The sequence below is a fragment of the Antechinus flavipes genome, chromosome 5 (assembly GCF_016432865.1).
Source record: "Antechinus flavipes isolate AdamAnt ecotype Samford, QLD, Australia chromosome 5, AdamAnt_v2, whole genome shotgun sequence".
Taxonomy (NCBI): domain Eukaryota; kingdom Metazoa; phylum Chordata; class Mammalia; order Dasyuromorphia; family Dasyuridae; genus Antechinus; species Antechinus flavipes.
In genome coordinates this window covers 38367714-38656071 of record NC_067402.1, presented here as the reverse complement: position 1 = coordinate 38656071, position 288358 = coordinate 38367714, and the positions used below count along the sequence as shown (strand labels likewise).

The 288358-nt window shown below is 36.2% G+C and overlaps 5 protein-coding genes across 5 annotated transcripts; 2 read left to right on the top strand and 3 right to left on the bottom strand.

Moving 5' to 3' along the window:
- The first annotated feature begins 5329 nt into the window (after positions 1 to 5329).
- NPHP3 (nephrocystin 3) lies at positions 5330 to 48882 on the top strand. Its single transcript, XM_051961581.1, has 27 exons — positions 5330 to 5728; positions 10693 to 10818; positions 11913 to 12063; positions 13947 to 14099; positions 16090 to 16223; positions 17782 to 17942; positions 20608 to 20764; positions 22376 to 22450; positions 23758 to 23937; positions 26518 to 26621; positions 27641 to 27755; positions 28008 to 28151; positions 29065 to 29162; positions 30374 to 30476; positions 30959 to 31041; positions 32408 to 32549; positions 34279 to 34443; positions 36077 to 36171; positions 37201 to 37323; positions 39019 to 39208; positions 39467 to 39708; positions 40780 to 40855; positions 41858 to 41985; positions 42715 to 42955; positions 45071 to 45196; positions 46834 to 46949; positions 47673 to 48882. The coding sequence occupies exons 1-27, from the start codon at positions 5330 to 5332 to the stop codon at positions 47848 to 47850; spliced, it is 4005 nt and encodes a 1334-aa protein (XP_051817541.1). The 3' UTR covers positions 47851 to 48882.
- A 4860-nt stretch (positions 48883 to 53742) lies between these two features.
- Positions 53743 to 67126, bottom strand: UBA5 (ubiquitin like modifier activating enzyme 5). Its single transcript, XM_051961583.1, has 12 exons — positions 66835 to 67126; positions 64868 to 64913; positions 64679 to 64768; positions 61820 to 61929; positions 61183 to 61269; positions 60765 to 60849; positions 59689 to 59793; positions 59381 to 59508; positions 57343 to 57478; positions 56608 to 56686; positions 56350 to 56456; positions 53743 to 55623 (listed from the first exon to the last, which is right to left on the bottom strand). The coding sequence occupies exons 1-12, from the start codon at positions 67023 to 67025 to the stop codon at positions 55537 to 55539; spliced, it is 1251 nt and encodes a 416-aa protein (XP_051817543.1). The 5' UTR covers positions 67026 to 67126; the 3' UTR covers positions 53743 to 55536.
- A 120-nt stretch (positions 67127 to 67246) lies between these two features.
- On the top strand, positions 67247 to 152954 carry ACAD11 (acyl-CoA dehydrogenase family member 11). The gene is made up of 20 exons (XM_051961582.1): positions 67247 to 67997; positions 80119 to 80218; positions 84476 to 84601; positions 86197 to 86358; positions 88623 to 88787; positions 90549 to 90690; positions 91149 to 91270; positions 94840 to 94946; positions 95146 to 95272; positions 99974 to 100051; positions 102073 to 102211; positions 104968 to 105075; positions 106863 to 106961; positions 139358 to 139424; positions 140147 to 140232; positions 141963 to 142034; positions 143190 to 143344; positions 149111 to 149227; positions 150146 to 150255; positions 151001 to 152954. The coding sequence occupies exons 1-20, from the start codon at positions 67663 to 67665 to the stop codon at positions 151113 to 151115; spliced, it is 2532 nt and encodes an 843-aa protein (XP_051817542.1). The 5' UTR covers positions 67247 to 67662; the 3' UTR covers positions 151116 to 152954.
- On the bottom strand, positions 117909 to 124012 carry ACKR4 (atypical chemokine receptor 4). Its single transcript, XM_051961584.1, has 2 exons — positions 122303 to 124012; positions 117909 to 120699 (listed from the first exon to the last, which is right to left on the bottom strand). Exon 2 carries the CDS (start codon positions 120688 to 120690, stop codon positions 119650 to 119652), a length of 1041 nt encoding a protein of 346 aa, XP_051817544.1. The 5' UTR covers positions 120691 to 120699; positions 122303 to 124012; the 3' UTR covers positions 117909 to 119649.
- Positions 152955 to 172469: 19515 nt separating the features above from the next.
- DNAJC13 (DnaJ heat shock protein family (Hsp40) member C13) lies at positions 172470 to 281098 on the bottom strand. The gene is made up of 57 exons (XM_051962344.1): positions 280554 to 281098; positions 268892 to 268972; positions 259942 to 260017; positions 258366 to 258515; positions 257941 to 257982; positions 256181 to 256381; positions 254378 to 254584; positions 254187 to 254282; positions 253715 to 253806; positions 250340 to 250506; positions 250105 to 250184; positions 249854 to 250023; positions 249335 to 249434; positions 248610 to 248717; positions 247433 to 247588; positions 246461 to 246517; positions 242249 to 242370; positions 240790 to 240865; positions 240529 to 240624; positions 238988 to 239131; positions 237091 to 237105; positions 236429 to 236511; positions 234927 to 235080; positions 233711 to 233814; positions 233440 to 233599; positions 231842 to 231904; positions 231461 to 231562; positions 229734 to 229838; positions 226248 to 226450; positions 225270 to 225354; positions 223484 to 223638; positions 223201 to 223246; positions 219196 to 219350; positions 218084 to 218285; positions 216862 to 216977; positions 212956 to 213034; positions 210897 to 211032; positions 207918 to 208102; positions 207055 to 207129; positions 206296 to 206415; positions 204702 to 204881; positions 202659 to 202826; positions 200888 to 201001; positions 198048 to 198164; positions 197122 to 197299; positions 195119 to 195210; positions 192782 to 192881; positions 192464 to 192538; positions 192175 to 192287; positions 190838 to 191007; positions 190612 to 190654; positions 189793 to 189966; positions 186212 to 186391; positions 185827 to 185967; positions 181593 to 181736; positions 180562 to 180661; positions 172470 to 173345 (listed from the first exon to the last, which is right to left on the bottom strand). The coding sequence occupies exons 2-57, from the start codon at positions 268957 to 268959 to the stop codon at positions 173248 to 173250; spliced, it is 6738 nt and encodes a 2245-aa protein (XP_051818304.1). The 5' UTR covers positions 268960 to 268972; positions 280554 to 281098; the 3' UTR covers positions 172470 to 173247.
- Positions 281099 to 288358: the final 7260 nt, after the last annotated feature.

The window sequence follows — 288358 nt, the reverse complement described above, 5'->3', positions numbered from 1 at the left end:
TGTCAAAGACCATCCTCTCCACTGCAGAAGCTTCCCTTTCACCAGCCAGCTATCATCATTGAATCCAGGACCTTTCAAACTCATAAAGTCACCTCCTAGATTGGTCACTTCCACCTCAATGCTAATATCCAATCACCTTCTCAGAAAAACAACAGAAAAAGCGGTGAGAGTTCCAAACCCATCTCTTTACTACTGTTATAGCTCAAGGGAAGATCACAGAATCCCCCACAATTCTTTGCATCAAACCAAAGCAAAAATTCCTTTTAGGGCTGTGCTACTGTATCACTAGAAATATCCAGAAAATTCATCTTATCCCCAAAAGTTACAATGATGAGTCATCATCTCTCATCTATTCCCACTTCTCTCCTCTGACATTACACCATTCTGGCATAGGACTTCAGCACCTCCTATATTGCAATAGTCTGCCAGTTGGTTTCTAAGTCTCTCATTGATCCATATTCCACTCAGCTATCAAATAAATCTGAGTAAAGTTTGGGGACAGCTCGGTGGTGCTGTGGATACAGCACTGGGCCTGGAGTCATGAAGACCATGAGTTAACTTCAGATCCTTACTATCTGTGTAAGCTTGGGCAAGTCACTTACTGCTGTTTGTCTCAATTTCCCCATCTGTAAAATGAGCTGGAGAAGGAAATGGCAACCCACTCCAGTATTTTTGCCAAGAAAACCCAAAGAGTCAGACATAAGTGAAATGAAAAAATAACAATATAAAATATTTTAAAGCTTCCAGTACATCATATGTATGTTATCCATTTTGATCTCCATGATAGTTCTATGATGTTTGAAGGCTATTGTTGTTTAGTCATGTCCAACTCTTCATAACCGCATTTGGGGTTTTCTTGGCAAAGATACTAGAGTAGTTTGCTTTTCTTCTCCAGCTCATTTTACAGATGAGGAAACTGAGGCAAATAGGATTAAGTGACTTGTCTAGAGTCACACAGATGCTAGTACCTGAGATCAAATTTGAACTCAGGTCCTCTTGATTCCAGGACCAGTGATCTATCCACTGCCCCACCTAGCTGACTCCTTCATTACTATAGTTAATCATAATGTTCCTGCCTCAACCCTACAATCTTTTCTCCATACCTACCAAGACTCTTTTCTTTGTGATGTGTCAGTAAAGAAGGTCCCATTCTTCTCTTAGAGTTATTGGCTTTGCCAAGGTCTCCAGTGTGATCTGCTTTATTATACATATACATATATAAACATATATGTGTATACACATATGTAACAGACATGTTTATATATACACATGTGTATATTTATATGCATTTAAATAAAGTTATTACATGTATCCTATATTATAAGGTACATAATACATACACCTAAATATCTGTATGTATATGTCTAGGGGAGGGAAAGTGCTTTGGAAAATTAAAGTTCTGAATAAATATTATCTGTTATCATCTGGTATCATTTGATCATGATGACCTTCCTTGGGAACCCAATTCAGCTTCCCTGGCAGTGGCTCACAACTACTGAAACCTTATCCCGAATACCTCATCTTTGAATGACAATATAATATATTCCACCAAGATATTTAATTGAAAGAACTTTTTAGGTTATGTTTTGAATAAGAAGAACAAGGGAGAGAAAGGCTCAGTGCTCAAAGTAAATGATATAAGAGAATCAGATAGCAGAGAGAAAGAATCACGCAGTGCCTATTTTTCTTCTGTCTAAGAGAATCATCCTGCCAAAAAAAAAAAAAGATAGCACAAAAATTATTATAAGGAGTTGAAATCCAAGATAAGGGAAGCCATTGTAAGAAAACACCTCGCTAGTCTAGAATGAGTTTGAGCTATTTGGTCTGGACAAAGGATATCCCAGAGTATAAAAAAAGCTTTAAAGATGTGATTGCTCATATGCTAACGATCTTTGAGAAAGCATTGAGAGGTGCTACAGAATTAAGCGAGTAAATGTTGCCTTATTTTCAAAAAGGGAAGGAAGGTGAGATCTCCTAACTACAGACCAGTGGGCTTCCTTTCCTCTCCTGAGACGGAGGTCGAATGAAGGCTGGTTGACCAGTTGACAGGATGTCACAGGGCAGGTTCAGATACCGGATGACCTCTAAGATTCCTTCCAACTATTAGCATCTGTGCTTTTATTATATCACAGCTTGGCAAATGTATTTTACATTTTCATTTGGATTGCCTCCAAGTTCTGGCACATTGTCAGAAGGTTAGAAAATAAAAACTGCTCTCTGAATCCCTTACAATAACTGAAGGATCCGACTTGATAACCAATATCTTCTTTTTGTCTCCCCTAAGTAAATGAAAGATGAAAATTAGTCTCAAGGGCTGAAAGAATACATATACATTTCTAGAATCTATGAAATATAAATAGTTAAAGGGGTAGGGAAAACAATCATATTTTATGTGTCTTGGGGGGAACATGTAAGCAATAAATTACACATGAAATAAGACAAGTTTGATGCGACGGACATTCGTTAAATTTGGAAGTAAGCACATCACAAGTGGTTACATTTCAAGGAAAAGAAATAACATCATGGTGCAAGTCAGGAAATGTTTCTTGGAAGAAGAGATTTCTGAGCTGAGCCTTGAAGAAAATTAGGATTTGGATTGATGGTTAGAAGGGAGATTACATTTCAAGAAAGATAAAATAACATTAGTCATCACAGAAGTGAGAACAAATATATTGTGGGAAAGAAATAATGAGATCAGATTGCCTAGAACAAATGAAAACTGTTAGGGAGTAAGAAACGATGCTGGAATAGTAAAAGATTAGAAGAGGTCCGCACTTAACAAAGAGCTGAATTGAGTTTGGATTTGTTCCAATAAGCAACGGGAAGCCACTACTTTTGAGTGGGGGAAGGACTTAATTAAATCCTCCACTAGTTATGAAATTCTCAAATATATCTACAGAAGAGGTTTTTATTGCTTTTTTACCTACATAAATAATCATAAATAATAACTGATTTCTAAGTATTCCTGACTTTTCTCATTTGGAAATTCTTATCTTTGTCTTTTGCTCGAGCTTCTCCTTATCCTGGGGCTGTTAGCTGGCGCCATGATGCAAAGGGTATTGGATCTGAAGTCAATTCAAATGTAGCCTCAGACCCTTACCAGCTGTGTGACCCTGGGCAAGTCACTTAATCCTGTTGGCCTCAGTTTTCTCATCTGTAAAAATGGGCTGGAGAAGCCCATTGGAAGCCCATGGAATGGATTTACCAAGAGAACCTCAAATGGGGTCATGAGGAGTCAGAATTGAAGGAAAACTATTAAACAATCTCTCCTACATTATCTCTAACTTGTCAGTTCTTCATCATTTTACCAATCCATCTGTCCTTCACACCACTGCCAAAGTAATTTTCCTAATGCAAAGCTCTGACCACATTATTGTCCAACTGAAAAATTTTAAATGAATACTCCCAGGCCAATTGAATAAAACAGTAACTACTTACTGGAAATTGAATTAATGTGCATCAGTTGGGGAATGGCTGACTAAGTTTTGGTACATGAATGTAATGGAATATTATTGTCCTAGAAGAAATGATGAGCAGGTTGACTTCAGAAAAGCCTGGAAAGATTTACATGAAATGATGCTAGGTGAAATGAGCAGAACCAAGAAAACATTGTACATAGCAGCAATAAGATTATTGGATGATTAATTGTGATGATCATAGCTCTTTTCAACAATGAAGTGATTTTAGGGCAAGTCCAAGAGACTTGGAATGGAAAGAGCTATCTGCATCCAAGGAGAGAACTATGGAGACTGAATATAGCTCAAAGCATAGTGTGTTTATTTTTGTTGTTGTTAGCTTGTTTTTTTTCTCTTTTTTTTTTCTTTTTGATCTGGAGATATATTTAGAAGAATTGCACCTTTAATCTTTATTGGATTGCTTGTTGTCTAGGGGAGGGGAGAAGAGAAAGGGAGGGAGAAAAATTTGGAACACAAGGTTTTGCAAAGGTGAATGTTGAAAATTATTTTTGCATAAATTTGGGAAAAATAAAAAGCTACTTTAAAAAATAAAATCTAAACATTTAAAAAAATGCTAACTCCCTTTTAGGTAGGCAGTTCAAACAATGCCAGATCTGGAATCAGGAAGACATCTTCCAGAATTCAAATCTGATCTTAGAGACTTCCTAGCTGTGTATTCTCTGCAAGTCACTCAACCTCATCAATGTCCTTATCTGTAAAATGAGCTGGAGAAAAAAAAAATGGCAGATTACTTCAGTATCAATGCCAAGAACACCCCATGTGGGGTCGCAGAATCAGACACAACTGAACGGCAATATATATGTATTCATTAAATGTTTGTATACATGTAAGCTTTAATGCTTAAAATCCACTAAGACATTTGAAACAAGGTATATATACATATATTCGGATATAGACATATATATCACTTAATATACTGAGAGGAGGGCAAAAATTCACCCAAAAACATGTCCTGCAGGTTTTGAACACTTCTATTTGTTCCCAGTTTAGTGAGACTGGGCAAAGGGGGCTCATAGCCCTGCTCTGGGCAGGAGCCAAAAGGAGGAAGAGTTTTCTCTCTTGAGTTTAGGATACAGCGGGTCTGCCAGCCCTGTGCTGAGGTGACTCCTGAATGGCCAGAGGAGGTGAGATAAAGGTGGAAAGCAGGAGAAAGAGAAGGGAGAAGGAGATGGTAAAGAGATATATGGTAGATGAGATGGTAAGGAGATATATAGGAGGATAGAGGGAGCAAGATGTGGAGGAAGAATACAGAAGGGAGGAACAGGGAAAGAGAGGAGGTGGAAGAAGATGAAGAGAAAGGAGAGGCGAGGAGAACGGGAGATATGGAGGAAGAGGTAAGGATGAGAAGAGATATAGAGGAGAAATGGAAAGGAGGAGAGATGGAAGGGGAGGAGGGAAGAAAGGAGGAGACGTGGAGGAAGAAGCAATGGAAGGGAGAGGAAGAAGACAGATGGAGGAGGGAGATAAGGAGGAGAGCCCAGGCCACTGACGGGACACCCAGGAGAGGAGCACCGGCCGAGCGGAGCGGGGCAGTGGGGCTGTGCGCCAGTCCCCGAGCCTCCAGGCCACGCCCACGAACACTGCCCTGGGATGGGGTTGGAAACGTAGGAGGAGGGGAGTTTGAGGGAAGGGGTGGGGAACCCACGGAGTGGGGAGCACAAGGGGGCGGGGCGCCGAGGGGGTGGAGAGTTAGAGGGAATGGGATGCTCGGGGGGAGGGGCGCCGAGGGGGTGGGGAACATGAGGGGTGGAGAGTTAGAGGGAATGGGATGCTCGGGGGGAGGGGCGCCGAGGGGGTGGGAAGCCGAGGAGGTGGGGCGCTCCTAGGGGTGGTGCCGGGGTCTGGGGCTCGCCATGGGGACCGCCTCGTCCCTGGTCAGCCCCGCTGGCGGGGAGGTGATCGAGGACACGTACGGGGGCGGCGGGGGCGAAGCGTGCGAGATCCCGGTGGAAGTGAAGCCCAAGGCCCGCCTGCTGCGCGGCTCGTTCCGCCGAGCCGGGGCCGCGGGGGCCGGGGCCGGCGCGGCGGCCGGGGCCGGGACCGGGGCGCGCGGCGCGGGCGGGCTGCTCGGGGCCAGCTTCAAGTCCACGGGCTCGTCGGTGCCCGAGCTGGAGTACGCGGCGGCCGAGTGCGAGCGGCTGAAGAAGGAGTACGAGATCTTCCGGGTCAGCAAGAACCAGGAGCTGCTGGCCATGGGCCGCCGGGAGGCCAAGCTGGACACGGAGAACAAGCGGCTGCGGGCCGAGCTTCAGGTGACCGGGCGCGCCGGGCCCGAGACCGACGGCCAGAGAGGACCGCGGGGGCCAAGGGGGCAAACGGAGGCGTGCAGGGGCCTCTGAGGCCAGAGGGGGAAACTGAGGCCCAGAGAACCGTAACGCTAGAACTTGAAAGGACTTAGGAGGCCATCCAGCCCCTCCCTCGTTTTACTGAGGAGGAAACAGTCTCAGAGAGGAACATAGGATCCCACATCTAAAGCTGGAATCGATCTAGTCATTTTCCAGACAAGGAAACTGAGGCTCAGGCAGCTGAAATTGTCCCAGGTCACAGGGCCAAGTGGCAAAAGCAACATTTTTAGTCCCGGTCCTATGAATGAGACCCTCGGTGCTTTTTTCCACTGTACTCCCTTCCCTCTAAGGTAGCTTTTTTTTCGCTACCGCCTCAACTAACCCTCCAAGTCCCTTTTGGTAGCTGTCATCATTCATTCAGGCCCCTTCTGTGGAGCTAAAAGGATTTTCACTCTCCTGTCTGTGATGGCTGTCGGCCATCCTCTCCGTACCGTATTCTAGCAGGGCTCCCAATCTGAGGTATCCTGTGTGGAAAACCCCCCCAAAAGTATATTACCTTATCGCAATTGTTTACTTGTGCTTGTGATCCCTGTTAGGGTTTTTGTTTGTTTTTTGCAGAGACTGGAGTATTTCCTTCTCCAGCTCATTTTACAGATGAGGAAACTGAGGCAAACAGGGTTAAGTGATCTGCCCAGAGTCACACCACTAGCAACTGTTAGAGACTAGATTTGAACTGGGGAAGATGAGTCTTTCTGACCCCAGGCCCAGCATTCTAATCACTGCACCTCCTAATTGCCACTTTAAATAATTTTATTTTTTGTGCATTTTCATAGTAAACTGCATAATTGATTTCATTTCTTATAGAATGAGGTAGAGAGGGCTTTTTTGATATCTAAGGAGTACAAACTGGAAAGGTTTGAAAATCCCTCTATTAGAAGATCTTTCCTGAAAATTCATCCCTCTGTGGCTGGCTAGCTTGGTGGCAAATGAAACTGGTCCTAAGGCCATTAGCTCTACCTGAAAACATTATCACTTGATAAGAATGACCAAAAGTTATAATCTGCCGGGATGGCCTTTGGGGTCGCCTCCTCCATGTCTACTCTTCTATCCTTCAGTTCATCTCAGGCCCAGATGGACCATCAGAGTAAGACATTGGTGAAAGCTGTAATGGCCTTACGTGTCCCATTAAGGCATAAACAACAAGAGACCTGAAATAATGATCGTTAGTTCTCAACATCTCCAGATAGTATCAGAAGGTCTTCAGCATCCATCTAGAGCAATAGATACCTGAGGTCGGATCTTTGCCAGAACTTGAGTCCTTCTGACTCCAGAGCCAATGTTCCAAATACTGAGCCACCTAGTTGCACCTCCTCCCCCCAATTCCTCTTCTACATGAATGTAGCTATCTTGTCGCTCCTAAATCCTCTCATCTCTAGCCTAAACATGCCCAATTCTTTCTTCATTTTTCAGCTTCTTGGAAAACCTAATTTTCTTCACTATAATAAATTCAGAGCTAAAAAAGTTCTTGGAGATAATAAGTCAATTCTTATTTTACAGATGAGAAAACCAAGTCACAGATAATAGTGACATCTCCAAGGGCACACAGAGCCAGGATCAAAATTCCAAATAGTCTGAATCCAAATCTAATATTTTTCTGCCTGAGCGTTCCACCTGGCTTTTTCATCATAAGAAAGTTCAAAAGACTTACCTTAATTTAAAGAGAATATCAGTCTCTGTTGCAGATGTGCCCACTCATATTTGTGTCCCTGTGTTTGGTCTCACAAAGATTTTTTATCAAGATCCTCTATCAGTCAATAAGCATTTAATGCCCCCCCCCACATCCCTCAGGTTCTAGGAATTGTGCTAAATGCTGGAGATACAAAGACAAAATGGAAACAGTTCCTACTCCAAGGGAGCTTTCCTGCTTGCAGGGGAAACATATTACATCTAAATTACAAAATACAGGGTATCCCAAAAGTTAGACTGCAGTTTTAATCTTTAGTAGCTTAAAATTGCTCTAAAATTTTTAGAACATCCTTTGTGTGTATATATATGATATATATATATATATATATACATATATATTATATAATTACATAATATATGACATACACATATATTGTAAAGATCTCATCTAGGCTACCCCCACCCCCATTTTATAGATGAAAAAAAGATTGTTTTTGTTCTTCATTCTCAAAAAGGACCATGACATCAGGGAAGTGGTGCCATGATAGGCATGTAAATTGGATTTCAGTGAGGGAGGCTGTGCAAGGTCAGCTGCCTCACTTTCCCCTCCAGAACCATCTGGATCCAGTGACAAGATATGGATCAGGGGGACTGAAAATAGCCCTGGATGCAATGAGAGCGCTTGGCCTTTTTAAGTTAAGGTCTCAACAGGTCTCAGTTTGTCTGGGATCACATCCATTCACTGATTAAGTCTAGATGGCAATTGATGCAAAGAATCTCCTCTTTCACCTACTCCAAAAAAATCTAAATGAATGAACGAATATGGGAGGGAAAAATCCTCAGGGTTTCTGGCCAAAGCATTCAATCTGACCTAATTAGAACCAAATGGGGCTTGTCCTAAGTTCTATTGGTGGCCAATTAGAAGCAGATTGGTTTTGGCTTAAGGCTTGGTTCTTAAGAAAGAAATCTAGCTAATAAATTCTAAGATACAGAGACATGAAAATCTGAGGCCCAGTGAGGTAAAATGATGGATCTAAAGTTATACAGGTAGTAATGCAATAGTATAGGTGAAGGGACTTAACTCTGGAAGCAAAAGTCCTATGTTTAAATCCCATCTCTGACATTTAATATCTATATGTCCTTGACCGTGTTTCCTCAACTGTAAAATAATGAGGTTGGAATATTTCACCTCTGAGGTCCCTCCGTTCTACATCTGTGACCCAAGATAGTGGGATCTCTGTACTTAAAGCAGCACCATAAAACCTTGGCTATCTAAAACTCATAGGCAGTGAGTTCTGTATAACCCAGCTTTCTAGAGTTCTGAAATTTTACCCCTGTGAGTACTGAAACTCTTTGAAAAATTTGAGTCTTTTGCATCTACATAAAACCAATTCCACAGGATCTTGCTTTCATAAACAGAACATCTGGAACACAGGTGCTTCTTAGACTGTTGTATATCCTAAGGCGAAATACTTTCAATATGAGTCTGGAGATTCACAGTAAGTAAATCTCATACACCTGGATGTACTTGGAGATTGTGATATCAATTTTTACTATCTCAGAGACCTTTATTCTCTTTCTTCTTTTACTGTCCACTTGATTCCTGGCTGAACGTGGAATGGGTATGATTCCCTAAAATTCTGCAACAATGTGTGCCCAGCATACTTTAAAAAATTCATGCCCCTTCACTCAGCCTTCAAGGTCTTCCATGACCTGGCGCCACCCTGTCAGGAGCCATCTTCAGTTGTCTTGAGTTTTGTCCTCCAGAGGAGAGGCTGATGACTTTGCACAGCCCTGCCTTACTTAAATCCAGCTCACTTGAAAGTCAAGATATCACCTTTCTGATGTCATTGATCCTCTTCAAGGATGAAAAATGATTTAAGATACCTTTGATGGGAACACAGGCATTCCCAGACTGCCTTTATTATTATCTTCAAGGCAGTCTCAACGTCTCAATATACATCCTTGTTCCCACCTTTATTTCCCCTTCTCTCTTGAGAAATGCCCAAGATTATATTTTCCCTTTAAAAGATGTAGTTATGAAAAGTCCTTTGCTAAGTCCTTTTCTGGACTAAGCCCACTATGAAGTACTCCCTCCTCCTTATAGAATCTTCCCTTTAATGATGTCTTTCCCCTTATTACTGCTAACTCTGGTTAGTCTACTAAACTGCTATGTAGATTTAGCCTGCCAGTCAATGATGTACTAACACATCATGGCATATTCCTTTAATGGCTTCTTCCAACTTCTTTCTTTGTAACTTTAGTGCTCTCCCAAATTTGTTTCATATTTATCACTCCTGGTGACTCTTTTACTTCTTCATTTTGTCTGAAATCTCTTCTCCTAATTAAATGTACCTTTGGGCTAAGGAGGAAAAAGGATGAACATTTGAAATAAATGTTATCTCACAGAGCACTCATCCATGTGTGTTATATTCCCTCATAATTCTGCAGCAACTTGCCATCCCCAACACACATCCTCCATCGTTATACACCTTAATGCTTTTGCTCATGTTTTACTCAATATTCAGGAGGAATAGCTCAGTAAATATTATAGCTTATTCCACAGACTTAAAAATAGCCTTCAGATAGTTCTGTGTGTGTGTTACACATACAGGTTTTCATCAGGATTTATCAATTATTTTTTAGCAGTAAGTTACAAGGACATGCTAATTACCACTAGTTTGCCGTACTTTCTAGTGGTCACATGTCTGATTTTCAAATTTTGGCTTACAACCCCTGTCCAAAATAAAGAAGTAAGCCAAAAGGGTGGTTAAAGGCGCAAAACAGTAACCTGGGAACTGGATAAAACATACCTCTAACTGGTCAGAGAGCAGCTGAGTTTATATGGCCTCGTTCCCTCTGCTGCTAAAACCCTCATTGTTGCCTAATGTAGCTTATTTCCTTTCTCTTCTATCTCTAAGCATCTTAGGAAAATCCCGTGATAGCATTTTTCATGTTCAGCCAATGAAATGGGTATTTTTATTCTCATGTACAGTTGGGGCAAATGAGGCATGGGAAAACAAAAAAATTGACCCAGTGTTCTAAAAGAAAAAGTAACGGTTTGCTTCAAGGTCACAATTTCTCCTTGGGGCAATTCAGATAAGACATATTCAGTTTGGAGTTTCCTTGTTATATGTATAGTTAAAACAACTGTGTATTCTTGTTTTGTTATATAATAAAGCAACACAGAATTGCTCAGTGATACTGCCTGTCAGAGAGATTTACAAGATCATTGGTTTTTTTAGGCACTTCAGAAAACTTATCAGAAGATACTTCGAGAAAAGGAAAGTGCTTTAGAAGCTAAATATCAAGCTATGGAGAGAGCAGCAACATTTGAACAAGATAGAGATAAAGTTAAAAGACAATTCAAGGTAAATAAGTTCCTTTGATCCTTTATGTAGCTACAGGAGATAAATTCATAGGACTTTTGTGAAAGCCGGCTTAATGGCATCTTTTCTGGTCTGAAATGGAAGGAGCTTTAGAGATAACCTAGTTCACTTCTACTTTTGCAGATGAGGACACTCAATTCTTCCCATTTTTATGGAAACCAAAATCCTTAGTCTTTTTCTGAATTCAAAGAATGTCAGAATTGAAAAAGATCTTTGAGATCATTTACACTATCTAGAAATTTACTCGAGTAACATGGAGAAATCCAAGGAGATAACTGATGAATTTTAAACATTTTTAAAGGACCTGACAGGTGCCAAGCTAAGTTCTGGGGACACAAAGAAAGGCAAAAGATACTCCTATCTTTAAAGTACTTATAATCCCCCGGGGAAGACAACTTAACAAACAACTATGTACATAGGAGTTATACAGAGAACAAATTGGAAATAAGTAACAGAAGGAGGGTGTTGGCATTAAAGGGATCAGGAAAACCTCAGAGAAGATGAGATTTTAGTTGAGACTTGAAGGAAGCCAGGGAAGTAAGGGAGTAGAAATTAGCAGGAAGAAGGAGTATCTTTTGTGAGTAATAGCAGGGATCCAGAATCACTGAATCACAGAGAATGGGAGAAGAGGAAGATAGAAGAAAACAGGAAAGGGTTAAGAGGGCCAAAGTATGAGGGACATTGAAGGATGAGCAGGATTTTCTGCTCATCCTACAGATGATAGCAAGCATTTTTTTTTTTTTTTTTGGCTGAGGCAATTGGGGTTAAGTGACTTGCCCAGGGTCACACAACTAGGAAGTGTTAAATGTCTGAGAGCCGATTTGACCAGTTCTCCTGACTTCAGGGCTGGTGCTCTATCCACTGTGCTACCTAGCTACACTCAATAGCGAGCCTTTTAAATAAAGTCATTCAGGAAAATCTCAAATACCTGAGGTTATTCAGTTTATAAAAGAGAAGATTTTGAGGATCAACTTAATATTAGTTTCACATATCAAATGTTTTTATGAAATAGTCTTAGATTGTCATTCAACATTCTAGTTATGAAAAATATATTTGAATTTTTTTTCTTTTAAAAGATTTTTAGAGAAACTAAGGAAAATGAAATCCAGGACTTATTAAGAGCCAAGCGAGAACTGGAGGCCAAACTTCAGAGACTCCAGGCTCAAGGCATTCAGGTCTTTGATCCCGAGGAGTCTGATTCTGATGACAATTGCACAGATGTCACTGGTAAGATGTTTGAACACTATGTCTAATATTAATGAAGAGATGGTATTTAAAAATCATCTTCTAGTTAGCAATTCTTGATATTATGAAATAGGACAAGATTAATGCAATGGAAAAGTTCCTTTTAACTGCAACGTCAATTATCCAGAATAGAAATGTCAGACTCTTTCTGTTTGATCCTACAGATGATAGCAAGCCTTTCAAATAAGGTCACTCAGGAAAATTTCGTACACTTGGGGTTATTCAATTTTCAAAAAGGAAGATTTTGAGGATCAACTTAATATTGGTTTCACATATCAAATGTTTTTATGAAATAGTCTTAGATTGTCAGTCAACATTCTAGTTATGAAAAATGTATTTGAATTATTTTTTTCTTTGAAAAGATTTTTGGGGAAACTAAGGAAAATGAAACTTTCTGGAACTGCATCCAAATTACGGTGTAATTGGGAAATGTTTAACAAAGTAAATATAAATACAACATAGATAATGTTAATTTGTGGCAGTATGTGGCCACAGGAATCCCTTTCTATTTGAGTTTGACATTCCTAGTCTAGAAGACAATAAAAACTTTCAATAAGTTCTTTGTTTTCTTTAAAGGAGAGGATGCCTCTGAGCAGCAAAAATGCATAATAATGTCCAGGACCTAAAGCTCATGTAGTTTACTCCCAAAAGAGTCCCATGAGGCCCTTATTCAGAGTTTTCTAACTCTTAATTTAAATATAGTTCTTACAAGTCTATTGAATCATAAAACCAGGAGCATGAGTGCCAAAAACAGTTATACTAACAGTAGCAAAGGAAATATATAGATATAGATATAGATATATAAACAAATCAGATGCAAGATTGTAAAATGCATTATAATGAGTATACATTTAGTTTACATTTACATTAAATTAGTGCATTACATTACATAGTACATTATATTACAGAACCATATGCAGAAGACATCTCTATGGCAGTTGATGTTGATGATAATGAACCTGAATTGTTAATAAAAACTAGTTATATACAGATTTCTCTGTTTAAGAAGGCACAAGTCAGGGCAGCTACATGTCCCAGTGGAAAGAATACTGCTCCTAGAGTCAGGAGGACTTGAGTTCAAGTCTGGCCTTAGACACTTAACACTTACTAGCTGTGGGATCTTGGTCAAATCATTTAACTCCAACTGCCTTGTAAAATAATAAATAAGAAGACAAAAGTATATTGAAATATTTCTTTCCAAAATGAATAAAAGTTTTAGCATTTAAGGGGTTGACTTCATTTATTTAGAAAAATCACATGTCATACATCTCATTCTGATGATACCATTTAAATGAAGTGATACAATACATATTCAAGACTTAAGTTTTAAACCATTTTTTAAATAACAAAGATACATTGGCATTTTTGAAATTAAGACAGTATCTGAATCACTGGAGTACCTCCTATATCTCTGCAAAAGCTCCTGGTTTATATAAAGGATTTGAGCACATTCAGAAACTTTGGATATAGATTTTCTAGTTATGAATGCAAAAGAGGAAAATGTAGTAATTTTCAGAATTATGAAATGGAGCAAAAAAATCAATTTGACCTCTTTCCCCTAGTTTACATGTATATTGAGAATCCAGTAATTACAGTCTGCTTATTTATTTAATATGTACAAATGGTTATACAATTAGGTGCTTTTCTCCCTATTAAGATATGTTACTAATACTATTTGGCTCTTGTTTAGGTGGGTCTAGTTTCCAAGCTTTGGTATTATATCTCTCTTATAACTCTGTACAAGAAATAGGAATTCCTTAAATGAACATGATAAGTAATTAGGAAGCTAGTAAAGAAAAGATAACAGTAAGATTTTTTTTAAAAGCGGGCTTATTAAGTAACATTCTGTAACTTGTTCTTTTAAGCCACTGGAACTCAATGTGACTACTGGCGTGGCGGTGCCTTGGGGAGGGAGCCCTCCATAGGCAGTATGATACAGCTTCAACAGTCTCACAGGGGACCTGAGTTTGCTCATAGTTCCATAGATGTAGAAGGACCATTTGCAAATGTTAACCGAGGTAAGATACGCTTTGTTTTGCACTAACTTGATTGGCCCATGAGTGACCATTCCTATAATGCCCATTAATGTCAGTTTACTTTTTTTTCCCCTAAAGTAATCATGGATTTTCATTTCCCTGACCACATAATCACCACGTGTAACAGCATGTCTTTGCAGCATGGCCAACCAGTATTAGAGATGCAGGGTGTGGCCCCGAAACACAGTGCTCCTACCTGGTTTACCCAGGTGAAGGTTAGATTAGATTAGATTAGATTAGATTCACACAGAATTTAATCACTTATAAATCCATGGGGCAATACAGTTCAGTTGATATCTTCACTAAGGTGTATAAGAACTGTTTCTACTCCTGAATTTGTTAACAATGCAATAGAACATCAAGAATATGGCCAATGAGGGGTTGGCCCCCACTTGTTTTTAGTCTCTGATCCTGCAGAATGGGAGGTAGAAGTATGAGGTGGGTGGCCACTCAGGGTGACCTGGTACCTGAGACCTGAGTCTGGGTGACTCGCTGGACCTTTGAAATGAGCTTTTTAAGTTGAGCACAATACACTGGTAAGAAAAACTCTTTATCAGACACACTATATAAATATGTAAATATGAGTTTTGTTGTTACTATTCCTCCAAAAGTCCAGATGGCTTTTATCTAAATATCAACAGAATTTTACCACCCAAAAAATGTCTTTGGAAACAAGCACAACATCTTTACCAAAATCAAGGAATATACCCATCATCTTTTGAAAAAAGAGAGAAGGGGAATTATGAGATAGTCTCTGTGTCTCTTGGTTTTGCTTAACTATTTGTTATAAGGAAATTGAGGAATTTAGTGGCAGGCACATCCAAAAATGAGTTGGATATTTTAAAAAGGCATTAATAAAAACTTAATGATATTTTTTCTTTTAATTTTTATTTTGATAGCTTTATTAGAAATTGAATTGAAAATCAATGCAAATAATTGGATTTTTCAAAATCAATTTCTTGTGCTCCAATTTTTTTCTCCCTCCCTTACCTTCATACTCTCTCCTAAACAGCAAGTAATCCAATATATGTTAAATTTGTGCAATTCTTCCATGCATATTTCCACATTTATCATGCTGCACAAAACTTAATGATCTTTTAGCCAAATATCAAATAATTGCATATCCTTTTTTTCCCCCAACTCCTATCTTGGAAACAGAATAGTTTGTAGTTCAGTTGTTTTCATTCATGTCTGACTCTTCATGATCCCTTGTAAGATTTTCTTGGCAGGGATAGTAGAGTAGCTTACCATTTCCTTCTCCAGTTGATTTACAGATGAGGAAACTGAGGCAGACAGGGTTGAGTGATTTATTCAGGTTCACACAACTGGTTAAGTGTCTGAGGCTAGTTCAGTCATAAGCAATTAGATAAGCCCACAGGGCAGAGGAGGAGTCTGGCTTGACCAAGGTGATACTGAAAAAAATGTTCTCCTTACCTTTCAACTAACAATTGGTTGAAGTTCCCTTAGAATAGAAATCTCAGTAAGAGTTGACATCTTTGGATGGATCCACCAGTGGCTCTCATTATTCTGGGGAGGGTGGGGAATAGTCCTAGGTTGCAAATTGAAGAAGTTATTGATAACTTATAGTTACAACATATTCATCTAAAAGATCATTTCTACATTAATAAGTGGCCAAATAAACTGATGAATTTTTTTTCAAGTTTGAAGGAAGTTAGGGAAAGCTGGTTTTGAATTCTGCCACAAATGATTGCCAGTTGAGAGACTCTGTTTGAATAACTCAATTTCTCTGAGTATCATTTCCTTCCACTACACTGAGGATCATCATATACACAGTTCCACCCTCAGAGTGTTATTTTGATGCTCAAATGAGGTACTCTATGAAAAAGTGCTTTGCAAACTTGAAAGTACAGTAAAAAGTATCCATTAACTGTTATGATCCTCTTGTTGACTATCATTCAAAAGCTCGCTAGTGTTCCTTTTTTGAAAAAAATCACATTTCATTTATTTACAGACGACTGGGATGCTGCTGTGGCGAGTTTACTACAAGTTACTCCATTGTTCTCACATTCTTTGTGGAGTAATACAGTGAGATGTTACCTCATCCACACGAATGAAACACAGCCTGAAATGGACATTTTCTTGAGGGTGAGTATCTTATAAAACACAGACTCACTGAAATAATATCTGTACACTTCCTTTTAGAGAGCCTACCCTACTTCTAATCCAGATTATCACTTATCTTCTGTAATAGGAGATCTTATGCTATAGTGACTTGGGCCAACTTCTGGGGAGGCAAGATTGGCCACAACTGCAATTTAAGACCTTGACTTGCCATTGAAAGTTGCTATATGGATTGTCTCCCTCAGTAGAATTTGAGGTCCTTAAGAACAGGGATCATCTTTGTTTTTCTGTTTGGGTGCTCATACATAATAGGTTTTCAATAAATGCTTTTTCAGTCAGCAATTTCTTCCAGAGCCTTTGCACATAGTCCCACCAGTCCCCTGTTTCTTTCCCTTCTTTCCCTTGCTCTTGTTCTGTCCATATCTAGTAGGACTGAATCGGCTTCTGCCAGTTTGCAAGGTTGGAGAAAGACAGGATATTATTCTGAAAAGATTCTCTGAACCCTTGAAGCTCCCTAACCTAGAATCTTCCTCAGGCAGAGGAAAACCCAATTCCTATTTCATCACTCCCGGTTATTTGCATAGAGAGTTCCCTACGCTAAACATTTTCTACCCTCTGCCACTATAGTCTTAAACCAGGGGCATGTGGATAGATTTCAGGTGGTCTTGGATGGGAAAAAATACATCTTGATTTCATTGTTGTCCTTTGTATTTTCTTATATGCATTTAAGAATATTTTTCTGGGAATGCTTCTATAGGCTTCACAAAACTACCAGAGTTCCACAACACAGAACAAGGTTAAGAATTATCTTAGACACTTGCCAACATTATTATTAGAGATCTGTTCCCCATGTTTTTTGTTTTATTTTGTTTTCTTTTTTCTTTTTTTATTCTTTCAAGAATGGGTGCTAGGTTAGTGGAGACTCCTTTGAAACTCCAAAGGCAGGATTTTATTTTCTATCCAGAAGCACACATCTTTCTCCTGATTCCCCAATAATTGAATGTTACAGAAGTTGCAAATCCTGACTCTCCACCCCTCATTACATAGCTAGTCCCTGCCCCAAAGATGCCTACATTCTGGAAGGGGGGAAGATTAACAGTAATTCTCCATGTTTTTTCATAAGAAAATCCAAGATTCAAAGCAGATCAATATGTTGTTTTATCCTTGATTCTGCCACGATATTGAATGTTATTAAATATGGTGAACCTGAGATTACTTAGTATTTTTTGCCTCTGGGATTGCCATAATTTTTGAGAAAATGTTCATCTAGCAAATTTTGTCATTTTATTTTCTTTGTAATGAATGGATATCTACAAAGACTCAAAATGACTCATACACATAGTACTCATTCTGTGGAATGATAGGATTTAGAGCTGGAAGATCATCCAAATGCCCTATTTTACAGATTAGAACACAGAGGTCTAGAGAGGGCATGGCATGGGCATCTGGTGGCCAAACTGGATTGGAGGTCAGAATTTGCCCTGTGTCCCACTCCACATTGCTTTTACATAGTATGGAGCTACTAAGGCTTAACTAAATTTTTACTATACCATTCTTTCCTTTTTCTCATTTTTGCTATTAGGACTATTCACCCAAACTCCAAAGGATGTGTGAGACAATAGGATACTTCTTCCATGCAATTTATTTTCCAATAGAGAATGGAAATCATTATTTCAATGTAAGAAAATGGGAAATTGAGAAGAGTTCATTAGTTATTTTGTTTATTCATTTAACTTTGCCAAGGTAAGTATAATGAATCTACAGTTTATTATTAGTCTGAATTTTTGTACAGTAAACAGATTGCTAAAAATGAATTTAAAATATGCATTCTAATTTAATTTTTTATGTTCTTAATTTATGCTACTTAAAAAGTGTTCTAATGGCTCTTTATTTAATTGAAACACAAAATGTGCTTACTCATTCATCTTACCGAATGTATCTTAAATTCATTATCTCTATTGGCTAAGGACCATTTAAAGTCCAATATTCATTTCTTTGGTAAGAATAAAAATATAAATCACTTTCTCTGATTCATTCCTAAATTGCTACATGTAACTCAAAGGACATTTCAAATATACCAGGGGAGCTCATTATTTAAAAGACACCTCAGACTTCTAAAATGAAATTTTATTTTTGACCCCTCTTTTGCTTGCTTTTTAAATTGATTTTTGTATACTAAGTTTTTTTGTTTTAAAGACCATGTGTAATTAGGAATGAGAATCACAGACTATCAGAATTGAAAGGGCTTCTGATGATTATCTTCTCCAACTCATTCTCCAGAAAGAATCCCTAAGATAACATAACCCACTGTGGTTGTCCAGCCTCTGTTTGAAGACTCCCTTTGAGGTGAAACCTTATTTTTGGAAGAAAAGACAGTCAAGAAGAAATTGGAAAATATAGATGTTTCTTTACAGATTCTTTAAAATCTAGATTTAATTTCTTTATAGGCAAGGGTTCCTAATCTGCACCCTGAGATCTTGATAGCCATATTTCAATGCATTTGTTTTTCTTGATTATCCTGTGTTTTTAAAAAGCATTTTGAGAAGAGGCCTATAGGTTAAACAACCAAAGGGATTCATGATGTCAAAATAAAATGGTAAAGAACATTTCATATGAGCAATCTTGGGCAATTACATGTTTACCCTCACAGGGGATATTCAGGAAGAATTTAGGTGACCACTTATTGCTTATGTTTTTGGGGAGATTTTAGTTCCTGTATAGTCTGGACTATAGAACCTTGAGGGTTCCTTCTAACCCTGAAATTCTGGAAGTTCCCTTTTTTTAATAATTTCATTAAATCCTGTGGCTTCAATACCTATAACTAGCATCTTATCTATGATGTTAGCGGGAGATAGTGTGATAGTGAATAATTTATTTCTTCTTTTATTTTGGTTCTATCAGAGTTTTGTCTGGTTCTCTTTCTTAACTATAAAAAGTCATTTTTTTAAAAAATTAAAATCCATGGGGCAGCTAGGTAGTACAGTGGATAGAGCACTAGCCCTGAAGTCAGGATGACCTGAGTCCAAATCTGATCTCAGATACTTAACACTGTCCTGGCTATGTGACCCTGGGCAAGCGACTTAACCCCAGTTGCCTCAGCAAAAATAAATAAATAAATAAAACTTAAAAATTAAAATACAGCTATCAATTCAATTTCTTGTCTTCTATTCAATGTGTTCAATTCTACTAGTTCTCTAGTCAAAGCAAATATGATTAGACAAGTGAAAAGGGTCAGAGAAGAAGAAATTTGAGAAATGACTCATCCATGAAGATAGCAATAATCAGATTTTCACTTGAACAGATTTTGTTAAATACTTACTACAGACAGGGCACTGTGTGAAAAACTGAGCATACAAAGACAAAAATATGGCTACAGCAGGGACACAGATGAGGGAGGAGAAGGCCTGGGGGAAGCCTCAGAGCAGAGAGTACCTGAGCTGATCTTTGAAGGACGATCAGTATTCTGGAAGGATGAGCCGATGAGGGACTATGTCTCAGAAAGGAGGTGTTGCTGTGTGAGTGCATGTCAGTCGGTCTTTAAGTGTTTAAGAAGTATTCAAGAAGTGCTTCCTATGTGCTAGTCACTTTTCTAAGTGTGGAAGATACAAAGAAAAGCAAAGACAGTCCCTGCCCTCGATGAGCCCATATTCTAATGAAAGGAGCCTTGCCAAGGCACAAGTGATTGCATTTGAGCAACAGCAAGTCTAATTTGGCTAGAACATAAAGCATAGAAAAGAAACTAATAGGAAATAAAAGCAGAAACTCGCTGAGTTGGAACTAGATGGTAGAAAACTAAGGGACTCGTTAAAGAGTAAATCGGAACATATGAGATAAATACAGAGAAGAGGGAAGGTAAGCTCAGTGGGGATAGTGGATGTGTTGTTCTTAAAAGGAAGCTGGGAATTCTGAGAATCAGAGGTTGGGAAGGAGAGCATTCCAAATTTGGATAATATAACTGTGATCTATACTCCAGGAACATAGCAGTAAAGAAGCGAGAGAATGATGCTTGAGGGAATGGTTGAAAGTATCATGACAAACTTGTCACTTGAAAATAAATGGCATGGCTAAATTTTACATTTATAGCATGAGTTTGCTGTATTATGTTAAAAAGCTAAGTTACTGTTTGGCTCCAAATATTCTCTAAGTTTTATAGATATAAAGGAAAAAAAGGGAGTTCAGTTGTGATATTACAGTTTAAAGTGGCCCCCAGCATGTAAGTTATCATGATTTAAGAAAATTTTGCTTCTTGATCAGCACAAAATAATTAGAAAAATGTTTTTTTTTTGGTATCAGGGACTTTTATGAATAGTCTTTATAATCAAATCCATTAACGAAATTTAAGTTGATTGATTAAACTGTTTGCTGCAACAGTGTAATGTAGCACAAGAAATGCTGATTTCCAATCTAGCTGTTTGTTGGAGGACTGTGAAGAGGCATTTTTGAAAAACTCTGAAGGAAAGCCTCGATTGATCTATCATCGCTTGGAGGATGGCCAAGTCAGCTCTGACTCTGTCCAGCGGCTGATTGAACAAGTTTCTTACTTGAACAAAGCTAACAAGGCCAAGGTAAATTTTAAAGAAAATGACTCACGCATGAAGCCCCACTGCAGTAATGTGGAGAGGCTTGGTTGCACAACCACACAAATGATCTGGACCTTTGGTCCTGTACACTTGTTATAAGTCAGCCTCCTGAGTTGGGTTCTAGAGCAAGAGCAGCATCCTATGACTGGAAGTGGTAGCAGTGGCTAAGTGTGTTAGCCAAATTAGCAACTTATATTCCCCAGAGAGCCTTGTCATCCAGGGAAAGTCTAGGATCTACTTTTACCTCCATAGACCTAGAAGTAAGGGGGAAAGGAACATTTTGTTCATTTTTGCAGATTGCTTTTCCAAAAACATAGGAAAATTTAAAACAACTGATAATGATAATATTACTTTTCTCTGGCTCTATCCCATTGTTTCAGTGAGAACTGGATGAAGATGATGATGATGATGATATGATGCATACACCTTATACATTAATTTTCATTTGATCCTCAGAGATAGGTATTGATATTAACTCCATTTTAAGCTGAGAAAATTGAGGTTGAAAGAGATTAAATAAGATTAAATAAATAAATACTGTCTAGGGTCATGCAGCTAGTAAGTGAGCAAAGCAGAATTCATACTTGAACCTTCCTAATTTCAGATCCAGCACTAACCACTGAATTACCTTGCTCATTCTTGCATCATGAATGGCTGTATGTCAAGTCGAGTATCTATTTTAATTTGGAGTGTTAGCTTGATTGAACATATACCGAGAGAGAAAGATTTTTTTAACTTTATTTAGTTGATATTTAAAGTAAAATTGAAGACTTTTGTAGAAAATTGATGAGCTAGAAAAAAATAAACATAGCCAGATGCCAGAATTTTTCGTTCTTTAATTACAGGTTTTAGAAACTATGATTTACATATCAAATAAAGAAGAGCCTTAACAAAATAAAAAATTATATTCTTTATAGTATTTTTACTGTGAAATTATCACAATTTTTCCATTGACCTTTCTAGTATCCATATATTAGAATTAGTCATAACACGATTAATTAACTATATCCCCAGAAAGAAGATTATGCATTTATGGATATTTGTTTAAAGTTTAATATATGGTTTCAGAAAGTGTTATTCTCTAGATATTACTACTCTATAATTACAGATTTCTTTTAGAACATATCATGTTATCATGTATAGAAAACTGGTCTTAGAGCCAGGAAATCCTGAGTTCAAATCCCACCTCTGACACATCCTGGCCACATGTCCCTGGTCACATTACTAAATCCCTTTTGCTCTAGGCAGTCTTCTATAATCTATTATAATTTACAGATTCCTACAAAGTAGAAAAAAACTTTATGCTCTTTCATGAGGGCATTGCACTGGTGGTGGTGGTTGTTCCTACTCAAAGAGAATCAAAATGGCATCACTTTGTTGGGATCAAGGTACAGAGCGTTCGACTATGGCCAATGTGACCTCAGGAGGCTTTTCCACAGGTTGTGCACAAATAGTCCACATAAACATCTGGAGTGATTATGTCTCTAAATTTGGTCATCTTCTGTTTCTTTTGAGCTCCATCCAGTTAAGATTTTATGATTGTAAGTTCATTAAGTAATTCTGCACTTAAAACATTCTATCTCATTTTTTTTTCAGATAATTGACCACCAAGGAGAGCCTGCAGAAGGAGTATATAAAACTTATAATTATGTGGAAAAAATTATTAAACAGGTATATGGGTTTACAGGCATTATACTTAAGACTTGATATTAAGTATTCTTAGGTGATAATTTTCCATAAATTTGGTTGTTCAGGACAAAATCAGGTAAGAGAACTATTGGTTTTGTGGATTTTTAAAAACTTTATAAGACAGAACAATTCATTTTTCTTATCAGAGAAGGTATAATACATTTTCATGGCTTTTATCCATGATTTTTACTAAATGACTGGGAAAGTATTTTTCTTTATTCCTTGCCTAGCTCATAGAATTGTTTACTCTTGCTACAACTGTGAAGCATTTTGATATCTCCTTTTGAAAAGTGTTAGATAAATGGTAGTTTAAAAATCATACCTTGAGGTTATTTTACTCACAGATAGTTCTAAAATGCAGATAAAGTAGTTATTTCTGTATTATCTTATATGGTGTTAAAAATCTGACTTTGACAAACAAAATTAGAGAGTTAGAATTCTTGATGCAGGAAGTAAAAAAGGCAATATATAATAGTCTTGCTTTTTTTTTTTTTTTAAATAAATTCTGGATCTTCCTACCAGTATTTCACCCAGCTTAGAAATGCAGAGTCTATTCATAGATTCAATAAGAACATAAGAACTTTGACCTGCTCCATCTCTGACCTGGGCCACTTCACTCCTCCTTGGACTGCATAGTGGCCCTTCACTTAAGGAAGCCAGCCACATTAATGGGAAACTTAGTTCAGATACTTGATCATTGTAGCCCATTGCAGCTCAGAAAATTCACACAACAGAGAATCAATAGCCTTAGCTTCCCTGGTAGCCAGGGTTATAGACATATACCAGAATCTGTCTTCTAATGTGAGTTAGAAAGCTTGTAAGGCATTAGAGTTGGGATTCAGTGGTGTCCAGAGATTTTATCTGCTAACTCAAAGACTGAATTTCAGGTAGGCGCAACAAATAATATTCATTAATTTCACGGAGAATACGTAATAGCTCAATTCAGGATCAGGATCACAAAGTGAGGACCAACACAACCTTCTAGTTTCTAGACAAAATTAAGAAAACTTAGAAAGTATGTGTGTGTGTGTGTGTGTGTGTGTGTGTGTGTGTGTGTGTGTATGTTTGTGTGTGTGTGAGAGAGAGAAATCAAGCTCATGTGTATGTGTGATAAATTATCAAGCTCTAGCTTGATAGCTGAACACATTCACTCACTAGCAAAAATGATAAATTTTATAGCTTTTTATCTTATCTTTTTTTAGATCATGAATTATATCAGCCTTGAGTTTTAAAGAGACAAATGTGTCTTTATCCTTTCTGTTTTTATGTGGATGCTCTCTCTTGTTTAGGATATATTAGGCTTTGAGAACACAGAACAAGAAATGAAAGATTTGGACAATGAAGAGGATTCCACCATTCCAGAAGAAGAGGATTATGGTGACGTTTTGTGGGACATCCATGATGAACAAGAGCAAATGGAGGCTTTTCAACAAGCTTCTAATTCAGCATATGATCTAGGATTTGAGAAAGTAAGTACTTATATTACAGAGGCAAAAATAGTGACTTCATTAGAAAAAAAACCTCAAAATAACTTAAGTCTGATTCTTTGGATTGATTATAGGTAGCAGGAAATGAACAGAGCTTAAGTTAAGTCCCTAGAGTGACATGAAAGGCTTGTGAACATGAAATGAATTTTTATTTATTAATACCACACAACAAAGCAGAAAATCTTAAAAATCACTTGTTAAAAATATCCTTTATAATTTGTGAGCAAAATCTAGGAATCAGGACATTTCTTATCTCATTCTCTGCAATAACCCAATTCAGGATCAGGGTAACAAAGTAATTCAAAGGATAGTGAGGGCCAAACACTTCTAGTTTCTAGACAAAATTAAGAAAACCTGGGAAGCGTGTGTATATGTGTGTGTGATAAATTATATAATATAATAAATATATGTCAATAATAGCTTACATATAACATTTACTATGTGTCAGACACCATGCTAAACACTTTTACAATTATTATTTCATTTCATCTTCACGACAATTCTGGGAGATAGCTGTTTGCTCATTTGAGCTAAAAATTTTGAGATACTTGATAGAACTTGGATCAAGATCTGAAAACATCTAGATTAAATCCAAAGGACATTAAAAAGCATTAAGTACTACAACAACAAGGCAACAAAAATAACAGCATTTGAATTACAAAAGACTGACATAGAAATAGATGTGAAGAGAGCCTGGTCTAGACTTATTCCACTGGGGGGTGATGGATACAAGGAGATTCCTCTTCTTTTTTGTGGAAGCAGCACTTTCTCCTTTGCATGTGTAGAAAATTCACAAATTGGTGTTATTTAGGAATGATTTCCTTCCCCATCTCTCCTGGAGGTCCTGCAGCAGAAATGTTCAGAGCATTGTTTCAATGAGAGCTCAAATCTGAGTTTCATCAGACCACTAACTTAAAAACAACAGCAAATTTAAAACACAGTTCTGAAGTTGAAAACTTTCCTATACCAGAATCTTCCTACTTAATATAAGATCAAACCAAGTTTTACATAGAGAATTTTTTATAACGTATATGTTGAAAAGCCATAAAGACCACTTAATCTATTTCATTGACCCATGAAACTGGAAGAACATCTAGACAGAGCAAGAATTGGTCATTCATTCATCTGCCATCACTGAGAGCCACCAAAGAGGGTCCTTTCTGGAAGCTGGACAGCAGGAAACCAAAAAGGGGAAGCCTATTGAGAGAATAGCAGGAACTTCTCTAAAAACTATGTTTGTTTGAGAAATGATAACCTCAGGACTCAATCCTTAAAAGAGGCAACTTCTGGTTTCCAAAAAAGGGAGGATACCCATATTCATGATTTATATGACTTCCCAGAGTTTGCATTAGGAACTCCAGATAGCTCAGCAGTTTTCAAACATCTTAATTTTCTAAGCATTTTGACAGTAGAATTGTAGAAAAAATCATATTTATTTTTTTCTGAATGTCATGTTTTTAAATATTTAATGCATCCCTTCATCCCATATTTCATATCTCAAGCCTATACTATAAATGATATGAAGACCTGTAGACCATAAGTCTATGCTTGAATCCATTACATTCTAGCTTAAGGAAGCAAAACATGTACCCTGAAAACTTAGCACCAAAAGGTAGATTCTTGATGTTACAGGTGTGATACAGCCAAATGCCTCATCCAGAATCCAATCTAGAATGGCAGAGAAAGACTAAGGAGGCACTTGGACCCAATGGGGGATGGAATAATTAGTAGGATTTACATAGGAGTAATGAGGAATATTGACATTATAAGTGAATGCAATAGCTTAAGCAAAAAGATAGCAATGAAAAAGATTAAGGTTCAGAGGATAGTTTGAGTTCACATTTGAAAAATCACAAAGGTAAATGGGAGCCCAGTTTTGGAATGACAAGCTAAATCCTTAAAGGTTTTTGAACAATGCAATGGCATGATTTTCTTTCTGAGAACACCTTCATTTTATCATTGTAAATGGAATTCTGACTGAGTCTGTTCTTGGTCATGTCATTAACAGTTAGTGGGAACTTTGGTGAGCCATTTAAAGCAAATCAGTTTTCTTTGCTGTAATTAAGAGTAGATCTTGTCACAAGTAATTAGGTCTGTTACTGGGTTTTATGAGATAAAGAATGTAAGGACTTTTGTATTTTTAGAACCATCATCATTATCAAAATTATTTAAGAGGCCAATCAAGTGCATCACTCTGTGTGAGATTCCAGGAATAGAACTTCAGGCGTTGATTTAAAGTCCCATGCCAGCTAATCACTTTAGTAGGGTTGCAGGAAATTTCTAGTCACACGTTGTTGGCCCTGAGACTGCTGCAGCTTTTTTTTTTTTTTAATCTTCCATCAATCAGATTTGGATTCTTTCCTTTGTATCTAAGTGTACTTTATCAGCCAATGTGGATAGAAGTCCTGGCAAGGTCTAAAATTGGGGGTTTAGGTTACTTCTTGAATTCATTTATTCAGGTTCTTTTTGTTCTAAACAGATAAACTCATAGTTCTTTTTTTTGTGCATTAACAATGCATCAACCTTTACCAATTGCATTTTTGTTTGTTTGTTTATTCATAGTATTATCAGCGCCTAAATGACCTTGTGGCGGCAGCAGCCCCCATCCCACCCCTTCTTGTGTCCGGAGGACCCGGTTCTGGGAAATCACTTCTTTTATCTAAATGGTCTGAGTTTTTGTTGCTATTTTGTGGTTTTCAATTTACTTTTCATTTTTGAGTTTCAATTATTTAACTAGAATTAGACAGAACAATCTAGTCTATGCACAATTTTGTCACTGAAGTGCTTGTAATATCATTGGGAAGTCAAAATCTACATGAAGGAAACAATTCAGTGACATATAAAGATGTGATCATTAAGTGCAAACAGTAATTATGTTCTGTTATGGGCACCAGAGAACACGGGAATGATCAGTTCATGGGGAGTGCTTATAGAAGAACCTTAGAGCTGGGGAAGTTATTTTAGGCTCTAGTTTTAATTTGCATTTCATTGAAAACTGAGACAAAATTAACAATGGCAAAATTAAGAAATGGATGATTAAAATATTGAGCCATTAAAATGATATTTGGTGCCTTCAGTCTTTTCCCTGGAGTTTTAACGTTAACCAACAATTTTTCGGCATGTTTAATTGATTGCAGCATAAAAGTTGAACAAGGTATCGTAAGAAAGGAGTGTGTCATAGTTATTATTTGCACTGAACTACATAGAAAGCTAATTTTTTTTTCCTGAACCTTTTCATTTAATTTGTGTTTACACTCGGGAAATACTTAGGTTATCTCTTACCACAGAAATGGCCTTAGTTCATTAGAAGAATGTGTTATTTAAAAGGCAACCATTCATTTTAATTGTACTTTAAATTCTAATTTAAACAACCCTGGCTGGAGACATTCAGATAGTTGCTTCAATTTATAGTCGAAATGAATCTGTAATGAAATGATTAGTGACCCAAAGAATCCCAATATTCCATAATCCCTTAGTAGGCAGATTTCATCACAGTGAAAAAGATTATGAATCTGTAACTGCTGACAGATTGATAGTATTTGATAAAGCTCCTTATAGTGAATTAAAATGCTTAGAAGACTAATTTCAAAGATGTTTGAAGGTTTTGTTTTTTTTTTTTTTTTTTTTGGAGAATTATATAGTTTTCCAAACTGTTTTCTCAAAAAGTACTTTGTCTTTTCCACAGGATTCAGTTGCAGCAAAAACATTCTCCAAACACCCTAATTTTGTATCACTTTGTGGGGAGACCCATGTCCACCAGCTCAGAGTCAGCCTCAATAATTAAAAGACTGACTTTAAAGGTAAACTGGACACTTTTTTCCCTGTGAGCAAAATTCTTACTTCAGATATTATAACTGTAATGAGTTTCTGAGTGCCTGACAATAATTTAGGTATTTTCAGAATTACACATTTATTTTGAATTGAGTAAGTGAATAACTCTCCTGGCTGGAGAAGCTCGTGCTTTTCCACATCTCCATTTTGGTTTCTACAGATAGAAATAGCTTCTGCTTGCTATCCCAGCCTGAACAAATTATGCGTCTCTCTTCTTGCAGCTGATGCAGCACTCCTGGTCAGTATCTGGGCTAACACTGGATCCCGGTAAACTCCTCGAGGAGTTTCCACGGTGGTTAGAAAAGCTCTCTGCTCGTCATCAAGGCAGTATTATCATCATTATTGATTCTATAGATCAAGTTCAGGTACTCTTCCAACCTTCTGTTCATAATTTCCTTGGCAAACTTGGAAAAATAAGAAGTCCTACTTTCATAACACTAGCCTCAAAGGGCCCAGGTTCAAATCCCAGCTCTGCCATTCTTGTCAGTGTGAGCTTGAACAAGCCATCCCTCTGGTCTCACTTTCCTCATCAGCAAATTGAAGGGCTTCGGCTCCGAGATCCCTTCCTCTGTAATTCCTTTTGATCCACAGTTTAAAAAGCTCTTGACTCACAAGAGCCCTGAAGGCAGGTAGTACAACTGTCACCACCATTTTACAAAGATGGCTTCACTTGTCACCCAGCTCGTAAATTATGGAGCCTGGACTCCAACGCATGACTTCTGACACTCAATCTAGGGCTCTGCTCACTATCCTGCACTGCCTTTTCTGGAAAAGAACCAAAAACATTGTCAGTGACAAGAGAAGCCATTTGCATTTCTATTCCACTGATTTTATAATTTTTTTTCCTGGGAGGAAGCCAGACTGGTTAAAGATTATTGCTGTGCTGATTATTAATCAAGGAAATGTTGGTCATTTTAGCGAAGTCATTGATGTTTTTGAATAGGTAAATCCCTAATTTGCTTATATTTTAGAAGTTATGGACTTATTTAAAAACTTAGAATTAATTTGCTATATTTTACATTAAAAATATTTTGTATTTCCTAACCATTTGAGCACTCTAGTGAATCTAGTAGTTTTACCATACAGTACTCTTAATTTGGAAAGTATTATATCATTAACAAGAAGTATTTAGTAATAGAATTTGGGGCTTGATTATTCAAAAATAGATCCAAAACATTAAATGGTAACATCCCTTTTTCTGCTTTAGTTAGTATTGGGAATGTGATTCGCTCAGTGAGTTTGAACTAATAGACTGGATGTTGTTTTTGTATTTTCAAGCAAGTTGAAAAGCACATGAAATGGCTGATAGATCCCCTGCCTGTGAATGTGAGAGTAATTGTGTCTGTGAATGTAGAAACATGCCCTCCGGCATGGAGGTATGATAATAAGTTCTTCTTTCAGATTGTCTAGCTATATAAATATGTAAATTCAGTATGTGATATGTGGCAATGTTATATATCCATTTTTTTTTAGCTTGTCCTGCCATAAAAAGTTCACTAAGCTGCCAGGAAAAATTATGAGTCTTCTCCTTCCCATTTTCATCCCTTATATCAGTCTTTTCTTCTCTTCCATCTTTATTCCCCCTGCCCATTATAGTGTCTTTTTTGGCCTAGTGCTTTTGCTCCTTTCTAAACGCTCCCACAAAGGCTTAACATTTTCCTCTTTCTTTTTCCTACTCTCAAGTAACACCAAGATGCAGTGAATGTTACCACCAGCATCGACATTAGCAGGACAATATTGCCTGTAATATATACTCTGCTGTCAACTTCATTTTTCTCTTGCCAGGGCTAATTTTTTCACCCATCAGGGTGAGTGTCAATTCGAATGTGTGGGTTATTGAATGGTGGGCATTTAGTTAATGTTTTCTGCTTTTGATATTGAAGATTTAAAATTGATGAACATTAAATCTGATACATTTGGGACTTTTTAAATACAAAATTTATTATACATCTTTTCAGTGATTAATGATAGTCTTATTGGGAATCAATATTTTTATTGGTAATCCTGTTACACAGATCATCCAAAGCAAAGCAAAAATGATGGGTTTTCTGTCATGTAGAATGAGAGGACCCAGGAGGGATTAAATTGGCAAACTTGAGATCATCCATAATATAAGACTCACAATGAACTCTCTTAAAGATATACATTCCATGTCCTACACTAGGAGATCTCAAGATTGGTTGATAATAGAGTGTCTTTATCTCTCTCTATTTCCCTAAGAACAGTGCCTTAATCACAGCAGGCGCCCAATAAATGTTTAATTAACATAGAGCTTCAAGCTACTATATAGAATAATATCTTCTAAATATTTTAGCAATATTGGATTTATGCTGTTTTATTTCATAGCACTGTGTGTGATTGTGAAAATTTTTTCAGAATGGCAATATAATTGTTAAGAGGAAACAAATCAAGTTAACATTAATATATAGGATATCAAGCTTCATGAAATATATTTCATATGTTTTCAAAGTAGGGTAGAAGGCTGATCTCATAAAAGATTTTTAGTATTTTGCTAGTAGACTATGATAGCACATATTATGTTACTAGATTAGAATATCATTTTTTCTTCTCTTGTCTTAAATATAAGGTTGTGGCCAACACTTCATCTGGATCCTTTAAATTCAAAAGATGCAAAAGCTCTTATTACTGCAGAATGCAGCTGTGTAGATATCAACTTGACCAAAGACCAGGTATGAGCTTTAATTTTAGTAGACATATCTCATTATATATCAGTTTTCTTAAAGAAAGTATTGTTTAAACTGAAGATATGGACTGCTCCCTATCACAAGTAGAAATGAGTTTTAGCCACGATATGGTTAAATGCATTTTGTCCTAAACGAGTAGTGAAAGAATTGGTATCTTGTGCTTTTGTATAGTTGGAAATACGAGGGCTTTAAATATGTTTGAGTTCATGGTATACCCTCCACATACATACCCAAAATTCATATCTACCTCCTTTATTGGGTAAAATCAGGAATGTTACCAAATCTGAATGTATTCCAACATATAAAAATTGTCACTGTAATCAAGATTCCACAGCCAGCTCATTCTTTGGTAATGTGAAAACCTCAGCAATTTAGACAGCTTCATTACAGGTTGGACTTTGTGTTTTCTTTTTTTGTTGTTGTTGTTGTTTTTTGTTTGTTTGTTTGTTGGTAAACCATCATTTTAGGAAAAGAAACTCGAGCGACACTGTCGATCTGCTACTACTTGCAATGCCTTATATGTCACCCTTTTGTGTAAAATGATCACACGGTAAGTTGTGGTTCCTTAGAATACTGTCCTGCACGTTGTGTGTTTGCTGAAAACCATTTCACCAGCATGGGAATTTGGGAAGATGTGACCATCACTGTGCATGGAAGAGGGATGGCAACTCTTTCCCAGATGCTGGCAGGCCCTTGCTCTACTGTAGCAGTAACTGCAGAGTCCTAGAGAATTACTAACAGCCTGCGAGGATGCCTGAACTCTGAGATAATTAATGAATTGTCAGATGTTGTTAAATATATTTACCTAACTTTTTAGTACTAATCCTGGGCAGGTAGAGGATTGCTCCAGAAAACTTGTTTAACTATGAGCCAAACAGGTAAACATCATACATATAGGGAAAAGGCTTAGCTGAAGAATGGGAGGTTGTGCTCCTTTGTTGCAAAAGCAGGTCTCTTTGGATCTATACAATTGCTGTCTTTAATTATCTTTTTTTTTTCATAATCTTCATGTTCTTTAACTTTAAAATATTAACATTGGAATCTCAAATTCCTTCACCAGTGAATTCCTTTGTTTTTTGATAAAGCAGCAGATTTCATGTTTATTGGCACCTTATCTGCTTAACTGCATGTCATTGAATATGTCACATTACCTTTTCCATTTTCTCTTTTGTAAAATGAGAATTGTTTAGATTAGTTGCTGTTATCTAAAGTCCCACTCTCTAGCTCTAAGATCATCATTCATTGGTGCACTCTGAGGAAGGTTTAAAAATTGCATCCTCCAGATATTATCCACTAAGGACTTTGACTCTGCACTGTGACATAGGGCTTGACCTATCATAAAATCAAGATCTAGGCATCATGGAGAATCATATTTTTCTCATTGAAAATGTGGATTTGCAAAGAATAATCCCCTGTTGTAACCTCTTGCATGAAGAATCTGATCATGAGCAACAGTAAAAAGTACAAATATTGAATCATATTTTCAATTCATGTAATAATATTTGTTAAAAATTGTTCATTGATTGGAACACAAGGTTTTGCAAGGGTGAGTGTTGAAAATATCTTTGCATGTATTTTGAAAATAAAAACCTATTATTAAAATATTGTTCATTGACTACAGGCTGATTTCTTTCAGGCTCTTTTCCCTTGCTGATTTGCCTGGCTCACTTAGCAGATCTGCTTGATTATTTTCCCAGTACCTCAATGTTGTCAATTTGCATCTAAGAATCAGCCGGAGCACTCTTTTTAAGTATCCTACATTCTTGTGATATCTGCTATTAGGGCTGATATGTTTTGGGTAGTGATGCTGTTTTGCTGTTACTGTAATTTATTACCAGATTTTATCATTTGAAGGAGTGAAATCTGCTTTCCCTCAAAGGCATAATACAAGTTTAAACCTCTCTCTTTTATTTCAGCGGGGCTGGAAAAGCCGGCAGCATAGATGAAATCTTGCAGCAGTGTTTCCAGTGTCAGGATACCGTGTCCTTGTATAGGCTGGTGCTGCGTTCGATTCAGGAATCCATGGAAAATGATAAAGAAAGGGACCTAATGAAGGAGGTTAGTACATAGTGACATAAAAGGTTGGGGTTTTTTTTTAAGTATACTTTGTTCTCTGTGACTTTAATAATTACTTAGATATTCTTTGTTTAATGCTATAATTTTAAGCTGTTATTAAAGATGTTTCACACAAATCCAAGAATCCCAGCAAGTCAAAACGTGCTTTCTTGTTGTAAAGGCTTATAACTGATTTGTTTGGTAAAATATCTACTGCCCAGGCTGCCCAGAAAAATACCTAGGTACCCAGCTGGACTTATATCTCAAGATAATTTGTTTGATTCTACTGATCAGAGGTGGAGGGCTCTAGATAGAATGAGTCAGGACAAGGGCTGCTTATCTCCAAGTCCTGCTACTGGGTAAATCCTTTGCCCTGACTTTATGTTTGTCTTAGATATTTCTCAGATACTTAGCAGGCTGTGGGAAGACTTACAACCCTTTAGACATTTGTGGGATCTGCCCAAATGTATACAATTCTCGATTTGCCTGATTGAAATGTGCATTTGCCATGATTTAGATGAATGTTTGACTGAATGGAAGACTGGTATCCAGCTAGCTTACCTCTTTTTAAAAAAAATTTTTAAATAGTATTTTATTTTTCCAATTACAAGTGAAGATAGCTTTTGATATTCATTTTTTTAAGATTTTGAGTTCCAAATTTTCTTTTCTCCCTCCCTCCTTTACCTTCCCCTTCTCCAAGACAATAAGCAATCTGATATGGGTTATACATGTACAGTCATTTTAAAAATATTTCTATATTATCACATTGTGAACAAAAGGGAAAAACCACAAGAAAGAAAAAAAGCAAACAAATTTTAAATGGTGAAAATAGTATGCTTTGATCTATATTTAGTCTCCATAGTTCTCTTTCTGAATGCTGATAGCATTTTCTATCCCAGATCTATTGGATTTGTCTTGGATCAATGTATTGCTAAAAAGAGCTAAGTCTGTCATAGCTGCTCATCACATAATCTTGTTGTTGCTATGTATGATAACCTCCTGGTTCTGCTCATTTCACTCAGCATCCATTAACATAAATCTTTCCAGACTTTTCTGAAATCAACCTTCTTATCATGTCTTATAGAATAATAATATTCCATTACATTCAAATGCCACAACTTATTCAGTTATTCCCAAACTGATGGACATCCACTCAGTTTCCAGTTTCTTGCCACTACAAAAAGAGCTGTTACAAACATTTTTGCACAATGATCTCTTTGTGATACAGACCAAGTAATGACACTGCTGGGTCAAAAGATAGGCAGTTTTATAGCTCTTTGGGTGTAGTTCCAAATTGGTCTAGCTCTTTGGGTATAGTTCCAAATTTTTCTCCAAATTGCTAGCTTGCTTCTTAAAAAATATGTTCTAGACTTAGAAGTCTATCAATAGCAAGCTTTTAAAATGCTCACATTTAGGAAAGTTAACAGTAAGATAAATTTAGTCCTTTTGAAGTACATTTATCTTAACTTTAGAAATTTTGCATTTTACGTATTAGAAGTTTTTACTGAGCTTCCTTTTTTGAAGTATAAGACATTTTCTATCATTTCAATTCTGTTTGCAAAACAGAATTCTCATAGCTTAGTGACATCTTTAGATGCTTTGTTGGTATATCAGGAGAAATCAGTGGACCTGACTTTTGTGAATAAACAGTTCTTAAGATTAAGGATTTATATGGCCATTTAGCCCTGTATTTGTAATACTTCTGAATCATGATGTCATTCTGTTTGTTTAGATCCTCTGTCTGGTCACTGTCAGTCACAATGGAGTGAGTGAATCAGAACTGATGGAACTCTACCCTGACTTGTCCTGGCCAGTGCTGACATCCCTCATTCATAGTTTGCACAAAATGTGTTTATTGACGTATGGCTGTGGCTTACTCAAGTTCCAGCATCTCCAGGTAAATGGTCTGTTTTGCATATTTGCCAAAGTGACTTTTGCCTCTCACCTTGATTACATCTAAAACCAGAAGTATCTGTTGAGAGCTTCCAATGTGCAAATTACCGAGCTCCCAGTAGGGAGCTAGGGAAGATCCAGAGATGAATGAGATGGACCTCTAGTGAGCCTAGTGAGGCTATCTTGTGTGGAACTGATAGCATCAGTAATCAAAGAGCAGTTAAGGAGATTCCAGAAGATGCTCAGAGCTAGGAGAGATTACTTCCTATTGGCAGAGCTATGTGGAGGGAAATCAGGGAAGGCTATAGAAGGGGTAGATCTGGGTCTCACTGTGTGGGGTAGATTTGGCTGTGAAGAACTGAGAGGACAGATCATTCCAGTCAGGGGAACAAAGGGAGTCAAGATATTCAGGTTGTTGGAGTTTGATAAGACTGGAAAAGGTAGATGTTGGGCCTTGAATGACAGGCTAAGGAGTAAAAAAAAATTATGCAGTAGGTAGCAGAAATGCCATCAAAAATTTTTGCAATGTGGGGGGACAAGGAGAGAGAGGCAACACAATCAAAGCTGTGATTTAGAAATATTAAATAAAAACATACCATTATTATTTGAAAGGAACTGTACAGAGCCTAATGCTGTCCAAAATACCTGTTTTGTTTTATCAGATTTTATTTGTGTAAAAAGGCAGATATATTCCTGACTTTAATATCATTTATATTTTTAGTGTCCTCATTTATTCTGCATATGATTAATCTTATGGTTGATTTCTATTACTAAGAGTGTGTTTTTGTTTTATATTCATAGATTTTGTGTGGTAATCTATTGAGTCATTTTCCAGCTTTGCTTCATCCTTTATTTTCAGTTTCATATTTTACTTAATATTGGTAATTCCTTCTCCAACATTGCACCTGTAATTTCATTGATGTAAGAACTCCTTCTGGTAATTCCTTCTGCTAATACAGTTAGTAACTCGTTCCTAATTCAAGAATTGCATGGGACATTGAGGCTATATCACTTTCCTGGTTTGTCATGGCTTAGATCATATCAAAGACAAAAACACAGGTTTTCTTGTCTTCATAGAAGGTCTTCTATTCATTATGTTGCATTTTCATACATGAATTAAAATTTGAGTTCATTTTTTCTTTTCCTAAAAATAAATGTTATGGGGCACCTAGTTGATGTAGTGAATAGGGCACAGCCCTGAAGTCAGGAGGACCTGAGTTCAAATATGACCTCAGACACCTAATACTTCTTAGCTGTGTGACCCTGGGGCAAATCCCAAATGCCTCAGCAAATAAATGCATGAATGAATAAAATGATGAAATGGAGGTATTTTATTAAATTTCAAGTGCCAAATATTTTACAGCATATAGTACTTGCTAAAAAACAAACAAAAATACAGCTTTATGACTATTTTCTATAGTACTAAGAGCGCGGGTAGGGCTACAGATGTCAGCCAATCAATGAACACCAAGTGTTTGCTATATATACCAGGCACTGGGCTAAGTTCTGGGGATGCAAAAAACAGGCAAAATACAATCCCTGCCCTCAAGGCACTTACAGTCTGATAAGGAAGAAAATACATATATAATGTGAATGTCACTTAATAAAATGATATAATTTATTTATTTTTTTCCTAGGCTTGGGAAACAGTGAGATTAGAATACATGGAAGAAAGTCAAGATATTTCTATCTATAGAGAAAAGTTAATTGAATATTTCACTTCCCAACTAAGGTATTTTACTTCTTCAATTTGGTCCTTCTCTAACTTCTGTTGTGAACAATAGACAACAATATCATTTTCTCTTTGTGTGTCTTTATAGATTAAGAATTTGGCAGTGACTAAATACATGCAAATCCCTTCTTTGCACTTTAAATGTCAAAAGTATCAAATTACTGATGCTTTAAAATGTAAGTTTTCTTTCAGAAGAGAAGGAAGCTCACCTTGACGCGTAGAGCCTGCTGTCACAGTCCTGAAGGCCTGTCTTCATGACTTCCCTCTGACACACACAGAGCTATGTGACATTAGGCATAACTTCACCTCTCTGTGCCCCAATTTTCAAAGCCCTTCCATTTCTTATGAGTCATTGATAGACTTTGGTAAAGATTTCCATGCTAGAAGTTTTATCACATGGATAAAAATAAGAGGTTCCCAGATCTAAAAATATTTCAGAGGGGATTTCAGTTCCCTCATTTAATAATCAAAGTAGTCATATTAAAAAAAAAAAAAAAAGGTCTAATATTTTGACCAAGGATTCAAACCAAATATGAGATGGGAAAATTTGGATTTGGCATAGAAAATATTTGGATGCTGAATTTTTCCTAGTTTAATAGTTAAAAGAAAAAATATAGGTTTGTATTTTATTTCATTGAATAATGAAATTTGGTTTTTCTTTTTTTTTCTGAGCTTGCCCTTTTAAAAAAGGTTTTATTGATGCCTTTTGTTTTGATATCATGATCATTATTTTTATTGTATCTTCCAAATATTTCCTAGATTGTCTCTCATTTGGGTTAGAGCTAATCATGTGGTTGCTTTGGCCTTTGATGTAGGAGCCATTAGGTCTAAGTCCCTGGTGTTATCTTAGTTATTGGCTAATAGAAAGAATCAGGGAGTGATGCTAAATAAAGTTCATTTCCTTCAAAATCCTACTTTTACTGTCTCTTCATGATTTCATCACTGTGCCACTGATTCAGTGAGAATTGGAGGGGTGCCCAGCACATCATGTGTTTATTGTGTTGAATTTCCTCCCCTTCCTTTCCTTAGTAAAGCCCGAGTGACCTGGAGGTGTGCGGATGAGCTCCCTTGGCTTTTCCAACAACAAGGCAACAAACAGAAGTTGCACGAATGTCTACTCAACCTCTTTGTGTCTCAGAATCTTTATAAAAGGTAAGAAGAGATCACATCTCAGTGAGTTAGTTTGGATTTTCAAAATCTAAAAATTTGGACTTTTGAAACAAGTATGTTTTAAAATCAGCATCATTCTGGCATTTTGAGATTCTAGTAAAACAAATCATGGTGGAGACAGATCTATAGAAAATGGTATTATTCATCATTTCAGTCATGTTTGACTATGACTCCATTTGGAGTTTTCTTGGCAGAAATGCTGGGGTGGTTTATCATTTGCTTCTCCAGCTCATTTTACAGATCAGAAAACTGAGACAAGCAAAGTATTGGACTAGAGTAGGACTTTTGAATATTTTTGAAGTCACTGTCCCTCAGAGTCTGATGGAGTCTCTGAAGTCCTTCTCAAAAGAATGTTTGTCTAAATGCATAAATTATATTGAATTGCAAAGAAAACTAGTTATCCAGATTTGAAAAAAAATTCCAGAGCCCAGGTTGAGAAGTACTAGACTACATAAAAGAGCAAAATTTCACAGCCCTTTCTACTTCTAATCCTATATAAAAGGATATCTGGTAGTGCAATAGCTAGAGCACTGGACCTAGAGTCAGGAAGATTTCATTTTAAAACCAGCCCTAGGTACTTACTAGCTGTGTGACTCTGGGCAAGTCATTTAATCTGCCTCCATTTCCCCAACTATAAAATGGGAATATTAATAGTATTGTCTCCCAGGGTTGTTGTAAGGATCAATTGAGTTGATATTTATAAACATTAAGTACAATGTCTGGCATAGAGTAGGTATTTAATAAATGTATATATCCTTTCCTTCCTTCCTTCCTTCCTATGTCTCAGATTTAAGTTTTTGAGACCAGGTGCCATCCTCTAAATCAAGCCTAATTAATGATGAAAGAGTCATTTACATTGTGATTTTTCTATGTTACATCTCTTTTATTTAGTGTCTTGCTTGTTTTTAATATAGATTGTGTTACTCACATTACCCCTTGTGATTCACTATGAATAGTAGAATTTTTTCCCATCATCTTTACAAATCTAAATGTTTGAGTGTTTTTTTCTCTCTTCCTAGTGATCTTTCTTCAGGTTACTTTTGATTTCTTTATGGCCAGCAATCTAAATGATTTTTCCCCACGCCTGTCTGTATTTTAATGCATCCTCCACTAGAGAATAGCAAGTCTCCCTTGAACCTGGAATCATCTGCAGAAGAAACATGTTTTCTTTTGTTTTGAAGCTTGGTGACAAAAATGCAGAATAACAGTCCAGTTAGAGCCCATCATTCTTCTCAGCTTCCTTAGTCTATGATGTTCCCCACATCCCATTAGTTATCTTAAGAGTGATCCTGGCTTTTGATGTTGGATGTCAGTTTAATGGGTTGGTATCACTACAGAATCCTTTTTCAAACATATCTGCACTTGACTTGTCAAGGAGCTATTTTTCTTCATGGAAATACTTTTAATTGACATTTACTTGTTTTGGCTTTCATTTTTAAACAAAACATGGAGTTGCTTGTTTTCATAGCAGCAGTTCTCCCATATTTATTATTTGATACAAAGCATCCCATGAATTATAGCAAAGTGGTTATATAGAGAGAATAAGCTTCTGTGTGTCATGTCATAACTGTAGAAAGCCAAATCTTGGACAAAATTGATATTAGCTTCATACGTATTTTGTTTTCAAGCCGTGTGTGTGTGTTTGTAGTTTCTCATTAAATTATTATATTAAAACAGAGGACACTTTGCTGAGTTGTTGAGCTATTGGCAGCTCGTTGGGAGAGATAAGGGATCCATGGCTGCCGAATATTTTGATTCCTTGAAGCAGTATGAGAAAAACTGTGAAGGAGAAGAAAGCATGATGTCTTTAGCTAATCTCTATGAAACCTTGGGTCGATTTCTCAAGGACCTTGGCCTTCTCAGTCAGGTAAGGGTCTCCAAGACTCCCTGGAAATGTGGATTTACACATTGTGACTAAATGTAGAGTCCTATCTCTTTACCTTTACTTACGCTTACTCTTACTCCACTTACTGATTCTCCTGTAGTGTGAAATAGTCATTAAAAAGCAGGTTTCTAAGAGTTCTTGTGTTTATTTGATTTCCTTTCGAGGGGAGGCCACATTCATTAGAAAATAGGTTTTTAAGAGTTCTTGATTTTAATTTGATTTTGGGGGTTGGGGGGACAGGCTATTGTTCCCTTGCAGAGGTCTTTAGAAATCCGAGAAACAGCCCTGGATCCAGATCATCCTCGAGTGGCCCAGTCTCTCCATCAGCTGGCAAGTGTTTACGTGCAGTGGAAAAAATTTGGCAATGCCGAGCAGCTCTATAAACAAGCCCTGGAAATCCTGGAGAATGCTTACGGTTCCGAGCACCCTCTTATTGCCCGGGAGCTAGATGCACTTGCAACCTTGTATCAGAAACAAAACAAGTAAGAATGAAGCTGGTAGTATTGCCATGTCAGAGGAGGAGGTTTGGGTTGTTAATAAATACATCGTGGCAGAGAGAGATGAGGAGTGATGAGGGCGTAAGTGGTCCCTGGGTGTTTCTTAATTTTTCTAACTTCTGTATACAGTGTATTTAAGTAGAATTTCTTAGGATGAATTTATATGGAGTAACAGTATTGAAAAAGCATCACATTGTGTTCAGCAGGCAACTAATTAGTACTGCAAACTAAAACTTTTATTTTACCTCAAGACATACTGGTAGAGCATATTTCTGAGCCAATTAAAAATGCTACAGTATCCACAGGATTACTGACCCAGGACTTGTGATTATAACTCACTTGGATCGTCCACTGTTGCTGTGAGGTAAAAAAGGCTATCATTTTGTGCTGGGCTGAAGAGATGGGAGACCTGGGTTTTTAGCCCCAGTCCTACCACTGAACAGTCGGGCAAATCACTGCCTCCTGCTCCTCTTCTCTGACATGAAAGAGTTGAATCAGATGAAATCTAAGATCCTGGGGCAGCTAGGTGGTGCAGTGGATATAGTACCAGTCCTGAAATCAAAATCTAAGTTCATATCTCATCTCATACACATAACACTTCCTAGCTGTGTGATCCTGGGCAAGTCACTTCACCCCCAACTGCCTCAGAAAAAAAAAGAAAAGAAATCTAAAATCCTTAGCAAGGCTAATTCAGGAAACATTTATTAAGCATCCCTCTGATCCAGGCACTGAGAATATGTAGACATCCCCTTTCCCCTATCTAGCAAACAAAAACAAAATCCTCAAGCCTTAGAGGCTACTCCTTTTATGTAAGTTAAATCTTTTTTTTTTTCTGAGACATTATTGTAGAGCTAGGTTTTGGTTTTATGAGATAAGATATTTTTGGTAGAATCTTTAAATTTCAGAAACATTTTCATCATATGAAAGCTGCATTATTTAGTAACCAAACATATTTCTTCATATATGCATTTAAAAATAGTTCATTCTTGCCAAAATGATGTGTGAACATTTGTTTCTTCCTTTTAGCTTATTTTTTTCCTAAAATGCTTTTTTTAGATATGAACAAGCTGAACATCTAAGGAAAAAATCCTTTAAAATCCGACAGAAAGTTGCAAGGAGAAAAGGCAATTTGGTAAAGAAATAAAGTTTTTCTTTCATTATGTATTTGAAATCCTAAGAATGATTCAAAACTGAATTTCATCTAGCAAGCACATGATGGGCTTTATTCTTTCACAAAGTTAGAGACTTGATAATTTGCATTCTTGAAGTGTTAGTTAAGGTTTTTCCAGTGGTCCTCATCCTCCGTGAGGCTTTAGGAATACAACTATTGGTGGGAAGAGAGAACTATGAAACTCCTGGATGTTGAACTACGATATGACTTTGAAGAATATTCAGAGAGAATAAAGAAGCAGGGCCTCCTTGAACAAAAATCTGAGCAAGATTTTTGTGTTTTAAGTTCTGAGGAAGTAAGAAAAAATTCCCTACAAACACAAGTGTATGATTTTTTTTTAGTTTTGTAAATTAGTTTTTAAAAATTAGGCCTCAATTTTCATATCCCTAATATGGAAATCATAACAATAAAACTATTTGCACTGTCTAAAAGATTGTAAGAAATGTGCTCTCTAAACCCCAAAGCCCTTGTTACTTGTAAGCCGATTATCATGGTTTAAAACACTCCATGTCTGATTTTAATTAGGAAGTGAGAATGTTCAATTATAACTTAGTGAGCTGATTTTTAATTCTGCTTGTTTTTAAGTTGTGTTGTTGTTTATGATATTAAGTTTAGACTTAAGAAAAGAAAGAAAAAAGTAAAAATTCTGAATGGGCAGTCAGGGAGACACCCTTATAATTCCAGTTCTTTAAAAAGAAATAAAGTGAAGCATAAAGTGCACTATCAAGTTATTTTCTGAATGACTTGTGCTTCCCACACCCATTGCTTCCCACAAACATTTTAATGAAATTTAGTATATGAATGATGGGAATACTTGGATGTGGGTGATTTTTAATGAATAATATTTTTAATTATATGACAAATAATTGCAATCGCTTTTAAAGAAGAAATAAAGCATGGTTAGTCATCGGGTATTGCTTCAAACTAAACTGGTGACAAATTGATTTTTTCTTTGCCCTTTAGTATGGATTCGCTCTCCTACGTCGACGGGCTCTACAGTTAGAAGAACTTACATTAAGCAAAGACACAGCGGATAATGCTCGAACCCTCAATGAGTTGGGTGTTCTCTATTATCTGCAAAATAATCTTGAGTAAGTAATTTATTGACCAGAAAATAAGTAAAGATAAAGAAACAAAAGGAGAAGGAAACAGCAGAGGATGAGATGTATAGATGGTGTCATGGAAGCAACAAACATAATCTCTGACAGACTTTAGGAGTTATGTGGTCCGTGGGGTCAGGAGGAATTGGACACAAGTGATTAACAAATGTTATTTTTTCCATTCAATATTTTGATTCCTAGGTCAAAATATTTAGCTTTGAAAAAAACTAATTGTTCAGTTATCTGAAAGTATAGTGCTTAACAAAATTATTGAAATCTTAGGATTTAAAAAATATTACAAATGTTTAGGCCATTGTATTAAGATCCAATTAGATATTTTGAGAATATTGAACTTGGGCTTTTTGAACTGCCTCCCAAAGAAAGGATTTGATTTTTAAAGAACTTTTGTTTTAAAATCATTTATTTTAAAATCTTATGTAAAACCTGTATGTCACCTAAGTGGAGAAGTTGGAACACTGAGATCATTAGTTAGGTGATTCATGCCCCCAGATTTGCTTTCAGGAAAGCAGTTATTTTGGGGTGGTTTTTGTAGGAAGGCAGGATATATTGGTCCAAGTTCTGTACCCTGTCTACTTACTATGTAAAAATACTTGCTCATTTTCCACTTCAATTCACCTAGTAGATGTGGCCTTTCAGGAGCTTAACTGTACAGACCTCGCTGATTCCCTTAAAGACCATTTGTGCTGTTACCATTCGCAGGGCCGCCGATCTCTTTCTGAAACGCTCCTTAGACATGAGGGAGCGAGTCTTGGGGCCGGACCATCCTGACTGCGCCCAGTCTCTAAACAACCTGGCTGCTCTCTACAACGAGAAGCAGCAGTATGCAGAGGCAGAGGAACTCTATGAGCGAGCCCTGGACATTAGGAGGCGAGCCCTGGCCCCCGACCACCCCTCGCTGGCGTATACAGGGAAGCATCTCGCGATCCTGTACAAGAAACTGGTCTGTGTTTGTTTGAACTGCATTTGCTTTCTCCGCATAGCTTTTTGGGTTCAAAATATTCCATTCAAATCACCAGTACTGACAAATAAACAATTTCACTTCTCTAAGATAAATAACTTTTCTTTGAGCTATTACATCTGTCAAGTAGATGGATAAATAAAAGTATATTTGGGATTTGAGCCTTCATAAAATTATAGTAGAGTATAGTAGAGGAAAGGGCAGCATTGGGACTTAAGGGGAAGCTTTATCATTGACCATTTGTGCAAATTTGGGTAAAAACCCTTCATCTTCCTGGGCTCTAATTTCCTCGTTTGTAAGATGAGGATTTAGTTGAGATATAGAAGGTTCCTTCTTTAATTAGAAGCTGATAAATGGATTCTCAATTTACAACAGAAGTTTTTCTAAAGCATATTTTATAAATATCAGTATTTTTACTAGAATGGTGATTTTAGATCATGACCCCAATTTTAAATGATACTTTTACAATTCTGAAGTGATTCTTCTTAGCTGTAATCCATATCCTTAAAGTACAGAAAGAAGTGGCTATGATTTTGCATCATCTGTCTGTGACTTTATGATTTTGCATCATCTATCTGCGACTTTATGATTTTGCGTCATCTATCTGTGACTTTATGATTTTGCACCATCTGTCTGTAACTTTATGATTTTGCATCATCTGTCTGTAACTTCATTGATGGTCTCAAAGTCAGTGGTCAAAAAATAGATCAGTGGGCAACCAGCGTATCAATGAGCCCGTCCTCTAACAATCCCTACCCATCCCTAGACTTGAGGCCTTTGTGACTTGGGGGCAGGACCGGCTGGTACTTCCCTTCTACTGACATAAAATGAGAAGGATTTGAGTGAAATGCAGTTGAGCAGGCCTTGGAGCAGGCCAGCCACACACGTTGTAAAACAGCCACTTCCTACAAGCCCCTCAAGCTCAGGTCTAAGTGGCCTCTTCTATTACTTGAGCACTTTTATCACATAGTGCTTTCCCTATTGAATCAGTCATGTCATGATCCTAGAAACCAGTAGCCCTGCAGCATAGCCCATAATTCCATGCAGAACAAGGTCAGCAGAGTTTTTTTTTAAGACAAGAATGTGGCATTTTCCTGACAAAGTAAAGGCTGAGATGGAGGAGAGGGAAGTGGGCATTTTAGCGGAAAATCCAGTTTCCATGAGCACTCTCAACTCTTATTTCATGAACATGATCTTCCCATGTCTCTTAACTGAATTAAAGTTAATTTTGTTCTTTTGTCATGATCCTAATTTGCCATTTAAATAGCAGTTGGCTGAAACTATCCTTCTTTTCTAGAACTTATATTTAAATATATCAAATGAATGTCAAAGGGCATTTCTTTGCCAGGTGGTGTATTCTTGACATCAAAATGCATAAACAAGGAGGAAACCAGAATGAATTCTACCATTAAATACAGTAAATAAATAGATGAGTTCTTTGATTAGACATTTCTATAGTAGTATCTATTCAAGGAAAGGAAACTTAAGAATCAGATGTTTGCCCATTTCAATCAAGTAGATGATACAGTAAATTCAGACCACTTTTCTACTCTCCTTTCGCCTTGAAACAAAACACTTATCCATGACTACATAATGAGGAATATTTACAGTGTTTCCACTTAAGTAGGACTTAACACTGTCCAGTTTCCCAACTTCCATTTGCACTGAGCACCAGCACATTCAGGAAGATACCAACAAATCCTTGGAAGTGTCAAATGAACTTGATTATGTGCCAAATGGGGTGCTGTACACCTGGAACTTGTAAAATATTTTTTGAGCTCTCATCCCCCTTGCCCAGTCTCTATCTCTGAAATATAAGTCAGTAGGATATGAGTTCTTTTTAGAATAGAAACCATTATGGGTTTTATCTTTGTGTCCCTAGCTTGTATCTATGCAGTACATGATCTTACACATGGTATGGTATTTAACAAATGTTTATTGAATTAAGAAATGGATGAAATGTTAAGGGTTGTTGAGGGAAATTTGTAAACTTATTAAGTATTCATAATTGATCTCAAATATAATATACTTCCTTTTGTAAGCAGCTGTTCAATTATATGATGTAATTTACTTTCTTCATACCGCTTTATTTTACAGGGGAAACTTGATAAGGCTGTGCCTTTGTATGAACTGGCTGTAGAAATACGTCAGAAATCTTTTGGTCCAAAACATCCTAGTGTGGCTACTGCCTTGGTAAACCTTGCTGTCCTTTATAGCCAAATGGTGAGTTCCTTGATTTTTTAACTTCCACAAATCCCCTATATTATAGTATATATTGAAAGATCCCTCAGTGTACATGCTCTCCTCTGATACAGTTCAGAGTAATAGCATCATGAGCTGCTGAAATTAAAAAAAGGCAAAATACATTGTCATCTGGTAGCCAAACTCCCATTGATGGCCTCTTCAAACTTAGCTCATATGGACGTTAAATATGGCGTTCTGAACTGTCACCAGGCTGGTACCTTCAGCCTCTCCAATCTAATAAAATATCTAGTAGAAATTTAACTTGGGCACTATAAATTTAAAGTGAAAATAATTTAAAGAGAACTAAAATTGTTTATTCTGACCTTTGGAATAGCATTAAGAAACCTTTTCATTTAGTGGCCTTTTAAAATAATTACAATAGAAGTAACCTACACGAACAGCAGTTTCTGGTTTAAAAAGCCATCTCACACATTTTATTTCATTTGATTCCCACAACAGAGCAGGAAACTGTACGAGTAATGGCATTCCCATTTTACACATCAGAAAACTGAGGCTCAGAATGAGTAAAGGCACACAAGGAGCCAAGATCGAGACAGACGCTGGAACAAACCCACAATTCCTGACTTCAAGTCCAGCCCTCCTGTCTCTTCACCCTAATAATACAATCAGGCTACCTTTCAGTTGTTCAGTCCTTTTAGCCATGTCTGACACTTCATGACCCCATTTAGGGTTTTCTTGTAAGAGATACTAGAGTGATTTTGCCATTTCCTTCTCCATATCATTTTACCGAGGAAACTGGGGCAAACAGAGCTTGCCCAGGATCACAGAGCTAGGAAAAGTTTGTGGCTTGATTTGAACTCAGGTTTTTTCCTGAATCCAGGCCTGGCACTGGGACACTTAGTTATTCCCCCTTTCATTTACACAGACTTAAATAATTATAATCAAGCTTTATGAGAAGATAGTCAACTGAGCCTCCTAGATTAGTTAAATTAAGTACCTGAAGGCTTAATGCCTTCAATATTTTCCTTTATCTTCATACATTAGGGAGAGAATATCACCCTGAAGGATTTATTGGCTGATGCCAGTTCCTAGAGGGTTTATAAAGAAACCCCAAGAGAGCACAAGGATTAGCCACTCTTGCCAAACTGAGAAGACTTAGAAAATAGAGCCAGGCTGGGATGAATAGCCATCATTGAAGGACCAGTCCAGGACAGAATTTGGAGAGGCTCATTCTCTCTGATTTGTGTGAATTGTCCAGCCCATAGCCATTTTTTAAGACTCTGTCCATTTAGAGAGCTTTTGCTCTCTGTATTTGAAGAGTACCCACATAAATGGAGCCAAAGATTGCTGAAGTAAATCAGTTGAAGAAATAGTAAGGAAAAGAGCGAGAATTATCATCCCTATTTTGCAGATAAGGCAAATGAAGCTAAAAATTTATCTGATTAAGGTCAGATCAGTAACTAAATTAGGATTGGAACCCAAGCTTCCTCATCCAGTAGCCTTTTCATACTCCTAATAAATTATTCTCTAATTTAAAATATTCTTTTTCTAAAAATTTATTTTGTCAAATAACATTATTTGATACATATTAATTTTAGCAATTAGGTATATTTATCATATGTTAACAAGCAATATGATTATTTCTTTACTTCAAGAAAAAGCCTATTGAAGCCTTACCATTGTATGAACGAGCGTTAAAGATTTATGAAGACAGCCTGGGTCGGATGCACCCACGAGTAGGTGAAACACTGAAAAATTTGGCTGTGCTGAGGTGAGATTGTTATCCTTTTCCCTTATATAGTCAGACTCTTGGGGGAGGAAGAGATGTTTTTCACTTTTTGCAAACTTGAATAGTATAGAAGATTTACCAATAAGTCTATTTAAGGGTGGCTACTTTCCTAGGTAACGTGATTTCACACACGTTAATGGAAAGGAAGTCAGCAGTATTGATTATTTTCCATCCTAAATTTGTAACTGGTATTAAGCTAGATAACATAGGTTCTTTGATGTTCACCAGGCTAATGTTTGTAGCTTGAGTGACATATCTGCTTGTTGACAAGAATGGAAGATTAAACATGATGTCCCAACAGATCCATCATTTTTTTTTTTTGTCACAAGAGATGGAGGGTTGAAGAACTTATCACAAAATGACATTAACACAAAAGGCACCAGCAAAACTTGTTTTGTAAAAACCTGGTGGCCTTGTCCTCTGTGTATTTCCCCCAGTTGTGCTTCTAGATTGCACTGACCCCGTCCCTGTACCCAGTTTAGTCAGGAATGATTCCCCTATAGCAGGAGAGAGGAGACTGCAGGATTGGAGGCGTCTTGTTTTCTCATGCTTCTGAGTAAATAGATCCACTTGAGCAAAGCTCTCCACCAGCTGATTTCTTATTCCCAGCTTTATTGTCGATATCACCACGTTGTCCTATAGACTTTGTAAATAGCCATGGTGCCAGAATTACAGCTTTTAAAACTTGTGCTCATTTTGTTTAAGCTATGAAGGAGGAGATTTTGAAAAGGCTGCTGAGCTCTACAAGAGAGCAATGGATATAAAAGAAGCAGAAACATCTCTCGTCGGAGGAAATGCGCTCTCGAGGCACTCATCCAGTGGAGATACATTTAGTTTAAAAACCCTTTCTCCCAATGTTTTCCTTCTCCATGGACAAAGGTAGCAGTATCCATTTTAAGAATATATGCTAATGAAAACTCTCCAAACTGAAGCAGACATTGATGCACTTTACAATGAATTATTTGAGGCTTGGGACAGTATTACTTCAAACCACAACAAAGTGGTTTTTGCTTTTTTTTTTTTTTAGTTATTTGTCTCTGGCTGCCTTGTGCTTATCTAGTGTTTTATATATTTATATGGAAGAGTGACTGGAAATAAAAGGAGTCAAGAGATGGAGTTACACCTGAATACCTTGTGCCAGCTTTAAAAATATTTTTATACTTTTCTTGGAGAATTTCCTTCTAGAGTGTGACAGTTTTAAGATATGTAGACCAGGGTGCCCTCCATCTCTTGGTACAAGGTCAGTCAGTTTCACACCAGGAACTCAAGAATTCTGGACAGCATCCTTTTTCAGTGTGTTTCTTTAAACAGCAGCCTTGCCTCTATATCTACCTCATAGAGAGTTTGAGGATTAAAAAGATAATAGATCTTAATCTATTTGAACATAAAATATTGGTATTAAACATTGGCTGCTACATTCTTATGATTTCTTCTATCGTTTTTTTTTTCTTAAGAAAACTATGCTAATATATAATCACCTTTTTTAAAAAAAATAATTTTATAAATGACTTCTATGTTTTTCTGTTGTTCATCAAAAAACTTAGGTATTTGAGGTAAGGCAGCATACATCTCATCGTCCCAAATCTTTTCTGAACAAATTTTTGACTTGTCAAAATGTAACTTTGATATTTTCTCACTTATAAGCATACTTACTATACAAATCAGTCCATCATTTACATTTAAAACACTTATCTGCCATTTCTTGTACTGAAAAATGAGATATTACAAAGGAGATTGCTACCTCCCAGCTTGGATATTATTTTGTATCAATTGTCATGTAGGTATAGAATTGTTTTGTATGGTTTTTTTTTTTTATGTCTGTAGTTTTTAATGTGTAACATGCCTTCATTGCAAAGGTGAAAATGACATAACTGTATTCCACTTTTAAAATAAAAATGGAAAACTGGCTTCCTCATCTTCTTGTTTTTCCTAGATTGCCAAATTATTTCTCTATATAACTGCTCACCAGGTTTAACTAAAGCCCAGTTCTATGTCAAATGAATGTTCAATAAACTCCAGTGGCTCCCTATTAACTCTAGCATTAAAAACAAAAATCCTGTTTAGCCTTGGTGGAGCTCTTCAGCGTCTGTCACCAGCCTTTCTTTCTGGCATTATTACAGAGGACCTTTCTTTACTCGTGATGGAGTCCAGCTAACCTGGCCTGGCTACATGTCACCTGTGACAAATCAGCCTCCACATGTTTGTACAAGCTGTGCCCCCAAGCCTGGGAAGCCTTCCCCACACTTCTTAGAATCCTTGTCTCTTTAATAGCTCTTCTTAGACTTCACCCTCTGCAACAAAGCCTTTCTTGTTCCTCCCAGCTGGCGGCTCCTCCGCATCCCGAGTGACTTTGTACCAGTTTTATATATGTGTACACATCTCCTTGGATGTAAGCAAACAGACTTGCATTTCAGTCTTTATATTTCCAGTACCTGGCCAATAGGGTTTTAGAGATGCTTGTTGGAATGTCCTTTTATACGGGTATTTTGCAAGGAGACACAGCACGTTATTTTGAAAAGGAAATTATTTTATTGAGATTATAGGAGTAAAATTTGTAAATGCTTGAGAATTAGTTCTACTTGAGGGGCTAAATGAGTTTTTAATCAAGATTCCATTTACATACTTAATATTTCACTTTACCCAAAAGGAACAAAGCAGGTACTTCAGATAAATATTCTAGAAGCCCGTTTTAATGATACGATCAGAAGGGCTGTTTACCCTGAATTATCTAGTTATTAATTTTGTAATTCATCTATCACAAGTTTGTCTATAAGTCCATATATTCTATATATTCATTAAAAAAAAATGGATAGAGTATTGGGGCCAGAGTCAGGAATACCTGAATTCAAGTTCAGCCTCAGACACTTCCTAGCTTTGTGACCTGAGCAAGTTGCTTAATTTTTGCCCGAGTCTCCTCTTCTCTAAATCCCTTGGAGAAGGAAATGGCCAACGGGGCCAGTATCTTTGCCAAGAAGACCCCCCCAAAGGGGTTGTGGAGAATATGACGCACCTGAAGTGACTCAATTGCAAAGGCCACAGAGGCCTGCTGGATGACAGCACACAAAAGCATCCCCTGGGCTGAAATAATGAAGAATAAAACTGAATAAGGACAGATGCATTCAGATGTTAAAAATCCAAATTCCCCAGTACAAAGGAGGAAAGCTTGATTTATCTGAATGTGATGGGGTTCAGTGGGCCCAATGGGCGTCATCTGCACAACGTGAAAAGCTGACACTATCAGTGATCAATAACACAGGGGACAAGTCGCATTATACTCGATTCACTCATCAGACTACACCCGGAGTCATTTCAGTCCTAGGTACCACATTTCAGGAAGGATACTGGAAGGAAAAGAGCATCCAGGAGGACAACCAGAATGAGAGGGACCTGAGGTTCAAAGGAGCATCCCAGGAGTGTCCAGCCTGGAGAAGAAAAGACACAGTGGGAGCATCAGAAGTCAGAACTAGGAGCAATAGGGAATGTTGTGTAAGGCAACATCAGGAAAAACTAGCAATTCAAGCTATCTCAAAGTGAAAGATCCTCCCGCAGGGACTGCCTGGTTCTACAGAGGATTCTAGTTCAGAGAGGTAGTACACCTAGCTCTGGAGACAGAGGACCTGGGTTCAAGTCACACCTCCTTCTATCCTTGTGTGACCAAGTTTAATTGAACTTCCCTGGGCCAGTTTCTTCATCTATTAAATTAGGGGGCTCCAGATCTATGATCCTAGGATTCAAAATCACTAAATATTAAAATATTAACTCTTGATGAATCACCTCCCACTCATCCAGTTATGGAAGATGGTAAAAAGATGGAAAACTTTGGGGCTGAAAGAGCTGTCAGAAGACAGGAGTGCTAGCCCCTCAGAGCTGTGAATTGGTGCAACCAATTCTGGGTAACAATTGATAACTGTGGGGAAAATAACAAAATAGTTTTATAACCCTCTGCTCTACTCAGGAATCCCATACTTATGTTTATAAAAGGAGCCATATGAATCAAAATACAGCAGCACTGCTTGGAGTAGGAAAATGCTAGAAATAAAAAGTACCCAGCAATCTTGAGGAAATTGCAAACAAGTGAAATTGCTCATTGTTTTCAAGAAATGGGACTGTGGTAGTGTGGTGTGTGTAGGAGGATGGAGAAGGATTTTGGGGGAAGTGATGTTGTCAAAGCAAAGCAAAATATTTTTTTAAAAAGGAACCTTTAAGTTCTCTAGCTTTTCTAGAACTATGAATTATGCTCTAAACTAATTAGTGAAAAGCAAATTAAAATAATTTTATTATCTCACAACTAACAGATTTGACTAAAATGAAAAAGAAAGTGATAAATGTTGCAAAGGATGGAAAAAATTGATAGATTAATACACTGTTGATGTTAATGTGAACTGATCCATTCATTTTGGAGAACAATCTAGGATTATGCCCCAAAACTTATAAAACTATATCTATCCCCTTTGACCTAGCAATACTACTATAAGTTCTATTTCCCAAGGTTATAAGGGAAAAAAGAAAAAGAATTTATATATCCTAAAATATTTAGAACAGAAAATATTTTGTGGTGGCAAGAAACTGGAAATTGAGGGGATGCCCATCAATTGGGGAATGACTAAACGAATTGTGGTATGAGATTATGATGGAATACTACTGTGTTATAAGAAATAACCTCAATGATTTTAGAAAAACATGAATAGACTTGCATAAAGCAAAATAAGCAGAACTAAGAGAATGTTATATACGATAACAATGACATTAAAGTCATTTTGAAAATTATAAATACCCAAATTAATTTTAAAGGATATACGAAAAGACTATTTGCACCAGATCATTGAATACGGCAACAGAAAGATTATACAATGATCAATTCTGATGGATGTGACTCTTTCCAACAATGAGATGATTCAGGCCAGTTCCAATAGTCTTGTGATGAAGAGAGCCATCTGCACCCAGAGAGAGGCCTGTGGAACTAAGTATGGATTACAACATGGCATTTTCACTACTTTTTTGTTTGCTTGAATTTTATTTTTTCCCATTTTTCTTCCTTTTTGATCAGTTTTTCTTGTGCAGCAAGATAATTGTATAAATATGCATGTCTACATTTGTTTTACATATATTTTACCATGTTTAACATATATTAGATTACTTGCCATCTAAGGGAAGGAGTATGGGGAGGAGGGGGAAATTGGAACATAAGGTTTTAGAAGGGTCAATGTTGAAAAATTATCCTTGCATATGTTTTGAAAATAAAAAGCTTTAAAAAAAAGGTACTATCTGCATCCAGAGAAAGTACCAATACATTTAAGTATTATAGTATGATTTTATATGTACACACACACATACACAAGTCTGTGTCTAATGCTTTTCTCTACTGCAGGATGGGAAGGGAGGAAAAATAATTAAAAGTACATAACAGAGGACAAAATAAATCTCAGAAGGAAGCACAGAAAAACAGGGTAATTTTGAAAATGATATGTAGCTGAATTGATGCTAAGCAAAATGAGAACCAGATTATACACGGCTATAGCAAGATTACAAGATCAATTATGATGGATGTGACTCTCATCAGCAATGAGGTGATTCAGATCAGTTCCAATGGTCTTGTGATGAAGAAAGCCATTTATACCCAGAGAAAGGACAATGGGAACCAAGCATGGAGCACAACATAGTATTTTCACTCTGTTGTTGTTTGCTTGCATTGTTTTCTTTCTAACTTTTTTCCCTTTTTGATGTGACTTCTCTTGTGCAGTATATTTGTGGAAATAGGTATAGAAGAATTGTACATGTTTAACATATATTGGATTACTTGCTGTCTAGGGAGGGGGTGAGGGAAAGGGATGTAAAAAATTAGAACACAGGGTTTTATAAGAGTAAGTGTTGAAAATTATCCATGTATATATTTTGAAAATAAAAAACTTTAATTTAAAAATGACATATAGTATTTATTACATGGTTTTTCCAAAAAAGTAAACTGTGAAATGGAGATTCATTCAAAATGAATGCTCTTTTTGTGCTGTGCTATTTCCGTGGAAATTTTTTTGTTTTTTTTTTTGTATTTAAGTTCAAAATGAATAAAAATTTTTTTAAAGAACTCATTTTGATTTTATCTCAAGTCTAATATTGATTGTTCTGTCACTCTTCTTGATATAAAGAAGTCCAGCCTGGGTAAAAGGAAGCCTGGCTCTATTCTCCTTTGTTTCAAAACTAAAGATCAAGGTATTTCCTTAGGACAGAATGAGTTAGAAAAGCTACACCAGAGTTGAAATGTAAAGCAATGGGCCTCCAGGTCAGGGATAACCCATTCATTATATCCAAGCATTTACTTTCCAACAGCCTGTACTATTGTGTGGATGTGTACTTCAAATAGTATTTACTATTAAATATACATGTATGTGTGCATTATATGTACCGTGTATGGACACACATGTGTGCAATCTATGTTTCACATGAAAAAAGCTGGCAAAGAACACAAATTATAGAACTGCTTAAATTTTATTTCCTGCAATTTGATGGACCAATAATTAAGATTGCTATTAAAAAGACACAAGATTTAGTAATTAATATTTAAATGGCTTTGATTTTATGATTATTTTAAATCTGTCCATATTTGTATTTGTTAATTGTGAACTTTTAATTTTAAATATATATATGTATACACACACACACACACACACACACACACACACACACTTACAATAAAATGGAAAATGAGGAAAGTCAGTTTTGATCCTTAAGATTTTTTTAAGAGATAACAAAGTCCCTCAGTTGATACTCCTAATCAAAATTTGTTTGAATGAAGTATAATATATTAACATTTATTTTATTTGTAGAAATTTTATGCAGTAAATGACTGAGACAGTCAAATCAAGAAGACAGACCTGCTTTAGGCACACAATAGCGGCATGAATATGAACAAATCTTAACCTCTCAATTCCCACGGACACCTAAGATTGAATTAAAGATCAGCTGCTCATACATTCCATGGTGAAAGGAAGCTTCCACTCTGAGAAATCTTTCCAGTAACGAAATCACAAGTGCACACAAAAAGCATTAAAAATCTATATTAAACCTTGTTAAGCAGTTATTTTTCCACTGTCAGAACATATTAGATCAAAGTTCTTATTTTAAAAACAAGTAAGTAAAACCTTACAATGCCAATGCAGCAATTTCCAAGGAAATAAACATTTTACAGAGATCACTTGATTCTCACAATATTCCTATGAGCTAAAGGAGACTACAATAAAATGAGGAACAGAAATAAGTGCCCCCAACAAATACAGCTACAATGGTAGGCCCTTTTTTCATTATATGATGATAATCAATAAAGCCTCAGAACATTAAAAGATAAACACTCAAAACATAATATATGAAGTTTATCTTTTAGGAAAAAAATTACTGCAGGTTAAAAAATTTTTGAACATTACACGTGACATGTCTTTAATTAGTAAACTATCAACATTTTCTTTCACTAGAAATAGTTCAGATATAGATATGGTCTTCAAAGCCAAAAAAAAAAAAATTAGATGAAAAATTATTGTCATTACAGTATCAGAAGAGAAACATTTTTAAAACAAGATTTAAACAGCAACAAAAACAATACAGAACCAGTATAATCATAAACAATATATTATTTGTTTTAAAAAGACTCATTTCTTATTTTGTAAAAACAGCAAGTTATTTCTAGTTAAATATCCCTCTTAGTACAATCACAATTAAAGGCTTTTTGTCTCTAAGCTGTGCAAGTCTGAAATGTCAACATTCAATTCTTCCAAGAGTAAATGGGATCCAAGATAACTAAATCACAGTGCCCAACTGAAAAAGCCAACTTAATGTAGGGGATATATACAGAGTTATACAGTACTTCTTTTCCCTAATATTTAGGTAACTAAGAAATAAAAGGCTGATAAATTAGATTTAATCAGAATAAGCAATCAATAAATTGAAAGAACTCAACCAGAATACAAGAAAGAGTTAGCCAGTATATAGTTTTACCATTTTAGTGACCAGATATTCATGTCCCATCAGATACAGCATTAAAGACTGATTTCTCTCCAACTCGCCTTGTGGCTTTCCCAAGAACTACCATCTTGGTTTATAATGATGATTGTCCTTTATTTCAACATCATATACTAATATTTTTAAATTTTACAAAATTTATTTTCAATTTCAGTACTTTAGATCATATGCGAACAGGATACAATAAAGACAACTCCCTAATCTTTGTAACTGGCCTCCAAATCCTAACGTAGTGACGGTTTCTACACACAGTTTCTATCCCAGAGCATGACATTTACTTTGACTTTCTTGTTTGGGACCCAAAACTTTGTCTCAGGAGCTGGATCTGAAAAAAATGCCAGCCTCTTACAGTTCCTTTTTCATAGTCTGAGCACTTTTCCAGTGAATAAAAGAAATCAAATCAAGGTTCTCAATTCAAAGAGGAAGACATGGTATCAATAAAGACTACCTATCACAGGATGCTACCTTACATTTTACTAGTGATGCAGACATTTTCAGCTCTTTTAAAGTTAATTTATTCCATTTTCCCAGAAGGCAGAAAGTAAAACAAACCAGCTCCAGGCTACATATTCTTCATCTTAGCCATAAGTTCTTCCAAACTTTCCCCAGAATCTTCCACTGATTCCCTGCCAGGCAGGGCATCTTCTACCTGTTATCAAATGAGGGGGGAAAAAAACCTAAATGAAAGCAGATCGTGCATTTATTTCTATTCAGGAATACATGACCATAATCTCTCACTTCAAATTATAAAAAGGCCACTGATGAAAAATATATCCACTTTTAAAAGAGAGACCATAAAAACCAAGTTCCACTAACTGTCCCATCAATCTTCTGAATTACAAAATTAGAAATCTTAAAATGGCTCACTAGTTAAAACATTACTACTAAACAAACAAAAAACAACAATAAACATTTTAATAAGAATTCATTAGGCAATACTTGGTATATTAAAAAGGAAATGTAACCAATTATAAGTCCTTAGTATCAATAAACTTGAAAATACACTACATATAGGACAGAGCCATTTAAATTAGTATTAATAACTTCTACCTCACAATGAATGTAACCCTCCTGTCTCCCCCCGCCCCGCCCCACCTCCCCCCAAAATAAATCACAAAACTTTAAGGCAGGATTGTATTGGGAATACTTTTTTTTAAATATGAAAGATTATTAGACAGCAAAAAAATTTCTTTTGACTGATAAGTTTCCCAGGTTTGTAGATGCTTTCAAGCTTGTTTTCTCCTTTTTATTTTCATTTTAAATTCTTTTCCTCCCTCCACCCTCTAACTTCACCCACTGAGAAGGCAAGAAATACTATACCCATGATAGATGGGTATTTTTTATTTCCTAAATCACACTTATTTTTTAGAAGTACCTTTTTTGGAACTGTGTATGCTACTGTAATTCCCTCAGGCAAATCAGGAACAGGACCAGAAGCATCTTTAAGCTCCTCTTCTGAAATCTCAGATACTAACTCGATACCTGGAGAATGACATTTAATGCCTATTGCTGAGCAGCTTGGAAAAGCAAGAATTTCTTTAGCAATGATAAAATCCTAAAAGGCTTATATAGAAGATTCCTCACAGGGTTGGGGCTTCTGCTGCTACTCCTCAATTTCTAACTGAATATTTACCCCAATCATTGTCCTCATGCAGTATTTCTTCTTCATGTCGTTCAACAACCTCTTGTTTGGGTAGAGCTGCAATTTTTTTCTGCAGAAATCAAATAACAGTATGTTTCTTAAATTAGTGGTCATTGTGAATTCTAGAACTAAAGAGTTTTCATGTCTGTTATAGAAACCCATCAGCTTCTTTAGAAAAGACTGATTTTTAAAAATTTACTATTTTTATTTTCCCCACAATTTTCTACACTTGTTATAAAAAATTTTTACACAAAACATTTCCATAAAAGTCATGTTGCAAAAAAAAACATAGATCTTTGCCCCTCCCCACAAAAAAACCTCAAGAAAAATAAAGTTAAAAAGAAAAAGTATGCTTTGATCTATATTCAGGCATAATCAATTCTTTCTCTGGGTATGGACAGCATTTTTCTTAAGTCCTTCAGAGTAATCATGGATCACTGGAATGCTAAGAATAGCAAAGTCATTCACAGCTGATTATCCCACAAGTTGTTTTTACTTTGTATATAGCTTATTTAACTTTGCTTTGGTTCATGGAGGACTAGAGAAAACTTACCAAGAATATGACATAAATGTAATTAACTTAATTTTTTAATTGCTTTCCTTCAATAGCAAACTATTCTTTTCTCCCAGGATTCCAAGATGATCTTGGTTTATCACGGGTTCTCATATTTATTCTTTTTCTACGAATAAATGCTCCATCAATAATCCGTAGGAACAAAAGTTTACCTGATATTCTTCTTGTTGCTTCCTACAGTTTCTGTCATCACACTGAGGATTTGGCTTCATGGACATGGTGGGAAAGAAATCCTGCATTGCATTATAACCCAGGTAAAAACTCACAGTACCAAAATTTAATAGAAATCTAGAAAAAGAACAAATACAATTGGATTGGAAAAAAAAAGTATAAGCACACACATATATCTACATGCAGGTTGAGAGTCCACAGGCCCATTAATCTAGAGGTAGGAGGGACTTCGTAACCTGCTCAATGCTAGCTTTGGCAATAAGAGTTGAGAAAGAGATTAAAGGAATAAGAATAGGCAATGAGGAAACCAAATTATCACTCTTTGCTGCTGATATGATGGTATACTTAGAGAACCCCAGAGATTCTACTAAAAAGTTATTAGAAACAATCCACACCTTTAGCAAAGTTGCAGGATACAAAATAAAGCCACATAAGTCATCAGCATTCTTATATATCACTAACAAAACCCAACAGTTAGAGTTACAAAGAGAAATTCCATTTAAAGTAACTATTGATTGTATAAAATATTTAGGAATCTATCTGCCAAGGGAAAATCAGAAACTTTATCAGCAAAACTAAAGTAACCTCCTCATTTTACAAATGAAGAAACCAAGTCCCAGTGAGAGTAAGACATCTCTTATAACAAAATTTATAGTAACTATTCATTTAAAACAAACTTTTCAAGCCTTCATTTAGATACAATAGATAGGCTAAGATAGGCTAAGTTACAAATTATTCTTCTATATTTATTAAAGCAGCTTATTAAAGTTTTCAAAATATAAGAAATAGAATATTCACTTTAGTGTATTAGCATAATGAAACAGCAATTTTTTTTTTTAAATTATACACAGTTTTTTTTTTTTTTAAACTTTCAAAAGATCGGTCACTCAAAAAGAATATAGCCCAGAATTGGGTATAGTTTGGGTCTGTCTTAGTAGAAATTGAAGGCTCCTTAAAATGAACTCAGACACAATTTTTTATACAGCAACATGATGGAATTTGAAAACTTCCACAATGAAACAATCCCCATGACAGCATTACTCTCCAGGTTGTCACAGCATGTTAAAACAAGCTAATAATTAAATGTTTTCTAAAGAAAGAAGTGGGGGGGCATTAAGCTCAGATCATGTAATACTAGGAAACAACAGAAGGCGGGGACATTTTAGCAGAGAAAGAGGAAGTCCCAAAAGATGTAATGAGACCTTAGAGGGCCTAAGTAGATAAAATCTTTTTAATACCAAACTAACAGCAGCTGCAGGATTCTTTAAATATTAAAGAGTCTACAGGAAAATAAATTAAGCTTTCCAGAGGATTCTGAATGGTTATTTAAGCACCTTTTGGGGTAGCCAGAGGCCACTAAAACTTTTTGATGCTTTTCTTGCTCGCTCGGGGTCTCCTGGTGAACACTGGCTGCTCCATATTCCCCCTGGGGCCAGTGCGTGCTCCTAGACTCCAAGCCTCCCGGTGTTGTTCTGTGCCGAGTCCCGGCCTGACAGCCACATTACTGCTTTTTCCAGCTAGCTTCCCTGTAGCCAGTTATTACTGGCAGCACACTGATTACTGCACATCTTCCATGCAATTTGTACTTCTAATTTATTGTGGGCTTGGGAGTCCTGAAAACCACTACCAACAGAATTACGTGGAAAACAGAGTCAAGGAGCTGTGAGAGGGACCTGAAGAATGAGCCCAAGGAAAGCACATCCGCTTCATGAGCTCTGTGAGCAATCTGCAGATTCTGCCCCAAAAGCTGCATGGCTTCCTGTTTGGTCCTTGGCATGTTCTGGGCTCAGAGAGTAAAGGTCTCACCATAATTAATAAGTTTTTTAAATAAATTTTTATTTATGTAAAATTGGGACACTTTGAGCCACTTAAAGAAGCAAATCAGTGTTCCAGAAAGTCCCCAAAGTGCATAAGCTTCCCCAAATGACCAGTCTCCAGATAACTTTCCTATCCAGTTCAGCTTTTCACAGGAACTACTTATACACACTGGACAATTCAGACATGTTTTTTAGCACTTACTTTAACACATTTTGTACAAGAATTCCAGCAACCACTCCCATAGTAGTGGGAAGACTAGCTGCACAAACTCCTTCTCTTTTTAGTGTCTTTTCATCAATATTTGCAGCAACTACCAGTGGAGGAGCACACTTCAAGAAAAAGGGGAAAAAAAGTTAAGATTATTTTAAAAGAATAAGAAAGAGTAAGAGGTGTCCTAATAGAAATGTATGAAATGAGGGTTGTATTTTCTATCTCATCTCTCTCTAGTTTTATTTTACATTTTTAAAATTCCAAATTTAAAAAAATGGACACCAAACAGCAAAACATACCGCAAAACAAGCAGATTCTCCAGGAATGATAAGTTGGATATGCCCTGATACTGCATTTTCACTGACCCCAGATTCCATCCATGTTTGCCCAAGTTCATTACAAGCCTAAGTAGAATGAAGTCACAGCTGTGAATAAAAGGCTATACTTTACCACCTAGTTTTTTCATGAAAAATGAGGATCTATATATACATGATAGATACACACACACACACACACACACACATACACTTTGAAATTAAATGAATTTGTATCTCAGTAGAAGCAAAAAATTATGGTTTGGGTTAATGATTATATTTAGTTTTTCCTCTCCGTTAAAAATGTTAGCATGGAGCACAAAATGGTTTATTAAATTTCAAGACTTTTGAAATTATCCATACATGTAAAATTCTTCTCCAAAAGAATCCTAGCAGCAATTAAGAAAATGATAATGCACTCTGATAAAGGGAAAAAATATTCTAATAATTCAATAGAAAATGGTTCATGATATTGAGAAACATCACTTTTGTAGCTAGCAATTTAGACATTTTAAGATGTCAAGAAAATTCAAATACTAACAAATAAGTATTACTGTAAAATAACTATCAAAATATTTGTCTTTAAGAAATAACACATCTGAAATATATTTGAAAGGAATAAGTTGTATATTATTAGATCTGCAGTTCCATCTTTTTTACTACATTATAAAAATGCCTATTTCATTCTAAAATTAAAAAACAATAATAATGCATCTGAGAAATATGTGTGCATGCAATCACATGTACATACATATACACACACACATAGATACACACAACATACACCCTCAAAAATAAGTGGTCAACTAGACTAGATATTTTTGCTTGAGTTAAGTCCTACAATTCAGAATGTGCTTTATATAGCAAAAAGATAGGAAAATATCCAAAGAAATGGGAATTTGAAAATATTTTTTAAATATTCTAAGAAATCAATTTAGAGATAAAAAATGTTTGAATACAGGACTCATTCGAAATCATTTATTGCTCAGATAAAAATTATCTGTAGATAACAGAAAACAGTAAACCAAATGAATGCATTATGGGTTAAATAAAATACTCACTGTATTAATTGCCATTCGAGCTTCAAAGTTGTCCACACAGCTCAGAACTAGGTCAACAGGTTTTCCACTTTCCAAGCCACCATTACTTAAAAAAACAAACAAAAAAAAAAAAAAAAAAAAAAACTAAACCAGATGCAGAAAGTACATTCTAATAGATAGCGAGTATAATTTTAGTTCATAAAATTTCCAATTTCTTCAGCTGAGACTGATTCATAGTTCATTAAGTTGAAGGTAATAAAACTTTAAATCTCCTATTGTTTTTATTTCCTTTTCTATATATTTTTTAAACTATAACATAAGACATTATATGCTATTACAAGGGTCTAACAAGTGTATTCCATTTTAATTACTGTATTTAAAAATTCACTAATCAAAAAGGAAAGCATCAATGGAAGATTTCTAAATAAACATATTTTACCTTATTCTATCCATGAAATGTTGAAAATTGTCCACTGTAGTGATATTATAATTATAAACTTCAAAATGAACATCAGGATTAATATTCCTTAAGGAAAGAAAAAAAGGGAAAAATTACAATAAAATTCATTGGTAAGGGCAGAGAACAAAATAAAAACTAAAAGAAAAAGGAGAAGAAAGTCAGAAAAATTCCAGAATATTCTATAATAATTCAGAATTGGAAGAATCTGTCTGGCAAATTCTTTTCTCTCCCACCTCAGCTAATGGTTAAAGTGCCAAATACAATGAAATGAATTGTGAAATTGTGAAAATGAGACCTTGTAAAAGTTTAAAAAACAAATAAACACTTCATCAAGAGTGGCATCAGCTCATATGATAGGAATGAGCTCTTCCTTTCAATTTACAGAAAAGCATCTGAGACAGTGCTGCTAGTTCAACAAAATTCAGTAAGGATTTACTGGGTATCTATTGAACTTGTTAAACAGCAGCAACAGGAAAGTTTTACCTGCTGAATATGAATCAAGCCTACTGTTTTAAGTAAAACACTAGAGGCTCCATTTAAATATCAAGTGTACTTTTTATACAAGACACAGTAAGATGTCACTTAATAATAAATATTTAATTTGTATTCTACTAACCGTAGAGTATGCTCTGCTGCTTGAACTTTGCTTAATCCTGCTTGATGGGGCTGGAAGAAAAGTCTGTTCATGTTGGCCAGTTCCACTTTGTCATAATCAAATAGTAATAGCTAAAAATAATATATAATATTTTGTGAATAAGCACCTCATTGATAATTCATGTGTGCCAAAGTCATTCATGGAGTTAAAAAAAAAACAAAGTTTTATAAGATGTAAACATTATAAATGATCATTCATTTTCTCACTCAAAAAGCATTTAAGTGACTTTTGTGTTAAGTTATTGTAGGTGCAAGAAAAACTAAATTAATTAAATTAATTCTTAATCTTATAATTCAATCTCCAAAAATAGTACTGAAAAGATAAATCGATGGCTAAAATGACAGGAAAAGATAACGATAAATGTTGGAGGGGATATGGGAAAACTGGAACACTAATATACGTTGTTAGTGGGGTTGTGAATTGATCCAACCATTCTGAAGAGCAATTTAGAATTATACTCAAAAGGTATAAAACTGTGCATACCTTTTAATCCAGCAGTGTCTCTACAGGACCTATATCCCAAAGAGATCATAAAAAAGGGAAAAGGACCCTGTGCAAAAATGTTTGTAGCAGCCCTTTTTATGGTAGCAAGAAAACAGAGTAGATGCCCATCAGTTGGAGAACGGCTGAATAAGTCATGGTATATTATTGCTCTATAAGAAATGATCAGCGGGATGATTTCAGAGAGGTCTGGAGACTTACATGAACTGATGCTAAGTGAAGTGAACTAGAACCAAGAGAACCTTGTACACAGCAACAAGATTAAATGATGATCAACTAATAGACTTGGATCTTTTCAACAATGAGGTGATTCAAGGCAATTCCAATAGACTTGTGATGGAAAGAGCCATTTGCACCAAGAGAGAATATTGTGGGGACTGAATGTGGATCACATCACAGCATTTTCACCATTTTTGTTGTTGTTTGCTTACTTTTTTTCTTCTCTTTTTTTTTTTTCTTTTTGATCTGATTTTTCTTGTATAGCATGATAAATGTGGAAATAAAGTTTAGAAGAATTGCACATGTTTAGCCTATATTGGATTACTTGCTGTCTAGGGGTGGAAAGAGGTAGAGAGAACAATTTGGAAAGATTTGTAAGGATGAATGTTGAAAACTATTTTTGCATGTATTTTGAAAATAAAAAGCTATCATTAAAAAATTAAAAGAAAGAAGAAAAAAGATAAATCAAGAAATGCAAAGAATATCCATTCAAAATTCATTGCCAGCCCATAAAAAATTTCAGCAGAACTTTGTCACAAGTGGAGTCAATTTTATACTGGAGGTATTTTCTATTTTGTGTACTACTCAGTCCTCTCAGAAAATAAGAGCATAATGACCAATTTATAGCAAAGAACTTTACTTTAGAGAACACATCATTCTGATTTAATTATGAATAAATAAAAGTCACCATAAATTATTATAACTAACTGCCTAATCTTTCATAACTAGGTCAATTTCTTTTTCTCTAATGTAGAATACTGTACAGAATTAATCAGCTTGGTGAAGTTTTTAGATTATAATAACATGCACTATAATTTAAACTAAAATAAAATACACTTGCAGTAGTGCGTACATGTGTATTGTCTATGTGGTGACTGAAAAGAAGAATTCTAAATTATAACACTGACTTTAATCAGTGTAAAATCATCGTTCCTGTCATGTGTGGTTGTGTGTGTGCATGCCCATGTGTGTGTACGAAGCATATTAAAAAAAAAACTTGAAAAAACAAAAGGTGCCAACAAACCAAATTTTAAAACCAACGTATAATTTTAAAACTAAATCAACCTAGGACCTAATTTGAGGAAAAGGAGTTCTTCTTTCCACCTTATTCAGAGAACCTTATGTTTAGAAATTAAAATATCAAATTAGAATTTAAAAAAAGGACCCCAGTCCAAACTAGAACTATCAATATTAGACTCAAGAACAAGGAACAGAAAAAACCTGAATCACAATTCAGAGAGCAGAAAAAAAACTTCTGATTTCTGAGAGTCTCTCCATCTGATGGTTCTCTCCATCACAAATCTATTGGAATTGCCTTGAAACACCTTATTGTTGAAAAGAGCCAAGTCTATTAGTTGATCATCATTTAATCTTGTTGTTGCCATGTACAATGTCTGTACTTTAAGTTTGTCTAAGGTTACACAGGTAGTAAAGAACAAAGTCTGAATTCGAATCCACATCTTCTGATTCTAACTTTCAGTTGAAAAGATGTGTCATTTAGTCATTGATTTACCTATTCTAAAAGTCTGCAAATAACTTTTCCATGGTTCTTATCCCAAAGAATTAGGAAATGCTTCAGAATGGTCCATATATTTCCCAAATAAAAACTTAGAGTCCCACTTTATCATTAAATAGAGGATACTCAGTTATAAATAGGTACCAATTCTTTAATATTTAAAGTGGCATCCCTGGATAAATAAAATTTACTTTACGACACTGAAGGAGTCTCAATTTCAATGCTATTATAACTCCCTCCATTAAGAGATCACAACTCTTCCACATTTCATTAGGCACAATGATCAAAAATATTAGTCCATGTTAGCCAATCCAGTGATGATAAATAGCCTATCACACTAAAACAGGGAAGCAGCTTCAAATGGACCAAATATGCACTCTACTGGCACAACACTTCACACCACAATTTAACATTAGACTAGGACTTTAATATATGTTTATTTCATTAGCTTTAACTTCAAGTATAGGGAGTACATGTATGCATGTGCATGTGTTTGTGTGTGTGTGAATAATGTAATACTTTCAGTACCTGTGTTTCTCCAGAAGTAAATGGTTTATCATGTAAGTTAGAAAAATGTCTTTTACCTTACCAATGCCACATCTCGTTAGCATTTCAGCAGTTACGCTACCAATTCCACCAACACCTACTACTGCTACAGCAAAGGTTCGGATTTTCTGTGAAAATTTCATTAAAAATAATCAATATGCTTCATAAAAGCTGTGAGAAATTACTTTAAGGTTGAAAATTTCAAAAATGTCAAATAAATACCATACCTCATAATCCTTCACAATTCCCATTCGTTTCAATGCCATCAGACGACTTGAAAGAAAAAGAAAAAATGATTTTAAAAAATCATCAAAATCATTTTGAGCTTAGATCTGCTGCACTGTACTGAGTGCCAGACATACAAAACTAACAAGTCTGCAAGCTAGTTTTAACAGTGAAAGTGACAATTACTGATGAACTGTCTGAGTGCTACTCAGGTGCCCAGAAAACAGTTATAAACAACACAAATACAAACCAGGGATATGGGTGCCAGGGAAAAAGTGTTAGATGTGGAAATAGAAGTTTCAATTCTGAACTTTACTACTGGTTGACCTCAGGTGAGTCAGTAAACTGCTTTTGAACCCCAATTTGCTCATTAGAGGCCTGGACAAAATGACTTTTTGAGGTGCTTCTATCTCTAAACCTAAGGATAATATTATGATCTCCCTGGAGTTTGAGAGATGGAATACAATATTTATATATCCATATTGTTTTTCTTGTCCTTGAGAGGGCAAAAGTACAAGTACTTAATATTTAGATACGAGACAAATGTGAATTTCATTACTTTTCTAAGTTTAATTTTTCTCAAAGTTAAAAGTTCGGTAAAATAACCAAAATTACACATCAGAGTGAGTAAGGACACAATGTATTCCTTCTCCTCAGTCAGCAACTCCAGCTCTCATCCATCTTCCCTTTTACAATTTATAAAGTCATTTCAGTACACAGGAGGCAGTTCAGTACTCAATGTAAAAAATCTAATCTCATATATTTTGCAAATTATCTCATTTCTCTTCTTTCCTAATATAGATTCTAAAGACTTTGAGACTTATATCCTTGAAGCACACTGTTGTAATTGTACCCTAATATTTACAAAGATCTCATTTCACAGAAAAATCCTAGAGAACAGCCTGAGGCATACAGAGCTTTATTAATCTGCCAGCATTACAGGAAGAACCAGAAGCAAGATTTGAACCAGACTTCTTTCTTTCCTTAAGGTATTAAGGAGTAAGTGTGTAAGGAGCTTGAATAACTAGGTCTTCTGGATTTGGAAGTAGAACAACAATTTTAAGAAGCAGATTTTTAGTGACAAAAGGATCGCTAAAATAAGATTATATTCTTTAATCTGAGAGGAATACAGATTACAGTAATGCAAAACAAAAAATTCAAAAGTTATCATTTATAGGAGTACAGGGCCGTTTCATTCCTGAAATTTAAGAAAAATGTAAAAAACTAAAGATTCATTTGAATGGTAATCATTATATCATTCATTAAAGAAGCATGAAATTGGCCTCTAATCTAAAAAAGCTACCTTGAATACTGAAAATCAGGGGCTCTGTCTCATGCTTTTATCTCAAAGCCACAAAGGATAGTATAAATAGTAGGTCATTAATAAGTGGACCAGGACTCCCCGGGGATTCCACCTGAGTAATAAAGCCTGGACTCCTTTCACTTACTTCCAAAGGCCCTAGGGAGAAGCAGACACAGCCGGTACTTGCCCCTGGGCCCCGGCAAGGAGCGGACTTGAGACAGAAGGCAGGGTGGGAACCGAGGGGGGAGGAGGAAGGAGGGAGGAATCAAGTTCCAACTCTTTTAAAAATAGGGGAATGTTTTCCTGGACTAGGGATACAAAGAGCTCGCGTTCTCAATGGCACAAAAGGGACAGAAGCGAGAAGAATCTGAAACTCAGAACGTTGAGTTGATAAAGGATTAAAAAAAAAAAAAAAAAAAAAAAACGGACAGGTGCGTCGAGATTAAAAATGCCCCGGGAATCTCCACCGGAAGCCGAGCTGTGGGAACACTCCCTTGGTCTTCAATTTTACCTGCGTGACGTCACTCCCCTCCCGGAGAAAAAAGGACAAACCACAACAATAATCCCACCACCGCTCACCCCGACGCCTGGCAGGCCCTTTCAACACTTCCCTAAACCCTGTCCGTAGGGTGGAGACCCGCCGCATGCCAGTCGGGTCGGACTCACCTGTACGGGTTGGAATCCACCACCTCGGAGCTCATCTTGTCGATGCGGGCCCGGCCTCCGCCGCTGCTGCCTAGATCTCCCCCGGCTTTGCCTCCCGAGGCTCGCCGGCTTAGCTCCAGTGCCAGCTCCTGCTCCAACTCCCGGACCCGCTGCCGCAGCTGCTCCATCGTCTCAGCTGAGGAGGAAGCCATGTCCTGGGTCTGGGCCTGAGCCGCCCCTCGCCCGGGCCGCCGCCTCCCCCGCCGCCGCCGCCCCACGCTGCTGCTCCGAGAGTCCCGAGAGCCGAGCTGGGGAGCACCCACTCCGCACCACACGGACACGTCGCCTCAGTTCCCGGAACCGCTTCCGGTGTGCTACAACCATTGCCTTCCCTCGGACACGCTTCCTTCCTGCTCCCCGCGCCTCCATCTCTCCGGGCGCACAGAACGGGCCGGAGAGGAACTGTCTGTCCTCGGAGCCCGGATCCCGGAGGGTCCTTTTGCGAGGGACCAATTGGCTTTCCGGTCTCCAGTGAATTAAGTTTGAAAGGAGGGATGTGTGTGGCTTTTTTCACCTCGGTCAAGCAGCCATCCTTCCTTTAAAAGAACTAGACTCGTCTTCTGGAATGAGAAGAAGGCTGTTCTTAGCTAACAGCCACAGACAGAGCGGCGGCAGCGTTGCTAGGCAACTACATGTGAGCCAATCGTGGGCGAGGGAGGAGGAGCTCCGCTCCCCGAGGGCTGTGTCCCGTTAAGAAGTGATGGAGGCCGGCCGAGAGTCCCGCTCAGCCCCGCCCCCCGGGGAAACTCCAGCCTGCTTGTCACTCATTGAAGATTCAGCCCCGCCCCCATGGTCAGCGTCCAGTCATCCGGGCCAGGCTCCGCCCTCGGCACCACACGCCCCCGGTTCCTCCCTCTCCCGCCCTCTGCCACGCCCCGAGCAGCATTCGAGCCATTTGGACAGTCTCCCTTACTCCTCCGCTCCTTGGCTTCCCGGCGGCGGAGGCGTCGGCAGGGGCGGCGGCGACAGCTGGACATGGAGTCCAAAGCGTTTAGAGAGCCTGACACGGGCGAAGTTCTGCCCCAGCACAGGCTCGACCTGGGATCCCTGGAGGCCTACCTGCGCCGGCACCTACCCGGCTTCGGAACCGAGCCCTCTGGGGCCCTGACGGTGGCCCAATACAGGTACGGGAGGAGGCGCCACGCCTCCTGGCGGCCGGGCGGAGCTCCTTCTGCCTCCGGGTCCTGGCCCCATTGGAGGCTCGGAGGAGGCTTGGTGCCGGCCGGACCATGCAAGACTGGCCCCGAGGAAGCCCATCCCCGCAGCCGCTGAGGTCCCTGCCCCCTTGCCGGGGCCTGGCAATAGACGTCCGGGCTGCGCTAGCCTCGGACGGGGGGAGGGACTTATTTATGTCCACTCAGGGCCTTCCTAGGAATCCTTATTCCTTTATTTCCAGAAGGAATCCGTAGGGCTCGAACCAGACTGCCAAGTGCTCTGTAACTGCGGCCCCAGCTCTAGGATTACGAGCAAGCCCCTCGCAGCTCCGCCGTGCCGAAGTCTGCGTACTCAGGATTGGCTCCAGAGCCCCAGGGATATTCAAGTGCTCAGGCCGTGTTCTTCTGCAGCAGAATGCCCCCGAGTTAGGCAGGTTGTGTGACATGGAGAAACCAATCTCATGCCTTCAGGTGGAAAAGAAAGCCAGGAAACTCCAGAATCACAAGCTGGACAGAAGCTTGTAGCTGGGTTGGGATCTACCTAGTCCCAGGCATGAGCATAGCTAAAGAATCTATTTAAATGTATGGGGGTTTACAGCTCTCCTTGGCTTCCTTTTCCACGTCTGTCAGCCTGCTTCTACTAAAAGACCTCAAGTGAGAAAAGACCTACCGCCTTAAATAGCTCTAATTGTTAAGTTTTTTTCATAACATAAAGTCTCCCAATTTTCACCCATAATTTTAGTCCTATTCTCTGGGAATGGACAGAACAAACCCAATCCCAGATTGGGTTTCCAGATGATGGCCTTTCAAATACTTAAAGGCAGCCATCAGATCATGTCTTTTATTCTTCAGGTTAAACATACCAATTCCTTCAACCAAACATCATTATTGCTTGGATATAAATTATAGTTATATAATTCCTCCAAATGCCCAGATCTTTTTTATTCAACAGTCTTTACTAGTCATCTTTGACTCCCCCATCTCACTCCTTCAGATCCAATCATTTGTCACATTCTTGTTCAACCGGTTCATTTTACTGTTAGAACTGAGGAACCAAAGAGATCCTAAAGTAATTCAATAAGAAAGTGGCAGAACTTAAGACCTGAATGAATGAAAAGTGTTAAGACTTCTATGTGCTTGCCACTGTGCTGAGCTGTAGACAATTAAGAGAAGGTAGCCTGAAGAGATTTTATTTGAATAGTGAGAGCACATATGGAGTGAGGAATATTTTGATTTGGAGAATTTTAAGGAAATTCTATGGAGACTAGCATGACAATATAGGAGATAACAGTCCAGTCCATCTCTTCCATGACTGCTACCAAAAAAGATCCGGAAGGTAGCAGATGAAGTAGTGATTGGGAAATCCAAAAAGAAACAACATTGGATCATTTTTCTAAACCAAGATCTTGAATTAAGCATTCACATAACCAGTGAAGAATTGTAGGAGAGGGGATAATGAACTCTCAACAAGTCAGTGATATTGGCAAGAGCTTCAGACTGGGGCTGGGGCTGTGACTCCGCCGCTCTGAGCCTGTCAGTGATATTGGCAAGAGCTTCAGACTGGGGCTGGGGCTGTGACTCCGCCGCTCTGAGCCTGCAGTATCATTCTGCTAACTGGCTGAAGCCATTCAGCTATCAGCTGAAGCTCCACCCAGGGACCATAGTTCAGTTGTGTTGCCTAGATCCTAACCAGTGTTCAAAATCTGCAAAGCATGGTTACAAGACCACAACAATCAGACCAAGTTGGGGACATAACTAGAAACTTTAGAGCTCTCTGGCATGAGCTAACATTGAGAAACCTCCTTTGCTTGAAGAAAACAGCATTCAATACCTTCTTAGATAATACAAACTGAAATCATTTTCTCTAGACATTCTCGAAGTATGAAGATTATGGCCCTAATAAAGTATTCCAAATCCAAAAGTAAGGCTTGAAGAATGGGCAGACAAAAGAAGTACTGATGATAAAGGATTATTTTAGAGAAAAATGATCAAGCCACAAACCAAGAAGGAAATAGTTCAAAAACATCTATAAGCAAATCCTCTTAAGAAAATAGCTTGGCCACATGATCAACTAGAATTGCTAGAAGAAATAAAAGGGCAATTATTTTTAAGAGTTAAAATTATAAACAAAGTGAGAGTAGTACAGGAAAGAACTGGTTTGGAAGGATAATTAAAAGCTTAGGATAAGTCTTGCAAAATCATATTCATATAATAGACTCATTGAAAATTAGAAGGGATCAAATGTAAGTTATTGGCTCTGTGAGATAAGAAATAATTTGTTGTATTTTTTTTTAAAAATATGAACCTCGCATCTCTTCAATACCTTCTACTTCTGGGGCACTTGTCCAGTGAGAAGGTGGAGAGAAGACATCATAGAAGTCCTCTTAGGGCATCCAGTTAAGAAGAGTGTCTAAAATAGCCTCTGTGTTATTTTTCCACCCATCTTCATTATGGTCCCCTCTATCTATCCCCAGTATCATTCTCCCCTTGTCTTCTTGCCCATCATTCCTTTCAGCTTCTTTTTATGTATTATATTCCTCATTAGATTGTGAATTTCATAAGAGCAAGGGCTGTCTTTGCTTTTCTTTGTATCCCCAGCACTTAGCATAGTGCTTGACACTTAATATGCACTTAACAAATGTTTGTTGAATATTGATTATTGATTAATCCCCAAAATGAAAAAAAATAGAAGAAAATGCAAGTATCTCAACCAAAATCAGCTGACCTAGCAAAGCCAAAAAGAGATAATTTAAGAATATTGGAGTATGGACCTAGCTACAGTATTTCAAGGTATCATAAAGGAAAACTGCTAAGATCTAATATAACTCAGGAACAAAGTGAATAAAGAAAGAATCCACCTGTCACTTTCTGAAACTCCAAATGAAAACTTCCAAGATTGTCATATCCCAAACCCAGAGATTTCAGGTGAAATTTTAAAAATATATGTAAACATCAAAAGAAAAAATTCAGTTATTGAGGAATCATAGTAAGGATCACTTAAGATTTAATTGCTATTAATTTAAAAGAACCAAGAGCATGGAATAAAATATTTCAAAATGCAAAAGATACAATTAACTACAGTTAATAATTTAGAGAGTAAAACTGAGAATAATCTTAAAAGGGAAAAATAATCTTTCAATGAATTAAAGGACTCCCAGACATTTCTAATTAAAAGAACGTGGCTAAATAGAAACTTTGAAATATAAATATAGTAGTTGAGAAACATAAAAAAGTAGTGATATTATTATGTTTTGATGATCTTAGAAGAAGAAAGGAAAAGAAAAGGAAAAGTAATGTGCTAACAAAGAGCAAGGAAGGGAAGATCAATTACTATCTAACATAATTGAGGCTTGCAAGTAGAAGATTATACAAGCAAGGAAGAAATGATCAGAGGAATGAGAATCACTTGAACCTCATTTTCATCTAAAGTAATCAAAGAAAGAAGCATACACATAAAGAGTTTAGTAGAAAAATATATTCAACTAAACAGAACAGATATGTTCTATGATATAAGATGGTATAAGGGTGGTATAAGAAAGAGTTATTAGTCATAAGAAAAAAAGAAAAGTCTAACCTCAGAAGATTAATTGTGAAAAGAGCTTTGAAAAGAAAGAGTAGCAACAGGATTTGTACTAGAGGAAGAGAAGTAGGGGCAAGGATGAAAGCAGGTTGCACCAATCATAGGACACTTGTATTGAACACATTTCCTTCTCACTATCTTTTTGTAAGGAAGGAGGATAAAAGAAAAAGTATAAAAGAACAGGATAAAAAAAAAAAAAACCTGAGAAATTACAACTGAATGTAAATAGGGTGATTAGAAAACAGATTCCAACAATATATTGTGTTCAGGAAGCATATTTGAAATCAGATTCATACAAAATTGAAATAAGAGGAGGGAGATGAATCCATTATATTTTAGATACACTAAAAACAGAGTTAACAATCATGATTTCAGACAAGAAAATAGTAGCAATAGAGTTGATTAAAAGATAAACAATTATGCTAACAAATACTATAGACAATAGCAAAACTTAATACATGTGAATGAAATGGGGCTTCTAAATATTCAAAGGAAAAGTTCAGTGAGTTACAAGGAGACATTGACAGTAAAAGGATAATAGTGGGGCATTTCAGACCTATACAAATTAACTACCACTACTACTATACCACCACCACCACAACAACAAATAACAAGAAATAAGCTAAGGACTGAAGAAATTTGTAGAAGTCTGATATGATGGATATCTGAAGATTACTAAATGGGAATACAAAATATATATACTTTTTTGCCAAGAATTAGTCATGTTAAGAAATCAGTCATGTATGCAGAAATATTAACCATTCATTACTATAATTGCCTCTACTAACAATCTAGTCCAATAAAGGGCCTTTGAAAATAGGTATTTAGCATTTATTAAGCACTTGTTATATGCTAGACACTGTGATAATCAGTGGGATATAAAAAAAGGATTAAAAATAAATGGAAAGCTAAATAACTTAATCTTAAAGAATTGGCTGACAGAAAACAAATTAGATGCAACAGGTCATTTCATTAAAGTTAATGACAGCAGTGACATAATGTACCAAAATTTGTGGGATACAACAAAAGGAGTCATTAGATGCAAAATCATCTCTACACATTTTCATCAGCAAGAGAAAGAACAATCAGTAAACTGGACAAATAACTTTAAAAAAAAAAGCTTGAAAATCTAACACATTTTTAAAAACTTCAAAATCAAAATGCAAATCCTGAAAAATCAAAGAAGAAATTAACAACCTTCAATTAATAAATAAAACCAGGAGTTAAGCTGTAAAAAATCAAATACAACAATACCATAAAGATTAGCTAATGTGATTTTTAAAAAGTAAAAAATCAGATTACCAATGTTAAAATTTAAAAAGGTGAACTCATAGCACAAAAAGAAATATAGGAAGTTATTAGAAACTTTCGTACAATCACATGCCAATAAAACAATAAATAAAATGTTTAAATACTTATAAAATGCTCAGATTAATGGAATAAGAAGTAGAGAACTTCACCCAGCAAGGTATAAATAAGCTCCAAAGGAAAAAAAAAAACTTAAAGATTAAATGGATTTCCAATTTTATATAAGATATTTAGGGAAAAAAATAGGAAAAGAAGTCCTATCAGATTCCTTCTTTGATATAAATATGTTCTTAATAACTAAATCAGTCAAAACAGGAAAAGAAATCTATAGACTAATGTCCATAATAAAAACTGATGCAAAAAAATTGAATTAATAAATATGAACAAGGACATCACAACAACGTATCACAAAGATTGTATGCTATTACCAGGAATTCAGGGTTGGTTTACTATTTGGAAAACTATAAATTGACCATATAATAAAGAACATCAAAAATTAGGATTGTTACAATTGCTGCAGAAAAACACTTTTGGAAAGATACAGCACTCATTCCTATTAAAAAGTCCAGATAACATAAAAATAAAAAGACCTTTTCTGAATTTGGTAATATATCTACCTAAAATCAAGAGTCAGTTTTATGCTTAATGGACATAAATCAGAGACTTTTCCAATAAGTTAAAAGATAAAGAAGGATCTCCTTTAACACCATTACTATTTGATATATTGTTAGAAAAGGAAAGGATATAGTGGGAATAAACATTGCCAAAGAGGGGAAAATATGGCATTTTACAGATTATATAATGGTTTCCCTTAGGAACTCTAAAATCAACTAAAAATTATCTGTAAACAATTACCAGAAAAGTTACTGAATATATAATAAACTGACAAATCATCAGCATTTTTGCATATTGCCAATAAAACCCAGCAAAAAGAGAGAAATTTAAAATAAAACATAAAAAGTAACTGTATGAATACAGCTATAAAACATTTGTACAAATACAAACAGACCTAAGTAATTGGAGAAATACATATTTTCCATGAACAGGCTGAGCCAATATAGTAAAACTAACAATACTACCTAAATTAATTTATTCAGTTCCATACCAATCAAAATACAAAGAGGATTTCTTTATGGAGCTAGAAAAAATGACAATTTGTCTGGAGAAACAAATTATCCTCCAAAGAAAATATGAGGGGAAAATGGTAAAGAAAAGGACTTAGCAGCACCAGTTCTCCATCATACAACATAATAGTAATCATTGAAAGTTTGGAAAGTAGTTTAGAACTTTACCCAAAACTACCCCTTTTTCAGATCCTTTAATCCAGTAATACTGGTGCTAGGTCTGTATCCCTGTACCCCTGAAGAGATCAAGGGAAAAGGAAAATGACTCATTTGTAGAAACTTTTTATGGTGCAAAAAAAAAAACTGGAAAATGAGGAGATGCTCATTAATTGTAAAATGATTGAACAACTTATGGTATGAGTGTGACAGGAGAAAATGTAGAGGATTGTTTCAGAAAAACCTTGGAAGATTTAGATGAACTGAAGCAAAATAAAATGAGGAAAACTAGATCAATTAAGACAGTAACAACAATATTATAAAGAGAGGCAAATTTGAAAGATTTAGGAACTCTGATCAACAGTAATCTTCCACAACTCAATGAAAAATGTCATCTACCTTCAGAGGGCAACTGATAGACTCAATGTTTATTGAAATAGAAGCATATTTATTTGTATAACTCCATTTTTGTGAGTTTTTGTATCTCTTGCCTTCTTATTGAATAGGGCTCTGGGGGAGAGGATCTGGAAGTGAAAATAAAATTGAATTTTAAAAAACATTTTGGTACTAGTTAAGAAATAGATCGGTTAGTTGAACTAGCCTGAATTTATTAAGCATCGGCTATGTGCCAGGCATTCTGCTAAGCACTGGAGATACAAATGCTGACAAAAGACAGCTCCCTCAAGCTTACAATATAATGGGGAAGACAGCATACAAACAATTATGTGCAAACAAAATAAATAAAGAATAGATAGAAAGTAATTAATAGAAGGAAGGCACTAATCGTAAGGGAGGGGGCATATCAGGAAAGGCTTTTTGCAGAAGATGAGAATAGCTGAGACTTGAAAGAAGCTGGGGAGTAGAGATGAAGATGGAAAGAAGGTATAGGGCCAGCCACAGAGTTGGGAGGAGTGTCATATGTAAGAAACTGCAAGAAGGCCAGTGTCAGTGGATCACACAGTACGTATGGGGGAGGTGCAAGTTGCAAAAAGATGAAAGGTAGAAAGAGACAAGTTATGAGGGACTTGAAAAGTCAAATAGTATTTTATCTTTTGATTCTAGAGGTAATAGAGAGCCACTGAAGTTGATTAAATAGGAAGTAATGTAGTCACGTTTATGCTTTAGGAAGATCAGTTTGATAGTTGAGTAGAGAATGGACCATAGGGGGAAAAAATGTGAGGAAGGGAAATTGATTCAAAGGCTATTGCAGTATCCTGCAATAAAGAGGAGGAATAGATGTATAGTATTGTGGCTGTATAGAGAGAAAGGGTCATCTCAAATGTTACAAAGGTAGAAATGATAGTACTTGTGCTTGAAAATGGGTGGGGGGTAAAGAGAGTGAAAAGTTGAAGATGAGTCTGATTTAGTTGGTGATACCATTGATCATCACAAAGAAGTCAGGAAGGGGAGAAGGTTTTTGGGAAAAGATAATGACTTTGCTTTGGCCATATTCAGTTTAAAATGTTTATGAGAGAACCAGTTCAGAATGTTCAACAGAATACTTAGTAGTTTAGCGACAAAGGGAAGGATAGACAAAGGGTGATAGTAGGGGTAGCTGGATCACTTAAAGATTTTTTTTTTCAAGGAAGGGGCTCATAGACCTATTTGTAAATAGTAGAGTAGGGTAGTAGTTAGGAGACAGGAAGAAATTTTTTAAAAATAGAGATTGGGAATTCTAAAGGAAACAGTAGGCAAAGAGGAAACTTGTAAAATTCTTGTAAGATGGGTAAAGAAGAAAGACATCTTAATGAGGTGAAATGAGGAGGATGGGAAAAGAGGAATTTCTCACTGAAAGGACTATTTTTTTCTTGTGAAATTTCTTGAGGAAATATTTTTAGCTAAAAAGACAGAGGGCAAGTACTGTGAGTATTTAGAAGATTATTTCTTTAATTTTAATTTTTTTAGTTTTATAATTCTTTTTATTAGTTTTACCGTACTTTTTTTTTTTCTGTTTTCTCTTTTTATTATAGCTTTTTATTTACAAAACATATTCATGGGTAATTTTTCGACATTGACCCTTGCAAAACGTTCTGTTCTAACTTTTTCCTCCTTCTCTAGACGCCAGGTAGTCCAATACATGTTAAATATGTTAAAGTATATGTTAAATCTTATATATATGTGTGTGTATATATATATAATGTAAATATATATATATTTATACAATTATTTTGCTGCACAAGAAAAAATGGATCTAGAAAGAAAGAAAAGAACCCGAGAAGGAAAACAAAAATGCAAGCAAATAGTAACAGAAGGAGTGGAAATGCTATGTAGTGGTACATACTCATTTCCCATAATTCTCTCTCTGGTTGTAGCTGATTTTCTTCTTTACTGAACAATTGGAACTAGTTTGAATGATTATTTTTATTATTATTTTGAAGCCATAAATGGCTTAAAGAAGTTGTGTGTGAGGTAGGATAGTAAGTCAGTTAGAGATAGTGTGAAGACAGTGGATGGTGAGAATAATCCAGGACCAAAACTTGGCAGGACAAGATTTCTGATAGGATAAGGAAAGAAAGGACTTGAGAAGAAGACAAGTTAGAATTAGTTTAACAAGGGATCAAGTTAGGGAAAGAAATAGGATTTGAATAACAAAGGAGTAATGGTCTGGAAAAGAACTATGGGGTGGAGAAATTAGAAGTATTTGTGAAGATGGAGAAAAGGTTTTGGAGTTGGCTAACAAAATAAAAAAGGAAAATGATAAATGCTGGTAGGGATGTGGAAAATAAGGACACCATAGTACTGTTGGTAGAATTGTAAACTGGTCCAGATAATCATTCTGAAGAACAATTTGTAAGAAGAACAAAGGCTTTAAAACTCTGCTTACCCTACCTGGCAGTACCATTATTGGGTGTCCCAAAGAGATAAAAAAAAAAAAAGAGGGACTTATGTGTATTTGAAAATATTTATAGCAGCTTTCCTCACCCCATATACCAAGATCAGCTCTAAATGGCTACATAACTTGGATAGCTAGGTGGCAAGATAGAATCAGCATTCTCATCTCCTTGGGTTCAAATCCAGCCTTGGACATGTGGTAGCTATGTGATGTTGAGCAAGTCACTTTACCCTGTTTGCCTCAGTTTCCTCATATGTAAAATGAATTGGAGAAGGAAATAATAAATCACTCCAGCGTCTTTGCCAAGAAAACCCCAAATGGGGTCAAAAAGAGTTAGACATAACAGAAAAACAACTGAAGAAAGAAAGGGTTGCTCTAGTCTCTACTTTAAATATTTTCTACTTGGAAGGAATTAATAAAATCTGAACTTGAAGGGATCTCATCAATCATTTGATCCAACCCAGACCCACAGTAAAGAGTGACATTATGAAGAAGTTAGAGAAGCAAAGAAGAAATTCATGCTTAAGTAAGGGATAGAGTAGATCATAGAGGATTAAGCGGACAGTGGTATGTGTTATGATTGGACTGAATCTAGAAGAATGGAGAGACATTCAAAAAATGGGAATGAGAGAAAATTCCACAGCAATGGACAATGGAAGCAAAGGCATAGAAGCAATATGTAAAGGGGAGATAAGTAGTCTAATTCCTCTAGAATGAAGAATGGAAGGTCATAGTATAAGGTAAGACTAGAAAGGTAGAGTAATCTATTAGGTTGTGGAGGGCCTTGAATGCCAGGTCAGTTATTTTGAACTTGATTCAATGAACAGTAGGGAGCTAATGAAGACAGGAAATATGACCAAGTAGCATTATAAAGAAAAAAGAAGAAGAAAATAAAGTATTTATTTGTTCAAATATAAAATAAGAATTATAATAACTTTTATGATACAGTTATTATGTAAATTAAATGAGGTTACATATACAAAATCCTTTACAATCCTTAAAAGTGATTTATAAATGTTACAGCAATTATTATTATTATTATTAGAAAGCTATTATAATTCAAGTAAAAATATTTTACTTTATTAGGGTGGTAGTAAAACAGTGATGAATATAGTTTGCTAACACTTCAATCTACCTTGCAGGCCAACTGCCTGAATAATATTCCCAAAGTACTGCTATAACCATAACTTTCCTTTATCAAGAATTTTTAATGACTCTTCATTGTCTCCCAAGTCTTTTATCAAAATAATTACCATTGTTATTACAATTACTATTATAATTACAGAATATATAAAATACTCGGGAGTCTGCTTGCCAAGATACAAGAACTATAATATTATAAAATATTCTTTTTAGAAATAAATCCAAACCTAAATACTTGGGGTGTTATAAATTCCATGTGAATGGACTGGGTTAATACTAATAAAAATGTCAATTAATTAATTAGCTTAATCAGTGCCATACCTATAACATTAATAGAGTATTAATTAATAGAGCTCTAAAAAAATTAGAACTCATCAGAAGGGCAAGAATCTTTTTTTTTTCAAAGCCAAGGATCTAAGGAAAGAAAAAAGTGGGGAGAGTGAAGACAAAAGGGCTATGTTCTCTAGGGCATGGATCTTCATTCAGAACCCAGATTTCTTGAATCTTTACTATCCTGAACTCATCATACCCCACCTATCGGATCAGTTACCAACTCTCTATCTTCCTAGCATACTTCACCTCTAAATCCTCTCTGCTTAATCATCTGAGTTAAAGCTGTCATCTCTTTTCTAAATTATTGCAACAGCCACATAATTAATCTTCCTCTATCAGATTTCTTGCCACTGCAGTTTGTTTTACACACTGTTGTCAAAATGATTTTCCTTAAGCACTAATCTGATATTATTCACCTATTCACTTTTACAAGATTCTTATTGCCTCAGGGATCAAATATAAACACTTCGGTTTAACTTTTAAAGCCATTCACACTACCAGACCTCAGTTAATCTCTACATTGGGTATTATTCCTCTGCACACACTCTGTTATCCAACAAACTGGCCTTTTATACATTCTTCACACATGCCCCTCTACTCCAATTCAAAAATCCATTAACATTTATAAGCTTCATCTTATATACCTTTGCCTATATACCTATATACCTTTGCCATGGCTGTCTCCTATGACTAGAATGTACTTCTTCCTCACTTTTGCATCATAGAATTCTTTTCTTTTTTCATGGCAATGCAAGCCTTTATCTCCCCTTCTATTAGTGCCCATCTTCCCAAACTACCTTGCTAAGGACTTTATATTTATTCCATTCATATTTATTTTCTATATTCACATAAATATGCTCATCCCTACTAGGGGAACCAGTGAACACAGATAATACAAATATGTAAACTAAATACAAAAGTATAAGCTAAATAAAGTAATTTCTGGATAAAGGCATAGTACACTAGCAACAGAAGGAATCAAGCTATTGAATAAATGGCATCTGAGATGATTCTTGAAAGTTAGAGATTCTGTGGACACCAAGAGGACTGGAAGGCATTCAGGAATGGGAATTCCCATTGAGATTTTTTCATTTATGGGGTCTAGCAAGTAGACCTGTTTGGCTTAAATGTAGAAGGTGAGGAGGAGTAATTAGCCTAGAAAGATAGGCTGGAACTCAGTTGTGAAAAGCTTAAAATGCTCAACAGAGGATGTATTTTATCCTAACAAGTTACTGGAGCATCTAAAGAAGGAAGGAAGGAAGAAAAAGCGAGAATGAGAGAGAGAGAGAGAGAAAGAGAGAGAGAAAAGAAGGAAGGAAGAAAGAAAGAAAAAAAGAAAAAGTGTGTACCCAAAGATGGGAGGATGAAGATACCTAGTATGTAGAGGGGTAGTTTTGAAATCCAGAAAATCAGGAACAGGATCAATAGGAGAATGAAGACTATCGAGATATGTGTCTGGTTTTTTAAGCCTTCCTGTTGTAGATTTGCTCTATACTATTTTTGGAAGCATATAACAAAATGAATAGTTGTATTAAATGGTAATCTAGGGCCTACTCTTAAAATTCTATAATTCTGTGTTTTTAGCTTTGTAACTGATCATTTCTCTTTGTCTAGATCAGGACAGTCAAATCCAACCTTTTACCTTCAGAAGGGATGTCGAGCTTATGTACTCAGAAAAAAACCACCTGGCTCTCTCCTTCCTAAAGCACACAAGGTATGACCCAGTACTAAATTTATTGGTGAAGAACAGAACATTTTAAACTCATAAAATAAATTTAAAAAATTTTTTTTCCTTTAAGCAAAGCCAATAAAATGTAATTTCATAGGTTTGTTAAGGTTATGCTTCTTTCTGTCTTCCACTGAAAAACAATTTAGAGTTAGAACCTCAAATAAAAAATTAGTTATCTTTAAACATCTAATTGTGAGCTATTGCCTAACCCCCTGGAATCCTGTATGGGAGAGCAATCATTCAACAGCTTTGTTTTTAGTTGTAGTCATTTTATGTAGATTTTACATTTAGTTGTTTGTTTAAATCACGTGTAAAATCAAAGGCCCCACAAAATGTTTAAAAAAAAACAGACCCTAGGAAAAGGCCTCCATCCCATGTGTGGATTCTCTGTGGAAGAGCTGGAATAGCATGTGCAAAAAATGCAGATGCAGGGAGAAGTCCCATTCTATACTGATAGAGGGTCCACATCCCTTAGACCATAGATCTATTGAATTGAAGTTTTAACATAGATGTATTGTTCTAAGACTTGTGTTATACTTATAATCATCTAATGGAAGAAAAAATTAAAAGAAGCTTGTGAATAGAATTTTCATCTTATTTAATAGCAACTAAATATAAGCTTTGACAAAGTAGCTATTCTTCAGGTGTTGGACATAACTAATTATAATTATGAAAATAATATGTCAGGTCTTCAGAAGAAGAGAAAATGTGAAAGCCTCTTGAAAAGCCTAGAGCTCTTTGCCTCTCTGCTCTGGCTTTGCTTTCAGCTGGGTAGGGCACCAATGAGCCAAACTGCCCCTTCCAGGCATCCCTCTGTGAAGACCACATTAGCACCCTGGATACTTTAGAATCAGCCGGAGTCAAGATCAGCAAAAGTCTTTGATCTTTATTCTTTTTGGATGTAAGCTGAATGGCAATATGAAGTAAGAGCAGTATGAAGTAAGAGAAATCACGACAGGAATCTGGCCAGGCAGTGACTCTGGCTTTCTCACTCCACCCTCTCAATCCTCCACCCAATCTCCTATACAACAGATTAAGCTTGCACAGAGTAGTGGGCAGGGCCATTTTTTCTCCAAGCGTATACTAATAGAGTATTGTCCAATTGGTAATTAGCCTTAAGTGCTTGGATCTTAATGCTCAACTGAGATTCAGCCCATTACACCCCTCCCATGTTTTATTCTGTCATTGTTCAGTCTAGATGTTCCAGGTTCCCAACAAAAATAAAATCTATTGTAGCACCTCCTCTTTTTTCTGAAGAAGTATGGTTGTACCAATGCTTTCTCACAGTAGTTTAGGAGATTCTTGAAAGGTATCAATGTGGCGGAAATTAGTTGGTAATATGTGTATGTTCTACAATCCTGATGTGGACAATTTAAACATTAGCTTATTTTTAAAAATACTATATAATATGCTTTTCTTTTGAACCTTGCCATTTGAAATGCATGTATTATTGTAATTGTCAGAGTGGAGAAGTGTGGAGAGGCAGGACAGAAGGGATGGCCGCTGTACCAGTCAGCCAGCAGCATGGATGAGATAATAGGAGTTTGCTCTGATGTCAGGCTTGATTCCTTATTCCAGAAATACTTGATAGAAATTGATTTTCCTATCTTTCTCCTAAAATAAGAAATTTCTATTTCAAATTGAAAATTGAATTGAAATAAAATTTGTTCCTAAAAAAAAGAAAAGCATAAAAAAAATTTGAATGTTTTTCAAATACAGGAATTTATTTAAAGATTTTACTAAATGACAACATCTATATGAAAGACGTTGCCTAGTAAATTGGCAAAGACGTGTGAAAGGAGCTGTTCATCCATTCACTTACTCAGAGCATATTTATCATGATCTTAAGTGATCTGCTAGGCATTGTTGGGAGCACTAAAATGGAGAGTTCTCTGCTCTCACCTAGCCTGTAGTCTGACAGGAAAAGCAAAACTTATATATAAATAACTACTGTATGGAAATGTAATTTTTAAAAGGTACAAAATATTGTGGAAGGTCAGAGGGGGGAAAAACCATTTCTTCTGTCCATGAGAATCAGGGAAGTCTCTGGATACATTTTTTAAGAGAGAGGAATTTGAGTGAGAGTCTCAAAGAAGGCTAGTTGAGGCAAATGTAGAGAGGACGGGCCCTCTGGCTGAAAGAAAATGGGAGTGGATACAAGAAGAGCAAGAGGACATGGAATGCTCGGGAGACGGCCTGTGATCCGGGTGAGGGAGGCAGTGAGGGCTGGAGAGAGATGGCAGCCAAAGCACTCTGCATGCTGGGTTTAGAGAGCAAGCTTTATTTTGTACGTCATAAGAAACACTTTAAGCTTTTGGGACAGTGGCTTGAGCTGCGCTCCCCCAAAATTACTCTGGTACTAGTAACAAGGCAGTTACCATGGAGGAGGCAAACACAGTAGTCTAGGCAACAGGTAGTGAGGGTCTAATGAATGAGGGTGCTGGTGTGATGACTGGGAAAGGAAGGAACAGATTTCACAAATATTTCAGAAGCAAAATGGCCAGTTGGTAACAGAGTCATAATGTAGGAGAGCAAAATAAAGAGAAGTCCATGGTGAAACCAATATTTCCACTCTGGGTGAAAGGGGAAATGGTGATGTCAACCTTAGAAATAAGGAGCACAGAAATTGGAAACAGATTGCCTCAGGACCACTCCAGCCATGTAACCTCAGGCACTGGGGAAAGAATACTGCTACTAGTGAGGACAAAACTTTGTAAACTATAAAATGGAGGGCAACATGAACCAATATCAGTTCAGATTAACATTGATAAGTGTTTGGTGATTAGTTACTTTGTATTAGAAATTAACGAGAACTAATATTAATAGGAATGTTGAAGTTAGGAGGAGAAAGCAAGTTCCATACTTCTTATCTCTGAAGTAGGGGGACTTATAAGTGAAGAAATCTAACAGGAATTGGGGAAATCGGATCTAGAATTTGCCAAGCACATTGAGACTGGAGGTAAAGAGGTGGCAATATTTGAATTGAGGTGACATTTAAAGCTGTCACACAAATTCAACAATGTAGACTCCGTATTTTTATTCCCATTTTATGGATGAGGGTCATAAGATTAAGTGGCTTGTCCTTGGTTAAATGGCAGTGTTGGGATATAAACTCAGAAACAGTCCTGAGAACTTAGAGAGGAAGAGAAGTGGAAAGGAGACATACAGGATAGCCACTGAGCTAAATGAGAACCAGGGGGATTATAGAAGCCAAGAGAACTTGCCCCTTTCTTCTTTTCCGTTTTGTTTTCATTCTAGAAGAAAAAACTATTTAATTTACAACTCAGAGACTTATCCTGCTGATTGTTATTCAATTATTTAAGTCATGGGAGAGCTATAGACAGCTCAACCAGCATTCTCACAGAGCCCCAAACAGTGTTAGCTTGGAAATGGAAATAATGTCCTTGATATAGGCTTAAAGGGACAGATGACTGAAGTGGAGATGGGGCTGACCAGGAATTAGAAACACCAGGGTACAAACCATAGCTAGCTATGGAACATTGGATCATGCTCATAATCTTGTAGTACTCAGGGCAATTCTCCAAGATGATACATTACCCAGTAATTATTGATCTCTCTTGGTAGAGGGAATATCTACATCAGGAGTTCCTTGCCCTGATGAGATCATAGTTTTGGACTTCTTCCCCTTGTTATCTTTGGCCACCTCACAACTGATTTAAATTGGCTGAGACATTATGGAGTTATTTATTAAGATGAGATTATATTTGTATGTAATTAAAGGCCAATTTCATAATTTTAAGAGTCTTAATAATTTAGAAACTAATATGATTTTCGGGAGGGAATTGAGTACTCTAATATTCTTGGACAGTTAGTTTTTTGTCATAAAGTAATCTCTGCTAACCTAACCCTATAAATATTTTCTGTTCTAACAGACAAATTAAAAACAAGAATACATTTTTAAAGTGATTAGGCTCATGGAGCTTAGACTGGAAAAGGCCTTTGTGGTCATCTAACTTGAGCTTTCATTTTGAATGGCTCCCAAAATGGAGAAGAGATTAGCTTCAAGTCACACACATAGTCAGAACTAGAACCCAAGTCCTCTGACTTCAGATTCAGAACTCAAATCCTCTCTTCCTCTCCACATTGCACCACATTGTCCCATAGTTCAAAGGCTAAGGTATATAAGTATTTTTATATACGCTTCTGTTATGAATAGAATGTTGAACCACACATCAGGAGCACTGAGATTTTGAATGTTAAATAATTTATTATTCTATTTAGGTTGACAGAGAATTCCATGTGCAGAAAGCTTTGTTTTCCAATGGATTTCCAGTCCCTAAGCCCTTACTCTACTGCAATGATGTCTCTGTGATTGGAACTGAATTTTATGTGATGGAGCATATACAGGTAAATTAATATACACTATTGTACTGTCACTATTTATTAGTATCAAAAGAATGGATTTATCACTTATTTATTATTTATTAGCTGCTACTAAGTGGAAAAATATTTCCTAAAATTAGGTAATTCAAGTGGTTATTTTTCTTTTCTTTTTGTTTAAATATTCTATTGTTTTTTACATCAATGTCACTTCCTAACAACTCCCAGTTGAATTCTCTCTTGGCACAAATGTACAGGTAAGTGTATCAGGTCTGACTGCATCTGCCTCTTTCCACATCTATGATCTACTGCCTCTCTACAGAGAGAAGGAAAACATACTTCATCTCTGAAGTTATGATTGGTCACGGCAGTGATCAGAATTCTGATATTTTTTCATGGTATCGTTCCTTTACAAAATAATGGTATCTTATGGAAAATGTGCAAATTCTCTTTGTTCTGCTTACTTTATTTTATAACAATTGATACATGTCTTCTCAGATTTTTCTGAAATTTGTTGTTTCTTGTGGTGAAATAGTATTCCATTATATGAATATACCATGAATTGTTCAGCTAATCCCCAATTCATGAGTATCCACTTTGTTCTCAGCCCTTTGCTGCCTAAAAAAAGTGCTGTCAGAAATAGTTTTATATATACCTTTTCTTCTATCTCAGCTATCCATAGGACATATACCTAGTGGAGGAAGCATCTTTCTGTCAAGGGGTATGTACAGTTTAGTGACTTTTCTAGTATAATTCCAAATATTTATCTAGAATGGTTAGACTATTTCACAACTCCATCAATAGTGCAGAATGTGACTGTCTTCCCACAGCCTCCACATGATTTATCAATTTCCTGTTTTTCCAGTCTGGTAGATATAAGATGAAACCTCAGAATTGTTTTAACTTGAATTTCTCTTAGTGATTGTGGATCATTTTTTATATGGTTATTTACAATTGACTTTTTTCCATTAAACATTTCATGATTATTTGTGTCCCTTAATTCATTACTTGTTGAATAAAGGTTGTTTTTCCCCATTGTTTTAAACTTTTATCTGTCATGCAATCAAAATTAATTTCTAATTTTTCCTTTAATCTTACCTAGCTCTAGTCAACTGTTAAGAGTAAACAGCCTAAATCTTCCCTTATCCTCTAGATGTCAGTATAGATCTATGAAACGACTAAAGGGGTGGGGAGGGAGAATTTACTTAGATGATAAGTTTCTTGGGGTTTCTTGTTGTTTGTTTGTTTTTTAAATTAACTCCCAAAAAGAACCAAAATTTTATGAAAGGTAAAAGAATTGAAATAGTTTTGAAGCATAGAATGTAAAGATTGTAGTTGTGGATTTTTATTAATTCTAACTTGTCTTTTCCCATACGATCTTTTTTTTTTTTTTTTTTTTTTCCTGAACAACAGCAGTAAAATCCTTCTTAGCCAACATTTGAAATTAATATTTCTAGAATAAATTCTGGAAAGAATGATTTTCCAGACTTTTATTACAAACCCATTATCCCAAATGTTTCTGGATATTGAAATAAAGAAGGATGGTGATCATTTGTGAAATGGCATAGTAACCAATGAGCTATGAAAAATTTTAAATCTCTCTAATATGTTGATTTTTGTAGGGTCGCATCTTTCGCGATTTCACACTTCCAGGAGTTAGCCCAGCAGAACGATCTGCCTTATATGTGGCTATGATCGAAACCTTGGCCCGGTTGCATTCACTGAATATACAGACCTTGGGTCTAGAAGTATATGGTAAAGGAGAAGGGTATTGCAAGAGACAGGTAATGTACATCTTTTCTTGTCCTTAGTCGCTACAGATCAGAATTTTGAATGCATTTGGAAATAATGTATATTGCAATTTTTAAAAGTATGAACCATGAAAAAAATTATGAGTTTTAACATTCAACCTTAAAAAGGCTTCTCCCCCCACCCTAGCATAAAGGAAACATTTTAAAATTTCAAGTCAAGCATCATTCCAAAAATTTCTGCTGCTTGTTCCATGTTGTTAAAAGCAGGTTGGAAGTTGTATTGTAAATGAGACTTGGCCATTTAGTTTACTTATTTGTGGACTGTGGACTTTGGAGACCAGGACAGGGAGGAGAGTTTGAACCTTGTAATCACTTAGTTCATCACTGGAGCTTCTCTCATCTGCTGATCCTCTTCCTGGACTCATTCCCTATTGATAAGCACTTATTTCGTGAACCTCCCCAAGGCTGAAGAACACAGCCTGCCCTTCTGAAACCACACTGTCCGTTCCTTCTTCCCGCCCAGCTCAGCCCTAACCCACCACTGGTCCCTTTCAGATCTGCCCGCGCTTGCATTGGGCTCTCTGGGCTTCTCTGGACTTAACATACTTCTTCATCAGTCCTCTTCCTCTCTTTCTCTTTCATTCTTCTGGCACTCACTGACTGAGCTGGCTTCTCTGGGTGGCCCTGCAGGAGTCCCCGCCAGAACTTGGCATGGACTCAGTGGTCCAGACAGCAAATCAGACTGCCCCCGGCCCCTCTTCTAGACTCTTCCTTCAGCCTCTCCTCATCTGGTGGTCATTCTGTCTAAACTCGCTGACCATTCCAGATCCTGGCGACTCCTGTACTGACCACCCCAAGGATGGTCTTCCCCTTTTCAGTGAGTTCAGGATCTGGCCCGCAGCCTCCTTCTTTCTCCATTCCCATCCCTGCCTTCATACTAGGAGTTGTCGATACTCATGCAGGTGACCCTCAGATGGCCCGGCTTTCTCGTTCTTGAGTCAGCTCACACTTGCCTTCCCTCTGTTGCGGCTCCCCACCGGGGTGATCAGACCTCCAGCCTTTTCCCAGGTGTTCCATTCCTGTGTTCAGAGCTCTTCCACCTCTCCCTATGCTTTTCTCTGTCTAAATCTCTCTTCTGCCCTCCCGGAGGACTCTGGGCCCACAAGGGAAACTCTTCTCTGTGTCAATTCTCTTCTCTGCAGGGCCTCGGCCTTAGGGCAGCTCCTTATCCATGCACCACTTGGCCACCTGCTGACAGAGTTCTTGAAACAGCCTCTTGGGTCCTTGCTGTGTGGGCCTCTCATGGCTCTGGTTTGGCCATCCTCCCAGCTCATGGATTCTGTGCCCCTCTCCTCGGGGGCTGCACCAGGCACCTTCTGCCCTCGCCCTTGGTCTTTCTCTTCTTCAGAGGTCTTTGCTTCATAGTTCAGAAAAAGTGGGGTCATTCATCTCAGGCTCCCTCTTTCTTAAGATCCTTCCTTATAACATCATCTTGCTCCATCTTGGAGTTAGGAACACCTGAGTTCAAATCTTTCCTTTGAAATTCAGTGGATGAGTGACCCAGGACAAGTGTTTTTACCTTGTACCTTCAGTTTCCTCTCTCATAAAATGAAAGTATTGAACTTCATGGCCCCTGAAAATCCCTTCCATTTCTAAATCTATGGTTTTATGATCTCCTTCACTACTCTAGCTTCTAACGAAGGGGCAATCCTTCTTGCTAAGCAAGGCCAATTCGTCCATGTATGCTCCATCCCTTGCCCTCTGGCTTCTTCAGGAAAATGTCCCAGCTGTTCTCCCTTGTTCTCTCCAGTATTGTCTTCTCTTCTACTCATTGCTTCCCATTGCCTACAAATATGACTGCGTCTTTCCCAACCTTCATTAAAAAAAACAAGATCCTACCAGCCCTGCTAGCTTTTGTTGTATCTCTCCTTTCCTTATCAACTAAACACCCCCAAAAATCATTTATTTGCCTCCCCTTACTTCCTTTTGGTCTTTTTAGTCCTGCTTCTCAGCTCATTTATCCAACTTAAACTGTTGTTTCCAAAAGGTGTGTGAACTATTCAGTTCTGCACACATATATTGTATCTAGGATATACTATAACATGTTTAACATGTATAGGACTGCTTGCCATCTGGGGGAGGTGGAGGGAGGGAGTTGTAAAAAATTACCCTTGGCATGGGTTCTGTCAATAAAAAGTTATTAAAAAAAAAGAAATTCTGCTGTTTAATGGTGAAATTAAAAATTAAAATCATTTGTAATTTACTTTTAATTTCTAAAACAAACTATCTGTCTGCAGGTGTCAACATGGACAAAGCAATATCAAGCTGCAGCTCATCAGACCATTCCGGCTATGAACCAGCTTTCTGTCTGGTTAATGGAAAACTTGCCGGATCAGGATAAGGAGCAAAGTTTGGTTCATGGGGATTTTAAAATAGATAATTTGATTTTCCACCCAAAAGAGGTATTCCAAATACTATGTAAATTAAACCAGAAGCTGGGGCTAGCACTGGGCAAAGTCTGAAATAAGTGTTTTTTTCCATCCAAGGCATCTGAGCTGCTTCCTTCATCTTGTTTATACTTCTAGGATCATTGCCACCAATCAGAATATTTATTATTGCATGGGAGCAAAAATTTCATGGCATCAGTGTATTCTGTGTAGTGTAAAAACTCTACAGAGAGGCAGTAATGACTGAGATATTATTAGAAATGTATCAAAGGAAGGCAGCTAGGTGGCAAAGTGGCCCTGGAAGCCAGGAGACCTGAGTTCAAATTTGGCCTCAGATACTTATTAGCTATGTGATCCTGAGCAAGATTCCTGAGCAAGTTGCCAAGGAAGGAAGGACAAAATGAAAGAACAAAAGGATTTTGTGCTTGCATTGACCAGGGTGTTGAGGGAACCAGGGAGGATGTTTTAAGAACTGAAGGAACCAGGGATGTTTAGCTTAGGCCTGAGAAAAGGTAGTGCATGAGAAAAGGCAATGGCCTACATTGAGGCTTTTGAGGGCTTGTATGTAGGAGAGCAATTAAGTAGACTTGTCCTGCTTGGCCCCACCTCATGGAACCAGGATGGTGGAGGAAACTGGCAGAGATAGAGTTCATTTTTATATTTAAAAAAAAAATCCGTAGGGTGGAGTTCTGCCATAGTGGGGCTGGCTGCCTTCGGGCCCCTGAGTTGATGGTAGTTGTGTACTTCCTGAGGGACCTGTGAGCTGCGGTCCAGTTCTAGAGCTCAATTATAAGAAGAAGAAGAAGGAGGAAGAGGAGGAGGAAGAGGAAGAGAAGGAGGAGGAGGGGGAAGAGGAGGAGGAGGAGGAAAGAGGAAGCAGAAGAAAGATTAATTAAAAAGGAAGACTCCTTAAAGACTCCTTGCATATTTGGTTTGCTTCTTGTTTTTTTTTTTTTTTTTCATCCCCTACTTCATGTCCTTTCATTTTTTATCTTCTTTAAGATGGAAAGACTCCCCACAGCATCCATAGCATTACAAAGAAGAGCAATCTCTTTGCAGTGATGCCCATGCTGGAATTTTCATAAAGTTAGTCACAGTAAATCAAGGTGGTCAGCCCACTGCAATTACAGGTTATGGGTCCTGGGAGCAGAGGAGGATGGTGGGAATGAAGAGATGGAAGCTTATTTATGATTTAGGAGATTTGTGATTTCCTCAGTCTGGTGAATTCCAGCTGTGAGAACTGTGCCCATCACAGCCTCACTTTAGCTTGGGAGACAAGACCTAGGGAATGGGTTAAGGCCCTGTGGTTAAATGACTTGCCCAGAGTCACACAGCTAGGAAATATCCAGGGGCACATTTGAATTTAGGTCTTCATGATTCCAGATTCAGCATTCTATCCAGTATGCTCTTACCTGCCCTATTATACATTTATAACTTTGATAATTAAAATGCACAATTTAAACTATGTTTATTTTTTTATTATTTTAATTTAATTTTAACTATATTTTTAGCCAGTAATGTCTGCTTCTTTCTTCACTAAATCTTTGTATGTCTGCAGAAATATTTAAATGGGTTTGGATAATCGACAAATAGGAGTCGGGTAGTCAGCACTATATTATTTGAGAGATGGCTATGTATAATTGCAAAGGTCACAATTTCTTTTTTGCAAAGCAGTGAGGGTGTGGACATATTTGATTCAATTTATTTGCCTTTTTAAAAGTCAATTTGAAGTTCTAACTTATTAATTATTGGGTTTTGTTTGTTTTTAAATTAAAGGCTCGTGTAATTGCTGTTTTAGACTGGGAGCTTTCAACCATTGGCCATCCTTTATCAGATTTAGCATATCTTTGTTCCTTCTTCTTTTGGCCCAAAGACCTTCCACTGTTAAATCAAAGCAATAATTTGCAACATAGTGCAGGTATGAACCTGAAGCTTTGTACAAATGGCTTACCTTAAGACTTATTTCATTTTCTGTAACTGAAACTGTAATGTCAGTAATCAACCAGATTTAGACATTTAAATGATCTTATTGTTGTAGAATTATGATTAACTTGCAAGGCTTTTATTCTTAGATTTTACTGAATTTATAATAAAAATCTAAATTGAAGTTTAAAATGGTAAATAGAGAATTAATCTTCAGATATTTTATTTCAGAAATTTCATTTTAATAATTAATTGCAAATTTTGGTCTAGTGTATTTAATTTGATTTAGAGAACCAAAGCTTACCATATAAGTCAAGATGAAAAAAATATCAAGAAGCCTATTGTTTTGTGATTTGATTTACTTAGTTTGAAACAGATATATGTATATGTGATAATATAAATTCTTAAATATATACCATAACTTTTTAGGTAAATAATGTCTTATTTTTATAGGGATACCATCAGCAGAAGAACTGGCATTAATTTATTGCCGCTGCAGAGGAATTAGCACTGCACTTCCTAACTGGAACTTCTTTCTTGCTCTTTCATATTTTAAATTAGCTGGAATAATGCAGGTAATTATTTAGTTTATAATACATAGAGATTAATATTGGACAGTTTTTAAAATTCAAATTTTAGATGGAACAGTGGATAGAGTGCTGGACCTAGAGTTAGGAAGACCTGAATTTAAATCTGGCCTCAGATATTTAATAATGGTATGGCCCTAAAGAAGTCACTTAACCTTTTTCTGCTTCCATTTTTCCATCTGTAAAATGCCAATAATAATAATAGCACCCATCTCCCAGAATTGTTATAAGGATAAAATGAGATAATATTTGATAAAAATTCTAAATAAATTTTAATTATTACTGTGATTTGTCTAGCTGGAGTAAAGAAAGCACTGTTATTAGTATTAAAGTCTATGTATTAAAATTTATATGGACTGAACAGCAAATTAAGAATAGATTCAAATATTTCATAGACTTTTTTCTCTTTAGATAAGTGATTCTGTTGTATTGGGATTTGGTTTTCTTTGATGAATGCTTTAGATAGAGTTGTTGATCAGCAGAAATTTTTAAATGATATGAAACACAGGAGCTAGGAATAGAGACTCTTTGAATCTTTTTGTTACTTGATGGAAAAATAAGAAAACTGACTACAGGGAATAGTTGGCTTAGGTAATCTCCAACATTCCTTTTAGTTCCAGCCCTCTGATTCTGCACACATGACCACTAACAAGTCCAAAGAGGAACAAGAAAGCAGGAAAAAGAGCTAGACTTTGGAATGGTGATAGATGGGAGAAGGCTTGAGTGTAAAAGAAAGACAAAAACAGAAAGCATCTTAATACACACTTGCATGTAGTAGCTGCTTAGTAAATGTTTGAGATTTTTCCCCAAAGACTGTGTCATCTTTCACCTCACTGGACCTGTTACATAGCAGATTCTTAATTAGAATTGAAATGAATTGGGTTTGTATCCTAAATGGAAAAGAATTAAAAATCTTGGTTGGCCCTCTTATTGGACTCTAGCTATAAGTGCTAGTGCATAGGCAAGAGTGACCCACATTATGACTCTAAAAGGAAAAATTCTCTATTATCATTGTCATTTTGCTGCTTTAAAATGTTTAACTTTTATTTAGCAATAAAATATACCATACTTTCAAATTTATATTTTTACATAGATGGTATGCTTACCCAATTTCCAGATTATATGAAGCTAGAAAGATTACTTAATATGTTGATTGACAGAATCAGAATTTAAGAAAATCTGAATGGCCTGATTAAGCTGAATCTAATCAGATGAAATCTAATTAAAGTAAATGTTAAGACTTACATTTGGATTTTTTTAAAAATCAACTCTCCAGATATAGAATGGGAAAGAGATGATTCACACCAAATAATATGAAAAAGAGCCCAAAGTTTTAATGCATTTTTTGAATGAATTTTTTAATGCATTAAAAATTCAGTCTGAATCAGCCATGTGATGTGGCAGCTAGAAATGGTAATAGAGACTTTGGGTAGAAAAATATCATGTCCAGAATAAGGGAAGAAGTAGGGGGTAGTCCCAGTAGTTCTCTTTCCTCTTCAGTTCACATCCAAAATGTTGTGATCATACTGTTGTCCAAATTTTAGGGAAGATAGGGTGAGTATATTGGGATTACACAGGAAAATAAGGAGAGTTAAAATTATGCCACATGGGAGAAATTTGAAATAATTGGGGATATTTAGCATAGATAAGCAAAGGCTTGCAAAACTGGGGGAGAAACCCTTGCTTTTTCCTTGTAAAGGTGATTCAGTCTATTCTGTTTTGCTCAGAGACCAGAACTAGGGCTGACAGAGGGAAGAAAAAGAGAGACAATTTTTGACTTGAGATAAAGAAAAATGTCTCAACAAGAAAAGCTGTCCAAAGATAAAATGAGCTAGCTGCTTCATTAGGCTGTCTCTTTCAGGTAATAAGTTCTCCATCATTGATGATCTTCAGAGAGAGGCTAAAAATGCTTGTAGAGGGTTAGGCTCAGAATCGGGATAATCTGGGCAAATGACTCACTTCTGTAAACCCTAGTGTCCTTCAAAGCTTGTCTAAAATATCATCTCCTCCAGGAAGCATTACTAATGCTACTCTGCAAAATTATCTGGGATTAAATTTGTATATGTATATTTTGAGTATGTGCATATATACACAAGTTATTTCCCATACTAGAAAGAAAGCTTAAAGACAGTGACTTTTTCACATTTGTCTTTATATCCCCATGGTGCTTGGTACAGAGTAGTCCTTGCAAATTGAATGAAATGGAAAAATGGCTTTATTGAGCCTCAGTATCGTCATCTGTAAAATGGGAACAATAATAGCACTTATGTCAGAAGATTGTGGGGAAGCACAAATGAAATAATGTATGTGAAGTGCTATGTAGACTTTAAAAACCGTAAGCAAATGCCAGTTATTGTTATGATTATTATCATTATTGGCTAAGTAATAGAGAAGAGGTCAGGATAGATTGTAATAAATGAGCTTTAAGATCATTTCTAATCTAGAAATCTATAACTCAAAAATAATTTCTAATGATGTCACTGAAATAATGATCCAAAAATTGAAAGAAAAAGGAACAAGAAACAGTTCAGGAGCCCAAAAGAATAAGTTAAAAAAAAAGTTGGAGAAAAGTAGGCACTTTTTTGCTTTTAAGAGTTCATAAAAAAAAAAGAGTTCATGCATTTTCCATCAAACAGCTTCTTGTGTCAATAATTTTCATTATATGCCATTTTATTTTATTATTTTATATAGATTAGATACCTTGGATAATGAGTTCCTCAAAATAGATCTTAGAAAATCTTTCTAAATCTATCTCTTTCTGCAACTGGATATCAAATAGGATTTTAATATTAGAACAATTTTTTATTTCATAAAGGAATTTCAGTGACTTTTAGCCCAGTTGGTCTTAAAAAAGTTAAGTCAAGATGAAAAAAATATCAAGAAGGATGATTGAAATTTTTATATTGATCATACATAGTTCTTTTAGAAATTAACTTCATCCAAATTACCTTAGAATTAGAAAAGATGGAAAATCTTTAACAATATCATAAATAACATACATGAAATAATTGACAGTTTTGTTTGTAAAATTGGAAGAACAGGGAAATCAAAGATAAACTGATAATGTCTATTTAACACCATTAGAAGAAGGGATTCCTTTGATCAGGTGGAATGGGAAGGCTCCATTTGTCATGCATAATTGTGAGAATAGAAAGGGTGATTTATGGAGGTTTCTGACATAGCCCAGGTCAAACTGCTTTAGAGTTTACATATATTACCTTTTCTTTGGTTTTATAGCTTTAATATTTCGTTTCATAACTAGGTTCCTCTAGTCCACGAAGCCGATATAATTGGCAAGTATGGTTGTCAATAGCAATATCATCCATTTAAAAAGTGCTTTTTGTGTGTGTTTGTCTTTGTCTTTGTGTTCTGTGTGGGGGATAGGACCACGGCCCCCAATTGGTTTGAAAAGTTAGTATCCCTGTGAGAGTGGTTCATCCAGGTTAGTGATGTGATAAAGCACATCAGCCTTGGGTGGGCAGCAGAAAGGTGAAACTGGTGTTTGGGGATGAGTACCTGTGGGCAAAGCTGCATGCTCATGTTCTCTTGCATTTAAGGGAGTCTATGCCAGATATCTTCTGGGAAATTCTGCATCTGAAACAAGTCATCTGTTTGCTGATGTTGTCAAACCCTTAGCAGAGACTGGACTACAACTCACAAAGAGGTGAGAAAAATGTAAAACTGCAGCTAAAGTAGATTTAATGAATTTGTAACACATATACCCCGATTTTTAAATGTTTGGCAGGCAGGAAATATTTCTTTACAGTAGCGATGCACACTGCCAGTCATAGTGGTCTTCAGTAATGCTACATGGGGATCATTTTGGAACTTATACTAATTGACCTGTTTTACTTTTGGTAAAGAACTTTGAGTGCTACAGTTTCACAGTCTGATCCAACGGGAAGATTGTTCCTCCAGAGTAAGACAGGCCAAGAAGTTCTGCTGAGAGTGAAGCATTTTATGCAACAATACATACTGCCAGCAGAAAAGGTAATTGTGTTCCAAATACTTGTATTATGAAATGGAATATTTATTTTGCCAAAAAAAAAAAAGATGAAGAACTATGTCTATGCTTCCAACTTTCATGGGTTTCTCTAGCCTTTCTTTGCTCAATGTCAGAGGGAATCTGCCTGAATACCTCAGCTGGGCCCCGCTTTCCTGCCACCTGTACACTGCATTTTGTGCAGTTCTGAGGTGGAAGAATTCACTTTTATTTCTTGTTGGATTTCTTGAGCACCATTTGCTCTGATATGAACTCCAAGATTTTGCTGCATTAGGTATCTGTAGGCTGGGCAGCCTTTTTCCTTATTCAGGAGCCTGTCCTCATTGAGGAATACAAAGAGTGAAGTATAATGGAAATAACACTGAGAAGAACCAGAAGATTTGGCTTCCAAGACCAATCTGGCTATTGATTTTTAGACAGCCTCTTTAATCTTCTCAGACCTCATTTTCTTCACCCACAAAATGAGTAGTTAGGTCATTTTTAACAGTCCTTTCAGACTCTTAAAAGTTATTTATTTTAGGGGTATAGATTCAAACTAATAATGTGAAAGTGGAGAATTGAAACAGTTACGTCTTTCATTTGAAATATACATATATATAACATATATATATTTGGTTTGTTTTGATTTAAATTTGCCCCTATTGAAACCATAGAATAATAGAAGGGGGTCCTCCTTTCTGCTGAAATTGCCTTGTATATGCTTACTTGTGTGTGTATTATTTCCTTTTGATTAAACTCTTCATAGTCAGAGACCCCACACCTAGTGTGCCTGGCACACATCATAGATGTTTAATAAATACTAGCCTAATTAAGATTGAATATGAATTAACCTTGATAACGTTACCATTTTTTTATTGCTCTATTTATCTTAGAGTATTTGATCCTTAGAATCACTCTTTGATAATTGTACTGACAGAAGAGTCCTTTGTTTATTTAGTAGAAAGTGCCTAATATATATTTCCTAATACTTCATTAGTCTCAATAATAAAATACTACAACTGTTACCATTCTTGTGAGATTTATGTTATTAACAGTATATTGTGTTTACCTCCAGAAGAGATTAGTCACTTTGGCTAAAAGGTGTTTAGAGAATCTTGTTAACTTGTTTTTTTCATGACCTATCTAAAAGAGATCACACTTGTCTAATGTTATAATTTTTAATTAGGCAGAGATTTAGGCCATTTCACAACTGTAATTTTTCAGAATTAGATAAATCAAACCACAAAATAAATAAGAAAGAAGTCAAAGAGATAAATAGAATACTAGAAAAATTAGATATGATAGATCTCTGGAGAAAATGTAATGGGGACAGAAAGGAGTACACCTTCTCTTCAGCAGTTCATGGAACTTATACAAAAATTGACCATATATTAGGACATAAAAACCTCAAACTCAAATGCAGTAAGGCAGAAATAGTGAATGCATCCTTTTCAGACCATGATGCATTGAAAATTACATTCAATAAAAAGCCACAGGAAAGTAGACCAAAAAATAATTGGAAACTAAATAATCTCATACTAAAGAATGATTGGGTGAAACACAACTGTAATTTGCTTTTATTTAAGGTTTCCTGTTTTAGGCAGTGTACTATTATTAGTTTTCAAAAATGAACATTGCTTTAAGCCCATTATGTCCATAAAGAAAGATATTTTGTAGTACATATATTTTTCTTACTATTTGTATTTTTGCAGGATTGAGATGTTGAGTAATGGTCACAGTTGTCTAAATTTTTCAGAATAAAAAACTGCTAGTATTATTTTCATCAGTAAATCCTCTATCTAAAGATGATTCTACTGAAATTACAAAGCAAAGTTTAGAGATTCCATTTTCTTTTGACATATTAATGATATAGTCAATGAATTATATAAACATCTCTGTTTATATAATAGACATATGTGTGTATATACACAAATCTGTCAGTGGCCAATTTGAACTGTAAAGCAAAAAATTGTGATAAAGAGCTTGGAAGCTAATTTGATTTGGGGTTAAAGGGAGATGATATGAAAGATGATTACCAAATTTTGAGCCTGAATAAATGGGAGGATAGTCATTTACTATTAAAAGAAATAAAGTCAAGATTAGTCACTAATTTGGATGGAAAAATGATAGATTAGTTTTATATATGTTGGATTTGTTTGAACAACAAGACAACTAGGTAAAAATATCTAGCATGCTGTCAGAAATATCCTCAAACTTAGGAGAAAGGACAGAGCAGATAGATAGATAGATAGATAGATAGATAGATAGATAGATAGATAGATAGATGGATAGATAAATATGCATATATATTTAAGATTAACCTACTTAGAAGTAACAAGTAAAGTCGTAAGAGAAGAGAAGGAAAAATAACAAGGAAAGAACTGCCTGGATGAACCAAAAATTAGCAAAGCAGTCAAAGAAGATGTTTTGATCAATATTTTTATAATTGTTAATTATAAGAGAAAAATGTTAAAAATCATTTGAACCAGTAGACAAACCTCATATCCCCAAATGATTTATTCTTGATTTTGGAAACATATCTTTATATTTCCATTTAAATATAGATTCTGTATTGAATTAGGAGGAAGGTGCCTTTTGTCACAGCAGCCTTAGACTCATATAGAACACAGATTCAGTCTGGAGGGAACCTGACCCTTTAAAGAGAGGAGAAATCAGGTTTCCTCCCCTGTCCACTCTCAAGTTCAGTGCTTCTCACAGTGTGGTCCAGAGAATTCTGAGGGTCTCTGAAACCATTTCAGAATATCTACAAATTCAAAATTAGTTTTTATATATGATAAATATCTGTAAATATAATCCACACAAATAAAAACTCTATGGAGAAATCCTCAATAATTTTAATAGTGTAAAGATTCTGAGAACAAAAGTTTGAGCACTGAGAAGTAGTTCAGTGCTTCTACTCCTGAATTCTGGCAAAAAAAAAAATCTCTTAAACAAAAGTGAAGATATAGCTCATTTCTAAAGTCTCCTCAAAAGAAATTAACAGGGACCCTTCCAGAAGTGTATTCACTCTACAAAGAGTGGTGCAGCTGGGGGCATGCTGGGTAGAGTGCCAGGCCTGGACTCAAGGAGAGACTGCTCTTTAATTCAAGTCGTCCTCAGATGCTTATTAGCTGTGTGAACCAGGGCAAGATAGTCAATCCTGTTTGTCTCAGTTTCCTCATCTGTAAAATGAGCTGGAGAAGAAAAATAGCCAACCCCTCTAGTGACTGTACTCCAAAAACTCAAATGGGGCCATGAACTTTGGGACATGAAGAGTAACTGTCTCATGTAAGATAGCTATTTATTTCCTCCATCACAAAAAAATCCTTTAAAAATACAAAAGACTCATAATTGCATATTAAAAAGATATTTAAAATTTGGTTCATTTTATAGGATTGCTAAATAGATGTTTTATTTTACCTTCTATCTGCATGGTTTGAGCAGCTTGCTGTGTATGTCCAGATCCTCTGGCCAGCTGGATTGTCTTCACCTTTAGCACTCTGGCTGCATAATCTTCTTGATAGAGAGGTTTTCTCCTCTGAAAAGTCATTTCTCACTTTACTCATCATCTCCTGGGCCTCAGCAACTAATTGGAAGAACAGCCAACCACTCAAACTCAAGCCACCTGTTAGTCAGGGTGATGGTTAAAATCAAAAGAATAAACCAGGGCCTTGAACCAGTCTCAGACTTGCCTAGGCAAGCACATGTTCATGTTGCTATCTGCCCCATGGACACTATTTTTTCCTTTTGTGTGTGTGTTAGGGGGTAAAGGGAACAGAAGAAAGGAGTAAAGAGAAGCCTTTTCTCCCAGACTTCAGTAAAAATTTAAGGGAAAGCTGATAGCCGTTTCTCCTTACGACCCATAGAGCAAGTGACATTTCTTGGTCCAGTTGCCAATTGTCTTGGACGTAACATCCCACCCATCCCTCTGACCAAGAAACCAATTAGAAGACACTGGTCACATGTGGCTTACCGAATGATGGTTCATATTATATCTTTAATTCAAATGATGAACCCCATTATGAATGCCAAACTCAAGAGAAGCCAAAAAGTTTCCTAAATTCCTCTTCCTCCTCTTCCTCCCTCCAATCTATTTCATGCTGGAAAATGCTGGCTTCCCTGACAACCAACACCCTAGATTGACTCAGGGTTCCCTGTCTCAGACCTTTTTTGAAACAGGAGAAGGATGTTAAGTGCTTTGGGATTTAAATAATTTCATCTTGTATAAATAAAAGAAATTGAGATAACAGAGCAAAATTAAGTAGAGTAGGTTCTGTCTTAAAACACAAATGTGAAATGTCTGTTGGTATTTCTCACAAGGATAATTACACAAAAAATGAGCACCTGATCTGATTTTTAGATAGTATAATTTTATAAAATAGTGTGTGTATATACATATATATCTTGGATATACTTATATACTTATTGTCTCTCTGTTAGAATGTAAGCTAAGTGAAAGTAGGGACTGTTTTATTTTCCTGTTTTATATCCACAGTACCTAGCACAGTACCTCTCACATAGTAGGCTGTTAATAAATACTGGTTGATTAAAAAAGATTTTATTTGATTAAGATAGAGCTATATTCTAAACATAAAACTATATCCTTTGGAAATTTGGTAGTAGTTTGTGAAATGTTTAAGTAATAACATATCACAAATGATATTGTACAATTTTTTTTTAATGAATTAACATTTTGTTTTTGTTTTAAGGAAGTAATAGAGTTCTATATTCAAAAGGAAAATTCTCTGGACAAATGGAAAAGGCCTGCAGTAATTGAAAAACTTGAGGTACTGAAAATAAAATGTTTAAGGGTTTTATAAATATTATAAAAACAATAGTGATGGTAGTCTTAATCAAATGTAACTTCAGATACATCTATATTGAGATAAGATTTATGATTATGTATGTATATATCTACATATATATGTGTGTGTGGGTACAGATGTGTAAAGAATATATACATAACAGAATTTAATACTTGAAGAATGAATGATTTCCTCACTGTGAATATTCTCTCCTGCCACAGATTGACAGTTTTTCTTCCTAAGTAGCATCCGATGCATGCCTGGGGCTTCCTCAAAGTCTCCTGACTTGGTTGCACCTCAAATATTTGTATTATGCTGACATAGTCCTTAGGGGGGCTCAACTTTTTGAGCATATCATGCTGAGACGTCAGATTCAGTCTTTCATAGAAGGTGTTCTTCTGTCTTAATAGAAGATACTGATTTCAGACATTGATTGATTTCAGTAACAAAAAAAAAAACCAGTGTAGAGAATCACTGGGCTCTATGGAGAAAGTGCCAGAGGATCCAGCTATAGTAAGAGAACAGAGCAAAGAAGATACAATTCGTAGCTAAACATGGCTGTGTTCTTCAAAGTTCCTTTGGGTTGTCTGCATATCAAAAAGTTAATAAACCAATTGCAATGTCTGCAAGCAATGAATAAAGCACATTATTGTTGTGATTGTTGTTTTAAGGTGATGTAATCTAGAAGGTCGGAGAGAATTTTTTTTAAATTTTTAATAAGAATAATCCATGGAACTTGTAGTTAAATATGAAATACCATACTTTTGGAGCAGGTGCTGGCACAAACATAAGCAATACAGTTGTAAACCTGAATGTGAAACAAATAATTTAGTGGTCACAGCTCTGCTAAGTAACTAAATGAAAAAAAAATACATTACCTGAAAATTAAGTAAATTTCAGTGAATCAGGAAGACCTTTGTGTTTCATATACTCCATAGTGGGGATGAAGAATAGAGGCATGTGTTTTATATGACGAATTATGTGTGTGTGTATATGTACATAGAATAGCTAAGTAGTGTAGATTGATTAGAACCTTGAGTCTGGAGTCAGGAGGACTCGAATTAAAAATCCAGCCTCAGATACTTTCTAGCTGTGTAATCCTGGGCAAGTCACTTAACTCTATTTGCCTTAGTTTCCTCATCTATAAAATGAGCTGGAGAAAGAAATGGCAAACCAGTTTAGTAATTTTGCCAAGAAAACCCTAACTTGGGGTCATAAAGATTTGGGTGTGATCAAAAAGAATCAATATGTACATACACATATGTACTTGTATCTCATATACATGTCTGTTTTTTGATTCACACACATATGTTGATCACATCTACAATTGACTTTTTGAAAGAAAAACTAAAAAATGGATTTTCTAATACACAGATCAAGGTATACAATGTCCAGTTTTCAGTGTGTGATAAATGCTCTTAGCAGTTATCAAAAGAAAACATAAAAATACAGTAATAACATCAACAACAACCCCTATTATTGTGGTGTACCTAAATTATGAATAAAACAGGGTAAGTGGAAGTGTGATCATTTGCAAGTCATTGCAAATTATTGTAATTTGAATTTCCTCTTTTGTATTTTCAACAAAAATAAGTGTAAGAAGTAGAACAGCATGATTCACAGTATTTTGCATAGTCATGCATGGAGATGTGAGATCTGGTTTTGTTTTGTTTTAACTGATTTAGTAGGACATGCTAAAATGAGCAAATTCAGTTTTTAAAAACCATATCCAGAGCAATTAGAGAAGAGCTTATAAGCCCAGTAAATAATAGAACAAGAGAGAAAATTCCTGTTGAATTTGAAAAACAGCTTCCACTTGCAAAAAATCAGAGCAATTGAATACTGTTGGATATAATGAATATATTCATTAGTACCAGGAAGATTTTTAAAGTTGCCTAAATAAAGCATCTTTTCAACATGACATATTTCCTGGGATAAAGAGATGAACTTAAGAATGAAGGGTTAAGGCAAATTATAAAGATGTCTCTTCACCACCTTGACAGGAAATGGCCAAAGCTGAGGGCCTCTGGAACCTCTTTCTGCCAGCTCTCAGCGGCCTCAGCCAGGTGGATTATGCATTGATTGCGGAAGAAACAGGAAAATGCTTTTTTGCCCCGGATGTTTTCAATTGCCAAGCACCAGGTTAGAAAATTATTTCATAAAAGTGTCTTTAGCTGATATTCTAGGCAATGTTTTCAAATAATGCCTTAAGTGAAAGAGATGATATTTCAGAGAAGTAGGAACATAAGGATTTTCTTTTTTTATGGTCATAAATCAATTCCCAAACCTGACTATAGTTGTAGTCATGTAGTTGCTAGTATCTGGTAATAACAAAGACAGTCAATTCCTATTTAATTATCTGGGGCTGAGACGTCGTGCCCATTCAGAAAGTGGGGGAGTTAAGGTGAATAACCACCAGACTTCTGAGAAGAACAGTGGGTTATGGTTGAAGAGTTGGGCAACTTTGTCTGTGGCAACGTGGGAAGTAATTACTGTTCTAATGCTCTTGTAATAGCAATAACCTTCCAACTTTCTGACCTTAAAAAAAGTCACTGAGAACCCCTTCAAATTTTCTATTAAAACTTTCCAAGATTAGAAATTAAAACATCTCAGGATTATTATGAAAATTGTTGTGACTTTGGGTCTCAGGGTCTCTCCACACACACACATTTCGTTGTTCATGCTTTGGCCTGAATGAAGGCTTCTTGGGATGTGTCAGCGAGGTGTCATGACGCAAAAACCTCAGTGGGGGCCCCTTTCTCCTGCTTTAGCTCTGCTACTGTGGCCACATGAATCTGTGGCATCCTGAAGAAGGTGCTCCCCATGTAGATGTCAGGGATCACGAGGGCCCCCATTACCCATAGTCGGTCACATGACCTCTGTGTGGCTTGCATGCTGGATCTATCTGAGAACCACTCATGTATTGGGGTCAGCAACAGCTCTGCTAGATGTACAGTACTGGTCAGAGTAAGCACAATCCAGGCTTAGCAAAGCAACTCCAGAATGAACTTGAACTTGTGGGGGCTTGAGCTGTGGAAATGTGCTACTCTCAGATATGGGGAAGGTATGGGTGATGTTCCTTCCAAACGCTGTCATTATTACCTGCACCCCACTGTGACCATCTAATGAAATGGTTGTAAATTTAAAGTGTTGATAATTGGTCATAACTGTTTTAAAAATAAGACCTATTCCTAGTGAGGTTAGCAAGGTAGTAGTCAAATAAAGTGGAAAGAACATGAAACCCTGCAAGAGGAGAACTAAATTACATTAAAATAGTCATCTACTTTTAAAAGTACATTAACAACACCAAGTATCCTAAGGAGGAAGTAAGAGATTTTCTTTAAGTTCCTTTGGTCTTCAGTTTTAGTGATGTGTGTTCTAGACCAAAGTGCTTGAAACATTTCCAAGTGAGGTATACAAGTCAATGTGCTCTATATTGAGTGTTTGGGGAGACTTAAATAATTTTTCAAAAGGCTAACTCCAATTTAAAATGCCTGAATCCTCAGTTTCAAAAGTCATAATAGAGATCATATAAAGTCTTTAACCAATAGATTACTCTTCATCTTTATATTCATACAGCAAGTACAAAGGACCTTAAGTGATGCCATTAGCTTTGAATTGATTAGTGGTATCATTAATTGAACTCATAACATTCATACATTAAAAGAATAGATGCTTATCTAAATTATTTTAAGTCATTAGGAAAGTCATGTTATTAAGTTACACACCAAAGCCTTATGCCCAAATCAGGATCAGAACCTAGAGAATGAAGAATTAGTTTTTGAAAAATATGACATCACTTGAAGACCATAATAAAACATTATAATATTTTATGATGTAACATGAATTAGCAAACCAGATTTTTTTAATGAAGATAAGACTTCATTAATTAAAAATATATATTTATTTATTTACTAATAGAATCATATCAAATTTAAGGATAGGTTATCTTTGTCAACTTTTTTGCTTTATGAAGGAATCCCTTCTATGGGGTCCCTGAAGGCAGTGTATAATAAATATTGTAAGAGAGTCAGAGTCCTGTTCTTATCATCTAAACACAGCAGAAAGGAATAAGCATATACAGAAGTCACTACAAAGGAAGACATAAAAGGGGTATCCTGTGCCTGGTATAGCTATAAGTGCCAAAGGAATTCACTTGAAAGAGAAATACGTTCTGCCTGGGGTGATCTGGGAAGGCCCCAAGAGAGGAGATGGCTCTTGAAATGGGCCCTGGATGATAGGTTTTAACAGATAGAGAGGGTATGTAGCTGTGATTTGGGGAATCAAGAGATAGAATTGGGAGTGGTGTCCTGGCAGGGCAGGTATTCCAGGTGTAGAAAAAACTATAAACAAGAATTCCAAGATAGGATTGCATAAGACATGTTTAAGCAGTGATATTGTTGAAACAGGATTTGTGTGTGCCTCATTACACTCAGGTCTTTTTTCAGTAATGGTACTAAGATTTTCTCTCTTTTCTAGTCCTCCTATTGATCAAAAGAGTGTGTTTGAAGTACAAGAATAATTCAGGTTTAAGGGGATAGTCTTTATTCATGAAACTCTTTTTTCCTCAGTGAAAATCTAATCACCTAGCCTGGAGTCGGATCCTGTGTCTTGGGCCTCATAAGTGTCATGTCTAAACTGGCCAAGACTGACTTAAATTAACTTGAATAAAAACACAACAAATTTTTATATAGATAATACGTGCGTGCATGTATATATGTATATATACAACTAGGATTTAAATAGGCTTAAACATCTTATAAGCTTAAACTATTGTTACCTTATGGTCTGAGATCATTATTTTCTTAATTGAAGTGTTTTAAAATAATCATATAAAGCTATTAACCTTAAACTTGGTAAAATTATGGTGCAAAAATATACTTTTTATCAATTCATAGACACGGGAAATATGGAGGTACTTCACCTGTATGGAAGTGAAGAGCAGAAGAAACAGTGGCTTGAACCTCTTCTCCAAGGAAGAATGAAATCTTGCTTTTGCATGACAGGTAACCTGGCCATTTGTAGCCTCTCTGCTGACCTCCATCTCCTACCTCCACCTGCCCACTGGACGTCTTGAACTAGATGTTCTATAGAATTCTTACCTTTACCATGTCCAAAACTCAACTCCTCGCCTTAGCCTCAAAACCTTCCCATCTCCCTAACTTCCCTGTTCTTCCTGTTGAGACTCCCGCCATCTTCCCCGGCCCCCAGTCTGGGGACCCTCCTGAACTCTTCACTCTCCCTCCTCCATTCCCTCTCACACGTGCCCCCTCTCTCCTCGTTCCCTGCCACAGAGTGCTTGTTTGTATGTTGTCTCCCCTATTAAACTGGTGTTTCCTAATAGTGGAGACTGGCTTTTGCCTTTCCTTGGGTCCTCAGCAATTACACATAGTGCCCGGCATAAACTTTTCCTGAATGTTTGCTGATTGACTAACCGTTCTGCAGCTTAAGAATTCCTCACAGTACAGTGGGTTTGAGGAAGTTGTTATTGGTGACTAGAAAGATAAAATGTGGCATAGAAGGCGAATGTGTGGATCCAAGGCTTCCTTTCCCAATTGGCCCATTCAATAATAAATAATTGATAGGCAGTCTTGTTCCTTTAAAGTGAAATTAATTCTCTAGTAAAATCACCCTTCCTAATTGATTCCTAGCCAGCCACACAAGGGATGATTGTAGTAAGAAAAACAAAGGACAACATTTGCTTTCTTTTGACTGTCTTTCTTTTTTTTTAATTTGTATCCACAATGTACAATATAGATATTTGTTTATTGAATTAAAAAATTGTGACTATGACTTCCATTACTCACATTGTTCTTTATGGACATTTCATGCTGTTTTCTTTTATGTAGATTAAACATCTTGATGTTAATTAACTTCATAATACAGTTCTCAAAATGCTTAGCTTTTTCATGAACTAGTAAAAATGGAACTTTGATCAAAGCTAAACATCCAGTCCAAATGATAATAGTATGTTTTAAAACATACCTAAAAATATTTGACCTCTTTTGTGCATAAGAGGAAATAATTTTTAAAAGCTTAGTTTTATTATTTCATAGTTCAACTTAAAATTGAAACTCAAATTTATTTTGAATTTTCACAGTTTTAGGTATACAAATTATTTTTATAATTTTTCTATAAGGTTCAGATTTTCATCTCATATGTAAATTACATAAGCTATTCCTTAGAAAAACCATTTTTCCTCTTCATCAGTAACATTTAGAAATACTCTATAAATATTTATTTCTAGTATTAGGCATTGTGGGAAATATAAGGAGCTTTCAGTCAGGTGAGGCAGATACATATAATTGAATAATCCATTTATAGAATATGTCAGCTATAAGTAACTATGAAACCAGAACTGAAATGATACTGAGTTAGGCAGACAATCTACAGCTGAGAGTCAGTGAGAGAAGACTTCCTAAAAATATTGAGTTTGGGCAAATTTTGTAGGATAGAAGGAATATGAAAAGATGAGGTTTTACAAATGAAGAGAATGAAATGTGCAAGTATCAGAAGAGGATTGGTCATTAAATTAACTGAAGGAAATTAATTATAGAATTGAGGGAAGTCTAGATCCAAATTTTTAACATTTTTTCAGTGAAACAAGATAATAATGTTTTTTGTCTTTTTTTGACAAGTTTAAAAGCTTCTTGCCAAATTAATTAGTGTAGACACGTGAAGTAAAACTTAGGATGATGAGACTACAAGGTACTGAAGTATTGAACTTTACGTTTTTTTCTCACTGGCTATAGTTTTATGTATTTATTTAAATTTAGCTTTTGGTTCCTTATAGAGCCTGATGTTGCCTCTAGTGATGCTACTAATATTGAATGTACTATTGAACGAGATGGTGATAGCTATGTCATCAATGGCAAGAAATGGTGGAGCAGCGGTGAGTATACCCAGTTATGGACATCAGAATTAGCTGACTTTTAGCAGTTCTGTTTTTCTCAATTTGGTGAGCTGGGAGCGTTGACAGGGAAATAAGACAAATCTTTGTTGGAAAAAGTGACATATAATTTAAAAAACTTAAATAAGAAACAGAAAAATTTCAGTTATTTTAACTCTATTTTTGAAGTATTTTCATAATTTCCAAAATAAATTATTTGTGAATAGTTCTTCGGGGTTTATTTTTCTCTTCTAATTTTTAAATATGAGTGGAGATTTGATAAGAAATATTTCAATAAATATGACATTTATTTTCCCTGTAGAAAAACCTATGTCATCAAATCACATCATTAAGGTTTGTAATTAGAGAATCAATATATACTCAACATAGTTTAATTTTATTCAGAAAGAAAAATGGCTACCATATCTTTGCATTTTTGAAATATTTATATTACATGAAAGTTGTCTTGCACATGATTTATGTGAATCACAGGGTGTGGTTTTTCAAAATAATGTGATTAAAATGACTTATTTTTGTACATGTTTTTATTCCTTTGTAAAGCTAATTTTGTTTGAGATAAGACACATTAGACAGTGATAAGAAATTGTACAGTTAGCAGTCAGTAGTGGTCTTGGCTAAACTAATGTGTCCTTTAGGAAATGATTAAAAACCAGAATTTAGTTAATTTTAAGCTAAGAACTTTGAACTAAAGAATCATCGAAAAACTGTACCAGTGGTAATTTGTGCTCTAAAATCTGACAAAAAAAAAGTTTTTTAGGCCTGAAAAACATATTTGCACTCTTTTTGGCTATTTTTACTGAGATTATATTTTTAAAAACTTATAAAGCAAGAGACATTTTGGTTCCAGGAGACATTTAAGATTATAATATAAGTATATGTTTATCTAATTTTGAAAAAATTGTATTTAGTTCCAGAAAATTAAAAGTATCTTATAAATGCATCCTGGTATTAGCCCTATTATGGCCAAATAATTAGTGTTGCCAATTCATTTTATTTCATTTTTTATGATATGAAATCTTTAATACCATTTTGTATTTTTAAAAAATAAAATATTGATACTTTTTTGAGAGGTATAGTAGAAAACATATGAAATATGGAATGGAATCACAGCACTGATATTCAAATACTGGCTCTCTCTACTCATGGCTTCCGTAACTGTCTCTGTTGGCTAATCTCTGACTCTCTGGACCTTAGCTCCCTTATCTTTCAAATGAGGGATGGGGCTGGCAGATTCCCAAGGTCCCTATCAGCTTCTTTTTTATTTTCCTGTGCTTCTATTAAAATCTCTCAACAATCCCCCAAACCAGTTAGTTTATTATTGACAAAAAGGAAGCTTATTATTGACAAAAAAATCCCCCCAAACCAGTTAGTTTATTATTGACAAAAAGGAAGGGTACATCCTTTAACTTTGACAGTATGGTACTAATATTAATATTGACCACTGTGCTGACCAGAATTTTGTCGTCTTTTCTTGTTGATTTTATTTACAATGTCATAGTCATCCTATATATTGCCATTTGATTCTTACCTTATTTTGTTATCAAAAACATTGTTACTGCAGATATTTTTATAAGTATGATAGGTCTTTTCTTGTGCTTACCAAAAATTTTTGGGAGGTAGTTTATTGAATACTAGATTTCTTTTTTTTTTTACTTAATATTTTATTTTTATCTCTTGACTGTAAAGTTAGTTTTCAATATTCATATTTGTAAGGTTTTGAGCTCCAAATTTTGCTCCTTCTCTCCTTTCCTCCCTAAGACAGCAAGCAATCTGATAGAGATTACAATAATTTTGTACAATAATTTGTACAATGTACAACAATTTTAAATATATTTCCACATTAGTCATGTTTTAAAAAAAAGACTCAGAACAAAGGGAAAAATCATAAGCAGTAAACAAGAAAAAGTGAAAATAATATGCCTCAATCTATATTAAGACTCTATATTTCTTTTATGGATGTGGATAGCATTATCTCTCATGAATCTTTTGGAATTGTCTTAGATTGTTGTATAGCTGAAAAGAGCTAAGTCATAATTGCTCATCACACATTATTACTGTTGTATATAGTGGTCTCCTGGTTCTGCTCTCTTCACTCAGCATCAGTTCGTACAAGTCTTTCCAGGATTTTTTGAAATCTGCCGGCTCATCATTTCTTAGAGCTCAATAATATTCCAAAACATTCATATACCAAATGAGTGTGCAGTCATTCCCCAATTACTGAGCATCTTCTCAATGCAAAACCTTTTTAATTTAATTTAATTAGTATTCTCCATTTTGCATTTCATAAAGTTCTCTATCTCTTGTTTGTTCATAAATTCTCCCTAGATCTGACAAGATCCTACTCTCCTACATCTCTTATGTCTAGATATCATGTACCCATTTTTGAGCTTATCTTGATATGGGGTGTGAGATGTTGGTCTATACCTAGTTACTGCCAAAGTATTTTTCAATTTTTGCAACAGTTTTTGTCAAATAGTGAATTCTTATCCCAAAAGCTGCAATCTTTGGGTTTATCAAACAATAGTTTATTATAAACAATAGTAATATATATATTTTGACATTGGTTTTTGGTAACCTGTTCCACTGCTCTACCACTCTTATTTCTTAGCCATTACCAAATAGTTTTGATGAATGTCACTTTATAATATAGTTTGAGATCTGGTATAGGTAGGTCAATTTCCTTTGCATTTTTTTCCATTAATACTCTTAAAATTAATACTCTTGTTTCTCCAAATTAATTTTTTACCCTTAAAATTCTTGACCTTTTGTTTCTCCAAATTAATTTTGTTAAAATTTTTCTAGCTCTATAACATAATTTTTGGTAGTTTGATTAACATAGTACTGAATAAATAAGTTAATTTAGGTGAAATTTTCATTTTTATTATATTAGCTCTGTTTACACATAAGAAATTGTTGTTTTTCTAGTTGTTAGATCTGATTTTATTTGTATGAAGACTGTTTTGTAATTGTGTTCCTGGGTTTGTCTTGGCAGGTAGACACCCAAATATTTTATATGGTGTAAAGTTATTTTGAATGAGATTTCTCTCTCTATCTCCTGCTGCTGGGCTTTATTGATAACATATAGAAATGCTGATGATATATATTGATTTATTTTTATCCAACAACCTTGCTAAAATTGTTCATTTAAAGTCTTTTTTTAGTAGATTCTCCAGGATTCTCTATCATCTGTAAAAAGTGATAATTTTGTTTCTCATTGCCTAGTCTAATTCTTTTGTTTCTTTTTTCTTCTTTTATAACTAAAGATATGATACTGAATAATAGTGGTGATAATGGGCATCCTTGTTTTACCCCAATCTTACTGAAAAGGCTTCTAGTTTATCCCAATTATAGATAATGCTTGCTAGATAGCGGTTATCATTTTAAGAAAAATCTATTTATTTATACGCTCTTAAGTGTTTTTTAATAGGAATAGGTACTGTATTTTGTCAAAAGCATTTTCTGCATTTGTTGAGATAATCATTTGATTTGTATTAGTTTTCTTATTGATATGGTCAATTATATTTATAGTTTTCCTAATAATGAATCAGCCCTACTTTCCTGGTATAAATCCCATATGGTCATTAGGGAAATTTGTCTATAATTGTTTTTCTTTGTTTCAGTTCTTCCTAGTTTAGTTATCAGCACCATATTTGTATTATAAGAGGAATTTGGTAAGACTCCTTTTTAATCTATTTTTCCAAATAGTTTATATAGTATTAGAATTAATTGTTTTTAAAGATTTGATAGAATTCACTTGTAAATTCTTCTGGCTGTAGAAACTTTTTCTTAGGGAGTTCATTGATGACTTGTTCAATTTCTTTTTCTAAAAAGGGTTATTTTGATATTGATAATTTTGTTTTCTTCTTTTTTAGAAATTAACCAAAGATTTTTTTTCTATTTTACTGATTTTTTAATGAAATCAACTCTTAGCTTTATTTATTAGTTCAATAGTTTTATTAATCTTTCCTTAGATTTTCAAATTTCTAATCTGGTATTGGGGATTTTTAATTTGTTCTTTTTTTTAGCCTTTTTAGTTGCATGCCCAATTCATTGATGATCTCTTTTTCTATTTGATTCATGTAAGCATTTAGAAAAATAAAATTTCCCCTAAAAACTTCTTTTATTGAATGCAATAATTTTTGGTATGTTGTCTCATTATTGTCGTTCTCTTTAATGAAATTATTGTTTCTATGATTTGTCGTTTGATCCACTCATTCTTTAGGATTAGAGTATTTCATTTCCATTTAATTTTTAATCTGTCTTTCCATGGCCTTTGATTATATATATATATATTTTTTATTATATTATGATCTGAAAAGGATTTATTTAATATTTCTGTCTTTCTGCATTTTTGACTGTGAGGTTTTTATGCTCAAATACGGGGTCAGTTTTTGTGTAGGTGCCATTTACCACTGAGAAAAAGGTATATTCCTTTCTATTCCCATTCAGTTTTCTCCAGAGCTATCTTGTCTAACCTTTCTAAAATTTTATTAATCTTAACATGTTCATTTTGTGGTCAAATTTATCCAGTTCTTAGAGGGGGAGATTGAGGTCTCCTAACAATATCGTTTTACTATTTCTTCTGTAACTCATTTAGCTTCTCTAGAATTTGGACACTATAGCACTTGGTGCATATATGTTTAGTATTACTGATACCTTTTAGCAAGATATAGTTTCCTTCCTTATTTATTTTAATTAGGTTTATTTTTGCTTTCACCATCTGACCTAAGGATTTCCTCTGCTTTTTTCATTTCAACTTAAGCATAATAGATTTTACTTCAGCCTTTTACTTTTACTTTGTGTGCATCTCTCTATTTCAGATGTGTTTCCTGTAAATAGAAACTGTAGGTTTCTAGTTTTTAATCCACTTTGCTATCCACTTCCATTTTATGAGAGAATTCATCCCATTCACATTCACACTTATGATTACTGTGTATTTTTTATCCATACTATTTTTCCCCTGTTTATACTTTTCTCTTTCCTTTGACTACCTTCTCACTAGTGTTTTACTTATGACTACCACTTCCCTCTATCTGCCCTTCCTTCTATCAGTCTTCCTCTTTTCCCTTTTCCCTCCACTTTCCTATAGCATAAGATAATTTGCTATATTCAACTGAGTGTATATATTATTCTCTTCTTAAGCCAAATCTGATGAGTGTAAGGTTCCAACAATGCTCACCCCTCCCTTCTTCTTCTCTTGTAATAAGTCTTTGCACCTTTTCATATGATATAATTTACCCTGTTCTGCCTTCCTCGTTCCTTTTCTCCCAATGCAATTCTTTTTTTATATCATCACATCAAAGTAATCTTATCACAATCTCTGTCTATATTTACTCCTTCTACTTGCCCTCAAAGACATACAGTTCTCAAGAGTTTTAAGTATTATCTTCCTATGTAGGAATGTAAGCAGTGTAATCTTATTAAAGAATATGCTTTTTTTCTTTTCTGCTTACCTTTTTATGCTTTTTTTGAGTCTTGTATTTGAAAATCCAGCTTTCTTCTCAGCTCTAGTCTTTGCATCAGAAAAGTTCAAAAGTCCTCTGTGTCATTGAATGTCCATCTTTTCCCCTGAAAGTTTATGCTCAGTTCTGCTGGATAGTTGATTCTTGGTTGTCATCCAAGATTCTTTGCTTTTTGGAATATTATATTCCAAGCCTTTGATCTTTTAAAGTAGAAGCTACTAAATCTTGTATAATCTATCTATGGTTTCTTGATATTTGAATTATTTTTGATTATCTACAGTATTTTCTTCTTGGCCTGATAATTCTAGAATTTGGCTACAAAATTACTTTTTCATTTTGGATCTCTTTCAGGAAGTGATTGGTGGTTTCTGTCAAAGACTATTTTACCCTCTTTTTATAGGATAGCAGGGCAGTTTTCCTTGATAATTTCCTGAAGGATACTGACTACACTCTTTTTTTTTTTATCATGTCCAGTATTTCTTTTCCCCCCCACTATTTCTTAAATTATCTCTTTTGGATCTGTTTTCCAGGCCAGTATTTTACATTTTCCTCTATTTTTTCATTCTTTAGATTATGTTTGATTGATTCCTGATATCTTATAAGAGTTATTAACTTTCACTCTCCCAGTTCTAATTTTTTTATTATTAAATCTTTTTATTTTCAAAACATATGCATAGATAATTTTCAACATTCACCCTTGTAAAACCTTCGGTTCCAAATTTATTTCTTTTCTTTCCCTCACCCTCTCTTGTAGATGGCAAGTAATCCAATATATGTTAAAGATGTGCAATTTTCTATACATATTTCCACAATTATCATGCTGCACAAACAAAATCAGATCAAAAAGAAAAAAATTATAAAGAAAACAAAATGCAAGAAAACAACAAAAAGAGTAAAAATGGTATGTTGTGACCTACCCTCAGTTTCCACAGTACTCTCTCTGGGTGTAGATGGCTCTTTTTATCACAAGACCATTGGAACTGGCCTCAGTCATCTCATTGTTGAAAAGAGCCATGTCTATCAGATTTAATCATCATATCATTTTTTTTTTTTTTTTTTTTTTGCTGAGGCAATTGGGGTTAAGTGACTTGCCCAGGGTCACACAGCTAGTAAGTGTTAAGTCAGATTTGAACTCAGGTCCTCCTGACTTCAGGGCTGGTGCTCTATCTACTGCACCACCTAGCTGCCCCTATTAATAAATTTTTTAACAAATTTCATAAATTTATAAAAAATTTATTAATGATGCTTGCCTATATTTTCTTTCTCTGCTTTACCTCTTCTTGGTAGATATTAGGACCACTTTTGCCACATAGAAAGAAATTGGTAAGATACCTTCTTTCTGTGCTCAAAAGCAGTTTGTGTAATGAAGAAATTATTGATTAAATGCTTTATGGGAATAATTTATAAGTCTTTCTGCAGTAGGATTCCTTCCCTTAGATTGTTACTTATGACTTAATTAATTTTACTCTCTGAGGTTGGAGTGTTTATATTACCTATTTCCTGTTTTGCTAACTTGCCAAAATTGAGTATAGTAGTTTCTGGTTTCTTTTCTGTTTCTTGTAAATCTTTATGTTTAGTAGTTTACCAAAGAGCTATTATGTCTAACATTTCATTCACATCCTTAACTTCTTGCTTATCTTTCTACTAGATAGCTAAATCAGAATGAGAAATATTTACTATCAACAACTCTTTTTCTTACTCTCTAGGTAATGTGATAATTTAGTTATTTTTACTTAAAGCATTTAGGTACTAATATCTTTTGGTGTATGCATATTTAAAATGTATGTTTTCATTATCTATAGTGTGTTTAAGCATCATGTGGTTTCCTTTTATGACGTTATTTAACTACTGCCCTGTCTGTGGTCATGATTTACACTACTGTTATTTGAGATTCAAATGAGAAGCAATATTTCAGCTCTTTATGTTATTTTTGTATGAATATTTGTGTTTTAAGAATATTTCTTATATGTGACAAATAGCTGAGGTTTGTTTTCTGATTCATTCTTCTACCCTTTTTGCTTTATGAATAAATTTATCCCTTTCACATTTATGGTTATGATGCTTAAGCTTGGTTTTTTTCTCTCCACCAATAGATCTTTTTTATAATGTTTCTTCCTTGAAAATTTGGTCCCTAAGAGGTTGGAACAATCAGATTTTAATCCATTCTCTTCCTCTTCCCTTCCTAGTCCAGACTCAAATCAAGTATGCCTCCACTCTGCTTGTAACTATAATTTACTTTTAGCTTGATACAGCTCTCTCTCTGTATCTACCCTTTTTTACAAACAAGTGTCTTCCTTTTCCCCATTACAGACCAGGCTTCTGCTCACTTTAAATTATTCTAGTACTACAGTTTCTTTTTGTAAAGTTTGAAAAATGTTTTCTTTCTTTTTTCTTTCTTTTTTTGTTTTTCAACCCCTTCCCCCATATTTAAAAAATACAAATAATAATCCTTGTAACAAAAAGAATATAGCCACGGTTGTCATTCCAAAAATGGATAGATCATTTTGCACTTCAGTTCATCACTCTTCTTTTAGGAAGTGAGTAGCATAAGGTTCTCAGGAATTATGTTTGGTTGCTATAATATTGATAGATATTGAAGCTTTCCAAATAGTTTTTTATTGCAATGTTATTATTGTGTGAATATTTATAGTTTTGTATATAGTTTTGATGTTCTCTTTCTGCTTACTTCACGCTACATCATTTCATATAAATCTTCACAGATTTCTCTAAAACATCCTTTTTACAAGTTCTACAATTTACAATTTTACAATTTCTTATGGCACATAATGTTTAATTATATTCCTATGCCATCATTTGTTTACCCATTCCCCATTTGAAGGGCATCCCCTTTGTTCCCAGTTCTTTGCTAAATCAAGAAATGCTGCTATATTTGTGAACATTAGTCTTAAACTCTTTTGGAATTATAAAGACCTAACAGTGATATTGCCGGGATAAAAGTATGTACAATTTAGTGATTTGGGGGGCATAATTCCAAAATACTTTCTAGAATGAATGGACTATTTCACTAGCCTATCAGCAGTGGAGAGTGTGCCTGTCTTCCACAATCCCCCCCCCCCCATTCACTTTTTCATTTTTGTCAGCTTTACCAATCTCACAGGTATAAGATGATGTGTGCATTTCTCTAGTAGTAATTTGAAACTTTTTAAAGCTTCTGTCTATTGATAGCTTGGGATTCTTCCTTTGAGAGAACTGTTTATGTCTATTGCCTATTATGTACTGAGGAATAGTTCACATTTTTATATCTTGAAATTAGTTCTCTATATTTCTAGGATATCAGTCCTTTATCCTAGAAACTGGTGGCATTTTTTTTTAACTCACTTAACTGTTTCTCTTCCATTTTAACTATAATAATTTTTTTGTGAACGTACTTTCCTTGTTTGGACATGAGCTCTTTATGAGCCATAGCTATGATTATGAAAAGTGTTTGTTCTCTATTACTCTTACTTACTTATTATGTGATCTTTTATGTATAGATTATATCTATCCAGAATTTATTTTAGTCAAAGAGTATTAGTTATTAACATTGTCTGTTATGTTAATAGTTTTCCTAATATTGAACCAATATTATACTTAATATAAAACTTACTTTATCATACTATAAATCTTTTGTGTAAATTTTATACTATTTGCTAGGTTTTTTAATCTATTTAAAATATTTGCAATACTTTGATACTGGTCTATAATTTCTTTTCTCTCATTTGACTTTCCTTGGTTACTGTTTTGTTTTTCTGAATTTGGTTATTTAAGTTTTGTCTTTCATATTCTTATAATCTTGGTGGTTTAAATTTTGTAGATGTTTATCCATTTCACTTAAATTGTCAAAAAAATTGGCATTTAATTGAAATTTCCTTTATTTCTCCATTTGTGGTGATTTTTCTTCTTTAATTTTTGACACAAACAATTTGATTTTCTTAATGCTAATTAAGAGCTTATTTGGCTTATTATTTTTTAAAATAGCTCTTACTTTATTTACCAATTGAATGATTTAAAAAAAATCTTATCTTTGATTTTCACAATATCTATTCGGAGTTTTTCTAGGTTTTATGTTTGTTTCATATCCAATTCATTCTGTTATTTTTCTTATTTTTTTGTTGAAAGTATATAGATTTTCTAGTGTTAAATTATTTTAAGCATTTAAATTTTCTGCTTAGAACTGTTTGTGGAAATTTCCTTACAATTTTGCTATGCTCTTTTATTACTTAATGAAATTTAATATTGTTTTTAATTCTTTGACCCATGAATTCTTTAGGATTAACTTGTTTAGTCTCCAGTTTTTTAAAATTCTTCCTTCAAGAGCATGTTTAATTTTTTACCTTGTAGTATATAAGGAATATTTTAATATTCTACTAATTTTTCTATTTTTTGAAGGTATTATGGCTCCAAAACTGATTAGTTTTCGTAAATGTATCCTGCAGAGCTGAGAAGTATCTATATTCCTTTTCTCATTCAGTAAACCAGAAATCTGAAGTTCTCTTCAGGTCCCTATCTTTTTTATGAGCTTTGTCTAAATCTGAAATAGGTACATTGAGGTCCCCAACTATTATAATCAACTGTCGCTTTTTCCCTGTAAGTCAGTTAACTTTTCTGTTATTCAGTGATAATTCATACTTCATATTGGAAATTTATCTATAATTTATAGTATCTTTAAGTAAAATGTAGTTTCCTTTTCATCCCTTATAACTGTCTCTTTTTAGCCTTGTCTAAACTCATGATTGCTGTCCTTTCCTTTTTGAGTTCAGTTGAACATAATAAATTACATTGTAGACCCTTATCTTAATACTGTGAAAATCTTTATATTTCAAGTATGTTTCTTGTAAATAGCATACTATTGAATTCTGCTTTCTAATTTATATTGCATTCCTTTTATGTTTTAAGGGAAATACATCCTACTCATGTTTTTGAAATGATTATTAATCATATATCTCTTTATTCTTTGCTCCTCTGTGTTTTCTTTTCCTTACCCTATCTCCTTTCCAAAGAAGTTGTGAGAAAAAAGTTTCCTCACTACTAGTAATATACTACTCCACCGTCTTCCCTTCTGTTCTCAAACCCCCTCATAGATTTTTGCCCCTTTTTTTTCTCTTTAATCCTCATTTCCAATCTATCTTTCAGAACTGTAGTACATTTTTCTTATGACTACTCTTACCTCCCTAATTCTATCCTCCCTCTTAAATCCCTTCTCTTTTCTAGCCTTTCTGATCCTGTTTACTTTGACATCTTTTTACACCAAACAGGGGTGTGTGTGTGTGTGTGTGTTTCCAACCATCCTTTGTCCATTTCAGATGGAAGTGAGTTTTTTGTGACATATGCTGTCCCCACCCCTTCCTTTATGCAAGGACAGTCTCTTCTCTCCCCCTTTTCTTCCTTAATGAACTCCATTCCCACCCTCTTTTTTTTCTTCAGTTGAAATCATTAGAACAGAACAAAATCATCTCTAGTCCCTCTGTCTTATTTAACTTTTTTTTTATTTTTTGAAGACATTAGGATTCTAAGTAAATATTTTTTCTCCTCCCTTTAAAATGCAAACATTTTTTCATATATTCCCTTCCAATTGCCCCAGTGTATTTATCTTCCTCAGTTTCTCTAGACTTCAGTGTTTTTAGAGATTGTTTTTGTCTTTTCATCAAGAATGCTTGGAAGCCTTCTAATTCATTAAAAATCCATTTTTATTTGTAGAATTATATTCAGTTTTGCCAGATAATTGTTCTTCTTTTAAGTCTTTATCTTTTGCCTTTTAGAATATCATATTTGAAGCTTTTCTGACCTTTATTTTTGTAATTGCCAAATCTTGGATGATCCTGATCATAGTTCCTCTGGACCTGATCCATAATGTTTTTGAGCATTTTCATTTGTGGGTTTCTTTCAGGAGGTGAGTGGTTCTCAGGGACTTGGGTGGTTTTCATTTGTGATTTCTTTTAATAAAATATCTCTTTATAAAAATATAAAATATTTTAATAAAATATCATTGTTTTTAATCTGATTGTTCTTAGATTAACTTTATGATCTGTTTCCTAGGTGAGTTGTTTTAATTAGAAGATACCTTATTTTTTCCTCTTTTTATTCCTTTCATCTTGTTTTAATATTTCTTATTGTCTCCTATAGATACTTATTTCTGTTTTGTATATTGTCATTTCCAAGAGGTCTATTACTTATATAAGAAATTTCATCTCTCCTATATTAAACTTATTCTTCTTTTTGTTCTTCTAGAGCTATAATTTAATTTATAAATATTTTGTTTATTTCTTGTCTTATCCTGTCTAGAAATTTTATTAGATCTTGTGGGCAATTATATTTCTATCTAAAATCCTGCCTGTAGACACTGTAAACCTAGTCTCTTCCTCTAGATTTGTATAGTGAAAGTCCTTTTTATTGTTATTGTCATACATGTTTTCTTCTGTTTATTCATATTTCAAGCTTTCCTCTCTAAATTAGGACTTTTTATCATGGCTAGAATCTGACTGTTCCTGTACAGTAGGATGGGATGGATGGTAGACCTCCTGCTTAGTCTTGATTTGTATTGTCCACTAGCTCTCCCTTACATTTATATCTAATGTACATAAAGTGCTATCCGGTTCCATGTTCACCTGCATCCTCTTTGTATAGAATACTGAGTTTTTCAAGGCTGTCTATTATTTTTCTAGATGTCTCCTACTACTCCTACTAGGTGTCTCCTCAAGGTTTTTCAGCCTTTTGTTTTGAGTCACCCATTCTTATTCTTGGGTTTTCTTTGAGAGTCTCAATCTTCCTCTTTATCTCTTGCTTTGATTCTTTTACTAAGTCTTCCAACAGTTTTTAGGATTGGTTAGTATATTTTCTTTGATTCAAGTTGTTACAGAATTATTCTCTGCAGTCAGAGATTATTTGTAACATTTTCTTACCCTTTACTATGTCTTTTATTGCCTTAGGAGTTTCTTTGCTTGCATTTCCTAAGTTTCTACTGTTTTTTCTGTTGGGATTCCTTCCTTTCCACTTCTTGTAGTTGTCATTATTGTTTTAATTCTAATGTACTAGATTTTTTTGAGGTCACATGGGGGAATGTCACTCATGTTGTTATGTGTTATCTAGATATATGGCTTAGTGTCCCACACTGAAATTTAAATCTCTGATAAATGCAGATATATTCTCCCATATTAGAATCCATTGAGCAGCATCATGCACCCCACTGAACAAAGAAATCAGTCTACCTGCTAGATACTAAAAGTACTTGTTGGTTCTGTGAGACCGTCAGAATCAAAAGGGATGTCTTCTGGATTTTGTCTCTGTCTCCTCCAGTAGCCATATTTCTTCACCATTTTGGTAATGTGCATTTTAAAAGAGGATCCCATAAAAGCATATAGGATTGGGTTGAGACAGCTGTGACAAAGGGCCAAGCTCTTTGTGATTTGGATGGCCACATCCATGCGCTTACTCATTTCACAGTCAGTAATCAGCGAAAAGATGATGTCGATGGCTTGCCAGAACTTTACTATGTTGTACGGCAGCTGAGTAACAATGAAAACAACCACAACTGCGAGTAGAACCTGGAGGGCCCGAGATTTCTTCATGTTGGGCATCTTGATGAGTATCCTGGCAATTATAGAATAGCAAACTCCCATTATGAGAAAGGGTAATACAAACCCTAGGCAAATTTCCAGGATCTGAATTGATGCTTTCATTGTTATTCCTAGGTGGTGTGGAAATATGGGCAGGCATCTCTTCTTGTCATTCACTGTGTTAAAAACCAGTTGAGGTATGCTCAGCAATATTGCAGTGATCCAGACAACGACACAAATAATCCAACATGGTCTTCCTGCTCTTTGATGCCCTGGGACTTTAGTGATTGCAGAGTATCTGTCTATGCTGATGCAGGCCAGAAACTGCATCCCAGAGACAAAATTTATGGTGAATAAGGCTGACGTCAGTTTGCACATTGGTACCCCTAGTACCCATCCGTGCACTGCATTAACTGCCCAAAATGGCAAGGTGATGAGCAGAAGCAAATCGGCCACTGCCAGATTCATGATATACATGTCGGTTTTGGTTTTCTGTTTCTTATAATAGGCGTAGATAGCCACCACTGTGGAATTTCCTGCAATCCCAACAATAAAAGCCACTGTGTAAAAGGTTGGCAAGAATACCTTGGCAAAGTTTCTGACCTCCTCTTTGACACAGAGTATTTCATACTGACTATAATCCTGAGTGCCATTTACTTCATTTTCATCATAATAGTAATCCATTGGCTGATCCATGGCCACAATCTACAAAGCAGATACAATAATGAATTTATTAGTCAACCAGAGTATTATACAAATAAACTTTTTTTTAATTTCACATAATTTTCATTCCTGTTGAGAAAATAAGCTTTTGCTCATTTCACAGTCTATAATCAGTGACTAGATGATGTCTGTGGCTGGCCAGAACTTGACTATGAAACATTCTTTGGAATGAAATTACTTTTTTTTTTAAGTAGGCTTATTGATTTTAGTCAAAACCATGTTGGATGCGTATCCACAGAAACAATGATTTAATATTTTTCTTCTTTTTTGATAACTATCAAAGAGACTGGAAATGTGTCTTAATTTGCATTAGGGAAATGGAATAAATATGTTGTTGGTTTTTCATACTGTACAGACACTAAGCAAAAGTATGAAAAAAAAAGTTTATTTAAGAAAAGTAAGAACTCTGAAAATTGAGCCAGGTCTGTCACAGAAACTGTTACAGAATCCTTCCTCTCTCTCTTCCCCCCCTCCCGCCTTAAGTTTGTAGTTTGGACAGTTGAGCTCAAAGCAATCATGTAAAATGAGGGGGAAGATTAGTTAAATTAATCTCTCAGCTGCCAGACTCTAAAAAGCCCAGGTTGTTTTTATAGAATTACAGCTCTTTCATGTTTTGGTATCTGTTCAGGAGATGTTAGCATCTGTTAAATACTATATTTGGCTGACTTCCCTCCCAACCATTAGGAACAATGCTATTCTTAAATAATAATAAAAAATATATAGTAACTTTCAAAGTTTTGATTTTTTTAAAAAGAATACTCATATTCTCCCATGGATTTTTTCTTTGTGGATTTTTGAATAATAACCCATCAAGAATGAAAGCACAGTTTAAAAAAAACAAAGAAACACAAATAACTGAATTTTTTTCTTGCAAGAGAAAAGTATTACATTTGCCCTTTTATTTTAAATACAGAAAGTGGGATACAGTAGAGCTTATAGGAGGAGATGCTATATAAACATAAACCACTTTCATTATGTAATATCTAGGCATTAATAAATTTAATTATTTTCCTCCTAAATTCACTGAAAAAAATTACTTATGGCTCTTCATCTTTTCCTAGTATACCATTTAGAAACACAACATAAAACAATTAATACTAATTCCTTCAGTTTAAAGAAATCTTGAGAGAAAGCACAGCTATATCAGAGGAAACATAATCTTCAAACGTTCAAGTGGAAGTCATTAATATTCCTCATTAGTATTCCTAAAAGCATGAAAGCAGAATTGAAAAGGAGAAAGAGAAGATTATTTGGTGGCAGATGATTATCTATAAAAATCACTATAGTTGTACAATAAAATAATTCAAAATAGTGGCATGTTTTTTGCCCTCATGATGAAATAAAAGAAAAGAGCATATTTTTGAAATTCTTTCTGTGTAATGCTATTTAAGTACAAAATAAGAGGAATGATATTATTCTGCCACTAAACTTTATTTAAAAGTTGAAAAAATAATTGTTTTTACAAATGACACCATATTTTGACTGTGTGCCTTTAAATCCCTTTACAAAGTCGTCCCCTTTAAATATGTAAATAAAAATATCTGTCCAATTTAAGGTACATTGGAATGAATAAGAAATAACTGACCTGTTCTGGAGAGCAGCCGAGTGTAGACTCATGCAGAGACTGTGAAGTCTAAAGTCAGTTTGGTCTAATTCATTTTACTTTTGTTCTCAGTCTGACTCCCCGCCTCTCGGTTTCTTAGCCAAGGGAGCCTTCGTTTACATCTGATTTTTTTTTCTTTCTGTCTTCCGGAAAACTAACTCCAGGAAGACTTGGAACACTTTTGTCTTATTGTTCCATGCTAATATACATCCTAAGGACCCAAGTTCTTTGGGAAATGGATTTGAAAGAGTAGCATCTCATTTGAAAAAAATTAAAACCTTGTAAATATGCTTATTGCTGCCAAAAATACAAGAGAGTAGCTGCAGATGTAACTGAAAGACCAAAATAGAAATTCACTCAAGAGCATCGGTGCAGATAAAATTACATAACCTTGTAACATTAAATGTTATTTTTCTCTTTTATAAGGAAATGTCAGGCTTTATCTTTGAAGTAGCTACCTGATGTCTGATAAAAGTAAATCATTGCAATTGAGAGTAAACTCTTCAAAGAGCTATTTGTGTATCTACTACTAAATCTTCTGACTCCCTACCTCCCTCAATCTGCTCTCCATTTTTTCAGCCCCCCTTTCCTTTCCCCTTCTACTTCTATCCTCCCTTCTGCTAACCTCCCCCTTTCTTTTCCCCATTCCTCTCCTACTTTCCTATGAGATGAGACAATTTCTATACCAAACTAAGTATGTATGATATTCCCTTCCTAAACCAAATCCAATGAGATTAAGATTCAAACAATGCTCACCACCCCCTTCTTTCTCGCAACTATAAAAGATCTTTTTTTTCCTTTTTCCTTTTCATGTGATCCTATTATTAAATCTTAAGCAATTATTAGGTAAAGTTTAAAATTTTGGTTTTGTATTGTATTTGTATTGTATCAGACCCTTAATCTTTCTAGCTATACCAGTCAGCAAGCATTTATAAAGCACCTATTGTTTCCTAGGTATTTTGCTAGGCACAGGGGATACAAATGTCAAAGAAATGAAACAGTACCTTGTCTAGGAGACTAATACAAATATAAGTATATTCAGAAGATATATATATAAAGAATAACATAGTTAAGTACAGAGTAGATAAATAAAAGTGGCTTAGAAGGGAGGAAACCAGCAATTTGGGTAGAAGAAAAAGCTTCATGTAGAACAGATCAGCAAAGTAAAGCCAAGGTCAAATCCTATGTTTGTAGCTTGGGAACAAAGATTTAAATAAAATAAAATTTTATTTTAAAATGTGTCATTGAGGGCCATGGTTTATCCATCCCTAAAGAAGGTGGTATTTGAGCTGTATTTTGAAGAAAAAAAGTGGTAGTGAGGAAGGAGTAAATTTCTAACCCTGGCAGGGCAAGATCCTGAGATGTATGTGTCAGAGGGAAAGCTAATTTGGCTAGATCCCAGAGTGTGGGAGAGGGAAGAATGTCTTAGGAACCTGAAAACAAATGGGAGATGGAGAGTTTTAAATCGAAGCAAAAGAGTTTGAATGCTAGAATCAGTACCAAGCCCCTGAGGCTTACTGAGTAATGCAATCAGGTCTGCACTTAGAGAAAATCACTGTGGCTTCCTATATAGGATGGACTAGCATGGAAAGGGACTTGATGCAGGAAGAATGTTCTACTTGACCCCAGAGTTAATCATTTTGGCATTAGCCAGCAGTAAACTTGTAGCTAAAGCCCCCCTCTTCTCTCTGGCTAAGCCATTAACAGTGGCCAGTTGATTGCACCTGGATTCTTGCATCAGTCTATTGATTGGTTTCCTTGCCTCAAATCTGTTCCCAGGGCAGTTGATTCTCCAGTCAGCTATCCGAATAGATCTTTGGAAATCTCAGGTCTGTTGAGTAAACTTCAATGGTTCCCTATTACTTCTGAAATTAAATATAAAATCCTCTGACATTTATTGCTCTTAATAGCCTGTCCCCCCACATCCCACCCCAACCTTCTCACTTTTACAGTATCATCACAACTTTTCCCCTCTCTGCTCTGCTTATTCTATCATCTCATAACACTGGGCTTCTTGCTATTCCTCACACAAAATAGTCCATCTCCTTACTCTGCATTTTCATTGTTTAACTCCTTTGTTAGAATTTGCTTTGCTTCTTCTTGCCTTCTCTAAGAAGCCTTTCCTGAGCCCTATTAACACTGATGTCTTCTTTCTGACATGCTCTCCAATTTGTCTTGTATAAAACTAGATTGAAATTGAGGAGAGTTTGAATAATGTGAAATTAGATTTAATGTGAATTATAAAATAATACCAAGCCATGTTTAATATAATCCAGAATTAATGCTATGCTTGTGAGTTGGTCAAAGTATTTGTCATGCTTTCTCAGTCTGCATTTGTCTTTGATTACATGTGGAGCTGACATGCTGTGTACTTTATTACCAACAGTCATGCAAAAAAGAAGAGACCTGTTTTTACATTGAGAACAAAAATTAGATGTAATTGAATAACATAAGGGTAGTCATAGGGACTCCAAAAAAAGGACAATATTTTGAAATAGTTGAATGTACAATATGGAGTAATATAAAGCACAGAAACGAAATAAAAGAGATAAAGTTACACAGGCTTTTGAGGTTTGCAAAATTCTTAAGGTTCAAAAGAGACCCCAAAGGTTGAGGTTGCAAAATGTTATTATGAGAAGAATTTGCAGGCTTGAGCCCATCCCCAAGTCAAGGGGCAAAGTTTATTATAAATGTAACACTAAGTGAAGCCAGCCTAAGTTCCAAAAGGATTTAGCAGAGAACCAGGAGTAAGAAAATAAAATTTATAGGACAAAGTTAGAGAGACCAGAGCTTCATGTTAATTATTTGCTAATCTTATGGCTTACAGGTAGATTTGAGGGGTGGTCTCTTCACTCTTATCTCAGGAACTTGGTTATCACTGATCAACAGATTATCTATCTGACATTCAGCAATGTTTGTAGGACTCTATTATAGTATTCTTAAGTCCAGGAGACTGTAGGATCATTGACAGACAGATGGTTAGAACAATATAAGGTCAGGGGACCACAGGATTACTGCTATATTGTCTCTAAAGTCTAAAGGAAGAAATATAAAACTTTATTATTATATTCCTAAGGCCAGGAGACTTTAGGATTTTTGATAGACAGATTGTTAGAACAATTATAACATTCTAAGGTCAGGGGGGCCTCAGGATTACAGCTATATTTCCCCTAGAAACTGTACCCTATCAACAAAGTACAAGGAATTCATAGTATTACAGTGATGGAAGTGTAAACAGTGATAGAAATGGGGCATCTTTCAATCATATGGACAGCAGATTGTGTCCTCTTAAGCCATTCAGGAAAACATTTCATAATGATTTAAGCCAGCAGGAAAAAATGGAAATGAAATGGACAATAAAGAATCTTACTGTAAACCTTAGTTGGTTTATTCACTTTGAAACTGATGTAAATGTTAAAATTGTATTATGTTAAAATTACTGGAGAAACAGCGCAAATGCAATCATAGCAGCAAAATGTCCTGTTTTGAAGGAAATAGTTGAAGAAGGTAGAGGTGGTTAATTAACATATTTTGAATTTGAATAAAATAGATTTTTTTTTGGGGGGGGAAATTGATATCTTTTGGAGTTTACATTTCTAAGAAAGAAAACATTCGCCTGGATTTCAAAAGTATAAAGATGGTCCAACTGATGAGGGGGAACCCTGAAACTCTCTCTCTCAAAAGCTCCTTCAAGGAGAAAGTCTCCTTGAATTCTGACCTGTGTAAAAGACCCCGCAGAGGGAAACAGGACAAACAGCTTCATTCTGTTATCAATGGTTGGGGCTAGTTGAATCCCGTTGGAGATTCTAACCCCATTAAATTAGAGATTAATTGAGAAACACGCATTCAATTCTAAGATTCTCTATTCAAATTTCAGCTCAAGCTGCACAGCTCCCATCAAGAGCAACTCTCAGCTTGTAGCCAAGGCCTCAATTATAAAATGAGCCAACTTGGGGCTCAGTCCTTGCAGAGGACCTAACATGCCAAGGAACTTCTCTCTCCCTAGCATAGCTGCAACCTCTGCCCACTGAAATGATAATCTCTTTAAGCATTACCCTCTATCTCTTCCTCACCTATTTCCCTAACAAGACTTTATACGTCTCTGTCGGGTTTTTCTCTGCTAGAAATTCTCTATCTCTCTGCCAGAACTCCTCCACTAGAAACTTTATATCTCTCTGCCAGGACTTTGCCACTAAGGAATTCAATCTTTCTACTCATGCATAGCAAAGACTGACTTCCCAATGCCAATAATAAATTTCTTTTACCAGTCTAACTTTTTGGGTTCATAAAATTCCTTTATGAAGGACTTCTGCACTTCCAGAAGGGGTTCCCACAACTCCCTGCCATATGCTGAATCCAAAGGGCATTTAGGGAAGCCAAACCTCTTCATTTGGTTCCCTGAACCCCAAACCTGCCACTGACCTCATCATTTAACTCCCTGACCACCAGGAACTCTAAACTCATCACAACTACAGAAGGGAATTCTTAAGAAAATCAGCTCTTAGTTAACAATTTCAAAATCTCAGTACTCTGAGAAGCTGTTACCATTGATTGTTTCTGTTTCTTTGTCAGACAAATAAGAAAACATGAGTGACTAAAGACTACTTTTCAAATTTTTTTCAACTGAAGAATATTGCAAGAAGAGTTCTATCACAAGAAAAATCACAAAACAGTTTTAAATAACGCTCCATTTCATGCAGCTATACTTGATTTATTGTAAGAGAATGGAAGAATTTATATTTGAGGAAAGATAGATGAAAGTCTATTTACCAGCTTATGTATGAAGGTTTAAAGATATTGAGTATTTCTAGCAATAATAATAATATTTCATTATAAGTTTAGGCTAATTTTTAGGTGTGATATTAAGTCATTGTAATTTTTTTAAAAATTTTCTTTCAATAACTACCCTATTGTTCATCCTAAACTTGAATCAGAAATATGTTTTTCTTATCCTTTCCTGTTATAGTAATAGATTAAAATTTTATTTTTACATTGGATCTGAAATTATATTTTACTTATAATTACAAATTCAAATAGCATGAATTTAAATAACATGACTACTTTGCAGAATTCATTATTCATACTAGGTGGGTCCTAGTTGTTTATCTTATTTGTACATACTTGTTTGCTGTTTCCCCATCAGAGCGTGAGTTCTGGGAGACACAGACTGTTTTTTGCCTTTCTAGTAACTGTTATGCAGTCATTTAGTCATAGCCAACTTTTCATGACCCCATAGACCATCCTGTCCAAACCATGGGGTTTTCTTGGTAAAGATACTGGAGTGGTTTGCCATTTCCTTCTCTGGTGAATTAAGGCAAACAGAGATCTAGTGGCTTGCGCAGGGTCACGCAACTATTAAGTGCCTGAGGCTGAATTTGAATGTAGGTCTTCCTGACTCCAGCCCTTTGCTCTATTCACTGAACTATCTATCTAGCTGTCCCTGGGACCTCCTAAGCACTTACTAAGTGCCAGCTGACTTTATTTCACTTTCTTATTCATTATTACATTGCCAGAAGTTCCCAATATTGGATACATATATAAAGCATTGTGCTGAAGCAGTAGAAAAATAGGGATACAAATACAAAAGTGAGACATCCCCAGACCTCAAGGAGCTCACATTTCAGGGGGGAAGACAATTCTTCCTGGAAATTTCAGGTGCAAGTCAGATGGAAAGGCACCATGGTCTTTGTCAATGGTCATACCTCTTCTTTCATGCCATTTCTGCTGATAAATTTATATCAGATTCTGACGCTGAGCCATTTGACACTATATGGAGCAGCATCCCTTTTTCCAAAGTTCTTGGCTTTCCAGTCCTGGGCTTTCCCATCTAAGACTGAGAGAAAATGGCAGCAGTGCTTGGCCACACACACTGCCTCCCATGAGAGCTCAGCATTAAGCAGTTGGGCTGGCAGCCCCTTCTCTGTACGTGATGGCTTTGAGAGCTGGGCCTGTGGAATGGTGGGATGGGGATGGGGGAGAGTTGTCCCTCAGGACCTCCCCACTCCAGCGGTGGGGTTCCGAGGCAGGAGGGCCCATCTCCACAGCAGAGTGGAGGAACATCTGTAGGAATACAATTTCCTCTTTCATCCTCTTGAACTCAGACCACATATACATGAATCTTTGAACAGGTTCCATGGCATAAGGGACAGAGCCCGAGTGGGGATTCTAGGAGACAAAGATCCATCTTCACTAAGCCTCGGGGGTCCAATTGTGTCACAAGGCAGCTGGACTGGACCACCACCACCTGCCTCAGACCTGCCATTTTCCCAGTATCAGCAGCATTCACAATGGATAATTGCAGAGAGCTGCCTACAACCCTGAGGACATGACTTTCCCAAAGGCACTTGGTTAGCATCCAAAGCCAGAATGAACACGAGACCTCCTGCCTCCAAAACCAGACTTCCACCTGGTAGAGCACTCTGCCTTTCTCTGCCATTAATGAGGTGGAGTGAATTAAACACCCCACCCTCAGCACTGAATTTTCCCCACTTATGATGGAAAGATAACTTTTTTTAAAATAACTTTTTATTGATAGAACTCATGCCAGGGTAATTTTTTACAACATTATCCCTTGCACTCATTTCTGTTCTGATTTTTCCCCTTCCTCCCTCCACCTCCTCTCCCAGATGGCAAGCAGTCCTGTACATGTTAAGTAGGTTGCAGTATATCCTAGATACAATATATGTTTGCAGAACCGAACAGTTCTCTTGCTGCACAGGAAGAATTGGATTCAGAAGATAAAAATAACCGGGAAGAAAAACAAAAATGCAAACAGTTTACATTCATTTCCCAGTGTTCTTTCTTTGGGTGTAGCTGCTTCTGTCCATCCTTGATCAATTGAAATTGAGTTAGATGATGGAAAGATAACTTTTCAGAATTTGTGTGGGGAGATGAGGAGAATTTCCCTCAAATTCCAATAGAAATCTTTGCTTACAATATGAGTGTAATTCTTGATGATTGTGTGAATGAGAATATGGTTTTCTATAGTTTGCAGCAATAAATCATAATAGGGAGAGCATTATATTTTAAGTTTACTGATAGGGAACTGCTTAGCAGAGCATATGCCCAAATGTTTGCTCTTCCCAACATTTTCCTCTTCCCCTTCATTCACTATCTGAAGATTATATAAACCTTTTCAATCCAGAATCTGCTCTAGGGCCCCCAGTCCTAATTCATGCTTATTTGAATGGCTCACTGCATTTCGGACTAGGCTTCAGGCCGGCTTCTCTTGGATTTCTTCACACACACACACACATATTCATTCTCTCTCTCTCTCTCTCTTCTCTCTCTCTCTCTCTCTCTCTCCTCTCTCTCTCTCTCATCTCTCCCCTCCCCATCCCTATAAATTTCCAAAATTCTTTGACCATTACTCTCCTATAAATAATGCCTTTTTTTATTAGAATGCAAATTCCTCAAGGGCAGGGAGCATCTTCCTTTTGGTGTCTGTGTGGCTAGAGCTTATTCTAGTGCTTGGCTAGTTGGTTATTGTCCTTTGCTCTCGAAAAGGACCAAAATGAAATCACTGTTAGAATTGGGTTGCAGTGTGTCTGATTGTGGCTGATCAGACCAATAGGAGCACAGAACGCCTGCCACAGGTCGCACACAAATAGGCCATGTGAACATCTGGGCTAACTTCTCTAATTTTGTGTATCTCACATTTCTTTTGGGCTAATCCAATTCTGCTTGGCTCATGGACAAGCCCTTCTCTGATGAGGGTTCGCCATGCTGGCGGCCCTGGGCCAGGGTCTCCCACATCATATAATCAATCCTAAAGTTCTTAAGAGAGACCTTTATTTAAAAGGAACCAAAATGTTTTCTTGAGAAAACATTTGAATATTATTACTTTTAAATTATATTATACATTATTATTTATTATATTAATCTATTATTGATATATTGGATGTTATATTAAATATATTGTTCATATATCATCATAATTATTTATAATGATGCATAATAATTATGCATTACATTATCATCTTTTATGATTATTTTTGCTCTGCTACTTCTTTTATCAGGTTAAAACTAAATAGTTTCATAACAGAATTTTTCTACACTAGAAATTCAGTGATGGAGGCACCTAGATAGCATAGTGGATAGAGCACCGACCCTAAAGTCAGGAGGCTCTGAGTTCAAATTTTATTGCAGACACTTAATATATCCTAGTTATGGGACCCTGAGCAAGTCACTTAACCCCAGCTATCTCAACCAAAAAAAAATCATTTGATGGTGTTATAGGCTGTCTAATGCAGTCCTTTCATTTAAGAAAGAAAAGAAAAGAAATCCAGTGACAGGAGTACACTCGACTCCCAGATTCTAGTTGTATCCCATCAAATGTTTTGTCCTCTTTTATTTTCTGTTTGAGGATGATTTTGTTTGATGATCACAGAATCTTAGATTCAGCATGAAGCTCAGAGGCTGTGCAGTCCACCCTACACCAGAACAAGAATCCCCATTACAAGAACACTAACAAGCTTGTCAGTCAGCATTTGCTTGAATGACCAGTGAGGGGGAACCCATGGTTTCCCAGTGTAGCATATTTCACTCTTTTTTTTATAATTAAAGTTTTTTATTTTCAAAACACACGCATGGATAATTTTTCAACACTGAAGCATGCAAAACCTTGTGTTCCGAATTTCCCTTCTTCCTCCCATCCCCTTTCCTAGATAGCAAATAATCCAATAGCACTATTCTTGAATAGTCCTAATTGTTAAGAAATTTTTTCCATTAGTTAATTCTAAATTCACCTCTTTGTAATGTCCACTGCCCCTAGTTCCTATCATTTAGGGTGGGGCACTACAAGTCTAAATCTTCCTGTTTTCAGGCAGAGATCCTGCCTCCTAAATCATCTTCCAGAACACTCCCAGTCCCTTAGCCATCCTGGCTGCCCTCCTGGTTGCCATCCTGGTTCCCACTCACCCACCCAATGGGCTCCAGCTTATCTGCGGGCTCCCCTCAGGGTGGTGATGGAGGAGATAAGGAATGCACATGCCATTCAGTCTGATTCAGCTCTATCACGTCAGCATCCTTGAAATTGTGCAGTGTTTGGATTAAAGACAACAACAATTATATTATCTACTTCATCTGTTTCAGCTAGAACGGGGAGAATATCTCCTGGCCTCCCACCCAGATTTTCCTGAATTTATTTAATCTGTGTTTGTATCCTGTGTTCTTGACTGAAGCGATGTACAGGACATAAAAAAGCTGAGACCGTATTGTAAATGGTTGTATCAATGGCTTTACCTGCCAAAATTTTGTCTGTAGCTAAATGGAGAGATGAAATATTTGTGAAGGGGTTTTCCATTTTTTCAGAAAGTGAGAAAAAAATCTAATCACTTGCTCATTTTTCCCATTCTCACCTTCTTTACTTTAACTGAATTAAAAAGGGAGAGAATAAAGTTGGAAAGTTTATATTTTAGCCTGTATAATGTTAGATTGTATAAAAGCAAGATTGAATTATTATATTGCTTATTTTTAAAATTTATTCAAAATGTATTCACTTTCTAAAATTCACTGAGGACACATGTTCAAAGTTTAATCAATGGGCTTAACAGTGATTTTCCTCCAAAAGAGAAAGCTAGCCACAAAACCCAAGAATCCATCTTGTATTGTCCCTTAAATGTTTGAAAAACATGGATTATCAGACCAGGAAAGGAAGGGAATTCTAGCGAAAATCCATGTCGTCAAGAGTATCTATCTTCTGTCTCCTTCTCTAACTAAGAGCAGAGGACTAGTCTGGAGAAGCATTCAGTGTTCTGGATTTCCAGATTGCTCCATAGAGAAAGAAGTGCTCTCCAAAGGAATGGCTTCCCAAACCTTATATCTCTGTAAGATATTCTCTTCAAAAGTAACTAAATGTAATGGAGAAAAGCACATTCTTCATGTCGCCAGTGTCTTTCTACTTACAGGCTTCTGTTTTTTACACTAACTAAAATTTTTACAACCAAGCCCCAGAGGGAATTTTCACTTGAGTTTTCTAGTGTAAAAGTTGGACTCCTTCAGAAAGCTGTCACAGTTTCCTGCTATTGACAGAGAATAAAACTTTCTGCTGTTGCCAACAAATAATCCTTCAGCTAAATTGGTCATGAGCTTTAGCAGATTTAGCTGGGCTGATCCTCAGGTAATAGACCTGCAATCCTTCAGTGATAAGACTTGCCACAGCTTGTAATCTGCTCACAGCTTCTGAGAAAACAGAATTTTATCCACACTGTGACGAAGAATTAGGAGTAGGGCTTTGGTGGAAGAAAAAAGCTACATGAGAAATCAAAGCTATCTAATGTTAATAGAGATAAGTGGTAAAAGACAGACTTCTCTGTAATTTCTAGTCATCAAGGAAGGTTCAATTATAGAATCAGGGCACTTCACTGTTGAAAACTGTCTTAGCAGATGAGCATATAGCTAATCCCATCCATGAACTCTAGCTATTTCCCCTTGCCCACTGCTTATCATCTGGTTATTCCTAGTATGAAACAGTGCTCCCATTTTGCACTAGAATCAGCTGATATGTCCTCCTTTGAGGTTCTAGAGCTAACCCAGAAAGGTTTTGACTTCTAATATTCTCATTTATCAACCTTACTGATTTTTTTTCAATTACATTTAAGCACCTGTCTCCCCAATTTCAGTTAACCTTTTAACATCAATGAACTTTTACACACGGATATTTACTGAGAAGATTTAGCAAGGACTAGAATAGACATTCCCCCAACAGGGAGCTAACTCTTCCCTTCACACACTACTTGGTTCCTGGGACAGTGGATCCAAAGTGGGTGCTACAAAACATTTCCTGACTCTTGTCCTGTCTCCAAAAGAAGGGAATGTTACTTCCGGCCATGGGAGTATGTCTTCCACAGAATTCCTCTCGGCTTCACTTCTGGGTTGGCTTAGCTTTTGGACACCATGCTCTCTTCCTCAGCTGAGCTGGCTCCTTGATAGGACAGATCAAGCAAGTCACTGTCGAGCGTCTCACCGAGTCCTGCTACTCTTGCCACAGATTCCAGAACTCTGGTTGTCTTTGGTGTCTCAGATAGTCCCCAGGGACTCCTGTTTCAGAATACTCAGGCACCTGAGGTTGGGAAAAGATGGTTGTTAGTGGATGTGACATTAGATAGACTAGTAAAGGTGACCAGAACTGCTCTTCCTCCACCCCCCAGCCTGAGGTTTAAAGCCATTCTTCCTTGTCACTCAAAAATGCCAGGGAAGAAAACAAGAGATTTTCTTTTTCTTTCTCTCTCTCTTTCTTTCTCTCTTTTCTTCCTTCTTTTTTTATCTTCCCTTTCTTTTCTTTCTTCCTTCCTTCCTTCCTTCTTTCCTTCCTCCCTCCCTCCCTCCCTCCCTCCCTTCCTTCCTTCCTTCCTTCCTTCTTCCTTTCTTTCTTTTTCTTTCTTTCTTCCTTCTTTCTTTCTTTCTTTCTTTCTTTCTTTCTTTCTTTCTTTCTTCTTTCTTTCTTTCTTTCTTTCTTTCTTTCTTTCTTTCTTTCTTTCTTTCTTTTTTCTTTCTTCTTTCTTTCTTTCTTTCTTTTTTATTTTCCTTCTTTCTTTCCTTTTTTCTTCCTTTCTTTCCTTTTTTTCTTTTTCTTCCTTTCTTCTTTCTTTCCTCTTTTCTTTCTTATTTTATGTGACTATTCAATTCAGTCTCAGCAGCCATTTAAAAATCTTTTTAAAAATCCCAGCATAGTAAACTACCAGGAAACAATCTGGTGGTCTTGCTTGTGTTCTGTGAGGCAGAAGTACTCTTTCATTACTTACCCAGAGGAGGCTCATCAAGCCACCGTGGCTTGGGAACATTATATGTGTTCTAAGGACTAAGTTCTCCTTGGTCAATCCCTTTATTACACTGGATTGAACCTCAATTCTTCTTGTTTGCTTTTATCTCTGAATGGGACAATATCAATTTTAGTAATGAACAACTAAGGTTACTGTTTTTCAGTTTAGTAGATAAAAGTCCAGAAGTTCCAAAGCAAATATCTTTTATTGATCAAAATGTATTGATTATACATTAAGCCAAAATTTTAGAACTTTATTATTATTTATATGTTTTACTTATTATTTATAGTATAAATGAGTAGCTATGCAGAATTTTCCGAAGTATTACCTTTATTATGTTTTTTTTTTATTACTTAAGTCAATGGATCTCTTTTAATTGAGAGCAGACGTCTTGCAAATAACTTCCTATCTGACTCATATTTTTTTAAAATGGAATTTAGTTGAGAGGTTTTTGCAGAAATCCAGAAGAGCAACAGAAGAAGCCATTTCCACAAAACTGGAAAACTTCACATCAGGGAAGGAAAAAAATGTACACACAGTTTTAAGTGCTCTACAGTTATACAGTTTGATTTATAATGCCCATTAGATATTTTATCTTTTTGGTTTCCTTGTATAGTCAGTGAAAAGACCTTGCCCTTCACCTCCTTCCATAAATCATCTAAGACACAAATTAAATCATTAGGAATTTGTGTTCTGGAAACCCTAATCATCACAATTTTACAGGCAAACTATGTGGCCACAACTGTTTTATGTCTCTTTGAGGGGTTTCCTTATTCCTGTCTACCCAAGATAAAGACAGTCACAGGACCTTCCATCTTCCACACCCCTGTGCTTCCCAATTCCCTCACTGTAATTTGTTTATAAGCACTTTGCCCAAGAGCCTCCATCAGAGCGCTTCTCCGTTCCTTCTCACAGCACAGAGGAGGCCAGGGTTCTCTAATGTTAACCCAGGAGAACATAAGCTCTGGAAGGTTCTTGCAATCCATTTTTGGCTTCCCATACCAACTTCGTGTCAAATTCTGTCCTCCCACTTCTAAGCCTGGCTGCCTTTTGCAGAGGCTGGCCAACAGTCACTTTTCTGGCCCGAGCAAATAACGAACTCTACCCACAAACACATGAAGAAATGATGAGCTCTGTGAATGGAGGGAGGCCCACACCCTTAAAATCACCAATTCCTCTGAAGGATTAAAATTCAAGTTGGAAGAAAATAGAGGTCCATAGAGTTATATGTAACCAGGTAGAAGAAGAGGAAATATGTTGCTCTGTTTGTGCAATAGCTGGGCTTCCCGTGTTCTGGGACTTGGAAGTCAGCCAAAAAGGCCTGATCCAGGCCCATCAGCAGGAGCCTCCTTGCAGCCTTCCCATGTCAGTCCCTGTCCCGTGAATCAGAATGGCTGTCCACTTGGTTCTTTTAAATTTGGCAGATTGCCCCCCGGAAGGTAGCGTATTCTGCACCTGTCATCTCACCTGATGCCCTGTGACCCCACAAAAGCGGAACTCTCGTTCCCTTCACTGATCAACAAACACAAGAAGTGCTTAATGGATCATATGAACAAATAAAATAGCATAGAATAGATAGCAATAGAATAAATAAATAGCATTCCCGATGAAGAGATGCCGAGGGTTCAGTGGAAGCCAGTCAGTCCCCTAACCTTTCTGCCCATCAGTCAGCTGGCCCGCTGAGATCACCTTTATAAAGCAGTAGAGGAGGGGCTTGGTAAAGGCTTGCTCCCCACCTGTGGCTCCCTTTGCTCCTCTGTCGCTGGCTCTGGCCAAATGTCCCCCTCCCTAGCACTGTCAGCCTTTGCTCCTCCCCTTCCCATTTCCTATACAACTTGGAGATGTAAGGCAGCTGCATACTTGTGGCCCACCTGTTGCTGCTGTTTCCTTTTTTCCTGGACAGGTTGTGTGGCCAGTTTCACAGATTGCCAGGCTTCTTCCATAGCTTTTCTCCAGATAATCCTTCCAAGAACCTTTCTTGAAATACAGCTTTTCTTGTTAAGAGCCAGTGGACTTGTCATCAGCCAAGTGAATCTTTCCTTTGAACAGTACCGCAGTCCCTTTGCCCCATCTGCCCACAATGTGCAGTGTCATCGAATTTCAGATACCTTGGGGATCATGCAGAACAAAGGTGACTGGCCCGTGCTCTCACAGCGATCTTGTGGCAGAATTGCATTCTAACCCACGGACTGCAACGCCAAAGCCGTCGTTCCTTCAGCAATGGTAGAGAGTGAGAGTTAAGACTTGGGTTCAAATACTGACTCTGGGCAAGCTAGTTAATGAGTCAGAGTTCTGGGCAACCCTAAAACGAGATGCCCAGAAGGTGCAGAGCCACAGGAGTCCAGAACACTGAGGGCACACGGGTCCCTTCTACCCTCTCCCCAAGCTGGCTCAAAAGCACAATTAGATGGTAACAGCAAGACTGATTCCAGAGTTTTCAGTCATGAGAGTGATGTTGAGTCGTTTCAATCATGTCTGACTCTTCATGACCCCATTTGGGGTTTTCTTGCCAAAGATACTAGTTTGCCATTTCCTTCTCCAATTCATTTACAGATGAGGAAACTGAGGAAAACAGGCCTAAGTGATTTGCCCAGTCCCACAGCTAGTAAGTGTCTGAGGCCTTGTGCCTGGGCACTCTTGCCACCTCGCTATCTTGGTATCTCTTGGCTATGAAACAAACTTATTTCTTTTTTTTTTAATTTTTTATTTAATAATTACTTTATATTGACACTCGTTTCTGTTCCGATTTTTTTTTCCCCTCCCTCCCTCCACCCCCTCCCCTAGATGGCAAGCAGTCCTTTATATGTTGGATATCAAACTTATTTCTTAATGAGGAGTTCTTATCTATCTTATATGATGCTACTGTTATTTTAGGGAGCAATTCCTGGCAAATCTTATCGAGCCTTCAGATTATTTTAATTATATATATATATATGTAAAAAAAATTGAATCGCTGTAGGATCTTGCTTAGACCTGTTTTTTAAACTTGGGCAGGCATCATTGTTGTTACAGATTTAATTGATAAAATCTCTTTGGCAGATTTAATATCTAGAGTATGCTTTTTCCCCTCAAGGAACTAGATGTTTATAGAGATGCTGGTGAAAATGGAGAGACAGAGGGTATGTGTTTATAAGAAGACTTTTAGTGGCTGTTGCAGTCATCTAACTGGGGAAAACAAAAATTTGAAGGCAATAAAATGTATTTTTTCTCAAAAAATTATTGTACTTACACAGATAAAGAAATCCCACTTAACTTGGGAATCTGTCTGCCAAGACACACACAGGAACTATATGAACACAACTACAAAATACACAGGCAGGTCTAAATAAATGGAGATGTATGTAAATTTTTATAGGTAGGCTAAGCCATTTTAATGCGTTAATACTATATAAAATAATTTACTTTCTCAGTGTCATATGAATCAAACTACCAAGGGATTATTTTATAGAGTTCTAAAAAAAATTTAAATCATCCAAAAGAACAAAAGTCCAAGAATTTCAAAGGGTATAATATAAAGAAATGGAGAAAAAGGGGGCCTATCAGTATCAAATCTCAAACTTCACTCTAAAGCAGTTATTTTAAAAAATTGGAAAATAGAGTAGTTGGTCAATGGAACAGATTAAGTACACAATGTACTTAATCAGCAAATGAACACATATTCACAAATTGCCAGGTTATAAGTATTTGATCAACCCCAAAATCTCACTATTAGGTTAGGTACTAACACCATTGGACAAAAACCTTTTAAGAAAACTGAGTATTCTGGCAGAAACTAGATCTAGACCATATATGAATAAAAAGTTATTGCCCAAAAGGACATGAACAGAAAGTTTTCAGAGGAATAAAAAATCAATAGCTATTTTTAAAAAATGTTCTTGATCTTAAGGAATTAGAGAAATGCAAATAAAACAACTGAGTGAGCTTTTACCTTATACCCATTGGATTGGCAAATGACAAATTTTAGAGGAACTGTGAGAAAATAGATATATTAATTTCTGGAAAGCAGTTTGGAACTCAGCCCAAAAAGCAATTAAACTGTGGATACTCTTTAGCTTAGTATTATGAACTATGAAGTCTATAATCTAGATTAAAGGAAGAAGGAAAAGATTCATATGTACAAAAATATTTATAGCAACTCTATGATGACAAAGAATTGGAAACTGAGGGAGTGCTTGTTAAGTAGGAAACTGCTAAACAAGCTGTGCTATGTGAGTGTGAGGAAATGCTGTGATACTGTAAGAAATGATGAAGAGAAACCTAGGAAGACTTATAGCAACTGATACAGACTTTGAATTCAACAAGAAGAGAACAAGTTGTACAACAGTAACAATATTGTAAAAGCAAACAAGAAAGACTTAGGAACTCTGTTCAACACAATGATCCTTTGTGATTCCAGATAGTTTTTAATGAAACATGCAACCCATTTTGAGAGGTGATAGATGAAGAATGTAGAGATTTATGAAACTACCTATGGACATGTTCAATGTCCAAATGCAGGAATTTGTTTTATTTAATTATATATACCTATAACAGAAGTTTTTTTATTCTTGCTTTATCAATGAAGGAGAAGAGCTGAAACAGTAGATTTTTATTTTGAAAAAAAATTTTTACAAGTCACTGTACAACAAACACATAGACAGGACCTTAGCATGTGCCCCAGACACCTTAGCAGTTTGAATGGCCCCCAGATTGGGCCCTCTTCAATTGCCTCGTGGTGCAGGAAAGCCAGTATGGAGCAAAGTGTCCTAGAGAATGAGGCCCAAGAAAGAGGCCTTAACCATAGCTTAGCCCTTAAGTTGGGGGAATAAAATCCTAGAAACATCTCTCCCTTTATCCTGGGCCCTTCTTGGTCCTCTTTTGGTAGTGGATAGCACATAGCTTGTAACAGTTTGATCACACAGTAGAACATTTAAATTCTAAACAGGTAAGACTTCTCAATTGGAATTTCACAGCCTTAGCATGTGTGTGTACATCTGGGGCTAATTTGGGTGGAGGCACTTAAAGGCAGCAGATGGATATCTGTTTCTTTCTCTTATGACATTTCCTACAGTTTCTCATGCTGATGGAATCCAGGCTTTTTTCTTCAGAGACTTATTTACACATTTTGAGAATGATAGAGTTATGCTTGTGTGCATTTTCTATCAATCAAAGATTTTTGTTTTGCCAGGAACAAATAAGTCAGTTACTTAGAAAAAAAAATTAGGAGTTATGAGTTTATCATTTAAAACTCAAAAGATCTTCTAGAAAGATATTTGCTATTTTTTTCCTCTTTTAGGAGCTGGGAATCCAAAATGTAAGATTGCCATTGTCTTGGGTAGAAGTAAGAGTTCTTCTGCATCCAGGTAATAAAAGAAGTTCTGATTTTACAGCCTATTTCAAAGCCAAAGATAGTTTCACAGAAATGAAACATAATTTCCAGAAAGCATGCTAGAATGTAAATTTTGTTGTGAAAGTAAATTTGATTTAATCATGATTTGCAATAATTTTGCCAGAATCTGTATTTGGAAAAGATTTCGAAAAGTGTGCTTTCTCTTTGTGCTTCATTGTGGAATTTCCTGCATTTATCAAGTTTCTCAGTTCTCAGAGGTGTGTTGAGAAAGATTATGGAGCATACTGTTTAACCTTCTATCATTTCACATGTGATTCTATTTCAGTCTAATGTAGTAGTCTTGAAATGTTTACTTCTTAGCAATGTCTTTCAAAATTATGCACTAAGTATGAAAAAGAAAAATCTTGAAAAAAATCAATTTAATTTTTTTCTAGAGTTAAGTGACTTGCCCAGATTACAGAGTTAGTAGTTAAGTGTCTGAGCTCAGATTTGAACTCAGGTCCTTCTGACTTCAAGGCCATTATTCTATTCACTGTGTCATCTAGCTGCTTCCAATCGAGTTGATTTTTATAAAGTTGTAACTCTGACTTATCTTTGAAGTCATCATGTGCTTTGCTTTTTGCATTATTCAGAATCAAAGCCTGTCTCTCAGTGCTACTGTGTTTCTTTTGCATTTTTACCATTTCAGACATTATTGCAAGTCATCCTGACATCTCTTATTTTTTATTGGAACAGACACAAACAGCACAGCATGATACTGGTTCCAATCAACACTCCAGGAGTGAAATTGGTAAGGCCATTGTCGGTCTTTGGATATTTGGGTAAGTAAGAAATATATACTCAAACATATTCATTTAATTTGAAAAATATTCATTAAATAACTATTACATAAAAAGTGCTACATATAATACCGAGCTGAAAAAATGCAGCCTCTGCTCTTCAAGATCTTAAAATCTAACTGAGGGAAATACATAATATGCAAAAATAAGGATTTGGCACAAAATTGAATGTGTTACAGGCAAAGAATTTAAGGGCAGAGAATTTTCTTCTGGGAGGAGCAGATAAACTTTGAGAGATAAGAAACTCTGAGTGCAGCATTCTGGAGGATACAGTCCTAATTAGGGGCCGGAAGAAGATGAACCAGTGGAGGAAAGTGAGGAGGAAATGATGAGACAAGGAGAAGGCGAACAAAAGTGAACAGGGTCATGGAAGCTTGAGGAGGGAACTCAGGAGAATGTGGTCAGCAGTGACCTGTACACAAAGGTCCAGGAGGAGCAAGGCTGAGAAAAGCCCCTGGTATCTGGCCACTGAAAGGTCACTGGTTTCTAGAAGAAAAGCGTTTCAACCGAGTGCTAAGGACAGCAGCCAGTTTGCAGGGTAGCAGGGAGGGAGCCTGAGTAGACCGTGGTCTGCCCATTAGCTGGCACGAAGTGGGCACCTAATTCATTCTTGAGGAACAAGTGACCTAATTTTTATAATCGCCTCCTTTGGCCAGACATTCCACGCTGACAGAATCGTGGGCATTCGCCATTGGCCCCATGCTGCTGGATTGCATCCAAGACTTTGTTACTTACCTTCCTGTTCATATAATGTTATAACTGACGGACTTACTCAGAAGGGAGGGACAGCTAAACAAGACCTTGCCTTGCAGTATTCCAGAGTCCTGGACATTGCCATCTTATATATAAACTTATGACTTAGAATCAGGGATGTGCCAGAAGTGGCTCAAACTGGCTCTTGCGAGCTGATTGTTAAATTTCAGAATGAGCATTTATACCTTGGAAATTGGCAGATGTTACAAATCAAGGCTTGATTTATAGTTTGGTTGATTATCTAGGCTTAAGAAAGTGAGAAAAATGTTAATATCACAGATTGAAATTAAAAGTACTCATTATAAGCAGCTACTTATTCCCCCTTTCCTCAGAGTTATTAAACTCTTAACCAGCACACCCCTGCTTAGAACTGTTTAAAAGTTTGATTTCTCCCAAAGACCGCGTGTTGGTAGCTGAGTTATGACTAACTCCCATTGCACATAAAGTGTACATTTGCACGTGATAGAATTTTGTGTGACTCAGGACTTGAGGGTTCTAGAGCTTGAAAGGTGGCCCATAGCTTATGGAATGGGGTACCCATAGCCACCAAGTATCTTTAGCAAAACCTCCCTTTATCAACACATTATAAAAATTCACCAGCATCACTACCTAAGCCAAAGGCCTGCTTTGGACATTAGATTAGCTATTGCTTCTCATGAAAAGAATGTTAAGGTGAATTATCCAGTGATTTTTTGGAAGCAATTCAAGACTTTTTTTCATTAATATGAAACTCACACTTATATTTTCCCACTTTTGGCAGAAAAGATAGAGACTAGTTGGAGGGATTCAAAGTTTAGGATTACCCAGGTACAATGGAGAATATTATAGTCACCAGATTTAAACTAATCTTATGAATTCTTTCCCTGTTCTTCAATTTAAATAACAAAAATACTAAGTGAGTAATTTCAAATGACCTTCTTATACTTTTTAAGAATTTAAGTGTACTTTCTATTTTGTAGATAATTTCCATGGAGGACATTTTGAGATACATTTTAATAAAGTACGAGTACCTGTTTCCAACATGATACTAGGTAAGATATGTTCAGAAAATATTTCTTAATGATAGTCAATATTTTATATCATAACTTCTCAGGAAATGATCATTAAAAATCTGACTCATTGCTAGAGAAATTATCAATTCAGAAAAATCAGTAGTAAAATGGAACACCAAAATTTTAGTTAAGTACTAGGTATCTGTTTGTATCCTACTTTAATATTTAAATTTCGGGTAATGCATACCTAAAAATGAAACAAAATCAAAAAGATACCTTATTTCTCCTAAAATAATGATCTTACCATAATTAAAACTGTACTTGTTCTTAAACAACTCCATTACATCCTTGATTTGATTCTTGCATATAAGGTAGAAATTTAAGCACCACTGAACTTTCTTTGCATTTGCATCTTCACCTCTGCAGTTAGTGGTATGATCAGTCAGTAGACACTTATTAAGCACCTACAGTGTGCCAGGTATGAGCTAAACCTTGTGGCTATAAATACAAATAAAAACCAAAGACAATCCCTGTCCTCAAGGAACTTCCAATCTAATGGGGAAAACCACCCAGCAAAGGAAGCCAAAAAGCTTGTGAGGAGGCAGAGAAAAGGAACCAAAAGCTAGAGTGTGTTAGAGGGTCCAGAGAAATACAGAAAAGGGTAACTGGAGGGGGATGGGGAGGGCTAGATAGAGGGCTGAACCTGGACTTAGGAAATCCTGAGTTCAAACCAGTCTCAGACTCTGGCTAGCTGTGTGAACCTGGGCAAGTTTCTTAATAATGCCCCTGCCTCCCAGGATCAAATGAGATGATGTTTGTAAAGCACTTTACAGACCTAAAGGCATTATATAAAGGTTAACCATAGTTGTTACTAGTAATTTGTCTTGTGATTTAAAAATATAAAAATAAAAAACAATTCCTATAGAAACAGTTGGGCCCACAGGTTTACCGCCTCCTGAGGTAGACCTCCCACATTCTACTCACAACACTGAGGGAGCGTGCCGGTGTGATGGGGAGACTTCATGGAGGATGCCTTCATGGACCCCAGGCACAAGACTCCTAGCATCCTCAGAGGCAGGAGCGGGTTGTGGTCATTGCTGATTGAGGGAGGGATACCTGCAAGGATTATGGATTCATTGAGGTTTGTGAATCATGGTCTGTCCTTTTCTCTGCTTCTCTCTTTATTTTACACAGGTGAAGGAAGGGGCTTTGAGATTGCCCAAGGCCGTCTTGGACCTGGCCGCATCCACCACTGTATGCGATCAATAGGTATGGCCGAAAAGGCTTTACAGATCATGTGTGAGCGAGCAGCCCAGAGAGTGACCTTTCAGAAGAAATTATATGCACACGTAAGCACGTTTTGAATAGAAGCTCTTTCTTTGGCTCTGTGCCCGCTGAGCATTCTTGGCAATAATTCCTCCGAAAAACGGGATTTTTTTTTTTTACTAAAGTAAAATAAATATGTGTGCACTTAGAGATGTCGGAACTGTGCTGAAGGTTAAGTGACTTAGGTGTGCGATGCTCTTAATTCTCCGCAAACACAGAGGGATCGGGCCTTGCTGACTAGTAATTGCAGGCGTATGTCTGGATGTCAAATGAAATCTGAGGTGACCATGTCAAAGCATGGCTGAAGTGGGGAAGAGAATTCTTACCTCAGACTTTCTGTGGCTCTGACAATGAATAAATTAACTGATATTTAAAATAGTGCTTTTTAAGATTTGTGGAGGGTTTTGCTCATATTATCTCATTTGAGCTTAATGAAAATTTGGGGCAGATCTTATCCCCACTTTACAGTTGAGAAATCAGGTTCAGAGAGCTAGGAAGCTTACAGAAGGATTGGGACTCAAGTGCACCGGGCTTCCAGCATGGCATCTTTGAGAAAATGCACTTGAAGCTCAAAGGATTTGGGATTCACTATTTTTTTAATCAGCTAGAAAACATTTTTTAAGCACCAACTAGGTACCAGACACTGGGCTGAATACTGAATATACAGAGACAAAAATACCACAGTTTCTGTCCTCAAGGAGCTTGCATTCTATTTTGTTTTAATTCTTTTTTATTTCTGGATTTAACAAAACCCCAAAGAACATTTTCATATACAAAGTAGAAAATATGCATCTCTATTGCTTATTTTTAAAGTTGTCCTATTTCTTTGCATTTCCTTCTAAAGGAAGATGTGAGTTTCTAAAACTGTCACTCTCTGGGCCTCGGTTGATATTTAAGTATATGTAAGCAAAAGTGTGTACACACGTGTGTACATCTGTCTACATCAGAACTTTACCCTTATGCTGATCTCAAGAGCCAGGAAGATTTTTTAGCTCTGCCTCTGACACTTCCTGGGTGTGTGACTCTGAGAATGTGACTTAACCTCCCCTTGCTGCAGACAGAGCCAATCACATTCTAAGGTGCAGAGAAGGTCCAGCTTGTAGGGGAGAGGCCATGCTCTGGGTCACTGAAGTCACAGGGCTGGCTCCTATCCTTGACGCGGTCTTTGGGCCCTTGATAACGTTCTCATTCGTTTCCTTCATGCTGTACTTTGCTCCACCTGCCATGGCAGTTTTGACAGGTGGAGGCTTTCCTGTTTCACTGGCTGCTACCCTGAAGTTTCTGGCCTGCTGAGCTTCCCCCATTCCTGGGCAAATCCTGTGCCTGATTTCTTGCCTCTTTGCTAGAACTTCCTGGCAGAATAACAGAATTGCTCTGATTTTCCCCGCTACAAATCATGGTACACGGGAAGGCCAGCAGGCCTGCTCTATCCTTCTTCACTGCCTGTCTTATTCCCACAGAGCTTTCTTCTCCTCTTCTTCTTCTCTCACCCATTCTACTTATAGCAGATGACCAGGACTCCTATTTCACTGAGTACTGAGGCCATTCCTTCTCCAGCATCATCACCCTGTCGGGGGCCCTTCCATTCACAAAGGAGATCCTGCTACTCATCATTTCCCTCCTGCCTTCCCTCACCTTGTTCCAGGACCCATGCCACCCATCAAATTCCTGTCTCCACTGGCTCCTTTCTTTCAGCTTACAAAAATGCTCATTTTCCCAAATCCTAAAAGATGGGCACTGTCCCTTCAGTTCCTTTCCCATCCATCTCTCTCCTAAATATCTTGAAAAAGTTTTCTGCCCCTGAAGCTCCCACTTCCCACATCTTTAAAGTAGGACCCCTGTCCTCACTTCACTAAAATTGCTCACCGAGGTCACCAGCGACCCCCTAGTTATCCAGTACATGGACCACTTCCAAGCCCTATGACCACAGTGCTGGACCTTCTTCTTCTCTTTCCCTCCCAACATCCTAAAGTTCCCCATCCCCCTTAGCTTCAGAGATTCCTCAAACTCCTCATTTACTGCTTCTCTGCCTGCTCTTGTCTCTCTGGCTGCCTCTTCTTCATGACCCTGAGCAGGGATTTGCCCAGAGGTCTAGAGGAGATCCCCTTCTCTCTATAGCTAAGACTTTGACAGTCTTCCTGCTTCCACATTTCGCTTTTGGTCCCTGTGGAGATGACTCTCAAGTCTCTTTCTCGGGTCCAGACCATTTTTTTCTGAGCTCCAGAACTAAGCCTCCAGCTTCCTACAGGATCCCCACACCCGGGGGTTCAGAATGCCCCGAATTAGGCTGACTCTTCTCCTTCAGCTCATTCTTCCGTACAACATCATCATTTGCTGTTCATTTCTCCTTCATGTTCACAATCTTGGAATCATCTCAGACTTCACCCGCCTATCCCATAGTTTGTCACATTCTGTTGGCTCTTATCTTGTCTCCCTTTTCCCCCTGCCAACACACCAGTATAAGCCCCCATTCGTACCTGCCTGGACTTTTGTTGTCACTTTTTGTTTGGATCTTTCTGTCCACCTCTCTCCTTATCCCCACCCTGCCTTGTCTTTTTTCCCTTCTTAAACTGTGACTTGTGACCCCATATGGGGACTCGTAACTGAATGTGGAGGTCACAGAATTCTGATTTATTATTACTAAATGTTTGATTTGTAGTCCTATTTTATGTAACTGTATACCCAGGGTCAGATAAAAATTTCTCTGACCAAAAGGAGTTGTGAGTAGAAAAAGTTTAAGAAGTGCCGCTCTCCATTATTAGTCTGCTAGTCAGACTATCATTTCGTCTCCTGGGTCCTTGCCCCTCTATCGTCCCTGTTGAGGGCACCACTTTCTTCTCAGTCTCCCAGGCTTCCAGCCGAGATGCCATCTTCAATTTTTCATTCTCTCACCTGTATCTTGGTTTCTTGGCCTGTTGATTTTCCCTTCATAACATCTCTCAGTTTCGCTGTCTTTTCTCCTCTGTCATCCTCCTGGTGCAGACCCATCCCTTCAGCTCGTTCTTCCTTTGCCATTCATTACTCTTCCATGTTCCCAATCTCAGAATCATTTCAGACAGAGATGCCTGAGGGGCATTGCCATAGCTCTTGGGGAAGGGCTCCTGCCTGCCTCCAGTCTCCTCCCTGTAATCTATTCCCCACTCAGGCACCAATGAGATCTTATTAAAGCACCAGTTTAATCATGTCACCCCCAGTAGCTCTAACAAACCCCAGTAGCTTCCTACCACCTTCAGGATCAAATATGAGACCTTCTGTTAGCATATGCAACTGTTCATCACCTCCTCATACCTTCCTAGATTTTTTTACACTCTTAACAATCTTTTTTTTTTTTTTTGAGGGGATGAAGTGAGCCTTGCCTCTCTTTTTTTCTACATTAGTATTTTATTTTCTAAATAAATGTAAAGATGTTTTTCAATATTCATTTTTATAAAGCTTTGCATTCCAAATTTTTCTCCCTTTCCCCAAGACAGCAAGCAATCTTTTTAAAACATTTTCATATTTGTCATATTGTGCAAGAAAAGTCAGATCAAAAGGGAAAATACCATAAGAAAGAAAAAAAGCAAGCAAACAACCAACAACCAAAGAAAAAGTGACAATACTATGCTTTTATCCACTCTCAGTCTCATAGTTCTCTCTCTGGATGCGGATGGCTCTTTCCATCACAAGTTTATTGGAACTGCCTTGAATCTCCGCATTTCATCTTCTCCTTAATCCAGTGATGGCGTCTTCCTTGCTTTTCCTTGAACAAGATCCTCCATTTTCCATATCTGTGCATTTTCACTGCCTGGCCTCCTTATTTGGAATGCTCTCTGCTTCCTCGCTTCCTTCAAGTTCCATTCAGATTCTAGTGCCCTCCTTCTGCTGACAATTAACAGATTATCTTGACTTTACGTAGTCATTCACATGTCATTTCTCTCATTTGACCATGAGATCAAGAACTCTCTTTTACCCTTTTGTATCCCCTAAACTTAGCACAGTGCCTGGCACATGGTAGGCACTTGATAAATGTTTATTGCCTGCCTGACTCCACGCCCTTCCTTACTTGGAAGTGTAAGTGTCCAGGAAGGTCCAGGATGGCAGAAGGGCACACCAAGGATGGAGGGACAGGTGAACGTCTTGACTGCATCAGCATAGCCTTTTGCTAGGAGGGTCCTTCAGGTCTACACTGACAGTTTTTCAGACAACGTCCCCACTTTTTTTATAAGTCAATATACTTTCCATAAATATGCCTCTCCTCATTGGAAATTCCACGTGGCACCAACCAAATAATCTTCCAGAACGCAAGCAAAGACATGTGAGTATGTTGAAAATAATAACATTCCTTTCTCCCACAAGTGCTGGAGAGCCTCCTTCCTGATGGCTAGTTATGGTTATGGTCCCAGCTTCCTCCAACAGGGGAATTAAAAATTACTTTAGATCAGAGGTCCATAGTAACCCCCAGAGAAGATATCTGGAATATTTGATTCTTTTTTCTGAAGCTAATGTACATTAAGTGGGAAGAAAGAGCACAAGTACTGGTTCCTGTGTGCATTTTTTTTTTCTCCACAGAAACAACTTTCCTTATTAGGAATCTGATTCCTTTTTCTAGGCATTAAATTCCTTCTGACTTTGGGGATGAAATGGTTATCATCCAGTTTCACAACAGAAAGATATGACTGCAGGTTTCCTTGGGAGTGTTCATTTCTCTGTCAAAGTTAAGCCTCAGGGAACATAGATGGCAAATATTTGGCAGTAGAATATTAAGAATAAGAAATACTTAAGAATAGTAATATAATAAGAAATATTAAGAACAAGAAATACTTAAGAATAGAATTTTAAGAATAAGAGCCAACATTGAATTTTGTTCCTGATGAATAAAACCAAGGCCATTTGATTATGAGCTTATCATCTTGTTAAAAAGTATTCTTTTAATCACAGTTGATCCCTGAGAGTGACATAGGAAACTCCATCAACTCTATAAGAAATAAGAATGAAATCAAACTTCTGATTCTTGCTGAAAATATCCATCAGCAATAGAACATTCTATTGCTGATGGATATTCCAAGAAAAAATAAGGCCCATTTTATTGGCCGTCAGATTGCTTAATGAGTCCAAGATAAACTATCTTATTGACACATTGGAATGGTTTCTACTTTGAAAAAAAAAATAGACGTCAGTAGTAAACTATGTGAAAGAATGCACAATTGGCTCACTCTGAAATCCTGTCTTAACTCTCAGTGCTTTAGAACACAGAATTCACATGACTAGGACCAGATATTAATTTTTTTAAAAACTGGATTTTTTTTCCAAATTAAAAAATCTGGAGTTTGCAGTCACTTTATCCATACAATGTTACAGTAAAGTTAATTAGCATCCACTGAGGATGCTGTTGCAGGGGATGTTGCCTCCCTAGACTCCAGAGCAAGGTGGGGATGAACTTTAAAAGGGAAGCCCAAGATTTGGACAGGGAGGCCAGGGACTTGTAGCCAGTCACAGTCTTTCTGAATGAGATGTCTTCTCAGGGCCCTACCCTTCGACACGAAATTTACAATCATAGGACATTTTGAGCAAGTTGATTTAAATTCAGATTGAAAATGCAGCATCCAGCATCATGCCGTATCCATGAGGCTCGGAGTCATGGCATTGTGTCTGCTGTTTTGTGGAAGATTTTGAACTTCTCAATAGCGATTTTCGGATTTAAAGCTTTTCGTGTCTTGTTGGCTTATTTTGAGGCAGGCTGCAAGGCTGCCAGCATTCGATTCATGTGTTAGAGAGAAATTCAGCTTCTGCTCCGTTTCCTTGTGCTGTAGGAGGTGGTGGCCCACTGGATCGCCGAAAGCCGCATCGCGATCGAGGAGGTGCGCCTGCTGACCCTGAAGGCGGCCCACAGCATTGACACGCTGGGCAGTGCCCAGGCAAGGAAGGAGGTAAAGCCTGTGCCCCCAGCTCGGGGACCCTGTGCTCCCAGACCGGGGAGAGCGCCCAGGCTGAGTGCCCAGGCTGGCCCCGGGAAGACCCGTGGTCAGGAGTGGCTTCAGGCACTCGTGAGCCGTGTGACTCTGAGCAAATCACTGAGCCGTCCTCAGCTTCCTCATCTGTCAAATGGGGGTGCTGAGAGCACCTGCCTCTCAGACTGTGTGAGGGTCAGATGAGGCCCTAATGGTAAAGCACTTGGTGCAGGGGGCCCGCTCAGTGCCAGCCCCACATCAACGTGGGCTCTTAGTGGTCTCAGAATTCCAGATTGCTGAGGATGGAATCAGAACGTCGGACGCACACTCGGGGGCTGGGTTTCAAAACTTGAAATGTCTTTAATTTTCAGATTTCCATCTACCAAAGTGATTGGGGGAATTGCTTGCAAAATCCCTATTTTCTGGGAGTCAGTCTTCAGCAGCCAGCTCGTGTTTGTCTGTGACGTGACCCCATTCCCTGATGGATGATGAGCAAACTCTTTCTTCTGTAGCCAGACAACATTTCAGAAACATGAGCATTGGTGGAGAGGTGGCTCAGGTCCACATACTGCCTCTGATACATATTCGTTGTGTGACCTTGTACAAGTCATATACTTCTTGGGGCAACTCTCCTGAGAGCATCAGTGACTGACCGGCTGCCATGTTGGTCAGAGAGGGCCTGACTGCACCAGGCTCCCCACAGCAAGGAAATAACAAGGGGGGGGATCTTCTTGGGCCACAGGAACATTGTTGTAGCCATCTGAACAAAAACTGTTTGCAGGGAGAATTGTGTCGGAAAAGTCTCCAGTGACCTTTCACTTGTCTGTAAAGACAGGCAGGTCGTCTCGGATTCTCCCTAGCGCTTTATCTTCCTGTTTTCATTCCATGTATTTACAGATTGCCATGATAAAGGTGGCCGCCCCACGGGCAGTCTGCAAAATCGTTGACCGGGCAATCCAAGTCTGCGGAGGAGCTGGAGTCTCTCAGGATTTTTCTTTAGCCGAAATGTGAGTAGTAATCATTTAAATACTATTTCTTAAAATGCTTGGGGGGGGGGGAGATAAGAAGCCCCTTGTCAAATTAAGAGTATACCGTCCATTCCCATCCTTGGCCTTGAAGAGGAACAGGTTCTTAAGGAGCTCTAAGCGGGATGTGGGAAGAGGTAGAGAAAGGAGGATTGGGCAGCAGCAATAGCCTTGGAGAGCCACCCCCCCCCCCAGTGGCTCTGCACCAAAAGTGTCTGGGTCAGTCTCATTCTGTTAACACCTAAGGGGTCAGCACAGCCTGCAGCAACACGAGCCAAGGAAATCTGCTTGGGAATGGGACTTCCTGGCAGTGAGAAGGGGCCTTCCAGCCCCTTCCCGCCCTCTGAACATACACGTGAAGGGCAGACGAGCATCCCCTCCTCTCCTTCTCCGGCCTTGGCTGGAGGCAGGGAGTGAGAGCTGGGCCCAGCTGCAGCACTTCTCCAAGTTACACACTCCCGTGTGACGGCCCCTCCTGGTATCAAGGTGAGGGGTCTCTGAAAGTCCTCCTCCTGAGCCGGAATAGACAAAACCCCCCTCAGCAAGTCTGTGGGTCATCCCTGTCCCATTTCCCAGCTCCCACCGAACCTGTTTTCCTTTTGAACGGGCAGCCCTGCTGAGCTCCTCCTGGCAGTGTTTCCCATCTCAGCACCCTGCTGCTCCTCCCTTTGGCTAAGGCTAAAGTGGGTTTGCCTTCCAGTAAACCTCCCCCACCTCTCTTCCCTAGGTATGCCATGATTCGAACCTTACGGATAGCAGACGGGCCCGATGAAGTTCATCTCTCAGCAATTGCAAAAATGGAGTTGCGGGACCAGGCCCGCAAGCTGAGTGCCAGGATGTAGGGCTGGGTGGTTCAGGTACCGCCAAATAGTCTAGGTGTCAGGCATAGCTGCACCTGCTTAAGTAGCATATGAATCATGATGGATAATTGGCCCTTCGTTTTTAATCTTGTGTTTTTGTGGGAATCAAAGCATAGGAAATATTAGATCAAATGTTCATTTTTTACACATTATTAGCCATCTTGCATATAATTAATTTACTTTAATTTTAGTATCTCTCTTATTAGGCAAAATTTCCTGTGGAAGATATATTCCAAACAGCTAATTCTTTAGCTCTCAATCTCCCAGGCTGACAGTAGGATTTTTGATTGGACTTTGACTTTTTAAACTTCTGATTTGAGTAAAGTGATGGCAAAGAAGCAAAGGCATAATAAGAGTGGCTTTTTAAAAAGAGCCAGCATATTAGTTTTGAATCCCGAGTTTTGTTTGTCCATTTGGATATTTTTTTAAAGGAAACATTTAAAGCACAGATTTTCAACCTGATCTTCATGGACTTATTTGTTGTTGTTGTTTACTATTTTGATCATTGTATTTCACTATGATTGATTACTTTTGCAATCTCCTGTTTTAGTTTATACATTTAAAAACAAGATTCTGAGGAGGAGTATAGTATAGATATTTTCCCCGCTGTGCTCATGACACCCAGAAAAGGTCAGGACTTCTTATTAAAGGAGGATTCGAGTGTGGCTTTGTAGTAATATAAGGGAAAGCCTTTACAACATCATTGTGAAGAAACTAGTGTGCTCCCTGCCTTTAAATTCAAGGTCAATAAGTCATCAAAGCCTGACCCATACAGAGCACTCTGTCGGGTGCTGAGGATTCAGGGACCAGGACAAAACTGATCTTGTCCTTGAGGAATTTTCATTCTAGTTTTATACGTGAACAGGTGTGTTGTTTGACGTGCAGGATTTGCTACAAACTGGGTTGAATTAATTATGGTTATAAATTGTAATGCACTTCTAGCACATCTAAATTCTAAATAGTATTTGAGATCTCCTGTGAATTAAACACCTGATGTGACAGGACAGCAATCAGGGAACAACTTTTCTCACACTGGCGGACAGACTATCAGGCCATTGTCTTGTCTTCAGGATGGCCCGTCATTTTGCTGAACCTGCACATCAGACCTAACTTACTCACTTCCTGCCAAAGTGAAAAGTTTTGTCAGATATAACCCTTTCAGAAATGCTTTGAGATCTTTAGAGCTTTTTTAAGATTGTTCAAATGGAGAACCTTAACCACACTTCTTCCATGTGCCAACATTGTTATTGAGAAATCAAGTATATTGCAAAATACAACGTACTGTGTACAAAGTAACACAAATATTATAAGATGATTTGTTCTTCTCAGCAATACAATGATCCAAGACATCTCTGAAGGACTTTGTATGAAAATTACTATTCATGCCCAGAGAAAAAACTAATGGTGTCTGAATGCAGATTGAAACATACTTTTTTACTTTTTTATTTTTCTTAAGGATTTATTGGGGGGTCTGTTTTCTTTCACATCATGACTACTATGGAAATTTTTGCATGGCTGCACATTTATAACTTACGTTGAATTGTTTGTCTTCTCAATGTGGGGAGTAGGGAATGGTGAACACAGAAGGGAGAGACTTTGGAACTCAAAAGTTTTAAAAACAAGTGTTAAAAATTAATTTTACATGTGACAGAGATGAAATAAAATACTAAATAAATTTAATTTCAAAAGAAAAACAAATGAGAAATCAAGTCTTTAAGGCACTGTTAAAAATCTTTGTTGCTGGAATAAACTACTATGAATTATACTAAAATGAAATAAAAGAAAGATTCTTTCATCAGTTTGATTGAAGCACATTCAAAAGATTTTGATTTCTAGAGATCATTTCAACTTGTATTTTAATTTCTTTACAAGGCAAGTGAAAGTAGTGAGATAATTCTTGAGACACTTACAGTGGACCCAATGCCGTAACTCAAACTCTTCAGCACAGTTGTGTTCTGGAGGAATGAGGGAAGCCAGTTTGCTTGTGAAGAATTGCACCCAGAGCTTACATCTATCTATCCAAAAAGCTTTACCCTTTTTTTTGCCTTTTCCTTTTTGACACAGGAAAATACCAGTAGGATCCAGAATTCCCCTCCTCCCCCAACCAAGGGACAAGCTATTTGTATCAAAGAAAGGCAGAGAGCATCACTGTAATTATATGAGGAGTTTAATAACCATAATGGGGTATTTACATATTTTCTATCTGGCTTCCAGACAATTCATTGGATCTCAGATCTCTGCCATGAAATCCAGGACAGCAGCCAGGCTATTCAGTGGATTTCCATAAAGATACCCCCTCCCCAAAAGTCCCATAGTAATTATAGAAATCAAAAAAAGGGAGAAGGCGCAGTAAAGCATCATTACATATGGCATTAGGAATTTACATGATGCTTAGGCAGCAGTTCTGATTTTTGGCCTGAGTCCCAGGGCTCAGGGTCGGGCCAGCACCCCTGGGTAAGTGCCAGGTTTATATGGTGGACACAGCGAAGTATGTTCTGGTCATTGTCCATATGTTGTTATAGCTTGAACCTGGGTAGTCTATCCTCATAATAGCTTTCAACCCAAAAGGGACCCCACAGGCCGGGTGCTGGGCAGTTTGAGTAAGGTCCCAGATGCACACGAGGCTTTTGCTAAGCACAGTGTTCTTGTAATAGCTTTCTCCCTCCCCACTTTGAACTGCTTTCCCAAATAGTATGGCTTTCACCAGTCAGGACCCCCCAATACCGACTAGGGTCCTCCTTGAATAAGGAAAAAAGGGGAGGAGAAAATCATACAATGTGGTCTCTTCCCTCCCTTCAACATCATTATCCCAGTGAAATCAGGCTCAAGTGAACATGGAAGGTGAGCTCACAGATTGAGAGAAATGATAGCAGGGCAGTGAGCGGGCAGAGTGGGATGGGAGGGGAAAGGGCATTGGCACTGGGGGAAGAGTCGCTGGGCCACCGTCTCTTTGCCAGGTGCCGCAGAGCCATAACCCAACCCAGTGGCAGCAGTCTCCTGAGTATCTCAGACAAGGAACCAGAATGAGAGAGGAGCAGCGCTGTTGGGCTCCTCAAACCCTTCAGGTATCCTAAGAGGGGCCTTCAAAAGAGCTCACTGGGCAGCATCTCTGAGGGGTTCTAGGCAGAAAATACAAGTATGTTTTGCCATGTCTTCTAAATAGGCTTTCAGTAATAAACATTATAAATAAAGGAATATTAGAAATAAATTAATAAAATTTCTATCCACATTCAAATTAAATTAAAAAATCAAATCTGTTAGTCAAGGGACAGCTTATCCAATCACATAACAATTTGTAAATAAATGGTTTTTTCCATTTATTCTCATTTTATTAGCCTGCTTATGGAAAGCAAAATAAGAATATTCAAGATAAGAGTTGTTCCCCACTAAAGTTTAAAGGCTGCCTATTTCAGCTATTAATCTATCTATACCGACAATTGAGGAGGGCTAGTGTTTAAACAGGGAGAGGGATCTCTTCAAATAGAATAAGGAGTAATTAATTCTAGGTTGTAAGTAAGCAGAATGAGAATCATCCAGCACTGTTTCCAAACAAGTTAGTTAGGGGGTAAGATATTGATGACTGAGACATGAACCAATCTTCCCTCAAAAACACTGTCTCTGACAAATGTTTTTGTTCCAGGTAGAGATAACATCCTCAACTTGCTTTAATTTGACAAGAATTAAAGTATTTCATAATTCCATCAAACAGTATTTTTTTTTTTTACTTTACATGTGGCAAACAGAGACTGGAAGACTGTCACTAATCGAGCTAAGATTAGTCTTACATGGGGAGCCAAGGTCGTGGAGAGAAGCCCAGGAAGTCACCTGAGCTCTCCTCACTTTACCTCAGAAACAACATTAAATCAAGTTTCTAAAAGAATTCTGGAGTGACAGAATCCACAAAAAGATGGAGTGAAACCGTTTTCCAGCCTATCATTTAGAAAGACTTCAGGAAAGATCTGTCTCACTTGGCTAAAAGGGAAACGCAGCACAGGTGATGTCTGGGGAGCCAGCAGGAAGCCCTTAGGGACAGACAGTATCTGAGGCCCTGCAGTTCTGGCTCGGAAGACCGGGGGTCCAGCGGGCCAGCTCTGAGGCCTCCACTCACAGCCCCAGCCCCGGAGCCCAGGGCACAGCAGGCACAACTAGGCTGGGCCATCTTAATAGTGGGCAAGCTGCCAACCTCAGAGACTGTACAGAGCACTAGCGATCAGTCCCCTTGGCTCCTGTGCCAGAAGCTTGGGACAGTGCTCCCTGTATCCCAGGAATAAAACTTAACTTCAAAAAAATGAGTAAAAAACTAAAAAGAACCTTGATCATAGAAAACTACCATGATGACAGGGAAGATCAAAATGCAGACTCAGAAGAGGACAATGTCCAAATGTCCACATGTGAAATCTCAGAGGGGAAGAGGGTTTGTTTTCAAACCCAAAAGGTTTTCTTGGAAGACTTTTGTGTGGCCAAATGGAAAAGAAGTACAAAAGCCAATGAAGAAAATAATTTCTTATTATTGTTCTGTAAGGAATGACCAGCAGGATGAATACAGAGAGGCTTGGAGAGATTTACATGAACTAATGCTGAGTGAAATGAGCAGAACCAGGAGATCATTATATACCTCAACAACGATACTGTATAAAGATGTATTCTGATGGAAGTGGATCTCTTTGACAAAGAAAAGATCTATCTCAGTTTCAATTAATCAAGGATGGACAGAAGCAGCTATATCCAAAGAAAGAACACTGGGAAATGAATGTAAAGTGTTTGCATTTTTGTTTTTCTTCCTGTGTCATTTTTACCTTCTGAATCCAATTCTCTGTGTGCAACAAGAGAACTGTTTGGTTCTGCACACACATATTATATCTAGGATACACTGTGACATATTTACAGAACTGTAAGTAAAGGACTGCTTGCCATTTGGGGGAGGGGGTGGAGGAAGGGAGGGGAAAAATCGGAACAGAAATGAGTGTAAGGGATAATGTTGTAAAAAATTACCCTGGCATGGGTTCTGTCAATAAAAAGCTATTTAAAAAAAAGAAAAAACTATAATTAGATATAAAGAGATAGAATTAGAAAATCAAAGTGCTGCACAAAAAGAGACAGATGTAAAATGTGTGTCTCCAAATGAATTGATACTTTTCAATGAAAAAAAAAATAAAAAAGAAAATTCCTTAAAAACTGGAATTGGGCAAGCAGAAGTTAATGATTTTAGGAGACATTAAGAATGAGTCAGACAAAATTAAAAGAATGAAAAAAAAAGATGCAAATGTAAACTGCCTCATTGGAAAAACAATTGACCTGGAAAATAGAACCAGGAGAAATAATTTTAAAAGTATTGGACTATCTGAAGCCCATGATTAAAAAAAAAAAAAAAGAGCCTTACAGTATCTTTCAAGAAATAATGAGGGAAATCTAATATCTAGGATCTAATATTCTAGAGTAAAATAATTATTGAAAGAATCTCTGAAAAGGATCTCAAAATGAAAATTCCCAGGAATATTAATAGCCAAAAACTCGGGTCGAGGAGAAATATACAGCTAGAAGAAAACAATCCACATATCACGAAGCTACATTCTACATTAAAGGACTGGAAATCTTAGAATATAATATTTCAGAAGGCAAAGAAGTTTGGATTAAAACTAAGAATCAACTACCCAGAAAAACTGAGCATAATTTTCCAGGGGAAAAGATGGACATTGTGAAATAGGGGACTTTTGAACTTTTCTGAAGAGAAGACTAGAGCTGAGCAGAAAATTGGATCTTCAAATAAAAGATCATTGTATTGCTGAGGAGAGCGAAGTCTATCATAGTTGATCATTGTACAATGTTCTTCTGGTTCTGCTCACTTCACTTAGCGTCAATTCATATAAGTCTTTCCAGATTTTTCTGAAATCTGCTCATGATTTCTTAGAGTACAATAGTATTCCATTACATTCACACATCACAATTTGTTCAACCTTCCTCCAATTGATGGGCATCCACTCAATGTCCAATTCTTTACCCATATAAAAAAGCTGCTATAAATATTTTAATACATATATTAAAAGGACATGGGAAAAGGACCCAGGAGAACATCGTATATAGTAACTGCAATATTATGCTATGATAGACTTAGCTTTTCTCAGCAATGTGGTGATCCAAAACAATTCTAAAAGAATTATGATGGAATATACTGACCATATTTGTAGAAATAACTATGCAATCTGAATGCAAATTGAAGAATACTATTTTCATTTTTGTGACTTTTCCATTTTGTTATTTCATCTTTTATAACATGACTGATGTAGAAATTTGTGTGTGTGTGTGTGTGTGTAAAAATAAACATCTGTATTTGATTGCTATCTTAGGGAAAGGAGATGGGAAAGAAGGAAGGATAAAAAAATTGAAACTCAAAATCTTAGAAATAATAAATGTTAAAAACTATCTTTATATGTAATTGGAAAACAAAAATACTAGTTTTTTAACAAGAAGTCTGTATTGCCCAGAGGTCTGAAAGAGTGTCTTGGTTCAGGGGGAAATCAGGATACCTGAACAGGAACAAGACCACTTCTGGTAATTGTTAGAATTTTCCAAAGGGATAAGTTTCTTGGAAATAGAGCCCCACTTAATACAGGATAGAAAAAAAAGATTATTATTCTTTTATAGCTTTCATTTCAGCCTTTTTCCAGCCTTTAGTTCCTGTTGTGTACACATGCTGGTTATCTCTCTTTTTCTAAGATAAAATAGTACAGAGCTTGACTGTTGGTGTGAGAAATTTTTTTCTTTTTTCTTTTTCTGATTATAACTTCACTGTCATCCGTCTTCTAGAAGATCTTTCACTTATATGTAATCTAAATCCCTCAGTATGTGATGAAGACAAAGCTGGGAGAATACAAATTCTGACCAGTCCTTTTAAATTGGAAAGGTTTTGAACCTAAGTCGCCAACATCTGTTACCTTTAGCCAACATTGCTAAGTTCAAAGACACTTATCATCAAAGGCTCATCACTAGATAAAGGCCTGTAGGGCTTATAATTCATGAAGTCTGTCACCTAAATCGATGGATTTGTAACCTCCATTGATGATGTAAACTCCATGATGAAGTTATAGCTCCCTGAAGTTTTGAGGTGCATTCTTGCTATAAAGGGATCTAAGATTAAAGATTAAAAGGAAGAGTAGCTGGTAAACTGGCAGAAATGATTTTAAAGACAAGAAAAGTCTATATTGGAAGAATTGTGAAAAGATTGACACAATAATGCATTGGTGGTAGAATTATAAATAGAATTGTTTTGGAAAGCAAATTGGAATTAGGTAAATAAAGTGACTAAAATGCTATACCTTTCAATCTAGAGATTTCATTGTTAAGTATATATCCTAAAAAGATCATTAATAAGAAGGGCCTCATATATACCAAGATGTTTAGAGCAATACCTTTCATGGTATCGAGGAACTAGAACTAAGGAAATGCCCATTGATTGAGAAATGAAAACTGAATTGTGGCATATGAATTAAATAGAATATTGCAATGTCATAAGAAACCATTAATGGGATAAATACAGAGAAGCATGAAAAGAGTTGGAAATGGATTGATGCAAAGTGAAGCAAGTGGAGCCTAAAAAAACAACATATATGTCAACAACTGTAAATGGAAAGAACCATTTCCATATGTACACACAAAATTTAATTTTGCAAAGTTGCAAAGAACAAACTTGTCTTTAAGAGACATGAGAAGGGACGTCCACTCTTAAGAATATGGGGGAGATCCAAGGTATGAAACTTTGGATATGTGTATTGTTAGATTTTTTAACATATTGATCAGTTTTCCTGATTTTTTTCCTCTTCCTCTTTTTTTGGTGAGAAAAAATGATTTCTTATATAGAATGATATATTCTCTGAGAAGATGACAAGGAAAGATTACTAGGCGATGTGAAAATAAAGAACAAAAAATATATTTACTTTTTTTAAAAATCAGTAAATATGATAAGATCATAAATTCTTTATACTCAACAGTCAATTATAAACCCAAGCCTATATATTCTATTACATTTTATAGAGCTGAGAAAGGAGTGTTACTCATTTTTTATTAAAAAAAAATGTGGCTACTTATCCTTGAACATTTAGAAAGGACTTCAAGAAGTCCTTTAATATAATGCTTTCCTCAGGCAGGCTTTATACATCCCCTCTACCCAGAGACAATAGTATTCTTCATCTTCCATCACCCACAATTATGCCATATCCCTGTTCATGAACTCTGAAATGCCTTTATCTGAGCTTAATATATCAATCCTTCTCTCTCTACCTTCTGCATTCCTGCTGTGACCTCCATTGCTTTCACCCCTTGGTTTTGTCCCTGGTCATCACCACAATCGTTCCAAACTTGTTGATCCTTCTGATGGCATTCCTCCCAGCAATCCTATCGGCCAAAGAGCGCCTTACTTTGCTGAAAAAATGGAGGCCATTCTTCCCAGAGCTCCTCCTGTCACTGAGATGCCTTCCTTTACTCTCTTTCACCCCCATGTCACAAGAAAGTTGCCCTTCTCCTTTCCAGAGAAAAACCCCTCTTTGAACTCCTGATCCATTCCATCCTATGGACTTCAGATTGCTCACCCATGTCCCATCCTTGTCCTCTCCAACCTCCAATCTCTCCGTCTTTCACAACCAGTTGAAGTGATCTATATTGGTGTGAATTTTTTTTAAAAGGCTCTAAGAATCAGTAAGCTCTCCGTTGGGTTTGCTATCCACTGGACTACCTAGCTGCCTCTTGTATAACCATTATCCTTCCCATAAGATATTAAGCTTCTTAAAGGCAGCGATCATTCTTATTCCCAGTGGGCCCTGCGACATAGGACCTTTTTGGAAGGTATGTTCCATATTTAGGTAGGAACGAGGGAAATCCCTGCTGGGGCTTGCACCCCCTGTTCCAACTTTGAGACCTGGAGGAACAGAACTCTTTAGCCCCCGGCCCAGCGGGGCTCAGCCAAGTAGTTTCTGAGACAAGGGCTCACCTAGCAGTGATGCTACATTGGGACATGAACATGGTGGAACCAATGTTATTTCAGCATCGATTCTGAGCCCCCTGTGCTCAAGGATGAAGGCAGTGTGAGGGATGATGTGCTTCTGTGCTGTTAGCTCGTGGCACATTTTTAAAGTGAATATCCATTTGTAAAAGCATCAGGGGGTTGAATGGAACCGACTTAGTAATCATCGATGGCTAACAGCAGCAGAAACTCCTGGCATGGAGGCACAGGCTGTTCGTATCAGCGAACGAGCTACCCCAACTCTCTAGAACTGTGAAAAGGAGATGTAGCCAGCCCCGTTCTGAGAGACCCCAAAATACTGTCCCCAAGGCAAAAAACGAACAGCTTGAATCGTTCCCAGGTAGTATGGTAGTAAGGAAGAACTGACGATTATCTGAGAACAAGATCCCTCCCTGAAGGGTCTGGAGGGCTCCTGTGCGGGGCTGCAAAGTGAGATAATGCTCGCCTGGACCAGAAAATTCTGCCTTCTCTCCTTAAAGCATCTTGAAACATCGGTTTTTCTCCTTCCTTAGATTATCTTGGACTTGGAGGCCAAGATTTGTTTGAAAAGTCTCTTTGGGAAGCATTCTAGTTTTTCACAGATTGTACCCTCAGCAGAATGCTAAGAGACCACGTAGGTTTTGTGGACAGCTCTGACACTCACACCCCTAAAGTGGTTCATTTCACCTTCTCTGCCAGGATAAGGAAAGCTAAAGATATGAACTTTCAGATGGATAATGAGTAGCTAATGTTCTTTCCAACCATGGTGAATGATTCATCTGGGAAGCCACAATAAAGTATGACCTGTTTATGTAATTTATATTTAGATTTTTTTTTCTTTGACATTTTTCTGAACTGGAGAAATGGCTCTTTTCAAGGGTAACAGTAGAAACCAAGCAATTCAAGAGAAAGGAAGGCTGGAAACAGGGGTGACTGCTCGCAGCAATTTCACTGTCTCCTCAGAGAAAGGGGGAAAGGGGCTTTAGCACAGGGGACAAAGGAGACTTCCTCTACGTTCAGTTAAGCTTTCTAATCAAGGGGATGCTTTCACATGTATTTTTTTATATGCTTATACTTTCGCAACAAGTTGAAGTGATCCATATTGGTGTGAATATTTTTTAAAAGACACTGAAAATCAGTGATCTAAAGAGGATTCCATCCCTAATTTTTGTGGGTGATCCTGAGTGTCATTCACATGAGGGTGTTAGAAGGGATGATCTATTTCTAAGGCCTTCAAAAATGAGCTATTTTACTTAGGGAAACTAGGCAACACTACAGTGCATAGAGTACTGGGCCCGGAATCGGGTAGGTTTGATCCCACACCTTCTTGATTCCTCAGCTGACACCCTACACACTAGATGGAAAAGATTCTTTTCTAGTACCCCAGAACCTTCAGGGGGAGGTGAATGGTCTTGGGAAAGTGGGTGCATCAAGGGGTTAGATTTGTTCCACTTGTCCCCAGAGCTCAGAAGTCCGAGCAACAGAGGTAAATTCAGAAACAGACTTAGGCTGAGAAAGGAAAATAAAACATCCCAAACATCCAAAGAAAGAAAAGGAAAGCATTCCAAAGCTGAATGGGTTGCTTGAGGTCGGGGAAGAATTGGAAAGGAAGAATAATCATTTGTAAAGTTCTTTGCAAACAGTATTTAATCACAACAATCTTGAGAGGCAGATGCTATTATTCCAACTTTATAGTTGAAGAAAATGAAGCAGAAAGAGATCGAGTGATTTGCCCAGGGTCATACAGATCCAGTTCTCCACCGTGCCTCCTAGCTGTTTCTAGATCCCCCTGAGAGGAGGAAGAACCTTCCAGGATTGTGTCAGTTAATAGAGATATCACTTTGTGTTCATCTTAGATCAACTGGAAAGGAGAAACCTGGAAGGGAGTATCAGAGGGAGATTCTGATGAATGGTTTCAGGAAAATACAATTTGTGAGCCCAAAAATGTGACTTGTTCTGATGGAAAAGACAAACTGTTACATCTTTTGTACATGCTTGCTCAATCTGTGAAATATTGCTCATTCAGGAAGGCCAGAGACTCTGCTTTCACAAGAACTTAGGAGAAAAACAGCTGAGGGCTTGAGGGGACTCTTGTCAGTGTAGACATTTCTCCCTCAAAGTAGAATTAGATTTGGAATAACCGTAACTTTAAAAAAAAAATGTTCCTGACACATTTGCGTCCAAAAACAGTATTTTTTCACCCTCCCAAAAAACACAATCCAGGCAGTTTTCCTGAATCTCTCATCAGACAAACATTGGCAGGGGTCTTTACTGGCAGATGACCCAGCGAGAGTACTGAATGACTCATTTCAGCCGGGCCTGAATCTTCCCTTCAGATCCATCGCCAGGAGAGGCCCAAACCTCATCATGCTTGCCACCCGCCCCCACTTTTTCCTGTTGACATCGCTCTTTAGGATGCAGAAAATGAGGATAACGTGTCTCTGTATTTTATAAATACTGCAGCTGAGTAACAGACTAAAATAACTTCAAAAAAACAAAGGATATTTTAACGCTAGAAGAATGCTAACATTTGCACTTGTACGGTATATATGTTTACTCATATTTTCCAGTAAATTATTCCTGCAATTTTCCTTTCTATCCACAAAAAATAATTCTTTTCTTGTTGATGGCAAAACCAAACATTCCGATTCCGGTCAACCTTCATCCCGCTTCCCTCTGGCCCTGTTGGACACTGAGGGACCCCAGGTGGATACTGTGGCTAAGTGAGTCCCTTTCTCTATCACATATTATTTGTAAAGTGTTTTGCAAACCTTAAAGCCCCCTTTCAGTACTACTAAATATTATTGCTATTTTGGCATTGGACCATGGGCGAATGGCTAACCTGTTATAGTTGTTAAATGGCATTGTTAAATCATAATGTAACTGGCAAAAATCATAAATAGGCAAGCATCCTCTATCTAACTGAATTCTGAAGTCTTCTCTAAAATGGTAAGGGGGAAATGCCTTTCAGATTCATTATAAATCTAGTTATACAAAAAAAGCAAAAGCACAGAATAAGATAAAAATCTATACTGAGGTGGAGAGACTTTACACATCACTCCGGCCTACAGAGGTCAAGTGTTAGCAGAGATTAGCAAAAATAGAAGAACAAAGATCCCAAGACTCTTAATTTCCCTGCCCAGGAATCTTTCCATTGTACTATACAGGGGGATCTACAGGCAGGAGAGGGTAATATTGGCTTTTTCTTAGTCACAGATGTTTTTCTCTATATGATTTTTTTAAAATTATAAAGATTTATAATTTTCATCTTAATGTATAGCTCTTATCAGTAGCTTTGGTTTAATCAGCTACATAATAGACTTTGTATTCTGTAGGTGTCTCAAACACAACATAACCCCAAAGAAATTATTTTAATTTTAAAAATTAAATTGCATTTTTCCATTGAACAAATATTTATTTTCTCCCTCTCCTCTTCCCCTTACCAATGAAAAAAAGAAGAAAAAATTTCAATACATATGTATGGTTTTATTAAAGTTCCATATTGCCCATGTCCAAAAAAAGATCTTTTGTTCCTGAATCTTTAGTGTATCACCTCTGTCAGGAGGTAGGTTTTGTTCTTCATTATCAATCCTTTGGGATCATGGTGGATCGTTGTGCTGATCAGAGTTCAAGTCTTTCAATAATGTCTTTACAATGTAATTACTTATAAATTGTTTTCCTGGTTCTACTCACTTCACTCTGCATCAATTCCTACAAGTCTTTCCAGGCTTTACTGAAACCAGTTCCTTCATAATTTCTTATTTAATAGAATTCCATCCTATTAATGTTCTATAACTCATTCGGCCATTCCCTGATTGCCTCCCTCTTAAGTTTCTAGTTTTTTTTTTTTTACCACCACAAAAAGAGATGCCATAAATATTTTTGTTTGTATTTTCCTTTATGCATTCCTGATGTCTAGGTCCAGGAATGGTATTGCTGAGTGTACAAATTTAATAAGTTTTGGGCTATAATTCCAAATGACTTTCCCAAAAGACTTGATCAGTTGGCAGCTCCAATAACAGTGCATTAACTAATATGTCCATTTCCCACAGCTTTTCAACATTCATTATTTTTCTAATCTGTTAACTTTGCCACTCTAGTGTGCGTGACATGAAACCAGAGAGTTGCTTTAATTTTCATGTCTCTAGTAAGCAGTGATCTGGAACAATTTTTCATATGGTTGTTATTAATAGTTTGGATTTCTTCCTTAGAAAACTGCCTGTTCATATTCTTTGATCCTTCAACTGAGGAATAGTTCTTAAGTTCCTTATATTATCTTGGAAATGAGACACTTATCAAAAATACTTGCTGCAAAGAATTCCTTTTCTCCTAGGCTACCAGCTTCTCACCAAAACTTGACTTCATTGAATTTGTGAAAAAAAAAAACACAACCTTATATTATAAAAATTGTATAAAATTTCTTTCGGCAAGGCAATTGGAATTATGTGACTTGCTCAGTGTTACACGGCTAGTAAGCGTTAAGTGTCTGAGACCGAATTTGAACTCGGGTTCTTCCAACTTCAGGGCTGGTATCTATTCACTGTGCAGCCCCAAATTATGCATTTTTTTTCTTCTGAAATCCTCTATCTTTTGTTTGTTCATGAATGCCCATCTCCCTTATCCACAGATATAAAACGCGATTCTTTCTTGCTCCTCTAATTTGTGATGTGACCTTTTATTTCATATCTAGCTCATATATTCAGTTGAAGTTTATCTTGCTATATGATGTAAAATGTTGGTCTAAGCCTAATTTCTATTGGATTGATGTCTAATTTTCCTTGCAGTTTTTGTCAGAGTGAGTCCTTACCTTATTATCTGGGGTCTTTGGATTTATCAACACTAGGCTATGTTTTGCATTGATGTATTATATATCTAAATTGTTCCACTGATTGACTCATTTTTCCAAACAAGTATGAAATACTTTTGATAATCATTGCTTTATAATAGAGGTTCTCTTACCACTTGCTTTTTTTTTAATTCTTGTCTTTATGGTTCTTTAAATCAATTTTATTCTTTTTTTCTAGTTCTATAATTTTGAGTAGTTCGGTATACCAAACTATGGTGGTATATGGTGGTATACCACCATGTAATTAAGTAGTCTCTTTCATATTAACTCAGTTTACAAATGATCAATTAATATTTCTCCAATTATTTTGTCTCCTCATTAGTCCCACAGGAAATGTTCTCCCACTTTATAGTTTTTTTTCCCCCACTCTGGTGCATCTACTGCAATCACCTCTTGACTCAAGCTCTGGTGACTCTAATATTAAAAAAACAAACAAACAAACAAAAACTTTTGACATTTAAAGCTCTTACAACTTGGCCTTTTTCTACTTTTACAATCTTCTTACTCATAACTTCCATCCCATGGACTCTACGGTTCACTAACTCTAAAGTGTTTGTGGGAAGCAGCACAAACACTTCCCACAAACACAGTAGAGTTTGTGGACCGGAGTCCACCGAGGGAAGTTCCATCCTCTGGCTCCTGCCTGGACCATATTGGCTGTCCTCCGTTACCCAAGATACTTTTCCCGTTTCCCTCTAAGAATTCATGGTTTTCTACAAGGTTCAGTGCAAGCACCCATATCTATGATGAGCTCTCATAGGACCTTGTTGGGCCAGTCTGCTCTTTCCCTACCACATCAGGTCACCTTGTGTCTTTGTATATTGAATATATTTATTCAGGGACATGTTACATCTATTAGAATTTAAGATCCCTGAGAATTTTAAAGAGTTTTGGTCCTCGAATCCCTTGGTATCCCCAGTGATTAGCACAGTGTAATACGGATATTTTTAAAAGTGTTGACTGGTTCATTCTAACAGTTATTCTACCATACCAAGATTTTTTCCTCTAATAAGTCTTTGTTACTCTTGGTTCTCCAGCTGACATCTTCCCAATCTTTTCCCTTTCTCCTCCCCCTGTTGGCAATAGATATATCTGGGGAAGATATGATGAAATTTCTTGCATTTAAGCATCCTTCCTTTCTCTTCCCTCTTCCCCCTTAACCTCCCCACCAAACCCCCCCCCAAAAAAAAAAAAAAAAAACCACACCACTATGGTCATAAAGCATGTCCTTTTCCCAGTAGCAGGTAACCTATAAGAGAGTTGTTAAGGGTCTCAGCTGCCATCTAGCCTATTCACACATGACAGGAATCCCTGTTATGTCACATCTGTCAAATGGGTCTTTGCATGAGACCTCCAGGCTCACACGTGAGGAATTTTTAAAATTTGTGTTAAGCTTCGATTGGTCATTGGCGAATTCCCCCACTTGAATTTTGGTTTCTACCCTTTGAGGAAGAACTCTTCCTCCGCACATTGGTTCTTATCTGGACATGACATCATCATTTCTCTGGGCTGACCACGCCCAGGACCTTCAACTGATCCCCATATGACTCCAGGCCTTCCCATGTCCTCTATCTGCCTCTGGATACTTTCCATCCCGTCCGTGTCCTTCGTTAAAGTGTCCCGCCCACAACTGGATTTTGTGCCTTGTTTATAAAAGTGCAGAGATGTTCGGTCCTAAATCACGGGGCATCTTTGCTTCGTACTCACAGGTGCGTGCTGTCTCGCTGACGCTAGGCAATCCTGCTCTAGCTCCTTACCAACCCATTCTCCCAGGAGCACTGACAAGGACAGGCTACATCAATTCTAGTTTCACACGGGGGAAAAGGGAAAAGAAATTTCATTCACCTCCCTGAAAGATGGATTGGAGTGGCCAAGAGACTTAAGGGCCTCCGACCCCGTTCAGCCCTAAGTGACAAGCGCCTGCTCGTGGGTGGGGCAGAGTGGAGAGATGCTGCGGAGGGGAACCTGGGGAGGGATGCTGTGGAAGTGAAACAGTTGGCCCTGGGCTGGGTACCAAAGGTTGAGGGAGCCAGAGCAGAATGACCCCCCAAGTTGTGAGTCTCATTACTTGTGACGCGGGGAGGCTACCTTGGGTTGATTTTTGGCTTTACTGTTTTATTGTTTTATGTTTTATTGCCTGCAGGCATGTTGGATTTTTTGAACTTTCTTTTGTCTGGTATAAACTTCAGGATTTTGCTTGTGGGCAGCCTGGCTTTTTGCCTCCTATTCAAGCACTTATTTTCTAAGGAAAAGCCCAAATTTAATAAGAAAATTTTAAATAAAATTTTTGAGACTTGCCTCCTTGAATTTGTTATGTGGTTCAGGCAAAAAAGAATTCAAGGTAATTCAGAAAAAATAAATGCTTGGTGAGATGGAGAAGTTGATCTTGTTGCCAAAATATTACAAATCTAATGACATACATAAAATTTACACTGATGTTCAGTCGTAAACTTATCTAGTATCTTTGCTTTGGATTCACAAGAGGACCAAAAACGTCTTGGATACTGCCTCATTGCTGCTGGGCAGACCTATCAATTCCCAATCTCCCCCTCCAAGGTGGCTTTCTCAAACCTTTTTCATCCCTCCTCCAAGCTCCCATGGCTATCCTCCCCTGACTATCAGCTGATAATCTTGCTTCTATTTTATAGGAAAAAAAAATGAGGTCATTGGCTGTGAATGTCCTCTTCCTTATCGTCATTACTCAAGTGCCTCCTGCTACTCTTTCCTCCTCCTCACATGATGTAATGATCTTACTCTTTATCTTTAAAAAAAAAATTTTTTTTTTTTTTGCTTTACTCTTTATTAAGGCCAACCTTCCACTTGTTCAAATATGATCCAACAGATTGCCTCCTCTGGCATTCCCATTCTTTTCATTTTTCTTTTTCTTTAATTATTAAAACTTTTATTTTCAAAACATATGCATAATTTTCAACATTCATCCTTGCTAAACCTTGTGTTCCGAATTTTTTCCCTCCTCTCCATCCCCTTTGCTTAGATGGCAAGTAATCGAATTTATGTTAAATGTGTGTAATTCTTCTATACATATTTCCACAATCACGCTGCACAAGAAAAATCAGATCAAAAAAGAAAAAAAAATGAGAAAAAGCAAGCAAATAACAAAAATGGTGAAAATACTAGCTTTGATCCACACTCAATCCCCTGAGTCCTCTCTTTGGGCACAGAGGGTCTTCTGCATTACAAGTCCACTGGAACTGATCTGAATCATCTCATTGTCAAAGAGTCAAGTCCACCAGAATTGATCGTTGTATAATCTTATTTTTGCTGTGTACAATGATCTCTTGGTTCTACTCACCTCACAGCATCAGTTCACACAGGTCTCCCCAGGCCTCTCTGAAATCATCCTGCTGATTGTTTCTTATAGAATAATACTCCATAACATATACTATAATTTAATGAGCCATTCCCCAACCGATGAGCATCCACTCAGTGTCCAGTTTCTTGCCACTACATTTTTGCACCTTTTCACTTATTTTCAATCTCTGTATACTGACTCAGTTTCTTCTGCCTACAAATATGCCCATGACTTCCTCATCCAAAAAAAATCCCACTTGATTCTTCCATCCTGCTTTCACCATCCTGTGTCTCTTGTGTCCTAGAAAATGCTGTTTAGAATGGCTGCTTCCCCTTTTCTTTCTTGAAAGTTTGGCATCTGATTTTAGCATTCCAGGGAAACTGCTTTCTCCAGTTACTCATGATCTTAGCTGCCCACTCCAGGGACCTTTTCTCAATCCTGATTCTCCATGACCTCTGCAGATTTTGACAGTACCACTTTCTCCTTCTTGATATTCTTTGCTAAGTTTTGAGGGCATCCTCTTCTTGCCCAGCTCTCCTCCTGACTGCTCCTTCTGACTAACTACAAACATCCCCGAGGTTCTGCCATTCTCTTTTCCCTCTATATTACTTTAATTGGCAAACTCATGTTTGCACGGACTTAAGTACCATCTCTGTATTACTTGCCATATCATGTCTGTAACCACCTTTCTCAACCCAGATGTTGTAAATTCACCGTGTCCAAAACAAAAATCCACTTTTTCCCCCGATCCCTCTTCCCCTTTCTCATTATTCTAGAGCTAACACCACCCTGCTCTCCCTCAGGCTCCCAACCTAGTGTCTTCTTCACTGTTTCTCCCAGCCCTCCTTCCTCAGCCAGACTGACCTCACATCTGCTGCAGCTCTGGAATACATCCCTTTCTGTCCTCTGCAGTTGCTACCCTCACCATCTCACACTTAAGACTGCTGCCAATAACTGCTGGTGTTTCTGTGTGCGTCAAATTGTAAGTGTGGACGGAATCCTGTCATTCCTTCCTCCTATGTTCGCATTCAAAGCCCTTCATGGACTGGTCCCCTCCCACCTTACTCCCCAACATGTCCTCTTCCATCCAGCGACACTGGCCCTCTGACACTCTGCCTCTTGGCTTTGGGCATTCTCTCTGGCTCACCCACACCGCCTCCACTCCAATTACTGACCTCTCTGGTTTCCTTCAAGTCCCAATTCAAGTCTTACCCTCCCCATGTCTTAATTCCAGTGCTTTCCCTCTTATTTCCTATTTACCCAACATATAACTTGCTTTTTCCCCCATTTGCTGTTTCCCCATATTGAGGAAAGAACGTTACCTTTTTCCTTTTTTTAATCTTAGTACAGAGCATGGATGTAATAAGTGCTTAATGTTTATTGATTGATTCGTTGATAACATTGATGAGATGACTAATTTAAAAATGTAAATGAGAAAAACTAAGTCTTTAATTTCATTTTCTTCCCATGATCTGTAGCCCAGAAACAAAGCTAGGGGTTTACTTTCAGCAGGCTCAATCTTAGGGTTTTTCAACACTACTACTTTTTGGCTCATACACCCAATTCCAGGTTTTCTGATATCAGAATTTGTATAGCCAGATTCTTTGCCAGCTCCAAACTATCAAGACCTTTTACACACAAGCAGCATACTGAGGCGAGTTGATCCGAGCCTGGTGATCAGCACCATGCCCAGAGTTATTCTGCATCTCGATAACCAGGAATGAGTTTTTCCACTTGGCACCCATTCCCATCACACCTTTTCATATTGCCACGAGATCCATGTTTGGGGATGTATCCACAGCCCAGGCCAATGTACCGCATGCAGTCCCACCACAGAACATCACTGAGGGAGCATCGAGGCTTTCAGACTGGCTTTCCAAGTCCTTACTCCTTGGCTGAATGAGGGTGGCTCCATTCCATTCACTCCTTCCTTTCCTCCCGGGATATCGTTGTCTCCACCCCTAATGAGCATCTTGGAATCCTTGAGTAGAAACACCCGTTTCCATCTGTCTTTCCAACTCTAGCATGCTCCCTGATGACAAGCAAGAGGATATGTTAGGATTCCAATGTGCCTGGGGAGGACATCAGAGGCGCATAGGGAATGGGATAAAACGAGTCCTTTTGACTGGCATTTATACCGGCATAGTAAAAAACCCACATTCTTCACCATATAAAGATAACTGGTGTTATGTTTAATGGTTGCAGCTGTGGGAAAGCTATGTATTTCTGGGTTCAGATAGATACACCACAGGTGATAAGAAGGACCAACTTTATCTCCTTTCTTAATTTTTCTTTATCCATTTTTAACTTTACAGGTTTTTGTGGATATAAACATCTCTCTCAAACATTAATTCAACTTAAGTGCTTTCAAAATTTAAAAGCATTAAACAACGTCTCTTATTCACAATGTACTAGGTAGTAAGGATACAAAAATGGGGGAGGGGGGCAACCCATCACAATTGTCTTTGCCCTTAATAAGTTAGCGAGGGACATTAAGACATGTGTATTATACTATCATACTTATACACTTTAGTGTAAGGGCATAGGACACATCCAAAGAGAACTTTAAATGTGGTAGGGACCTTACAATTCAATCCCTACTTTACAGATGAGTTAAGAAAAGTCCAGGCTGGGCCAAAGCTGTACAGGTACTTTGAAGCAGGACCTACACTGGGATTCATGTCCCCTTGTTTTCTCAATGCAGTGCTTTTCCCAGCATACCACAAGTTTTCCCTAAAAACCATGGGCTGAGTTTCTCAGACATGGCTTTGTGTTAACCAAAATAATAGAAAAATCCACCCTAATAAGATTAAACATCTTTACAATCTTACGATTGCCATATAGACATTACATTTGGTTATTTAAAAAAATAAAATCTATTCCTTGTGTGTAGGTCTACTGAATACAGAATTGAGCTCTTTATTGAGAAGCTAGTATGGGGGGGAGAGGTGCGGGGGGAGGAGGGAGAAGGAAGAGACTCACACTAGCTATGCTTGACAAGCACTACAACACAATTTCCAACACTACAACAATCCTGGTTAAAGCAGACTTGTCATTTCATTGGTCTCAGGAGCTGCTGGAGAGGGACCTTCTCTGCCCCTGTGATCTGGGCCACAGAAGTTAAATGACTTTATCCAGCTTAACATGATTTACATCAAAGATAGAACTTGAACCCGGGAACCTGTCTTCAAGGCCAGCTCTTTGCTACCATCTTCTTGGGTGACTTTCACAGAACGTAGTTACTTATACCATCACATAAAGATACTGCATAGGACAGTATATTTGGATAATTGCAGAAAATGTTACGAAACAACTTTTTGTAGAGAATGACGGAACGAAATGCAGGCTTCTTGCTGGCCTTCATTCTAAATCACAGCATTCTTAGTAGATATGAGTGCATTACAACCAATTTTTAATTTCAAAGTGTGGTGTGATGGAAAATGGGAAGGGTCTAGAGGAAGGAATTCAGTTTCCTGACTTCATGAGCCAGCTTCTGGACTGAGGGGCTTCTGACACAACCACACTGCCCATGAACCACAGGAACGCCATTCACTCAATTATCATTGAATAGTGCTTCTTATTACAACACAGATGTTCCATGTGGACAGAATTGTAGTCTTCCAAAACGCTAGCAAGTCAAAGAATATCTGTGAATATTGAAGGATAATCACTTGTCAAACCTCAGAAGTCCTTGAATATTGCTTAAAAAAAAAAAATCCAATGTCCTTCAGTGCTTGCAGGTGGTTTAGACATGGTTGAAAAGCATAATTTGACGACGGCTCTGAAATCTGAATTTAGTGGTTAAGCAGGTAGCTGGTGCAGTGGACAATGCTGGGCCTGTAGTCAGGATTCAGGAGAATTCGAGTTGAAATCCAGGCTCAGATACTTACTATATGATTCTGGGCAAGTCACTTCATCTATGTTTGCCTCAGTTTCCTCAATTTTTGAAATGGGGATCCTGAAGAAAAAAATACTAAATCATCCCAGTACCTTTACCAAGAAAATTCCAGTTGGGGTCACTAAGAGTCAGGCACAACCTGAACATGATGACATTAAGTATAACTTTTACACAGAAAGTGCCAAGTCTGAGACAAATGTCAAAAATTGCCATTTTCATTTAGCAAAGTGCCACTAAAAACAGTATACTAGCACTTAAAAGGAAAAGATTAAATGAGAATGCATCCATCTCATCAACAAGGCAGTCAATTCCCTTTATTTTTAAAATTTTATGTACATATCTGAATGATCTGTATAATGTACATTCAATATAGAAAGCTTTCTATGCAGGGTAACATAGGGAACATTTCACAATCCCACAAGGCTCTTACATAACGTGTTGACTTCAGGGCTGGTTTCTGTTTTGTGTCTTTTTTTGCACTTAAGCTCATCCTCATTCAACAATTTGGTAAAGCCAGGTACACACAAACACGTCTACTGTGAGCTCTCAGGAACATAATGATTAAGGACATCAATGAACTGGTACAGGGACAGAACCGAATAATGCTGGATGAAGAGAAGGATGATCACATCGGACTCGGTGAAGAAGGAAAGACCCTTTTATGGGAACAAGTGATTTAGCCCAATTCCTGTAGACTGCAGCTCAACACTACAGCTACTAATTAAAAAAAATATAAAAACTTGGGAAAAGTTTTTTCTTTTTGATTCACAGTCTTGTAAACAGATACAAAGGAACAAAATGTGCTTTTGTACAACAAGAAAAAAAATATTCTTGCGTACCCATTTAGGTTGATCCACAGAGTGCTTTCTTATGTTACAACGTGATACAATTAGAATCACTGACTTTTCTCCTAAATAAAAATATATTTATAGAAAAAGGAATAACACTGTCATGAACAAGCAGAAAGGCAGTTAGGAGTTTGCTTCAATGTATCAGATGGAGGAATGTGGTTCTCATCACTGGCCTTTCTGCATTTTTTTGTAATTCATGAATAGTTCAAGTCTCTTAGCCAAGATCGCCCGCTTCATGGTCTACTGGAGGAGGCATACTAGATATTACTGTTGCTGATGCCCCTGCAGTAAGGTAGCCAGCAACTCCAGGGCCTGGTTAAAAGAAAGAGAAAATATTAATTTTCAAAACATTGTACTCATCAGTGGTAACATTTTTTACAAGATAAGTTTTTATAAGAAATCCTATGTATGAATTTAAGTGTTCTATTATGAAAAACTGGTTTATTAAAATTCTGAATGATCTGCTTAATTACTTAGCTTAAAAAATGACTCCTGGGCCTTTTATAATGTCTACCCAGAATAAACAAGTATGTACTCAGTAACGTTCATGTTACTGCTATTAAAACAATAAATACAGCAAAATTAAAAATCACTATCCCAAATATGTGCTGATTAGGGTATGGAAAGATGACAGAAATAATCCTAACCCCACTCCTGCCCCACCCCTTTTTTCTGGAAGCCGGGTATCTGAGAATGCTGGGCAAAGAGAGAGGAAAAAATATCACATGGAAACAATGAGCACTGATAATATTAACCAGATTTCTAATGAAAATATTTTCATAGTCAACCCTTTAACATTATCAAAATCAGTGAGAAAGGGTATTGTATAAATAACTGCAATGCCCCTAAGTAGGGCTAAAAACTTAAGAAATAGGATAGAGGACACTTAATTTTGAAAATTAGGAGTCTATGGTGACAACATCTCTAAGGAGAGGGGAAAAAATTTAAGACTGACCTCAAGGCATTTATATACTAGTGCCATGAGCCAGATCCACATTCCCTTTGGGATGTTGGGGTGGAGCAGCGGGAAATTGGGAAGATTTCTAGAGTTGTAAAAGTACTTTCAGAAATGTTGGGGCTTGGTCTGTACAGATTCTAAAATATTAGTTGTAATACAGAAGTCTGTTAAAGAAAATACTTCTCAAAGTTTCTTTTTATAAAATATCAAATGGTTTCATGTTTCCTTCATTTTAGATGTGTATTCTTTTCCATGCTCAGAACCATTCTGGAAACATACTAGTAAGATGTACATGAGACACCATGGTGATTATTCAATAGTCCTTTCAGCTAAAATTGTAACTCACAAGGGCAAAGAGCTGAGGAGCATCTGGAGGGTGAGGACCAGAAACGCAGAGGAAGCAACATGCACTTAGCAAAATGGTATCTACCTGCTTTAGAGAGCTACACAGAGGTTAGCAAGCTGCTGGCAGAGCAGATCTAAAGCCCACTTCTGAGGTGAAGGGGACTGCTGCCAGTGAGAAGGGAAGGAGAGACACCTGAAGGGAAAAAAGAGATATAAGAAGCAAGGGCAGTGCAGACAGCAGAGCAGTTTGATGAAGGCTGAGGATCAAGGCAGGACAAGGAAAGGCTGGAAGGCTGGCCTCTGGCTTCTCATCTCGGTGCCGTTCACTACAGACAGAGCAACACGTGCTGGGCTGACATGGACCTCACAGGTGGACTGCTTCTAGTAGGAGTGAAGCCAGAGGGAACCTGGGGCCCAGAGCACTTGGGGAAAGGATGTGAGCGGGGGTCAATACACTCACCACGATCACAGGCTTGTGTGGAGGTTAAATACGGTATATTTTTAAAAGACAACTAGGAGGCACGATGGCGGCTAAAAGAATGGAACATAACGCTGACTTTCCTGGCCTTGTCCTCTGCCTTCCACAGACTGCTCACAGAAACTAACAAATCAATGAACCATCTCTGACAATGGGAGTCTCAAGGCGAAGACACTACATTTTAAAGCAATTGACTGCATCCAGACCAGGAATCATTGAACCTCAGGTGGAGTGCTTCAGAAGTGAAGATCTCAGCATGCAAACTGTCAGTACTTATCTAGGGGCTGAGGAGATCCACGATTGTGCCCTTATGTATTTACCTGGGGCTGTACACTGCTGGGTTCCCATCTTTTGGGGTGATACCAGGTGATCATTTGGGGACTTTAATGAACTAGGCATCAAAGCCTAATAATTGAAACCCAGAGGAGCTCTCCAAAGGTTCACCGAGGGACTAGGTTCTCGTTTACCAGCCTCTCTCTACTCAAGCTGTCTCAAAATAAGACTACTGCTGTGTATTTATTTCTAAGTGTCTATATGCTGGGAGGTTGAAAGGTTGGAGATACAAATACAAAGGGGAGACAGTCAGTCCTGGACTGTCAGGGATGCCGAGGCTCCAATTCAGTATCTGCACTGCCTGTCTTACAGGGTTTCTGAAGGAAAGAACTTTGTTAATATTCTTTAAGTGAAGCTGAAATGTCAACTAAAGATACACAGGTATGCATATAGGTTGTGCTGAGGAGAGGCACACCCTTCTACCTTGAAAAATGTTTTATCTTGCATGTAATTTTTAAAATTGTTAATTTAAAGTAAAATTAAATTATTTTAAAATAATAAGTTTTAGTTTCCTTGATAAATAAAAATACTATTTTATAACTGCATTCTGAATATATGTTCATCTTAATTCTCTAAAGGCACACCCAAATGAAATGTGCTGCGTATGCCTATGGAAGGAGAACAGGCTGTCAGAATTCAGGACTATATATAAAATTAAGAATTCCCAATTTAGATCAAATGTCGCAGAAAACTTGGTAGAAAAAAAGTAAAAGTGCTGACTTGGAGCTCACTTCAAAACATTTTGTTATCAAAGGAGACAGATAAAGTACTCTGTGAAATCAATACATGAATGCTATTTAGTGATCACTGACTGACATCACTGAACTAAGCTGTCAAAGTGAAGGGGCTGGTCTTGAGAAAAAATGCTCCTCTTTCTACTGCAACAGATTTTTAACCTGTTCTAAGGCCTAACATTCCAAATGATGATTCGTGAATTTGACATTACACGTGACACTAAACAAAATACTCCAGAGATCTGTCAGGTCCTCCATCTTCTTGGCAAAAATCACAATTTTCACTCTTCTCTGTAGATCCCAACAGTTCCAACTTCATTTTACTTTCTTCCAGCTCCTTTCCTCTCTTAATTTTCAATGATCAGATGACTTAAGGATAATGAACATATAACTATTTTTTTTTCTTGCTCTCAATTATTTTATTTTATTTTTAAAAATTTTTAATAGCTTTTTATTTCCAAGTTATATGCATGGGTAATTTTACAGCATTGACAATTGCCAATCTTTTGTTCCAATTTTTCCCCTCCTTCCCCCAAACCCCTCCCCTAGATGGCAGGATGACCAATACATGTTAAATATATTAAAGTGAACATATAATTTTTAACTGAGGCTTCTTATTAAGCACCCGCTTTGTACGGGACACAGGAATTCTCTTGGAGGGGGGAATGTATGTATCCACAAAACAAAGATACTTTAGAAATCTGAGCCATTCACATTCTAGGACCCCAAAAAAGGCTGCTGAATCCCAGCATTTTAGGCATTGCAAAGCTGATTTGTTGGGGGTGGGATGGGGAAGAAGAGCATGGCCAATGGAAACAGATGCTTCTTGCTGGCCTAGTTCTAACTTTCTACAACAAATGACCTCGTATAGGTGCCTTTTCCAGGCTCACCTATTAAAAAAAAGACATTCTAAGGAATTAGAAGAAAGCTCAACTTTTTATAATTGTTATTTTGACATCAAATAGGAGGTATCCTTCCCCAATGTTTCTCCCACCATGAAAACAAAACCTAATAAGCTTCCTAAAACCTTTCAAAGAAGACACTTAGAAATCTCTGGAAGACAATTAGAAAGGCTTGGGGAAAGCTGTCCATCTCCTGCCCTTCAGAGCCAAACTTTTCCAAATCCTAGCCTAACTCTGCCTCTCAATCACTTCTTGATATCTTACTCCACTGAAAAGGATCTTCCAAAGTTACAAAGGACATCTCAGCACTTCAGTGTGATGGCATTTTCTTAGTCATCCGCTTCCACTGTTCTAGTTTGCCCTCTGACCTTAGCACAGAGATGTTTATTTAAAGCTTGAAATTAATCACAAATATTACAATTTCCCCTCTGATTTACCCCTTTCTAATACCTTACCTACCAAGTATGTAGGTGTAAAAAACTCAAATTCATCTTTTAGGTTGAAAATAATTTCAAATAATTGTTTTAAATTAATAAAATTTCACGTGAACAAGTATACATGTTCAGTAGAATTTCTTATAGCAAGTTTAATAAGTTATATTTCCATGATGGGAGAAACATTTGGAAGGATACCTACTACTTGGTGTCAGGATAAGTTGAGCTGAGCATTCTAATTCCTTAGTGTGCCTTTTTAATGGGTAAGGCTGGAAAAAGCACCTGTACAAGGCCAATCATTGTAGAAAATTAAAACTAGGTCAACAAGAAGCATCTGTTTCCATTAGCCATACTCTTCCCCATCCCACTCCCAACAAATCAGCTTTGCGATGCCTAAAATTCTTATTGGAAATTAGCCTAAATGTGCTTTAATTCTGCTCTGGAATTCAGCAGCCCCCTACTCTTTTTTTTTTGATCCTGGGATGTGAATGGTTCAGATTTCTAAAGTTCCTTTGTTTTGTGGATACAGATGATCCCCTGAGAATCACAGTATCCTGTATAAAGTGGGTGCTATTAAGAGCAGCTCAGTTAGAAGTTTTATGTTCAATATAATATAATATTATTATATTATCAAATATAATATAATAGCCACTGGTGCATGGAAAATTAAGAGAAGGAGCTGGAAGAAAGTAGAATGAAGTCAGAACTATTGGGATACTTCAGAAATGAATGAAAATTGTGATCTTTGCCAAGAAGAAGGAGGTCTTGCCATTATGGCAGACAGTATTGCAATGGGGAAGCAGAAACAGTCAACAGAGGCCAAATAACAACTTAAAAGATTCACGTTAATTCACTGTTGTTTTAGATTGGGGCAGACCTACATTAAAGTTTCTGTCCCACTGAAAGGCTAAACTACTAAATGGTGCACTTATGGAGAAGAAAAACTCTAATTAGAATCAACCAACAGGACAATGGGAAACCAACAGGAGAGTCAATCTCAGGGATTGGGACACTGGCCGTGCAATAACTCTCTTTGGGTCCTACCAGGGGCATATCTTGGAGTTCACCTCAGCTCTTTCCCATTCCAAAGCTTTGTCCTTTAGGATTTCTCTCTGTATTTTCACTTGGAGCACTAAACTTACAGGACCTATTGTGAAAGGACATTGCAGCTACCATTATCAATGGCTTAGAATGTGCACATGGACTTTCTATTACTAGCATCTATGTGATAAGAGTAAAAAGACCTTGAAGCTTTTACTTAAGGGAGGAGAAAATACCCTCAGTATCCTAAAGAAGATTTCTGTATTCTCCCAAAGAAATGTTATTGTTACAAGTGATCACTGGATTCTATAGCATAAGTTAAAACCAGTGTGTCACTGCAGGCCTAGGAGATTTTACATAAAAATGCTTCCCAAGTTTCAAATGATTAACATACACTTTAAGGAACGTAACTAATTCATTATTTGTTGAGCTTGAATGATTGGGAGATCCTCTGAAAAATCTCTGAAAGACCATGAGAGTCCATGTAAAAAGATGAAGAGACATTGGTGGGTTAAAATCTTAGAAGAATGACTATATAATATGAAATCAATATGTTCAAGATTGTACTAAGCACATAGTGGTGGTAGATGTGTGTGTGTGTGTGTGTGTGTGTGTGGGTGTGTGTTTACACAAACAAAAGTAGGTGATAACTTCTATTCTTGCGTAGCAAAAACTACTCTTGAACTAATTTTAGATGTGCTTTTCTGCTCAGAAAAAAGTAACTCTTCCTACTCTAGTCTCCTCATGCTATTTGTTCATAAAATGTGATTACCACTAAGTTGCTGTCAAATGCAGCCCAAAGACCTAAACATTTTTAAAATAACTATTCTTGGGTGGTTTATACTTTATTCAAGTTTTTAAAAGATAGATACTGAAACTGATTTGGTGGCCCTAATTCTGTTATAGTGATTTTTGCCCCATAAAGGGAAAAAGGAAAACTTTTTTTTTTTGAAAGGAAACTCAAATTAAGAGTATAGAAGCATGTATCTGATATACCAGACAAGCATCATTAGGGCAAGTGCCACACATTTAATTTTTCCATTTCAGTACTTCAGTATTTCCATTTAGTACTATACATAACAGATACTTAACACATTTGTTAAAGAGAATTATAGGCTGTTACCCCAAATACCCTGTACTTCCAAGTATCCCAGATACATTTCCACTCATACTTTGTACTATGTATTAAAGAGTTAATGGTGAAGGGAAAAAAAGCAGCAAATTCAACAAAATGAACACATTACAACCATGCAACATTTTTTGAAAGCTGTTATGCTTGTTTACTCTTCTTTACTATGGTTTCTCAATCTATAGTACTGGAAGTCAGACAACAGCTAAAGCTTACTAAAGAAAACTGGTAACAAACCAACAGGGCATGCAACATTCAGTTTTCAATTTTTTTTGAGGGCCAATTAATTCAGCTATGCCAATTTTTGCACTTCATTGCCATGCGTAGAAAGGCATTTTTTAATATGATGCCAAATAATTCCATGTAAATTGTCAAGAAATAAGCTACAGTTTCAATTTTTATCTCCTTTTGAGAATAATCTGTCTCAATTACACTCTGCACTTGATATTTATGCAATGTAAAAAAGAGCCTGTTGTTCAAAAAAAATCCCCCTAAAACTCAATGAATTCTTAATACCATTTATACTCCTAAGTGCTATAAGTAGGATATCACCAGAGACTACAGTAATATCTCACAATAGGCATTTTTCAATGATCCTTTAATCTTGAATATGATTTCCATTTTGGATACCAAGTATTTCCCTTTAGGAGGCATCTAAACCGCAAAACTTTGCAAAGCCATTAGCCACTAGCTAGCCACTGGGAAATTAAAATTGCTATTTGTTCATTTTTTTAAAAATATCAACAGATGTTGAGCCTATATTCTCAATAATGAAGAGATATTCATATTATTTTTTGTACCACTTTCTAAGAACTTCAGAAGAACAAATATTGTTATTTGGAATGTGGTGTATATATAAAATGCCACTTCATAAATGGATCTAAATTGACCAGAGTATATATATTCTACTAAATAAAGTACATGTTACTTTTCTCCATGTATTTTAACAGTCATATGCTGACAAAAACAAAAGACAGACAAATCCTGAGCCCTTATGACTATGTCACAGTATCCTAGCCCAAGATGAAGTGGAGCTACAAGGGATACCAGGATTGATCTTAAACACTATTTTACAAATATTTTCAAATCCTGATTCAGTTGAAGCAACATGTATGTTTTTTTTTGTGTTATTGTTCTTTTTCTAACTGCAGACATAAAGCTCAAAACTACTGACCTGTGAGGTATCCAGCTGTTTGTGACTCAGAAATGAACAAGTCATGTTTCTGATCTTTGAAGGCACTCCAGACCGAAGAGCGAGACAGGATTTCATTTACCTATAGTAATGCAATGGGTTTCTCTATTACTTTATTTTGATTAAAATAGTACTGAACGAGCAGGTAGGTGGTGCCATGGATAGAGTACCAGCCCTGAAGTCAGAAGGATCCAAGTTCAAATCTGGTCTCAGACACTTAACATGTCCTACCTGTGTGATCCTGGGCAAGTAACTTAACCCCAGTTGCCTAAGGGGAAAAAAAATGTCCTAAGGAAAAAAAATTGTCCCAAGGAAAGCTCTAACTAGTCCATTTAAATCCATATAATTTTGATGGAATAAAGCTATGAAATCATGGTGTATAGAATACTCTGAGGAATCAGTATGTACAACACATAAATTACGAAGCTACTTGAAATCCATATATAAAATTATATCACTAGAACTTAAGGCACGAGAAAAATTGAAATGTGTTCTTGATTATTACTAACAGAAATACCATAAGACATAAGTCCTCTGGTCTTTAAAGAACTTAGGTAATTAAATAGCAACTACTCATAAGTTAATACTCATCCCACTTCAGACATAAATAGACTAGGTGTCTCTGACAAAGGAACTTCAAGTTTCCACTTTCCTAAGATAACCCTGCAAGTGCTAATGCTCATTAGGAGAGGGAATTTCCTCACCTGGAACTCTCTACACAGATGAAATCACAGGTACACACACACACACACACACACACACACACACACAAAGTTAACTATATATTCAATATGGACTACTGCTATGGCCAAAGACCAATTGTATTACTTAGAGATAACAAGCACCATTGATCTCCTACCAACATTCTTTAATTTGGCTGGCCTGAGGCTCTAGGTAGTTAGGAAAAACATGTACAAATGCATCAACATTCTCTTTTCTGACCCCACTTGTAAGAAGTCACTACCATCTCTGCCCTTTCTGGAACATGGAGTCACAGTCACTCTCATACTCACCTGTTCTCCATACTGCAGGCTTCGGGTCATCGACTTCAAAGCTTTAACAATCTGAGCTTTTGTGGCTGCTGGGCTTTCCAAACTTTCAAGACCAATGCCTTCTAACAATTTTAAGAGATATGGAACCAAATCTGCTTTCAAGGCCTATAAATGAGCATCAGACACATTTACTTTTAAAAAAGGCTCTAACCAAAGTTAAACCATGAAATCAGAGGATTTTCAGTTGGTACTATAATATGAGAATGGCAATCTGCTAGACAGTTACAAAATAGCTCCCTGTTGTTCTGATATTGTTGCTCTTATGCTAACAGAATTACAAAGTATCTGTATGATTCTAATCAAATGAGTAGATTTTTAAGAATGTTTTACATTCAGTGAAATGAGCAGAACCAAGAAATCATTATACACTTCAACAACGATACTGTATGAGAATGTATTCTGATGAAAGTGGATATCTTCAACAAAGACAAGATCTAATTCAGTTCCAATTGATCAAGGATGGACAGAAGAAGCTACACCTAAAGAAGGAACACTGGGAAATGAGTGTAAACTGTATGAATTTTTGTTTTTCTTTCCGGGTTATTTTTACCTTCTGAATCCAATTCTTCCTGTGCAACAAGAGAACTGTTCGGTTCTGCAAACATACATTGTATCTAAGATATACTGTGACATATTTAACATGTATGAGACTGCCTGCCAGCTAGGGGAAAGGGTAGAAGGAGGAAAGGTAAAAGTCGGAACAGAAGTGAGTGCAAGGGATAATGTTGTAAAAAATTACCCTGGCATGGGTTCTGTCAATAAAAAGTTATTTAAAAAAATGTTTTTTATTCTCAAGTTATTCAACCACTTTGTTTGTTGCCTACGCTTTCTATCATCACAAACTCAAACTGTGATATCACATTGGTTTTCATTGTCTCTTCCTAATCACAAAGTCAGTTTAAACTCCAGATCACCCAATCAGATATTAAAATTCTCCGTTGTGATCACAATGTAGTGCCACCTTTGGGAATTGAAAAAAAAAAAAAAGCTTGTTTTTAAAAAATGAGTGATCCTAAAAAAAAATTAAGACATCATGTAACATGATAGATTAAAAAGACTTTTGCTTCCAAAATTCTATTCAATAGATGCGATGAATCTACAATAGTAGATTCACCTACTGCTCTATGTATTTTTATCAGATTATATTCTAATATTATTTTTCAATGAGATACTAACCTACAATAGTATCTCACTGAAAAATAATATTAAAATAAGAGTAATCAAATCACTTCTCAAGAATATAATTATTCAATTTTCAAAGGGCAAATTGAAGATGGAATTAGTGAAGTCTACACTTTAAAGGCTTTACAGTTACAACAATTTCAGTAGATTTATATTAATCCATTTTGTAAAATAATATTAAAAAAAAAAAGGTAGTATGGAGTAATGGATTGAGTCGTGACAATCTGCATTCCAGTCTCACTTTGAACAACAAGAGATTAAGTCACACACAGAATGCAAATCTATTTGGATGGAAAAAGAGTTCCACCTGACAACAAAAGCAATTTAAGTACAGTGATAAATAGACATAAATTACTTCTAATTGCATCTATTGGGGGAAATCTATAAAACAGTCTGGCAGAAATTAGATGTAACCTAATATCTTACACTTTAAACTACAGTAAGCCCAAACTGACTATATAACCTGACAATAAAAGGTCACATCATTAAAAAAAAAAAAATTTTAAAGAGAATTCAATCAAGATAAAAAATGAACAACTATAAGGAATTTAAAAGCTTTGCATAACAGAAACAACTAGCTCCATCTCTGACACATATTACTTCTCAGTGTTGTGGTCTTTAAGGTGCAGAGAAGATGTCAACTTCCATTGATGGAGAGAGTTTCCCCATATCCCTATATCAATGAAATCACAGATCCAGTCTCTTCTACCCTCATTAAGTGATCTTGCTTTAAACGTAAATGAGTCCTTTGGCTTTTTAATAAAAATTCCCAATCTTATATCTTTCATGAGTTAACTCCAATAAAGACATAATCAGAAAAGGAACTGTTCAGTGGAGAGAAAATATATGCATCAGATATCACCAAAAAAAGTTTGATATTCAAGACAAACAAGTAATTAACACCAAGTGTTCCCGAGTAGATAAATGGTCAAGGAATATGAAGATATCATTTCCAAAAGAACTGCGAACTATAAACGATGATGTGAACAGGTTCCAAATGACAAAGAGCAGAAGTAGTACATATTAAAACATCTCCCAAGTTGTTTTAACCTTCAACTCTTGCAAATTGAGAGATGATACAAAGTCTAACAGTCAATGTTGGCGGAGTTCTAGAAAGACAGGAATACTAAGGCATTACTACTAAGAGCTGTGATTTTGTCCAATTGTCCTGGAGACCAATTTGGAATTATGCAAGAAGATAAGCTGCCTGTGACCTTTGCTTCTGTTGTGAGGCACCTGCCCAAGGAAGTCAAAGAACAACAGACTGGAATGCTGATCAAACACTCACAGGTGTATGCTTTGGAGTAGCTAAAAACTGGAAACAAAGGGGGTGACCCTTGATTGTGGGAACTAAAAAGAAAACTGTGATATGAATAATAGACTATTCTTATGCTATAAAAAATGACAGATGTGCAAGTACTTAACCCCAATTGCCTCAGCAAAAAAAAAAAAAAAAAAAAAAAGAAATGACAGATGGATAGACTCAGAATCAAGGGTAATGAGTTGATGTGGAATGAAAAAAAGCAGATCCAAGGATGAGAACAATATACATGACAACATAAATGAGAGAAAAAATGATTAGGAAGTTGAACTGTAATTAAAAACCAATGAGGGTCACCAAACAAAGATAATGAAATATCTCCCTGCCTACAGACAAGAGCTGGGGGACTAATATTATCATTTAATTTTTTTTTTTAATGGTATGGGATAGTTCTTGCATTCTGTCACTGAGAAGAATCTCATCTGGAGGTAGAGGGTGTCAGTGATCTCTGAGAAGCTGCAATGACTGCTGAACAATTAAAAAAACACCAAGAAAATAAAGTGCCAGAATTGGAATAAAATGGTCAAATCCTTATTCTGGAAAAGCATCACATTCTAAATAATGGGTAGGTTCTGAGAGGAGCTCATAAAAATCTATTGAGTATATATAGGAGTAGGTGAAATCTTGGGAGGAGGGGATTAGAGAAGGAACAAGAGGAAAATCATTTCTTCCTCCTTCCCACAAGCAAAGATGCACAATGGCAGTTCAATCTTTTGTCTTCAATCAGACTACGGGCATTCTCCTTTCTTGGTGCTTGACTCCAGTGGAGGTCCTCATCATGCCCACCTTCCATTACCTTGCCAGGAGTTCCCTTCTGAAGAACTTGTCATCTAATAAAAAAATTTCCTTCACTGATACAGATTATTTTTGCTGGGTGTTAAAAGAACTCTCAGTGAACTGATCAATAGCGTGCAGTCTCCTGAGATTCAACTGCTATATAAGTATTCACACCTCAAAAAACGGGAATTCTAAAAGCAGAACTTGATTTGTTTTGTGGCTTGGCTTGTCTAGGTTTAAGAAAGTTATCAAGCCTTAACTGCATTAATAATGCAAATTAAAAATCAATTAACAACAACAACCACCAAAAAAACTATATGCCAGCACTATACAAAACAGATAAACATACAAGAGGTGTTATATACCCGTATTATTTTTTTTTTTAAATACATCAGAGAGTTGGCCTTTCAACATATACTATCATACCTTTGGGGTCAATTTACAATTTACATTAATGTGCAAAAGATGAGAATATAATTCTAAATACTTTCTCAGACCTATTTTTATATTAATCAGTTCACTGAAAACCCTGGTAGGATTTAAGACCAATAAAATTAAAATTGCCAATTGAAAAAGGAGTCCATTTCCATTTAGTCAAGCCAATCAATCATAGTTGAGAGTTTGCCCCTAGGATTAGTTTCTTTCTTATGTTGATCCTTTCTTTACTTCTTATCCTTTTCTTAACTTGTCAATTTTCTAGAAGCAATTCCACCCCCCTCTCTTCTATAATAGCTCCTCTGCAGTCAAAATTCCCAGTGCTAAGGGTTGGACAAGGACGGCTTTTTATATGTAACAGTTAATTATAAGTCAACTATATAGAAAATGGGGACTGACTACTCAGGCACCAATAGAAAACTGTTACTCTACCAAGTGAAAACTGAAAGTGACTTTTACAATACAAATAGAACTGTTTACCTGGGCTACTAAATCACTTTGTTCCTTCTGAAACATCCGATTAATTGCTTCACAGGCTAGACCAACTGTGTCTGACCGCTTTTTCATTCCATTCATCAGTGGACCAATGGTGTCTAGAGATGCCATTGCACGAACACACAACTATATACACACAAAAAAAATTTGCACTGTCATTGAGCTCTGCTTCTGAAAGAATACTATCAAAATAAACTTGATCATCTACATTTTGTAAATTACATATGTGATGGAAAGAAATTAAATCAAATATATTAAATATAAGTTTTCCCTAACTGGTAAAGTATGCCAAAAATGTTATCAGAACAGATATTCTGTTTTTTTAATTCTGCTTTTTTAATATAATTGACTCTTCCAAAAAGACAAATACCTCATTATCAGAGATTGAATGTATGACTCGAATGGCACTCTTTGGAATGGCGTTGTTCTTGTGATTCATTGCATGGATAACTTTAGGCAGATGACCCAGAGGTGGCACTTGATCTGCTAGCTGGGGTTGTGCACTGAAAAGACATACTGCTGCTGTTGTTAAAGTTTCCAGGGTTTCTCCCTTTGGGGGGGAAAAAAAAGCAAAATCTCAAACATACAAAAATGAGCTAATTGTTTTGCATTTATAACTAAGGAGCCTTGATTTCTAAGTACAGGAATTAGAAAATCAATTCATAAAACTAATGTATTTTTCCATTTATTTGACTTTCAATATTTAAAATATCCTACTTTAAATAATCATTTGCTTAAGCAGAATACCATGAGCAAAAATTAATTTTTAAGAATATGAATTTCAAAGTTCAAAGATCTTAGAAACAGTCACCAAGTGTTTTAGGGATTCTTATGCCAGGAGACACTAACAGCCTGGAAAAATTTAATGTACTGGAATGTTATTTTCTTTTTAAAATTAAAAGGGAGGGACAGCTAGATGGGAGTGGAGAGAGCACCAGCACAGAGTCAGGAAAGGCCCAAATTCAAATCCAGCCTTAAGACACCTTGGCACTTACTGTGGGCAAGTCATTTAACCCTGATTGCCTCATATATTACCCCCCAATTATGTGTGTATATATGTTATACAAACAAATTTTAATTAGCAATAATTCATTTTCCCCCTCCCCTCTCTTATTCCTCTGATGGCAAACAAAACATTAAAATATATACAATTAAGCAAAACAATATCTGCACTGGCTATGTCCAAAGCAAATAAGTCTCATTCTGAGTCCATCATCCCTATCAAAAGGAGAGGACTATTTTTCATCATTTAGTCCCCTGGAATCCTGGTTGCTATTATGATGATGTTATTCAGTCATTTTAGTCACATTCAATTCTTCACAACCCCATTTGGGGTTTCCTTGGCAGAGAGTTTAAGATCTTTCTGTGCTATTCTTTTCTGAGCTGATTCTAGAGAGGCCTACAAGTTTTTGCTGTTGCCAAGGTGGTGTTATCCAGGGAGATAAACTCTGGTTTATCTGAAAAAAAGACCCTGATCCCTACTATACTAGAGCAAGTATTGTAACTCTTCTCAGCTCTGGAACCAGATCTCCTGCTCTCCTGAGGCCACAAGTACTAGTGCTCCTCTTTACTTTGGGATTCCTACTCTCTGTAACTGACCACAAGCATTCATCTCTACCCAGGATGACCCAGAAATGAGTATGGGCAGTAAAGCTGCCAACCAGCACCAGCCATGGTGCTCCTGTAATCTGTGACCAGCTGTCTGATCCCCCACCCTTTCTCTCTGGGCTGAGAACTATCAAGGAAGATGTTGCCCCCTCCAGGGCCCACTGACCATCCCACTACCAACATACTTGTTAACCTTCCAAGTGGTCTCTGCCTAGAAACATGTCTATCTTGACCCAATTATTAAATGGCTCTGCTTCTTCCTAATTTTGGTTTGAGCTATTACTTTAAAATTATTTGGAGGGGGATACTGGGAGAGTTCAGCTGGGTAGCTACTTCTCCTCTCCACTTTGGTTCTTCTTCCTGCCTCTCCCCCCAAATCTTTTGCCATTTTAATACTTCTTGATTCCTGGAATTACTGGTTTCTATTTGGTCAATTTTAATTTTCAGAGAACTTATTATTTAGGCAAGGCATTATAACTCTTCAATTTCTTTAACAGTCTACATTTTTCCTCCAAAAAAGTACTCATTTAATTTATAAAAGTATTCTTAACTCTTGCTTCATCTCTTCCAGGAACTCCAGTCAAATCATGCCATGCTCTAGTTTGCATTTTACTTTGAGGCTTTTTTAGGTGAAGGCATTCTTTTCTTCTGGGTTTGTGTTTTGAACAATCGATGATAACTTTTCAGAATTTTTTTTTTTAAATTTGTTGATTCTTCGTAGCCTATTTCTGAACTTTGGCCTTGATGTGAGGGCCGGGCTCTGTGAACTGGAGGGAAGATCTGAACTGTTTTTGTCATTGCTTTCTTAGTGTTATGTTACCTCAGTATCTTAAGGAGAGCTCAGGAAGGAACATGCATGTTATTTGTACTCCTTAAGTGCTCTTATGCAGGGCAAACTCTAATGAGAAGTCACTGCTGCTGGGCTCAGTCACTGTCAGCCACTAGGAAGTTCTGCTATTCAGAGTGACAATAGGGCAGGATGTGCTTTGGTCTGGGATTCTTGCCCTGGTTATACCTTTGAAGACTTCAGACTAGGTTAGCAGCTGAAGAAAAGATCCTGCCACGCTTCTAGAATTAAAGCCCCCATCATTGCTGTTTGTTTCTGTATTTGCTCCTCTTAATCTAAGGTCAAAAATATCACCTTGGGTGAAGATCCCTTTCCATGAGTCTTCTTGGTTTACAGACAACAGAGTTATCCATCAATATCTGTTTCTGTGCCCTGCAGTGCCTCATTACAGATCAGGAATCTCCTTTTCTCAAGGTACATGGGCTCTCCCTGGGTGCCAAAGTGGAGCTGGCTCCCAGTCAGACCTATCTTCAGTACCCAGATGGCCATCTCCCTAAAAGAGGCCCACTGTGACTTTGTCTTAGATTTTCTCATTTCCCAGGATCTGGTTTGGTCCCTGTTCTGAATCTTAGTTCTGCACCACCCCACCATCTCTGAATGTGCTACTTTCGATTTTTGTTTCAAGATATTTGTTATAGGTAGCAAATCTGTAATGTTGAGTATATTCTATTATTTTTGGCATATATATACATATATGTGTGTGTGTGTGTGTATCTTTTTTTTAATGAGAACTATGTACTTCTAATATGTATTAAAATAAAAGTGACAGACCAAGGAAAATATAATTTTGTTCTATGTTTAGTTGTTTGTGATTAATCAATATTTGCTGCATGAATAAATGCTAATATAAGCTACAATATGGGCAATTTCTCCAACAAGGAATAAATATAGACATTCAGTAAGGAAAATTTTATAGGACGATTTAGAAGATAACTTTGTTGTAATGCCGATTTTTTCAGAGAAATAAATTATTAGCTCATGAAGCTTAACTTACATGTACACTTGTCAGTGTTAACTCTAAAAGTTCAAATAGTCTTAAAAAGTAATTAAACCAGATGTATATGTGCTCACATGCACATGTGTACACAGCTTTATTGTATAAACCCAAATTACTTCTACTACTATCCTGCTTAACAGCACTTAACACTTCCTAGCTACGTGACCCTGGGCAAGTCACTTAACCCCAATTGCCATAGGAAGGGAGGAAAGAAGGAATCAAAACTTTCTTGAAGCTCTTATATTATGAATGAATTATTTCAAGATGGAAACACCTGGCCACTTCAGAAATGATGCCAATTATCTACCTCTGCTTTTGAGTAAGTCAACAGCAGAAATAAACTGAACTTTAATGTTGCTTTCTTGTCCTGAAACAAAGCTAATCTGAAGCAAATGAGCATGAAGATTTCATTTTTCACAAATACAAAATTAAATTTTTCAGCCTCCCATAATTGGCACCCCTATTTAAATATTTTGCATATTTAAAAATCAATACTTACATGAGGACTATTTTTCTCCAGTAATTCAGTTAATTTTTCTAATAGTGCAATAAGAAATTCCCTTGGTTTCCTAAGAACCCAAGCTGGTTGTGCAATAAAGATCCTTAAGAAGACTCCTCCAACAGCTAGCTCCCCATCTGCTCCACCATAAACGACAGCAAAATCTTCAGGCAACTAAAATGAGAAAACAAATCAAGATCTCAAGATCAATGTTACAAATGACCGAAAAACTAATTGGGAAGAGAGAATGAAATAAGAATCAGCTAATAAGAAAATACATATGAGAACATAATGATCTGTTTTGATTTCTTAGGACCTATCAGAACAGTAACATTTTAATTTAATACAATCTTAAATGTTAACACAAAGTTTAAAAATGACATTTTGAAGTATTAGCATACTACTTCTACACACACACACACACACACACACACACACACACACACACACACACACAGAGAGATATACCAATTTTTCACCATCTACTGATCTATTATGGCAAGAACAATTTCTAAAATAAAGGGAATAAAGTTTTCTGCTACTTTAGTAATGAGAAGAATTTGAAGAAACTTGAGGTTAGCAAACATTTTAGAAGTTCACATAATTTCACAGAAGCAGCACAGACTCAAACTCTCAGTCTAAGTGCTGTTTCCTTGGTGTGTCAGTTGTAGGAAGTTGGCCAACTCAAGTGACATCTGTAATCCATTTCTCATTCACAAAATGGATAATAAAACATGTTAAAAAGAGCCCATAATACAGGAATGTGAGTCAAAGGAAAACATATAGTCTAACAATAAAGTCTTTAATATTTGTTGTTACCTTCCAGTTTATTTCAGGGTTGTCTCTCTGACTTCTAAAGTGCCTTGAGGGAGAAAAAAAGGGAAAAAAAAATCACATAATCTTGAAAATAATACACACATTAACTCCTTGCAGCTCAAATTTAAAGTATTAATGAAGAGATAAGAAAAGCAAGCAAATGTTTGCCCATCCCCAGCCACAAACGTTTCATGTGAGGGGACAGCTATTACCATAAATCTTTACATACTCTAACATCATTTCTCGAACTGTTGTAGATACTTTATCTCTGGAATTGTCATTCCAAATTAACTCTGGATTTTCATGAGTTCCTTCAAATATGTGAACAGCAGCTTCAGGACTGTCTCTCATTGCATCCATGAATACACCAGGTAGAAATTTCATTAATGTAATTCTAACCTGCAAAGAAATTTTTTTAAAAGGACTAGAAATAACAGAATTGTAAGAAAGTAAGTTTTCTTATAACAGAAAAATTCTGATCCTTATACCATAAAGATAACTAGTTTAGCATTAACATAAATCAAAGATTACAGAATGGGAGAAAAAACACCAACCAGATTGTATGAAAATATCAATTTGAACATAAAGGCCATAGAAAAGAATTAATTAATTTTAAATCTCCACTTAATTTTAAACTGTACATTGTTTGTTTGGTTTTTTTTGAAAAAAAAAAGTTTGTGGGTTTTTTTGGGAGGGACTCTTCTGCAAAATTTAAAACAATAGCAGATCATACTGAAAAAGTATCATTCACTATAACAGTTTCATAAATGTATAACCATCCTAACTGAATCAATTTCAAAAAGTGAGTTTTAAGGATAGTAAAACAATGAAGTCTTCTGAACAGCACCCTTTTCTCCCCACTACCCCACCCCTACCCCCAGATAAATCTGTATAAAATTATACTACTTTGAACACATTATATAATGTCACAACCAAGAAGTTAAGTCTATTCTAAGTTGTGTCACTTTAAGTGGATTCCTTTATCAAAGGAAAGCTATATGCAATTATGAGTTCATTAATATTCATGTCCCTAATTTTGAACACTGCAATTAGAAGCCACAATTTAATCCCTGGGTATCAATAATGCTTTCAGTTAAGTGGTTATATTGTCTTAAGTTGTATACATGAAGACTTTTCAACAACTACTTTCCTATATGATTGTCAACCAATGTCAGCATTTTAATTTTTTCCATTTTTTTTCTCAAGGACTTCAAAGCAACATTATTTTTCATTTTTATTTCAGTGGAAATGGAAGAATAGTGTGCAACTGTGTTTCAAAGACCAATTTCCCCTATATTTAGACATACCTGAAGCCTTCTTTCATTTGGGGTAACATTTTTTATTAAAATGCAAGTTCCTCTAATTATAATTTGCTTAAAACCACTAGTTACTACAAATGGACTCAAGTTTAATTTGCTACAGTTTCCTTATTAAAAGGTTTTCACATTCCTACACATTTTTATTAGCTTTATTTTAAGGAAAAAATTACATGATTATAAAATTATTCTTTCTTCCAATTTAATCCTTCACTCATTTAATAAGATTCAGGGCATTCAGGGGGTTTACCTTTGGCCCTATCAGCTTATCTGCTGTCATTTTGGCAAAAAGCTCAGCTGTCTGGGCTCGGACTTGTGGGTGAGTTGAATTGCAGAACATATCCAGCAAATAAATGAGAGCTCCTGTGGAGGGAAAATGAGTTCAACTATCAGAATTAGTCATCTCTGTGTCCAAAAAAAAAAAAGGGTGTCTGCCACTCACTCATCACAAAACATGAGTACATGTGCGTTTTATGCAAAGGGGCTTAAAAAAAGCTATTCCAGGGGAGCAAAGAGAAATAATTGAATGATGATATTACCTTTGGTCATTGCTTCTTTGATTATTTTTGTACTTGATGTCAGTGCATAGAGAGTTTCAAGAACAAGCTGGCGGCCTGCAGAGGATAAATAGGAATGACCTAGATAAATAGAAATGACTGCAGAGTTGGCATACAATACCATGGGTTAGAGTTAAGTGACCCAGTAGATCCCTAAGAGTTTATCTAGGGTTCACTGGAAGGCCAGGGATTAAAAAAAACTTTTCAATTACTTGTAACATGTTTTCCCCACTATTGGTACAAAGAAATGAAAGCTGGCTATACTGTGATTTGAAAAGTTTAATAAATGGCTATACGCACTTGAGGGCAGTGAGTGCAGAAGGGCCAGTAAATTGGACAACACTACTGATTCTGCAATATTGTTGACACACTCTTGATTAGATGTCACTATGTTCACAACCTGAAAATGAATCAAAGACTCAATATGTTATGAAAAAACAAAAAAGTTCTACAGTTTTCAACAGAATAATATATCACACACTGCAGTTTGGGGAAGAAAATTTGGGGCTGAAATAAAGTGAAGTAAATGCAATAATAAATTAGGGAAAGGGAAGCTTATATAACCAGAATTTAACTTTCAGAGATTTTCTATTTATTCATTACAAGAAACAAAGTCACAATATTTATGAACATTTAATATACCATCAAATATGTATCTGTAGTATATACCAAAGTAGAGTGCATTTTGTTTTTAAATCATAATTAAGAGTTAGTAAAGATGAATGAATATGTCTTCCAAATACACTAATAAATCTGAAAAAATGTGTTGCCAGTATATAAATAGTACTAAAATTGCTGAATTTAAGGCACACAACAAAGAAATCAGCATCATTTTGGTAAATGTTGCAGAACGATAATAAATTTGGCCTAATTAAAAAATAAAAACATTGGTAGGTGACTTGTTCTTTACACCTTGAAACAAACAACAATGTAGTTCCAACAATCCCAGATACAGAAGAGCACTGGTTCTGGAGTTTCAAGGCACTACTTTCAAATCATGCTGTGCTTGCTATTGCTGCAAGGTTAGGAAAGTCACAAAGTCTCTGAGAGCCTGTTTCCCCTTCTGAAAATGATGGATTTGGGGTTTATGTGGCCTCTTCTGTTGTGTCACCTGCAATACTGAGCCTGTATTAAGGATTCCGCATCTAGGAGCTTCAGACCTAGGTAGGGAGACATGCTCTATCTCAGAACTAAGATCTCAGATACAGACTGGATGAAGGGACTTCAGAAGCCAAAGTCCAAATCCATAATTTCTTCCCCCCAGTTTTCTCATCTTCACTTAAAAGAATATATCTGTATTTGGCATTTAAAACACGAAATGGTGCATTTCTACACCCAGAGTAGAGAGAAATCCTTTCTTTATTTCATATTTCTAGTTTAAAAAGATACAATACATGATATTATTAAAAGGAGAAAAAATTTGCAAAAAATAAATCAATCAAAACAAATCAACTCAGTGACCAAATAAACCTAAGAATGCAGGTCTCTTCCTGCTTCTCCTGTCTACTTTACCAGAAGGAGGATTAGAGACTTCTTCCCTGAGAGCTTAAGTCTTTCCAAGTTCTTTTCCTCTCCTGATATGCTGGCCTGGTAAAAACTTCTCTCCAGCTTCTCCTCACTGTAAATGTCCCAGCTCACCTCTTGGGAGTCTCTTACAGCACAGCAGTATTCCACTGTGTGTGTGTCTGTGCACACACGTGCATTTTCAACTCTCTATCTACTTTAGGTGAAGCTAGGGCTCAGGGGACACTCGTTCTTCATACCTTTATCTATTGTGGTTTTCTCATCCTCTTTTCACAATTATGAAAAAGGCTGCTTTTGAGAGCTACCAAGAACCCATACTAGGCTTCCTCAGGATTCCCCAGCCTTTGCTACCTAGCTCAGAGTGCCCACACCTCTGGTGGCCACTAGGCTCATCTGTGCTAGAGCTCCCTCTCCTGTTGTCCTAAGGCTCTGAGGCAGCTTCTAGGAAAAGTTATTTATCATCATTTCTCACTGGATCACTAGAAAGTTTAGTGAGAATTCTGGGCTTTCCTGAAATCAGGAAATAGTTTGCCTCCTGTTCAGGCAGCTGTCATGTTTGCTTTTCCCAAGCCCCGCATTTTAGCAGTGAGGACACTATGGCTTCACAGACTCTAAGGAACAAGCTGGGCCTGGGGGCAGGAAAAGCCTAGTTAAAACCCAGCTTCAAAAAGCCAATTGCCACAGTTTCTTCCTCTGTAAAATGAGCTGGACAAGGGAATAGCAAAACATTCCCATCTCTCTGCCAAGAAAACTCCATAGAGTCTGACACCCTTCAAGTGACTGAACAACAATACTAAGGCCCAGAGAAATTAAATGGCTGCCCAGGGTCACACAGGTACAGTCAAGCGAAAGCAGCAAAGTCTGATTCCCATGTCCTAACTTCAAAGGAAGCAGCTTCCTACTCAATCATGTTCCATCTTCTTCAGTGAACCAGGATTAGAGAAGAGTTTTTTATTTTTTAAAAAACAACAATTCTCTCTTTATTGGGCCCTACTGTCTGGGGATGAACTTAAGTCTTCTCTGTAAGCGAAAAGAAAAAACAACTGGCAATGGACTCTGGGTTACTAATGCTCTGACTCCAGCCCCTCCCAACCTCGTCAGAAAAGGTGTTACCTCTAAAGCCAACTGCTGCACCTGGCCAGCTCCATGGACACGGAGAAGGGAAAATATCAGTTTAAAATGACCAACACACTCACACTCTGAGCCTGTGGAAATAAGAGAGCATTCACTGAATTAAAGACTGCCTTTTAGAAAGCACAATGCTATTTCTTAACTATCTTAACTGTGACACAAACTCTGGTCATTGGATAAAATGCTTAAGCTTTAAGAGAAAAATTTCATCTATTGGTGGCCATTGGTTTTCTGAGCTTTTGCTCCTTTTCCCCCATTTTAAAAACATGGTGGCCATCTCTGCCAAATAAACTTGGACCCGCACGAGCTCTGTCACAGGTCATTTCTTTAAATACCACCTGTGGTGCTTATGCTGAAGAGTGGCCATAAGCAAGCCAGTAGAAATCCCTTGGTCTGAATATCAAGGATAAAATGAGGGAGTTGGACCTCAGTGGTCTTTCAAGTATCCTTCAGCAGTAGTTCAAAATTTTAAAGTGTGAGTTTTAGTTCTTCTCCTATTTTTATTATTAAGGGGCCTTTCTTCTTGGCAGCACTAAGAGACCCCCATTTGGATTTGGATTCAATTTCAATATTTGGAGAGATTCAGACATTACTTTGGACAACAGTAATCTTTAGAACCTAAGTAGAAAAGGTATCAAAATACCCAATGTATATAACAACAAAAGCTATCCAGAGTGAGTAAAGCAATGATTTTTTTAAATTTCTAAGTAGTAGTATGTTTTATATTCTATGAAACTGCCACCATAAATGACAGTATGCATCTAACTTTTATTTATAAGCTTGTAACCTAATGATTTTTTTCTTATCTGGAAAAGGCCTTTTTGAAGACGCTGAGCCAAGCTTTAAAATGGACTAGAATAAAAACATTTTTAAACTGACAAGGCTATAGTCTGATTCTATAATTTCACCAGTGCAGCCTTCCTGTTTCATTCACCCACTCTACAGTTATTGGTTTAGATCAATACCTATAGAATCTTCCAAATGTACCCCCACATCACTGCTTCATCAAACCACAAGCAACAAAAGAATGAATACTTTGGTCCTCATGGCCCTGCGATCTTTTTCTAAATTATCTTGTCAGAGTTATCACAAGTGACTTCTTTTCCCAGACTCTTTTATGTTCTAGTCAAGCTGTTTCCAGACTACCCTTTAGCTCATGCTTATCCCTGGATTGGACTCCTTGTACTGATCCTTACCCGGTATCTTCTCATAATGTTAAACAAACATAAACTTTAGTGTTATTGAACTGAATCTGCACTGGGTACAAATTCCTCTTAGGAAAGGAAGAGTTTATTTTAAAGCCACTGACTTTATTTACTTGCCACCAGTTATGATTGTAGTGCTAGGTCAGATGTGGGCAAATATGGCTCACACACCAAATTCAGTCCACCACCTATATACATGTAAAAGATATCTTAGCATATGAGCTGCAGAGAGACAGTAATCCATATTCAATTTGCCAACAACCCAGTCCTGGAGTAACATGAATCTACTCTTAAAGCTCTATGGGGAATGAAGAATCTACTTTTTGCTAGGACTTTCAATCATAAAGCTTGAAAGGTTATTTATTCAACAAATATCCCCTGTACCTTTTCTGTGCAAGATGCTGTCAGGGATATAAAAATGAATAAGGTAGCTTCTGTGCTTAAAGCAACTCAAATGCCAAGCAATTTAAACCATTATTGCCATTAGTAGCTACTTTATCTGATATATTTTATTTTCTCAATCTGATCTTTTGTAACTACTTTAATTCATTTAATTTTATTGTTCTTTGCACAGCAACATAAATTTCAAAATGATTTCAATTCCTCTCCCCAACTTGTCAAGAAGAGAATCTAATCTAGCCCACAACCCACTCTGTATCTATCTTGAGATAAATACCTTCATTTTCTTTTTAAAGTGTGGCAAATCTATAGTGTCCATACAGTTAGAGATTGGTTTTTTAGAATTATAGAAGCACTTATTAATAAAATACATCTACATACCTGGGTTGTGTTTTATAACATTTCTCAGAGCTTCCAAAGCCATTTCAACTCTTGATAATCGATCTCCATGTTGCTCTGACTCCACTTTTGCAGTGTGTGTGATAGCCATGAAAGTGTGGAGATACTGGGCCTGGGAGCCTATGTAATCCAAAAGACTTGCAGCAAATGCTTTTGGGAGCTAAATTTTAAAATGAAATAAAAATCAGGTATACATTACATTAAAATTTAAAAGTGTACAATATTTCAAAAGCAGGGCAAAAGTTACCATTTAACAAACATTTTGTTTTCCATAATTTACATCTTATTGTAGAACTATTTGTTTTTCTTCTAAAACTTAAATTCTTGACCACCCCCACAAAAGAAAATGTTTCTAAATATAGTGGAAAGAAAAATATTTTCTTAGATCTCTTCAGAGATAAGGAGCCTAACTGGTAACGCTATATATTCATCCCATCATCCCAGAAGACTGCCCATCACTTTTGAGGAAATCTTCTCTAGTTGGCCTTACAAACTATTAAATAAAAACTGATGAGTTAACTTGCCTGCTAGCTAGGAAAATGCTAGATTAGACAAACTGTAAACCAGAATATGGACATTGCATTCTCAAATGGAGCCCTTTGGTGAAGCTATATTTATATACATTACAGAGACACCATGGCATCAAACAAAGACTATTATTATCCCTTTGTAGATTAGAGAATTTGCTATAAATAAAAAGTTTATCTTTTCCCCACCCTCTATCATCCTAGCTCCCTGCCCTCATTTTCCACAACATATTAGTGCTGTAGAAATGAGTCCAAGATCTGTGAAAATGCAATATATTTTACTATTTAGATTACTTCTGCTCAACAAAATGAAGTGATTTCCATAATAAATGTTCTAACATTGAAAAAATTCAAGCATAACTCTTTTTATTGAAAACTTACCTCTAGTTGGAAAGTAGGGATTTCATTATATACCCTGACGAAAATTTCTCCTACAATAAGTTCTTTGGCATGATCACTGTACACAAATTCTGATCCATATGTTTTGTCACAGTCACCCTTTGAAAAATAAAATGCTTTTTAGTTATGATCACAGATACATACTCTACATGATCTATATTTTCAGTCTTCCAATCAGTTGAAATAAGAACACTAAGGAACCTCTTGAAAATGGTGCTTTTACCCTCCAATAGTAACTTGCAATATATTGGGGACTGTCTGATGGTTCACTTTGTCCTTACCACATCCTTTTTTTTCCTCACTTAGATTCCATATTATCCTACTTATATATAAAATAGAAGGGACTTTATACTACACCAAAGGACCTGAAGATAGATTCCAAAGAAAACCACATTAAGACTGTTGTGTCTGTTAATTCATAGAATGCCATGGCCACAAGCTAAAAAGGGGGCATTAGATAAAAAACCTTGATAGGGACTCTTGGTAGTTCAAAAAAATGGTATCAGTTCAATAATAAGCAACTTGGGTTTAAAGAAAAGAGATGTAGCTAAGGGATATTTACTGTCACTGGTCCTACTGTCAGAGACCACACCATACTAGATGAGAAATTATAATTAAGAAGATTAATTTATCTTTGTTGCTTGTGACACAAGTTATTCAACACAGAAAAATGAAGACATTCTATAGGAATTGGACGGGGCCAGGCAACAGCAATCTAAGAACTTCTTGTGTCCTTTTTCTGATAGCCTCAAAGACCCCATTATATAGCAAAGTCTGAGATCCAGGTATGTGACTTTCACTTCTTCTGCATTCCCTTTACATACCACCAAATGTGCGCTGAACAAAATCCACCTGGATGCCCATGGGTGTCTCCCCCACCTACATTTCCCAAAAGAAACTTTTCCAACATTTCCCTTTTGGCATTAAGGCCCGCATTGTCCCCTTACCCACAACTCTGTTCTCTCCTCTTTCTACAATTCTCCTTCCCTGTCATGTGTAGCCAGTTGCCCAATTTGCTGATTCTTCCACAGCATCTCTCAAACTCACCCTCTTCTCTTTAGACCCACTTGGCACTCATTACCAAACTGTCTCCCTGCTTCTAGAAGCCTTTCTATTTGCCAACATTCCAGTTGCCAAAATAATCTTTCTATGGCAATGACTATGCCAGTTTCTTTACAAAAAATAATCTTCAAGTAGCTCCCTATCTCTAGGCTAAAACACACTTTCTTTTAGTCAGCCTGGCACCTTGCCGATTTATATATGACATTCTTCTGCCTCACCAACTCTTATTCTCACAAAATATTTTATTATTTATTCTTGAAATTTAATATTCCACAAGTCATTTCCCATATTTTAAATATACTGTCTTCATCACCATCTCTGAGAAGCTTTATTTTCAAGGTTTCTCCAAGTTTTGGCTCAAGTGTCATCTCTGGCATGAAGGACTTCCTGACCCTCAATGTCAGTGCTTTATCCCTTCTCAAAATATCTAGCATTTACTCATATATGTGTTTGTTGCAAATCTCAGAGAACTAAGATTTGTGAAGGCAAAGGCAATTTTCTTTGTACTTTTGTCCCTAGTAAACACATCGAGCTGAAGTAAGTTAAGGATAACAGGCAGGGAAGAGATAGTAAGGGAGGTGAGAAATTTGAAGTAGAGGAGTGGAGTTCCTATTGTCACTGATTATTCCAAGGTGCTATTTATAGGTAAAGCATTTAAGTAAATTGAAGGCTGCTTGTACTATGTCCTTGTTATTTTGTTCAATATATTTTAAGTCTGGTGAAAGTTAAGCATTGGTTGTTACCAATCTGATCAGAGTATAAGGAAAAAATTATGAAAGGGTTAAAAAGTCTAGGCTCATTAATGCTGAGGAAGAAAGATAAGTAATTGCCACTTTTCATTGAAGTAAAAGAAAAAAACAGGACAAAAATAATAAAATTAAATTGAAACAACAGTCAGTTGAATATGAAAGTACTAAAATGATAAAACATTGGATACATTTTGAAGTGCTGACATATCCTATTTCACAGCTTATCACTAATAAATGATGCACGCTTTTGTTTGTCCATCCTCTCTCTTACTGCCTAGCTTTTGCATATTTCAGGATTTGGGAGCTTTCTTCCTTACATCATCTATCAAAGCTGTGCTCTGAGGCTTCAATGAAGTGTTCATATGATTCTGGCTACACCAGTCAACTATCAGCTCCAATTGGTTCCACCAAAAGGTAAAAGACTGATAACAGTTGTCTGAAGACCACGCTCTAATTGGATCTGGGATTGATCATCACCTGACAATTGGTCACAGAAACACAGAAAGTACATTTCCTATGGCTCTAAATGTTTATGGTCTCCATTAGAAGAGACAATACTGATGAAATGAGAATTCCTTGAAAACACTGAAGCAGTGGTTTTCCCAAAGGAGGAAAACATTAGATAAGAAAATAATCATTTAGTTTTTACCATCAAGAAACAATTTTGGTTTCTGGTAAAGGAAAGAAATTTGAAAACTGTATATATTAACTGACTGACCATAAAGTATAACAAATCTAAATGGCATGAAAAAATTAAAAAATAAAATAAACTTTGGTTACCACTAAGGAAAATTCTCCTTAAAGGGGACATATGCTAAGTACCAGTAAGATTAGCAGCAAGATTCTTATTTTTGTATTCCTTTTGGAAGTCTAATTGGATATAAGAATAATCCTACTAGAATTGAAGAAATTTTTATTGAACTGATTTATCCCGTTAAAAATAGGTCACTTTGGATTGTTCTTTCCAAAAATGACACTTTGTTACCATTGATTTTATAAAAGATAACATACTTTTTTAATCATACTTTCTTGTTGGGATTCAAGAAATTCAAGTAGTTCTGCTCTTGTTGAGTTATTCCAAATTAAATAGGGACTCTCTGTGTTGCTATTAAGCATCTTCAGAATCTAGGAAAACAGAAAAACAATTCACTTTTTAAATGTAATTTTAAAAGAAACAAACACACCACCTTATTTACCACAGAACCCAGGTCTCAAAGATCCAGCCCAATCAAAGCCAAGCTCTGATTTAAAGCTTTTTTGGAAAAGTGTATAAGCAGAAAATTATGAATTCCAATATTCAACTCTTCTTTACTTTCATCTTATCTGGACATGCCGTTTAATCCTACCAATTAATCTGAAGAAAAATTAAGCAATCCCAACAGTCCACACTTTAGAAATATGGAACACTGTACATGACAACTGTTTAAAATCAGAGAAATGAAGGCAAGTATTTCCATTTAAAGTGTTTAAAATATTGCTAATTAGCAATCTGAATGTCAATACTTCCAACAATAAAATTACTGGTCACATACTACCTAATTTGTAACCTCAAAATAGGTCAGTAAGTTGGGTGCTGTTTTTTTACTTTATTTTAGAGGTGAGAAAACAGACCCAAAAAGGTGTAATCACCTGCCCAGGGCTGCAAAACTAAGTGTTTGGGACAGAATCCCCACTCAGAACTTCAGGTCTAAGAACTACATTCTATTCCAGATAGCACACAGCCTCTGGAAAGAAGGCAAAAAGACATTACTGACGTCACAAAAATCGAAAAGCAAACACAAGCTTTGTACAAAGTGAGTATTTTATATTGTGTCCAACAACATTAAAAAAAAAGGTCACTTTTCATGTAGGCAACATCATTGTTTAAACACTTTTTTTTTTTAATAGTTAAAAAATCCTGAATATTTTTGAGAGAACTGGATTCAGAACCAAGAAGGTCTGGGTTCCCATCTTGCCATAACAGATAATGTTTGCAGGCCTTAAGTTCCCAGTATCCCAGGCATCTCTCTAACTTAAAGAGAAGATGCTGCCCCTTCTCTTGGTAGGGCTCTTTACCTCCAAGCTCCCTAGCTGAACGAAATCACAAGTCAGACCCCCATTTCTAACTTAGTGTCCTTATAATCAAATCAGGTACACAGACATCTTAAAGAATGTTTCCAGATTAATCCCAGAACCTGACAAATGGAAGAAACTTCAGAGGCCATTTATTTTAACAGAAAAGTGAAAAGCATCTCTAAAAAGTTTAAGTGATTAGTCAACATAATGTGCCTAATAACTCAAGTTTACCTTCATAAATTTGCATTTTAAATGTAGCTTGCAAAATAGTTTTCTTTCAAAATATTCAATACAAATTGTTTGCAATAATTACGATGATTAAAAATCTACTGAAAAATAACTATTTGGCTCAACTATTATTTTATTGCAATCATCTAGAGGTGTAATGGGTACAAATTTTTCTATGAAAGATCTTTTAAAAGTTTAAAATGATTTCCTCCATAACCTGTGAGATAGTCAAGGAAAATTTTACCCTCATTTTACAGAGCAAATTGAAGCCTGGAAATATCCCGGATTCCTCAACACCATAGTGTAATAAACTGAGATCAGTAGACAACACAAATATCTATTTTGTTATTCATCCTTGTTTCCTAAAGCACAATCAACATGGTTCTGTTTCTTTTGCCACAATATCTCAAATAATCTGATTTATACCCAAAGTAACTCAGAAGTTACTGGAATACCATTCTAAGATACTGAAGTCATAAATAATCCAAGACATACATACCTCAGCAGGGCCAATTACAGCAAGTTTTCTAGCAACATATGGCGTAAGTAAACCAGTCAAACTTTTTCTTATTGTTGGATTTTCTGGAGTAGATTGTTCACCAAGCAAATACCCACCGAGGCGACTGAGAGCGAGGAGGCTTAGCTTGGCAAGACTATTGGCTACTTCCTGTTATGAAAAGAGAATTTACATGTTTACCTGCACATTCATACTGTACACCAATCAAGTTGTTTTGTGTATGTATGCATGTACACATGCACAACAGAGGAAGAGACAGCCTTAAAACAGCAACTCCAGGTTTAAGTCCAACCTCTAATATGTACTGGCTGGCTAAGTCACTTCCTCTCCTCAGTGTTTCAGAAAACTTACAGGGAAGGGATCAATTTGCATTGATAAGGGAATCCTTTCACCTGAAGTTCCCCCTTTCAATAACAGCACAGGTTTGGTCTCTATCACTCTGTCGATCCTTCCTTATTCTATAATAAACAATAGCCTCATCTATATGGAGCTCAGCTGATGGCTTTATTTGTTTAGAACTCAGTTAAGAACCAAAAATAAACAAAAATCATTTGAGCAAAAACATTGTCAAAGAGCATACACTAAAGCTTACATTCTCCACAAATGAAACTTCTGTTTTCAGGTGACCTATTTGCTTTTCCTTTACATATAATTTTAATCAGCTTGGTTATCAAATTTTTCATGACCAAAGAAAATAAAAAACAATAAATCAGATGCCAAGATACAGGGTTGGCTATAAACATTTTGAAAGCAATGAGAAGAAAGATGAAAGTTAGAGCAACAACAGAGACAACACCTACAACTGAAAGAGCATAGCATCCCAGTGACATTTGCTCCAGTGAAAATCACTTTGCATCTCTGAATTAGTATTAAAAAGTGTCACTAGTACAGTTGACTTTATCTGTATAACAATGATCCTAAATCAAGAAAACAAGTTTTTAACTCAAGATCAAGCAGACTGGCACTGCCCACTTCCATTTTCTGAGGTAACAGACTCAGAGTGGAAACTGAGACTTTTTTTTTTCTGATTTGTTCAGCATCAGAATTTTTGTTTTAATGTATGTGTTTTTAAGTTTTATTTTTCTTGCTTTCTCAATGGGGGTGGAGTGGATAGAAGGTAACTTGAAAAGTAAAATCAAAAATCAAAAATCTCAATTCAACATTTAATAGGGATACAAATATAGTTTCTTACACAAATGTATTATCCTTTCACAAGGAGAGAGAGAAGACATGATTAGATAGTAGCTTGTTTGAAAAAAAAAAAAAAACAAAAACTGACAGTTTAGTGGAGTACAAGTTCAGTGCAAACCAAATGGAGACAAGGCATACAAAAATGTTAATTCAATCTAGAAATGCATTAAGGGAAGTAAGCTCATAGGAATAAGGAGAGGATAATACTTCTGTACTCTGTTCTGATCACAGGTCACATCAATTAAAAAAACATTCATTATCTGAGAAGACTTGTAGGAACTGAGGCAGAGTGAAGTGAACAGAACCAGGAAAAGTTATGTAATAATAAAAATACTACGAAGTCAAACAATTTTGAAAGACTTAAAATCATTGATCAGCCCAGAGAACAACCATAAATCCAGATAACCAAAGATGAAAAATGCAATATAGTTTCATTATGAAAGGACTCAAGATGCAGAATGTGACGTGCATTTTGGGACAATGAACATGGGAATTTGTTTTTTTCTTTACTACAGATATATGTTATGAGGGCTTTATTCCCCGACACATACCCTTTTTTTTTTTTTTAAATAAAGGAATAGGAAAAGAAAAACTGATTATTTGTTGAAAAAAAATTGTAATAATAAGAAAGTTACTGAATGTAAAGAGAAGTGTCTAAAATCTTCCTAAAATGAGTTCTTGTCAACATTTTTTAACAAAAGTTTGTGGTTCTGGAAAGGAGAATTGCTCACAAAACATGGCTACCTAAAATGACTGATCTATTTCCCAGAGGACTAGTTTTACTGTAGTGGTTAAAGTACAAATTCAATATACCAGTTATCCTGATAAAATTACCTGCTGATTTGTCTCTTCATTTTTCTGAATGCCACTCTCTTCTAGAGTGTAATCATAATTAAACAGATATCCAAGTAAATGCCACAAAATTCCTGCCTGAAATAAGTGGGTCTGTAGCCAGAAATCCACTGCAAATGAACTGACACATTCTACTCCAAGAGATGCTACACGTGGGATACTCTGAAAAATCAAAAGCAAAGATATTAAAGGTAATTAGAAAGTTGAAATTCCTAAGAACCAAGTGGTTTCTTAGAGTTGATTTTAGTCTTATTGTATATTTAGAGATCATTATGTTTCCTACTTTATTTCTAATTTGAATTCTATTCCCATCAATGCCTGACACAGAGATAACTAGAGGAAAAAGGGCAGGTTCCTTTGATTTTAGTATCAACAAAGACTTAACAACTTCTATAGGAAGAAAGCCTAGACATAGGCTATAAATTGAGACATACAAACACCACCTTTTACAAAGGTTGCAGACAAATATCCTGACTATAGCAGAAACCAAGTTCCAATACCCCCAGATCCCAACCTAACTTTTAAACATCAAGTTCACAGAAACTGATTACCTAAAAAAATGTATTATTTATTTTTGAGCATTCTTTTCTTTTTAAAATTTAGCTTCCAATTCGTTTCCTCCCTTTTACTCCTTTCTATACCTACTGAGAAGGCAAATAATATGTCAATTACACAAAACATTAAGAAAAATAGAAAAAATTATACTTCAATTTGTACTAGGAGTTCTTTATTTCTCCCTTTTCATCAGAGTCCTTTGGAATTGTCTTTAATTACTGTATTGATTGGAGTAGCCAAGTCTTTTGGTTAAGTGACTTGCCCAGGGTCACACAGCCAGGAAGTGTTAAGTGTCTTGAGACCAGATTTGAACTCAGGTCTTCCTGACTTCAGGGCTGGTGCACTATCCACTGCACCACCTAGCTGCCCCCTCATTCCTTTATTTTTTAAAGAGATCATTCTTTTAAGAGACTCATATCCACCATACCTTGTCTATGTAACTCCTTTTTAATTGTCTGAATAATGATAAAATTTAGTGCCAGCTGTGGAGTCAGGAGAATCCTGGCAAGTCACTTAACCTCAATTGTTATACTCTCTTCCATCTCCCCCCCAAATTAAATAATGATAAAATTCTTAGGTGTTACATGAAGGAATATAAACAGTTTGGTTTTACTGAATCCCTTCAGATTATCTTTTCATATTTACCTTTTCCAAAAATCAACAAAGAGTCTATTATTTTAGGTATAAGTAGAACCTGACAAGACTAGTCAATCAACAAACTTCTTGCACTTATCAGTGTTATCTGTTGACCAAAACTCTCTTACTGCTTGGCATATTCCAATCTTAGCAGTACTTCAGAAGAGTGTGTCCAGTTTCTATCTTACCTACTTCGATCTCCTCCCCTTAGGCCTTGGAAAGTTAAGGATTACTATTCATATGACTTGAGGAACTTTAAAGATTGAATATACATTTGTGGGCAACAACAACATAAAAAAAAAAAAAACCAACTTGTGGAACTACCTATTTAATCATTAGAATTAGATATACTCTAAAGAAGTTAAGTAATTAAAAACAAGCTTACCTTGCCAAAATACAATACTCGACAGAGATCCTTGATGATACTTGGCATCTCGGTGATCTTCTCTCGGCACTCTTCAAACTGAGCGGCCACACTGTAACATTTACATATATGCCCACACACCTGAAAGCAGAAACATAAGAGAAGATATGGTTCTATATATAGTCACTTAAAGGAAAAAAAAAAGGAAAATTAGCTCAGAATTTCAGTCAATGCACTGTGCACAATGAAGTATTCACCAGTGTATAGAAAATCCTCATCAGTTGCCTATGCCATATATTCACTCAGGCCATTAGTGCAGCAAAAATCTTAATTTTTATGGTTGTATTTTGTTAGTCTTCATGTATAGACATTTTAATTTTATTTGTAAAGAGTCATGTCAACTGATAAAATTTTGTCAGCTATCTTGGAGAAGAAAGGATGGGCTAATGAATGAATTATGATTCGAATATTTAGCTGCAATCCACCTACACATAGCATTCAACTAAAAAGACAGAACTAAAATAATACTTCATTCTTCAAGATGTTGCATCATAGGTGCTCAATAATGTTAATTATTAATAAACACATAAATTCTTCCCTTGCTAAGATGTAAACTCATTTCTGTCATTTATAAACCTTCAGGTACTTTCCCCAACATCTTTAACTATAAACATTATCCCCATTTTATAGATGAGAAAATACATTTACAGCTCACTTCCAATATTAAGCTCTTTCCTCCTAATCTATGTCAATGAATATAAATAGCTTCTATGAGCTTACCTGCACAGACATGTCTGTGGGCTTACTAGAACGATTCAAGACTGCCACACAACGACTGAATGCTTCTTGCAATACCTATATAAAAATGAATTAACAGTTAACTCTGATCCAGTTTGGGAGCCCAAAGTTTACAATTTTTGATGCTAAAATTTATTAGATTTTTTTTTTGTGGGGGGAGGAAAAAGCTTCCTATGTCAATAGTAAACTAGCTTTCCCCCTCTTTCTTAAACCAAATATCAGTTTTATTCAAGGAGAGAACCCCCCCCCCCAAAAAAAAAAAAAAAAAAGCAAGGCCACAATCCGTATTGATTAACCAATAAAGCAATTTTAAAATGATACTCTTATCTCATTATTTGTTAGATGATTTTTTTCTCCTTTGATGTTAATTAGTAGCTTTATTTCTTTCTCACCAAAAATCTACATATATTTCTCAAAAGATCCTAAATAGAATACATAGATGACTTATGGGACCCAATGCAATCAGTTTCTCATAATTTATTAAAACTTCAGAAGACCACTAAGTGCTGAATGGCTGACGCCAATATGGCACTTGAAAAAAACTTCATCAAAACATTTTGAATAGTTCCTTTTGAGCAACATTAACAATTTATTTAGTGGATTCAAAACAAAACAGAAGAACAAAATTCACCAGTTATAATTCCTAGCTGCTCCAACTCTATTGCAAAGCATTATGGTTGAGTGGCATTACATTCAGAACCCAGTATTTTATCCCAGGGGCAAGTATAAAGAAAAACAAATTAAAAATTAATAAGCTAACAGCATTTATATTTCATGACTTTTTTTGCAGAAAAGCAACTGTAGAGACATCAGATCTATTGTGCAGATAAGCACAAAGTCATTACCTCTATTCCGTTCTCTCTTCTTAGCTCTTCTGCATTGAGTGCAGAACAATTGACAGTATGGAATGCCAGCTCTGTGGCAGCAGGCAGCAGTGGTGATTCTTTTGAGAAAAGGAGATCATCAGAAGTTTCCATTGTAATAGTCCTAATCAACATGGGATACCCTGCATATTTGTAAGGCTGTAAATCTGAAATAACCAAAAGAACAAAAGAGATTTTTATTGGCACGCTAAGATGGTTTGGCATACAGGAATACATATAGATATTCAAAACCTCACCCCAGTTCTATAAAATATCACAATTTCAGTTTTTAAAAAAATCCATTCAGTTTTTTTCCTCGACACTGATTTTAGTTATTTCATCTGTTAGTTAAAGGTTCCTACTAAAAAAAATGATCAGGTTTTCTAATGGACTGTACAATTTAGCAGTTATGATTTTGTGAATTTATCAAACTGTTTACCTCTATAACCTGTACACATTTTTACTTATGGACACCTGGATATTCAATTAACAAATAAGGAAAGTATTATAGTCAGTAAGCACCCAGCTCCCCTACAATAGAACTCATTTTAAGAAATTTGAGGTATACATGAAAAAATTACTTAGAGGCATGGCAGAAACAAGTCTGTATCCTTTGTTTTGTGTGTGTGGCAAGGTAAATCAGTAGTATATTATTTTGTTTATTCCAAATACTCATTTTAATATAATTAGCAAAACATTTTTTCAAGTGCTAGATAGAAAATTCCTGCATTAAATAAGAATACAAACAGGCTGCACATAAACTAGAACACACAGTTACTTGCTACAATCTGTACATATACAACTCTAGTGAAGCTCACTGTTTACATATACTAAATTTCATGAGTTCTTTAAATGTAGTCACTTATTTAGATACAAAATAATTGCTTATGATCCCAATCCCAGGATGTTTTACTTTAAGTCATAAAATTCAATTTAGATACACTATTATAAAAGAGCCCTGTACTTATATCCAAATTCTTGGTTTAGATTTCATATAGTCACAGAATCACAAAGTGACAGAACTAAGAACTGAACGAAGATTTTAGAAGCTGCTCGGGTTAAGTACCCTCCCTCTACAACATCACCAGAAAATTTTTTTAAAGTCCTTTAAAGATAGAGGACACTCTTTGTGGTGCTTCTGCTTTGGACTGTTATGAAGCTTAAGGACATTTTTTTTCCTTAGTCTAAATGTACTTCTCTGCAAACTGCACTCATTGTTCCTATTCCTATCTTAGAACTAAACACTGTATCCCAGATGTGGTTTGATCAGCACTATTTTCCCGCTAAATTAGCTCCCTCCTTGTTCTGGACACTGTGCACCAAAAAGTGAAGCCTTCCATTGAACAGTGCTTCTCGGAGCCATAACTTACAGCTGATTCATCTGAAGCAGGCAGTCTAATAATCCTCTGCCTCTTTCACCCTTACTGTGTCTGGGAAGTTAATTTCTTGGACCTAAGCAGAGAATTTTAGGCTCACAACTATCAAAAGTGATCCCCTTCAGTAGAACTCATTGTTCTTGTATGTGAAAAGCCTTGTGATCTCTTCCCTTCATCCTGTGCATTTACTAGTAGTCACTCCAAGCTTTGTTTCACTGGCAAATGAAAAGTATTTATATATGTTCATCCTAAGGACTGATTGTGAGGATTAAAATGATCTCACTTACAATAAGAGACTTTGAATCAACAGCACATTATTAATGGGCTCATGGTCTCCTCTAATGAAGTGGACCTCAGATCTTCCTCCTGATCTGAGACTCCTTCTTAAACTTTGAATCAACAGCACATTATTAATGGGCTCATGGTCCCCTCTAATGAAGTGGACCTCAGATCTTCCTCTTGATCTGAGATGCCTTCTCCTTCCAGGGCCCTATTTTTACAGGGTGAAATGTCCAGTCATCCTGGAACAGCTCTACCACACATACAGAATAATTCCACTGATGGAATCATAAGCTAAAATAAGCAATATGTCAGCAGGATCATAAGGTGGATGAAGCAAGGTATCTCCACATAAGAAGGATCAAAGGATTGTAAGTGATAAGGTGGTCATCTGCTCCTATTGGACAAAGAATTGATCCAGAGGTACAAAAAGATTGTGGGGGATTTTCCATATAACCTCTGCTAGACCTGTGACTTGGTCACAACAAGGCAAAACAAGGGTGAATAGCCTTTAGTTAATTTCTTATAGTTAAGCAAGTAAACTCAGAATCTGCATCTCACATTCTGGGAGTAGATTAAATCTGCTAGTTCTTATGTTCCTTTTTTTGGGACAACTAATCCATTTTGCCTGCCATCAAAACTCATTTCAGAAAAAAAAGTAAAAATAAACCTAGCAACTTGGATCCATGAATGACAAAGAATGCTTTATAATATAACTCAGTTCCCCAAATGCTCCTCCTATCTTGAAGCCTGAACTTACATATCAATAGCTTAATATATTAGAAATCACTAAAGTAAAAGTTTTTACAAGCTTTTATTATAGGGGTAGTTACCCCTATAAAAGTAATTTTAAAATTAGTTTTGATGGAATACATCACATTGATCTAAATTGCTAAAGGTGCTCCCTCAGAGATCTAAATCGTTAAAGATGCCCTCATTCTCCTTTGATATATTTTATAATTTTTTATAACTTAGAAAATATCAAGTAATAACAGCTCAAATTTATGTAGCTCTGTAAGGCCTGCAAAGTGCTCCCACTTCCTTCCAGACTCCCCATTACAACAGGTGGAAAAAGCATCATCCATATTTTCAAGATGAAAAAATTACAATTGAGATTTCAGTGATTTGCCAAAATACTTATAGTTCCTTAATGTTTGTGAAGGGATTTGAATATAGGTGTCCCGACTCCTCGTTCAGTACTCATTCTATTAGGCCACACTATGGTCCCTTGTGATAACACAACTAGTTGAGGAAGAAAACTCACAAGAAAATTTAAACAAAAGGAGAACCAACTTCCCATGCTCACCTTCTTTATGCCGATTAAACAAGATGCTCTGTGTTTTCAAAATCAAAATTATATTTTCTGGATCTGGGCCATCAATTATTTTGGTTGATTTTGTACATAAGAATTCATAGGCTTTATTTACTTTTTCAAACATATCCTGTAAAGAAACAAAAATAAACAGCACACTTGTTTTACAGTAATGGGAAAACTAGAGTCAAAGTTAAACAAAATAGTCTGTGGAAAAAATGACAAGTGAGATCTTCACTTCATTTGTCATAGGCAGTTACTAAAACAAATGCAAAATATTTCACCATAAAAAGCTATAATTTCCTATTTAAATTGTTTTTTAAAAATTTTTGTTCATTCTTTTCTCAATTGAGTCTGTGACTCTTAGTAACCCCATTTGGGGCTTTCTCAGAAGAGATCCTAGAGTGTTGCACCATTTCCTTCTCCAGCTCATTTTACAGAGGAGGAAACTGAGACACACAGGGTAAAGTGACTTGCCCAGGGTCACACAGCTAGATGCACAACCCTCTAATGCAATGGGCCACTTAGCAACCTATAAACACTGATAAGGTAGTATAATAAAAATGCCTTTTAAATTTTAATTTCTTAAATCGTCAGCAATCAAAAATTCTGTATTGTTTATCACAAAATCCTGAAATTTTGTAGAAATGTGCTTATTTACTATTAAGGTATTTCAAATACAGAACAATTATACTTGCTATTCAAGTAAGGATACATTGTTCAAGTAAAAACCAAAATTATATTTATGATATATATTCACATAGAAAAGCAGCATGATACAGACAACGGATAGCAGTCCTTCAAATCAGGGAGCAACAGGTACAAGTCACCTGAACTCTCACTGAACAAGGAAACCCAAACTATAAACTGCAGAGCAGGTGCTAATCTGTATTGGTGGAGAGAGTTTCTTCATCAAGAATTCCCTATAATAATGTTGTAAAAAAATTACCCCGGCATGGATTCTGTCAATATAAAGTAATTATTAAATAAAAATTAAAAAAAAAAAAAAAAAAAAAAAAAAAAAAGAGTTCCCTATACCAAGGCACGGATGTAAAAAAGAAAGAAAATCAAATGCTCTATACCTTCCAACCTCCATCAATATGGGTATATGTGGCATTAGCTGTGTCATATATGTATATTTATATGTTCATAACAACTGCTAAAAAATAAAATTAAAAACATCTAAGCCACCAGCACTATGTATTACAACTACAAGATAAAGGTATGTGGAGGAATGTATGCAGAAATGAATGTGAAGTAAACATACAAGACATGAGTTTAAAAAGAAATTGAAATTTTACAAATTGTTTTCATTAATAAAGATATGGATTGGTGTAACAGCAATATGAAAAGAAACATTAAAACTTATAGGATGAGAAATCAACAGGACTTATCAAATGACTGGAAGTTTGATGGAGAAGGGGTCACATTAATGGATCATGACTGGATCAATAAAATTAATACTTTGGCTTTACTTTTTTACAGGCTGCTGTCATCTCTGTTTCATAAAAAAATTTAGACAACTGAAAGTAATCTTCAGGTGGCACTGATTTTGTCTGAAATGTACCTTTCCATTTATCATTTATTAAACTGAATGCTTATTAATGTAAATAACTGCAGGTAAATAATTGCAGGCTGACAATGATAGGAAAAAAGATGCATCCATATACAGTAAGCATTTATTAAGAATCTACTATGTTCCAGGCACTGTACTAAATGCTCTACAAGTATTTGCTCATGCAATGCAACAATCTGAGTAAATAGGTACTGTTATTCCCCACTTTGCTGATGGTAAAATAAAGCAAATAGTGAGATGGCTGGGGTTACATAGCCAATAAGTGTCTGAGGTAAAATTTGAACTCAGTTCTTCAGAACCTCTGTGCACTGTGATATCCTCCCCTAGCTGCTCCTAATAGTTTTATACGATGATGGGAATTAGATTAATGAATGTATAAGCTACAAAAAGAAAAGTTCATCTATGTGTTTGGAGAAGAGAAACACATGTTGAATAAGTGAATCTGGAAACACCCATCTTTGCTTTAAGAATACCTACCCTCCCTTCGGGATTCTTGTCAGGGTGATATTTCTGGGCCAGTCTAAAGTAGGCTTTCCTGATCTTGCTCTCTTCATGTCTACAAAATAGCATTTTACAAATGTATCAATCAATATACAAGAATACAAAAAGTCACCAACTCTTTGGGCAAAGAATATTTGGGTGGACATATTTCTTGTTTCTATAAAAGGCTACAAATTTGGTCATTCAGATTTCCAATTTTTTTGTCTTTTAACAGCCAGTATCTTCAGCATACAATACTGTGTCTCTAGCAAGCAGTTCACAACTGCTTTTCCAATTATTTGCCAATGACTAACAAAATGAATGATTTAGCTAAATGAAGACTACCAGTTTCATTAAAAATCACAAGCTTCATACAGGCAAAGGAATTGCAATGGTTAGGAAACAAACTCCAAAATTTCAACCCCGGGGAATTTCTAATTAGTCTCTGCTAACACACACACACACACACACACACACACACACACACACACACCCCTTTGCAATTTGGAGAATGGGAGAAAAATTATTTTTTTTTTAAAAGGGCGGGGGGAGTCTTAAAAATGAGGACCATTGTCTTAATTCTAAGATATAGTATGCTTTTTATGACCAAGATTGAAAAGTACAATTTAGCAGATTTTACATTATAAAAGAAAACCCTAACCACTTCACTTTTAAGTTATAGAATAATATAAACAAGTAACTTGGATAAAAAAGCACTCCAGAAGAGAAGATAGTCTCTGCCCTTAAGAAGCATGCCTAATCAAGGACAGATTTTGCTTACATTAGATAGTTTGCAAGGAAGAGTGGGATAAATGCAAAGGAAAAAAGGATTGTGAACAATCTAATGAAGGGAGAAATTGTCTTTGACCACAAGGCTTTAAGTAAGAGTTCCTTCCGAATATGAGTCTTAAAGAAAAGGTTGCATTGTGTAGTAGAGGAAGAGCGAAGAGGTAGGTCTATTGCAAAGATTAGGCCCAGTGGGGGCAAGGCATGACAAAGAGCCAAAGAAAACCGTTCTGGTTTGGCTGAAACACAAAATATGTTTAAAGAAACTGCTTGAAAAAGCTAGAAAAGTAGAGTGGACAACATTCATACTTTATTTGCAGGCCAAAGCAATCAAAAATGGTTGATCTGTTGATTGTTGTTGTAGTTTGTCCTTCCTGACATCCGGGAGGCGGTGCTGTGATATACAAGTGAGGGAGGCCTGGACTGGGTCACCAGCCTCCACCAGGCCCTGATGGCAGTGGAGCCCTTGGGCTTTTTAAGCTCCTCTGGCTGCCTGGGGCCACACTCACAGTAAGGTGAGAAGCTCCTAGGTGGCTCCTCCATGCCCGGTATTGTGTAAAGGCTGAGGATAGAGCAGAGGCACAAGACAGGCCCAACATCCTCAGGTTTCTTACATTTTAAGGGGGTGAAAATATATAAGCACATATGATCCACGGATAAATAGGGAATGACAAACAGAGGGAAGGCTTCCTGTACGAGCTGGGATTCATTGGAACTAAAGAAGCCACAGAGGTCCAGGCCAGGGAAAGATTCTGAACACTGAAGACAGCTGGAGAAGGTGCCCGGGCCGAGGGGCAGAGTGGGCCAGTGTGGGAGGCTGAAGTGAAAGAATTCTGGATGAGGAGAGAGGGGCTGCTTTATGAAAGGGCTTGGATATAAGAGAGTGGAGGAAGGGGCTGGAAATGGGGATCTGGAAGATGGCTGCCAGGGATCACATTCATAGTGGGTAATGTTCCTCCCTGGATGAGGGGCCTTCTTCCCACCCAGCTTCTGGGGGGGGAGGGGGGGAGTGGGGGTGGTGGTAACAAGACCAAAAGGAGAAGGTAAAGAAGGGCCAATTCACATGTGACTCGATTTTACCGAGTTGGGGAAAAGGGGGAGGAGAGGTCCGGCAGGGCTGGTTGTACACCTGGTCAGACTTGACTTATAGACCTCCATGGGAAGGGGGACCAAGTCTGAGCACGAGGAGGTGAGGGCAGGCTTCAGGGCGGTGCCTGTGTCTAAGGAGATATCGGGGTACAGTAGGTGAGAAGCAGTGAGCAGGCCTGGGCACCTTGGGCAGCAGCTACAGGGCAATGAGGAAGTGGGGAAAAGGGCAGAGGTCAGGAGTTGAGACAATGTGCTCAGCTGTGGACAAGGCATGTTTGAGATATCTGTGGGACATCCAGTTTCCAATGTCAAACTGGTAATTGGAGACATTCAATCTGCAGGCTTGAAGGTCTGCTAAGCCTGGACAAGCAGACCTGGAGACTGTCACACAGAGGCAATTTAACTTAGGGGACTTATGAAATCACCAAATAGTCAGGGGAGAGAGCTTAGGACTAAGACTTAGGAGTGAGACCTTGAGTGACCTGGACAAAGAGCCAGCCAAGAACCCTGAGAAGGGAAGAGGGGAGGAGGACAACCTAGAGAAGAGAAAGGCCATTGGGTCTGGCCAGTAAGAGACAATAACTTTAAAGAGAAGTTTCAGCTGAATGATTAAGTCAAAGGCCAGAGCTAAGAAGAGAGAAGAAAGGCAGCAGGAGCAGTTCTAGGATGCAGATTCTTAAAAGGCTGAGCTCTGCGATGACAAGAGCGAGGGGTGAGGGCCTTGTGAGCACGCTGCAAGCACAAGAGAAGGGGCCGACAGCAGGGACAAGACCAAAGGTTCGGTCACAGAAGCAATCTGTTGAATGCAGCCGCACGCACCGGGATCACTCGGGCTCTAGCGGGGCTTGCGTCAGGAAAAAGGAGGACCATCTGCTAACATGAGATAGACTGAAGGAAATAAGGACAAAAGCCATCTGGGTGATGGCAAAGAACGCAGGTAGATAACTGTTGGCAAGCAGCCTGAAACAGGAGGCCTAGTTCTTAGGGGAAGCAGGGGAACCAGGTGAGGACTAAGGAGGGAACGCAGTCCTGTGCTAAGGATACACTGGGCAAGTGTTAAAGGACGGTCCACCACAATGACACCTTAAATCGCCTTAGTCAGCACCTCGTAAGAAAGCAGAAGGCCAAAGTACTTGAGACACTATTAATGCATATGCTGAAGTCCCCTGGGGTAAGGGCAGGAGGTGGGAAGCCAGCATTGAAGACTGAGAGACAGGAGCTGAACTCACTAAGACAAGGAGATCAGAGGGTGACTGACCACAATGGGAGGGGATGGTAAATATGAACTGAATGAATCTCAAAAGGTGGGTGCTTCCGGAGTGGGAGTGGTACTCAATGGGAGGGGAAGATCAAAGATGACTTCAGTATAAACAATGCTACCTATCAAAAGAAATTAATATTAAGAAGCCACTTTGGAAAGGAGGATGGTTTAGTTAAATTTTGGACAAGCTCATCTTGAATTAAGAGCAAGAGAGCATTTTACAAACTTGACAATTCTATACATGACTGAGTTGCTATCATCCAGGTAGAGCTAGATAACAGAAAGGTAATTCTAAAGAGAGGTCAGAAATGGAAATCTGGGAGTTACATAAGTCTAAACTGAAGACACAGGAATAGAACAGAGTCCCCTAATAAAAGACCAGATAACTTAAACTACTAATATTCTTCACATATAATCTATCATAAACTTTTTTGAAAACTAGGCAAACTGTTCCTAAACCTCACATTTACAAACTTCAATATAAAACCATCATTTCTATAAAGATAAAATTTAAACAAATCCTAATGGTAATAAAGAATAAGGTTATATAAACAAACATTTCTGGCAAGAAATCTCAAATGTGAAACCAAATCACTGACTTCAAATGCAGAGCTATCTTTAGATAGTAAAGCCACATTAACAAAAACAAAAATGTATTAGTTTTGATATAAATGAAGGTTTTTTCATATTTTATTTTTCAAAAACTATTTACAAAAAATTAGTACTATGTGAGCTATTAATAACTATAATATTAATTATTAACTTACTGTCCCTGTCCATTAGGGAGGTTAAGCACTTCATAAGCATCATCTATTGACATTATAGGTGGTTTTTTTTCTACTTCCTTCTTCCAGGCATCAAGGGTATCTTTTAGAAGCTTCACCTTGAAAATAAAATGTTTCCATTTCAAATATTTCAGCAAAATGTGGATGAAACTATATACTTTGAAAATACATTCATTAAAGATTTAATTTAAACATCTAGTTTGCTCAATTAGGGAAACAAAATTGACCATTAAATTTATATATTTAGCAGTAAAGAAGAGTGGGAAAGGGAAGGGGGAGAGGGAAGAGACAATACTCTATTTGTTACATGTATTCTACTTCTTCAACTTTAAGAAATGTTAGATCTCACCCCGACAAAAGAAAAACAGTATTATATCAAGCTTTAAAATTAAAGGATTTTTCCAGTTTTAACAAGTGTAGGATGAAGATATTCCTGTTAACTGTAGTTATTTTAATACCACTGTACTAATGCTAAATTAAGTACATTATTTTAGTGTCCAAATAGATTTTTTTGGGAAAAATTTCTTGTAAGATGCATATGCTATTACACGTGTCCAAATACAAATCTATATATTTAAGAGAATTAGAAATATTTGATTAAATTAATACTCAGTGTGAAAATTCAAGGAATGCTGTAAAAACATAATCATACAAATGACTGTTATACAGATGATGCTATGACTGTCTTGACATTTGCAATGCAGGAGTCTGACTCAACACTGAGGATGGTCATACTATAACAACAGTTCAAGGATTGGGCCTAGCCCAGATCAGCCATGTGTGTATGCTGCAGGACAGCAGAAACAGGTTAGTGTGAATACCTGAAACCTGTCTTAGTCTAACTCTCCTGTCTAAGCAACACTCAGAACTACCTCTAGGCTGACCTATGCATACACAGGGGGCCTTCTTAAGGCCAGAACCAGGCAGGACTCTACCTACCAGGCCACCCAATTGTTACAACAAATGTTTATCTAAAGTATGCATAAAATTGTGTCTATATTTTGCTTGTGATAATATCATCATTGTCAGGACAATAAATGATATCAAAAGGATATAGAGATACATTTAAAGTTGATCTTGGAACAACTCCATTAACATAAGAAAAAATTAAACAATGATGAATTTGTAAGGAGGAAAAACCTTAACACAACTGATTATCCAAAGGTCATGATTTGAAGAAACATAAGATCATTCACTGACTTACTGGATCTTTAATTGGCCAGTCTGGAAATCGGAGTGTATCACAAAGATGTTTGAGGTAATAAATATTACAAAAGAGTTCATTCTCTAACTGTGGATAGTTGATAATAGGAATAGGACAATACTGATAAAGTGCTCTTGTGTTACTTTGAAGGCGTGGAGTGAAGTCAGCAAGATGAGCAGCTATCTTCTCAATCATGAGGCGCCTGTAAGTTATATTAATTATTCAAAAATCTCACAAGATTATTTCCTTAGACATGAATACATATGACAACTATCAGTAACTATACAGATTTTCAGATTAAACACAACATCAATCTAAGGCTTGATAATAAAAGCCTACAAGTTGGAACAAAATAAACCATGTCAACCCCCAAGAAGTCCTTAAATAAAGATAAATACAGTTATCCCTTCCACAATGTGGGGATTAGGAGCATGTGCCCTAATGATTTGAAAAATCCATGTAAAATTTTTTGGCTTTTCCTCTGTACTACAAATCTGAGGTTTTTTCTTTTTCTTTTATGATTTATTTATGGTACTTTAGTACCATAAATAGCTTTATTGTAAAATCTGAGTTGGTCATAGGTTACGTGTCATCTGCTGGCCTTTGTGTTGTCTATGACTTCACAAAACTCTCAAAAATTCCAATTTATTTCTTATGTTGACCTGCAACACAGCAAAACCGTAACAAGAAAAGTATTGATGAGGAAGGGATAAGTACTTATTCTAATTTGTGTCTATGTCTATGAACCAATGAAGGATGTTACCCCAAAACAAAAACAAAAACACAATTCTCATAAGCTTTTACATAGGAAGTTAAAATTAATAACTTTCTAGTACTTTAGGTAAAAATTTTCTCACAATCTATTTCTTTAGGATGTATGATACGTGTATATGTTTGCCTAAAGCGCTTCAATAAGTTACCAGTAAATCGACATGTATCTGGTATATATAAGATGCACTTATTTACTAAGTTTCTAATAATTATTGTGGTGATTCTAATCATGTAATCAGTTAAAGTAAAAATTTTAATATGAAAAAAAATTAAAGTAAGCACCAACCACAGCCCTAAATAATGAAACCAAGCATATAAATAGAAAACAAATGATAAATTACCTCATTTCACTGCTCCAGATAGCTTCAGGTGTATCAAATTCTCCTAGAAAAATCTCAGAAAATTTTTCTGGTTCATAATTTTCTAAATAGCACACCATTGCTTCAGGGAGGATATGCCCCATTATACTTCTTTGGACAATATCTTGCCCTTTTGTCTAAGGGGAAAAGAAAAGACTGAATTGCATAAATGAATTTACCCTGAAATCTTTAAACTGAAAATTTTAAGTGAGTCCAAGCTTAAGCTTTTTAAGGATCGCAAACATTTGATGTATATTATGTCTCCTCTGACGCCGAGAGTGACCCTATGAGGTAGTAATCGAATTACTTAACATGTGACTTGCTCATGGTTACATATCTAGTAAATGTGTGAAACACAATCTAAGTTTAGTCTTTCTTTGTCCCCATCCCGGGCTCCAGTCTCTTTACCACACTGTCTCTTTTGAGTACATCATTTGTGTGAAACCAGTTGCCTTTTGACTATTGCATTTACTTAGAACCATGGAAAATCTTAAAATGTTAATGGACTTCTTAGTTATAGATACAATAGTGCTAACAGGCTTCCCCTGTATACTCAGCAGTGAGAAGCAGACTTCCCTTAGCCCCCAGAAAGTTGGATGGATCTTCTAGAGTATGCATCTTGTGTTCCAGCTCTCTCTCAAATCAACAAGTGTCTAAAAAACAAGACTGTCAGAGACCAAGAAGTACAGCCAGCTTTCAGGAAAGGTAGTTTTATTATGAAGTTTCAGGTACACTGTGCTGTCTACATAAAATCACACTGCCGTCATCTAAAAGTGATGACAGTCAAGGTCTCTACCCTGCTGTTTTGCTGCCTTACGGTATAAGAACAATGATGATGAACCTCAACCATCCATCAGGTCACTGAGCTTCAAAAAAGGAACTAATACATCCTGCTAAAACTAATCAGAAAGGCATCTCAAAACTACTTTCTTGTCTTCATATTCACAATCAGAAAACTTAACAGAAAGCATTTTCTATAGTTTCCATCTATGGACATTTAAAAAAAAAATGCAATCAAAAGAGGCAGCTAGGTGGCGCAGCAAATAGAGCTGCAGCCCTGAAGTCAAGAGGACCTGAATTCAAAATCTCAGCCACTTATTACTTCTCCTAGCTATGTGACCCTGGGCAAGTCACTTAACCCCAATTGCCTCAGGGGGAAAAAAAATCAAGAGGAAAAAAAGGTATAAGGAATGTACTTTTGATCTTTTACTAAATCCAGACTTCATCACAGAACTATTCATAAGGCACGTTCTAATAAAATATACAAAATTCAACATTTGTTAAGACTTCCAGATAAGACTTTCTTTAAAAAGGGGGCTAAGAATTGCTTATTAACTTTGATTTAAGCTTGGTTTACATCCCAAGCGCTGTATGATAATTGAGAAAACATTTACAAATGCAATTTTAGGCTAATTCCTAAACACAAAAATCCCAAATTCTCACCATTATGCACTAGTGGACACATATGTTAAAAAAGGAGAAAGGCAACTAGAGAGAGGCCCAGGAGGAGACACAGACGGGCAGGGATCCCCAAGAGAACAATCACCACACAGTAACTGGTGGATTCAGCAGATGTAGCTGGAGTGTGTGGTGGCTGTACTTTCTGATCCTACTGCAATCTCTTATAACTTGCCATTTGTCCCAAAAAGCCATATTACCGCTCAAATGCAGTTTTCATTGAGAGTCACAGACTACATATCAATGATTCCTTCCTGACAACCCCACAATGATGACACTGGTTTTAAACTGCTGTGGTTTAGGACTTCAATGATAGTGATCCTATTGGAGTGAAAGAATTTATGCTGAAAGAAGCTGGGTAATGGGACTAAGGGCCCTGGCCTTTGCAGGGCACTTGCAGCAGTTAATGAAGTTTGATTTGAAGTTTTAAGCTGAGTGGACTCCATCCATCCACAAGCCTGGTTGTGAGGTACATATGAAAATTAAGGTAAGGATAAAAGGGAAAATATGTAGAATCACTGTGAAAGGGAAGGAAAGATTTCAACTCAGCATCTGTAGAAGCATACTTCTTTCAATTCATTAGATTATGTCTTGCCTGCCAGGCACAGTGCTAGGTGTTGGAAAGATAAAGCCAAGGATATAATTTTTTATGCAGGGAAATTTGGACACAAATAAGTACAAAACATACAAAGAGATGTGACATAATTGATCATACTATCACTGTTAAGAATAAACAATTTAAAGGGGAAAAAAAGAGAAGGAAAGAAATGATGTCTAAAAATATCTCTTAATAGTAAGAAATTTTAAAATTTCTTTCACATAATGAATCAAATCATAGCTAGACTCCTAGAAAGATATGAAATGTTAAGCAATAGAAGGAAAGATAAAACTTATTGAAATTATGGAAAGGAAATATGGTTTCAAGTTTTTTTCCCCCTAACATAATTCTGATAAGACTGAATTATTCTACCTTTTCATGGATATTTTACCTACTTTTTTTGGATTGTACCAGGACACATCTCTATGTCTTAAACAAGATAAGAAAGGGATAAGCATGTATTAAATGCAGACTGTGTACCAGGCATTATACTAAATACTTTACAAATAATGCATTTAAAATTTATATCTAAATCTAAAAATAAGATAGCCAACAGTACTTCTGCTATTGTTTTGTATTTTTCCATATTCTATTTGAAATTAACAGTAAATATATTTAAAGAAAGTACTTCAGATCTCATGGAAAATTAAACTTGTCCAGCATGGCCAAGAAATACAAAATGACATACGTGAATCTGGTCAATGAGACATTTGGCTAAGTGAAGCTTTGACATTTTCAAGCAATTAGAAGACAATAAAATATACTTAATACTTAAAGTTCTGTTAAAGTATTAATTTTAATACTTACCATAATTTATTAAGATCTAAAGTGTGCCTATAGGTCTTTAGATGTGTGAATATGACTTTTAACAAAAATTTTTAGTCAATATAAAGCAGCATTCAACTTCTCATTTTTTCTTTATATTATAATACATCTAACGAGTGGGAGGCAGAAGGGAATTAAATTCAAATCAGCTGTATGACTTTGGGTGACTCACATCATCTCCAGAAGCCTTAGCTGTTGATCTGTCACACTGCAAAAAGACAATATCCACACTACCCACTTCACAGGCTTGCTAGGAAAGCACTTTTACAAACCTTAAACCACAGTCAACTCTATTACTCCAAAAGGATGAATTGGTTGCTTTTATTATACAACATCATTAGCTAGATTTTCAAAATTCAAAGAATTTCCAGCTATAATATGATATAATATAATAATATTACAAACCATGTCTCCCTCCAGTGCCAACCAGCCTCTAAAAGTCTGGTAAAGTCTATGGACCATATCTCAGAAAAATCTTCTAAAATGTATTAAGTCACACACACATATTACAAAGAAAACCAATTATACTGAAATAAGGTTGTAAAAACATTTTAAAATCCAAGAACATTGACTCCAGATTAAGAATCTCTAGATTAAAGTATTTCTAATTCATATAATTCATACCCATAAGAAAAATGAAAACTATGTGTCTATGACTGAGAATTGGTAGACAATTAAATGCTTCTAATAGAATGCTGGCATTAACTATTATTATTACCAGCACAATTATATCTTCTCTAATTATATTAAAGACAGCTGAAATCTTGATAAACCCTACTGGGATTTGTAAAAATTATGCAGATTTATAAAAACAACTTAGTTTTGTACAAGGAGAGGTACAGATTTCATTCTTAGAGATGCTTAATGGTACCAATTCTCATTTGAGACTTCAGTAATAAATTATTATACTAAATAAAGCAAAGAAACATTTCACAGAGAATGATAGAGACATAAGCTGCAAAAAAAGTCACTGTTGCCCTTTCTCAGAACTTTGGGGCGTGCGTGCGTGTGCGTGTGCATGTGTGTTTGTGTACACCTAGAGTAAAAGCCCAAGCCATTTTCCCAATGTAGAGTTTTATATTTTGAAAATAACTACAAATCCTTACCTCTTCAGATTTGAAGGCTTGTTTGGTATGTGTATACTTTAAAAACCTAAGGAACAAAAATAAATCACCTATTAGATCTTAAAAATTAACTTACATTTTTGGCAATTTCAGCTTTTAAAGATTTTTTTTAAATGTGTGGAAAATGAACAAAGTTAACAAGAATGAAATCAGTCAATTCATTTACCTATCCTAGAAATGAGTTTCAAATTACTCTAAGAATCTGAGAGAAAAGGAGAGATACATATTTATCAAAATACATTACTGGAACAATTTTTCTCTGTACCTTGCAATAGGAAGTACATTAGATCCTGTATACATCATGATGAAGAAAAATGCTCCGCTAAGATAAAGACGAGGTAACTGTGGATTATCCTGCATGATGTGGTACAGTAAAATGGCCACCTTTTCAACAAGGATAGGATCAAAAGTCATCAGCAGCTAAAAGAGAGAGTTTTTCTAGTCAGAATCATTTTAGTTATCAAGTTTATTTTTAAAAGCTTAAGAAATCCACAAAATCAAAAATGAATGTCTTTGGAATGCTAATAGTTTATTTGTAAGTGGTCATTAGAAACAAGCTAAGCTTTGGCAATTTCATCTCTCTGTTAACTCTCAACATGACTGAAAGCTCTGCTGTGTTCTATAAATAGCAACTAAGACATCCCTGAAATAACATTTAAAACAATCCTAAATACCCTGTTGATATGAATTTTTCAGACCTGGGGGTACAATGGTTCTTGTACATGGGGTTTTCCTTATGAGAAAAGACTTTCAGGTTGACCAAAAAGTAAAAGGTAATGGGCCTGCACACCACCATTCCCTTTGGCATGGGCTCATATTAAGTTAATCAAAACCTAATCTGGCAGAACAAGTCATAATCTCCTATTTTAAGAGATCCTGCTAAGAACTCTGAAGACAAGAGACGACTATAAACTTTCAGGCATCTTGTGAATATGGGACATTCCTAAAAACTCTGATCCACAAACATTAATACTTTTAAGTTATTCTACTTTCCAATAGTGGTAGAGATGAGACACAAAGGATGATGGGAGTCCAAACTATACGTAAGACCCTTATAAGTTTATATGACCTTGGCAAGTCCCATAATTTCCTTATGTATAAGACAGTAACAGAGTATACCTTACAAGGTGGTGGGAATCAAATGAAATTATGTATGTCAAAGTGCTTTGTAAACTTTAAAGCCCTACAAAAAAAGTTTTCACTGAAGAAAAAAAAAATTATTGATTTTTACACCTGAATATATTATAAAATAAAACAAATACTTGTCAAGTTGACTATTAGAAATAAAATTTACTGATATGTTTCTGAATTTCCCCCCCCAATACTTGTTAATAAACTACCTAAACTAACTAAATGCAACCAGGATAAGCAAAAACACTAGGCTCATAAAAGAATGAAATAGTAATAACACAATGGCAAAATATTAAGAGGCAACAATCATGTTATGTTGGCACACTTCCACATATAAAGATCCTTATTTCCAATGTTGGATGGCAGAACATAATAAAACCACTTCAACTCCTCACTAACACAGAAGATAGGAAGGACAGAAATACTTATATTAATTCTTTAAATAGTCCATTTATCTACAATGCTAATTATATATAAGAATATACAGTTAAAACCAAAACAACTTAAATTAAAAAATTAAATTAATAACCAAGTTAGCTAGCATGCTCCCAAATGTCAATGAAAGACAAATATTATGGAGGATTTGGGTCTATTCCATACTGATTAACATAGCAAAAGAAAGAATTAAAAAGTACACCTTTAAATATTCTAAAATAAGGAAAAGCTCAATAGTTTTTAGTTTGAAAATACAAATAATAGCCTCCTCCTGACAGAGAAGTGACCCAGCTTTCAGAATGAGGAGAACATTTTTGGACATGGCCAATGCAGGAATTTGTTCTGCTTGTCTCCACATTAGACAAGGTTTTGTTTTTCTTTTTTTCAATCTGGGATAGCGGGGGAAGGGGAAGAAAGAGGTTGAATGGGGGAAAGGAAATTTTTAACTAGGAAAACAATAAAAATAAAGAAAATAAGCAACTTACCTGTATAATATGGGGAAGGCAAGTATTGTCTGACAGTAATCGTTTTACTCTGGGCAGAGGTCTTATAATGGCATTATCTTGATCCCTAAAAAAATATTCAGGTCAATATTTAATCTACTCAATAAAATGGATATTTATACAGCTGACATTTCTTTACAGGTAGAAAGCATGTTAAATTATTTAACAACAATAATAACAACAAAAGACTTAAACTCTCCTATAGCTGGGAAAATGATTAGATGTTCTGAGTTAATCTGGGTACTTAATGGAACTTCAGTTCCTTCCATAAAATTTCCTTGCAAAACAGTACTAAAAGAGTCAACGATTCTTATTTACTGTTTAATTATCAGACAGTGTTGTCCAATAAATTTCACTTATTTTCCCCAATGGCTGCATCAGATCCTAATACTAAATTTAGACCTTAAAAACCCTCAGATTTATTATTTCATTCCTTTCAAAAATAAACTTACAAATATAATCTGAGAAAAAAAGTAACAAGAATCTCAGATATTACTGAAGATACTGAAAGTATGTGTCAATATGTCCTATCAACAAAGTCTAAACTGCTGGAAGAGATACAGTATGTTCATTAATATAGGAGAACAATATTTGAGCCAGTATGTACTTGCTACATCAATGGTGATCAATCTTGACCGCAAGAATTTATCCATGTCAAAGGGCTCTTGATGATTTTTTCAAAAGCTTTAAAATTCTTACCAATTTAAATGTTTTTATTATATTGCTAAAATGTTAGAGTATGTTATATCTTTTCTGCCTCTGAAAGAATGTTACTACTTTGGTTCTAATCATTCAGGCAACATTAACTTCACCAAGCTCAGACGAACTGAATGTGGCTCTAGAATCACACTACTAATAATGTCATTAGCCTCTATTATGTGTAAACATGCACAAAAATAGTCCAGGACAACAAAAATATCAGCAATTCAGACATGGAAATATTATTATATTATATTTTACCTGCTTGGAAAATATCCACACATTGTGATCAGCATGTTGAGTATAAGAGTAGCAAGATCAGTTTCATTCAGTACAGCCTGTCCAGTGGCTAAGACACACCATTTAAGCTGTGGAATAACTTGTAGTGGTCGCCATCCATCCATGCCCTGAGCCCAACACCGTGTTTTTGGAGTCAATAGTCCTTTGGTCCACAATTCTTGCATCTAAATAAATAAATAATAATTTAGTCTACTTTCCCATTACATGTAAAGACAATTTTAACATTCATTTTTATATAAAATTTAAAATTTTATACCTCCTTCCCTCCCCCTAGATGGCAAGCAATTTGGATATAGTTATAAATGTTCTTGCATCTAAATGAAGAAATGTTTTGTTCATTACAAATGGAAAATAAAACCTAAATTTAAATCTCTTTGCTGACAATTAATTTGTTATCTTACACAAATTATGATCTACAAATATTTAAGCATTTACCCCTTTGGTAAATTTGCTCTTCTGCTCAGTTGCAAAATGATCCTTCTTGTTAAGATATCTGGACTTTTAAAACAGTCTGAGTCATCTTATTCATTTAGGAATACTAGGGTCCTTGTTGCCATTCCTTCTTCCTCCTAGTTGCCATTGACACTATCCTGGTCATGCTCCCCTCGTTTCACACTTGTATTACTCTGGTCTACCTGGTTCTAGGTTACAACTTCTCCAATATCATTTTCAGTTTCTTAATATATCACTCTCCTAAAAAGAAAAATATACAAAAAAGCCTACTTCTTCAATATCGCTAATTTCTTATAAAAATCTTACTGACAAAGTCTCTCTGTAGATTTTAAAGTTTTTCATAATCTGTAAAGCAGAGGTTTCCATTATTGAATCCACAGGTGCTTAAGGGATCTGTGGAAAGATTTCAGGAGTCTGTGAATTTGGATGGGGGAAAAAATTACATCCTTATTTTCACTAAGCTAATTAAAGTTCAGCATCCAACTAAATTACGAATGCAGGTGATAAATATTATTATGAGAAAGTTTCATATGACAATCAAAATGATTCATGCTTCCAAAAAGAAAAACGTGAAGAATCCCTGTACCACATATAGTATGTGACCAATTTCTCTTCCTGGTTCTTTCTCCATGACTGCATACTGGGACTCACTATATGAGCACATTTTCCCTCTATGCTGTAATCTCCACCTTAAATCTAACATATCCAAACGATTTCTCTTCCCCCAAGCCCACACTAGCTCCTATATCCCCCAATACGCTCCTCCCAGGCCTCAAGCTCACACGCTAGAAGTAAGACTTGACTCTTCCTCTTCCTCCCCCATGTCCAAGCTGGCCAAGGCCTGTCTATTTCAGCTCTGCAGCGTCATTCCCAAACACTTGTGACACTGCTACTCCTCGAGGACAGGCCCTCAGCTTCTCGTGTCTGGATCATGCCAGAGGTGCAGGGATGTCTGCCTGCCTCAAGCCATTCCCCATTCCAAGTCACCCTCCATTCTGCCACCGAAGTGATTTTCCTAAAGTACAGGTGCAATCACATCCCCTTCTCGCCCCTCACCTCTTCAATAAACTCAATGGCTCCCTATCATCTCCAGACTACATACTCTTCAATCCAGTTAAATGAAGAAAGTTATGGAGGTTATTTGACTTCCCTAAGGTGACAGTGCTAATGAGCAGCAGGCCTTGAGAATACTTATAATCAGTATGAACTTGAGCCTTACTTGCCTAACTTGTAAGAATAAGGGAATTAGATTAGATGGCTCCTGAAGAGTCCTTTTACCCTCTCCTTCACTCCCTAATCAGTGTTTTGAAAACAAGTTGCTTCTTTTCCTCCTTTTTCACTTTTTCTCTGAAATCTTCTAACACTTTTAGTTCCCATCACACAATTTAGCCTCTTCATTTTAAACTGTCTTGTACTCTTTACCTACTGTTTTACATGCCCGTCATGCCTCCCAAAATAGACTGGATGAGCTCCTGTGGAGAGTCATCCACTCCCTTCTGTAATTCTCATGGCATCTAATGAACAAGTGAAGCTAGAAACTAGAAACATAAGCAAAATACATTCAAGTTTCTAATTTCCATTTTAAATAGCAGCCTTCAAAGAGAAGCACTAAAAAGAAATTGTTTAAGTTGGATTCTAAAATATTAAAATGTGCTGGTTTTAGAAATAATTCTTTATCCTAAGACAACTGGGAACTACCTTCCAAGGTTCCACAGAGTAAGGAATAGGTAAGACTGGAGTATGGTTCTAACTAATGTAAAGTGTGGCTATATTTGTCTGCACACCATAGTTAGTTAACCATTTGTTATATTATTACATTGATTTTACTCCATTTCATTAATGTAAAAAATTTTAAAGCATATAATAAATTCCCCAATATTGCCTGACAACAGGTAAAGTCAGTTCCTTTCACAACTTCTCTTAGTTCTTACATATTTTAATCTATTTCATATATGCTCTTTATCATGGTTCCTCATCTTGTCTAACAGCTATTCTTAATTTGGACACCAATAAGGCTTTCTGACTCTAGGATCTAAATGGTAACTAGATAAGTTAGTGCCAAATTTTAAAATATTAAGGTCACAAATGAGGCTAGAAAAGAGATTCCTTTCAATATCAGATTGCCTATACGACATAGGTCACATTCCACTCCAGCCTGCATTCTCGAGGTTAAGAGGCAGAAAACGAAGATGCTGATAAGAGTTTGTCAGACTGCTAGTCCTGGTAAAATGATGTATCATTTTCTGTGGCTGTTATAGCTTGAAGACAAGATATTCCTGGAAGGTGGTCTCTCTCTATTACTTTCTCTCTACCAAAAAAAGGTTCTTTCATTTTTGGCTAGGCGATCCCCGAGGGCATCTTTGTCCAAGGCTCCTTTACCACTTTTCTATAGCCCCTCTGTGATCCTAATTTGGGCTGGAAACCAAAGTGGGGGTTAGGGGTGGGCAGTGGGTGATGGGAAGATTAGCACTCAGTATTTTACAGTGAGCCTCAATTATACCACTTATATGATAACCCAATGTATATAAAAAACACAGGAAAAAGGAGACTGGCCTCAAGAAGAGAAAAGGAATAAGGCTATGTAAGTGGAAAAAGTCTGTGCCCCAATAGGAAGCTTTTTTCTATTTCTAAAATATGAAAATTAGATTTATTTAAACAGATCTGAATTTGAGGAGACAAGAATCTATCTGTCTGAACCTGGCTCTAACACTTGAACACCCTGACCTTGGCTTTGATCACCAAATCTGTAGGAATTTTTCAGTGAATTCCCAAGCATTAAGGCAATTAAATATTGAAACATTATTATTATTTATAAAATCATCATTCCAATGAAAGTATTGTAAAAATGTATTCATTAAGTTACATTTTCTCCTCAACCAGTGATGTTCAGAATTTGAAGTTCAAATACACAGGTTTTTGCTTCTTATGAACAAAGACGGATCCCTGGAAGATTTCCCCAAAGAAGCATCTTTAGAAACGCTTATCAATACACACCTCATGAAATCCATAAGGGCCACTCCTTTCTTTGTCTGCATTGCCGAAATACCATTCCTTCTCACTCTCTCTCTTCATATCAGGTGCAGCCTCAATCACATTGCTCTGAAATTTAAAGAGTTGGGGTTTCACACAATAAAAATGAAAATCAGAGTACTCTTAAAAACGGGGAAATTGATAAAATCAATTATGATATCAATACTGCATTCCCTTTCCATTTAAAGTTCATTTCATACTGACATTTTCAAGATTTAAGTTGCTTTCAGTTTTACGAGTGTGATTATTTCTGAGAACTGAACACTACATGTTCAAAGGAAAAAAAATCTGGACATCATGTCTTTCTCAGTTTGTTGATCTTACAGGTAACATTTGAAATTAAATTCAAAGGCAGCAGCACTGTTTCAAGAGACTGCTTTCCTTTCTCAGGAAATCGAAGTGCTTGTAGCAAAAGTTATTGCTTATAGAACAGATATGACCTTAAACCACTGCTTAAAGTCACTTCTGTCTCTGGCTAGGAGCCATTTATTTTAAATAAGTAATTCACTAAATGTGAAAGGTTTGAATGTTAAAGGGTTTTTAATAACTTTTCAAAGAATCACCTATAAGTTCAAAGTGGCAGATTATAACTCATCTATGATGCTTCATCCTGTACAATTCTGGTCTACCTTCAAAATTCTGCAGGTATCAGACCAGTCATCTTTTATCTTCTGGGCCACATAACAAGTCTAACTTTCTTTCTTCACTGATGTCTCTTATGCCATTTCTCAAGCACTGGTCACCACTGCTTATAGATCAGCTTACTGGCACTATCATATAACTCTTTTTACTCTTTTGGTAATCTAAAAGTTCATTTCCTAGGATGCATTCTTCCAAAGTTCACAACCACTATCACTTAGACCACTATTCCCCTTTAGATGCTGGTAGAGACTAGCAACTCTTAAACCACTAGCCTTTCCAGCCCAACTAGTATAGGAGACCAAAGAATGTTTTTCTCAAGGCCTTCACACTTTCAAATGGCACAAAGTCAGATAGAGATTTAGTTTTATTACTAGAAATGTGACGTTAAAGATGCATGATCACATGGATTGCTGCTGTACTCTAAGAAAAACTGAGCCTTTGCATCTGACTTGTAGCTAACTAAACCTTCTCTGTTGTCATTTCTTATCCCTATGCTTAACACAAAATTTTGCAGGGACCAAGGATTTAATAAATGCTTTTTTCATTCATTTACTTGAATGGAAAGGATAGCTGTTCTTCAGGGGAGAATTTAGGGATTATTAAAAGCATTCTCCATTTTTCAAATATAATCTACATACTCTTTCTTCTCTTAACATTCATTAATGTAGTTCACTGTCCCTCCTGTGCATTTCGCAAAAATATTTATATATCGAGGTATTAGCTTAATGTCCTGGTCAATCAGATGAATGTCAATCTGGATGATGGGCATTGTTATTTTAGTCCCCCTCCCCATGAATTGCTAAACTGATCCTTTTTGAATAAATATGTATCAAAAGAAGATGACCTTGTAATAATATTCTGTGGCTTGATACCATCAGCAATATCACCTACCAATTAGGACATCTGAAAGATCTCATTATTCCAAAGTGAATCCAACTTTCACAATTACTAGGTAAAAATAATAAATTCAGATCTTAATACATTTTTTACTATCAGTAAAACTAGTTGTTGGTCCTTATGGCTTTTTAAAAAGAGAATTCCCAACATACCTGCAATGGTACGGTGGCCCTGTTTGTGTGCAAGTGAGCAAGGGTAAGCAAATCCACCAGTATTTTGATTCCATTGGAATCCATAAGCTCCTTAACATTTTTCTGGGAAAGAACAGATATGTGACAAAAACCATTTTTAAACATAAAGCATCATGAAGTTATTGTAAAAATATAATATAAAATTATCTAAGAGAATTCTACAAAAGATTAATATTAAGTGTTCTTTCCTAAGATGCCTTAGGGAAGGAAAGGGGAAGTGAGAGGAGGGGAAGGAAGGGGAAGGAAGAGAAGAGGAGAAGAGAAGAAGGGAGGGGAGGGGAAAAAGGAGGAAAGGGAAGGGGAAGGGAGGGAGGAAGGAAGGAAGGAAGAAATAGGCCTTACCTTATTAAGTATCAGCTTGTTAAGGAAAAGGATCAGCCTATCTCGTTCAAGTCTATCAGTGCACTATTAAAACAAGAGAGAATCTAATCAAAATTCAATACAAAAGCACAATAAGATATCAATAAGATTAGATATCAGTGTAGAAAAAATTAACTCAGACAAAAATAAACAATTCAAAACAAAACAATAAAACAAAATATAAATTCAAACAAAATTAAGTATTTTGGCAATGAGACCTTCCATGTGTGTAGGTAAGATGTTCCTCAGAGAAACACAAAGTTAACTCTCTTGAACTATCTAAAAGGAAAACCTAATTTCATTTCCTCAGGAAGACATTTTTCAATTACGAAAGAATTTTTTTTAGCAGTCATTTTTTTATTGTGCCTTAACTTAAAAAAAAAAAAAAAAAAAACTATCTTAGAAGTAGACAACTTATAATTTTTCCAAGTAATTTTATGGGCCTATCACGTTTGGGTGAACAAGCCAAAGGTCAATACACACACACACACACACACACACACACACACACACACACACCCAAAAAATCAGGCCCACACAAATGTTTCTGAGTCACTGACACTATAGAGACCATTAAGTTAATGTAGTGCTTCTAGGTACTATGTAGAAGGCCTCTCCCATTTACTATCTCTCACATTATAAAATTGTACCTATCTTCCCTATTTCAAAGATTGCAAGAATCAAATGGGATAACTTATAGAAAAATATTCAAGAAACTTTAAAACACATAAATTAAACATTGGTCAAAATGCATTTAAAAAGCTATTCAAGGAATTCCCTCAAATATTTTTAATTCAATGATATAGTAGCAAATGCAAGAAGAATGTTGCTCTGAAGACACAACAAAAACATTCTGAAAAATAAATTTCAGAAAATATAAATTTTAAATAACATTATTTATTAATACCCAATCTCCTTAATACTTTTAGGTACAAATGCTGAAGATAAAGTATACATATTAACGTGGATGTCAAAAGACAAAATCTATTCATTTTTATTTCATCATCATTTTTTATACAGGTAAGTTTCTTGACAAAAACAAAAATCATCTTTTCCCTACCACCTGATTCTCATAGAGTCAGCATTGTGGAGTGAAGAACTTGGAAATGGGAAGATTTGGGTCTGCAGTTCATGTCTTTCACTCATGGTCTTTTGTGACTATGGACAGGTTAGGGTTAAGGTTCCCTAACCTCCCTGAGGCTCAGTTTCTTTGCCTGTGAAAAAAGGAGTTGAACTGGGAGGAGGGGAGCCTTCAAGTTTCTTCAAGCTCTAAATCCGTGAACTCCATTAAAATTTATCAGGCATTTAAATACCTACAATTTAGGGCTTGAAAAGATGAATCCTAAAGCTAACAAAAACTAGCCATTTAAGAAAAATGACAGCCTGGCACTAAGTAATTACTCCCCACACACACATTTATCTAACCCCAATAAAAAAGGCCTCTTTACCAAACATTCCAGAAGATCTGGGGGAAGAGGAGGGAAGTGTGACTGACTGAAGGAAAACTGTAACAAGAACCCTACACCCAAATCCTAGAGGCCTGACATCAATGTGCACTTGAATATCAAGAACATTCTTACCCTCTCTAACATGCCAACAATATATCTGGTGTCCCCAAATGGTCCTATTTCTTCATGACATCTGCCATAAACAATAGCCAGTGCTTGCAAACATAAACACTTCATGTTCACTTTCGGAGTGAGTAGGAAACGATGATAGAGCTCATTGAAAAACTCATACCTGAAACACCAAAAAAAGAAAAAAGAAAAAGAAAAAAAAAAAGGTCACAATAAAAATAAGCATAAAAATGTAAAGCAGAAATAAACAAAAAGGATATCAAAAGTGGCTTACGATCTTCTGATTGATCCGCTTCCTTCATTTTCATCTTCCTCTAACAGTAATCTCAGGTAATAGTCTCCTATTTTTATTTCCTCTGCTAGGCAATCATATTTAACCTTTTAAAATAAAAACAAAGCATATGATTTCAGTTATAATTAAAGGAACAAGTAACAGTTGACACAGCAAGTTCTAAAGAATTGCTTCTTACAATTCTAACCAAACAGGAACAACTCTTTTGAATGACAACATCAAAAGAAACATTTAGTCACTTTTCAAAAATACCTAACCAGGCTTACAATTTCAAACTTATAGGCATATATTGGCAGAGTCTAACAAATTTTGAAGTGTGAAACTTCTTTTTAAAATAATTCTTTATATCACACAATGAAGAAGGCTCAACAGTAAATTAATCTATCACAATGTATTAATAAAGGTCTTAGCAAAAACACATGTGATTGTTAAAGAAAGCTTTCTCTGCCCTTGTAGAATATTTTATGGAATCCTAGATTAAATTCTCAATGAATAATTTTAAGTACAGTAACTAAAACCACACTTAAAAAAAAAAACTAAGAAAAATTCATTAGTTTTATATGTATGCTTTAGCATATACAGATGGATGGTAAAAATCATGAGTGTATCCTGAAGCCTGTGTTAGGATAAGAGCCAGAGAATCAACAGAAATGGTATCTAAAGATTACCACTATTAACTTCTTTCCTGTTCTCCATACCAAGAAATAGCTGAAGAGGAAATTACTGGGGAAAAAACCGCTGCAATTTGTAACCAAATATAAGTTACCTTGAAAACTTAAACAAGCCATGGGAAAGAGAGGAAAAAGTTAAAACATGCTTCAGAGAAGAAGACTCAATAGTGAGAAAAGCAAAAATAAAGAAGGGAGGAAAGGGTGGGGGGGGGTGGGGAGGGAGAAGAGCAGTTAATAAATATGGCAAAAGATGTGGAAGTATATTTAAATTATTTCTGTCTCCCAGCCTGATTCTTATTCTAAGTTCTTTAGCTATTCAAATCTAAGAATTGTTGCAAGTAAATGTAGGAAATAGCATTTCAGATTAAGGCAAAAAAAGAGTTTCCTCAACAAGACAACTACCTGCAAATATTCCAATAAGGAAGGTGGGTGTAAACTATATAGCTAAACAAGTCCCTAAATAACTTCAAAGTTTATCACATCAAATATTTTTGTATAATTTAAACCCCCAAAGAATACATATTTACCTCAAATTCATGATGGTTCCATGAGATGACATTAGCACTACCAAGTTCTCTGTCTATATTAAATGCCCTCATTTCAGATTCAAGACAGTCTCTCAGTTCTTCTCTTGTTTTGAAGTTCCAAATTAAATTTGATCTGGCATGGTCTTGAAGAAACCTGAAAAAACCAAAAAATAACATTTTAAAGAAGTTGGTAAATCTTTTTGATCTGATTTTTCTTGTGTAACATGATAAATGTGGAAATATGTATAGTACAATTGCACAAGCTTTAACATATATTGGATTACTTGCTGTCTAAGAGAGAGGATGAGGGAAAGAGTGGGAGAAAAATCAGGAACACAAAATTTTGCAAGGGTGAATGTTGAAAACGCTCTTCACATATTTTGAAAATAGAAAAAAGAAGCTATTATCAAAACAAGTTCATAAATAATATTTTAATATAAACATGTAAAATTTTAAAAACCAGTTAAAGTGAAAATTAATACTATATTTTTGTTAATTTGTAAAGCACTTTCACAAAGCTACTAGAACCTATAGAAAGTTCAGCTGCCAGAGTTGCTATATGAAAGACAGGGGGTGTGTGCCAGAGAGAATATGGAACTGTTGTTCTAAGATGACTTCAGATTTATCACGTAACTGAATACAAAGATTGTCAGGAAAACCCCTATCCAATGCTAGAACCAGATAACTAGAGGTTATAACCCAGTGTCTGAAAAATACTGGACAATCTTGCTATATACATAATATTATGGGAGGGCTGGCACTCATTCCAAGAAGGTGTAAAGCACAAGCTGGTTTTAGAACCCCCTTAATTTTCAAACAAAAGCTCAATGTATTCCTATGTTTAGATCGACATCTCCCTAGAAAAGCTTGCTGTTGTGGCCCTTGGTCAGAGCACTGACAAGCAATTCTTCTTCAGCTTATGGTTAAACATGTGTGACAGAGAAAGGAAGCTGGAGCATCATGAATTTAACCATATAGGCATCTCTTATCAACATACTGTGCCTAACTAGCAATTGAATTTTCCAACCAATATTCACAGAATGAAAAGTATTTAAAGTATTCTTAATGTTAGAAAGTTTATAAATTATAATAATGCTCCTGGACTTCAAGGAGCATATGTCACTTATCTTTGCACAACATTCTATCCTCTTCACCCCTTAAAGCTTAGTACACTGCCTTGTACGTAAAGTATTTAATAAACTTGTTTTTACTAAAAACTCTTTTCTCCATCACTCACCCTCAATGATATGTGTAATAATTGGCACAGATTGAAATTCAGTTTTAACTTGAGTCCTAGCCTCAATTAGTAGTAGTCATTTCCCTATTTCATGAAACAAGGAAGAATTTTTATAGAGCTAATTCTTTATCATAAACCTTAATGCTATGAAAGCTTCAATAACTGTTCATAATTCTTATTTTAAAAGTACTTTCATTTATTTTTTTAAAGATACATCTATAAAACAATAATATATTAATTTATGTTGAAAAAATCTGAAATTTACCTATAATAGAAAAGATCCCAGTTTGCTTCGATTTTTATTCTCTGTCTTCTCTTTCTAAGTATTACTGGCTTTTGATTTAGATTCTGGAAGAAAAAGAAAGTTTAAAAAAATTAAATCACAGCCAAATGGGGTGAACTTTCATGACTTAAATTCTTCCAGACAGACATATACGTGTGTACATATTTAAATCTACTTTACCTGGGTACATAGAAAAGTGGTCATTAAGGAGTTAGTAAATTTTTTAAAGAACTTAATTTGAGCAAATTAAACACATTAAAATGAGGATTTAATCTACCAACAAGTATCATTAACAAGAAACTATAAAATATAAATGCTTGTCACTGTGCCAATACACTTTTCTATACATAAGAAATAGTGAACTTTTTAAAAAATGGACTAAGATCACTAAAACGCTATTAATGAAATTTGCATTAGCTTATAGTAGCAAATTATGCATAAAAGTGTGCAAACAATTAATAGGAAAAATCACAAACTTGAAAACAAAAAGCTGCTTGAAAAGTATGGGATGAGCAATAAATACCTTGGTCTAGACACATTTGAAGTGAGACTACAACATATTGAGACAAAGAATACCAAAACAATACTCCACATGCCAGGCAGCTAAAAACAACTGACATAAATTACAGAAACTTAAAACTCACCATATTGTTTCTGTCCTGAATGTGTTCAGTAGAAAGAAAAAAAAAAGAATATTTTTAAAGAAAATAAAACAAGAAAGCAAGCTAAGATATGATGAGACTAACATCTATTATACAAACTTTAATATATGGATATCATTATAAACTAATTTTAACAAAAAGAACAAGTCCAATTATTGTTAAAAGTACAACTTGCTCAAAGTAGTTTAAAGAATGTGACATTACTAATTCTAGGTTAGATCACATAAAAATCAAGTTTCAAAATTTGTTTTGTTTCTACACTAGAGCATAACTTTGTAGAGAGAACTGTAGTCTAAATTTTGAAATGCGCATATTTCCTGAATACATAATTTAAAAAGTTAGCCCTTGCTGTGAGCCTAGATTAAATAAGTAACAGATATATACTAAGACAACAAGAACTAACAACAGAACTAAGAAATTAAATAATGTTAGTATATTATAATTTAGAAGTCAATCATTGATCTGTCAAACTTTTACCAACTTTAACTCTTAACAAAATTTCACCCTTTGGTAGCCCAAATTGAAAAATTCCTGTTTCATTATTCTATCCCTAGATTTGTGTTTATTTTCCTCAATTTTCACAAATTTGAGTAAAATGCACAAAAATGGAAAGTTCTCCACACCCTGAGATGCTACAAAATTTCTTTTGTCATAGAAAGTCTTCATCATGATCATTATCATCTTGATAAAAAGGAAAAAAGCAGAAAGAATAAAAGAAAAGAGAAAATAGAGGAAGCAATTAAAGTATAAATGAGAGCCTTAGAAAATGACAAAACAAGGATTTACTGGGTACTATTACCTACTAGGTAAATACGAGCTATTACCTAGCAGGCACTATGTGCTAAGTTTTTTACAATGATTTCATCTGATCCTCACAACACTGGGAGATGAGTACTATAATTATCTCTATTTATATAAGGGGAAACTGAGGCAGAGAGTGAAGTGAATTGCCCAGGGCCCCATAGTTTTGAAAGTGCCAGAGGCTGGATATGTCTATCTGTATATACTTCTCAGGAAAAGGGATCAGAGCTATCATTTCATGGGTAGAGACAACTCTCAAGTGATAAAATTCATTCTCCTCCAGCTTCTCCTGTCTCTAGTGGTCTTAAGAGTTGCCTGGAAGGTGGGTGACCGGCCAAACATCCCCCAGCAAGGCTGGAACACAAACCACCTTATTTTGAAACTAGCTCTAACACACTATGCAGGGCATGGAGAAGAAACTAACTTTCTCTAAAACGAAGCATTCAATTAGTCATACAAAAAACAGACAAGATACTGAATTGAAATCTATAAACTAAAATTAGCTTTATTTTATAAATGTAAAAAACACTTTCATCAAGAATGATAACAAAATTTATATTCATTAATATTCCTCTTTGACAGTCCTGTAAAATAACAAAATGAGCCAAAAGTACCCAGTCAACCAACAACCAGAACCATTTGTCTACAAAAACAAAATAGACTTTAGAATCTAAAACTAAGGGAAAGATTGGATCTCTGATTCGGGTACTAGGGAAAATACTAAAACCAATTATCTAATGCAATTAAAGAGTTTAAAATTTAGCTATAAAGCAAGGCAGGACCACAGCAAAAGCAACTTTCTTCTTGACACAAATTTGTATATTTTATGGCTAGTGTAAGATTCTCTAAGGGACAAAATGTATATATTATCTATTACACTGAAAAATTTATTGCTAAAACAGGATTTGAGTTTAAAGAAAAGCAAGAAAAAAATTTTAAATGGATTATTTTAGTCAGAGCTGTTTGCCAGTCAAAAATATGAAATATATGACTAGCACCTTAAATGACAAATAAAGTAGACCAAGATCTCCCTGAAAGTCTAGAAAGGATTAGGACAGATTTTTTTTTTTTTTTTTACCTCTTTTTGGGCAATGCCCATTCTGTCTCTCCAATGCATCAATACAAGATCCACTTTTTCTTTGGCAAATTTTTCAACTTCTTTAGCAGCTTTTCCAGCCAGTCTTTGCCACTCTGGAACTTTATTAAATTTGCCATACTGGTCCTGAGAAATGATGAAAACTCATTACTTTTAATGTACAAAGATAATGACTAACACCTACATGAGTTATTTTTATATAAATGTTCAATATAGGATGACTATCTTCAATGTGGAAAAAAGTATTTTAAAAATAGTTCTATACTTGATAAGGGGGCTATTTCTTCAAATGACCTAAAACTATTTAACAGTCATCTAGGTCAGTCATTTCTAAACCTTGAGCGCACACTTATAATAAAAAAAAGTTTTGATTACCAACCCTCAATATATGTGCACAATATATTATTCTCAACATGTACTTCCTAGTAAACTAATAATTATACATTTTACTACACAAAAAATTAAAATTAAAAATAAATATTTGATGCTAGAGTTAATAGGGAACTATTGAAGTTTAATGAACAGAATGACAAAGTCATACTTGTGTTTTAGGAAAATCATTTTGATAATCATATGAAGGATAGATCGGAAAAGGGAGGGATCAAAGGATAAGGAGACCAACTGGGAGGCCACTATAATGAGTCTAACTGAAGGTGATAGTTATGTGAGTAGAGAGAATTCTCTACATGAGATGATGTGGATGAAGATAGGAATGACAAATTTGGCAACCAACCATATACGTGGAGTAAGGAAGAGTGAAAAGTTAGGAATGATTCCAGATTGTAAATTTATGTGACAGAAGAAGATGGTATCCTTGATAGAAATACACCACTTTGGAAAGGGGATTAATTTGTGAGGGAAGATGAAGAATCAAATCAAGACTTATATAATCTATCACAATGATCCATGCCTGCTAATCCAATGTCATTCACCTACTGACTCAGCTAACACAAAAGGGAGGAGCCAAGGCCTTTAATCACCAATAGATACAAGTGCAGCCATGAAGTGATCTTGGCAGCAAGGGTTAGGGGCTTGGATTTCTTAATGATACTTGTGTAACAACTGCTGTAAGTGCCACGACGATAAGGATAAGAGTGGTTGTGTGATAAAGTTCAATTTATTGGCTACCTCAGGAAAAGATCTTATAGGGTCAGTCAGGCCTAAGCTCCCATCTTGAAGATCACTTATCTACCGAAATGCCTCCTAGGTCAAAATTTCTAAAAAAGCAATAATCTGCCCACTTTACAGAATTTATAAAAAGATAACATTCCAGGTTATGGGAATTCCAACAAGCATAAAACATGGTCCTTATCATGTAGGTTTGCCAATAAAAAGAGGTCTCTACTTATTCCTGTTACAGTGAGGGCTCCATCTAGTTACTAAAAAATAAATTACATGTAGTTTCTGATGTTTTTCTATAAACAACAACTTCATAAACAAAAATACAGTGGTAGTCCTACATTATAGAGATTTAAGCTAAAACTCATTTCTGAGTTACTGATTTTTTTGTGTATTGTACTTACAGTTGCTATTTTCACATTATCTCTAATATGCATCCGGTCAGCATCTTTCTCAGGAACTGGATCACTGCTGTCCAGGTATGCCAGCAAACCTGGGGGCTAGAGTCACAAAACAAAACAAAACCCATCCAATTTCAAAAGAATGGCATGAAAACACAAGACACAATGAAATATACTAATAAGACACTAAAGACAAAAATTGATATTTTAAGTATTATGACATTCATTAGTACATGTATCTTTTTCAGTGTCTTATATACTTACCAAAATACGTTTCAACAAATTTGTAGCAGTTGCATTTTCAGCTGTCCAGAGGCCCACTAAATGTCTACTTAGCTGTCTGAAAAAAGCAGACGTTGAAAAAGGTTTGCTGCTTTATCTCAGCTAGAACAGAAAGGAATTTTTAAGAACAAGATATCATGTAATTATAAGAAATATGGCTACAATTTTATAAGTCATTAGTCTGCTGTTAATACAGCCCCCAAAAAGTTAATTATTCTAAAATTGCCCCTCCTTTTAAGATAGTAATTAAAATATCACTATGATCTTCAATAAACTAAAATGATTTAACTGAGAAAGTTAAGATTAATGATTAAATAGCTTAAAGCTTTTCCTGTATGAGGGAGATGATGTATTCATTCCAGGATGAACAAAGTATAAGCAACAGACTCAGAAATGAATGTAATTCTATTATAAATATAACTGTAGATAATGTATGTCATTAAGAAAGTTCATCTACAAGCTGAGATTTAAAGCTGTTACATTATAGCAACAAATTCAATTTAAGGCTATGCCTGAATTTTCGCTAATGTCAACAGATGGACAACCTTCCAATATTGGTGTTGATCCTAGTAAATGCAAATAACTAATTTCAGTCTACTATTTAAAAGTTAACAAACTTTTAATACAAACTTTTACTAGATTTACTTAAGAATGTCTTCTTATGAAGACTATCTACTTTTTCTACAGCAATTCTTCAACATTTTCTTCTTTCATGCAAAATGGAAGCTAATTTTGTTGGTAATATTTGAGGATGGACATATTATTTCAGAACACTAACCAATTAATGGAACGGTGTAAGGAAGAGACCATTATACCCCAAGGAGAGGGAATTTATTTGTGGTAATAGGGTAGGGAAGGATCAAAGGAAAAATGATCAAGTACTACATACTAAACTGAATCACTGATCTATGCTTTTCACACAGTAATATGCTAAAAGCATATCAAGATTATAAGTATTTTCATTATACCCTGGTGAAACTGTCTGGTTTGAAAATATACATTAAATGGGATAAAGAAACTAGAAAACAATCTACTGAAAAGGTACAAATAATGGTTAAGTAGCTAGACAAGAAGTTCATTTATTAATTAAACATATCAAGCACTTGTGTGCCAAGAGAGTATTAGGTGCTGATAGAGAAAGTTTAAAGAAAAGTGAAGTTTCAAAAACTAGGATTTGTCAAGTTTAGAGGAAATGGAGATTCAATGCATTGGTCTTCAAGTATCCGAATGCTTCTAATAGGTAACAGGACACCTTTATTAAAACAGGTTACACAACATTTCCCTGACTTGATAATATTAAAAACAGAAAAGGCCAAGGATCACCAAACTACGTGGACCAGCAAGGAAATGAAAACTGTCTGAAGTTCAGATTGCTTGTCTGGATACTGGAAGCCCTCTTGAAACTGCATTCCTCTCTCACAGCAAATTAAATGAAACTTACCTATTTGTAAGCATCCTTTGATCAGAGCTCATTGTAAACATTGCAGTATGTAAGTGTCGAGGTAAGGCACCTTCACTAAGTGCAAGTTCTTGCATTTTGGTAGCAATTTCTTTATCACCCTCCTTCAGAAATAGAGAAAGATAATAAGACAAAAGTCTCTATTAAGTTATCCTAGTTGTTAGGTTTTGTTTTGTTTTTTCTTTAAAACCTTAAGTACTATATCACACTGTAATACATGAACAAAAGAAACATTTTCTAAATATCTAAACAGAAAAGCAAGAAGTGGCATAGATTAGAGAATTCCTTTTTCTATTTTTCTTTGAAATATTGTTACTTTTGAAGCATATTTTCATGTTTATTTTTACCTATTCCTCCTTCCCAGGCTATTATCATCTTACTTCTTATCAGTCTTCACAAAACTAGATTTCAATACAAACATTTACTAGCAGTGAACAACGTATTTTCTTCACAGTTTCAAAGGAAGGTCTGACACAGAACAATGTGAAACTCCATTTTGGTTCCATGCGAAATTTTTAACCCTACACATTTGGAATTCCGTTTATTTTCACCAGATCTTCAATCCTTAATTCAACAAGTTAAGCAGATAGTAAATGTTTATATGTATTAGGCACAATGCTATCTATGGGAAAACATGCACAAAAATAAATACAAAACAAAAACAAAGTAATTTGGAAAGAAAAGGAAACTCAGAACTAGGGTAGTCAGGAAAGGCCTTGTGTCAAAGATAACACAAGGGCAGAGCTTTTAAGAAACTAGGGAATCAAAGAAGAGGGGTGAGGCAAGACTGTTCCTGGCAGATGAACTGTGCAAAGGCAAAGAGTCAAAAAAAAAAAAAAAAAAATGGTATGTCCCATACACTAAACAGCAAACAGGTCAGTAGGGTTGGGGCACAGCACCAACTAGGAGTGGGAGCACACGACCAAAGAGAGAGCTCGGCACCAGGCTGGGAAGAGCTTTACTGTATCTTAAAAGAGACAGCACAACTTTCCGGACACGTGAGTGATAGTCACCCACACGCTTTAGTAGCATGAACTTGACAACTCTGACTGATTGGCAAAGGAGACTAGAAGGAAGTAAAGAAATGAGGAGACTGACAATACTCAAGGTAAAAAGTTACGAGGCCCTGGACTCAGTGAGAGTCAAGTGAATGGATGAGGATACAGAAAGAAGAGGTGGGAATAAGTCAATAAGCTTGGCAATGTGAGTGGAAGTGAGGACAAAGGACAAAATGAAGATTATTCAGTGATTGCAAGGATGGGGGACCCTTGAAGGGCACAGCAAAGGTAGAAATACTTTCTAAGTATTCTTTGTATTGGAGGAGAAATGAGTTCTCCTTTGGACATAATGAGTTTGGGATAATTATGTCCTCTCTAGATGGAGACACCCAACAGACAACTAGTGATTTAGCTATAGGCAGAGACAAGTTCTGGATGCGTAGACTAGAATTTCATCTGCATAGTGAATACAAGAATTGATGAAATTCCCAAGAGTGTAGAGAGAGTACAGAAAGAAGTAAGCCCAGGAGAAAGTTGAGTATATCCATGCAAAGACTGGGCATGAATCATCATACAAGCAAAAGAGACAGACAAGTGCCAAGACAGATAAAGGGAGAATCAGGAGGTAACAGTGTAAACACCATACCACCAGCAAAATCCGGGGAAAATAATCAGGAAGAAAGAAATGTTCAACAGAATCAAACATTGAAGGGAGGTATAGAAGGACCAAGAATGAGAAAAAAAAAAAAAAAAAGCATCAGATTTAGTAAAGAGATCACTCAGCCACATTTCATTCAAGTGGCAGGGGTCAAGACCAGATTGCAAGAATTAAAAAAGAAAGTAGAAGTAGAGAGAATGAACAATGTTTTTCTATGAGTTCAAAAGTAAAGAAGAGAAAGAAATAGTAAGAGAGATCCAGGGCATTCCTGGATAGAGGGGACAAATAAAGTAGTTAGCCTGGCCTTGGAAAATGACTACTTACTCTTACCCCTATTTTTGATTTAATGCACACATTAAGAACTTACTTTGTGTAAAGACTAGATCACATTTCATCTGTTATTTTTTTTTAAAAGTCACAATTCTAGAAAGCAGATAAGCAGCTTAAATGTCCTACAGAGAACAGTGCAAATAAATATCAGTTTATGGCCAAAGTAAGGCTCTATTACTGCTTTCACAAAGAGTCACTAATTAATGTTGATGTTATTGGTATTTGCAAGTGAGCTCAGAATACCTCCAGGTTTGAGTTAGGAACCCTTTTTTTTTTTTTTTTTTAATTTTTAGTTCTCTTTAGGGAAAATCAGAGGCATGTACTTTGCAAAGTGAACAGAGGCTGAATCCTACATGACTCCTGGCTGGATGGGTGGGTGGAGCCAGTTGATTTTATACATGAATGTAAAATGGGCATAAACCGATATTCTACTAAATCTAAAATTTGCCAACCAGATCAGGACAATAATAACTGAAGATAGAAGGCGGAACGTTTGTCATTCTCATTCTGCTTTTATACCAAAGAGAATGAACTTGGAAAATACGGAAAAATAATGGTCAGCAAAGAACTGAAACACAATATAAAGAAATGAAAACTCCTTAGCAATCTCCAGTGAATTAAAATCAAATGATTTTTTAAAAAAGAATAATGAAAAGAATTCTAAGTGAATTGGATTTAAATGAGGCAGAGTTGCCCAAATTCATCAGCCTCACTCTCTCCTACAGTCATCCAAGTTCAGTTGCAAGACAAAAATGCAGATGACTGATGATAGCCTGGGATGCTGTGGATGACAAGGGTATCTGTTGTATGACCAAGTTCTACAGCACTTGCTTCAGTCACTTTCACAGCACTTGGAACAACTGTTCTAACCCACCCATTCCTCTGAAGTAAAGTCTTCACATACCTGAGACAAATATTCCACTAATTCACCAAAAAGTTTAAGTCCTGCTGGATATCCTCACCTTAGAAAGTTTGTAAGACATACTATAGTTTCTTGGACCCAAAAATAAGAAGTATCAACTAGACACAAAAGTGGGTGAGCAGCCCTGAAAAAGATTCAGTAAGCTCTCACACCAGAGGTGCTAGTCCTCCCTGAACACCTTACACATCCCTACCAATTCTTACCAAACAACACTAATAAAAACTAGGGGATTACATTGCCCTGAAAAATCACAAATTCCTAGGCCCTCCATATAGAGGCTGATGGACCAACTGTGAAGGTGCCATAGAAGGAATATTAGAAATTAGATGTGTTGTCTTGAAGACCACTGAGGATCCATCTTACTCAGATTCTGTCACTTATTCCAAGGAACACAGCTCATGAATAAGAGAACTCCAGCTCAGATCTTGATTCCAAAGTTGTTATTTTCCCATCATACCAGACTGCTTTGTATAAGTTCCTTCCAAAATTTAAGTATGCTATAGAATTCAGGTAGATTTTGAATGTTTGAAAAGCTATTAAGTGTTGCTATTATTCTAATTTTACGTATGAGGAAATAGAGACTGAGAGAAACTAAGTGAATTCTCCAATGTCACAGAGATATCAAGTGCAAGAGATAAGACTCTCTGACTTTAAATCTCTCCTTATCTGATATACTACCTAGCTACCTTCTTATCCTTCACAGGACTGCAGGAGACCAGCAGTGTCTCTTAAGTATTTATTTGCTGAATGAACAACCTCACTTACTGGAAAACTTGAAACAACCATTCCTGAAAAGGAAATAATCAACAAAGGACATTTTCTAATAATCTAAAACTTTCCTTTCCCTAGTTTTCACAATACAAACTTTAAGAATAATTTTTTTTTAACATAATGCTTTTGTTTGGGGAAGCATGGAGAAAAGAGGAATACTGTCTCTAAAGAAAGATATTTTAAAGTACTTATATAAATTAATGGGATACTCAAGAAAAACAACAAAGGTATAAGTAGCATCAGAGTTTTCCTTTTGTGTCCATTTTAATAAAAATAAAATTATTCTGGAAAAGCAAAAAAATTGTTCTACCCTTCACTCCAGTGATGCTAAATTTTTCTTTTGCTTGTTCTGCTACAACTACCAAAAGAAAATACAGAACAGAGAGCTAAAACACTTTTCTTACAATGTTTTTCTATCACAGGTGGTAATATATTCAGTTTCTATCTGCATACTTTTACATATAAGAAAACTATTTGATTTATTTTAAAGATAGAAATTCAAATTTTATTCTCACCTCTATTATTGCCTTCATAACCAAACCAGCTCCTTTAATAATTGCCATGGAAGGGTGCTTTAAAAGTGGAGAAAAAAGAGTTAATCATTTGTCAGAGCTTTTCTTCAACTATAATCAATAATTGGTTACAAAGATATGCATATACAATTATCAATTTAATTAGTTAATAATTTAAAGAGAATCTATTGATGATATATACTTAAGACTATTTTATACAAAATTATATCAGAGCTAACTATTAATCAAAAGCCCACATTAAAAAGGTCAAAAGGACTACATAGCACATACAGTATTGTGGCATTCATGTAGAGTGATAATATACAGGGCCAAGGAACAAAACTTCCAAAAAGAAATGCTTGTTTTAATGTACGATCATCATTCATGGGACATATGTCATTGCAAAAATGAAATAGTCCTTGTGGAAGGACTATTAAGAAGAAAGTATAAAGCAAGAAATTTTGGCATACCTGGTAACTGACTGAAAAGGGCCATGGAGAAATTCATGGGAAAGCCATGCAACAATAGCAAAATCACCAACAATGATTTGTACAGGAAAAGTAGCATAAAAATCGCCAAGATTTTACGTTATTTCAAGAATGTAAAGGATAATAAATGTCTAGCCAAAAATGCTATACTGGAAATTACATGAAAAATGACTAAAATATTATTTTGCTCTATCAATAAAGTATAACAGTAGAAATTAATTTTAATACTATTTTCAAGGTGGAAATGAAGTGTGAAGTAGCAAAACAACCATCAAAAGTGGATTAGCAGTGACCTCACATCATTACAGGAAATGCCTGCTAATTTTATTTACATCCCCAAACCAAAGGAATAGTTTTACTACAAAGAAACTGTGAAAGATGTTACAATGTTCCCTTACAACACTGGAAAATATCAAATCATACCGTTATCTCCTCAAAAGGCTTTTCTAAAGATTATCATGAAGGAGGAAAAAAGCCAATATCTCACCTGAAAAAGTTTAAAGAGGGTTCTTCCATTGGATGCAACCATCTCCAAAAGCATATCAAATTGCTGCCCTTCAGTCGTCTCACTATATGGAGCACAGAGGGCAAAGGTAAGGAAGTCCAAAAGTGAACTAATAACTAGGGCACCAGTCCCATGATCCTGAAAAACAAAATAATTCATTGCTTTGTGATCTTCTCAAAGAAGCACTGAAGTTGTTTAAGGAAAAAAATTCCTGACATTTAACTTAACTGGCAGAGTATTTAATTTTCTGATTTCAGGGTCATTACAAAAAGTCATTCTGCAATATGTAAAATAAAATCTAAAAAGTCTACAAACACTGCAGAAAAACTAATCTGCAAACTAAAGCTCTTTGAACCTGGAAACTCAAGAAACTAAAATTAAATGAATCAATATCATAACAGCTATGGCTATTAGTACATTTTTTCTTGCAAAATAATTTTAAATTATTACTACTGAAAAGCTAAATCACAAATTAATTCAACTACTAAATATTAGGAATTTTATTTTATGATAGCCATCAAAAGGAAGAGTTGTTTCTAGAATTTTTAAAAATAAACCTGAAAAACCTTTCAAAACTCTCCTCAGGAGATGACTCTGCAGTGTTATACATAATCTCCCTTCTCTCACTAAAGAATTAGCTTACATTACCTTGTCTCATATTTCCTTCTATGTGTGTATTAGTCCTCTCCTGTCTGCTTTCTGCTCGTCTCCCTACCCTGCAAAATGGAAGGGACTTTTCTTGTTTATTGACTTATCTGTTACTGTTATTCTTGCCTTCTCAATTCCTACCACAGGCCTGCAGAGAGTAGGCACTTCAAACACCTGCTGAACTAAACTCAAAAACATCCAAAGAGCTTAACACATGACCACATCAGCCAAATGTAGACACTGCACTTAAAAAGAAAGGGACCTTGGGTTTGAGTCCTGAGGTAGGAACTTAAAATGATTTGCCCAGGCCCTCTCAACTTCAGTTTCCTCTTTTGCAAATTAGGAAAAAATAGCATAAACCTTGCAAAGTTGTGAGAGCAAAAGAAAATAAATGTCAAGTGCTTTGAACATCATAAAAGGCTATATAAATATTGGGAGATTACAACTCACTTTTATAGAACCTTTCAAAAGCAAAAATCTTTCTGTTTATAAAAGCTGAATCATTACTTACCACATGGGAATTAAATTTTTCTAATAAGTTTTCCAGAAACTTCTTTGAGGAAAGAAGAGATGCTTTGTTCAATTGCTCTTGCCTCAAGTCATAGTCATCATGCATAGGCTAAAATAATTTTTAAAAATCATTCAGAAGCAGATTCATTTGCCATCATATTACACAATTTATTCATAAAAATATTCTTGTTGAAACTTGTGAAGAAAACATTCTAAAAAATGAAAGTTCCCAGGGGCAGTGAGGGGGTGTAGTGAATAGAGCACCAGTCCTGAAGTCAGGAGGACCCGAGTTCAAATATGGTCTGACACTTAACATTTCCTAGCTGTGTAACCCTGAGCAAGTCACTTAAACCCAAATGCCTCAGCAAAACAAACAAACAAATAAATAAATAAAATGATTTTTGAAAAATTAAAAATGACAGTTCCCAAGAAAAGGAAAAAAAAGCAAAAGATAATCATCTCTTATGATCATTCAGTCTTCAAAGAATAATTATACAACACATGATAAACTAATATTCTTAAAAGTCACGATTTATTCTAACAATGAAAACTGTTTACAGTCAAGTGCTATTATCAGCTCCCATTTACACCAACTGTTCTTTCAACTAACCCAGATCAGCAACTTTTCTTAAAAGTTCAAAAACGTCCTAGCTATGTGACCTTGAGCAAGTCACTTAACTTCAACTGCCTCAGCAAAAAAGTTCAAAAAGAATAAAACAAACTTACACACATGAGGGCACAAAGCATATCAATGGACGCATGTGTCACACCATCATGGTTCCTCTTGAGAGCTTTCACCACCTTTACTCCAAGCCGCTCCCGAAACCTTTTGAAATAAAAGCCACAGGTGTCCCAAATGACCACTACCTAATACTCTTATGTTTTTCATTCTCAAAATGAATAAAAACATCTCTAGATTTCTGCAATATTATCGCAAGAAAGACTATTATTAACCTCACATTTCTACTTTCTTAAAAGTGATTTACCATATGTTGTTAATGTGTTAAATACAGGACATCTTGAGTCAGAAACATTTTTCACTTTAAATAACTTTTTAAAACTACAAACTTTTATCATAAAAGAAAGCTGCTCTACTTCTTCACTTCAACCTGTCTTGGTTTCCTCATTAACAAAAAAACTAAGAAACTAGCCTTTTAGAACTTTTCATCAGATTTTAAAGAGATCCTAAACATAACATATTATTCTAATTCCATATAATAAACAGATGCAGAAGAGTCTACTCACTTGGGAAGCTGGGTAAAGGCCTGGAAGCCAGCCTTGGAAGCCACGAGCCTCCTCACAGCTTGGAACTGACTCTCAAGCTCAGCATTGGATGCAGCCATGTCGCCCTCCTGTGACAGTAATGCTGTGATGGCATTGTTGATCAGCTTCTCTTTATTTTCTGAGAAGAGGCCCTAGCAGAGAAAATATATGTTTAAGTGTTTTTCTCCAATATCCACAGCTACCTCTGGAGAATTCACGGTATTTACTCTTACATCCTGTGTTACTGCATGCAGAACTCCACTGTAGGAAATATTAGCATTGAACCTGAATACAGCATCAGCAAAGTTGCCATCTGCAAAAAGACAGAGGAAATGGAAGAAAAAAGGATTAAGTAAGTTCCTATTTAGAAAAAAATCCATTACATATATAACATATATACATGCATACATATACATCCATATATACACACACATAGTAAAGTACAATAAGATTTGAAATGGCACTTACTTGGAGGTGTAGCTAAGAAGCGGAGGTGAAGACTTTCTACTTCCTCATCCACAGGCATGCTGAGCAATCCCCATCGTTGACCTTTATGTGTGGGTGTCATTTTTACACAAACATCTCGATTTCCAGAGGCTCTTACTCCATCCAACAAACTAGCTAACAAGGAATCTCTGAGCAAAAAAAAAAAAAAAAGAAGAAGAAGAAGAAGATGGGAGGGAGAGAGATTCAGAATACCATACTCCCAAAAAACTAATTTCACTCTTAGTAATTTGACTTCTGGGACAGCCTCCCTATTTCCTAGACAGGATTCTAACATACTCTTCTACCTTTCTATAATTAACTCTTTCATCAGTTTCCTTCCTAGTTCTATGTATTCATCTAGACTCTTTAAAATGGAAGAAAATCTATTCTTCAATCCACCCTTTCTATATACTCTCCCTTGACAATTTAACTAGTTATCACAGTTTCAACTATCACTTCCAGGCAAAATCTTCTTTTAGCCTTTTCTCCCAAGTCTATAGACACATCTCCAACTGGAAAAAAATATAACTTCACTTGAATGTCAAACAAGTAAGCATTTAAGAACCTACAGTATCAAAACAAAAGCTAAATGAAATATAAAGACCTTGGGGAAGAGGAAAGTAACCTGGCTGGGAAGGCCAGGAGAGGTCTCATGCAGAAGATGCCTCTTGAGATAAATCTGAAGGAAATCAGGAGTTACAAGAGGCAATATATGGAGGATTGGAGGTACAACCAAGGCAGGGGAACACAGTACAAGGGCAAGGACATTAAAAATATATAAAAATATAAGAAATAAGACCTGCTTGGCTGAACTGTATAGAAGGAATGGAACGGGAAAATGAGGTCAGGTTGTGAGGAGCTTTAAACATCTAGTGGTACACATAAAGCCATTGACTTTGCCAAAAAAGACCTCCTATCAAGACAGAATGAAGGAAGAGATGGTACAATATGCCAAGGGATTACGAAATCAGAAGTGGAGTCTCTTGGTAAATGGCCTAGATTTCTTCAGTAAAGTATAAGGCAAAGTTTTTAGCTCAGAAGGTGAGAGAAGAGAAAGACTTGGAGGAGAGAAGGGGTTTAAAACTACTGTAGTGAATGGGCTGGAGAATCAACTAGGGAAGACTAAAAGCATTCATTTACCACAGCAGTGGCCCAGTTTGGATCAGATAATTAATTTACAATAAATCCGAACAATTCAGTTGTGTGACTTCTGCCAATTCTTGTCCACTGGCACAGATTGAATATGTCTAAGGCCTGGTTCATCATTCCTTTCAAATCTATTATTCCTTACAACTTGAATATAACATCATTACTCCCATATCCCATATCCAAAACTTTATTGATATCATTAGATACGACAGGAAAGGAAAATTTATGGACTTTTCATTTGCATTATCTTTTGTACCCATTCTCTCAGTTCTCTTTCCATTACTACTCTACTCTTTTTCCTCAATATATACTTCATATTCCTACTGGGTTTATCTCTATGAACATAATCTGGTTATATTTCTCCTTGACTCATGAGCCTTCAATGTGTGGCTTGTGTCTTTTGAGTAAAACTCAAATTCTCTGACTTAAGGCCCCACAAAGCTGAATCCAACCTATCTTTCTAGTCTTATAGTCTCATTTCCAGTCAAACTATTTACTTTCTGTCATATACACTCCTGAGTGTTCAACATCTCTTTTTAGCATAAACTTTAGGTGTGCTTGAATTGCCTGTCTTTATACCTCTATGGTACTCCCATCATCTTTTAGGGAAACAAAGTCACTGTCTTCAGAAAGTTTTTTTTTTTTTAAATTCTCCAGTTGATATTAACTTTTCTCTCATTAAACTTCTCATTAGACACCCTTTTTATTCATTTGTCATGTATTTATTTGCATAGATTTTCTGATCCATTAATAAACTATAACTTTATTTTTACTAAATGAAAAGAAATGTTAAGAACTGAGAATGATTTTGTTTGAATGTAAAAATGGCTTTAGGTTAGTGGAAATGGGAACTTAGAAATTCTTATAGGATTTTTAGTTATTTTTTTTAGTTATGGAATTGCACCTAAAGTACTACTATTATTTTTATTAATTATTACTAATCATAATTACTATATTTGTTTTAATAGAGTGCTACTGCTAGTTGCTTACTGTCCTTTAATTTAAAGGTTTTGTAAATTATAGCATAATAATTCCAAGCAGATTTACCTTATCTTTAAATGGCTAGGTTTAAGAATAAGGACCTGAGATTTAATACCATGTGGATTAAAGAATTAAGGGATGTTAATAAGACTGCACCAAAATACAATAGTTTTTAAAGAGTCAGTATTGTTCTAACTCCTTAGCTGTAACCCATTTAAACAATGCCAAGAGTGCCAACCACAAAAATAAACCAGTACATTCAGAAGGTTTGGTTAAGGCAAATTCTATTACAATGTGCTACAGATGCAGACAGATATACAGAAGTGATAACAAACCTAAAACAGCAACTCAAATTACCAAAAATGGTAAAAATGCTGAGACATTTATTAACACTGAATAGGAAGAAAATAATGGCACATTATCATGAAGACTTTCAAAGAATAATCTGTAGCCTGGTAGGATAATATATACATTTTTAAAACAGATTAAAGCAATGTGAGCAAGTCAACACAAAATATTAGGTAAAACTAAAGATGTAGTTATAAAGAGTAGAAAAAGAAACAGAAAGAGTAGAAAAAGTAGAAAAGAAACATGATTGTATAAAGATTAAATTAAAAGAGAAAATTTAAAGGAGAAATTTCCTCAAAAAGCAAAAATGGATCTGCTTTACTGTTTCATTTACATAATTTATGGCCATAATGTTAACTGAATATTTGAAAGTAATGTTTTCATCATTAGTAAGCTATGTATGCCACAATTCTGATCCAATGTAACAGTATGTGTTTTTTATAGAAATGTTACAGCTAGGTCTCAAATGTTAAGTCTAAAAAATGCAAGATTCAATTAGTGCTTAATAGACCCATTCCATAATAACAGTATTTAAATAGCATTTTTGTGTTTTCAAAGTACTTTCTACGTCATTTTATTTTTATCTTAAAAATGCCCCTGGAGGTAAGTGTTAACATTATGCCCATATTACAGATGAGGAAATTAAGTGATCAGTCTAGGGTCACATGGCTAACAAGTATCTGGAGCAGAATCTGAATTCAAGGCTTCCTGACTCCAAGTCCAACATTCTATTCACTATGTAATCAGCTGCCATTCAACAAGTTATCCTAGAAAATTTTCATTTGTAACACAAAGTGGTATTAAGGATGATCACCTGCAGTTATACCAGTGAATTAACATTAGAAATACTTTCTAGTCTTGAAATAATTTTACAAATACCTCTCTGTTGAAGAATATTTCCGTATTTGCCCCTTTATAAATTCAATAGTAAAAAGCTGCGGATTTTCAAAGTCACAAATCAGTGCAAACACCTAATTTGATAAAAAATAAAAAGAAAAGGTTTTTAAATTTTATTGTTGAGTGGAATCTTCAGAAAACTTAACTAGCCTACAAAAGCAAAGGTTAATACGTAGCTTCCAAGCACTTGTCTGTGTTGCAGATTTCTGTGCATCATCTCAGCATGTAAAAAATGACAAATGTTTATGAGCCAATTTAGTTTTTATATTTATTCATTTAAATTTAAAAGTTCTGCATTTAAAAAACAGATTTCTGAATTGCTTAATTTTCTAAGCTAAAATATTAAAAATTACTTCCAAAAACTAATTTCTAACCTATAACTCACAAGGGAAAAAATGGGAAAGAATGCTTCTGTTTTGCCAATCTTACATAAATTGATAATGTTGCTACTGACCTCTCCTAAAGGCTTCAATGTTGCAATATTATAGGTTGCTGGATCACGTTCTACCAAACAAGTTTCTGTAAGAGCTAATACTCTTTTTACAGGTTCCTTTAAATAAAATACACATTGAAAAGTTAGTCAAATGAGAAAGAACAGATCATCAAAATGAAAAAAAAAAAGTTCATATTTACTGCAGATCTTACCGAATGTCTAGGAGATATTTTCTGAACAACAAATTCTGCTAATGATGTTATGGATTCATCGCCACTATATTTTCCAAAACGAAGGTTTAAATACTGTTCAAATCCTATAGGGTCTTTCCTGGTCCGCAGGGAAATGCCTATATAATTGCCAGCATGGTCAATTGCACTCCTGATGATTTCTTCCCTTTGTTCAGATGCAAATAGATGCTACAATTTTTTTTAATATTGAAAAGTCAGATATTCAATTGATTTTTGCAAAGGCATTTACAGACATTTAACCAGCAAAAGAAAAGCAGTTCGGAAAAGAAGCATTTCAAATAAAAGTAGGAATGTCTTGTGATATGTTATTGTAATGTACAAACATTCCAACTTATTTAAAAACCAAAGGATTTTCTGACTATAATCAAAAACATAAAAGTCACACACAGCATCTAAATATCTATTATGTGTTTTATCTTTTAAAATCTACATAGCACCTACTTTGTTATTCCCCTGACCAAATTCTGCTTTCCCTCCACAGCGTTCATGTAAGCAATTTTTCTAATAGATATTTAGTAAAGATAATTTAAGTAGTGATAGGAAAACTATTAAAAGGATAGGAATTAATGTTGAGCTTCTATTAGTAGGGCTAAATTCCTTGATGATCAAGAGTTAAAAAAAAAAAAAAGTCAATAGTAAGTCAATAGGCCATTCCCAACCCTGATGAGTAAACTATATACTGAGTTCTCATTTCTTCTATTTACTAGCCTCATGATCTTGGGCAAGCCGCAATTTTGAAAGGTTTTGTTTCATTTTAAAAATGAATAGGTTTTACTTTTAAAAAATTCTATGATTTGTTCTGGTTTTAACAGCCTATATGTTATTACTATAGTTATCCCTTCCACATTATGATTTTCCCCCATCACAGTTTTGACATATCTTGAATCAACATAAGAAATAAAATGGACATTTTTGGGGAGTTTTGTGGAAGGTACAGACAACACATAAAGTCAGCAAACAACATAGAAAAAGGTTACAAATACAAAAATGTCTAAAATATGTGTAGTATTATAATATTAATACAATATAAAAGAAAAAAAATTCAGACTTTTTCTCGGTATGAAGGGAGGTCTAAAAAACTTTATGCAGATTTTCCAACTTGTGGGGAGTACCATGTCCTGAACCCCAGCAATGTGGAAAGAATAACTGTGACAAATGCGTGACATGTTCAACATTTGTTATCTACTTGTAAACAGGACAAGTCAAAGCAGCCTTTCAGTAGGCTACAAGAATTTGTTAAAGGTTCCGAAACTCCAGAGTTGAAGTGTCTTTGACTACTAATGATGTTCAGATCTGTGAAGTCTTAAACACCAGACAGACCTCAAAATCTATAAGACTTAGATGAAGCTAAAGTGGGAGAAAACCTTGGCTTCTCTTTGAAAAAAGTTAACTTCATTTCATCTACTTCCTATCTATCAAATCCATAAGAATAGAAACTGTTATGGATAGAGTTCATCTTGGAGTCAAGAAGACTGGGCTCAGCCCTGCCCCTGCTATCAACTGGCAGTCTGAGCCTGAGTGAGACACTGGGGCTTTTCAGAGCCTGCAGAGCAGATACTAATGTGCATAGGCAGAAGAGCTCCCTCATTCAGAGTTTTTTAATAATAAGGAAATCACATTCAGTCCCTATGTCTGCCATCAAAATGATTAAAGAAAGATCTCAAATTAATATGAAATCATGACCAACTTAGGACAGAATCTGAGTGAAAATACAGCACTTTTCTTCCACTCCCCATCTAGGAAATTCTCTTTACAAGTACTTACCAATCTACTAAAGCCTCCATAAAGTATACAAAATCCCCCTGGGTAATCAGCAAGGTCAGCAAAACCTTCAATATTTCTGTAGTCATAAGAACAAAGGACTCTGTTGGTTGCAGGATTAATTTGGTCAAAACCTCCAGGAGTTACTTCTAAAATGACAGGTTTTCTTGTATCACTCCAGTGATGCTTAAAACAATTATACCTCTAGAAAAGGAAAGAAAACTGATTTAATATTTAGTTTTAAGCTTGCCACAAAAAAAGAGTTATACCTTCAATTCATAATTTATTACTGAAGTTGTGTTTCAGGTTTATTAATACTTGACAATGCTAATTCTAGCTAAAAACAATTTATTCTTTTCTATGTAATAAAAATATGATTTGCAATATAAAAAAGCCATGATCCTAGAATAATGCTGCAACATGAAGTTTAATTAAGCATACTTTTAAACTTGTTAATGACATTTTTGAAAGCCTTTAAATGAAAAAGTCCATCTAGTTAAATCCTGGCTAACTCTTCAAGAACACTAAAGCATACCATTCAAACAATTAATTCAGAACATTAATAGCATATATTATAAAGCAGCACAATGAAAAAATATTAGCCCATAATTGCAATAAAAGACTATTCCAATTAGAACACTATTCTCAATAATTACAAAGCATTTCCTTAAATAATGTTTGTGCTATTAAAAAAAAATCAATTTCCCATTCACAAAGTCTTTTCACACTCAGTGATCTCAAATACATGTTAAAAATATTCATTAAAATGGTAAAACACAATTCAGTAGCTAGTAGTCAAATGACATAACTATTCAAGAAACTTTATCCAAGATAATTTTATGGTAGCTAACATATAGCGAGAAAATATTTGCTTAAATAAAACAATCCTTAAAATATGTACCTCCAACTATTACCATTCTATTTCAATTGTTCTCATTAGGGAATATAGCCATATTGGGAAAAAAATAGTTCAGTGGTAACCAGAATTCATCAAAAAGTTTCTTCAAGCAATAGGCTCAATTCAAATATTGGAACTCATTTTTAATATTTTATCTTAGAAAATTAGGCATTTCAGAAATCAATTTTTTTAAATGCAGTACTATACTTTTTATAAGTATAAGAGCTTCATTGGCTCCTTCAATGGGCTATCAGTAACCAGAGGGACTCTGGGAAAACAGAGATGGACTCAAACAAAAATGTTAAGAGTGGTAAGATTAACATAGCAAGGCAACAGCAGGCTACTACTTTAACACCTTTCTTTTGCAAGAGAGCTCACTATACACCACTGGACCAAAAGGACAGATTTTTCTAATTTGAAATGTTCCTAAAGAACCAGGGAGTCTTACAGGAGGGATATTTAGCTGGATTCTAAGGTTGCATAAGTTTAAATACTTCTGAAGGCCAGATTTCAGGCTCAAATCTGCTGGCAAGTGACTTATTGGTCATTTGAAAATGTGTAGATTTTAAACTTCTAGCTTTAGGCTAAAAAAGGCTTCTAGAGTGATTGTATCAGCATTTTGAATAGTGTCCTCTTGAATGGAGAACTTTTGTTAAGAAGCAGAGAAAAGTTTAGGAGATATATATATATTTAGGATATATGTTTTCACATAATAAGTTTCTGGAGGTAGGAGAGAAAGAATGTTATAACAGTTGTCAGCCCTACAAGAAACCTACATGTGTATTTTTCTTTATGTTGTTCTGTCACAGGGCTACATTGCACCAAGAAATTAAATTCTTTCATTTTAAACAGTTAAAATACTTGCCCTTCCTGTGATTTTTCCTTCTGAAAAGTCAGTCCTAAATCTCTGAAATAAAAAAAAAAAGATATGAAAATGTGGCAAAATTTATAAAGTAGATTTCTTATTCATACCTCTCCACCCAAATTAAGCTAAAACTTATCCCAAGGTTTACCCATACCCAAAATAAAATATTTTATCCAAGGCTTTCAAAACCATAAATGAAATATCACATAAAATACATAAAACTTCAATAGAATTATATGAATCACATTATTTGATCATGTACTATTATTATCCAAAGATTAATGTAATCATACATGAATCATTTTTTGGCCCTCTGAGTATACAAAATCAAAAGTATTAAATCATAAAATGATTCTATCTTACTTAAATAAAGAAATAAGAAAGACTCGGAAACAGTTGGTATACTGATAAATATATTTTCTTACCAGTGCTTCTGTCAGAAGTTCTGTCCTGTGCTCAGTAGAAAACTTTAAAGTTTCTGACTTTTTCCCGCTTCCTTTTCGAAAAGTAAGGTTGAATTCTGTTCCCTGTCCCTTTCCAACAGGACTAATGCTACAAATATCTCCATAAGGCCACTGTTTAAAAAAAAAAAAAATTCATTCAACACTAATCATAAAATGAAATTCAATAACTCAGTATTTCATTGTGGCCAGACTCCTTTGGTATATGCCGATTTCAAGGAGCAGTTTCTCTAGTATGTATTAATGCTTTTGATGATTTTTGAGCCCTATCATTTTGAAGCTCTAGAAAGCAAAGTTAGTATGAATTTGTGTTATTACTTTAAACATTTTTTTTTTCGGTAGGGAAGGGAGCACAGCTCAGGAAGTACAAATTTACTAGGTGTCAAAAAAGAGATGGATTCAAATACTGCTTTGACACATGCTGCCTGGGTGACCTGGACAAAGACCCTGGACCTGCTATATTCCCCACCTGCATTTCAAGACGAAGATAAAAGTTCTAAATTTTGGGGAGAGAAGGACGTGACCTTTATGAAATCATAGAAGTAGTTCACACACTCAAATTTAAAGCTTTCCTGTGACTGCATGTTTTCTGGGTTTAGGGTGGGGCCCTAATGTTAAAGAAGCTTTGAGGAAAGCTACAGCATATGCTATGGACGGTGAACAATGTGGTACCATGAGAAGAGCACCTGGCTCACGAATCAAGAAATCTCTGGCACCTTCACTTCAATAGAGCCCACTGCCACAATCTCTCTCATACGTATACATAGTTGTCTACATGTATTCCTACTATCTATGATACAGTCAATTCATAATTTTGTAAATATGAAATAGCATAAAACAGTGACAAAAATACACAAATATCATAATAAAAAAAATAGCATGTATTTGCTTAATTGAACCTAATTACTTAATTATGATTTCCAAAGTTCATTTGTCAAAAAAGACAAGGTAAAATACAATCATCTTTTCAAGTATTTTTATATTTTAATCTTTTGATTAGAGTCAATACTTACAATTTCAGCCACTACTCCCAACAAACATTCCATAGAAATTATACAAGAAATGACTATATATGATCTTTATATAAGGATTGGGGAGAAAAAAATCCATGTTAAAGGTTAACTCCATGCCAATCAATAATCTCTAATTATATGGATTCCTATTGTGTTTTAAGTGCAAGGTACAGAAGGAGATAGGAGATAAACTATCACGTGTAAAAAAGAGCCAATTTTTCTGACTATATCATACAGAGAGCATATGTTTCTTAATAAAAAACCTCCTACTTATTATAAATATTTAACAGAGAGCACACCAAGGCTAAAAGACTTTCTCAATCCAGCCCTTCTGTCTCCAAGGCCTCATAGCCCTTGTCCATAGTCCACTTGTCCTCAAGCCCTCAACTCTTTCAATTCCTCCATAAGCTAGAAGCACATCACTCCAAACCATTTTTCTGACAATTATTCCCATCTATTCATGTCTACAGTGCAAAGATATGTGAGTCAGTTCAAATTGAATTATAAACAAAAAACTTGATACTTACCTGATTTGTAACTTCTAGGGTATTGGGATTATATGTAGTGATTGCATGGGTTCCAACTGAAAAGACTCGTTTGTACCTAAAATAAAGGAAATGTTTAATTTTTATTTTTCAATTCAATTAATCAACACGATCTGATTAACACTAAATTGAAAAATAAATTTTAAATAGGTTTACCAATGGTATCACTTTTAATATCCTTTGATGTTTTATAATACAAAAACACATTTTAGGCATAAATATAAATTTTAGTAAAAAGAAAACTATAGCAAGACATTTGAACAACTCTACATAGGTGTGGCACAGGCTGAATTGGTAGTTACTGGATCCCTAAAGATTTGAAATTAGAAAAGTTGATAAAAGATGGCACTCAGCAGTCTTTCAAAATATGCTTTGAAAAAAACTGAGGTAGAACAGAAAAAAGCACCGTGACTTTTATCTTTAAAAGGCATAACTTTAGTTAATAATGAGCATCAATGGAAGCATCTGCATATTTTATTAAGTTCCAAATTTGGCAGTGGAACTCACAAAAGAGGAAAAAAAGGTCTTCAACACAGAAGTTGAATTTTTTTGGAGGATTTAAGGAAGGACACATTAAGAATTATACAAGATGAGAAGGCGTGGATGGTTTACAATATCTAATGGTTAAATGATCAGCCACAGCAATGGCTTTTTGAATCTATCAAAAGTAATTTTTCCTTAATTCTGATATCTCTAAAATAGAGAACTCATACGGAAGCATGGAAGAAAGATCATTAGACTTGAAGATGAGAGACCCTTGTTAAAATCAAAGTGCTGACACTTTTACATAGTTACACTAATTAGTTACAATATCTCTGAGCCTCAGTTTCTATATCTGTAAACTAGAAAGGCTAGTAATACTGTATACTATTTACTTCACAAAATCGTTTGAATGTAAAGAATTACTAAGGAAAACTAGGACCCCCTACCTAGCTCTGACAATGGGTCTCATTTATGTGATCTTTTCTTAATATAGTGAGCATAATTTGATCTTAACTGCAGCATATGGTAGGAGAAATCATGCCCAAAAGAGATGAAAAGACATTAGACACATCTTGTGAAGAACTTTAAAAGCTAAATTAAGGAATTCTTGTAGTTTATTGAGAAGTGACATGGTCATAGGAAAATCAATAGTGGCGAAGAATGGACTAGAATGGGGGAAATTTGAGGCAAGACCAATTAGAAGGCTATTTTAATTATCTAGACCAGGGGTCCTCAAACTTTTTACATAGGGAGCCAGTTCACTGTCCCTTAGACTGTTGGAGGGCCAGACAATAGTAAAAACAAAAACTTTGTTTTGTGAGCCTTTAAATAAAGAGACTTCATAGCCCTAGGTGAGGAGGATAATCATCCTCAGCTGCTGCATCTGGCCCATGGGCCATAATTTGAGGACCCCTGATCTAGACTGTAATGAGAGCCTGAGCTAAGGAAATATCTAAGTGAATAAAACAAAAAATGTGACATACACGATGTTAAATTAAAGTTAAGGCTGAGGCTGTCTTCAACAATTAAAAAAGATGTTTATTTTCATCATTAGAAAGACTTTCTTTAGTGGAAATTTGTGTACCAATGAAAACAAAAGATTGGATTTATAACAAACAATCAGCAGCAGTTTGAATGGAGCTTAAAAAAAAAAAAGACTAGAATGAACTGAGAAATAAGAGAAAGCAGAAGTAATAAGAGTGGGTTGTCTAATAAAGTACTGAGAGAAATGGGATAGTAGAATCAAAAGTCACATACTGTCATTCATAGTATTATAGCTTAAAAGCCTGACTTGTAATTTTTCTATTTCTTCAAAGTAACATTGAATAGAACAAACAACAATTTCATCTGAATAAAAAATGATGTTCCAGAGTGTCTTGTTGGTTAAAATGGTCAAGTGAAATTATGCAATATGAGAATAAAGTTTTAAATGGTACTTTGGACTTCCTTTTTCCTTCACTTGGCTGAGATGTTGCAATTTTCAATAGCTTCAAAGTTAAAAATAAGTTTATATCTTATCTCAAATACATTTAAAAAATTGTTTTACAAATACCTTAGCTAAAATATCTATATAGTATGAAAGCAGTATCAGAAAGATACAGTATGTGCCTGTGATAGGGGGAATATGGTTCAAGAAACAGCCCTACCCCCCCCCCCCCCGGAATTTCCTTCCTTCTCTGTGCCATTTCTTCTCTAATTGTCCATAGAGAGTTGTAAGAATAATTAAGAAACCATTTATTAATCTTATTTCATCAACCATATCTGAATTAAACTGAGGATTTAGAGTTAAAATGGACCTATTAAGAATTGAGAGCAGCATCAATTGGGAACTGGCTAAATAAGTTGTGGTATATGAAAGTAATGGAATATTATTGTTCTACCAAAAAATGATGAATAAGCTGATTTTAGGAAATCCTGGAAAAATTTACATGAATGATATTGAACAAAACAAGCAGAACCAGAAATACATAACAGCAACTATGAAATCACTACAATAAACTATGAAAGACTTGATTCTTCTCAGTGGTTCAGTGATTCAAGGCAATCTCAATAAAGTTTGGATAGAAAATGTCATCTGCATCCAGAAAAAAGAACTATGGAGAATGAATGTAAATCAACACACACTTATGTTTACTTCTGTTTTATGTGGGGTTTTCCCTATTCCATGGTTTTTCCTTTTTGTTCTGATTTTTCTCTCCCAACATGATTCATAAAGAAATGTACATTAAAATAAAATGAAATAAAGTTCTTAAGAGATCCCTTAAAATAAAAAATAAAAAATTTTAAATTGAGGGCAGAATGTTAAGCAAAAATCAGAATAGGCCAGTACAGCAAATAAAAAGAGTAAAAAAATAGGACTAGAAACAAAGCCAGACAAACAGTATTTAGTCTGTGAGATACTTACTGAGACTTAAGTGTATCACCAACCACCTGAGGCTCAAACAAGAACAGAGTTACTTATTCAGAGATTTCACAGCCCTCCTCCATACATCCTTTCCCATAGTCTTTCTCATTCTCTGCAAGCCATTATAAATCTCACTAGGCCACACTGGGTTGGGGAACAGTGATGTTGACAAAAGGCAAAGTGAAAGTAAAAAATGAGGTTCTGGGGATCAAGGTCTATCTTGGACATAAACTGGCTATGAGGCCCTGGGCAGGTCATGTGGCCTCTCGTGGCTCTAAGCAACTCTACAAACTGCCAAGAAAGTTTAGACCTGCACTCTATAGGAATTCTCCTCCCCAAGGAATTCTCTGTCAATAAAATAGCTGACTCCATTCCTAATCCTAATCGATAAATTAGGGGGGTGGGGGAGAGGAGAGAGGGAGAGTTAGTCTAGAGACAATTCATTTCCTATTTTATTGGGTTATATATATATATATGTTATTAGATAATATACATAGTCTTTGCAAACCTTAAAACTATATAAATGCATACTTAATAGTACTAGCAACAATAAGACTGTGCTAGCTAATACTTTTGAAGATCACATTAAATAGCTGAAATGGGAGAAAAAAAATCAGTACAATAGGCATATAATCTAAAATAATGAAAAGAGATTAAAAAAAATTTATGTATACATATCCCTATATAGATATATATATAACTAAACTGGTCTATATATATATATATATATATATAGTCTATATACTCTGTGTGTGTATATGCATATATATGTATATACACACACACACATATATATACAGACTTACATATATGTGTATGTGCATATACAGGTTTAAGTGTCTATCTCATTCTTAAATTCTTCACTATTTTTTGCATTTAATATATCAAAATATTTAAATGTCCAATGAAATCACAAATCTGATTAAAACACAAATGTTCAGCAAGTAATTTTTTTACACAAACTCTTTAGACAAAATAAAAATCTAGTTTGTTCTCAAATGCAAAGGAAGCTTTCCAGGGTGAACATGCCCTTCTACTTTGCCTGGAAGCATCTGGCGCTTCCCTTCCTGTCTGAAAGGACTTTGGCCAACCAGGAAATTACACTTCAGGTAAGGAAAGAAAAATCTGTTTTTCTTTTATGTGAATCTTACTTCTCCCACAAAACTCCCAACCTGACACAGATAGTAAAACTGAAATTTTAATTGTAACCTCATTTTTTCAAGTGTAAAAATGGCTAAAGATGCAAAAACCTAAAGATGGTTTCACTAACAAAAGCAGGATTGAAAATTTGCAGTTGAGAGCAATTTCATTTTATACTTATTGTCTGTCGGGTTGCTAAGTGAAAAAAGATGACTATGTTAAGTTTAAAATAAAAAGTTATTGCTATTGGAAAGTAATAGCATAAAATTAAGAATAGAATTCCAAATTATGGTTTCTTATAACCAAAAAGAAGTTTTATATCTTTGCTGATATTTAGAACGAACACTGCTCTGAAACTTTAAGACAGTGAACATTCATTTTTAAGCTTAAAAACAATTATAAAGGAATACACTCTATTGACACCTCATTTAATGATTCAATTTTAATTCCCCCCTCTTTTAACTTAACATTAAATTTTAACTTTTGAGGCAGTTAAGTGGTGCAGCAAACAGCTTAGAGGCACTACGACCCGCGGCCAGACGCAGCAGCTGAGGACGGTTATCCCCCTCACACAGGGCTATGAAGTTTCTTTAAAGGCCCACAAAACAAAGTTTTTGTTTTTACTATAGTCCGGCCTTCCAACAGTCTGAGGGATAGTGAACTGGCCCCCTATTTAAAAAGTCTGAGGACCCCTGCTCTAAGACCTTTGCTCAGAAGACTAAATCCAGCTACGGATGCTTCACGAGTTATGTGACCCTAGGCAAGTCACTGCCTCTTTTTATCTGTAAAATGGGGATTAACAACATCTACTTTCTAGGGTTATTATAAGGGTCAAATGAGATAATATGTGTAAAGGACTCAGCAATACATAAAACTATATAAATGTGTAATAATCGTAGTAGCAGCAGCAATAGTTAAGATTATGCTAGGACATACTTGTATTCTTAATTAGTTGTCAGATTAAACAGTTAAAATTAAAAAAAAATCTTTACAATATAAGGCATGTAGTCCAATAAATTGATAAATGAACAGTTTCTAGACATCTAGGACTGGGTATATAAAGTAAATGAGTATCAGAGAAGCAGCCTATAGTCCCAAGGCACCAATCAATAATAGAAGGAGCTATGGTCATAACTCTAGAAAGATCTACGTAATTTCAGATCAAGCTCGAGTCTTAAGACTTTAACAAAAGAGTCAAAAGCACAGATCTCAAGTACATAAGCATTACTCAAAAGCAACTTCAATGCAACCCCTGCTTTTTGAGCAGGAAGCTCAAAGACAAGACAGGAAAAGGCAACTAGCCTGGAAAAAATGCAAACATGTTAATGCAACAATACTTGCAGAATCAGCCTCTTACTTCAGGACTGGGGAGCCACTAAGTTTTGCTTCATCTATACAATGTTTTCTTTTTTTTTTTCTTTTTTTATTTTATAATAACTTTTTATTGATAGAACCCATACCAGGGTAATTTTTTTACAACATTATCCCTTGCACTCGCTTCTGTTCCGATTTTTCCTCTCCCTCCCTCCACCCCCTCCCCCAGATGGCAAGCAGTCCTTTATATGTTGGATATGTTGCAGTATATCCTAGATACAATATATGATTGCAGAAACGAACAGTTCTCTTGTTGCACAGGGAGAATTGGATTCAGAAGGTAAAAATAACTCGGGGAAGAAAAACAAAAATGCAAATAGTTTACATTCATTTCCCAGTGTTCTTTTTTTGGGTGTAGCTGCTTCTGTCCATCAATTGAATTGTCCCAATTGAAACTGAATTAGCTCTCTTTGTCAAAGAAATCTACTTCCATCAGAATACATCCTCATACAGTATCATTGTTAAAGTGTATAATTATCTTCTGGTTCTGCTCATTTCACGTAGCATCAGTTCATGTAAGTCTCTCCAAGTCTCTCTGTATTCATCCTGCTGGTCATTTCTAACAGAATAATATTCCATAACATTCATATACCACAATTTACCCAGCCATTCTCCAATTGATGGGCATCCATTCATTTTCCAGTTTCTAGTCACTACAAACAGGGCTGCCACAAACATTTTGGCACATACAGGTCTCTTTCCCTTTTTTAGTATTTCTTTGGGATATAAGCCCAGAAGTAACACTGCTGGATCAAAGGGTATGCACAGTTTGATAACTTTTTGGGCATAATTCCAGATTGCTCTCCAGAATGGTTGGATTCGTTCACAACTCCACCAACAATGCATCAGTGTCCCAGTTTTCCTGCATCCCCTCCAACAGTCATCATTATTTTTTTCTGTCATCTTAGCCAATCTGACAGGTGTGCAGTGATGTCTCAGAGTTGCCTTAATTTGCATTTCTCTGATCAACAGTGATTTGGAACACTCTTTCATATGAGTGGTAATAGTTTCAATTTCATCATCTGAAAATTATCTATTCATATCCTTTGACCATTTATCAATTGGAGAATGGCTTGATTTCTTATAAATTTGAGTCAATTCTCTATATATTTTGGAAATAAGGCCTTTATCAGAACCTTTAATTGTGAAGATGTTTTCCCAGTTTGTTGCTTCCCTACTAATCTTGTTTGCATTAGTTTTGTTTGTACAAAGGCTTTTTAATTTGATATAATCAAAATTTCCTATTTTGTGATCGGTAATGGTCTCTAGTTCATCTTTGGTCACAAATTTCTTTCTCCTCCACAAGTCTGAGAGATAAACTATCCTATCTAATTTATTTCTAATCTCGTTCTTTATGCCTAGATCATGGACCCATTTTGATCTTATCTTGGTATACGGTATTAAGTGTGGGTCCATGCCTAATTTCTGCCATACTAATTTCCAGTTATCCCAGCAGTTTTTATCAAATAATGAATTCTTATCCCAAAAGTTAGGATCTTTGGGTTTGTCAAACACTAGATTGCTATAGTTGACTATTCTGTCTTTATACAATGTTATCTTGTTTTAATAGTTACACAGAAGGGCATCTAATTGACTCAATGGATAGAGCACTAGCCCTGAAGTCAGGAGGATCTGAAACCTGAGTTCAAATCTGGTCTCAAACATTTCCTAGCTGTATGACTCTGGGCAAGTCACTTAACCCCCAATTGCCTTAGGGAAAAAAAAAATTACACAAAATTTATACATGTTTTATTGTATAAGTTCTTATACATTATGTCTACATCTTCTCCAAGTGAATCCCTTTTAAACAATTACCCTACTTGGATTCCTAATTTTAGATACTCTACATATGAAGTGCTTAAAATTCTCAGAGGATGATTAAAAAGTTTACAGGAAAAAAAGTTACTGTAATATGTAGGCTTTAGCTTATCATGAGAACCCTAAGAACTGCCATTCCTTCCCTCACTTTCTTATTTCCCCTTTTCCATTTTTCTCTATAAGATATTGCCCAAGAATCACCACTTGAATTTACTGTGCTTCTTGTCCCTAGGACAAAGTGTCATGGAAGCAAAAAGATGATAGGAGAGTACATTTTGGAAGCTACTCCACTACTTCCCTCATCCTAGATCCAAATTCATTATGCAGTATCTCTAGACCCCAAAATCTCTATTCAGTCTCATCCCAATACTCCAACACTACTCCAGCTCCCCTACTTTCAGCTAATTTGCTCTATTTAACATTTAAAAAAAAAAAAAAAAAAAGAGGAGTGAGGATAGTGAGAAAAGGGCATAGCTTGCAAGAGACACTTCCCTGGTGGTAGTAGAAAGGGTATTCTTGGGACCCCGGGAAGAAAAAAGGGAAATGAACTATTTGAGAATAAACACCTCTGAGATTTAGATCAGGATGAAGTTCCACTTTGGCAGCTTTATCCCCTAACTCCCTGTCATAATCCCCTTAGTTTATTCTAGAATTACTGACCCACCACTCAAATCTTTTCTCTCAAACTGTGTCATACAAGTCCCCAAATTATAAAAGTCAGTAACAATGGTTTCAAACTAGAGGATTCCCTACTCCCACTCCTGGGTTGGTGGCATTCCCCCTAATGTAGGAATGTGTCCCGGGACTCTCAAGTTGGAATCCAGAATACATGTTCCCACAGAGACCACTGTTAAACATGAGATTAAGAGGTCCAGCATTATACTTTGGGTGTATTAAAGGATTAAATAGATCAAGTCAGAAATGGAATGGAAATTAAAAGACAAATAGAATCTAAAATTTTATTACCTAGATCAGAGGTGTCAAACCTGTGACCCATGGCTGCTACAGTCCACATCATTTCCTTAATATAACCCAAACAAAATGGTAATATTTAACAAAATAAACAAAAATACATTAAAATATAAATAATGTTAATCTGTGATTTTATAAGACAGTAAATTGTCTATAGAAGACTTACATATAGTTTAGAGGCCCCCATTTCTATTTTTATTTGCTGACAAATTCTTTTCAGTAGCTTCCAAAGGAAATTATGCCTTCATGCACATATTAAAGTGAAGTAAATCAGAAATCAATATTAGAAAATCTTGAGTGCTTGTGCACTCACACACACAAAATACTTAAGTACAAAAACACATAATTAATGGGGTAAGTTAAATAAGAATGTGATTTCAACAATCAACTGTAGGAAAGCAAAGTGTAGTGCTTTTACAGAAGTAATGAAATCAGAAAACAGTCCTTTTTAAAAACATCAACTTATTCTCTTTAAATGGTGCTTTTCTTCAGTTTTCCAAAAAACAATAACTTTAGGGCAGAGGGATGAATACAATTATATGCATTTAAAGTACTCGTATAAGGTAAAGAGAAACTCAAAATTCAGTCTTCTCTACATCAGGACTGAAAAATGAGTACACCTCACTTATGCTCCCAAGAATAATGTTAGAGAGCATATGACTACTCTGAATTAGTGCTAACAAGGCAAATAAAGGATCTTTCATTTGAAAATAGAAGATAAAATATGCCGGAAATACTTACTTCCCTCTCCATGAATGTTTTGTTGTATAGAAACAGGCCAGATCTTTATTTTCCCTAATAATATTCATTTTGCACTGAGACCTGAAAAATACATTCAAACACAAGATTTAGTGAAATTTCCACTAATTTTTACAACAAAAGTACAACTTTTCAGATTAAAAAAAAAACCAAATACTTACATCAGAAATTTTTATAAAGTCTCAATTCTGTAGAAATATCACTATTAAATCAAATTCGTTTAAATGGGAAAAAATTTCTCTAGTAAACTAGGAAAAAAACTTCTTATAAATAAAAATTATGATAAAATAATAAGTGTTATTTCTACCTCTCCTAGGATCTCAGATAATGTCGACTACCCCCAGGTTTCCTCCCCTTTTTGTCTGGACAGAGAGAACATTGGAGAGAGCTATACTGAAAGCAGGCATTTCTGCCTGTAAGTGCTAACAAGCTAGACTGGAATTTTCTTTAAATTTCAGTAGCAAGATAGCTTCTAACTTCTATGGTTTGAATTTATATAGGTACTTGTCAGAAACAAAATAAACCGATCAATGAGCCAAAAAAAAAAAAAAAAATTATCCTCTTTCTTTTAGGTATTTCAAAGTAATTATTCTGAAAATGATCTAAATTATTTCTCTACCAGTTATATGAACAAAGGAAGACAAATTCCATGGGCATCTAAAACTGAAATTCAGTGTCCTATGAGGACCTCTCCAATCATCTCTATTTCTATTATCACATTACTATGAACTCAGGAGCAGAAAGGAAAAGGGAAAATTTGCAGGGGTATTCTAGACATAAAAGCCTTGAAACAGCTGCAGCACCAGAATACCAATTTAATTTCTTCTCTATAGACTTTTGCTAAAAATTTTTCATTTGAAACAAATGAAGACTCAAGGTCAAATTTTTTAGTACTCTCAAAAATAGAAAGAAGTAACATTTCAAGATATTACCTTTATATTCTTTTAAAGCAAGGACCCTGAAGACATTCTAAACAAATAAAAACCTTGAAATAAAGGTTAATTTTTCAGAACAAAAATATATGAAGAACATTTCTGAAGCACAAAGTTCTTAATAGAACTGATAGATTTCCTTGTGGCTATATAATGTATGTATAGTATTTCATTAAAGTAGTAACAGTTTTAAAAATTTAAACACCTAAAGATGGCACAACATTATATTAGGCATTATGTTACTGAAATTTCCAAATATACTTAATTTTAGTAAAGGATAAAATGATTTTAAATGGCTTACTACTTAGACCATAAACTTAAACAAGAACCTGAAACTCAAGCATCCTTCTATTTTGCAAATTACTTTAAAAAGATAATTAACTTTATAGTAAATATACCACAAATCAAACTTTGTTTTAAAAGCAGACAAAAATTTTATTCCTTTTATAAACTGCAAACTTTTTGCAGGCAAGAAATGTCTCATCTTTGCAACTCCCACGTAAGCATCCACTATCGGTTAGGACTGTTAGATTAATCTTCTCATATGTATACAATGATACCAAATAATGAGTAAAGCTAAAATCTGAACATTTTCTGGCTAAATGAATTTGGTTCTTATTTCCGTGGAACCAGAGAATCAATCAATTTGGTAGACATATATATAGTGATGGAAATACACTCTCTAGAAAATGATTTGAACAAAGTTTTCCACCCTGCTCCAAATTTAAATTAGGAAAAAAAAAAAACAACTTCTAAAAGTAGTATCTAAATCCTAAAAGGACACATTTGAACAAATCAATTCATTCCCCTGTCACAGGGGAAGTGACAGACAGAAAATGATAAGATTTACACACTGAAAAGAATTCAACTAAGGGAATATAAAGACATTGACAGCCCCCAATTTACAATCAGAGTTGTAAAAGTTCATTTGTAAACTAGTTGTTCCCTCATTGATACAAAGTAATAAATAAGCTAGCTTGAAAACTGTTATTTAACCATGATATGGCTGATCACTATGCTGATGGTATTATGCATACCTATCCCTCAAGGGGGAAAAGACTCCTGAGTATGAAATATAGTTGCCACACCTTTCTTATAAGAGGTTTTCCAATATTACTCACCAACAGGCAATCGGCCTAATTAATAAAATGATTAAATTGCTCCTCAAAATAATTTTTTTAAAAAAAATGTAGGTTGTAGGCAGAATTTTTTTTTAATTATTATAGCTTTTTATTTACAAGATATATGCATGGGTGATTTCTCAGCATTGACCCTTGCAAAACCTTCTGTTCCAACTTTTCCCCTCCTTCCCTCTTTCCCATCCCTAGATGGCAGGTAGACCAATACATGTTAAATATGTTAAAGTATATGTTAATACAATATATGTATACATATCCATACAATTATTTTGCTGCACAAGAAAAATTGGACTTAGAAATAAGGTAAAAATAACCTGAGAAGGAAATCAAAAATGCAAATGGACAAAAACAGAGAGTGGAAATGCTATGTTGTGTTTCACACTCATTTCCCAGAGTTCTTTTGATGAGTGTAGCTGGTTCTCTTCATTATTGAACAAATGGAATTGATTTGGTTCATCTCATTGTTGAAGAGAGCCATATCCATCAGAATTGATCATCATATAGTATTGTTGTTGAAATATATAATGATCTCTTGGTCCTGCTCATTTCACGCAGCATCAGTTCGTGTAAGTCTCTCTAGGCCTTTCTGAAATCATCCTGCTGGTCATTTCTTACAGAACAATAGTATTCCATAACATTTATATACCACAACTTATTCAGCCATTCTCCAATTGATGGGCATCCATTCAATTTCCAGTTTCTAGCCAGTACAAAAAGGGCCGCCACAGACATTTTTGCACATACAGGTCGATTTCCCTTTTTTAAGATCTCTTTGGGATATAACTTCAGTAGTAATGCTGCTGAATCAAAGGGTATGTACAATTTGATAACTTTTTGAGCATAGTTCCAAGATTTGCAGAATTTGTAAAATAAGATACTATGGTTGTCACAGCTAAAACCTCTGCTATCCGCAGTCCCCCTTGATATTCCTGTCTTCTCTCTGTGATCTCCAATCTGCCCTGTCTCCCGACCACCAGCTTTTTTCATAAGTGTTTAACTGGTTTAATGTGACAAAAATTTACAATTGAATAGATCCCCAAATTAGTGATTTTTATGGTAGTTAATTTAATACCAGGACATTTTTTCTTTTGGTCACACCTGTGATTTCACCTAAGAATCTTCCATTGTAGAAATTCTTTACTGAGACAGACCAAAAGCTCCTCCATACTTTAACGTCCTCAGGAGTTACCCAGGACACCTAAATGAACTGATTTTGTTCACTGTTATGTAGTTGTGATATTTCACAGGAAGCTGCATCCTGGATCTTCTTAATTCCATGGCTTTTCTCAATCAAGATGAATTTAGAAAGAGAAAAATGCCAATCTAGAGCCCACTAACTGTTTTAGATATTTTGGGGGGGAGAGAGTGGAGATTTTAGTTTAAAAAAAAAAAGAGCATGAAGGTTTCAATATTCTCACTAAACAAATTCTAATTAAAACAGCGGTAACAGTTGTTTTTACTCTAAAAGATATAGTTTCAATATTTCTATTTGATTTTCTTCTATTTTTCAGGAGGCTTCATTACAATATTTGATCAATTTAGAATTTTCCAAGTATTATTATCACCTGAAAGTGATTATTTCAAGTACCAAATATTTCAGATATTATTATTACCATTATGGATTAATTAGGTGCTTTTATCAATAGAGCAAGCAGATTAAAAGGCTGAAATGTTATATACGAATTTTAAATCGAAGGAAAGCATTTTGATTTTTAATTTTGTCTTTTTATATGTATTTACATTATTAGTGCCCCAAACAGTTCTATTAATGGCAAAAGATACTTCAATGCTTCTATATGTCAAGGATGTGTACTTTCTTTATATTCCTTTCAGTCTTTAAGAGGCAGTATAGACAAAAAACCTGGAAACCTTGTAGCTTCTCCAAAATTAACTAATTAAACTGGCCCTCAGGTAGATTATCATCGTTTATACTGGGCCCATAGCATATACAACTTCAGTGTAACTATAATCCATCAAAATCAAGAATGACAAAACAATCATCACACATATCGCAATATAAGTAAAATGGATTAAGTAGACCACAAGTTGATATCCATTATTCACTTTGTCAAAATATATTCAGAAATGCACATATTTAACCTAGATTGGATTACTTACTGTCTAGGGGAAGAAGAGAGAAAAAATTGAAACACAAGGTTTTGCAAGAGTGAATGTTGAAAACTATCTTTTCATGTATTTTGTTCAATAAAAAGCTATTATTATTTTAAAAAGAGATTACTAATATATAAAACACCATCTCTCTTTCTCTTTCTCTTCCTCCCCCTCCCCCACCTATTTACTCTAAGCAGAACTCCACAACTACTTTTCTTAAAAGTTACTACACATCATCTCAACAAAATTTTGCTCTGAAAATAGTATTGACTCCTTCAGGTTGTCACTTCACACTGATATATAGTACCATAACTTACAAAACTTAACCTTTATAGTGCCATGCTAAAATAAAATATGTAGGGGAAATAAGGTAGAACCTAGATGGAACTACTCCACTTCCTTGTAGTCTCATGTTATATTCCTATTCAATAAAAGGCATAAAGAGTTGAAGAATCAAGTAGAAACCAAAGGAAGAAAAAAACATCTGCAGTGATCCTTAGAATATACCTGTGAACTCATTGCTATAGGTCACAAGTCCAAACACCTGGCAAAAACATATACCCAGAGCTGTGGTCCCACATAATGAGTGATAGTTTTCTTGTCCAAAAAGCCAAAAAGTCAGAAAAACTAAGATACAATAGATATAGTGTAGAGACCAATAGTGTAGAATGTTAAAAAAAATTTTTTAACTTCATCTTCTGATTATTATAGTATATATTTATATATCTCAACCCTATGAACTCGCCTTCCCTGTCTTCCACGTTTTTAAGTGATGACACACCTTTTCAACCATTCCTTTGTAAAAAGTTACATTTTACTCTTTCCATCTCCAGCCTTTGACTTAAATGTCATTCAATTCAACATATTAAATGCAAACTCCATGAAGAGTGAGAATACAATAAGATGATTTAGTCTGCCAATTTTGGGGTATCGATTTTTGTCATTTGGCTTATAAACATCTGTACTAGCAATCTCATTTTCAGACCTCAGTGTTTCTTTTCTAGTTTCCTTTCATTCACCACTAATTCAGAATTAAAGTCAGTGTTTTACTGACTTCCAAAGTTTTCACAGTTGTGATCATATAGGCACTTTAAAAGGATAAACAAGTATTTCCTGGGAAGAAGTCAACAATAATGAACACTCCATTCAGGGACCTCATTAACTTAGGGCCTCTATTCTTATTTCTATACAGTTCAATATCAGGGCCTAGTCTCTCCAGAGATCAAGTTTCAAGTAACAAAATGTATTTTGGACAATCACAAAAGCATGGCTCTTGAACATTTTCTCTCACACTCCATTCAGGCTGCTCCACTCCTCTAAGGATGATGACATTGAACTTGATATTTTGAGTTTGGTTTTAGATTTGCCAATTTGCTCTTGATGCTTTCCATTTAAATTTACTTTGTAAGATTTGAAACGAGGTAATGATGATATGAGCTTTATTTAATTCAGTTTCAAATTACCTAATTTAACATATACAACCCATATTCTATATTTGTCATAACTTCTAAAACTGTCCAGGTTATACTGAAATGTCCTGGTAAATGAAAAAGCAGCTTTAATCAAGACTACTTGTCTTGTTTTTGTTTTTTGGGGTTATATTCTGCAAAAGGAAGTGATTTTCATAATAATTAATAGTCAAGTACCTTGTGACTCCAACATGAGATAACAGTAATCTTTTAAACCACTATTTTTAAAAGATCTAAAATGTAAACTTATCTTCATTAACCACTTTCAAATATTCAGTCAAAATGAAATTTCTTTACTTTTCCCCTCCAAAATACAGGTACATATACACTGTCCCGATAGCACTCCATAAATGACCTAATTTTCCCCAATTTTTTGCTATGATTTTACTTTATGAAAAATTTCCACTGAAATTACATTCCCAAATGTTTTATTAGGAAAGAAATCTTATGTTCTGAAGAAATGGAATACCATGCAAATTATGAAAAATCAATTACATAAAAAAATTATATTGTCACAAAACCCAAGGAGGTTTTTAAAGTCTTTAAAAGTTCAAGAGTTAGTTATTCTTAATTTTTATAAAAATTTTTATCTCAATAAATATGACAAAGTGTTAAGTGGGTAGCAATATAGTGAATTTTTAAACAGGTTAAAAATAATACAAATTAGGGTGTTTATAATGTGTAAGTGAAACACTGCCATGCATAAGAACTTTAACCCACTGTTTTATTTTTAATTGGACTTAACTTGTAATCTTTAACTTAACTACAAAAAGAAGCTCCTTCTAAAGAAATTAATGAGGCTTTCCAGAACCATTTTAAAATCTTACAATTTAGGGTCCCTATTCTATTATGCAAAAAACTAAAATTGTCATGAAAACAAACTAACAAGACTTAAGCTCTTCTTTTTGGAATGTATTTATGACCATTTTAGTCTTTATTTTTAGTATAAGCACATTATTAATTATCCTGAAATACTGTGTCTGACCAGTTTTTCATGAAAGCAAGAACCATTCATTGAACTTAAGCTATCCAACACCATCTACACATAAGCTGCATTTGTTGACAAGATGATAGTCCCATTGTACTCTGCTCAGACTAACACCTGGAATGTTGGATTCAGCTCTCAGTGCCATGTTTAAGGACATTCATAACAGTGTGCATGTTCAGAGGTGAGCAAGTAGAATAAAAAGAATTCTATAAAAGAATAAAAAGTTCTTGAATGCAAACATGGATTAATTGAAAGACTGAGGAAATTTAAACTAGTAAAGCCTTAGCAGGCACATATTTGCTTTTCCAAATATATTTGAAGGACTCGCATGTAAAGTCAGGAAGCATTTTTTTTAGCATTTACTATGTGCCAGGCACTATGCTAAGCAGTGGGGATACAAAGGCAAAAAACAGTCATGGCTCTCAAGAAATTCACACCCTAACAGGAGAGAGACAACATTAAACAAACTCTGTATAAACATAGGACAGGCAGGTGGCACACTGGATAAAGTGCTGATATTGAACTCAGGAAAATTCATCTTCTTGAGTTCAAATCTGATCTGATGTGGTCCTGTGATACACAAGTGTTAAACAAGGTTTGCTTTAGTTTCTTTATCTATAAAATAACGTGGAAAAGGAAATGGCAAACCACTCAAGTATTTTGCCAAGAAAACCCCAAATGGGTCACTAAGAGTTGGATTTGACTGAAATGTACAAAAAAGAGATGTGATTAACTAGAGATTATCTTGGAGGAAAGGCACTAACATTAAGGATTGGAAAACAGACTTATAGAAAGCCATAGAAGTTAGAAGGCAGAGATAAGGGAGAGATTAAATACTTATAAGTGAAATGTCTTGTGCTAAGAACAAGGAGATCAGTACGACTGGATGGCAAAGAACCTGGTGAGAAGTCAAATGTAAAAAATGTGAAATTGGGAGCAGCTAGGTGGCACAGTGGATAGAGCGCCAGCCCTGAAGTCAGGAGGACCCGAATTCAAATCTGCCCTCAGACACTTAACACTTCCCAGCTGTGTAACCCTGGGCAAATCGCTTAATCCCAACTGTTACAGCAAAAAAGAAAAAAAAAGAAAAAAAAGTGAAATTGGGATTAAACTGTTTGTCCCTCAGAGCCAAAATTAACATCAAGAGAAATGGTGAATGCCTTGGGTCTTTAAATAGAGTCCTTTCAGTGAACTGAACTAGGGGACTATAGAGACCCCTCTATACGAGGTTTTAAAAACATATCACCCATTGCTGTTCTGATCTCTCTTAAGTCACTTTTACTTAAGAATGAAATAAATGTAGGTAGACAGCAAGAAAAGTACTTGCCTCTAGTTTTTGCTTAGTCTTTAAGTAAAATTCTCTTTATAGTTTTCAAAACACAAATCACAATGTGGTGTGCACAGAATTTAAGATCTCCTTTTCATTCATCCTAATTCAGTGGCTAAACATCAGAAATGTTAAAGTGACTCCAGATTTGAAGCAGTAACGAATATAAACACAAAACTGAGAAATATATGGCACAATAGAGTAATCCTTTATTGGGGGATGAGAAGCAGTATAGCAAAATGGATAGAAAGCCAAGACTGAAGACATAAGATCTGCGTTCAAGTTTTGCCTGTAGTACAAATAGCTCCTGGTGTTCTAAGCAAATATGCACCTTCAGGAAGTTCCACACATACCAACTCCCTATAATAATGAGATCAAGATCAAGAGCTACAATCAGGCACCAATTCCTAACAAAATTCATAGTTGGCAAAGTTCTATTTTATTGAGTCTTAACTTTCCACCAACTACTCATCACTCCATGGTGCTAATATTTCTGAACTTTGAAAATGCCTTCAACATTCATCTTTCATGAATTTCAAGTCAATCCACTTAAGCTACTCAATAAAATAAGAGGTCCTAACCATAATTTTAAATTTGTATGTCACTGAAGCTTTCTCAGAAAGTTCCTTTATACTTGTCACTTTATCTTCAGAACAGATTTTTGATGCAAGCATACCAAGTACCAGTTTAGTATGCTTTAACCTATCAGTGTTCTTCTGGCTAATATGTAATCACACAAAGCACGAAATTTTCCAATGTTATCAAGTACCGTAAAGTTTCATTCTAAGCACCTAAAAATTGTCCCTTTCACAGTTAAAAAGTTTAAATTAGTATTAGTGTTTTCCCTTTCCATACTTTAAGAGAGTAATAAAATAAAAATTTCTAATATTTTCTGATATATACTCCCTAAGGGACATTTAACTTTTTAAATTAAATCAGCAGTTAAAACCCCCCAAGGGGAATATGGGGGAGTAGGGAGAGGAAGGCCTACCCCCGTTAGTAAATGATAAGCACCCAAAAGAGGCCTTGTATCATGCTTAGAAATTATACAAACAAATATGCACTCTTTAGGAAGAGCAACAGAACAGAAGGCCAAGGTTAAGGATATTTTTGCTGCTTTAAATGAAAAGACAAAAATTGAAAAAGACAAAAATTGAAAAAAACAAAACACCAAACTGCCCTGAAATATATTAATCATCTTAAATTGTAGATGGAAAGAATTAAAATAATTATTTTCAAAATGCCTTGGAGCTTTGTTTTGCTTTCCCTAAGTTGTTCCTGACCAACAAATTGTGGCACACATAGAAAGAAAAAAGTCTCGAATAGATCTGGGGCCCAAACTAACAGGGCTTTTTATTTCAAGTCAATACTGAGCTCCTAGTATATATTTTAAGGCACAGCTACAAAATGTATTAACTTTGTTGGCTCAAATTCATGTATTCCTGAAAGATTTAAGGGGATATTTGAGTTAGAATTACTAATAAAATATCATGTTAAAAAGTATACTCTCCAACTAGTAAACCAGTTACAGTTACCTAAGTCAAAGTGGGCCACAACTACATTAAACAGCTCTTAAAGAACTCTCCCTATAATTTCAATCACTGTATCATAGTTTTAGGATGCAAGAGGCCTTCCATATCATTTAGTTTAATATGGTAAGAATCTGGAAGATGAGTCTCATAGATATTATGAATTCGTTTAGCTGGTCATCAGCAAAACAATTCCCAATCCTAGGTCCTAGAATTAAGTCTCAAAACAAGATCCCTCTGGTACTTTCAACTATTGTAGCCAATACTCGGGGTTAAAATAAGGAAATAAAATCTTTTTGCTGTCACTTTTTTCCACTAGCTGCCCACCTTGGTTTACAGAATTTCAATGTATAAAGGATATCTAGTTCAGATTCATTTTACAGATTATAAAAGGTGAAGTCCAGAGTGACAAAGGTTATACAAGGCAACAAGCTGGAGTAGCCAGTATTCAAACTAACTTCCCAGTCAAAATCCAGTGTAATTTTCATTATATCAAGCTGCCTTCCAATTGTTTCTTACTACTTTTTAGAATCTCAGAAGGTGTTGAAAATGTGTACACAGTATTTGCCCTCAGGAGAGCAGGAATAACATGTGCAGACCTAAACCAATAAATTCAAACTATCTTCAGCAACTGAGAGAGAGAATGGGGAGATGGGAAAAGAAACTGGTTGTAAAGGAAAGAGAAAAGGCCAAATGCTTTAGTTTTTAACAACTTTAAATTATAGTTATCCATACAACCTTTTGCCAAAGTTAGTTAAGGACCACCCTTGAAGCTGAGAAATTAAGCTTAATTTCAAACTAAAAAACTATCTCAACTTTGTTTCGGGTTTTTTTTTTTTTTAACTCACAAAATGATTATTCTTTAAAAGAAATAACATGTAAGCAGTTTTCATTATCACTTGAAGCGAATTTCATAATTTCAACAATGGTGTGATTAAGCATTACTGTTACATTTAAAGTCTCTACTCATGGAAAAATATTTGCTATTTTACTCCCATTCGAATAAGGAAGGCAATAATTTCCAGGAACTGGAATGTCTCTGAACATATTGCTCCCTTCCTCTCCATTGCTATTTTTCTGTCCTCTTACTCTCCTTTTCCTATCTTCATTACCCTTTATTTCCTATTTTCCACTTAATGTAAAAAAACACCTTAATTGCCAACATTAAACCTGAACTTGAGATGTTAATTGGCAATGTGAATTATTTATCTACATGCCACCGACTTTAAAAGCATATTAAGCTTAGATTTTCTAAATATTTTGAAAGAACAAAACTAGTTTATTTACATATGCTGTACGTTATGGGGGGAAAAAGGAATTGATTCTCGTCTACAGATAAAATGCTAAAGATGTAATGACGAGAACTTGTCCTAAGAGCCAATTACATTGTTTTCTATTTATGAATGTGGCTCACATTTTCATGTGTACCTAAAACCAGCTTTCTGAAACGGACTACAAATCTGCACATTTTTGTCACGTCAAAAAAAAGAGAGAAAAGGATGAAAACACAAAAACTGAAACTCCTGAAAAAACCGCTTGGAAATTTTTACTGGATTTTACTACTGCAAATACGCCGCAATAAAATTCCCTAATACTCTTTGGCAGGAAGAGAGTAGGTACCGAGGAAGGGCTGGAGACGGATTAAAAGTCAACTCTTTGGCAAGAACCGAGCAGGTACTAAGAAAGAACTGTCTCCAGACAGTTGGAAGGCTAGAAAGACAACCATTAAACTTTTTTTTAAACAGCCTCAAACAAAGCCTGGTCAAAGATTATCACTTATTTTTCCACTTAAAGACCAAAATTAAGAAGTCATAAAGGAAACAGAGACGATGCACCTGGGGGTCTGTAATCTTACCAAGGAGTAAGTAGGGGGAGGGGACGAGGAGTGAAAAAATAACTTCCCATTCCAGCTGTGGTAAGGGGGCAGCTGCTCCCACCCCGCTACCTCGCACAGTGAAAGTAACCAAAGCAGAAGCAGCGGAGCCTGCACGCCGCCAGAACCCGAGGCAGGCGGCCAGCGCCGGAGGACGCAGGGTCCGGCCAAGGGACGCCTCGGCTCCGGCCCCGCGCCGAGCTCCCGAGCCGACGGGAGGCCGCGCTGCGTTCTCGGGGCCCCGCCGATGGACGCTGGGGAAGAAGCGGATTTACCTGGGCAGGGCACCGGAGAGGCACTGCTCGCTCCTCGGTCCTCGTTCCGCGCTCTTCGCTTGCCCGGCCGGGCGCCGCCTCCTGCCGCCGCCGCCGCTCCCACCGCCGCGCCCAGAGGGTGGCTGAGGCGCCCGCCTGGCTCCCCGGCCCAGCCTGGCCCAGCCCCCTCGCCACTTCCTGCTCTCAGCCGCCGGGGGACTGCTGCGGCCGCCGCGCTCTCCGCCCCCTCCGCCTCCTTCTCCCGCTGCCTCTCAGAGGCTCGCTCTGGAGGCCGCCATCTTCGCTTCGGCTACGGGCGACCGCGTTCACGGCGCCTGCGTGGCCGCCGCCCGAGGCTGTCACGAGATCGGGTCAGCTGATTTCTACATCTCTCACCCTCCCCCCTCCTACACGGTTCAACCCCTGTGGCTAGCCCTGGGTCTGAGCCAAGGCGCTCCGATCCCGCCCCCTACACGCCTTCTCCCACCCATTCCTCCGCCCCGTCCGGCCCTGGAACCACCCATAACCAACAACCTGTCAGCCCAGCCTCTGAAGGCGCATGCGTGGGAGCTGAAGCAGGGGCGTGGCAGAAGACGGAAAGGGGAAGGGAGAGAGTCAGAGTCCAGGCAGCACGAGGAGCGACTCGTTTTGCCTCTGATAGCGCATGCGTAGGCCCCAGAAGTGGGCGGAACAGGAGACGGAAAAGGGAAGGGGGAAGAGTCGTCCCGGAACACGAGGCCCCCGAGAGCGCATGCGTCGGATTTATGCGGGGGTGGGGCAGAAGAGAGGGAAGAGTTGGGAGTCCTGGCCACACGTGGGTTGACACGCCCCTGCCTTCCCTGAATTGGGGGGGGACTTACGGAAAGAAAAGCTGCTAAAAGTTGGATGTTGTCCCAGAGTCCTTCATGCTCGGCTTCCTCGGCTTCCCTGAAAATAAATTAAGCTTGTCTGCGTCTCGGCTGTGTCAGAGTCCAAGTGCCAGGTGTGAGCCTGGGTCTCACCAGGCGTGGGATGAAGGCTAGCTTTCCAATTCTGAGCATGTTTTAGGGGACAGGAGTGCTCTGGGGGAGTAACGGGTCCTCGCAGGGGCGTAGATCCAGAGTGGTCGAAGGGAATTGAGAGGCCAGGCGGTACAAATCTCCCTTTTTACAAACGGGGAAACTGAGGCTTGGGGTGATTTTTTTTTTTTTTTTTTCTGGCCAACTAGGATCTAAAGCAGGATTTAAACTCAGGCACAGTGCCGCCTAGCTCATCCAGGGAAAGAGAAGGAATCGGTGTAAATAAAATATTAAAAAAAAAAAAAAGAAAAAGAAAAGAAAAAAGGTGTAGGGAACATAGGTGTAAAATTGAGGGCTGCCTGGTGGAATTTGAGCAAATTCAACCCTGCTTTATTACGAAAGAATCCTAATACAGCTGTCAGAAGGCTGCTGGAGCAAGGATTACAGATTTTCTTATCACTTTACAACGAATACAAATTGTAAGCCTTTGGGTCAAGTGGGTAGGTAGAGTAGTTCGTGAAGATTTAAAACCTCATAAGTAGGCTTTTACATTCAAAGTAGAGTGGGTGATAAGACTTAAAGGTTGAAAAGATTTTAATAACTATCAGGACTGGTATTGGAACTCAGATTTTCAGCCAAGGGCTGGAATCTATGGCAGGATACTATTTTCTTTTTTGTCTGACTAAACTGTCATATACTTGATATATATATATATTTTAAAAATATATATATATATTTTAAAAGCTCTGGCCCTGGATACCATATTTTAAAAGCTCTGGCCCTGGATACCATATACGCAGAACAACAAAAATTAAACTGAGAGCACAAATTTTGTAAAAATCTGAGTGGGTTGTTTGGGGGAGAGGGGGGAGAGTTTTTTTGCATTTCAAATTTTGGATTTTTTATAAGCCATGATTTTGATATGTTATTGATGATTTATATCATCAAACCTGATAATGTATGCAAAATGTTTTTTATACTAAGCCTATATAAATTTGAATGAGAGCTAAAACTGGAAGAAACCTGGGGACAATCTTAATCAAAATTTCATTTTATGGATAAGGAATCTGAAATTGAGGGAAGTTCAGAGATTTGCCTCAATATCATACAGATAGAAAGCGTTACAGGTAGAAATTTGTATCCAGATTCTCTCTTCCCTAAACCTTCGTTTTACAGATGAGAACTGAGGCCCAGAGACTTTAAGCCACTTGCTGAGGGTCACACAGATAATCATTTACAGGTAGGACTTAAACCCAAGTCTTCATTCCAATTCTGCATTCTTTATCTTATATTGACAGTGAGGGAAAGGAATGAACAAATGGTATGGTCCTTCTGACTTGGGATCTGGTTGTCTTTCCACTTTACCATACTCTCTCCCCATGTCTTGTCTCTCCTTTAAAAAACTATGTTATTGGGGCAGCTAATTGGTGCAATGGATAGAGCAACAGCCCTGAAGTCAGGAGGACCTGAGTTCAAATCTGACCTCAGACACTAAATATCTCCTAGCTGTGTGACCCTGGACAAGTCACTTACCCCCAATTGCCTCACCAAAAAAAAAAAAAAAAAACACAAAAAAAAACCAAAAACAATATGTTATAATGAGCATTTATGTCCCCAGTACATTATAAATAATAGGTGCCTAATTAATCTTAGTTGAAATGGAAGGTATGGTATTTTCAAAATAATTTAAAGGCAGCAATATTGCAGTGAATTAGCACAATTTTGATATGAAGTCAACTAAATGCTTTAGAAGAATGTGTACTTCCTGAGGGAAAGACTTTTTAAAAAATCTCACGCCGTTCCATGGTCATAGTAGGTGATTAATAAATTATGTTGAATTAAATCAGATTCAGTTAAGATCAGTTAGCCTATCAAATTGCTGGATTCTGGATTTCAAGGAGTCATTAATAGAGCTTAAATTGAAGGTCTTAACTCTTACAACTAGCTGTGCTTCCCCTTTTATTCCCAAGTTTTATTCAGCACCATCTCATCCTCCTGCCATAGTTGAGATTTTTTCGTGCTTGGAGATTTCTTTTCCCTCAAAATGGAGTCTTTTCCATATATCTCCCCCCATAAATGCCAGTCCTCCTTAAAAAGTTAGGCCTTTGTCAGTTACTGTAATGTTCTGGTTAGCTTTCTGGAGGTCTTGGGACCAGCCTTCTTTTCAGCAGAGTAATCACCCCGAGAATAGCCAGGGATAAAGTCCAAAAGTCTTTATTGTCTCCTTCACCGTCTGTCTGTCTCCTTGCCTTTCTGGAGGCCCTTCAGACAGGCCTTGGTCTCAGTGGGGGAAACAGGAGAGCCAGCATGAAGCTGATGAAGATGGAATGTCTCTCAGTTGGAGAGCTTGAGCTCCAGCTTATATGCTCTTTACAATTACATCATTACAGTATACTGAGTATAAACTAAACTCACATGCTAAACTAGATAACCATTGTCTTATCAATTCCGCTGAGTTAACACCTTGCAGAGTTCCTGCCCTTTGCCAGGTACACTTACTTTTACAAGTAACCATATCCCGCTGTAGTCTATAGGACTCATTTAGAACATTTCTTTATGAAATTGAGCCTAAGAATCTCAAAGATTCCCTACAGAGGATTTGTATGTGCACAGCCAGGTGCAGAAGAAGAACACTCTATTTGGAGTCCAAAAACTCGGGGTTTAATCCTAGTTATCCTCTCTTGAGCTCAGTTTCTTTTTTTGTAAAATGAAAGGGATGGACTAGATTTAATAGCCTTTCCAAATCTATCACTATCAACCCTGCAGAATGGGTTCTTGGGTAGGGGGCTGAGTGGTTTGACCTTCTATAGCTGACCTCAAAGGGAATAACTGTGTTGGTGAGATCACAGATCTATGGAAGCATATTAAAATGAAGGAAATAGCTGTTGAACATTCTTCCTCCTCAGTGTTTGCAAAATTTGAGGTCTGTGTTTATGTAAATTGTATCAGATACTGTGAATTTTGTCTTTGGATCTCCATAGGACATGGATTTTAATTTTGCTGGAGGCTATTATGAATAAAATATTAAATAAACAGTATTTTAGATTATTCCCCTTTGCCTCAAGCAATCCCTTAGTTCTACAAATGCTTTGGTGTCTATTTCTGCTTGTTCCATTCAAAAAAAAACCAAACGCTGATCTAGGTTGTCCTTGAACTAGCCCTTCTTCCTCTGCAACATTTGCAGCCTTGAGGAAAGAGCTGTTCCTAGAGGAGGAAGAACCGGGGAAAGGATGGGTAGAGGGTAGAGAGGAAGGAAGTTGAAGAAACATTAGTTATGCAAAGATGATACTCTTACGACTGAGCAGATCTCTTGGGAGGCCCTAGGCAAGCACCCCTTCCTGCATTGCTTTAACTTCCTATGGGCTTCTATGGAAATGTGCAGCAAATTTTGTCTCCTCTTTGGGTTTTCATTTCTTCATATATATAATGGGAGGAATTAAACAAAATAATATCTAATGTTTCCTCCAGTTTGTTTTTGTGGAAAGAAAGGGGAACTCCTAGAATCACCAAATCTAAATGAGAAGACTCCTGTAAGACTATCTCCTCCTAGCATATTTAAACAGGAATCCCTTATTCTTCCATCCTATGTTTGACTACCTACACTTAAGGGGAATCTACTAGTATCAGACAACTCATTTAGTTTGGGAACATAACTGTTAGGAATTTCCCCCCTATATTCAGAGTCTGCCCCTGCAGTTTTCAGCTGGCTCCTTTACAGCCAGGCAAAAAATCCCCTCTCTTTTCCTCCAAATGGCCTTTCAGATACTTGAAGACAGCTATCATGTCCCCTAAACTCCTATGGCATCTTTTCTAGACCACTCACTGTCTTGGTCATCCTATTCTGGATGCAATCCCATTTGTTAGCTTCCTTCCTAAAATCTGATGCCCAGAAATGAATATGGTGGTTAAGATGTATTCTGAGCAGGAGCAAGACTATTCCTGATTGATCATCCTGTATCCTAAGATGGAATCAGGAGCTACCATACTCTTAAGCTTGCAGCTACAAGCAGCCCAAGATCTTTGATTTTTCCCCATATTGAATGTTTTTCAACATACTTCTCTGTCTTCTATTGGAACAATTGATTTTTTTGAGTCAAGACTAAGAATTTACATTTATTCCTATTATTAATTTTATTATAACTCATCATTAGCCTTTCAAAAGATTTTTTATCCAATCTTGTCAAACATTTTAACTATCCTTTTTAAGTTTGTCATTTGTATATTTGACCAATATGTCATCTACATCTTCATTCAGTTATCAGTTTCTTAAAATAGTTGAAAAAACTAGGGCCAAGGACAGATCACTGGGACATTCTATGAGACCTTCCTCTAAGTGAATGTTGCTTAATTAATGGTTATCCTTCTGATTAATCATTCAGGCAGTTCTAAATAGCTAACTGTATAATCATCTAGCCCATATCTATTCATCTTGACAACCAGAAAACCATGAGATTTGTCATGTGCTTTTCTGAAATCTAGCTCTATATCTTTGATGTTTCCCTGATTTTTTGTCAAGTAACTGCTGAAAAAGGCAAAATGTAAGAAATTATTATTAATAACAAGCATCTTAGGGAGATTCGGGCTTCCCCCATTCTTTCAAAGTCCTGACTTTAAGTCCAGTTTTTCTTTGAAGGACATTACATTTTAATAACTCCTTTTAAAATTTTGTTAGAAATCAAACTCAAGATTACCAATTTATCATCTGAAGACTCTACCCTCTTCTCTTTTTTGGAACATCAGAACAATAATTGTCCTTCTCTAGTTCTGTGCCACATTTTTCCTTCTCCATGCTTTTTCATAAAATACTGAAAATAGTTTAGTCATTCTGACTGCCAGTTTCCTTGGTCTGCCACAAGATGCACTTCATCTGGCCCTAGTAACTTAAATTCATTAAGGATAACTAGGTTTATTTTGAACTATTTCCCTCTTAACCTTGAGTATTTCATCTCTATAAGCCATTTTTATTTTGTGTTTTTCAGTCAAAAGATTATTCTCCTTGGCAGGAAAAAACCCCCAACTAAACAACAACCCCAAAACCAAATAAAATGAGCTGAATAGTTGTTTTTCCTCTATTCTTTATTATTCTTATACATCTACTCTGAACAGAGGTTGTAATCCTTCTTTGAGCTTTCTGTTTCTTTCTTTCTTTTCTTTTCTTTTTTCTTTTTTTTGCTGAGGCAATTGGGGTTAAGTGACTTGCCCGGGGTCATACAGGTAGAAGGTGTTAAGAGTCTGAGGTCAAATTTGAACCCAGATCCTCCTGAGTTCAGGGCTCGTGCTCTATCTAGTGAGCCATTTAGCTGCCCCAAGCTTTCTGTTTCTTATAATTTTTATCCTTTTTTGTTATCCTTAAGTTCTTTTATAATCCTTAGATTTTATTCTTGACATTATTTTTCTAGGATCATGTCAAACTTCTGTAATCATCCTCTATTATCTTTTCTTTCTGACTTTTTTAGACATCTTCCAAATCAAAGGTCATTTATGAGTTCTCTTGCATTACTCTCTTTAGAAAACTTTTTTTTTTCTTTCTCATTAGAATTGTTTCTTTTTTTGGAGAGCTTTTCCTCCTGAACTGATTTCTACTGTAGAATTTTAATTTATTTAACCCTATCCTTTCTCTTATCCTTTTGGAATCTGTTTTCGCAAAATTTGGAATATTAGTCAATGTTTAGCTTTTCTCTCCTATCACAAATCCTAAAGTACAGTGGTCATTTCCCTGAAATATTTTCATCATATTTACCCCTACTTATCAGTTTCTCCTTTTTGATGCAATGAGTTTTGCTCTGGTTGACTTTTTCAAAGATAAAATAATCATTAAGGCAAATCATGAAATTTTTAGTTGCCATAGTTTAGCAGAAAGATTTGTCAACCTACTATAAGAAGAGTGTACATTTCATTTGTATTGTACATACTACTAAAATATCAGTTTAAGGTCTAAAAACTCATATGGTTTGTAAGATAAGAAAACAACAAATCTCTTCAGATATTTGCATACCAGTTCTCACACCTGCTATGCTGTTATGGTGACAGTCCCAAATTCAAAATCCAGAAGCATCTTCTTCTGGATGACTAATCAATTGAAAGCCTGGGGGAGAAATCTTAATCTAAACTGGAGTTCCTGGTTGGTGAATGCCCTCTTGAAATGGGCCGTTCCATAACTTAGAGTTCAGGGTCCCATAGACGACTACATGGGTTTCACCTCATTTATTCTTAATCTTGTTTCTTATTCTAAATAAATAGTTTCATTTTGCCTGTTAGTTATGAATAATAACGAATATGTTCCTTGCTTTGGATTCCTGTGATGCTATGAGATTATGTTATATTTACAAAGGAACATGTACATTATTCATTTTATTCCTTACAATATCTTGTAAGTATTCTTATTTTCATTGTTTTCTTAGACGGGGCTTTTGATTTCATTCATATAGATAGGGAATTTTCAATGTCAAATTCCCCCCCAATCAATACAGGGCTGCTCAGCAATCTGTAAATGTAGAAAGTTGTCTAGGGCAATGAGGGTTTAAGTAATTTGCGGTATGTGGCCAGAGTGGTACCTAAACCCAGGTCCTCATTATCCCAATGCTGGCTCTCTGCCATGTAGCACAGCCCTTCCAATTTTATTGAGGAGAAAAAGAAGGTTCATTTTTCTACATTTCAGGAATGTTAAAAGATCAAGAGACTCTATCCTGGGGCCAAGAGTGGGAGGAAAAATGAAAACTTGTGACTAAACAAAGGAAGATCTTTCAGTGTCCCTTTTTATTATTATCATTATTAGTTTTCTAAACTCTCAGCAGTGAAATTTTACAGATATGTGTTTCTTTATTACTT

Coding starts and splice junctions, on each gene's coding strand:
- NPHP3 (XM_051961581.1), top strand. CDS start 5,330: ATGGGGACCGCCTCGTCCCTGGTCAGCCCCGCTGGCGGGGAGGTGATC. Junction 27,756..28,007: donor TTAAAAGACTGACTTTAAAG/GTAAACTGGACA, acceptor CTCTTCTTGCAG/CTGATGCAGCACTCCTGGTC. Junction 34,444..36,076: donor TCAAGTTCCAGCATCTCCAG/GTAAATGGTCTG, acceptor TTTTTTTCCTAG/GCTTGGGAAACAGTGAGATT.
- UBA5 (XM_051961583.1), bottom strand. CDS start 67,025: ATGGCTTCCTCCTCAGCTGAGACGATGGAGCAGCTGCGGCAGCGGGTC. Junction 64,914..66,834: donor GTGGATTCCAACCCGTACAG/GTGAGTCCGACC, acceptor TTTTCTTTCAAG/TCGTCTGATGGCATTGAAAC. Junction 57,479..59,380: donor CTTGTACAAAATGTGTTAAA/GTAAGTGCTAAA, acceptor TTCTTTTTCTAG/ATTTCTATTAAATTTTGGTA.
- ACAD11 (XM_051961582.1), top strand. CDS start 67,663: ATGGTCAGCGTCCAGTCATCCGGGCCAGGCTCCGCCCTCGGCACCACA. Junction 67,998..80,118: donor CTGACGGTGGCCCAATACAG/GTACGGGAGGAG, acceptor CTCTTTGTCTAG/ATCAGGACAGTCAAATCCAA. Junction 100,052..102,072: donor CAGTAATTGAAAAACTTGAG/GTACTGAAAATA, acceptor CCACCTTGACAG/GAAATGGCCAAAGCTGAGGG.
- ACKR4 (XM_051961584.1), bottom strand. CDS start 120,690: ATGGATCAGCCAATGGATTACTATTATGATGAAAATGAAGTAAATGGC.
- DNAJC13 (XM_051962344.1), bottom strand. CDS start 268,959: ATGAATATTATTAGGGAAAATAAAGATCTGGCCTGTTTCTATACAACA. Junction 249,435..249,853: donor GCCTTTACCCAGCTTCCCAA/GTGAGTAGACTC, acceptor TTATTTCAAAAG/GTTTCGGGAGCGGCTTGGAG. Junction 233,600..233,710: donor AGCGGATCAATCAGAAGATC/GTAAGCCACTTT, acceptor TTGGTGTTTCAG/GTATGAGTTTTTCAATGAGC.